The sequence below is a fragment of the Macrotis lagotis genome, chromosome X, assembly GCF_037893015.1.
Source record: "Macrotis lagotis isolate mMagLag1 chromosome X, bilby.v1.9.chrom.fasta, whole genome shotgun sequence".
In the NCBI taxonomy this organism is placed as follows: Eukaryota; Metazoa; Chordata; class Mammalia; order Peramelemorphia; family Peramelidae; genus Macrotis; species Macrotis lagotis.
Window position 1 is genome coordinate 45,897,965 of NC_133666.1, and position 221,686 is coordinate 46,119,650.

The following is a 221,686-nucleotide window of genomic DNA, read 5'->3' on the forward strand; positions in this document are numbered from 1 at the left end:
GTTTGAGAAAACCATTGCAGGGTGACCTGAAACATTCCTAGGCTGCTGCAGGGTCAGAGCACCCAGGGAAACAGGGGGCTGGGTGCTGGGGACCCCTGGACCCAGACCAAGCTCACCTCCTTAGCCTGACCATGTTCAACATCCCTCCTTGCACTCATGAAGGGACTTTTATATGTATGTGTGTGATCAGGCACACGTGTATCTACACAGATAGCTGCCTACGCCTGAAATCAAACAGGTTCAGAGACTGGGAGTTGGAAGGAACCTGTGGAATCCTCTAGACTAGGGGTTCTTAACCTGGCCTTCATCAACTTGGGTTTTTTAAAGGAGATATCTGACAACTAGATTTCAATATACTTTCTGATCTCATGTATTTAATTTTCCACATTTAAAAACATGATTTTTTAAAACAGGGGTCCAGAGGCTTCAGCAGATTGCCAGAAGGGCTAAAACAAAAGGGAGATACATAAAAGCTTAGGAATCCCTGATCTAATTTTAGAGAGATAGGGAGCCTCTTCCTCCCTGATGGAGAAAGGACCTCTTTCCATAGTACCAACACCTTGCTCCAAGGCTCCTAGGTTGAGATGACCATGTCCCAAGACCCTCTTTTACACACTTCCTGAGAAATGTGTATTAGAGGTCTGTGTAAACTGAAAGATGATGACACAGTCATCATTTAATGTTAACACTGTTTTTAAAAAAAGCAGTTTAAATTCCTAAGCAAAAATACCCATCTGACCATGAGATACCATTCTCACTCACAAATCTTTTATAGCTCCCTATTGCCTCTCTAATAAGGGAAGGAATACATGATAGACACTGTGCTGAGCCAGTTCTCTATGTGTGTGTATTTGTGTGACCCTGGACAAGTCACTTACCATTTTAGGCTTCTAGGCAACCGGAAGACTAAATTACAGAGAAAGGGCCTGACTTCTTAGGGAGAGGCAGTTTCCTGTCTCCTGGGAGTTTGGTATCCCGGTGCCATCCCAGGTCCACTCCCTAACCTTATCCTAATAATTATCTTGTCTAAAGACTGTGTGAAACACTTGTTAGTATCTTGGCAAGGAACCCAGGTCTGTTTGTAAGCAGGCAGCAAACCAGGCTGATATTTGTCTAGCAAACACAAGTGCAAATGATGAGAACTGAAGGGAGGATTCTGGGAACTCAACCCATGAACAACAGAGAAAGACCTGGTTTCCCAGTGGTTATATTCTTGGCTGAGTCTTGCAGCTGGAGGCCTAAAACTCTGACTTCCTGTACAACTTCAAAACTGTGATGCCTCAAGATGTCCCAAAGTAAGCTCATTATTTTGTCCCTCCGGTCTGCTCATATCTCTAATTTTCCTCTTTCTCTGGGGTCCCACTGCTCGCCCCTTCTCAGTGCTTGCTCTCCCCCCTCTTCCCCCGAACAGCCAATCCGTTCTGTCCTGGTCATTTCAGCCCCACCACATCTCTCATAGCCATTCCATCCTCTCTCTTTCCTCTATCACTGTTCTAGTTAAGGCCTTCATTTCTATTATAATTTCTCTCTAGGTCTTTAGAACTCCACTCTCCCTTCCCACACCTCCCAGTTCAGCTCTTACACCCCAAAGTCAAACAGCTCTTTCTTAAGGCATTCATAATAACTGATGAGTGAATAAAGTTGCACTTTTCCTTGCTTGGCAATAGGGACACATTGTTGATTTCTGAGCATGAGAGTGATGAGCAAACTCCTCCAAATTTAGTTTCTATCACCCCAGAATGTTTCTGCATCAGTTTGGCCCAACCAGCCTAAACAGTTCTTAACCCCCATATCTTCATCCTGTGCCTTGAATAGTCTCCTTCTCTCTCTCCCCCCATGAGACGTAGCTCATCCTTCAAAATCCAGTCAAATACTGCTGCTCAAGGAAAACCTCCTGTCTTCCATCCCTATCCCCCCCAAGTTTCTTGTGGCCTCTGAGACCACGTAGAGTATTTAGCTCTTCACTTCTCTGCACCTGTCCTGGGAGAGTGGGCATTATTGCTCCCTGTGGTGGCTTCAGCACCCCCATCCCCAATTTGATTCTAAGCTCTATGAGAGGAAGGACCTTATCTTGTGAAAACTCAGAGGCTCCAACCCCCAGCCTCCCCAGTTAAACATGGTAGGACTTTATTATACAGTTGTGTTTTCACTGAGAGATGGGTACCATATACAAGAAGAACATCTGGCCCTTTTGTTTTGTCCCTCAGATTACCATGTATCGTGTATGTATGTATATGCAAAGAAGCCACTCCTACCCCTTCTCTCCAATAAACAAAGAAGGAAATTAGACGTTTCACCTATGTAGATCAGGATTCCTACTCCAGCAGGTCCCCATTTTCAGAGCATATCTATGTGTGTGTGTGTGTGTGCATGCATGTCCATGTTTATGAGTGTTTTCCTTCATTAAAATCTTCCTCAGATGTCCCTCCCCTCTGAGCATGGTGACCAAGGGGACCAGGGATTAAGCTTAGGCAGGCAAGGGGTGTGCCCAAAGATTCATTGGCTTGGGTCAAGTCCTCCTCAGCTGTAGTTCTGTTGCCCAGGGAGCAGACTGAGAGCTTCATTGCCACGTCAGCTTAACCGACAAGGGGGAAAATAGTCCTGAATGTCATTGTGTACTCGGTACTGGAGGGGCAGGGAGCTCGGACCAGTCACGCTCATCATTGAAAAGAATGCAGCTGATGCAGATGCTGATGCTATTAGCAGCTGTCAGAGTCACTGGTGGTTTATTAAGCATTTTACCTATATTGAATCCTGATGGGGATGCTGGGTGGTAGATAGAGGCAGGATTATCCTGCTACCCAAGGATCTGCACTGGATACAATATTAGCTTTGGGGCCATAAAGATTGAAGAGCAAATTTTCCCAAAGATGCTTAATAGCTGTGTGACTCTGAGCAAGTTACTTAACCTCAGTCTGCCTTAGTTTCCTCAACTGTAAAATAAGCAGGGGTTTTATGAGGATCAAATAGAATAATAAATATAAAGCACATTATAAATTCTGGCTGTTATTACCCACATTTTACAGGTGAGTAGACTGGGGTAGATTGACTTGCCCAGAATCACATGAAGTATAAATGTAAGTGGGAAATAAGGGTTATAGGTCAGTTCTCAAATCTGATTCTTTCTACTTACAAAACAAAAACTTGTTGACTTGAACCATTGTTACCATAACTACGCAAACAATGGCCAACAATACCCTTTGAGAAGAGCAACAGTGGGAAATAGTGAGAAGGGGTATCAGGGATGCAGTCATAAGCCCTGAATTAATCTTCCTCTGTCACTGTCTGAGTAGTCTTTTTTGAGGAGCATTGGGGTTAAATGATTTGCCCAAGGTCACACCGCTAGTGACATCAAGTTTCTGAGGCTGGATTTGGACTCAGGTCTTCCTGATTCCAGGATTGGTGCTCTATGCACTGCATCACCTAGCTCACCTGAGTAGTCTTAGCCAAGCCTATCTTACTTAGACTGGAACAAGCTTCATCATCAGAAGTTCCCTAGCTGAAGAACGGGAAAATCACTGTATCCTAACAGCAACATGGGGGCAATGATCAACCTTGATGGACTCGCTCGTTCCATCAGTGCAACAACCAGGGACAATTTGGGATTGTCTTCAATGGAGAATACCATCTGTATCCAGATAAACAACTGTGGAGTTTGAACAAAGACCAAAGGACTATTACCTTAAATTTAGGGAAAAAAAAAAACAAACTAATGTCTTATTGTCTGATCTTGCTATCTCTTTTACTTTATGTTTCTTTCTTAAGGATCTGATTTCTCTCTCATCACACTCAATTTGGATCAATATATACCATGGAAACAATGTAAAGACTGGCAAATTGCCTTCTGTGGGGGGTGCGGGAGGGAAGTAAGATTAGGGGGGAAATTGTAAATTTTAAAATTGTAAAACTCGCAACAAATAAAATCTTAAAAAAAGGCTCCTAGCTGAGTTCAGGTGTGAGGCCACATGTGCTGGAGGGGATTCTTTTAGTTGACTTTCATTGATTCATTCAATGAGCATAGATTCCAAATGCCTACAGAATCAGCCTTTGGCATGTGATACCTAGCCCTTTGGTCTGCTAAGGTTGTTCAGAGCCTCCAACTATACATTGCTTTTCTCATCTCCAATTTCTCCTTATCCACTGATTTCTTCTCCTGTGTCTTCCCAGGGTCTCTTTGAATCCTTAAGTTTGGGCTTAACCCTTCCATCCCCTCAAGCGATTGTTTTCTATCTTCTATTTTCCTTTCACTGTCAAAACTTAGAGTTTTCAACTCTTGCTACCTTTATTTCCTCTCCAACTCACTTCTCAATCCCTAGCAATCTAGTTTCCAATTTCACCACTCAACCAAACCTGTCCTCTCCAGCCAAGGTCACTAGTGGCATTTTTTTCTGTCTTCCTCCTCTTGGCAAATCTGTAGTTTTTGACACTGTTGATCCCCAACCCCTTCTCCAGGAATACACTTCTCCCTTGGTTTCCATGACATTGTTCTGCTTGTCTGGTGCTTCTCAGTCTAAGTATCATCCATCTCAGTTCCTCTAAGCACTGGTATTCTGTGAAGTTCTGTCCTAGACCCTCTTCCTTCTCTTGTTCTCTCCCCATCCCTTCCATTCTCCTCCCCTCCCCTCCTTTCTTGTTCTCTTCTCTTCCTTCTCTAACCTTTTTTTCTTGGTGATCTTATCTGCTTCCTTGAATTCAATTGTCATCTCTGTTCAGGTGACTCTAAGATAGCTATCTGTCATCTGTCTGTCTATCCATCTATCTATTCATCCATCCATCCATTGGTATGTATAAATATATCTCCAGCCCTAATTCCTTCTGTTGAGGGCACCACCACCATTACTGTAGTCATCATGTTCATAACCTTGGTACCATCTTGGACTTGTTCCTCTCCCATACTCCAAATCTGTTCAATTGTCAAATCTCGTCCATTCTACCTCCACATTCATTATTTTCTCTCTTCTCCCACAATGCTGGAAACCTTAGTTAAGATCTTTATCAGGGACAGCTAGGTAGCACAGTGGATAGAGCACCGGGCCTGGAGTCAGGAGTACCTGAGTTCAAATCCGACCTCAGACACTTAATAATTACCTAGCTGTGTGGCCTTGGGCAAGCCACTTAACCCCATTGCCTTGCAAAAAAATAATAATAAATAATAATAAAGATCTTTATCAATGTTTTTTCTCAGATTATTATAATAGCCTCCTAATAAATCTTCCAGCCTGTCTATTCCAGGGTCCACATTGTGGCCATGGCCAAAATCATTTGCCTGTGTACAAGTAGAACTATGTCATTCCTCTGCACCAAAAATTTCAGTGTCTTCCAACTTCCTAACAGATAAAATAAAATAAAATAAAGCTTCTCAAGGGCAGGGACCACATAGTTTTTATCTTGGCATTCGCAGAATCTAAAACAGTGAGTTTTTTTTAAATTTTTAGGTTGTGGAATGAAATGGAAAGGAATTGTTGTTATCAGATGATTTGGGGCTTGAGAGGAACATCTGAAAATCCCAGACCTGGGACAACCTTCTCCCCAAGCAGTACCTCCTTTTAATTCTCTGCTACCTGGGAGTTGAGGCCAGGCAAAAGCTATAAAATATCAAGTGGTCAAATGAACCATAAAAGCTGTAGACCAGAGCTGCCACCCTCAGCATAGCAAAGGCAGCTGGAAGTGCTACCACATCCCCACTGGCTCATCTACAAACAAGCCTCAGGCAAACACATTGGAGGGGAGTCAGGGTCAGACTTGATTGACCATCAGTTAAACTGGGAAGTCAGTTGAGTTTCTCACCAGCCTCTTCTCATTGTGTAACTTGCCCAAACTGTTTGTGGAAGGATATAGGCAAGAACAGCAACACAGAACTCAGGTATGGGGCAAAGAAGTCAGTAGATGGTGGGAAAAAAATCTAATAGAACATGAGGGTGTTTGGAGAATGGACAAATCTTTCTTTGCACTTGATTTCTCATTCTCTACTAGTATTTTCTAGACTTGGTGGCCTCTACTCTGGTGGCTCTAGACCCCATTCTAACCAGGAGGCCTGGTCAGTGTAGCAGAAGCCTCAAGATCTGAAATCAAATGCATGGCTCAGGAGAAAACCATAGCCTTCCTTGGAGGGAAAGTCATTTCCTAGAAAGGGCTTTCCCTTGCCCTCCTGTGTTAGAATTCTGGAATTGTGGAGTTTAGGATGGGAGAGACAGCATGTCCAAACCTAAGGAGATATGGATAATAATAATAATAATAATAATAATGATGATGATGATAATGTTTGTCCTTTACTCTTGAAGAAGATCATGACACCAGGAAGGTGAGGCTATGACAAGCACATGAATTGGATTTGAGGGAGGGGGGGCTGTACTAAGTCACCAGGCTCACTTTCTCCTCCAGAGCCATCTGGATCCAATGGCCAGATAAGAATCATGATGATTGGAGATGGTCCTGGGTGTGAGGCAATCAGGGTTAAGTGACTTGCCTAAGGTCACACAACTAGTCAGTGTTTGAGGTCAAATTGGACCTCATATCCTCCTGACTTCAGGGACAATACGTACGGTGTCATCTCATTGACCTATGGAATATAAAAAAATGAGAATGAATATCCAGGTAGCTTGAGGATAGGGGGCCCTCTTAGCAGGGTAATAAAGAAAGGCCTCCTGGGAGCCAGAGGATCTGGGAAGACCCTTTCTGGCTTATATTTGTCTTGTGTATATATGAATAGTTGAGCTCCTAGAGAGCTGGTACCCAGCATAGGATATATAATAGGTGTTTAATAACTGCTCATTTCTTACTTATTTCATTTAACTCTGTCATTTGAGATGTATTGAAAAGAGTGCTGGATTAGGTCTCAGGAAAGACCTGAGTTTGACTCCTGTTTCCAACACGTATAAATGTGTCCATGGGCCCATCGTGCTACCATTTTGACCTTTCTCATCTGTAAAATGGGGGTGCAGGACTGTTGTGAGGGTCAAATGGTAGATTGTAAGACTTAGGTCAGGTACCCCCTTCTTCATGAAGCTCCCCCGGGTCTCTCTAGTTGTTACCGTTCGTTCTCTCCTTGAAGTTATCTTATCTTCCCCGTCATCATCCTCGGGTAGAAAGCAAGATCTTGGAGGACAGGGACTGGTTCACCTTAATATTTGTATCCCTAGTGATGAGCACAGTACCTAGTATACAGTGGGAGCTTAATGGGTGCCTGTTGAGTTGAACCTTAAGAGTTCTCTCTAGATGACATCTCTAAGTAGTAGCAGTCATATTCGAATAAGTAGGTTAGTAAACTTTCTATCTTCCAGGAGCTCTTCTAAGTGCTAGAAGTACAAGAAGAGGCAAAAACATGTCCACCCACAAGCAGCCCATTGGGGGATTTAATTGGGGAATAACTGTCTCCATCCAGGATAGATACAATGGGCATGGAAGGTATATGATCGATGGAGAAACAGACTCCCCAAAGGGGAAGGATTTATTTGTTCAAGGTCACCTGCTTAAGGCAGTGAGGGGACTGTAGGGTAGAACTTCCCCATGATCCTGGTCTGCTAGCCCATGGGCCTCTCACCTTCAACCCTGCCCAGGTCTGCTCTCCCATCTCCTGCCACACCCCAACCCTCCCAGCTAGGCCAATAGATGTCCAGTTGGTCCATTTCTGTCCATTTATAATCCTGAGCTGGAACAAAAGGGGAATGTGGAGGTGAGACTGACAAGGCAATTAATAGAGCGATGAGCGGCCCAATCATCCTCTTCATTAGAAAGAGCTCCAGACTGGTGATTCATCCTCCTGGAGAACAGGCCTCAGCAACTCTGCCTCCCATAGGAGGAATGGCTCAGGCCATTCACTGTCCAACTGCATAGGGTCAGACAAGACTAGGGCTCAGATCCAGGGTCAGGGGCTCTGCTGTTGTGGCAGCCCCCAACTCTTTCTCTTCCCCCCAAATGAGAAAAATAGTCTGGTTTGGAAGCTCACTTCATCCAATCAAGAGGAGGACCTGGGGGAGCATTCAAAATCACAGCATTCAAGAGAGTGATGCTGAAGATGGTGGCTCAAAAACATGCCTAAATCACTTGAAGGCTTACTGCCCACTTGCCAGATGACTCAGTTTAATTTGACAAACATTTATTAAACCCCTACCCTATGCCAGAAATACATATATAATAAGGACATTGATGGGAGGGGGTGTAATAGTAAGATAGAACTCATGTATGGGGCCTCTGGAAGCTGGCGGGATCAGGGAGACCTCTTGTAGGGGGTAATTCTTGAGCTGAGTTTGAAAGGAGCTGGAGATTACAAGAGAAGGATGTGAAGGATTACATGTCATACCTCTGGGAAAAGCTATGGAAAGGCCCAGTTTAGCTAGAACATAGATTTTGTGAAAATGAATGATGTGTAACACCTGGAAATGGAGTCTGGAGCCAGGCTGTAAAAGACTAAATGTTTAGATGACAGTTTGCCTTTTATCCTGAGGATAATAGAGAGCCATCAAAGATTTTTTGAGTAAGGAAGAGACCTGATCAGATTGATGTATAACTTTGGAAGCGGTGTGAAAGGTGAATGGAAGCAGACAGGCTGATCAGGAGGCTAATTTAATGAGTGGGAGAGATGAGGAGGGCTCTACTAGACTGGAGGCTGAGTGAGGGAGAAAACCAGGGAGGTAGGGACAGAATTATTATCACATTTCACAATCCTAGGATATGGTGATGGGGTGAGGTACTTCAGATGTGATCTGGAGGTGAAATAGAGCATTTTCCATGATTACCACAAACAGTCTTACTTTCCCATGTTGGCACAACTCATTGATATGGGTATTGGGGGGGTAGAATTGGCACAGATTTTAACCCAGGATCTGTTCATTTGGTGTTTTAATTTTAATAATTATCAATGTAATTGACTTTCTTTATAATTTTATGTATTTTATTTGATGGGTTTCAAACATGATCCTGAGAAGGAATCAGGAAACGTCAGACTCCCAAAGGGGTCCAGGACCTCAAAAAGGTCATGACCTCCAAAGATAGTATGTACATTCTAGAGTGACATCAAAGTCTATCTAACCTGCTCCTTTCAGGTGTCCTACCCTGGGATCTTTTGTACAAAGGAAATTACGTTAGTCTGGCTTTTCCACTAAATATTTACCCCACTGGGTGAAAAGCATTTTTTCTTTTTAAGACCATGGAAAATCTGCAGCTCTGCCATTCATGAACATCACCATGCCTTCCTATCAGTCATTGCCCTCCAAGAGTTCACTCTTAACCTGATCAAGTAATCAGCACGAATCCTCTCCAGAGCAGACTTTTCGGGTTCAGTTCATGAGGGAGCTTCCTGTTGTCCAGTCAGTATGTGTATTTTCTATGGCCTGATGGTCCTGCCATCCTGAACATGCATGCTCAAGAACTGGGGGAGTAGATGTTCCATCTTTCCTGATGCTTCATCAATATCATCACCATCTGGGTTCTGGCTCCCAAATCATTCTGCTTTGTAGCAATGGATGGAGTCCAGAGAGCACAGCATGCTGCTAAGGTGGGGATAAGTCAGGGGGCATGAACAGTGAAGATCTATTTGGCTTTGGGATTTGTTAATGGAACCAATTTGACTGAGAGCACTCTGGTGAGAATCCATCTCCAAGAGCTAGCTCATTAAGGAGGCCTGAGGAGAATGGAGGCCTTGATTGGAATAAACCCAGGAAGCTTTCCTCTCAGAGACACATCAGAGGAAGGGCAACAAAGCCTGAAATTCACAGCCAGGGCAGAGTTTGGGGGGGTATGAATGGAAATAAGATGGCATTGTGGATGCCTGGCCTTCACAGAACCTCAGAGATAAAAAGGGCTTTAGTAACCATGTGATCCAACTCAAATTCCAAAATGATACCTCCAAGCCAAGGCATCTTATTTGTCCTCGTCAAATCCTTTCCCCAAACTACTTTTTAGCAAAAAAAAAGAGACAAAACCCATACTCTTTCCTTGCTTAACAGAAGCTCCTTGCTTCTTGGCCTAGCATTCAGACTCTCCCCCTTCTTTAGGTCAGCCTCTTCAACATCCTGTGAATAGATGAAGTCTCTCATTATTATGTTCATCCCTGCTCTTGTTTTTGCTTCAGTAGATCCATCAGTGAACATGAAGCGTGTCCTATGTATCTGACATTGTGGTGGACCCTGGGGATGCAAAGACCCCCAAAACACAACCAAACAAAAAAAAAACCAAATATGAAACACTCCCTGCCCACGGGGAACTGGCATTCTGTAGGACATTCTATGAATGACTTCAACCTTTTAGAAAATCCAGGGTATCAACTATCTCTTGACAGGGCTGGGGGACTGTGACCTGTCTGAAGATGCCTTAGAAAGGATTCCTTCTCAGGGACAGACTGGGCTAGATGAGCTCAAATGTTTCAGGTGACATGGTGATTCTGTAATAAATCCATCTTACTGTCTGTATTTATATGACAGAACCAGCCTGAACATGGTCATTTTTGGCCATTTCTGTGGTCACCTGAGGTCACCCAAAGCTTCTCCTGATAGGTTGCTCTCCTAGATGGTATGCAAGGCTAATGCATTCTAACCTATTGAGGCCAAGAAACAAATAAGTTTTCAGTTCAGGGTTCACATTAAAAACCCTTCAGGCACTACTACCATTATATACTAGTAATGGCAATTTCAATATAGAGATACCACCAAATTGACTTCTTTTAGGCTTTTTTTGCAAGGCAATGGGGTCAAGTGGCTTGCCCAAGGCCACACAGCTAGCTAATTATTAAGTGTCTGAGGTCAAATTTGAACTCGGGTACTCCTGACTCCAGGGCTGGTGCTCTATCCACTGTGCCACCTAGCCTCCCCCAAGCAGACAAAATTGACTTTTGAATCATTTGACTGTGTGATCTGGGGTAAGTAAAACTCTCTGAGACTCAGTTTTCTCATTTGTGAAAGAGGAATACTAATTTTTCCTATAATAGTGCTCTGCAAATCCTTGGAATGCTCTAAGCATTGTCATTATTTGTATTATCATCATTATAAAATGAAGACATTTGAAGAGATAGTCTCTGAGGTGCCATCCATATTCTTGATGCTCTTTCCCTCCCAGTCTCCAAATGACTTTAGTACTTACCATAATTATCTTCGTATCAAGTTTTCTCTGTACATTTTCTTTCCAGTCAGGGGGAATGTAAGCTCTGTGAGGGCAAGGACTATTTTGTTCTCATCTTTGTCTCTGCAGGGCCTACACAAGGCCGGGCACATAGTAAGTGGTTTATTCTTATTGATTTGACTGATCGTTGAAATGACAATCTATGTTGCCCTGAACTCAGGGATGCCACATGGACACAAATTGCCCCCAGAACCTGCTCTAGCACCCCTATTTCTCATTCTTCTCCAATACTTAACTTTCACAAGGGTGGAGGCAGGAACTGGACTTATGATCTCACCGATACAGAGCACATCTTTGATGAATATGGATGGGTACATTCTTGGCGACTCAGTGGCTTAGAGAGTTGCGTAGAACATTGAGAGGTTAATGATTTGGCTAGGGTCACATGGCCAATGTGTTTTCATCACTTCCTAACAGAACAGGTCAGAGAGAAGAGGCAGGCATAGAAATACAGCATATTCTTGCTTTGCAATGCAACCACTTCTAATATCTCAGCTCCCAAACTCTGTTTAAATTAATTTGCATGCAGCTCTTAAACCTTCCTATTAAACATTTTCCTTAGCAATAGCGTTAGCTTAGATGTTGCATCAGACACAAGCTGCCTCCCTTGGACACTATTTTCAAAAACAGCCCCTGTGACTCCTCCTTTATAATGGTTTAAAGCAACATTTGAAAGCCAGAAGTTGAACAAATTATCCCTACTGAGCCAGTCTCCAATGGGGAGAGAGAGGGAGTGAATTGTGAGGGGGTGGATGGGCTACTTCCCTCCCTTATTTCAGGAGACTGAATAGACAGAGGGACCTTTGCCCTTTCAAAGGCATCGCTGCTTCTTCAGTGTTCTCACTCTTGAACAGAGAGGATCCAGGGGAGTCAGAGGGAACCTGGCATCATTTCACGACCTGATCTAAAAGCAGTATCAAAGAGAAGCAGGATAGCATGCTAGCTGTGGAGCTAGAGGCGCTTGGACTTGAATTCCAATTCTTCCACTTAACTAGGTGACCTTGAACAAGTCACTTAACCTCAGGCTGCTTCACTTTCCTCAACTGTAAAATGAGGATAATAATAGCACCTACCTCCTAAGCATTGTCATCTTTTTAGGAGATCAATTGGGGAGCTAATCTGTTGAGCTGTTGGCTTTAACATGAGGTAATATTTGGAAAGGGCACCACATAGTGCATGACACATAGTAAGTGCTTCCAATTCTAAATTTATGATACGTCAATGGATGATATCAGAAATGGCAAGGCCCTCAGTGACAATCTAGTCCAGTTCCCTTATAGATCAGAGAAGGTAAGAAAGTGATTTACTCCAGCTCACAGGGCAAGTGAGTAGAAGAACAAAGATCTACTCTCCCTCCATCTTGCTGGTGCCCAAGTTTTACCCAGTTTTGAAATTCTCTCAGGGCAAATTGGATTTGACTCTAACTAGGGGTTGCTAGGTAGCAGTGCAGTGGATAGAGTGCTGGGCCTGGAGTCTTCCTGAGTTCAAATGTATGTAGCCTTAACTACTTACTAGCTGTGTGACCCCCAGTCGTTCCAATGCATGAAGAATTGCATGGAAATCAACCACAAAATTGACTTTGGACACATTAAATATGTGATCTGGGACAATTGAAACTCTCTGAGCCTTGGTTTCCTCAGCTGTAAAATGAGCTGGAGCAGGAAATGGCAAATCATTCCAGTATCTCTGCCAAGAAAACCCCAAATGGGATCACAAAGAGTCAGACACCACTGAAACGACTGAACAGTAACGACAACAAAAGAACCAATTTAACTCTGCACCATTGCCTTGAATCAAATCTGGCACAAATATTGTGTCCACAGGTGTGGGCTCTGAGGCATACTTCTAATAATGGGGGTCACAAAGGGGAGCAGGATCCCTCCTGCTCTATTACTAACTCTTCAGGAAGGTAGAATCTCAGATTGATAGACCACAGATAAGAGGTTACTTTGATGCCATCTCGGAATCACAGTCATAGAACCTCAGAGGGAAACAGGAGTTTGGAAGCCCACCTAGTCCCATCATCAAAACAAAAACATCTTCTCCATGATATCCTCAAGTGTTCATCTAGCCTTTTAATCTAGACTTCAAGTGATGGGATCAAATCACTACCTCCTGAGGGAGCCCAAGATGGAGCATCTGGGATTGGAACATCTGAGTTTGAATGTGACTTCAGATACTTACCACCTGTGTATGATCCTGGGAATGTCATTTAACCTCTGTCTGCTTCAGTTTTCTCATCTGTAAGATGGGGATATTAATACCACCTACTACCTGGAGTTGTTGTGAGAATAAAATGAAATAAAATTTATTAAGTACTTTGCAATATAAATGGTAGTTATTTCTAGGAATAATAATCCATTTTTTTCTTTCCCATAGGGAAGTATTCTGAAGGTTTCTGAAGGGAATTTAAAAATAATGATAATAATAATTGTTCTATAGTACTTAAGGTTTTTGAAAGGCTCTACCACTATTATCTCATTTGATCTTTACAAGGAGGTAGGTGTCATTATCCCCATTTTACAATTGAAAGGGAACTGAGGCAGACAGAGGTTAAGTGCCTTGCTCAGGATCCCACGGCTCACAACTTTTGAGGCTGGATTTGAACCCAGATCTTCCTGACTTAGTTTCTTTTGAAGTCCCCACACCATTTTACCAGTGTATCACCAAGCCCCAGTTGAAGTTGCAGCTCCTCTGGGAAGTCTTTTCCAAATACTCCAACTCAGTGATAGCTCTCTCTTCTGAAAGTACGTGCTGGAGAGCAGAAGGAAATCAAGTATTTGCTAAGGTCTTCTAATCCCAGACAGTACATGCAGGCCCTGGAGAGTGTTCAAAATAAGATCTGAGTCTCTCAGGACCAGAGGTGACAAGAAAACCCTATCTTCAACCAGTGATTACCAGCTCAGAGTAATGCCAAGATTGAACAGACATGGGCAGTAGTAGACAATTATAGGGACTGCTTCCTGCCTCTACTGCTTAGAGACGAAGCGGTAGACAACAGCCTCCTGGACTCCTGATTGGTGGAATGTTGATGTCTTGGCCCACATGGTGCTGCATGCAGACAGCTGGAGCTCCATGGCCACCCCCACCCCCCACCGCATGTAATGGAGCTCTGAGAACAGGACAATTCTACCTGGCCCAAGGGCATGCCTGAAGGACCCACCTTAAGGGGGTTGCATTAAGGGCCTCTTGCGCTCACCTACTTACCTACTTGCCTTTGTGACCAAGGACATATGTCCACAGGATAGCTACTAGTCTGTTACTGATAACCAGAGTGGGATGAAGTACCCACTGGAGCCAAGGTAATAGAGGAGAGCAAGAAAGGTAGGACAACCTCTGCCACATTTGTGGCCCAGCTTGGTCGGCACTGTTGTCAAGTAGCAAATGGTTTTGGACAGCACTGTGGACCATTTCTCAAATTCTGGGGATAGGAAGACTTTGGAAAATGGTTAAAAATAGAAATGGTATTGCTGGGCCCTTCTTAGGGATAGACTGAATTGAGTGAAGTCTTTCATATAAGCAAGGAGAGGATTCTGGAAGATGGTTCATTTAGAGCATCATGGGACATCACATCTATGATGTTACTGGGGTGCCTGGGCCTGTGGCAAGTTTGCTCTCGTGCCACAGACAAGGCCCAGGTGGTAAAACAGAACAGAGGATCCCAGGCAAGAGGAGTCAAGGAGCCCAAGTAGGTGCCAACAGACCTGTCTCTGAAGGGGACTTAGCTACAATGAAGTCCCATGAACTTGTGGGCCTCCTGCAATCTAATTACAGTGCTTTCCTTGGTGGCCAAGCTACTCCCAAGTTCCAGGTCAGAATCCCTGAAGGTCCTGAGGACAGCTAACAATCTCCTGAATGGTCTAGAGAAACAAGGGAAGAGTCTCTGAAGCACCTTGGACAAGTCATATACCATATCTGGGCCTAGGCCATCTTCTTGAAAAAATTGCTAAGAGTTTGTTTAGATGAACTAGAAGAGGGTCTAACGTTCCTCATGGGGCTGCATTCACCTTGCAAGTCTCCTTGCTCTCACCCACTTGCCCTTGTGATTCTAAGTCCCTTCTTCTGTTTGGACCTCAGCCTCCTCACCTGTAAAGTAAAGAGCAGGAAGGAAATAGTCTCCTAGGACTCAGCCAGCTGGGCTATCTGATTGCCTGCTGAGCTGCTTCCCCTCTCTGGGCCTCAGCTATAAAATGACAAGTTCGGAAAATATGGTCCCTAAGTTCCCTTCCACATTTCATTCTGGGATTCAATAGAAAAGGCAAGAGAGGAAAAAAGAGGAATAAAGAAAACTAGACTACATCCATGAAAGATTATCACTGTGATCATGCTGTATACTTAGTACTAAACAAGAGAGATACCATGTAAGTAGGGCAGGGTGTCAGAGAAGGTAGGCTGACCTGGGAAAGCTTTCATGGTATATGTGTTGAGGGGAGGGGAACGGGAATAGTGGGAAAGAATGAAACATTTGTGACTCAGAGGACCCATCTCTTCCTTCCTGTGTTACCTTGGACTAGTCATTTTCCTTCTCTTGACCTCAGTTTCCTCTTCTGTAAATGTTAAGATCCTTTCCAACTCTTAAATTATGACATAAGACTTTAGGAAGGACGGGACTTTTGGAAAAAAAACAAAGTCAGAGATGGGTTGAATGGGAGGAAAAAAATCTTTCTATCAAATATATTTTCTGAAGGTTTGGTATCCAAGCTATATAAACTATTCTCTCTCTCTCTCTCTCCCTCTCCCTCTCCCTCTCCCTCCCTCCCTCCCCCTCACACACACACACACACACACACACACGCACACACGCATGCACAATTAATAGCCATTTTCCAGTAGATAAATGGTCAGAAGATTTGAACAACAGTTCTCAAAAGAACTACAAAAAATGCTCCAAATTGGGGCACCTAGGTGACACAGTGGATAGAGCACCAGCCCTGGAATCAGGAGGACCTGAGTTCAAATTTGACTTCAGATACTTAATAATTGCCTTAACCCCATTTCTTTACAAAAAGAAAAAATGCTCCAAATCATTAATAATAAGAGAAATGAAAATCAAGACAACCCAAAGGCTTCATCTTAAAACTTGGAAATTGACAAAGAAGACAAAAAATGGCAACCCTCAATGTTGAAGGAGTTGTTGAAGGATAGACACACTAATGCATTATTGGTAAAGCTGTGAAATAGTATGACCATTTTGGAAAACAATTTTAAATTATGTAAATAAAATGATTTCATTTGAATTTAATACAATCTATTAACATATAATGTAGTAATTTCATATATTATTAAAGTCTCTATGCAGCCCTTCACAAGTTTTTGTTGAACAATGCAGCCCCCCAAAACTAAAGGGTTGGACAGCCCTGATCTGTATCCTCTGAGTCAGGGACTTTGTTAATGGCTCAAGGAAGCCATTGATTAGGGGAAAAAGCCATATACTCCAAAGTATTTATAGCAGCACTTTTTTTGTGATAGCTAAAAATTAGAAACAAAATAGATGCCCATCAATTAGAAAATGAATAACAAGTTGCGGTACATGAATGCAGTGGAAAATCACTGTGCTGTATGAAATGATGTGTGTGATGAATACAGAGAAGCATGGAAAGAGCAATGTTAACTGATGCAAGGTAAAGTAAGCAGAGTCAAGAACATAATATAAACACTAACTGCAACAAAACAAATGGAAAGAACACCACCACAAAAAATCAGAGGAATGTAATAAGAATAAAACTAAATAAGACTTGAATAAAGAGAGCTCAGAGGGCATCCCCCAAGTCACCCCTTCTTGGAGGTCGGAGGCCCACAGGTATAACATATGGTACACGTATTCAGACTTTTCCAAAACATTGATCAGTTGTGCTGACTTTTTTTCCTCTCTAAAAGAATACTATTTGTTATGTGGGAAAGAAGAGGAGGGAGAACTTACTTGGGATAGTGATGGTGATGTAAATAACAGAAAATATCAATAAAAACTTATTACTTTATAAATCAAGAATGGGAGTAGCCAGGAAGAGGGGAGCCTTGCAGAGACCTTAGAATGCCAGGCTAGCCATGTGGTGCAGGGCAGAGCTGGGATCAGAACTGATTTCTAGGAAAGTTCAAGTAGCAGTGGCATGCCAGGCTCTTTGAGGAAGGTAAGGAGCTCATACTGGAAGAAACCAGGCTGATGTTTATAGAAGGAGTCAAGGTGTGACAGCTATCTTCCCTCATCCAGGCAATGCCCAGTTATTTCTTCAATTTTCCCTTGAGCAAGATTGTCCAGCCTGGTAGCTGAAAATAAAAACGTGTTAAAAGAAAGATCTGAAAGCTTCAGGGAAAGGCTTTTAAATCAGAGGCCATTGTCTCTGCAATGTCTGCTTTTGAGACATGGTGGACCAGACTCCAAGATGAATTAGGAGGAAAATATACTGAAAGCTTATTTCTTACTCCTATGGCCAAGTGCAAGGGAATGAGGAACAGTGTCCTTGGAGGGCCACGCATTAGGCATAATTGGCATCACTTAGCAGGGATGCTGGCCTTTGTGTGTCCCATGGGTGGTACAATCTATCTTCTTTCCATTTAGCCTGTTCTCTTTGGGGAAAAGCATTCTTGCAAATAATTTCATTATTTTTTTAATGGAAAAAACTATAAATCAATGAAAGCAGCTGCCGAATGTATTTCTCCCCTTCTGGGGTAAGCCAGGCTGAAAATAAAACAAAACAAAAAAGCAACTATGTCTAAAACTTAGCCTTGAAGGGAAAAACTAATTCAAACTTACCTGAAGGTACTTCCAGAGGTACCTTCAAGGTCAAAGGAGAATTTCCATGGCCTACTATCCACAGGACTTGAACCCTGGGTCTAGCTGCTTGAGGGATTGAAAGGGAGGATCTAATAGACCAACCCAACCTCAGGGCCTTCAGCAGAAGAATGGGATGTAGACCTTCTGCAAGTTTGGGGCCCAGGGCTACCATCATGGAAAGGAGACATTTTGAATGTTCACTTGTGATATACAGGAGATGACGTCCAGGAGATGACTCCCAGAGGTGGAATACTCCAGGAAGCATAGGGAAGGCCACAGGCCCTGAGATGGACCAGGGGATCAGAGATTTCAAACTGGAAGGAATCTTGCAGAGTGTCTGACCTAAACTTTTTGTTTTAATTTTTGTTTTGAGAGGAAGCAAATGCATAAGTAGCAATTGTTGACCCTGGGGTAAGTCACCCAAAGATCATGTATATTTTTAAGACAAATTCATTTAAAGGAAAAGAAAGGACCTAGTGATCCAAGGTCTTATGGGGAGGAGAGAACTGGAACATTCAGCACTTGGGTGGAGGAAGCCACTCAGTGGGAAGGAGGAGGAGAAGGGTAGCAAGGTAGGGTCAAACTGGCTTGTAGTCTTTGAGAGGGTGGAAGCATTTTCCCAGTTAACATATAATTCTTGCCAGTCAGTCTTGAGATTAGTTATTTCTATTCTGATGTCCACGTGGAGATAGTCTATTTCCGAGCCCCAGGATAAAATTCTAGTCACCCTATCCTAGTTCCAGGTCTTAGAGGAGAAAGCTGAGACTTGGAGAGGGGAAGCAGCTTGCTCTGGACATGATGCCAGTAAATATTGGAGGCAGGATTTGCCTCAATTTCATTTTTTTCTCTATGCTCTAGCTCCTCTGGATTTGGATCCAAGTATAAATCATAATGAAAATTCTTCTATGACAGATAGAAGGCACTCACCACTAGCAGAGATATCTCCATCCCCTTTTGTGATTGCAAATGACTTAGCTTCTGCTCACTTTTCCTCCTAGTCCTTAGGTTTTGTGACCTTAGTTCTAGCAGGCTCTGGACTAGTGATGTAGTCAGAGAACATCATCCCAGCAAGAAGGTAGACTACGTCTTTCTGTCTTGGGGTTGCCTCTCCATCATCTCATCTACCTTCATGACTCAGTTCAATCTTCTCTCCCTTTCCTTTGCCTTCCCCTTTCTCTCCATCTGGGACTAGCTAGGCCTGGACTTGAGAGGGGAGGGGGGGATGTGATAAGGTCAGAGTGTGAATTTTGAACCTTTTGCTACTTGGTGTTTCTCTCCTTTCATTCCTTGGAATGTTTTATATTGCTTTAGCTTTCCAGTCTCCATTCTGCACCCAGGGAAGGAGAGAGTTTATTCTTAACTTGTCTTGATGAGTTGGGAGAATAGAGGAGGGGTCTACCAAGGCTCAATGGCAATGATAGCTCTAAGTTGAGAATCCTCCTCATTGACTTGGATCCTTCCTTCATAACACGATTCATGTCTCTCCCACAATGCAACATTAACCATTTGAACAGGGGAGAATCACTGAAGGAGGGGAAGGAGGGTGGGCAATGCTGGTTAGTCACTTCCTCCCTCCTTCCCTCCTCTAAAGAAGAGACTGTGGGGCCTCTGGCCTCCAGGAAGAGGGAGGGAGATTTAAAAAAAGAGGGAGGGGGGATTGCCCTGTTTTGGTTAGCCTCAAGTCTGGGGATATTTAGCTTCTGATGAAGACAAGACTGGCTTCACTGTTCTCTATCCCACATGGTAACAGTAATTGTCTTCAGGTTCCTCCCCTATTCAAAGTTCCTTTCCAGAAGTTTCTTATTCTGGCAAAGGTCCTGAAACAAGGAAATGGACAGCTCCAAGTCTCCCTTGGTGCCTACCAGATTTCCATCTGTTGTTACAAACTTGATGAGGGCTCCCTAATGCCAGATTGCTATTCTGGGAGTAGGTATCCCCATGGATTACCTTGATTTCTACCAGAGGCCTGATTTTAGAAACTAATTGGAATGACAGTGTTAAGGGTCTCCCTGAAGATATTTGTTTTAGAAAGGAAAGGAGGAAACTCTTTCTCCCCTTAAGTCAAGGCAGTGGGAGCCATCTTAGACACCTTCACTGACCCTGACTCTGATTTCTAAAATGTTAAAGGCTTGGGAGAAGCAGAGCCGGAGAGGTAAGAGGAATGAGGGAATTATCAGTCAACCTGCTAGTCACCCATTTGGTGGCCCTTTTGTGTCTATTGTTACTAAGAATGAGCCTTAGAGAAAAGGAGAAAGTGTTAAGTTACAAGAGACAAGACAGGTAAGACCATAGTAAGCTTGGTGGCCAACATCATAGCCTGCTCTTGGCTCTCTTGGGCTATTATATGGTCACAGAGGTTCAACTCAATGATCTCAACATCCTCTTCCAAGCATGTACAAAATGATATGCCTAGGAGAGAAACAGACTCTGCCCCCATAGTAGGGTTGGCCCAAACCCTGAAAAGAAGCATACCCTTTAGAACAGAGAATCAGAAGTGATGCTAAATAAAGCCTGGGGGAATCAATGACCAAAAGTTGAATCTGAGAGTTTACTGGACTTGGGGTCAAGGTACAAGGGGTATAATGGTGGGACATTTAGTTTCAATACTGACTTGTCGGGGAAGTCACTTAACTTTCCTATGCCTCCTTTGTTCTGAGTCAGAGAATGTAGAATCAGGAAGATACTTAATGTAATAGCTAATCCAACCTCTTCATTTTAAGAATGACAAAAGGGAGATGTAAAGAGAGGAACCTGGATATCCTGAATTTTAATATGATTCTTCCTTGTACTCCCTCCAGGATGGGTTCTGTCTCCTTGTCTATAAAACAGAGATGGTCTCCCTTTCTTTCTACCCTCACCACTGAGGATCAGGGTAATAGTTGATAAAAGTCTTGAAGTGAAAAAATAAACACTGGAGCAGTTAGGTGGCACAGTGGATAGAGCAATAGTCCTGGAATCAGGAGGACTTGAGTTCAAATTTGACCTCAGACACTTAATAATTATTTAGCTGTATGACCTTGCACAAATCACTTAACCCCATTGCCTTGCAAAAATGAACCCCCCCCAAAAAAAACATGATATAACATGGCAACTCCTAGGAGATCTGGAATATAATAGACCTCTTCTCAGGCACGAGGGGCATTATAATGTGGCATAAAGGGTAAACAGGTTATTCAGTTGGAAGGAGAAATTATCAAAAGGGGACTGATTGATATGGAAAGGTTTCATCTATAGAACAGGGAAATCAGCTTTTTTCCTCTCTGGATAGAACAAGAGACTGTCTGGGCTGAGAGCAAGAGGGTCTTAGATTAGATGCAATAATATTTTTGGTATCCAAATCTCAGCTCTTGGAAATCATAATTACTCCAAGATTAGCATTCTGTTTTAGCCAGAGTCCTACTGGGCACTGTTAATTCTCTTCACCCAATTAGAAAATATTTCCTGTGTGGCATCTTGTGTTTTCATCCAATGAGTAGGCACATGACTCCTCTCAAATTACATTCATTGGAGTTGGAATGGAAACCGCTCACTCCTTTGTAGATAGTACTAACAAGCGTGGTCGTCTGCTTTTTGAAGTCATCTGAAGATGGTGGATGGGGAAGGAGTTTTACTAGATATAAGCCATTTACTTAGGCCAACAAGATATCTAAGATCCTCTCTAGCCCTAATATTTTTGCCTGTGATTTCAATTCATAGAAGAAGAGTCAGAAAAAAATGATAAAAAAATGGTTTCTTCTGGGGCCACTTAGTTCAGGAGAAAACTGGCCTGCAGGCTTCGGTTGGCCCTGAAGTCATCACCTATGCAACATCTGATGTTGGCAATGATGACTTTGGCTAATCCAAGAGAGATTCAATGTTATTTAAATGTGCTCTGCTTTTTCCCTTACAGCCCTTATCCTATACCACATATGGAATGACGTGGGAGTAGGTGTGATGATCCTGCCGGTATAATATGGTCCTGTGGTAGGTCCTCCCAGACTCCAAAGGTTGGATTCACGCAGGGATGAATTCATTAAAACTATCCTCTAAAATAGAGAGCCCATATCTCTGGCAGTAAAGTAAATTTCCTTCTTTCACTGATTGGTCATTAATGGGTCACAGCCCAAGCCTCACTTGCTCTTTGTTTGAGTTTTGTTGGTTCAGAGTGAGTGCAAATAGCAGTTGGTTCTATTCTGGCCAGAAACTCTGAGGGTCTTCCCTTCCCAGACTGATTCTTTTGTGAAGACAAACTAATCCATCTTTTGCCTCAATTCTTACCTAGACTTTAATACTGAATGGGTGTTGTCTCAGACAAACTGAGACCTGGGAAAAGTCTTATCTTGAAAAGACCAAAGTCTCCCACTTTATTGGGGCCATCACTAACCTATGTCTTGCCATTGGACTTTGATGACTCGAGAAGAGTGAAGTCAATGACACTGAAAAACTCTGCCTCACTTTGTCCAATTCACTTGCAAGTCAAGACATCACCTTCCTGGTATCACTTGGTCCTCTTTAAGAATGAAGGACAAACAAAAACAGTAGAAAGAGCCCTGGATTTGGAGTAAGGCTTTGGATCCTAGTTCTGCTATTTGGGGCTTTGGCCAAGTCACTTCATCCACTTGGGCCTGTTTCTTTATCTGTAAAAGGAGGCAGTTGGACTCATTTATTTCCTTCTTCATGTAAAACTAGAATTCTATGACCCAATTCAATTTCTTAGAAAAACGCCTTCCACTGATAGAAATTAGAACCCCTCTTAGTAGTCAGTTGACTCTCCATGAGTTGTTGAGGCCCAAACGGTTCATTCGCTAGTGATCAAGTCTCTTTACTTGACTGGGCTTTACTTAGCTTGCTGGCAAACACTCAGACCTGTTATACTATCCTCCCTGAAAGGGAGACTCTGGAGGAAGTCATTAGTGTAAGGGAATCCTGTTCAGAGTCCCGTGCAGTCCTGTAGGCATTAAAAAATTCATCTTGGCAGGTACTTAAAGTGCCATACTTGACCTGCCCTGCACCAATCTATCTAAGTGAGTGCTTCAGTAAAATGAGATGGGATTGGCTGTGCTCTGCAGCAGTCTTCCATCAACTGGTGCCATATTCAGCAATGGAATACATATCTTGAGTTCCCTTCCCCCACACCCCCATGTAGGAAGGAGATAGAACTGTAAGAGAAAATATTATGCCGGGGACAGATTCAATTGGGGTTTTATTGTGGCAAAGAATAATTTGATCATGGGTGCAGTCAGGGTGGGGAGCAAGGTCCTATCTTCCAGGAGCCATTTCAGCTTTTATCCTTATCTATAAAAATTGGAGATTCATGCCTTCAGGATTGATGGTACCTTGGAGATAGTTGTGCCATGATGTTTCAAGGCCAGCAGAGGACTTTGAGATAAGTTGTAGGGATTGATCTGAGATGAGGGGAAGCATGCCCCACCGAGGCATCAGCATGCTCTTTCAGAACTCCATTTACCCCCTCCCTCCTAGCTATGGTTCTAGGAGCAGGTATATTCCTTCAAAGGACTGCTCATGCTAAAGTAGCTCATTCAGCCTTGATGGTGAAGATAGTAATGACCCTTTGTGCAGAATTTCTTCTGGTTGCTTCCATGATAATCCCTTTTCCTTGCTCAGACTCTGAATTGTTCAAAATTTTAGCTCATTTGATCTTATTGTTGCCCTGCAGAGAATGAAACTTCGATTTATGATCACCAGGCAAATAAGGAAACTGAGTCAGGTATTTTGATCAATTAGTGACTGAGGCAGAACCAGAACCCAGTGAATAAAGTGATGGTCCTGCAGTCTGGAAGATCTGAGTTCAAATTTAGTCTCAGATCCTTCAAACTCAGTTCACCTCAGTTTCCTCTTCTGTAAAATGAGGCTAATAACAGCACCTACCTCTTAGGGTTGTTGTGAGAATCAAATGAGATGATATTAGCAGGGGTTTTATAAATGCTGGTTTCCTTCCTTCTGTCCTTCCTTTATTCCCCATATATACCATTTGTAGAAGTCTATCTTGACAATTAGAGTCATAGCATTTAGAGCAGGGTAGAAGTTTAAAGCTCATTTGTTCCAATCCACTCAGCTTCTAAATAAGGAAACTGCTGAGACCAAGATTAAGGAAGAGATTTACTCACAATCTCTTGGAAGTGACAGAGTCCACATTTGAACTTCCCTAAGGAAGACCTTTTCACTCTTCTCTCATCACTTCTTCCTATTGAGGGCACCATTCTCCTTCCAGTTGCCTAGACTGAACCCTGGCACCATCCTTGACGCTTCCCTTTCTTTAACCTTTCTTATCAAGTCTTATCATTTCTGGCCCTTTAACATCTCTTGCATCTACCTCTTTCTCTTTACTCTTATATCCTGCCAGTTTAAAACCTCTTTACCTGGATGATTGCAATCAATTTTTTCATTGATATCCCTTCTACCATTCTCTCTTTTCATTAAACTGTCCTCTTCCTGACCACCAGGTGGATAATGTTAAAGTAAGTTATGCTTTCACTCTGAAACCTTTAGTGGCTCCCTATTACCTCAAAAATAAAATACAAATTCCTCAGCCTTATATTGGAAGCCCCCTCCAATCTGGCTCCCACTTACCTCTCCAGTCTTATTTGTCATGATTATCCTACACACATTTTATGTTGCAGTCAAAGTGACCTTTTGGTTGCTCCCTGTGCCAAACCTTCCATCTCTTATCCCCCAGGCCTCTGCCCAAGTGGTTCCCTCCTCCTCTAACCCTCCTCTTGCCATCTCTTGAAATTATTACAGGAAGTCTTTATTGATTTTCCAGTTATCGGCACTCACTCCTTCCAGTTACTCGGTATATAGCTTGTATTTACTTGTCTTTATGTATCTCTATTTCCCCTTAAGAATAGAAGTTACTTGAAGGCAGAGACTGTTTTGTTTAACTTGGGTATCCCAGAATCAAACATGGTGCCTGATGCTACTTAAGTGTTGGCTACATTGTAGGAAATTGATATACCTCCTGCCTCTTGAAAATGTGTTGCTCCCAATGGGTGCTAAGTGAAACTATTCATCTGGATGGATCTCCTTATCTCTCAGATGCCTGCTGAGAGTGACTTGTGGCCAAATGGAATCTGAAGAGCCTCCAACCCTTGCTCCCAATGACATCCCTTTCTTCCCTCCCAGAGTGGACTCAATCTCAGCCTGGGCTGGTCCTGGGTCTTGGGTCATCCTGGTACCAGATGCAGAATTGTTCTCCAGATGGGGAAATCTGGGTCCATTCCACAGGCAGCATATTAGAAGTGATGGAGGGCAGAAATATACAACTCTTCTGACATATTCCATATGCAGAGAGAGATAGCTCCAGCCCTGGCTTCCACATATCCTTTGGCAGGAATCTGAATGATCAGGTTGGCAGCTCTCTGGTGGGGGGTCAGGAAGTGACTCAGTGGAATTTGGGAGAGGGCTGGGAAAGGACAAAAGATTTGCTTAACTGCTAAAATAAAATCCCTCCTATAGGGGAGAGTAAGCAGGAATCCACATGCCACAGGAAAAGGGAAAGCTCTGAGGCATTGCTGAGTAATATCCAGGCTAGCCAATGCTAGCCATAGGTAGAAGCCTGGCTCTGGCACATGGGCAGTCCCCTGCTGATATAGCTAGGGGAAAGAAAAGTGTGACCTGCCCTGTAACTAGAGGTAGAGGGCAGTTTGATTTATCTAAGGAGGAATTGGGGGGGGGGAGGGTGGAACTGGGAGTCCAGGTAGGAACTGAGATGGAATCAGAGAAGAGAGGAGGCCCCCTGAATTCATCTCCCTTCAATCCCTCCCCACTCTATAGCTCCTGGTTAATCTTAGGTGGCTCGTACTCACTGATTGGACACCCTGATGTGGTCGGTTTCACCCAGCACATTAGCTGGTGTGGGATGGGGGCCATGCCAGTAGCAGGGCTGTGACAAATGCCAACAGATGCCTATTAAGCATGTCAAAATACTGGGAGTAGGAAAACACTGTTGCTCCTGAGCATCTTCTAAAGTTCTCTCTTGTGTCTACAAATTTGGTTTTGAAAATATTTCACTCAGATTATTGGGGAAATCCCTTCCCACATTCTAACCTCCAGTCCGACAGTTCCCCTTGAAACATTTCCCACCTCCAGGGCTTTCCCTAGACTTGTCTTCCATGCCTGGAATGTACTTGCTTCTTGCTGCTGCTGCTTTTTTGAATCCTGTTCTCACTTCAAAACTCAACTTATGTGTGGCACCTCCTTGAAGATGCCTTCCCTGATTGCTTTAGTCATTAGGGCTCTCTCCCTCCACAAGTCAAATGAAATAATACGTGAAAATCACTTAGCCAGAGAAGATCTTAGAAAGTCTTCCCATCTCTGTCTCCTCCCCTCAAATGTTCCTGTCTTTACTTCTCCATTTATGTGCTAGCTAGGTGGTGCAATGGATCAAGCACCAGCCTTGGAGTCAGGAGGACCTGAGTTAAATCTGATCTCAGACAATTGACACTTGCTGTGAGACCTTGGGCAAGTCACTTAATCCTAACTGCCTCTCATCCAGGGCCATCTCCAGTTGTCCTGATCCATATCTGGACCCAGATGACTCTAGAGGAAAAGTGAGGCTGGTGGCTTAGCACAGCACCCCTTCACTCAAATCCAATTCACAGTCATGTCATGGTATATTACCTCCTTGATGCCACGGCCTACTTTGAGAATAAAGGACAGACCGACAACAACAATTGCTCCTACTGCTACATGATTTATGCCCCAATGGATCATCTTCATCTTGGGGTCAAGGTTCATAGCTTTTGCCTTGGCATTCCCCATGCCAGCTAAATGAGATAAATGGAGAGAGGGAGTTGTACGACTTGGAAGAATAGGGAAGATAGGATAGGGGTACAAGTAAGTGTGATCCAAGGTCAATGCCGTGGGGCAAGGGAGTCATTGAGGCAGAAACCTTGGGGAAGGAGAGATAGCTTTCTATTCCCAAGGGAGGGACTGAAGACCTGTGTGAGCTCCGGCCTTCCAGGATTAGGCTTTGAATACCCAAGACACTGATCCTTCTTGCTTTGGAAATTACATAGGGTTTTGGCACTTCTGTGAAGCCATATGAGACCCTGGCAGAGGAAGCTGGGGATAAAGGAGATGATAAGGTGCAGTAGCTTGACGGATTGACTGGCAGCTGCCCACTGGAAGTGGGGGAGGACCAGGAGCTCAGGGCAATGTAATCACCAGCTGCAGGCCCTTTCAGATAAAGGTAATCTTCTCCTTGCTGCCCTTGACTGGTCAACTCTGCCCAGGAGTGCAGAGGCCCTGACGTCAATCCCTTTTCCAGCTGAAGCACAGGGACAGTGGGGAGTATGTACTATAGGAAGAGCAACAGTTTGGGATAACAAGTAGGCTGGCCCCACAGAGGCAGCCTCCACTGTAGCCATCAGAGGGGAAGGCCTGCTCAGACCCACTCTCCGGGGGAGGGGAGAAGAGGCCTGTCATCCGGGAAGCCAAGCCTGGCCCACTGGTCCATTTGACCTTGCCTACTCTTTTGGGGGGCAGGAACCCTGGAAGGAACAGAACTGAATTCCCAGGGGCGTCTGTGAACACATACTACCTCAGCCCTCAGGTCTTTGGGAACTTGAATTTCATTTTTGGACATTTCCAAGTGAAAGAGAGAGAACAAGGCCCAGCTAGACTGCCCAAGGATGAGAGGAAAGTCTCCTCCATGAAGGAGAGACATAAACTGTCCAGTTGGGAAGGACACAATCATTTGTTTATAGAAGGTTGGCAGGTGGCAGAAATCTAGAGCGAGGGGAGCTCCTCCAGGTCACTCCTGTCTGTCTTGGGGTCCCATAGAGGGTCCCCATGCTGCAGACAGATATAGGAAGTGGATCGCTTTTGTAACTGTAGTAGTGGATAACTGATGGACAGCCTACATACGCTCTTTGTGTCCAGTAAACATCGAGATCTAAAGAACTGTCCCAGCGTGTCGGGTGGGTTCTTAGAGGAGCACATTAACAAGGGCTACTATGGCTGCAGTATCTGGGGATCCAAATCCATGAGACTGTAGGATTGAAGTTACCTTTGCTCCCAGAACTACCTTCCCATTAAATAGGAAAGGGAGTGAGAGGGCAGGGAAGATAGCCTTTGACTTTTGACTTCCTTTGCAAGCTTGGAAAAGAGGAAATCGTATGATGGAAGAAAATTCAGCTGGTCAAACCTGGTGTGGTCCTTTGATGATCACCCATCAAGTCCCCAGTAGGCTACAGCAACAGAGGAAAGGCCAATGCCAATCAGAACCAGACCTGAGCTTTAAAATTGGACCAGGCTGGGGGGGGGGGGGATAGAGAGAGACTAGAGGACAATGCTGGGAGGTGAGAGAGGTTAATGAGTGGGAGAGAGATAATAATAACAGCTGTTAAGTTATCCTCAGAGGAAGAGGGGAAATGAGGTTATAGAAGTGGGAAGGGCTGAGATGTGTACACAAAGGAAGATCATGTGGTGTGGTATGAAGGTTGGGAACACAGGTTTCTGTACTTTACCATCATGGATCTATCATTTCGTTTCATCAAGCCTTAGTCTCCTCATCTGTAAAATGGGGGAAATGATGCCCAGAAATGCTAAAGCATTCTTAGAATGTCTTGCCCTTAAATTACAGAAATCTAAGCTAGGTAATGATTGAATGCAAACAAGATCAAGCAAGGAGGCCCAGAGGATGCAAGGATGGCTGGTTTATTTCCAAGCCAAGAGATGATGATTCAGGTAGAGTCCAAGTCCAGAGAGCAGGGTCAGGGGTTAGGGTTTCCAGCCAACATGAGAGGACAGGTGAAGAGTGGGGTCTGGGAAGGGATCCTGGGGACTTTAGCTTGGAGTTGAGTGTGGGCAGCTAAATCCATATGGTAGTACCCCATAGACCCACCCAGGCTGAAGCCCCAGGACACTGGCTCAGTTCCGAAGACTTGTCAAATAGTGACTGTTGGGTAGCAAATGACTTCTCAAACTCAACCAAGCCTCCTCAATTCTGTGTTACTACTGGTGGCAAGCAGAGAGGTGGGGCTTGATAGAAGTCCTCATGGCCTACCACAGTCCAGTTGGCAATCTCAGGTGAAAGTGTTCCTTTCCAATGGTCATCATCCCCTTTGAGCACAGCCTCTTGGTTCTTGATGCCCAAGTTACCACCAAGGAGCTTTGCCACATAGCCAGGAGACACTGATCAGACAGTAGAGTGGGACTGGGGAGTGGACCTAGCACCTGGCCCCCTGCTCAGTCATCCCTAGCCTGTCTCCATTTGAATGGCCTAGGTCATGGCCCCCTGCTCAATCCTACTTGGTCCATATAGGCCATCCCTGGCCTAAGATCTGGCTCCTACTCAGTGCTACTTGGCCTGTGTAGACATTGAATGGCCTAGGTCCTGGGCCCCCGTTCAGTCCTGCTGGGCCCATATAAACCTTAACGAGTCTAGGATCTGGTTCCTGCTCAGTCCAGCTTGTCCTGCCTGGGCCTTGATTTGCCTAGGTCCAAGCCCCTTGCTCAGTCCTGCTTGGCTTTTCTAGTCTTTAACTTGCCTACCACCTGGGACCTACTCAGTTCTATTTGGCCTTTCTAGGCCTAGACTGGCCTCGGACCTGCTCCCTGCTCAGTCCTTCTTGGATTATCTAGGCCTTGACTTGCCCAGCTCCTGGTCCCTGCTCAGTCCTCTTTGGCCTCTCTAGGTCCCGACTCCCTTAGAACCTGGTCCCTGCTCAGTCCTGGTTCTCCTAAATAGGCCTTGATTAGCCCAGGATGTGGTCCCTGCTCAGTCCTGCATGGTGATACAGGCCTTGACTGACCTGAGACCTGGTTCTGGCTCAGGTCTGCTTTGGCTGGCTGGGTTTTGAGTGGCTTAGGACTGGTTTCCTGCAGTGTCAACTGTGCTTTGGGGATGCTGATAAGATGAATTTCTGTCCTCTTTCTACACAGTGCTGCCTTCTTCACTGCAAGGACCCTGCCCAATGCCATACCCTTTAGTGCCCTCTGTCCCACTGATTGTTCAGGACTGTGTCCTAATAGGGCTGGAAGGATGCTGTTGCCCCAGGCTGAGGGCAGGGTGTTGGGAGTAAAGGCCCAGGTCATGGTTTCACCTGGGCAGAACAAGGTACCTAGTTTCTGCACCCCCCATCATTTGTAGTCAACACTGTTCCTGGATATATGGCCTAAGAGAGGTGGCAGTGACAGTGATAGGCCTTTTGGGATCCGTGACTGTAGAATTTTGAGTGTATCTCCAGCGTCACCAATGACTTAGCACACCCTTAAGGTTTGTAATGGCTGCCCACTCCTCATATAAACTACCCTCCTGGACTCCGTAGCATTGCTAAATTGGTCTCTTAAATCCCCCCATTCATAATATTCATTCTCCCATCTCCATATCTTTGGCCAGACCATTTCCCCTTTCTGGGAATACTCTGCCTTCTTGTCTCTACCTCTTGGACCCTATGGCTTCCTTCAAAGCTCAGCTCCTGGGCTTCTTCCTCCATGAGACCTTCCCTGTTCCTCCTCATAGGAATTTGGGAGGGGGCATGAAAGCAAATTCTGTTAAATACTTCTTACAAATATTATCTCATTTGAGCCTCACAATCTCCTGCAATGTAGGCATTATTGTTATCTCCACATTACAGATAAGGAAACTGAGGCAAACAGAGGTGAAGTGATTGCCCAGGTTCACATATCTAATATGTATTTGGGCCTGGTTCCATGCTCAAGGCTCTAGCCATTGCTCCAGAGACTATTTTGTATTTTTGTATAGGTTTGGTTGTGTTGATCTGTAACGTATTATTGCCCATTCCCACCCCACCACCCCCAGGAGAAAGGAATCTCCTTAAGGGTAAGAACTGGTTGATTCTTTCATTTTTGAATCCCCAATCCTATTACTGTGCCTTTCCCAGAACCCTTAATAAACACTTGCTGAATTGAATTGAGTTGCAGCATGCATCATGGCCACTACCAATGAGCCAGAGAGCTGACCCCAGTGAGTCTCCTTTCCTAGGGACTGGACCTTCCTTCCTTCTCATTTTTCCCTCAGGTCCCTGATGAGTCCAACACCTCACCCCCTCTCCAAGCAGCTGCCTTGTCTGGGTACAGAGGCTAAGCCCCAAATCCTTTGAGGCTGAAGGTAAGCATTCTTTATATTCCCAAGTCCTCTTGCCCTCAGACCAAGCTGTACCCAACCAAGAGAACTTGGCATTGGCCAGCTTCCAGCTGCCATTTGTGACTTTTTGACTTGGCTGAGTCCTGGGGCCAATTAAAGGCAGTTTAGTCACAGAATAGGGCACAGAATTTACTTATTTACTGAGTCATTATCCGATGATGCCCATTAAGAGTTCTTGGATAGGTTTTTAATCCTTGTGAGGCCCCCATGGAGCCAAGGTGACAATGTGTAATTAATAGGCTAACCAGGCCACTAAGTGACTCATGACCTTATCCACAAGGAGAAAAGCACAATGCCCCCCTGCCGTAGTAGGCCTCCTTCTCCCAGGAAACCATTCAGGAGAATCTGAACTGAAAGCAACAAAGTCGGAAGGAGGGAGACACACTATTTGCCAACGTCTCTGTAATAGATGATGAAAAGCCAACAGGACCACATAGCTGATGAAAAAGTTAAATTGGAGCTGCGTGAATAGAGAGGCAGACTCAGAGTTGGGAGAGTCCTCAGGTCAAGTTCTGTTTCTGACAGGGTGATCCCGGGAAAGTCACTTACTTTTTCAGTATCCCCAAGGAATTCTCTAAGACTAAAAGTGGCAGGACAATTGGTGATCTACACAGGTCTTGACATCCTACTCATGTACCATAGTACATGTCTATCATCTGTGGTGAGGGAAGTGATGTCTTTATTGTCCTCTGCCCTGGTCAGATCATATCTGAAGTATTGCATTTGTTTCTAATTGCCACCATTTAAAAAGACATTGGCAAATTGGAATGTGTCCAAAGAAGGAGGGCTGGGATGATGAGGGGACTTGGGCCATGCTACGGCAGTACAAGAAGCTGGGTATTTGGGGCCTGGAGAAAGCAATACCCGAAGGAGAGGTGGAATAGGATTGCTATCTTCCAAGGTTTGAAGGAAGCCGGGTTAGGTTTGGTCTTCTTGGCTCAAAAGGGGAGAATTAGGAGAAGAAATGACTAGAAGTTGCCAAGAGAAAGATTCTGTCTCAAGATAAAGAAAAGGGTGGCCTGCGCTACCTTGTGAGGAAGAGCCATGTACACTAGAAGCTGACAGTCCATGAAGGTGCTGAAGAAGGTGCTTAAATTCTGTTTCTTTTCGTTTCAACCAATGAGCTCAATGAGTGTAAGAAACCAACAACCTCTCACCATAGTGGAGACAATGAAACAAGTTGATCATGATACCTGTTCTTGGTGGGCTTAAACCAATGGGAGAAGGTTCAGCTTCTTGTGAGAGGAAGCAAGAACAGCTTTGACTGAGACTACTGTGTTTCTAAGTAGGTGTATACCAGTGTGGTATTGGAGGGAAGTAAGAAGGGAAGGAAAGATTGGGTGTCCAAAAGAAACTAGAATACCCAAAATCCAGAGTTGGGACAATGCACTTTACTCTGCCTAGGCCATAGAAAAAGTTAAACGATAAAACCAGATAAGGCCTCATGATTTTCACCTTGAAAACAGACCCAAGGATCCTAGAAGGCTGAGATAGGGTTAGAGGCAAAAGCAAATAGTCAATTGTAGGGGATCCGAGGAAGTTGGATGAGGAAGCATCCGAGAGCAGGTGCCAGCTCTGGACAAAGAGTGGTCCCAAGGCCTTGGCCACCACTGAAAGCTAGAGAGAGTGAGGGAAGTGACTGGAATAGTAAGTGGCGGCTGCCTGGCTCTGAAGGGGACTCAAAGTTACTAGACCCAACATCTGACCTACTTAAAGCTGTCACAAACTGACGTTGAAACGTCCTCTGGATCCCAAGTGGATGCAGTGTTCTTACAAGCCCCTGCTTTATATCCAAGCAACTGGGAAAGGAAATGCAATAGTCTCAATAAAAGGGGTGACCCCTATGTGAGTCTGGCTTTATTATTGCTCAGCTAACTCTCTGGGCCAAAGGACCAGCTGGGCCTGGCACACGGAGCCTCTGGCCAAACCTCACTTTGGGCAACCCTGAAAGGCAGCTGCTCATTCATTGTCGTTGGGGAGCTGCCTGTTCTCACACAATTCCCACAGGGGTGGGGCTCTAGGAAGTAGGGCCATTCCAATGGACTATGGAGGCTATAGAGTTCATTAAGGGAATGTGAGGACTGGGGCCATCGTTAGGGGAGATTGTGTTAGAGAGGGAACAGAGGGTAAAGGAGTATAGATTTGGAGGCTTCCAGAGGCAGCCACGTTCAAAGAAGAGAGAAATAGCCACTGACAACCAAGGGGGGAGACAGAACAACTGCAAAAAGCAGATGGGAAAACTTAGCAGGTTGAACAATTTGGGGCCATTCAGCGCAGGGCCCAACAGCTCTCCACACCTTGCTGAGCTCTGATAGTAGCATTGTATTTCAGTCCAAAACAATAACTATTGCTCATAAGGAGGATCCTGAGTCATCAAGAAAAGGTCAAATGATGGTGCTCTATTTCAGAAGACCAGGAAATACATTATTCATTGTAGAAAGATCGTCCATCCAATCTGGCCAAACATCTTGAAGTTTAGGTGTTTAGTACAGGTCTAAGTAATGAACACCTGTCTGTAACCTGAGGACTCACCTCTCTGAATTGGGAGAACTTCATTCATAAGGTGGCCAAAGGGCGAAAACTGTTTTGACCACCACAATTGTGTCTTATAGAATTAGTTACATTGGAATCTTCATGTGTCTACTAAAGCATGTTGTTGGTCAGTCATTTTTCATTCATGTCTGACTCTTCATAGCTTTATGTGGGGTTTTCTTGGCAGAGATACTGACGTGGCTTGTCATTTCTTTCTCCAGAACATTTTACAGATGAGGAAATTGAGGCATTTAGGATTAGGTAACTTGCCCTGGGTCACATAGCTGCTAAGTTACTGAGACCAGATTCAAACCGAAGTCTTTCTGACTCCAGGCCTGGCACTCTACAGCACTGCCTAGCTGCCTCCAGTAAGTCATAGATTTTTTGATCTATATATCAGTTGAGGGATTAGTGATACTGAAAAAAAGTCTTGTACATAATTAGAATGCCAGCTCTGCTGTTTATTAGGTATGTTTTTAAGGCCTTGAAGCTAAATCTGGGCAGGTGACTATTTGCCAGGTATTCTGGTATGAACTCAACGACTTGAGTCCTGAGGTCCCATCCTCTTGTGAGATTCCATGATTCCATTCCTGTCTTTAGATTCCAATTTCCTCATCCATAAAATGAGGGCTTTGGACTACATGCTCTCCAAGGCCCCTTCCAGCTTCAAGACATATGATTCTATGACTGGAACTTGGCCTGAAGAAAAGGTGGGCCTGGGGAAAAAGGAAGGCTTTTTAGATAGGGGGCATGTCAGTTGCTAAGACATAGGCAGTAATGCATTTAGTGAGTCTTAGAGAACCTTGAGTAAACTTGTATGGGTGGAGCAAAGAATTTGTGTATCAGAGAAATTACAGAGAAATAGAGAAGTAGATTGGAGCCAGATTGTGAAGATCCTTGAATCTCATTCTAGAGAATCTGAAATTTATTCTTTATGCGATGGGGAACCATTGAGTGTTTTTGAGTCAGGGAGCAGCATGGACAAAGTAGTATTTGTGGAAGATGAATCTGGAAGCCTCTGCCTAATGGGGATTAAAGGAGAAAGCTATCGGATACAAAGATGCCAGATAGGAGGCCACTGCAAAAGTCCAATCCAAAGTTCATGAGGTCCTGGACCAGAGAAAGAGACATAGGAACATAGAAAGTACTAATGGGAAAGACATCTTGGAAGATATGGTGACTTGCAAAGGTGTGAGGAAGGAAGAAAAGAGAAGAATCAGGGTCATTAGCCTGGGTAAGAAGAGGCCACAGCCTTTTTCTTCTCCCTTTGCTGAGACTGCAGATCTCAGTCCCCTAGTGGATCAAAACTGTCTCCAATGTTTTGTTTGGCCCTGGGCTACCACAGCAAGGAGGGAGAGTTGTCCAGAGAGTTCTGATCTCCTATGTGTCTTTGTTCTTGATGTAGCCATCCCCTTTCCTAGTAATTGCAAAGTCGTGTCCTTTCTGTAGGTCTCTGAATATGAACCTGACTGTGAGGGGAAAAGTTTCAGAAATAGGGCACGCATCCATTTGAGTTGTCTATCAATGAGTTGATGCACCCGCCATCTTTGACACTATATGTCACTGGATCCAAGCTCAATTCCTTGTCTTTCAGACAGTGCACAACCTTTCTAATTTCACTGCCTTTTGGTTTTCTTCCCCAGAATATTTCAAAGCCTGAGATACATCTGTCTCCTACTAAGTGCCCTTCATTGAAAATTGTTCTAACAATTAGATGAGCCGTTGCTGGGCAGCTGGGGCTCAGGGATTGGACTGTCTTAAATTGAAGAGGGGCTTGGACTCCATCTTGTCCACATTGCTCTTTCAAATCCCACCCATGTCTGGCATTGAACTTGTTCTTATTGTTTTAAAATTGACAGATTGGCCAAGTGGTGCTGGGGTGATGGATGCTTGTCTAAGCGATGCCAGGTCGCCTATGTACAAGAGCACGTAACTTCATTAAGAGCTAGGCCATGTGACCAGAAGCACCCCTCTCCCATCAATCTCTGACTGATAATAGACCTCTCTTTGACTTCTGCTCCTTTCTGTAATGTTCAAAAGCTGTTAATTTGATTGTAGTTCATCAAGGCAGATTTCCCAACCAGGAAGACTGGAAGAAAGAGGTGGGCATTTGTGTGTAACAATTCCCTCTTTGCCCCCCCAGAAAAGGCACTATTTTGTTGTTATTTTTGCAGTTGGCATGAGATTCTGTTTCATGTCCAAGATCTGTGGCACTCTCTTTTCTGGCTTCTCCTTTTGACAAACCTTTGGGACCCATTCCTCAGAAAGCTGCCAATCCTCTAGTTCTGGAGTGTTTAAGAGAAGGGAATATGGTTGCCATTTTGAAGCTAGAGGAATGGGTTGGCAGGGTTACTGAGGTCCCTTATAGCCCTCTTCTGTGAAATGATAGTTTGCAATGGCCTTGCTCAACTTAGCAGGCCAAGTGACGTCCAGAGTCCTAGAAATTGGAAATTGGTGGTCCAAAAACTGCTCTATGAGAATGACTTCCGTAAAGGCCTAAAACACACACACACACACACACACACACACACACACACACACACCTACCTGTATTATGTACTGGAAAATATACTGAGAATCACAAAATCATATATTTAGGGCTAGAAGGAACATTCAATGGTCCAACTCCCTGATTTTATAGATGAAGACAATGAAGTCCATAGAGATGCATTGATTTGCCTGAAGTCACAGATAGTACGTGGCAGAATCAGGCTTTGAACCTGGTTCTTCTGGCTCCAAATCTTGTACTTTTTATTAGGCTATAGTTCTTATATGACCTTGGAAAAGTCACTTCCCTTCATGAGTCCCAGTTTTCTCTATACCTCTAGACCTATCACACCTATTATCCCAGACTGCAGAGTGAGTGGAGCTTTGAGAACTCAGATCTCCCTCCAGAAGCAAATATAATCCAAGGTACTTTGGAATTCATAGTCAGGGAGCTGACATTTTAGAGAAATGTCAATTACTCCTGATACATGGCCTCTCCTGGGACTGACTGCTTGATAACTACCAATGCAGCCTGGCTGGGCTTTTTCCAAAACAACCTACAGACATGCCCACCCTTCTCAGTTACAATGGCCTCACCTACCCTTCCGTTGGACAAAAAGTTTGTTCTGTCTTTTGGAACTGAGAAAAGAGTATCCCTAGCTAATGCCTATCTAGATTCTAGTTTCTTTCTCTCTTTTTATTTATTTTTTAGAAAATTGTACATTTTATTAAGGAACCTTGCAAGATACAAATTACAAGATAGAGGTACCTCACTCCTAGAAGTAGGGCACCCTTTCTCTCTTTTTAATTGCTGTCCTTTTAGATCACTGTCAGATCGAAATGCCAACCTCCTCTCCCCACACCCCACCCATTGAATTCTTGCATATATGAAAGTATAGTCAATCTAAACTTACCAATGTGTTAACTATATCTGTTAATGCAAGTCTCATTCCACACCTGTAGGCCACTGTTTCTCTGCTAAGAAAAGGGGAAACTATGTTTCCTTATCAATCCTCTTGAGCCAAGTGATCACACATTGCCTTGATCAGAGTTCTGAAGTCTTACAATGTTGTCTTCCTTTACATTACTGTGATAATAATGCATACAGTTTTCTAGGGGTTTTTTTTTTGCTTTATATTCTATTGGTTCACCCAAGTTTTCAAAAGTTTCTCTAAGTGTGTCATATTCACCTTTTCACATCATAATAACAGTCCATTATATTCACGGACCATAATTTGTTCAGTCATGCCTTAAATAGATGAACATTTACTTTATTTTTAGTTTTCTGCTACCATAGAATGCTGCTATAAATATTCTAGTATATAAAAGTCTGGCTACCTTTTGAATATGTCCATTCAAGTAGTTCTAAATCAATCTGATTGTACTCTAATTCATGTCTAATTCATAGTATATGAATATAGGCGTTTCTATCTGTTGCCTCTTGAGAGAATACACAGTTTTTCTAGAATAATTCCAAATTATTTTCCAGACCAATTAACAATTCCATCAGCAGTGCATTAGTATGCCTCTCTTTCCCAAATCCTCCCAACACTTGCTACCTTTATCTCTTGTTATTTTATTTTTTGACAATCTGATGGGCATCATGAGATGTTTTTTCTTTATTTTATTATTAATGATTTGGGTTTTTTATATGATTGCTGACAACTTTCATTTCTTTTTTTGGGAACTACCTGTTCATATCCTTTTACTACTTGTCTATTAGACAATAGTTCTTATTCTTGTAATTTTGTAATAATTACTCATAAATCTTGAATTATCAGATTTTTAACTTAGATGTTGTCTGAAAATATTTTTTTTCATCATTTGATATGCTTCTCACTGATGGGTAAGCTATTGAATGATTAGTCCCTGACTAAGACTGCCATTTCTTGAGAAGCTTCAAACTTGCTACTTTATTCACAATTCAACTCACTCTTTGGACTGCTCTAGCTCCCTCCATGCTGCCCAGCAGGTAAGGACCTGCTTTGTAGTTAGTAAGGACCTGCTTGTGGGTTCCCTTTCCCACCCATTTTCCAGCCTCCTTCCAGCTTGCTTTCTCTCATAGATTGTAAACTCCTTGAAAGCAGGGACTGTGTTTATTTTTGCATGTACTTTTATCCGCAGAGCTTAGCCCAATGCTTTACATATAGAATGTATTTAATAAATTCCTGCTACCTTGCTTTGTCTTGCTACATACATAAAACGATACTACCCTTTGACCTAGAGATTCTACTGATAGACATACATCCCAAAGAGATCTGTGAAAAAAGAAGACTCATATACTCCCAAATATTTATAGCAATACTTTTTTAAAAAAAATTGTTTTTTTAATCTGTTTTCTTTTGCAGCATGGTTAATATGGAAATATTTTGCATGGTTACACATGTATAACGTATATCAATGCCTTCTCACGGAAGAGAATTCAGAACATAAAATTTTTAAATAAATATTTTAGCAATACTTTTTGAAAGAGCAAAGAACTGAAAACAAAATGGTTACCCATCAACTGGGATTGTGTAAATAACTAGCGATATATGAATATAATAGAATATCACTGTTATAAGAAACTATGAATAGATTGGCTATAGAAAAGCATAGAAAGATATAGGAACTGATACAGAGTGAAATAAACAGAACCAGGAAAACATAACTATAATAATGTAAATGGAAAGAACAAAAATTGAAATGAATATTGTGCAATTATAGTAATCAAAGTTAGACTCAAAGAAGAAATATAAAAATTCATCTAACCCTCTTTTTGTAGAGTTGGGGGACTATGGATGTGAAGCATTATAAATAATATCAGACTTGGTGGATGTGTTTTGCTAAACTTTTTATTCCCTTTGTTGGGTGGTTTTTTTTTTTTGTTATAAGGAGTGGCTGGAGGGGGCGGAATGTATTGGCAAATTGAGGTGATGTAAGAACAAAATATTTCAAGAACAATGGTTAAAATTAACATTGTTTCTCCATTAAAATTTGATAGTTCATAAAAATGTGGAAGTGTCCTGCCCTGTACTAGAAGACTGTAAGCTGTATATAGGCCTGGTGACAACCTGTTTCATTTTTGTTTGGACTAGCCTAACCAAATGTAACGTTCTTCAGTAGCAGTTGGCCATTTGGGGGGTAAATTTTTTGACCATGGTCAACCATGAGACAAAAGACACAAAATATTAAAAGTGCTACAGAAAAGCTTCCAGTACCTTGGGTGAATCCTCTGTGGAGAATTGATGGGATAGTATGGTCATAAAAGGAGAATGGATCAGAATGTGTATATTAGTGAAGAGAGTACCCATACTAAATTCTAATCTCCCTTCTGAACTTCCAAAATCTAAACACTTCATCTGAATATTCTGGTGGCTCTACAGACTCAGTCTGTACAAAAAATAATTCATTATCTTCCTTCGCCCCCTTTCAAACTTCCCTATTTCAGTTGACAGCCTCACCATCTTTTTAGTTATCCAGGCCTGCAATCTCAACCATGATGACAACAATAGCGAGGCAGAATGAGGGGGCATCCTTGAGACTTTCCTTTCCTTCAAAATTCCCCTCCTCCCTCTTAGCCAATCCTTTAACAAGTTCTGTTGATTATATTTCCACAAAGGTTTTTGTAGACAACCCCTTCTGCCCACTCTCCTAGCCACTGCCCTCAATCACCATTTGCCATCAGGACATCTATGATGTTCTCCTGATAGGAGGACTTCTCCCCTCTCTGACCTATTCTTCACAAGGTCACCAAAATCACCTTCTATGAGATATAATTGATCCTTCAAAAGAAAACAGAGAGAGAGTGAATGATGGAGAGAATGAAATTTTCAAACTATTGGTTGGCTAGCGTGACAACTTTCTGGCAAAATTATAGAATGTGTTATAAAATAAAAGGTTAGTGTCCATCTGTAAGGGAAACTGTGATCACCAATGCTAGCATGGCTTCATCCAGAACAGACCATGACAGGTCAACTTCACATCTTTTTCTTTTTCAGGGTTACTCAACTGGCAGATTAGAGGAATGCTGCAGATAGAGTTTACCTAGATTTTAGTAAAGGATTTAACAAGGTCTTTCATATTATACTTGGGGTGGGACAAGATCAAAAGATGGGAGCGAGATAAGAATGCAGTCAGATTGCTGAGTGAGATGAGCAGAAGCAGAAGAACATTGTACACTCTAACAGCAACACGGGGGTGATGATCAACCTTGATGGACTTGCTTGTTCCATCAGTGCAACAACCAGGGACAATTTGGGGCTGTCTGTGATGGAGAATACCATCTGTATCCAAAGAAAGAGCCATGGAGTTTGAACAAAGACCAAAGACTATTACCTTTAATTTAGGGGGGAAAACCATTATCTTACTATGTAATTCTATCTCGTATACTTTATTTTTTTTCCTTAAGGATATGATTTCTCTCTCATCACTTTCAACTTAGATCAATGTATGCCATGGAAACATTGTGAAGCCTAACAAACTGCCTTCTGGGGGGGGGGTGGAGAGGGAAGGAAGATTGGGGGAAAATTGTAAAACTCTAAATGAACAAAAGAAAAAAGGATGCAATCAGATGAATTTGCAGTTGAATGACTACACCTACATGGGAATTGTTAAAGATTTAATATTAACTTAGAAGGAGGTCTCCAGTTGGCATTGAGCCAAGCTCTGTTCCATTGATCATTTTTCTCAGAGACTTGGAAAAAAGGCATGGATGGTATGCTCATCCCATTTGCTGATGGTATCAAGTGTCGAGGGAGGGATGGCTAACATATTAGATGTCAGAACAGATTGAATTAGCATGGGTATCACACTAGCTCCTTGACTATGTGACCCTCAGCATCACCTACTGACACTTGAGGATGGTCAGATTATAGGCACTTAACAAGAGGTGATCCTGATGAAAAGCTGTCCATGAAGCTGAGCTGAGCAACAGGTAGCATGGCACAGAAGGGCAGTTTGGGGAACTGAAAAGAGCCAGAAAACCTTCATTTGAATCATTTGCCTACTAGTTTCCAACTATGGGATGTTGGGTAAGTCCTTTATAGACTCTGGACTTCAGTTTCTTCCTGTGTAGGTTGACCTTTCAGATCTCTGCCCATTCCAGCTCCAGGAACCTAAGTTAGGGAAATGCAATATTGATTTGTTTGTTGTTTATTAGCATGCCCAAATTAATGCAGATGCTTGTGGAATGGCTGACTCTTTCAGAGGGTTTCTTCCTCTCCCCTGAGAATGAAGGAGCAAGGGAATAGATTGAGATGAGGGAGGAGAGCCCACAATGGGACTCAAGTCCTGGGGAGTAATCTGATACAGTCAAGAGCCTGGAGTGGGTCGGGGCAACTTGTGACTTCCTCTCTAATGACATCTTTTGTAATTTCTTCCCTGCACCAGCTCCCTTGAACCTTTTCAATCTGACTGTAAAGCTGTTTCATTCCGGACAAAGGATCTTATTAAAGATTTGTAACCATGGGGTTTGCCTGCCAAAGCAAATAACTTGGATTTGGCCTCCTCTGGGCTTGGAATTTGATTCATTCAGCCGCTGAGGCAGGCATTGACTTTGAGATTTATTGAATGACCATGAGGCTCTGGCTGATGGCCTCGGACTAGAGAGGCACAGGGCCTACAAGCTTCTTCCAGAAAGGAAGGCAAGGTCTGAGGAGCCCCATGAATAGATCACCCCTATCCCCTCTTCCCAGCCACCATAACAGTCAGTAGTACCCTTTTATCTCCCTTCCCAGGGCTGTAGTGACAATCAAAGGACAGAGTATCCTGGAAAAGGCTTTTAAAAACTGTCAAGAACTGTATTAGTGTAAGGGATGGCTGCTGTTGTTATTCAGGGCTCTGGGACAGGAACTCTAAAGGACCCAGGGGCCCTAAGCAGGAATAACTCACTGAGCCCTGAACTGAAAGGAATTGAAATCCACATGTATTTATTTTGCAATTGAACTCTCTTTTTTTGTTTTTTTCCCAAAAACAAACCAAAAAAGTCTCAGGAGCCAATTGAAGCTGGTCTGGAAGCTCCATATTTTCTAAAAACAATTGAACCAGGAGATGAGAATTTGTTCCAAATGGCCTCTGAACCAGACTGAGCCTCCTTGAGGAGTTATTTTTATCTCCTCTTCTCCCCCCACCCCACCTCATAGTCTATCCATCTCTAAGCCATTGATTCTTTTTCTGCAGTGAGTCCAGGCAAGCCTCTTCCTCATCATCTCATGCCTGGCTTGCTGCAGAGCCTTCTAGCTGGCCTCCCTGCTCCCAGTCTCTTTCCTAAGTATGAGGCAGAGGTAAAGCAGGACTGAGGAATCAAGGGGAGGAGAAGAATACCACCATGGACAGCATTCCTTCCTAGGTTCACTGAGCTGCAGACATGGATCACAATGGAGAATTGACTTCTTGTGAGGGCATTTTTCCTGGGGGCGGGTGGGGAGTTATGGTACCAGGAAGTATAACCATGGCTTGGAGAAACAAGAACCAGTCCTTATTTGGTGACCAGAGCCTGGTCCACAAAGAGCCTTGAGTCAGAGGACTGAGTTCTGAGAAAGAAGACAAGAGACCAGCTGTGTCCTGGGGCTCCTCACTCTTTTGTCTGCCTTGTTTTGTAGGTGGGTGGCCCCTGTTGTTTGTATCAGTAGAAGTTATCCCAGCCCTTCTCAGGACAGGGACTAAGCTGCCCCATCAGATCCAATCTGTCCTGGCCCCACAGATTCCCACCAGCTAAGTTTGCTTCTGGTTTCTATCCCTAGAGAACTGCTGTCTCTGGTTGCATGGCCCACTGGCGACAGCCCCTCCCACCTGCCCCATGAAGCATCAATAATCCAAAGTCCTCTAGCTTTGTTAAATCATCCCTTACTGATCAAGGAGGGAAGGGGATGGCACTGCTTTTGTCTTCAGATCTCAATTTGCTCCCATGAACTTTAAGGACCACTTATCCTCCAATCCTCATCTCCCAACTCAGTTTCTCAGCTCCACTGAAGAAGGTCCATTTGCCATCTGCCACTGGCTCCTGCCATCCCTATACAAATCCTGCTATTTGAAATGCATGTCTTCTTCCATCTACCAATCTTTCCTCCTTCCTTCTTTTTTCCTTCTTTCCTTCCTTCCTTCCTGAGTTCATGTTGAATTAAAAAAGGATCAAAGAACCTCAGTTTTAACCCTAGTTTTGTTACTTCCTACCCAAATGATCTTAATTAAAGGATTTCCCCTCCCAGCATTTCAAGTGTGTTATCTGCCAAATCAAGGCCTTGCACTAGATGACCTCTAAGATCTCTTCCAGGCCTAACTCTATGGCACTAATACAGGACCCTCTGGGGATATGAATCTGAATAGAGGATTCACGATGCAGTTAATGCCCCTCCCTTCATGAAGCTTACAATCAATGTCCTTTTCTCCCTCAAAACCCCACTCAAGACTCATCCCAACTAGACTAGCTGCTCTGGGTGGGAGAGTAGAGACCTTACTGCGAAGGGACCAAGAGCTGATGCCAGCAGGGACAGACCCTGTCTTTCCCTCTTTCTCTCTCCCCCAATATCCAGTGCAAGGCTTAGCACATCAAAGCAACCAAATAACTTCTTTTGCCTGACTAGACCCTGTCTTTCCCTCTTTCTCTCTCCCTCAATATCCAGTGCAAAGCTTGGCACATCAAAGCAACCAAATAACTTCTCTTGCCTGACTATAGTCAGTGATATATCACTGGAAGCATTTACTTCACTTCTCTTCTTGAAAAGTTCATCCAGATTCCCATTTGTTCAAAGGTACCAAGTGGCTCTCTTTACTAGAACTCTGTTTTGAACCAGAAGTCCTTGGCTGATAAGTGGTGACTTAGAGTCATAGGCTCCAAGTGTGGGAAGGAACCTCATTGGCTACCTAGAATTGAACAAGAATTCCTTCTTCAGTTCTCCCTGCTTTGAGACTTCCAGGATGGGCAATTCACTGCCTCCACACCAAGCTCTACTAGTAAGGAAGGTTTTCCTAGAATCCAGACTAAATTTGCCTAGATTTCCAACTTCTACCCATTGGTTCTGGTTCTGCCCTCTGAGGTGGAGCAGAACAAGGCAAAACTTACTGCCACTTTGACCTTTAAAATACTTGAAATAACTTTCATGCCCATGATCATGTCCATGAACCATTCTGGAATATTTTTCAGGAACTGAAGTCACATTTCCTGGCCCAGAATTTTCAGAGTTTGTTCCTTTACCTTCCCCCCTTTGAAAATTAGAACAATATTTACTCTTTTCCAGTCTCCCACATCCTAATCTCCAAACTCCCCTAACCTAGGGTGAGTCTCCCAGGGGATGACTAGGTACTCTGTAGGTCAGCATCCCCTAAAAACCATAGTTCACAAGCCCCATGCATCTGTCAGCCAGAGGATACAATTAGTTCAGAGCAGAGGTGTTTCATGGAATAGCATTTTTAAAAGTGCCAAAGCAATTGCTCCATGAAACAGGTAAACTACCAACAAAGACCCACAGCATTAGTGGGAAGTAAGGACATCCCTATGAAAAAGATGCATGTGTAATGTGTATGCATCAGGACACCCTTGATATGAGTGGTTTTTCCCCAGTCTGGTTGAGATAACTAAGAGAGCAAGGATAACAGAAATGATGAGGGGGGTGGTGGTTATAGCTTTAAGAGACTAGGGATGGATCTGAAGCTGTTATTTCACTAAGAACACATTTTTTTTATTTTAGAAAGGTTTTATTTATTTTCAGTTTTACAATTTTTGTCCCAATCTTGCTTCTCCCCCCCCCCCACAGAAGGCAGTTTGTTAGTCTTTACATCATTCCCATAGTATGCATTAATCTAAGTTGAATGTGTTAAGAGAGAAATTATATCCTTAAGGAAGAAACATACAGTATGAGATATAGTAAAATTACATAATAAGACAATTTTGGAGTTTTCTTTAGGTTTTTGCAAGGCATTGGGGTTAAGTGGCTTGCCCAAGGCCACACAGCTAGGTAATTATTAAGTATCTGAGGCCAGATTTGAACTCAGGTACTCCCAACTCCAGGGCCGGTGCTCTATCCACTGCACCACCTAGCTGCCCCCTGTGCCAACTAGCCCCCCCCAACAATTTTTTAAAATTAAATTAAAGGTACATAGAAAGTCTTTGGTCTTTGCTCAAACTCCACAATTCTTTCTCAGGTTACATATGGTATTCTCCATTGCAGATATCCCAAAATTGTGCCTGATTGTTGCCCTGTTGGTATGTGCAAGCCCATTAAGGTTGATCATCACTCTCACGTTGCTGTTAGGTTGTGCAATGTTCTTCTGGTTCTGCTCATTTCACTAAGCATCAGTTCATGAAAATGCTTCCAAGCTTCCCTGAATTCCCATCCCTCTTGGTTTCTAATAGAACAATAGTGTTCCATCACATACATATACCACAATTTGTTAAGCCATTCTCCAATTAATAGGCATTCCCTCAGTTTCCATTTCTTTGCCACCACAAAGACAGCTGCTATGAACATTTTTGTACAGGTGATGTTTTTACTCTTTTTCGTCATCTCTTCAGAGTACAGGCCCAGTAGTGGTATTGCTGGATCAAAGGGTATGCACATTTTTGTTGCCTTTTGGGCATAAATCCAAATTACTCTCCAGAAAGCTTGGATGAGTTCTCAGCTCCACCAACAATGCATTACTGTCCCAGATTTCCCACATCCCTTCCAACATTGATCATTGTCCTTTCTGGTTATATTGGCCAGTCTGAGAGGTGTGAGATTGTACCTCAGAGATGTTTTAATTTGCATTTCTTTAATAATTAGTAATTTAGAGAAAATTTTCATATGACTATGGATTGCTTTGATTTCCTCATCTGTAAATTGCTTTTGCATATCCTTTGACTATTTGTCTATTGGGGAATGGCTTGTCTTTTTTTTTTAAATTTTGACTCAGTTCTCTGTATATTTTAGAGATGAGTCCTTTGTCAGACACTAGTCGTAAATATTGTTTCCCAATTTACTACATTTCTTTTGATTGTGGTTACAGTGGTTTTGTCTGTGCAAAAGCTTTTTTACTTTAATGTAATCAAAATTATCTAGTTTGTTTTTAATGATGTTCTCCATCTCTTCCCTGGTCATAAATTGCTTCCTTTTCATATATCTGACAGGTAAACTCTTCCTTGATCTTCTAGTCTGCTTATAATATTGTTTTTATGTCTAGATCCTGTATCCATTTTGATCTTATCTTGGTATAAGCTGTGAGGTGTTGGTCTAATCTAAGTTTCTTCCATACAAACTTCCAATTTTCCCAGCAGTTTTTATCAAAGAGAGAGTTTTTATCCCAATAGCTGAGCTCTTTGGGTTTATCAAACAGCAGATTACTATAATCATTTCCTGCTATTGCACCTAGTCTATTCCACTAGTCCACCACTCTGTTTCTTAGCCAGTACCAGATAGTTTTGATGATTGATGCTTTATAATATAATTTTAGATCTGGTAAGGCTAAGCCACCTTCTTTTGCACTTTTTTCATTAAATCGCTGGAGATTCTCGACTTTTTATTTCTCCATATGAATTTACTTACAATTTTTTCTAACTCGTTAAGGTAATTTTTTGGAATTTTGATTGGTAGGGCACTAAACAGGTAGTTTAATTTTGGTAGAATTGTCATTTTTATTATATTAGCTCGGCCTATCCATGAGCAGTTGATATTTGCCCAGTTATTTAAGTATGATTTTATTTGTGTGAGAAGTGTTTTGTAATTGTTTCAAAACAGTTTCTGAGTCTGCCTTGTCAGCTAGATTCCCAGATATTTTATATTGTCTGAAGTTACTTTGAATGGGATTTCTCTTTCTAGCTCTTTCTGCTGCATCTTGCTAGTCATATATAGAAATGTTGAGGATTTATAAGAGTTTATTTTATATACTGCGATTTTGATAAAGTTGCTAATTATTTCTAGTAGTGTTTTAGGTGATTTTTTGGGATTCTCTAGGTATTCCATCATGTCATCTCCAAATAGGGAGAGTTTTCTCTCTTCCTTCCCTATTCTAATTCCTTCAATTTCTTTTTCTTCTTTAATTGCTGAGGCTAACATTTCTAATATGATATTGAATAGTAGTGGTGATATTGGGCATCCTTGTTTCAGCCCTGATCTTATTAAGAATGCCTCTAGAGGGGTGGCTAGGTGGCACAGTGGATAAAGCACGGGCCCTGGAGTCAGGAGTACCTGAGTTCAAATAAGGCCTTAGACACTTAATAATTACCTAGCTGTGTAGCCTTGGGCAAGCCACTTAACCCCCATCACCTTGCAAAGAAAAGGAATGCCTCTAGCCTATCCCCATTCCATATAATGCTTATTGATGGTTTCAGATAGATACTGTTTATTATTCTAAGGAACAATCCATTCATTCCTATGTTCCCTAGTGTTTTTTAGTAGGAATGGGTGCTATATTTTGTCAAAAGCTTTTTCAGCATCTGTTGATATAATCATATGATTTCTGATAGGTTTGTTATTGATATAATTAATTATACTGATAGTTTTCCTAATATTGAGCCAGCCCTGCATTCCTGGGATAAATCCTACTTGGTCATAATGTATTATCCTAGTGATAACTTGTAGTCATTTTGCTAAGATTTTATTTAAGATTTTTGCATCTATATTCACCAGGGAGATAGGTCTACAATTTTCTTTCTGTTTTAACTCTTCATGGTTTAGGTATCAGCACCATACCGGTGTCATAGAAAGAGTTAGTTGGATTTCCATCTTCACCTATTTTTCCAAATAATTTAGGTAGAATTGGAACCAGTTGTTTGTTAATGGGATAGCATCCAAATTCTTAGAGGAGAAGTTGAAAGAGCTACAGGAAGATGTAGACAGCAAAACTCTACTAGTGGGAGACCTCAACCTCCCAGTCTCAGATTTGGATAAATCTAACCATAAAATAAACAAGGAGGAAGTTAAAGAGGTAAATAGTTTGTTAGAAAACCTAGACATGATAGACCTATGGAGGAAACTGAATGGAGATAGAAAGGAATATACCTTTGTCTCTGCAGTACATGACACTTACACAAAAATTGACCACATACTAGGGCATAAAAACTTAATAATCAATTGCAGAAAGGCAGAAATAGTGAATATATCTTTCTCAGATCATAATGCAATAAAAATCATATGCAATATTGGTCCAAAGAGATATAGATCCAAAACTAACTGGAAACTGAATGACCTCATTTTAAAAAATGAGTGGATCAAACAACAAATTATGGAAAGAATTAATTATTTTATCCTAGATAATGACAATAATGAAACAACATACCCAAACCTATGGGATACACTCAAGGCAGCTGTCAGGGGATATATTATGTCTTGAAATGCTTATATGAATAAATTAGAGAAAGAGGAAATCAATGAACTACATGTGCAACTAAAAGAATTAGAGAAAGAACAAATTAAAGACCCCTAGTTAAATACCAAGTTAGAAATTCTAAAAATTAAAGGATAAATTTAATAAAATTGAAGGCAAGAAAACTATTGAACTAATAAATAAAACCAAGAGCTGGTTTTATGAAAAAACCAATAAAATTGATAACCTCTGGTCAATTTGATTAAACAAAAGAAAGAAGAAAATAAAATTGTTAGTATCATAAATGAAAAAGGTGAACTTGCCATCAATGAGGAGGAAATTAAAGTAATAATTCGGAATTATTTTGCTCAACTCTATGCCAATAAATTTGATAATCTAAATGAAATGGATGAATATTTACAAAAATATAAGTTACCCAGGTTAAATGAAGAGGAAATTAAATACCTAAACAATCCTATCTCAGAAAAAGAAATTCAACAAGCCATTATTGAACTCCCTAAAATAGAATCTCCAGGGCCTGATGGATTCACGAGTGAATTCTATCAAACTTTAGGACCTCATGAGTGAGGAAACCCTCTACCAATGCAGGTCTATACCTTTTCTATAATTTAGCATTGTCTGGGACAGTAAAGTGAATTATGTAGAGACTTGGAGCAAATATTGGGACACTGGGTGATTCCTCAAGGTTTATCATTTGCTCTTTCCATCTTCTGATCAGTCATACATTGGTACACATGGTCCAAGGGATTGGGAGGGAAACAGATGGGATAAAGATGTGTCCCAAAGAACAGAAATTTGAGTGAACAAACATTCTTCTACTTTTAGCCAGCCTCCTAGTGACAAGCACCTTTGAACTTAGCTGGATTGACTCACAAAAGTTAAACCCATAGTCTGTCTCCAGGCTTAGACCCGAAATTTGGGATGACGTGTCACAGCTTGGGTTCTGATGGTACAGTTTTTGAGATTCCAGGATCACCTTCAGGTCATGTGAAAATACTAGAGGAAGGGGACACCAATTCATCCTAGTAGAATGATTTATGCGAGTATATACGCCTTCCTAAATGTTGTTGGTACTGTTAGAGGAGATGGGAAGGCAAAGGGATCAGAAGGTGAATCTTTGAGCCTGACACGAGAGAGTTAAGTTGGCAACTACTACCAACTGATTGAGTCACTAAGTAGATTTCTGGGTAACAATAACATTGTTTTTTGACTTTCTTAACCAGTGATCTCAGTAGCTGGTTGTGGTCAGTTATTTTTGTGGTTATTATCCTTGGGGCCATTCCAAAAGCCCAGCAAATTTCTCCTTCCCCTGGAAGCCAGGAGAGAAGCTCTGAGCCAGTCTAAGATATAAGCTTCTCACAGTATCACCAACACCACCATCACTAGTCATAAACCACTTGATGAAAATAATGGGATGTTGGATGATTCCTCAAGTTTTGTCATTTGCTCTTTCCATCTTCTGATCAGTTACACATTGGTACCCATGGTCCAAGGGATTGGGAGGGGATCAGATGGGATAAAGGTGTGTCCTGAAGAACAGAAACTTGAGTGACCAAATGCAATGGGGAGATCAAGCAGATACTGAGAGAGACATAGAAAGATGCAGAGAGGAAAGAGGGAGAGGAGAGAGTGAGTGAGTGAGAGAGAGAGAGAGAGAGAGAGAGAGCACAAGAGAGAGTGAGAGAGAGAGACAGAGAGATAGAGAGACAGCAAAGGGGGAAGGGCAAGGTAACAAGGTGATGGTCTGCTCATCAAACCCATTAATCACTCAGCTTTCTTGTATGTCCTGAGCAAGTAGTAGTATACTGGGGATGGCAGCCTTCTTAATATACTATATCTGTTCCTAAAGTGCACTCAGTAGGAAAAGTTACTGAGGAAATGTTAACTGTGCAGGCATGGCTCACTCATTTGGGACTCCTGACTGTTATGCCAACATCATGGTGCTTTCCATTTATTCCTCAGCCTCTTCTACACTCCCAACCTCCCAGGATGGCTCACCTAAAAAGGAAGATGGCACTGGAGAGAGGCAATTATCTTTGTGCTTCCCTTGTATCATTGAGCAGGCCATCTAAGAGTCACTCCTGGGATGGTTCATCTCCTTTCATGACTTCTGAAGTTGAGTGTTATTGTTTTGGGGTTATAGTAAATGCTTTTCCCTTCCTGCAGTCATAGTTTAGGCCAAAAGATAGCTGCCATCTATAGAGTACTTTCGGGTATACAACAAGTTGTCTATGTTCCTTGTGGATTCCTCTGAGCAACACTTTGTGATAGCACAGGGATTTTCACTAAGGAGGAAATAGACTCAAAGTTGTTCAGTGATGTGCCCAAGTTCATACAGGGGTAGGAGAGCTCAGGCTTAAAGCAAGATAGGTCTTTTGGTTGATTCGCCAAAGTGCTTTTCCTTTCTCTCTAAAGCGAGCTCATTTAATCAGTTACTTTTCACCTTCATTTCCTGAGGTGGATGACTTTGGGATTAAAGAATTCAGGAAAGGCATCTTAATGTTTTTAGGAAGAGATAGGCTACATTTAGCTAACATCTGGTAGGTGAAGAAGACCCGGGACAACATTTATGACCTCACATATCAATATAATGATTCATAGAATAGTGTAATAATATTAATTTGAGATTTTTAACAAAAAATATAAATATAATCTCATAGGTATCATGGACTCATAGTGAGAAAGAAATTATGCTTAGAATAAAGCAATGGAAGAGTATGCTTTTTCAAAATCAATACATTTAATAGGAGGAAGAGAGTAGAAAAGAAAGTGCATATTACCAATACAGAAATCAACTAACATGGGAGCAAAATCACTACAGAGAACAGCACAAAAGGACAAAAAGATGATGTTATTTTGGGAGTATACTATAGACAACCTAACAAGATGGAGGATATAAGAGATGCTTTTCTAATACAGATCCCAAGATTGGCAGTGGTATGGGACTTCTATTTGCTATTTAAACATTTGTTGAAAAACCACTTTCCTCTAAGCTTGTCTTTTGAACTTCTCAAGAAAGCAAGTTGAGAATATCTCACAAAAATGAGAAGCAATAAAGGGAAATTCAGGACTGATTCTGAGCTCTAAGAAAGAAATGATTGGAGTGAAGTTAAAATGCTAGGAATCTTCCATTCGAATTACTAAACATTTATTAATCACTTACTATGTGCCTGATACAGGGGGGTACAAAGATAAAAATGAAACAGTCCCTTGCCCTCAGGGAGCTAACTTCACACTTTACTTGAATTGGTAATAGTGAAACTCATATGTGCTATAAGCATAAATTTGATATGAGGAAAGAAGAGAGAACTAGAAACACTTGAAGATATTTTCCATTGGGTGCAACAAGAAAGGCTACACTTAGAAAATGGTATGAATCCATGGGATTTACATGTTGCTTTAAGGTTTGCTAAGCACTTTCCATATAACATTTCGTGGAATCCTCACAAAAGCTTCATGAATTAGAGACTGTTATTATTAACCTCATATTACAGATAAGGAAACTGAGACCCAGAGGTCACACAGCTAGTGTCTGAGGGAAGATTTGAACTCAGGTCTTCCTGATGCTAAGTTCCCTACTCTATCCACTGCATTTCATCTGAATTGAGCCTCAAAAAAATTAACAATTCTGCAATATTGAGATAAGGAGACAGTGCATTCTAAGTGTACAAGATAGCCTTGTGGATACATAGATTTGGAAGATGGCAGAGCGTGTCTGAGGAAGAGCCAGTGGCCAACTTGGGCTGTATTTGTTTGTGGAGATGAGCCATACGATATTAGGGTATGCAGATGGCAGCAGCCAGATTTGAGAGGACCTTGAAAGACCTATTTTTAATCCAAGAGGCAATAGGAACCAAATTAAGATTTTGGAGCAAGAAAATGAGATAGTTATACCTGTGCCTCAGAATGAACTAGAGATGGAAGAGACTAGGGAAAAAAATTAGCTATTACAGTACCTTGCCTTACCAAGTGGTAATGATGGCCTAAAAGTACAGAAGGAAATGGTACAAGAGATCTGGAGGTTACAGACACCTACTAGCTATGTGACCCTAGCCAAGTCACTTAACTTCATTTTCTTCAACTGTAAAACAAGGATCACACTATGTAATTTATAAATTTATAAATGCTTATTCCTTCCTCCTTAGTAGTTATGTATTCTGGGCTAGTCACTTAACCTCTATCTGCCTCAGTTTCTTCATCTGTAAAATGAAGATCATAATAGCAGGGTTGTTGTGAGAACCAAAAGAGATAATATTTAGAAAATGCTTCAAAGAAAGCCTGGTGCATAGTAGTTGCTATATAAATGAAAGCTATTATCACCATCATCAACACTAGCAGGACAGGGCAATTAATTAGATACTTCAACTTTGGGGGAAAAGTGAGCAGGTGAATTTGGATTTGGAGGAAATTTGATTTTTGATCGCCGTATTTCAATACAATGGGCTTCCTTTGTAATCCTAGATTTTATTTTGAGTTGGGCAGCTAGATGGCACAGTGGATGGAGCACTAGCTTTGGAGTCAGGAGGATAGGAGTTCAAATTGAGCCTCAAACACTTGACCCTCACTGCGTGACCTTGGGCAAATCACTTTACCCTGATTGCCTTGTATCCAGGGTCATCTCTAGTCTTCCTGATTCTGCTATCTGGCCACTGGACCCAGATGACTCTAGAGGAGAAAGTGAGGCTGTTGACTTAGCACAGTGCCCCCCTCCGAAATCCAATTCATGTGCTTTTCATAACATCACCTCCTTGATATCATGGTCATCTTGTAGAATGAAGGACAAACATAATAATATTTTGGTTTGAGCATTTAAAAAATAGAATTCTGAGAAAAGCCCCACAGGCTTCCCCCCCCCAGTGCCTAAGAGAGTCGCTAAGAAAGGGAACTCTGTGCACAAACTTTGCCCTATGCATGGGCAAACCAAATTGCAAGAAAATCAGAGGGAAAAAAATCCTCAAATTAGAACCCTAACATCTCCCCTCTCCCTTATTTTGGAAGGTACCTTAGAGACCATCTTGTCTTACTCCGAATAAGTAGTCATCTCCTCTTTAAACCTCCTAGAATGAGTAACTCACTACCTACCTAACTTGGGGATGGTTATAATTATTAGAACTCTTTCCTTCATCTGGAGCCCAAATCCATGTCTCTTGACATTTATACCCGTAGCTCCATTTCTGATCCCCAGAGCCAAGCAAAATAAAACTGATATCTTTTTCATGTGACAGTCTTTCAGAGGTTTGAGGAAATAGTTACCTGCTATATAGATATATCCCTCCTGCTAGCTTGGTCACTGGCCTGTCTTGTGCTACCTACTACAGAAAGCAAAGAGAGGATGGGGGTCAAGAATCAATTAACAGGCTCAGGCTGAGGGGGATACCTGATTCTGGGGGACTGGAAGTGGTCAATGGGGACCCCATTTTGGGGATACTCTCAACTTGGTGGGTATATTGTATGCTTTCACTTCCATGGTCATAGGTTTTTCCCTCAATCTGACTCAGAAGGGGAATTAAGATGCAAATTCGTCTCTCTAACTCAATGACAATCCACTTAAGACATCATTCCATCTCTGGGACCAAAGAAAGAGAACCATATCTCCTGCCTCCCCTCATGTCCCAAGATAATCATAGAAGATGCCAGAGTCTTTTGTATCATCAACATCTTAGCTGAGCTCATGAAAAAAGGAAGAGAGGAGAGAAGAGAAAGGAAGAGAATGAAGAGAGGGAAGGAGGAGATGCAGGCTAGGTAGTCAGATATACTTTCTTGGGCACATCTTTCTCATTGAAGATGGTACTATTGGGTTGGGGGGCCAAACTTGATCCCCAGACTTCTGTTTCTCCCTAGTCTTCCCCTAAGTCTTAGGAGATCACAAGCTTTTTTGGTCTCCCAAGTAGAGAGGAGGGTCTCAGATTCAGGCAGGAAGGGTGAGAGTGGTGATGCTTAGAATCTGGCTTTTATATAACATAAGTTGGGGCATCTAAGTGACACAGTAGATAGAGCACTATCCCTGGAGTTAGGAAGACCTGAGTTCAAATCTGACCTCAGACACTTAATAATGACCTAGTTGTATGACCTCGGGCAAGTCACTTAACCCCATTGTCTTGCCAAAAAAACAAAAACACAAACAAAAATGTAAAAACCAAAGCAATAGGTCATTTTATGTTTTATCTACATGATCTCATGTGATTCTCACACCATCATTATAAAATAACCAAGATTATTACTCCCATTTTCTGGATGAGAAAACTTGAGTCTCAGATATGAGGGAAAGGTATAGGAACTGGAACTAGAACCCAGGTCTTCTGGCTCTAAAAACTAGTGCTCTTTAACCTCTTTCCCTAGCTGCCTTCCATTTCTTTCACCTGTACAATGAAAGGCAGATGGTCCCAAGTTAAAGGGATGAGGAGGTGCCATGAATGTCAGTGTCCTTGGACAACCCGAGCCTCGGTATACCAGAGCATAGGAGGAGCTAACCAGAGAGAGATCAGAACATAAGCTCTTTGCAGGAAAGGTATGTTTTGGTTTTGGCTCTGTATCCCCAATGCTTGGTGCACAGTAGGTGCTTAATGAATGCTTGTTAAATGAAGAAATTAATAAGGAGATGTCAAGTTGTATTTGGGCAGTCTCATGGTCCCTAATGTGGGACCTATGGAGATGAAGGGGAGGAGGAGAGACACAGCATCGCTCAGCTACAGAATTCCATTCAGTCCTTAAAGCAGCCACAACCCAAGGTGTTCTTCAAGGCACAGGTCTGACCATGTCCTCCATCTCTACCCCTGCCCCACTCAATAAACTCCAGGGCTTGTTGTCTACAGGATCAAATAGGAAACTTTTATTTGACTTTAAAAGCCCTCTACAACTTGGTACTTTTCTCCCTTTCTGACACCCAAGACCTTCTTACCCTGGAATAGTTTTCTACTCGATGGTCACCTCCGGTCATTGGTGAGTTCCTTGCAGAAGCTCTATTTTGGGGAAGGACCCAGGCCAGGCATACTTTATACCTCTCCTGGTTCTGCTTCTGACCCTCTGACTTTGCCACCATACCTCAGTAAGACACCCCCTACACACACACACACACACACACACACACACACACACACACACACACACACACACACACACACACACACACACACACACACACACACACACAATTTGGAAAATGTCCACTTTGGGCTCATCAACCTGTAAAGAAATTGATTGATCCTTCCACCTTCCAAGGAACCAGGAAATTTTGAATTTGCATGCTATCTCTGGTCTTTCTTAGCACTACAGCCCACCCTGATTCCCCAAAGAATCTTCACCTGGAAAACCAGTTATCGGGGACAACAAGGGCATGCCTGTTCATCCTTGGCTACCCTCCCCTGCTCAAACTTCCACCACATCCCCCTCCCCTGAGGTCAGCACTAATTGTTCTCAGCAAGGGCTCTGGTGATTATAGGGTTGGACAACTCACCACCTGGCTGCATTCTCTTAGCTAGCTCTGGGGGCAGGGCAGCTAGGTGATGCAGTGGCTAGAATCCTGGCCTTGGAGTCAGGAGGATGGGAGTTCGAATGTGACCTCAGACACGTGATGCTTACTAGCTGTGTGACCTTGGGCAAGTCACTTAACCTTGGCTGCCTTGCATCCAGGACCATCTCCAGTTATCCTGTTGCATATCTGGTTACTGGACCCAGATGGCTCTGGAGGAGAAAGTGAAGCTGGTGACATCACAGCCCCCTGTCACTCCAATCCAATTCATGTGCTTGTCATGGCATCATCTCCCTGTTGTTGTGGTCTTCTTCAAGAATGAATGCAGGACAAGCATTAACTCTGGGGACTCTTCTTAGCTTCCCTGTGAAAGTCACTGGAGTTAACCCCCCCCCACACCCATAGCTTCCACTAAGGGGTCTTAATTCTTAAATTACCTTTGAAATCTCAAGCCTTATCCTGGATGGAATGGGGTGTGGTGGAGGTCCCTCAGACTTCACTCTTTCACTGTTGGGCAGCTCTGTCCATTAGTGTGCCTTTCCTTAAATGAGCCTTAATCTATCTCTATGTCCCCTCCACTCATTGGCCCTAGTGATAGAATCAGAAGCAAAATACAACACATCCAGCTTTTCAAAAAACTTTTATTTAGTATCTAATATATGCAAAGAATTGTACTGCAGACTAAGGAGTGAGGATACACACAGGAATAAGACTCACATCTTACTATCAAGGAACTTTGTCTAGTAGAAGAGATGATAATAATTATAGAAATAAGACCGATAGCAAAGTGGTTTACATATTATTTCATTTGATAAAGAGATAAAACACAAACACACAAGTAAGAATAACACAAAGATACAAAATCACTATGAGAGTTTTAAAGATGGTGAAGGAGGTGTGTGTGTGTGTGTGTGTGTGTGTGTGTGTGTGTGTGTGTGTGTAGAAAGGGGTCAGGCCTCTTGGAGAGACAGAAGGGATTTCAACAGGCATAGACAAGTGTAGCTAATTGGGCATTCCAGGGGCATAGAACAATGCAAGATATTCTCAGGTTCTATAAATGTCCCTTGGGCATGCTCCATTCCATCCAAACTTAAGTCAATTCCCTTGGTTGTGCATTTCCCTGGTCACCCTGATTGCCATGCTTCCATCTACCTATCCCCCACTGTGCTCATCATGCTCAAGTGGAAGACAAGATGTGGGTCATTACAAGTGGCCGACCTCAACGCAAGGAACAGTTAGAATTGCCTTTTTCTATTTGCTGGTTGAGCTGACTAGTTTTTGTTTTCCAGAAAATTCATTGTTGCTCAGTGGAACAAGATAAAGAATTTGAAAAAAAAGGTCATTTAGAGGCTAAGCACAAAGGTGGGTAGAGGAAAATTCCCAAACATCCAAACTGCAGTGAAAAGAATGATGACTTTGGAATCAGGAAGACCTGATTTGAATCCCTCATGTAATCCTGGTGTAGTCATATGTTAGCCTTTCTGAGTCTCAGTTTCCTCATCTGTAAAAGTGAGGCAATGATGCCTATAGTACCTTGCTTCTAGGTTTGTTGTAAGAATCCAAATTTTAAAGTTCCATTTAAATACCAGCTGTTGTTATTATTAATCACCATGGTAGTATTCCTTAACCTCTTTGGATGTCAGGCTCAAAATCACAACACCTCACAATATCACAGTTGGAAAGGACTTCATCTAGATGAATAAGAATCCCCCTTTAACATCATCAATATGCTCATCCATCCTTTGTCTAAAGACCACCAGGACTAAAAAAAGCTTGCTTCCTTCTGTGGAGCTCAACATACTTTGCTAACCGGTTGATCTTTTGGTTCATACGTTGGATCTAAATCTTCCTCCTGCCCACTCTCATCTATTATCCTCAGGGTCAAACCAAACAGGTATGATTCCTCCTCCACATGAATAGCCCTGCATAGGATTGCAAATAACTTGAGTACCCCCTGAATCTTGTCTTCTCCAGGCTAATCACAGCTAGTTCCCTGAATACATCCCTGTTTTTTTACATTTTATTTTATTTTATTTTATTTATGTCAATCTGGAGGGGAAGACCCTCCAAGTTTCTGGCCAAAATAGAAACCATTTTTGTTTTCCTAGCCTAATCACTGAACCGGTATTGCCTCAGTCAAACTAAGACTTCTTAAAGACCTTAGCTTAAAAAGGCAACTGGACCAAGAAGGCTCAGAAGGAGAAAATGAGACTGGTGACTCTGCACAGCCCTCCCTCATTTACTCAAATTCACTTGCACGTGATAGCATCACTTCCCTGATGTCATGGTTGCCTTCAAGAATGAAGGACAAACAACAATATGGCATGAGCACTCAAGGTCTTGAACCATCTTGTCAAAGTCACTCTCCAGCTTGGCCGTGTGTATCCAATGCTATACCTAGTACTCAAGATGTGGTCTGACTCCAATGCTTCTGAGGCAATGGAGAAAGTTCCTGGGATGTCAAAGGTGGGCCCAGGGTATAGCAGTAGATAGAACACTGACCCTGGAGTCAGGTGGACCTGAGTTCAAATCCCTCTTCAGACACTTATTACATAGCTGTGTGACCTTGGGCAAGTCTCTTAACTTCATTGCCTTGCAAAAATCCACCCCCTCAAAAAAGTAAAAGGTGGACCTGTGGTATAAGGTGAACAGCAATGCAAATGGAGGTGAATGTAAAACTGTTTATTGAAGGAAGGAATAGCCACTGGGTCAGAACAGACTCCAGCAGTAGGTAGTTGGGAAAGCATACCTTTTATAGGGTGAGTGATATGGGAAAGCAGAGTGTTGTGCTTTCCATGGGGGTTTAAGAATTATTTGGGGTCTCCATGGAGGTTGTGGATTGTTTGGGGTGTCCACAGTGAATGAGAATCATTTGGGATTTCAATGGAAGCTAAGGTTTCTCAGGAAAAGATACTCAACCAGGCTCTACTGGGCAAGAGTGAAACCCAGTCCTGAATCCCACAGAATGTTCTTTATTACTCCCTCCTCCACTGTGTAATCTAGTCCATACTGCTCTTCTCTCTGACCATTTCACTTTCCCACACAGCCTTTAACTTAGTCTAAGACCTCATCACCTCTAATCATGATTAGTGAATCCCCTATTTCCAACATCTCTCTTCAGGATTCTATTTCCTACCTTCCTGCCTTTGCACTGGCCATACCCCTGCATGGGAAGCACGCTTTCCTTAATTCTCCATTATCTTCCTTTGAGAAGCATCTCAGTCATCATAATCTACATGAAACCCTTCCTGATTCCTCAGTTCTTAGTGCCGCCTCCTCCCAAATACTGTATTCAAAGACAGTATATATGGGAATTCATATATCTATATAGACATATATTTTATTCATATATTTGATATATGAGAACTTGGTATTCATGCCATATATATTTTATATGTTCCTGAAGCAGAGGATTTGAGGCAGAGAAAAATGTTCTACGTTAAATAATTAACCTATTTTTCCTGTGGTGGCCTTACATTAACACTGACCTCCATCCCATTGTTCAAAGCTATCAGAATCCTTAAAGCCCATCCATATGCCTATACTCCCAATAGCTTCCTTAAAGAAAATTCTTGAAGACACTAAACTGACACCTCAGAACATGTGCAATCTCTATGTTATCCACTCCTTCATCTCTCCCTCCCATCACCCTGACTCCTCCCCAACTTCCCCAAATAAAGACACCCAGGCCAGGCTCTAAAAAAATTTCTCTTTTCTTTCTGAACTGTGCTACTTTCTTCCAGAACTCTATCATTTTCCCTAAGAAAACTAGCTTGTATTACTACTGGTTTTCTTTACTTGTTCAATCACATGATTACATAAATAAACATTTTCATCCCTAAGTATCTCGGGCTCAAGTTTGCTGGAATCCCTGAAGCCTTTCAGCTAGCAACATACTAGCTGCCAGTAATGGGCTGGTGAGTGTTTCACAACCAACTTGGGGCTAGGAAGGTGGAGAGAGGAGGGGATATAGGTAAAACTTTTAGGTTTAATCTCTTATTAAACTTCTTGAGCAAATCAAGGTCTGACTTATATAGAATTTGCTGATTTCTGAGTTTAAAATGCTTGCCTTGAAAATTTTACAATTGCCTCTCCTAGGGGCAGTCAGTCAATTCCTGCTGTGTCTAAGACACCGCCACTCCTAAGTGTGCCACCCACTGGAACTTCACCTCATTGCAAGTGGGGACAGTTTCATTCTTTGTGCTTCACCAGTGGTCCCTGCCACTGATGCAGAGAATTATGAATGTGGCAGAAACAAATTCTGTAATTTCTCAATCATGTTAAAATCTTGTTCATTGTGGAAGACTGTTTGCTCCTGAGATGTAAATGACCCTGTTGTTTGTATCCTGTCTTCTGCTTTCCCCTTCACCTAACCTTGGCCATAGATGCTGGCGTGACATGTTGAACTTGGGGGTCATGTACCTTGGGGTAGGAAGAATCAGTATGAGGCTTGTCATTGGAAGATACCTGACCCAAAGTACAAAACCACTCCTTAAGTGCCACCCCTTGTCCAACCTACTCCAGAAGGATATTTAACAGGAAGCAACAACTTCTTGTTTCTTCTTTCTTTTTCTTCCTTCTTCTTCTCCTCCTCCTCCTCCTCCTCTAACTTCCATCCAGAAGGATGGGTTTTTCTTACACTCTTTCTTAGGCCATGTGGAGAACCATGGGCCTCCCCCATGCCATGTGGCCAGACTAAGCTAAGTCTCATGACTACCTGTGTGTTCGTTCTCTCTCTCTCTCTCTCTCTCTCTCTCTCTCTCTCACACACACACACACACACACACACACACACACACACACTCACTCTCACTCAAACTCAAACTTGACCTGGCCAGTTCTTTCTCTCTCTCTCTCTGAACAGTCAGCTCTATTTGACTGTCTTTATCCCTACCTCTCTTATCTCCCTCTCTCTATCTTAGTCTCTGTCTACCAAGCAGCTGTGCCTAGACTTTTACTATTTACCCTGTCCTAAAGTGCTGGTTGACCTTCCTGGAGGAAAAGTTTTTTTAACCTGTTTACTTTGCTATATTTCATAATAAAATCCTGGGCAGTTTTAAATTTCGAGAGAGCACTCAAATTCATTCACCTTTCAGTAACCTTCATTTCTCAGTTACTCCAAATCCCAACAGCAACACAACTACTGTGAATAATCAGTTATACACATTGAGAAGAGCATTTAAGGTTTCAGTCACAAGGAGAAGCCCCTTTCAACTCTCCATTAGTTCAGAATGTTTTGCAAAAGATGGGGAAAAGGTGCTCAGCTATCCCACTTTCATGCTCAGTCATTCCACTTTCATGCTCAGCCATCCCACTTTCCCATAATCCTTTAACTTTATTCAGGACCTCATCACCTCATGTCAAGGCTACTGAAATTCCTGTTTCCCAACATCTTCTGTCTTCCACAAATGCTCCACAGAACTGCCAAGATCACTTCATAAATCTCAGGGTTGACCCTGTAGCACCCTTCCTCAAAAATCTTCTGTGGCTCTCCTCTTGCCTCTAAGATGTAATGCAAAAAGCTCAGCCTGGCATGGAAACCCTATATAGACCTTCCAGATTAGTTTCAGGCTACTCTTCTTCACCCCTTCTATGTTCTAGGTAAAATGTCCTGCTTGCTTTCTTCTGCCTTCAGAATTTTATTTCTTAGTTCCATGACTTTGCTCATGTTGGCATGCATGCCTGGAATGCACACCTCTGCCTCTTAGAATGCCTAAAGTTCCTCAGGCCTCCTTAGATTTGCATTATTCAGCCTCATTGGACACCAATCCAATGGATTAGTTTCTAGGAGAACATGTTCCTTATCCTCTCAGTGTACTTTCCCTCCTAAAATTAGATAAGGAGACTTTCTTAGAGACAAATAAGGCTACAGGATCTGAGATTTGAATTCACTAGCATCATGCTACCTGTTGAAATCAGTTTTAAGCCCAAACTCCCATCCCTCCATCCCTCATTCTTCTTGGACTTGACATCTAACTAGTAGGGTTTAGGAGATACCAACCCTGCTCACCTAGGGGGCTCTTGATCTCATTAATCTCATGATATGAGCCACTGAGACAATTAGCTACCTAGTATGTTTCTGATGTCCATACATTCATACTCAAACACATATGAAACTCGAGGTATGATTCATGAGGTCACAGCTCTAGCACATATCCCACTGTGTCTCCCACATACATGTGAGCACCGTCAGAAAAAAGCCTGATCCAGCTCCATGGGGGAGGTGGGACGAAGTCCTCATCACTAAGTTAAAGAGGTCCTGCTCTATTTAAGATGATAGTAAATTCTTTTCTCCCTAGCTCTCATCTTTTTCATTATCATTCACTTTTGTGTTTCCATTTGAGAACACTGAATGAGGTCCTTGAATAAGGCCACACTATTGATCAGCTCTACTTTGGGCTAAGCTGGAAGAGTCAGTGAAGCTTCTGGTCAAAGTCAGGTGAGCCTTCTCTGGTCATTGATGCTGCTGGCAATAGACTAAGACTTGGAGTGGGGGAGGGAGGGTTATCTATCACCCCTGCTGTTCAACAGGCAAAATTTTCAAATGATGGGAGACAGGTTGATCCAATTGCCCACCATATCCCCAGAGTCACATGGCTTTATCCAACTCCTCTTTTCAGATCATTGACTATAAAGAGGTGGTCAGTGGTGCCAGAAATCTGGTCTCCTGACTTCCATCTCAATGTTCTTTGCATAATAACAGACATTGATGCAGAATTTCTAAAAAATATTCCTCCAAGGTGATGAAAAGCTTTTTTCCGTGTCCAATGCTAGCATTAACATGGGGAGCATGTGTAATTTTTAGCATTAACACGAGGACTTCCTCTTAAATAAACTGCCAACTGCCTGCTTGTGATAAACCCTCTTTGACTAGGAGAGAAACATGGAGGAGTAGAAAGTGCTCCAGGTTCTGGCTTGGGTTCCTTCACCCGCCTTGTGTGGTTTAGTGCAAGGCTCTTCACCCTGGGCCTCAGTTTTCTCATTTGTAAAAATCAGAGCATTGGCAACTAGGCTTATGAAGTAGAAAGGGCCCAGCATTTGAAATTAGATGATGTGGATTCATCTCCCAGCTCTTCCACTGTGGGCTTTGGGCAACTCATTTGCCCTCTGTGGGAGCCTCATTTACTCCATTTGTAAACCGGGCTAATTGGATCAGAGGGGCCTCCAAAGTTCTTTCTCCTCCTGTAGTCTAGAATCTAGATAATCCCTAAGGACCCTTCTGTACTACATCTAGGAATGACCCCATCAGGATTGTTCAAACCTGGTGTTAACACTAAGGCTGTGCATTAAGAAGGGTTATTAAATATTTAAATTGTCATTCTACCTAGATACATAATTTATTTCTTCAGTGGCCAATTGTGTTTTGAAGTGGGAAGACCAGGAGGCCCCAGAGGCTGAATGCATAAGAAGATAGGCTCCAGCTGAGGGCCGCCAGTAATGATGGCTCCCAGCTGTGGGCCAGAGCAAATGAGGGAAGGGGGAGGGAGAAGAGAACACTGAAGGAGTTGATCCACATGCTCAAGGGGAAGCTAGCCTGGAATAGAGAGGAAGAGGACCACACATTTCCTGCTGTTCTTTGAGTCAGAGAAAACGGTAGGAACTCTTGTCATTGCTGCTTGGTGCCCCCGACTTGAGACATGTGTGTATTGTGGGGAGGGAGGATTTCATCAGTCACTCAGAGTCCCACTTTATCCAGGAAGAGCCTCTTGGAGGACCAGGGAGAGGGTACCTGCTTCCTCAGTTGGAAAGAGCAGCCAGAAACTAGAGCATTCCTGGGGAAATTGAGTAAAGGACAATGACACAGAGCTTCAAAGGGTCACTTCCTCCTCTCTGGGCTTCTGTTTCCTTCTTTGTGAAATGAAGGTGCTAGAAGAGGCAAAGGATTGCCCACTTTATCCTTCCCAATGAGGACAGATTGGGAAAGAGATAGGAGACCAGGGTCCACCAAGGGAAAAGCTCTGTTGACTTCTCTACCCTTTTTTCCTTAGGCATAGATTTAAAATAAGGGTTCTTGACGTGGGGTCTGGAGAATAGAGGCCTCTTGTTAGATTCAGGTAGTCTAAGAATTTGGGACAGGAAAAAATTACAACTTTATTTTTACCAATATCCAGGTGAAATTTAGCATTTCCTTCAGGGATTTAAAAAAAAAAAAACCTGATTCTGGAAAGGGGGTTCCCTAGGCTTCATTAGATTGCCCAAGGGGCTCAGGTTACCAGATGGCGAAGAAGCCCTGACTGCGATCTGGAAGGGCCATTAGAGACTACCTAATTCCCTATTTTAAACAGAGGAACTTTAATCCCTTAAAGGGGCAGTGACTTACCTAAGGTCACATTATCAATAACGGAATTGGTATTCAAACCTTAGACCCTAAAATCAATGCTACAGGCATTCTTCTTCACTTCTTCACTTCCTTCTTCCCTCCTTTCGACTGGTTCTGACTCAAGTCCATTCCATAAACACTTACCGGGCCTCACTTTGGCCAGTTCCTTATTTGATTAAAGTAATTGAGCAAAGGACTGAATTCCCAAAGGATTTCCACTCTGAACATGTGTCATTGAGCTCTGGAGAAGATACCTAAGCAATATCTAGGAATTGCAGGTAGCAGTTTTCCATAGCCCAGTCTCAGATCTGTCCTTGGATGGCTTGGAAAATCCCTCTGTGAGCTGGCAATCCAAGGAGGGATGGGCCTAAGTGGTCCAGTTTTACCCAGTGTGGAACAGTGCTCAGTCTGGTGGCCACCTCTTTTGCCCCAAAGGTCCCACCTGACTATTAGAAGGAACTGGAAGGAGCCACTGGGGGAATACAAAGGAAGGGAAGGGAAGTCAGCAAAGGAGGCAGCATAGCGAAGGAGTGGGAATTCCACAGGACTGGTCTCACATCCCAGCTCTGCTGTCTGTGTGGCCTTGGCTAAGCCAATTTCTTTTTCTATTTCTTTATCTTGCCAGCAGTGCCAATATCTCCCACTACATCCAGCGCCTTCTCCTCTTGTCTTGATATATATTTGACAAGTGGACTGAGATGGCTCAAGAGGGAAAAAGTGAAGCTGGTGACTTTGCACAGCACCCCTCACTTAAATCCAACTGACCCACATGTGAAGGCATTACTTCCTTGATGTCACAGTCTCTTTCAAGAATGAAGGACAAACATCAATCAAGCAGGGACTTAGTCTGGTTGTTCTGAGGCTCTTCTCAATACTAAATCCTAGGCTCCATGGGTTGGATGGGAAGCATGCTTTTCCACCTCAAAATTCTCTAGTTATGACAATCAGTAGGTCCTTTTATTTTTTGCTCAAAGGAAGGACCACTGACAGAAGAGGATGGTCTAAGGTCAACTGGGGGAGGCTGGGGGGCGGGGAGAGCTCATTTTTCAAACAGATCCCCATGGGGAGACTTCCCTGGAAGGATTGCCTTTTTTATCATGAACAGAGAGTTAATACTCACCAAAGCCTATTGATGGGAACAGTGAGTGTCAGGCATCAAGGGGAAATTTCTCCAGCCCTGGACTTTAGGAGCCATGTCTTTTTTTTTTTTTTTATCTTGATTGACATTTTATTTTATTTTTCAGTTACATGCTATGAAAATTTTTCAACATTCATCCACTTGCATACTTATGTTACCCAATTTTCTACCACCCTCTCTTCCCTTCAGCATCTAACATTCTAGTGAATGTTGTCCATGTGCATTTGTGTTTAACATGTTTACATATAAGTCATTTTGTGTATGAGGAATTAGGATTAAGGGAAAAGAAAGAAAAGCATGAAATAGGAAGGAAAACCATAGGAGTAATTTTAAAAAGAGAACATAGTGTTCATTCAGATTCTGTGAGGTTTTTTCCCTAGTCTAGATGTGGATGGCGTTGTCTGTAACAGTTCTCCCAGATTGTCCTAACTCTCTGAACTGATGAGAACTCCTTCAATCGTAGTTGAGCAATTCAATGAGTACAATGTTCTCTTGGTTCTCCTGCCTTCACTCAGCATTAGTTTGTGGAATTCTTTCCATGCTTCTCTAGAGTCATGGCTTCTTATAGAACAGTAGTACTCCATAACATTCATATACCATAATTTGTTCAGTCATTCCTCAAACTGATGGGCATCCCCTCAATTTCCAATTCTTTGCCACTACAAAAAGAACTGCTATAAATATTTTGAAACATGTGTTCCTTTTCCCATATTTTAATGATTTCTTCTGGATATAGGCCTTGTATTGGCATTGCTGGGTCAAAGGGTATGATCAGTTTTATTTTTCTCTAGAATTGTTGGATTAGTTCACAACTATACCAGAAGTGCATTAATGACCCAATCCTCCCACAATCTCTCCAACATTTATAGGTTTTCCTTTTTGTCTTCTTAGCCAAACTAATAGGCATGAGGTGGTGGTACCTCATAGTTGTTTTAATTTGTATTTCTCTAATCAATAATGAGTTGAAGTATTTTATTGAATGTTTAATATAGCTTTAATTTCTTCATTTGAAAAGTGCATATTCATATCCTTTAACAATTTATCAATTGGGGAATGACTTGTGGCCTTATAAATTTAACTCAATTCTCTATATATTTTAGAAATAAGATATTTATCAGAACATCTGGCAGTGAAAATTGTTTCCCAGCTTTCCTTCTAATCTTGGCAGCATTGCTTTTATTACTGCAAAAATGTTTTAATATAGTCATTTATTTTGTTTTTATATTGTAATCAATTTCTTGTTTAATCATAAATTTCTATAGATCCAATAGATAGAGTATGTTAATTGTTCTATCTAAATCTCTTTTTTTTTTTTTTTGTTTATTTGTTTCAAGGCAGTTGGGTTAAGTGACTTGCCTAGGTCACACAGCTATGTAATTATTAAGTGTCTGAGGCCAAATTTGTACTTGGGTCTTCCTGAATCCAGGGTTGGTGTTCTATCCACCGAGCCACCTAGCTGCCTCCTCTATCTAAATATTGTATTCATTTTCATCTTATTTTGGCATAGGGTGTGAGATGTGGGTCTATGCCTAGTTTTTACCATGCTATTTCAAACTTTCCCTGCAGTTTGATTTTTGGTGTTTTGTTTTGTTTTGTTTTTACAAGGAAATGTAGTTAAATGATTTGCCCAAGCTAAGTAAGTATTAAGTGTCTGAATTCCAGTTTGAACTTAAGTCCTCCTGTCTCCAGGACTAAGTATTCTATCCACTGTGCCACCTTTTTCAGCAATTTTTGACAAATGAAATCCTTATCCCAGAGGCTACTGTCTTTGGCGTTTGTCAAACAATAGATTACTACAGTCATTTATTATTGTTTGTTTTGTATCTATCCTAATCCACTGGTCCATGACTCTATTTCTTAACCAGTACCAGGCAGTTTTGATGACTGCTACTTTATGGTATAGTTTTAATCTGGTACAGCTAGGTTACCTTCCTTTACATTTTTTTGTCAGTCCCCTTGATATTTTTGACTATTTGTTGCGCCAGATGAATTTGTGACTATTTTTCCAGCTCTGTAAAATAGTTATTTGGTAGTTTGATTGGTATGGCACTGATGAAGTAATTTAATTTGGGTAGAATTGTCATTTTTATTAACTTGACCTAACCATGAGCAATGGACATTTCCCCAAATGTTTAGATATGGCTTTGTTTATATGAAAAGTGTTTTGTAATTGTGTTCATACAGTTTCTGGGTTTGTCTTGGAAGGTAGATTCCCAAGTATTTTATATTGTCTTCAGTTGCTTTAAAAGGAATTTCTCTTTCTATCTCTTATCGTTGGGCTTTGTTGGTCATATATAGAAAGCTGGGGATTTATATTTGTTTATTTTATACCCTACTATTTTGCTGAAGCTGTGGTTTCAAGTAGTTTTTTAGATGATTTTTTTAGAGTTCTCTAAGTATATGGTCATATCACCTATAGAATGAAAGCTTTGCTCCTTCATTTCCAGTTCTAATTCCTTCAATTTTTCTTCTCTTATTGCTAAAGCTAACATTTTAACACTATATTGAGTAGTTAATGATGTTAATGGGTATTCTTGCTTCACCCCTGATTTTATTGGAAATGCTTCTAGTTTATTCCCATTACATATAATATTTGTTGATGGTTTTAGGTAGATACTGCTTATTATTTTAAGGAAAATTCCATTTATTCTTATACTCTAGTGTTTTTAAATGTGAATGGATGTTGTATTTTATCAAAGTCTTTTTCAGCATCTGTTGAGATAAATCATGACTTCTGTTGGTTTTGTTATTGATATGTTCAATTATATTGAGTGTTTTCCTAATATTGAACCATCCCTGCCTACCTGGTATAAATCTTACCTGATCGTGGTGCATTACACTAGTAATAACTTGTAGTCTCTACTAATATTTTATTTAAGATTTTTGCACAATGCTCATTAGGGAGATTGGTCTATAATTTTCTTTGTCTCTTTTGTCTCTTCTTGGTTTAGGTATTAGCACGATATTGGTGACATAAAAGGAATTTGGCAGAACTTCTATTTTTTAAAAGTAGTTTATGTAGAATTGGAATTGTTTCTTAAAAGGTTGGTAGAATTCACTTGAAAATCCATGTGGACCTGGAGACTTTAATTAGAGAGTTTATTAATAGTTTCTTCAATTTCTTTTTCTGAAATGGGGTTTTTAAACTATTTTACTTCTTCTTCTGTTAATATGAGTAGTTTATATTTTTGTAAATTTTCATCCATTTCACTCAGGTTGTCAAATTTATTGGTACACAGTTGGACAAAATAGCTCCAAATTATCTCTTTAATTTCCTCTTCATTGGTGGTGAGTTCACCTTTTTCATTTTTTATACTGGTAGTTTGGTATTCTTTCTTTAATCAGATTGACCAAAGATTTATTTATTACATCAATAGTTTTCTGACTGTCAAGTTTATTAATCTCTCCTTTGATTTTCAGAATTTCTAATTTGGTATTTATTGGGGATCTTGAATTTGTTCTTTTTCCTAGCTTTTTAAGTTGTATATCCAATTCATTGATCTCCTCTTTCTGTTTTATTCTTATAAGTTTTTAGAGATATAATAAAATTTTCCCTAAGAACTGCATCTCATAAATTTTGGTATGATGTCTCATTGTCATAATTTTCTTGGATGAATTGCTTAGTTGTTTCTATACTTTGTTGTTTGGCCCACTCATTCTTTAAAATTAAGTTGTTTAGTTTCCAGTTAATTTTTGGTTTCTCTTTCCATGGCCCTTTATCACAAGTAACTTTTATTCCATCGTGATCTGAAAAGCATGCATTTATTATTTCTGCCTTTCTGCATTTGATTGTATGGCTTTTAAGCTCTAGTACATGGTCAGTTTTGGTATAAGTATCATATACTGCAAAGAAAAAGATATATTCTTTTCTATCCCCATTCAGTTTTCTCCAGAGTTCTATCATTTCTAAGTTTTCTAAGATTTTATTCACCTTCTTAAATTCCTTATTTATTTTGTGGTTACATTTATCTAATTCTTAGAGAGGTTGAGGTCCCCCATTATTAAAGTTTTGTTGTCTGTCTCCTTGTAAATCGTTCAACTTCTCTAAGACTTTGGATGCTATACCACTTGGTGCATAAATGTTTAATAATGATAAAACTTCATTGCCTATGGTACCTTTTAAGTAGATGTAGTGTCCTTCCTTATCCCCTTTAATGAGATCCATTTTTGCTTTTGGTTTGTCTATCAGTATTGTTACCCCTGTTTCAACTGAAGCATAATATATTTTGCTTCAGTCTTTTTAACTGTACCCTGTGTTTCATGTAAATAACATATTGTAGGATTCTAGTTTTTTAATACATTTTATGAGAGTTCATTCCATCCACATTTGCAGTTAAGATGGCTAATTCTGTTTTTTTCTTCCATGCTATTTTTTCACCATTTGAACTTTCTTCTTTCCTTTCCCCTTATTCCTCCTCATCAATATTTTGCTTCCTTTCCCCCTTTAATTTTTCTTTCAAATTTTAACTTTGACTTTACTTTCACTTTTACCTTCAGCTTCCATTTCATCAATCCCTTTTCCCCCCTTTCTTTCCCTTTCCCTCACTACTTCTCTGCATGATATGTTTGTTTTTTAAACCCAAATGGAATATTCCCTCTCTGGGCTAAATCTATTGAGTAGATTTACTCAGTGTGCACACCATCTCTTCTATTGCTCTATTATATTAGGTCTTTGTGCCTCTTCACCTGGTGTCATTTGGCCACTAATGCCTAGCCTTCTTCTAGTGTAGTCCTTCTTTATATGTTTTTATTGTTTTAACCTTGTCTTGTATTTTTATCTGCCCTGATAGAAGTACTATTCTCAAAGATTGATAAATAGCATTACCTCATAATCATTAAGTACTTTACCCTCTTTTGTCTCTTAGAAGTCTGCTTCTCAAGATTCATAAATCACATCAAATTATAATCACCTTATATCTTAACTCCCTGTTCAAGTACCTTCCATGGACACACAATCCTCATGAGTCAAAGCATCATGCAAAGTCAAATCAATTCATGAACCATTTATAACACCCCCATCCCAATCCCTCCACATATAACCAAAGTGTCAAGCAAAGCAAAATCTCTTCATGTTTTCATGTCCAGGCCCTCTAAATACACTCTCTCCCTCTCTACCCCTCTCTACCCATAGCTCTACAATCCTCCTCAACTAATGTATCAGGTACACTGTCTCCCCACTGCAACCATGATACTAAAACCCTCATGAACCAAAGTATGGATTATCATTTCCTGATCTCTTCTAAGTATACTCCAATCCTCTGCCCCTATTGTACTACAACCCTCTTTAACAATGGTAGCTAGTAAAGAAGGTCACTTCTGATTTAATTATGTATAGAGCCTCTAAATATTCTAGGTATTGGACACCCTGAAGGTCTCTCTTAACGACTTAAGAGTTGATTGTAAGGCATGTGAGACATTGGCACAGGACTGCCCAACACAGGGTGCCCTCATCAGAGAAAAGTGCTGAGCTCTATGAGCAAAGGAAATGTGAGATCATAAGTTTAAAGTTAACAGCCCAGATGTTCACCTGGATTATTTGGGCCAACCTGTGGTTGAGTATTCTGAGCTCATATTGCTCTGGTCAGCCACAGTTGGATACACTATAATTTGTCTCAAACATAGTGATGTCATTTTGATCTTCTTTTATAATGAAGGACAAGAACCAACCATACCCATATCCTCGAAGTACCTCAACTATATTCAAGCCTTTAACATCCTAAGAGAAATGCAATTCATAAGAGTTATAAGTGTTATCTTTCCTTAAAGGGATGTATGCAATTGTCAGTCCTTGATTAGTATTTGTTTTTTTTCTCCTTTCCCTTTACTTTTTTTTAGGCTTTTGCAAGGCAATGGGGTTAAATGGCTTACCCAAGGCCACATAACTAGGCAATTAACTGTCTGAGGTTGGATTTGAACTCAGGTCTTCCTGACTCCAGGGCCAGTGCTCTATAAACTGCACCACCTAGCCTCCCCCCATATACCTTTTCATGAATTTCTTAAGTCTTTGTATTTGAAGATAGAATCTTCTGTTCACTTCAGGCCCCTTTATAAGAAAATTATAGAATTTCTCTATTTCATTGAAAATTCATCTTTTTGGTACAGCTAGGTGGCACAATGGATAGAGCACTGGCCCTGGAGTCAGGAGTACCTGAGTTCAAATCCAGCCTCACACACTTAATAATTACCTAGCTGTGTGGCCTTGGGCAAGTCATTAACCCCATTGCCTTGTGAAAAAAAAAAAAAGAAAAGAAAATTCATCTTTTCCCTGGACAGAATATGTTGAATTTTGCAGGGTTGTAAATTCTTGGTTGTACTCCAAGGTCATTTACCCTCCAAAATATCATATTCCAGGCCCTCTGATCCCTAATGTTGAAGTCTTGTGTAATTCTGACTGTGCTTCCTTTGTATTTAAATTGCTTCTTTTTGACTGCAGGATCTTCTCCTTTATTTGAGAATTCTGGAATTTGATTACGATAGTACTTGGAGTTTTTATCCTGAGGTCTCTTTCTTGAAGTGTTTTGTACATTCTTTCAAGGATTATTTTGTCTTCTTGATCTAGTTTTATAGGTCAGCTTTCCATGTTAATTTCCTGAAAGATATTTTCCAGACTTCTTTTTTTATCTAAATTTTCTAGTATACCAATAATTCACAAATTATCTCTCCTGGATATATTTTCCAGATCGTTTGCTTTTCCTAAAAGGTACTTTATGTTTTCTCCAGTTTCTTTCAGCCATTTGTTGTTGTTTGATAGAATCTTGGTGTCTCATTGATTCACTAGTTCCTTTTTGTCAAATGCTAATTTTTAGGATTTTATTTCTTTCAGTTAGTTTTTGTGTTTCTTTTCCAGTTGCTTCGTTTTACTTTTTGCTGATTTGCATTTCCTTTCCACTTGGTCAGTTTGACTTTTACATGAGTTGCATTCTTTTTTCCAGTTGTTCAATTTTATTTTCTCATGAGTTACATTCTTTTCCCAGTGGATTATTTTTACTTTTAAAGGAAATGTTTTTTTTGTCAATTTTTCATAATTTCATAATTTTCATAATTTTCCTGCATTTGTTTTTTTCATTTTCTCTTCTTTCTCTCTTCTTTGACTTTTTAAAGCTCCTCTATGAAGTTTTGGATTTGAGTTCAATTCATAAACTCCTTTGAGACTTTCTGTGTAGGTGATTTGTCACTGCTTTTTTTCTTCTGAGATGGCATTTTTAACATCTGTCTGAATAGTAGCTTTCTATAGTTAGCACCCTTTTGTTTTTTTACTTATTTTGATTGTTGAGGGTATAGATAGTATAGTTCTGAACTTTCTGGGCTAGACCTGCTGTCTAACTGCTGAGACCTGAACTACATTGTGGCTAGAAGTCTCCTGCTGGCTTCCCTGCCCTCCTGCCTAACTGAGCTTTACTTCCCTTTATCCCCCAAAGAGACAGACCTTGAAGAACCTCCAAGATGTCTACAGTTGTACACTCTTTCTAATCTTTTTTGGTGAAATATGTGGATTTAATGTCTGTATAGAGGCTTCATTTTACATTGTTATAGGGAAAAGGTCCAGGAGCATGCTCTTTTCACACTATCTTCTTGGCTTTGTTCGTTCATAGGCTGATATTTACCAACTGGACCTGTGGTGTTCTTTCTAGTCTTCCTCTGAGGATCAGGTACCATTGTATCCTCAATCCCTCTTGTAGAAAGGTCATTGAGTTAGATCTCTAAGACTTTACCTTGAAATGATGGTTCCCCCAAAGAACTCAGAGGGTTCCCGATAGAGTGCTGGAACTCTCATCCATGTAGTCATTCATTTTTTTCAACAAACATTTGCTGACTATTTTCACTGTGTAAGACACAGAGCGGTATGGTATATAGAAGTCAGGAAACCAGTAAGACCCAGTGCATACTGGCTGTGAGATCTAGGCAAGTCATTTAACCTGCCAGTGCTCTAAGCATCTAAGACTATGAGTTTCAGTGAATACATGGACCTGCCTTCATAGAAGGACTTTCCTAACTTGGAATGTGCATACACTAATGAAATCTGAGTTACACTCCCTATCCTCCTTTTTCTGTGTCACCTTGTAAAATGGAGGGGATGGGTGAAGAAAGAGGAAATTCTTATAGTACCTAGCCTTATCTTCAAAGAACCAACAAATTTAGGAAGTGATATTTGGATTTAACATTCAATCAACAAACATTTATGAAGCACATGGTACTGTGCTGGGAGCTGAGAATACAGTGACAAAAAATGGAACAGTATCTGCCCTCAAAAAACTTAGATTCTACTGGGCAATAAAACTCTATGACTAGTGTATATAAACCTTTGTGCGCCAGGTGGAAATTGCTTTGATCACATGGAGGAGAGAAGACATCTAGCTTGGATAATCAGGAAAGACTCCAAGGGAGTCCCATTGTTCTTTGTCCTGGCTAGAGCATATTTGGAAAAGTAGATTCAGTCCTGGACCCCACAGTTGAAGAAGGACTCTGGTACATAAAAAGAATACCACCCACTTCAGAAAAACCTGGAAAGACTTGCATGAACTGATGCTGAGTGAACGGAGAAGAACCAGGAGAATGTTGTACCCACTAAGAGCAATGTTGTGTAATGATCAACTATGGTGGAGTTAGCTCTTCTTAGCTGTTCAGTGATCAAGACAAATCTAAAAGACTTGTGATGGAAACTGCCATCCAAATATGAGAAAAAACTGTGGAAGTCTGAATACAGAGCAAAGCATACTATTGACACTTTTCAAAACTTGTTTTATGTTTTTTTTCTTATGGTTTCTTCCTTTTAGTTCTGATTTTTCTTTCACAATATGACTAATATGGAAATATGCTAAGCAAGATTATACAAGTATAACCTATAAAATATTACTCACTGTCATGGGGAGGGATGGGAGGAAGTTAGAAAAATGGGGAACTCAAAAGTTTACAAAAAGATGAATGTTGAAACCTATCCTTGCATGTAATTGGAAAAAATAAAATAGTGTTAAAAAGATAGCAAGTAATCCTATTTTGGAGAACTGGTAAGTAAAAAATAGCAATATCTATATTTATAGTTTATAGAGAAGCTTGACAAGCACTTTCTTCTTGTCATTTCCATGGCAATGATTAATTTGGGTTATAACCACAATGATCCTGTGAGGTAGTGAGTCTTAGTTATTTCCATTTTGTAGCTGAGCAAAATTAAATGAGTTAACCACAGTTCCACAAGTTCAAAATATGATGACCAGTCTTTGAGTCCAGGTCTTTGGATTCCAAGTTTTATACTCTTGCCATTCTATTATGATGACTTGTACTGAAGAAATTAAAGATGTTGGGAGTGGGGAGGAATGGCATTAAATTGTTCAGAATGGATGGAATCTATTGAAAGATGGATTCAGTTAGAGACTGTATGAGCCTTTGTTAGTAGTGTTTCAGGTGGGATTCTGGGTCAAGTGCAAATGGCACCAGTTGGTTTTCGAGGCAGTCTCCATACTTCTGTGGCTTTAGTGTGTAGATATAAGTATCAAGTATGCCATATTCATATCTTAACTGAAGCAGCCTCACTTTGCTGGAGGCTCTTGGAGCCAAGAAGTGGGACACTGAGATTTGATTTTTTTCTGCATTGCCAACAGAATTTTAGTTTTTCTTGGGAAGAAAGAGCAAAAAAATGACCCTGGGTAGGAGGAAAATTGGGTCCCTTTTTGCTAACTGTTTAAGCTCCCACTCTAGGCTGCCTTGTGAATGCCATTGGTTGCTTTGTGACAATTTAAACTAGAAAAACTGTATTCATTCAGCACAAAGAAAGTGTTTGGGGAATGGGAAGTCCTGTAAAAATTGCTTTTCATGCTGGGGACAAATGCTACTGTCCAAACCCACTGAAAATGCAAATAACTCTGAAATTGAGAAAGCATAGCAACCTTGGGCAGGCCTAGCAAGGCGGTAATAGCCAGAGCCACAATGAGGTCAGATTGTCAAGAACTCTTCTCAGTTGTTACCATGGAAGACGATGCTTCCTTCCCAGGTTGGCTCAGAGGTGACCATTGGCTCACCTACCCCACCTCTTGGTAGGGGGGGGATAGGATCCCTGAAAAAGTAAAAGAAGTGTGCTCATGGGCTGGACAAAGAAAGAGGAAAATTTGGGCAGGTCATCTCAACTCAATTGTACATGCCGCATGAAGCCAAGTCCTAAGCATTCACTGTCTCCTTCTCTTACCATACTCTGATGAAAATACTCCTAGTTATGCCTCTGGAACCTGAGCTATACCACCAAGCAGTTTGAAGAATTGTGGGTAAGGGATGAGAGCTGTCTCTTAAAAATATCTACAATTAAGGGGCAGCTAGGTGACGCAGTGGATAGAGTACTTGCTTTGGAGTCAGGAGGGACCTGAGTTCAAAATTGATCTCAGACACTTAATAATTACCTAGCTGTATGACCTTGGGCAAGTTACTTAAGCCCATTGTCTTAAAATTTTTTTAAAAAATCTACAAGTAGAGGGTCTTAACTTTCTATTTCATCTTGGACCTTTTTGTTCGGCTGTCTAGTGAAGCCTATTTTCCAAATGATGCTTTTAAATCAATGCCGGAAATGTTAAACTCTAGTTAAAAGTTAGTGGAAATAAGGATGTCATTTTTCCCCCATGAACCCCTTGAAATCATCCATAGACTCTTGTGAGCCTTTAGAGTTTAGGTTACAAACCTTTATCTTAGCTACACTGGTCCTCGAAACAGGCATGGTCTTGTCACCTCAGACACTTCCTCCTCTGACTTAGATCAAAATGCCATTTCTAGAATGTTAATAGAGTGACTTCAAGAGCTAGTGTAGCTGAAAAAGTTACCATTCTGATGACAAGTGGTGAGCCCTTTGTCAGGTCCTCAGATGACAGGCCTTATTGGGCCTTTACCCAGAACCTTTCTAACTTGATTGAGTACTCCAGAGTTGCTACACTACTGAGCACCCAGGAGCCATCAGTGTAAAGAGTAAGCTCTCTAGAAATGAATTGTTATTGTTCCTATTTCTTTATATAGCAATGTTCAGCCTTCACTTTTCACACTAGTCACTTTGCTCTGGAAGTATTCTGGTTTGTCACTGGAACACCCAGTTGTGAGATGGGTCTGTCACTACCATGATCAGTGTCCTGGGGTCATATTTTTGGTCCCAGCTATCTCACCTGTTTATCAATAGCATGAATAAAGGCATGGAGAGCATGCTTCTTAGATGTGTGGTTGATAAAAAAAAATTAGGAGGAATAACTAAAACACTGTCTGACAGGAGCCCCAAACTTAACAAGCCTAAATAATGGATCAAATAAAATAAGATGGCATCAATGTAAATCTTGCTCTTGGGTTCTAGAAATCAATGCATCAAATAAAAGGGTGTGGGGGGGAGTATGACTAGGTAGCCATTACTCTGCAAAAGATGTGGTAGTTTTAGTGAGTCACAAGCTCAGTGTGAGTCAGCAACATGCTATGGTGACCAAAAAAGCTGATGTGATCATAGCGGTACACTGAGTGGCAAAGCCTTGGCATAGCCAAGGAAGAAGGTATGAGACACATAAGGTACTCTATCTTGGTCAAATTTGGACAACTGTGCTTAGTTTTGATGGTCACATTTTAGTATGGACATTGAGAAGCTGGACAGAACCACAGAGAATGGCAAGCAGGATGATGACTTGACTTCATCCAAGGATGGATTTGAATAAAATGGAAATGTTTGGCTTGGAGAAGGGATGACATGGGGGTGGAGGGCAGGGTATGCTAATTCTCATCAAATATTTGAAAGGTTGTCATGTGGAAAAGGGATTAGTCTTGTTCAGCTTGGTCTCCAGAGAACAGAACCAGGAGCCCTAACTGTAGGTTTGCAAAGAAGCAGATTTTGGCTTGATGTCAGTTAAAAAAAAAAAAAAACAGACTGGCCATTAGTGAGAGCTTTCTCCAAGTTGGATGTACTTTCTGGGAAAGTGCTGGGTTCCCCCTCACTCCAGGACTTGACGAGAATGCCACTTCCTACACAAGTTCAAGTGAATGTCTTGAACTCAATGGTTTTGGAAATCCTTTGGGACTCTAGATCTCCGATGCTCTGCTCACTGTGCATTTACTCTACTGCCACCAGGATTGAGTCTGTGCACCTCTTCTCTTTCATGTTCATGTGTATCTTGTAACCTCTCAGAACACAAACTTTTCTAGGGCAAAGATTGTTCTGTCTGTCTTTGTTTTCCCACCCCTAGGGCCTAGTGCAGATACCAGGGCTTAGAAGGGATTTAATCAATGCTTGTGTGTCCTTTGCTATAGAAAAACTGGAGAGCTCCTTGTCAGGCCTGTTTGTCAGGAGGGGCTTCTTCTTTGGGTGCATATTGGATTAGAAAACTTCAGAGTTGGAGGTCTCCATCCTTGGTAGAAACCCAATGTCCATGCCTGCAGTCTCAAGTGCTATTGGGTGACAGATGGTGCTCAAGTGCCCCACCCCCCTCAAGACCCAGTACTGCCCCTACTGGGTGGATCTGTCTGTGAGATGTTTCGACCTGTTGGACTGTACCCAATAGTGAAACTCAGAGGCCAGTGGGAAGAAAGAAATGGACTCGTAAATAACCTAGCATAGCATGGTATCTATGATCCTGAGCTCCCAAAGGGCAGTGCCAGGACTGGTCAAGCAGAAATATTGGTATTGTTTTTCATATTGGACTTGGCAATTTCATTCACATAGAGTTTCCAGTGAGTGATTCCCTTAACAAAACATATTAAGAGTTGCAACTTAAGAGTATTATACGGTTCCTTGGTACACTGAGTTTAGGTGACTTGCCCAAGGCCAGAGAACCAGTATGTATCAGAGGTGAGACTGGGACCCAGGATGATCCTATAGGAAGACCAGCTCTGGATCCCCTATTCCAAGCTGCCTCTCATTTGAGCTTGGCAATCGGAGCTTTAGAAAAATTAATTTACATAAATCCAATGTTCAGTGCACAATGTATTTGAAAACAGTAGCATATTGGCTAGGGGGGAGGTGAGGGGGATGTTTTGTGAGTTTCAAAGCAGAGAATCTGGAAGGATAAACATGCTCCTCCCTTATTTATCCCTTCTGCTGTAACCCTACTGGCACAAAACCTATGAGAGTCATAATGAAATCAGGCGACATGTTGGTGCTATGGCACTTGCTTGCCTGCCTCTTATGTTTTTAGTTCTCTTTCTTAGATTTGGGGTTGTTTTTAATAAAGGTGTTGCAGAGGAGTGCAGTGACTTCTAGAATAGCGAGCTGGAGGGGACCTGAGAGATGACTAGTCCAAACTCCTTAATTTTTCAGAGGAGAAAACTGAGGTTCAGACAAAGAAAACAGGTCAGAACAGATTCCTAGCTTGCTGGTCATAATGGGGATTATCTTTCTCTTGATTTCCCACTCTCCTGATTTGAGGAAGGGGTACTCTTTTTCCTTCTTTCCTTCCTTTTACAATCATCAGGGATTTCTGGGTTATCAGAAGTCCCCTGTCCTGTGACTGGGACTTTCTGGCAAAGCATTCCTAATGACAGTGCCCCACTCCCCCATAAACTCCGATGAGGCTTTAGGGAGGAAAGAGAAAGCCACGTTTGTGGGGTAAGGGGAAGGATTTGCTGCAGAGAACAGTTAGGCATGGATATTCTAGGGATGGAAAGATATCCAGGCTCAGAAGGAGCAGAGGCCACTCCCTACCCCTAACCCTTAAGAAAGGTTTCCATCAAAGCCCCTGATGTTAAAGGCTTTTTCTTCTTCCTCCTTGCTTGGGTCATGAAGAAATGACCACAGTCACCAAACCAAAGCCAAATTAATCAGGTGCTTTGGTGAAAGTCCAGCAGCTCCATGGCCAACTCAGGGATATGCTGCCCTTCCTAATATCCCCATCTTTTCAGAGTTACCACATTGGCTAGTTAAGATCATGTAGAAAGGACCCTGCCCAACCTTGGAGTTGTTAGGGGCCAAGGGAATATCATAGGAGCTATGGTCAGGGCTTTTGGAAAGAAAAGGAAGGACAGGTTTTGTAAAAGACAGTTATCTGTGTGTAGGTGGGGCCTTGGAGGGGAGAGGGAGAAAATGGCAGAGAAATAGATAATCATAGGGCTGGACTGTATTTTGTATTTCTGACTTGTGGCCCTGCATCCCAAAGTGTTGATCCATCTTTGCAGCCCTTATAAATATGGTTTTCTGGGAGATTCTTTGCCATATCAGGAAGAGTGGCATACATGAGGGTTGGAAAACTGGCAGCCCTCATCAGTCCTGCCCACCCAACTAGACCTCAGAAAAGTCATTATTTTTTGAAAGGAAAAACAGCTTTGGAGTGATGGGTGCTGGAAAGCAAGGCAATGGCAATGAGCCGATGTGATAAAGGCTGCATAATCCTGCCTCCTTTATCTTCTGGGTGGTGAGAATCCTTTATCTTAGTGAGGGAATCCTCCTCAGCCAATTCAATCTGGGCTCTCCTGAAAGTTTTATTTGAGATCACTGTAATCTGTCTCCATTTACTCTAGGTACCTTTCCTCCCTCTCACTTTAACTGTGCTGAGAAAGCTAAGGGTAAGGGGTGGGATGGGAGGAGTGTGGGCCCATGCAGCACACACTCAATTAATCTTCTCAATTAAAAATCGGTCGGACAAATTTTCCAGCCAAGACTAGAAATACAATTCAGAAATAACTGTATTGAACAGGCATTAAACATTGCACCAAAAGCATTGGGAAACACAATTCTACAGAGCGGAAAAGGTCACAGTTTCCATAAGAAATTCCTTTAAGAAGATCATTAACAGCCACTCAATAAACTAACCCTAACCCCACCCCCCACCCCCCATTCAATAAAGTGTACATTTCTCTAGCCATTAATTACTTCACAGACACAGTTTTAAGAATAATGGGATTGTCATGCATTACCACTGTGGATGACCCCGGGTCTCTCTCATAGGGAAGGGTAGACAGAGCAGACAGCAAGGAAGATGAGAAGGCCATTAGCAAAGTGTTGGAGGAGAATATGTCTCCTAGCCATGGCCAAATGGAATATTTCTTGTTATGCCTCAGTGGAGGCCAGTGTGGGCATACTGAGCTGAAATGGCCAAGGCCACTATCTTGAACGCCCTCTGTTCATCTGAGACATGTCCTGCTTTAGTACTGTTGGATAAGGAATGGAAAAGGGTGGAAATCATTTTTGTAGACGTTGTCATGCATCTGGTATTTCTTTGTTTTGGAAAGAGATGACTTGATGAACTGTTTTTTCTTTTAGAATCTTGTTACTTGGCCTGCTAAGGACATGAAGAGTCACAGTGAAACTGGGTAATCACATGCTACCCCATGATACTTTTGTGCAGAATGGGGGGGGGGGGTTACTCCAAGTCATTTTGCCATGGTTTAGTGTTCAGTTCATCAATCTGGTGATCAATGTTGATAGGAGATCCATTCATGTGTTAAGTCAGCAGGGAGATGACCCAAAGCCATTGGATAGATTGGCAAAAGAAACACTGAATTTTTCATACTAACACTGGGTCGATACTTTCACCTGGTGATTGGGCAAGGGCTCTATCTTTCCATTGTAAGGAGACAAAGAAACCTAGAGTAGTTTTAGTTTGGAGTTTAGTTTATACCGACAGGCTTGGTCCAATAAGGTCAATATTAATAAGATGGGCTTACCTAGAATAGATGATGTGCTAACAACAGCTAAGCAGGAGTTAGTCCTTCAAGAATGCTGGATAGATTTATGCTTATTCCTTTCCAAGTAGAGAATCCCCACTCCTTTCATGCTGCTGCTGGGGGGGACAAGATTAATTTCTACCTTATAGACAAATCAGGTCAGATCTGGCTTTGCCTGGTTGAAGGGAGGGGCAGCAGGATGTTGCCCCTGAGGCCAGTGACCCAACCCAGTAGGGTATTGAATATGAAAAGAAAGTGGAAGGGTGCCTAAAGTGATGGGTGAGGGAGCAGAGATGACTCTAGGAGCCTGCCTCCCTGGTCAGAAGGGCAACCTTCTAACTTCTTCATTGGAGGTTGCCTTTTAAGGTTAGGATGTTGCCGCACAGTGGCTCTTAGTTTGGAAGCCAAGATCCAAACCTGGCAGGGGTGGGGGAAGGGCAGAGCATGCTGGCTTTAGGAATAAGGAAGGGACCTCAAAGCAAGAATAACTGCTGCGGGTCACATGCAGATCACTTTTTCATCTAGGCAGGGGCCAGGTATGTTTTTTCAGTGACCCCCAAATCATCAGAGCAAGTGACATCTTTAGCATCAAGGTCCTTTGAGGCTCACCTAACTCGACAATTTGCTCTGAGAGTAATTCCTAGACCTGAACCCTGGGGTCACTCAGCACTAGATTACTATGTGTCCCTGAGAATAACTGGGTCTTTGATAACAGGCCTCAGCATGACCACTATTTTTGGATTTGCCCCCAGTGCTACACCCAGAAAACTTTGGAAATGGCTGTTTCCAGAGTACATTTCTCACAGCAGAACTGTGTTTGTTAAATTACATGTACAATTTGGGGGGGGGGGGCTGAACTGACAAAAAAGGGGAAGAATGTCCTGAATTAGCCTGGTCATGTTAGAGTTTACCCATGAAGAAAGTATGGCAGATGGGAAGAGACACAGTTAGCTTAGGTAATTGAATCTAGGAAGTGTCCATGGCCAGGGTGAGAAACTGACTCCTGAGTTCAATGAAATGGCCACATGACATTGTCTGAAAGAAGACACAGAGTAGTATAAATTGGCTAATCCTGAGAAACCCCCAAACAGACTTTCTCCTACTGGGAGTTCTAAAAGGACAATTCTAGATGAGAGAATTTAACTAGACATGAGTGGAAGAAGCCTTGGATCTGGGTTTGGAAGCAGGCTAGGAACAACTCTGGCAGGGAATGAGGAGGCACTCAGAGATGTCAGTCATTCTATATTTCACCACAATGATGAAGGAAGGTGCCTAGATTGAGCAGGAGAATGCCTCAGACTTTGAAGAAAAAAATAAGGAAATACTAAGGGGGAAAATGGTTTAAAAAAAAAAAGATCAAAGATATCATCTAATTTATCTGGAGCAAATCAGTTGACCTGGAACCTCAGTTTCTCTACCTCTAAAGTGGAAAGAATGACATTAGCCCACACCTTATTTCATTGTTCACTCTGAGGGAGTGAGGTGAAATGAGGCATAGGTAATTGTCCAGGGCTCTTCAGAAACATGATGCTCAAAAATCTCAGATATTAACGTCCATAAGAGCAATAGTAATAATCCAAGTGAAAGCTGGAATGATAGAGGAGGTGATTGAAATGGTTCCAAACAACTCCCACTAGAAAAATTTGTTCAAATTTCATATCCACGTCCGAAAGCTTCATATTCTTCTTTATTACTCACTTGTCCTCCCCCTTCCTCCTGTCTCATTTCACAAATGAATACATGACTGAAAACCCTTCCAGACCCAGGTAAGTTGTTGGGGTCTGCATCTAGGCTAATAAAACATACAAATACACATCCTTGACTACATCTAGTTCCATGCTAATCCTATATACATTGGGGGGGTGGGGCTGGCTAAAGCCTTGGGCTGTCTCCAACAGAGATGGCCAACTAACCAATTCACTGTATCAATTCCTATTTATACCTTCCACCTCAACTCTAACATTGGGTCTTCTGAACTGCTCTCATTAAGATGTTTATAGTAAATAACAATTCCTTTGAACTTGGAAAGATTTCCTATGAATCAAGATCTGCCTTGCACTACCAAGTAGCTATCAGTTGCAACTAACTACAAAAAGAAACTCGGATGAATTTTCTGTGAGTTCTACACTATTGAGAACATTATCCTCTGAAGGTGTGCGTGTCCCATACACACACACACACACACTGAACACACATATGTTACAGCTAAGGATAATGTTCCCTGCTGGGAAGACTGCAAAGTCAGAAAATGTAGAACTCACAGCTTTGTTTACCATTCTATTGGGAAGGATAATCACTTGTTAGTTCAAGTAAGACCTTATGCCTTGATTATGGTTAGAATAAGTAAGACCTTAACCTTGAGTGAACAATGTCTTTCAAGATTCCCAAGTACCAAAGAGGATATTGGCTGGACCTGGTTTCTTATTCTGAAAACTGAATATTTTTAGCTAATTAAAAGGCTTTCAAGGCTCCTGGTGGCCTCAACCACTCAGAGCTTTTTTTATTCTGTTTGTATTGGGTTATGAATCCTTTATCCCCTAGCTCAGATTCTGACAAAGAGTCTTAATAAATGCTTGTTAAATTAGTCTATTCAAATAATCAGCCATATTAACAGAATTCTATGCCATGAATGTGCTTTTGATTAGATAAGAACCTTAACCACTGTTTCTTTAGGAGGGTATGTGCCTTACCCTTTCCTTTTTTCACTCTTCCCTTTCCTCCTAGAATTTCCCAGCTACTATTTAATGAATCCTGTCTCCTGCCAGACCAACTTCTCTTCTTATCCACAAGCAATGGCATTTCTTAAGGTAGACCAGCAACTTTTCCTGATCTAAAAGTGAAAGATTCTCTTACCCTGAAAGCTCCACGGAGCCAGTGGTAGAATTGATGATAAAAGGACTCAGGAAGGGAGAGAGTAGCATTGTGCTTCTCAGGATGGCTCTGCTTAAGTTTGAGTTTCTTTTGTCTTGGGGAGGGTATCTTTTCCATAGTGACTTTCTTGGTTTTGTTTTCTTCCTTTAGTCTCCCTCTCCTCATTTTATTGAGATTTGAGAGAGAATAGGAAGGCTTTTCTTTCTTCCCACCTAGAATCCCTCCTTCCCCTTGCATATACCTGTCCCTGGCACTTTCCTACTCTGAATCCTCCATTCTCTTGGAATCCAGGTGGATCTTGTCTCCTGCGGCTGTGGACACATCAGTATGCACAGGATGCAGGCCAATGGCATTTAACCAAATGAGGCTCTGACCCTCTATGATAAATGTGGAGGGAATAAAAAGGTCATATCCTAGCCAGTCATGCAGGGCAGGTGACTGCTCATTTGGAGAAAGACCTTGAGAATGGGGAAAAGGTGCCTTAGGCTGTTAGGTTTCACTGGAAAAAAGTGGGGTGCCAGGGGGCAAAGAGGAAAGTAAAAACCTGTCTCCAGTTTGGTCACAAAGAAGGAGGCAAAGAAGGATGGCTAAAATGGAAACCCTGAGTCAATCTGAAATCAGTGTGGAACGGATTGGAATCTAGGTAGACTTTCAAGCAGTCCATTTATATTCTCTTACATCTTTCACCAAACACTGCAGTATTTTAGGGTTCCCTTCTGTCCTTATCATTCTTTTACTCCTATTGGTATTCCTGGCCTCTCTGAACTTGGGGAAAAAGGGAAAGTCATTTTTTTATCTGGCTGATCTCAGGATTCTAGGGTTAAAGGGCAAGGAATAAAAAGCCAGAATCAGTCCCCTAGTCTAAAGAACTTGCTGACCAAATATTTAGCAGCAATGAAGCAAAACAAGGGGGCTGGGGGGGTTTCTCTTGGGGGCTGCCTTGATGACAGTACTGGAGTCAGGAGGTTCAGTGTGTTGAAGACCAGAGACCCTCAGCACAGGGACTAGAAGAGTCATGGAGGAGGTTGTGACTTTGGTAGCTTGGGACAGCAACATTTCTTGGAATCATCAAGTTCATGCACCTGATGGATCCATCTCGACAGGAATCATTCCCAGTTGTCAGTAGGTCGGTCACTCAGTTTCTGGCTTCTTGTCTTCATAGAGAGTCTGAGTAGATGCTGCTGGCTAGAACCTTTGGCAAGTTGGGACAGCAAGTAGGCCTTCATCTAGTCCTACTGCATCTAGCTGGTTGCCCACTTCTCAGAGTTACAACCCTCTGCCCCTTCAGTTGCTGGCTTCTTGCCTTGGCAGGCAGTTTGATTTGGCAGAGGTAGGCTAGAGAAAATGGGAAAAGGTGGAGGCTTTGTTAACTTGAGACAAAAATCTGGGGAGCTCTATCATCTAGCTGGTTTCTATCTCCACAAGAAAAGCACTCTATGTTGTTTACATAAGCTGCCTTGACTTCTGGCTTCTTGTCTTCACTGAGAGTCTGACCGATGGGAGGTGGGTCATGGACATCTTGGAGAAGAGCACTGAGGCTTTAGCAAACTGAGGCAGAAGACGCTGGCAGAGCCTACCAGTCTGACTGCCAACTCCACTGCATCCTAAGCTTCTGGCTTCTTGTCAGAATTTTAGTTTTGAATTTTTTTGTCTTGGGGGGGTTGGCTTTTCCATGGTGGCCTTCTTGGTTTTGTTTCTTCAAGAGAAAAATATTTGTTTCTCTTTCTGAAGAATTTGGGGAAGAAAAAATACATGCAGGCACCACCAAAGCCAGATAAATCAATGCCTCCAGGCAGATGCAGGGAAATTAGAGAAAGGATCCTACCAGTCAGAAGTCTTCCTAGGAGTGCCAGCTATGCTTCTGGAGGACATGCAAAAGGGTGGAGAACAGCCAGGAAAGACCAGGTCATATTTGGGGTAGCCAGGGTGGGATGGTGTTGCCAGGAAAACAAGTGGGCATGGCTAGGACCCCAGGAGTTGGTGGTCCTGTTCTTCAGACAATCTTTCCCCATTTTCACAGTCCAGGAGGCTCTGGTCTACAGTGATCTCTGTGGAATGAAGGGAGTCTTGATAGGAAGGAACATGAAATGGGATAATATGGGAATCCAGCTGTTGCTCATCCCTATTGTGTAATCTCAGTTAAATATACCCTTGAGGCTGATGAGTCTGACTGAGGCCACCAAATGTTTCCTCATTACCTTGGAATGCTAAAAGAAGCCAAAATATTACATCATGAATAGGTGATGACTAGGTATGGGGGGGCAGGGTTACAAGGGATTGTACACTGTAGGAAGTTAGCATAGAATTATGGATATGCACACACTGGCTTTCTTTTGGGGACTGGCAAGGCTAAGGGGCGTGGGCAAAATGGGGAAGCTGGTGAACCAAAAATCTGGTAGCAGCAAACGGTACTAATGGAGGGCAGACTCCCGATGTTAGAGGCATGTTTCTTTGTTGACATTTTTTGAAGTTGACAGCCCAAAGTGAGCCAAACGAAAGAGTCACAACTTGACTGATGGTTCTAAAGCAAAGCCTTTATGTTCAGAAGGAAATGAGAGTAGACCCGTAGGCATTGTCTCCTGGGATGCTTGTTGGCAACGAAGTGTATGGAGCTGTGGCTTTACTGTTTCCGGATCATGCCCTTGATGGCTGACTCCCGGTTAACATACGTGGCCCAGTAGACCAGATTAAAGATGGCAAAGAGCACGGGGAAGATGATGCGGGAGATCTTATCCACCTTGCTGACGCTGTTGTAGGTCTTCTTGGTTTCAGGGGGACTCTCTACCACATGGGGTGTCTTGGGTGGGGAGACAGCTGCCCCTGATGCGGTAGCACTGGCTGCAGCACTCTTTGAGATGGTGGAGAGGCCAGGATCCTTGGCAATGTTGAGGGCATAGGTGGTCCCCACGATGTTGTAGGTGTTGTTTGCTTTCTTAGCCAAGGTCATCGGCTCTTTTTTCTATGAGGATGGGTGGGAAAACAGGGGAAAGGGAACAAAACAAAGACTAGTTACTTCCATTATACAAACCAATATGAAGGACTGGGGAGAGAAGGGGGGAAAGGACACTGGAGTGATGGAGCCGTGATAGTGAGGGGTCAGTGTTACAGTTAGGGATGAAGATTCATAATGGGGAATAATGTACTGATACTAAATGCAATATCATCCAGGAGTCAGGGCCCTTTGGAACTGTCTGGAATTATAGAAATGAGGGCAAACTTTATTTTGTAAAAGTTATCTACCTTACATGAAGCTAGAAATCCCTCTTCTTAAGGAGGAAGAAACAAACCCAGATGGGAGAAATTTGCCCAAGATCTCACGGGTACCAAGTGGCAGAGACAGTATTTGAGCCAAGTCCCTCTAGATTTTGGCTTCCATGGTTGGTGTTTTTTTTTTTCAGATTTCTGTGTTTAAAGATTAATAAACATGGTGTAGTAAAAAGAACACTGAACTTGGAGTCAGAAGGACTTGAATTCAAGTTCTCACTTGGACATTTGCAAGTTATGTGAAAAGGAACAAATTATTTCAAGTCTCAGTTTCCTCTTATTCCAAGTCTCAGTTTCCTCAGTTATAAATTGAGGATGTTACTACTGGGACTATATATTTAATGCACATTTACCACATATTACTCATTTCTATGATTGTGTATATCCCCTACCACAGGCTCAGATGTGTGTGAGTTCTGTAGGTCAGGTGGAAGGAGAACCCCAGTTCTCCTGGTCAGCTACGTAGTAGGAAGCAGGGAAAAGTGACTGGGATAGCTGACTTGGAAACAGGAGCAAAATGACAGGATTAGAGCTCAGGGCTATCTGGGAGGAAGACCCAGGCACTTGCCCTCAACTCAGGGTCAGGGACAAGAAGGGAGGGTCAGCAGTGAAGTGAGGAGGAAGCTACTGGATCCATGGATTCATTGTTTTCCATGTCATGGAACTGTCCGGTGTGATGGTCCTGGAAAACAGAGAGGATGAAATCATGCTGCAAAACAATACATGGACACAAATTGAGTGACCTTCTTAGGTCAATGACAGGCTGGAGGAGCAGAACACAGGACCAAGAATGGCCTACTTTTCCCCAGGCCTTTAGCCTGGGTGCCCATGAAGTTTAATTCTCCAGAACTATCATTGATGCTGCCCATGAATTCATTTTAGACTGAGTCCTCATGTGAAGAGAGACCCGCAGGAGTACAATAACTGAGAAAGGAAGTTCAAGTTATCTCCAGCGACCCAGAATTCATAGGCATGTCATTCGCAGGTTTAGGGTTTGGGACTTCACATCATTGACTCATGTGATGCTTAACTAGATGCAAATTTCTTCTCAAATCAAACAGTGAAAGGCTTGTGGAACAGGTCTCAAATTCTCTGATGACTCTGGCAAAGGCAAAATGAAGAAGACACATTTCTCACATGGCACCAGATCCAGCTGATTGTATTTAGTGAGGGTAGGCAATAAAGTCTGCTCAAAGTTCCCCTTTTGTTCTTTGTTCTCCCAAGACTTAAAGAAACCCACATTTGTCAAAGGATCAGGTGCCAGAGAGAGGCAAACTTTGAGATTGTCCAAGTGGTCCTTATACATCAGTAGGTACTCAATAGATATTGATTGCATGAACAAATGAATGAATGAATGAGTCAAATGCAAGCAATTTTTTTCAAAGTTTAGAGGTGTGAATTGAAAATATTTTTCATGGAAGATTTTGAATTTTAGTTAACACTAATGTATACTTGTAATGACAGTTACTGATCCAGCCCTAATTCAGTAAGATTTCTCTGTATAATGAAAAACAGGGCCAGGCTTAGTTTTTTTAAAGCTCAGTGCTGAGTTTGGTACTAAAATAAAATACAACTTAACAGTATCTCAGAAGTCAAAGGGTCTCTAAAGACCATTTAATTCAACTTGTATCTGAAACAAACATCCCTTCTATGTTACCCATGACAAGTGGACATCTAGCAGTTGTTTGAAGAAGCTCCTGGAAGGGGGAACCCACTACCTCTAGAGGAAGCCTGTCCCACTTTGGGACAGTGCAAATTATTAAAAAATTTCTTCCAACATCCAGTCACAATCTTCCTCTCTGAAAGTTCCATCCATTCCTGGGCACCCATTGTCCCCGTGGGGCCAAGCAAAAGGGTGCTATTCCCCTTCCATTTGAAAGAATCCTTGAAATACTCAAAATCAGTTGTCATTTCTCCCAATATCTTTCTCCTTCTGCCAAGTCTCTCTTTTTCCAGGTTAAATATTTAATGTTAGACCTGATAGATATTGTGGGCCAAGGGAGCCAGACCTCAGTGGCTATAATTCATAATACTTTTACACAGCCTTACTGAAGTTTTTAGTTTGTCTCATTTCTTCCTTAGCTCACTCTAGTGGCATATCATATTAGAAAGGAGAAAAGACTGGAGTTTGAATCTCATCTCTGACACCTGTCATCTTGGACAAGACCCTCTGAGCTTCAGCTTCCTTATTTGTAAATTGGGGGTAATAGTAACTTATAGTACCAACCTTGCAGGATTGTTTTGAATATGAAATGAGATGATGTATGTAAAACCATTTATAAACCTCAAAATGCTATCTAACATGCTAGCCATTACTACATACTTCACCTCTGTCTATAGCTTGTGTTCCTGTTGGTAATTTCTTATGATCCAGAGAAAACCTGTATAATTTCATCCTTTTATAGCCACAGACACTAACTGAAAGACAAATATCTGGAATCAATGGAATCACTGAGCTGCATTTTCTTAGGCCTCTATCCTTGACTCCAGTTATTGGGTCACAGATGGAAAAGTTTACATCTAGTTTTTTCAGAGGATACTTGGAGCAGCTCCTGAACCTAGTTCTCTACCAGTTTCCAAAATTCATTCTCATGAATGTATGATGACTGTTGCTTCTTTGAGGGAGTTAGGGGAGTGTGAGAGCTACAGCAACCAGTTTTTTCACCAACTAAATCACATCTGATTCCTGTTGCCTCAGGTACTGTCCTCAAGGTATACCACATCATTTGGAGGATTAGAGTGAATTAATTTCATGATTCCAACACCATGAAACAGACTCTTAGCCCTTGTGTATATTAAGATATGGCTATGTACCAAATTGAAGTTGATGGGACTTTGGCAAAAACTTGGCTCTGAAGGGAGAAGTGAAATCATTCCTAAGCTCGGTAACTCTACTTTCCCCAAGATAGATGGCTTTTGGAACATTGTGGTCTAAAGAGTACTGAGCTGGAAGTCTGAGAAATTTCAGCTCTATAGCCTTTGTTTCTTCATGTGTAAAATTGGATTGAGGGTGGCCAGGATGATCTCTAAGGTTCCTTCCGCCTCGAATGCTCTATGACTCTGTTGGAATGTCCCCAAGTTCCAGTGATGAGACATTTTCAAGTGTATCGTGATCAGGTTTAACTAGAAAAGGCAATTCTATGACCCTAGAGCCATCCCAGGACCAGCATGCACCTCATTCTCTGTCTCCCCTCCTTGCCCCTTATGCCCTTGGATCATCTATTGATTACTAAGATCCTTTGAGAAGGCAGATGCGAAGGTAGAAGGGTGAGGAGGATTGATAGGCATGGCCAGGGCCAAATTGGTTGCCAGTATCCTGGCCTTACTACACTGAGTGACAGACGAAGAGGGAGGCAGAAGGAAAACAGAAGCAACATGCCAAACCCCCCCCCAAAAGTCATTTTTTTTTCTTCCCTACAGGAATTTGATTTCTGAGAGTGTAAATGACATCAGTTGGGATGTTTTGGAGTTTGAAAGCCCAGCAGGAAATGAAGTGTTAGTCTTACAAATAAGCAGCCATGAGCTTTTAGAGAATCACCACCAAAGGTTCTGCAAATGCCTGTGCTTGGGGTTTATACTTTCTGAGAAGAAAAGAGACAATGGATACCTGAACTCTTTGGGAGAGCACTGGGTCTGCCAGGGAGTAGCATAATGTGTCATTAGAGCAGCAGAGTCCTTTCCTTCCCCACATATACACACTAGAACAATTTGGAGACAAATTAGCCCAACTCCTTAAAGGGCCCTGCCTCCTTGGGGCCACTGCCAAAACTCATGTCTTCCATCTGAGTAGGGGACTCATCATGATTTTCTGAATCTCAAAGCTGGGAGATATGGAATCCACCAACAGAGCCCAATCCTAGATAAGAATCTTCATAACATCCAACAAGTGACCTCCAGTCTTTGGATAGCCCCAGTTGTTAGGAAGTTGGATTTGTAGATAATCAACCTGTCCACCCCCAACCCAGAATTCTTCTCTACTCCAAACTGCTCTCCACAAATCTAGAGCTGGAAGGGACATCCGAAGTCATCTTATCTACCCCCTTCATTTTTTAGATGAAGAAGCTGAGTCCCAGGGAGATGAAGTGACTGGTAGATGATTCCACAGGTAATAAGGAGCTAAGGCAGAATTTATACTATCTCTTACAGCTGTACCACATTAACTCTCTTGGATGACATGATTTCCTTGTTCTTAAACATGGTTTATGCTGTCCAAATATTCTCACTCTCAAGACCTCACTTTATTTTTCAGGGAGGTATTTGTCCAATTTTCTTAAAAGAAGTAAATGAGGTATAGAGGCCTCTGGGAGGAGTCTGAGACAATAATCTCGAAGATTTCTACAACCTTTGAAGTTTGCAAAACAATATCCATATTATCATCTCATTCACACTTCACAACTATGACCTGTAAACTAAGGAATGCAGCTATGATTATCTCCATTTTAAGGATGAAGAAAATGAGACAGCATGGGAAAATGATTTGTGCAGTGTCTCCTAAGTCGGAAACATCATAGGAAAGATTTGATTCCCTGTCTCTGCTGGCTACAAGATCCAAATGGCTGGTTTGCTACCCCCACTGCTTCTCTAAGACCAGCTCTCCTCCCCTTGCTTGAGGCTACTCAGTTTAGAATGTAAACATATAGAAGGTAGGCAGTCATTTTGTATAGCACAAAGCTGAGCACTGTCAACTGAAGATGCTGAAAATGTCTCTCCAAAGATGGATTTCTAAGGGATTGATTTTTGAGTTAGTGGCAGAGGAAATTACAATTATGTTTTGAAGAGTGATGATCAGAAGTATTGGATACTTCAAAGCCAAGGAGCTGTTCAACAGCCATGGGAAATAGCAGGGCGGACTACTTGGACTCAGCCTGCCCTGGCTGGCCTCCCTCCTGCATACTGCAAACGATTCTTAGGCCCACGGGAGAAACTACAGAAAAAAATCAAGCTCTGCCTCCCAATTGGGGCAATGATGCTCCCCTGAGAAGTGAGCCCCAAAGAACCAATGTGGAGCAGAGTATAGAAACTGGTTATATGACAATTTTAAGAAAATCAGCGAGAGCCAAGAACACTGCATGGACTGCAGATGGACTGCTCCACCTCATCTGGTCTCCCACCCCCTATTTTTTGTAAGAGACAATCCAGAAAGTCTGGAAGCATTAGTACTCAGAGGTACCTGAGATACCTTTTAATCCAATACCCTAATTTTAAATATGGGAAAACTGAGGGGATAGCAGATTTGCCCAAGATTACTCAGGAAGTTAGGTGGCAGGATAGGGGATAGAATCCAGACTCCTGCTGACTAGGCCAGTGTTCTTTATACTAAAGTTTCCTGGCCTTAATCTTGATCTGATTCAGTAAAGCTTCTTTGAACACCTCCCGTATTCAAGGATCAAGTCAGGAGGGGACCCCAGTCACCTAATACACAGCTATGTAGAGAGAGCTTCCACTGTCCTAGACCCTAAAACGCTATGGCTTCTAAAGCCATTGAAATGGTGATCCAGTAAAGCAGCTTGGTAACTCAGTGTTCTATGAAGCAATAGACTTGGTGTCAGGAGGAATTGAGTTCAAATCTTTCCTGGGATCTAGTTGTGTGACCCTGGGCAAATCATTAAACTTTTGACTGCCTCAGTTTCCTCATCCATAAAATGGATAATCATATAACCTTTCCTCTTGGATCACTGTCTTGCAGTGACAGAAGGCTTGCATAATAATAGCTCAGGGAAGCTATGAGCTAAGCCAGGCAGAGTTAAGCAAAATGGACAGGTTATAGGTGACACAAAGCGTCAGACACAACTGATTGACTGGCCAACAACGACATAATCTATCTCACAGGGTTATTGTGAGGATACAATGAGATCAAATGCTTTGAAACCTTGAAGGTGCTGTATAAATGCTAGCTATAATTATTATCCTGCCTTGACACCCAAGCTAAAACAAGAGCCTTCTAATCTCCAAAGGAGTCTGATCCTTGCTCTGGGGAAAATGACTTTGGATGGACACGGGCATATTATTTTTTTTAACATTAAGAAGAATACTTTGAAAATACAACCCAGAGCTATTCCCTGTCCATCAACAATCTGTTCCCCAGTTCTCCTCCTGACAGTTGTGTTGAGTAAAGCTAATTAAAGGCTGAGACAGAATCTGTAGTGAACTTTCATGCCAGACAGCACCAAAACAACATGGCCTATGACTCAAAATGCCAGACAAACATAGGAGAGAGTCCCAGTCCCAATCCCCTAAAGCTATCCAGCTGGTTTGGAGGGATCAGGGACTCAACCTAGAGGCTTCTGGTAGAAGACATTCCCAGGAACTCTCAGACAGGGTTCAGGAAAGGGTCTCCTATAGTTGAGAAGAAAAGACACAACATTTTAGGGCTCTGCAAGAAATTCTGGTTATGTAGAGGTAGTGGACCAACTTCTCGGAAAATTGGGTCTTCAAAACAAAGATTGACACTATTCTCAGCTCACATTCAAAACTTCAGGATGCTCCTTTCCCAGGATAGACACTGCTCTGCTTTTGAAGCAGGATGAGAAGTGTGGGGAGAAAGCGTGACAAAAGCCAAACTATATAAACTGAGTGGGATCATGGCCAAGGGTGCAGGTCACCTCATTATTACTCTATAAAGCAGCTGGCTCCAATAGCACAGGATGTCTCAAGTCTCCTTGAATGCTAGGCATGGCCAACATGACCTGAAACTTATTGTTAATATGACAAGCAAGACAGCTGCTCAATTCTAAAGCACCTCTGTGATTGGCTAAACAATCACTTGTTCTTTCCTGGTCCCTTCCAAATCCCTTGGAGATTCTTGTCAGAACAAGGTGCCTTCCACTGACATTTAGTAGGTACCAGGGGTTCCAAAACTGCAGCCATCCTTGGGCTTAATTTCATCCAGGCCCTAGCACTAAGTACAGTGTGGAGAACAGAATTAAAATAAAAACTTGTTGATTGATTGACTGACCATAGTTACAAGAGAAGGATATTATTTTGTGAAAACATTTTTCCCTCTGTTAGATGGGATATATGACTGTCCCCCCAATTTCTAAAGAAGGAAGTTAGTGGGGGTGTTTTTCATTGAAGAGAAAAAAAATGACAGAAAACCTCTTTGGCAAACAAGGAATCTGCCTCTCTCCCTTTGGTCTCTTGCTTCCCACCTTTCCTGTCCACGATTGGCCGTTATGTAGAACCAAAATATGTTTCTTATTAGGTGATAGTGTATTTTTTGAGTAGCATTTTATGCTCCCTTTTCTAAATTAAAAAAATAGTTGGGGGTCCCTAGGTGGCACTGCAGTGGATAGAACACTGACTCCTGGATCAGTCAGAAAGAGCTGAGTTCAGATCTGGTCTCAGACACTTGACACTTATTAGCTCAGTGTCCTGATTGCCTCACCAAAACAAGTAGATGGGGATGATGCTTTATAGTTCTTTTAAAAATTAACAAAAGTAATTTACTTTTCATTTATATGGCTTGAGATTGTTTTTGTACCCTGGGACTCAGCAGCCCTTGACAGAAAAAGATCCCCTACATATCCTATAGTAATACAGAGAAAATGCAACTCCAACTCTTAGATCTAGCCATCTGCCCTCTCTAGGATTTATTTTCAAATCCACTGCCCTGGATTTTCAAATTGGATGGTCTTGGGTAAATTTCATGGACAAACTGGGCACCAGTGTCCTTGTTCGGTTCAACGAACCTACTAGGTGGGGCTAGGAGAAGATGTTGAACTAAATGACCTCTAAGGTGATGGTCAGCTCTAACATTCAAACTACTGAACTAAGGTTCTTGCTTCAATGGTCTCACCTTTTGGCAGTTACCCTTAGGGCTAGAGCCAATATCAACAGAAAGCACCTTGCTTTGGCAAAAATCTTACTCCCCTTCTCCTTTGCCTTCCCATATCTGACCCACAAAACACATTCGGATGAGCTTCCTTCCTTATCACTCCCACCGCCATCCCCCAAGCCCAGCCTCCAGAATGAATGTCAAGGACAAAGCTTGATTTCAGAATTGATTCACTAATAAAAAGACGGGACTGGTCGTGCTAGAGTAAGCGCTTTCTGTAAGAGTACGGGGTTGGAATAGAGATTGGCTGAGGGGTGGGGTGATGGAGGAGCTGTCTGGCAGTTATTTGTCCAGAAAATATGAGAGGGGGAAACCAATGCTTATGAAGGAGGGCACCAAACCTTCCCCAAGCTGATCGTAGTTACCCACTCAGTAAATTTTCCTCAGAGCCTAAAAAGAATGACTCTTATGATCAATGACATCATAGGTAGCCAAGCCATGTGTTCAACCTGGCCACCTATCCAGTCACTTAAGAGAATACAAAGGTTCCCCCTTCATGGTTTCAAATGGATACAAAATTATTCAGAGCCTGTTGATCTCTGTGGATTATTAGGAGAAGTAATAGGAAAAGGAATTATAGTCAATAGACTATAAAACTTTGCTTTTAATCCTCATCCTGGGCACTTTCTACCTGTGTAGACCTTGAACAAGTCATGTTTCTTCTCTGTGCCTCAGTTGATTATCTGTCAAAAACAATAGGCTTGGATTTGATATTTAAGATCGTTTTTCTGCTTTAAAACTATGTTCTTAAGATCAAGTTAGACCAAGAGAGAGAGCAGGGTAGACACCAAGATCTTATAATGGGTGGTAGCTAAATATTGAAACAAATGACCTCTTAGCTTGTGAAAGTTGTAGCCCGAGAGAGTTTTAAGGATAGATAAGTTGTCTCATTTGAGCCACTTTAGGCATAATCCTGCCATGAGCCTCTAAAGGTTCCTTCCCTCCCTTAAGAGCTGTTCATTCCTCCATTGATGGCTTATTAGAGAGAAGGCTACAGAATTGCAAGGCATCCTTCCCTTCCCCTCCTGTAGCACCAATTGGTCACAGAGAAACCTCCATTTAGCACCCAAGAGATACTAATCATAGGCACCCCAGAAGTATGGCAGGAGGGTGTGAAGCTACTCTGGTTCCTTATCTCTCCTACTATGAGAGCTAGTCGGATCTAGTGGAAAGGAGAGAGGGTGCAAGAATGGGGGAGAGGCTATGGGCAAAGAGGAGGGCCCAGTAAGTTAGGCAGATGAATTTAATGGTGTCTAGTACAGTTTGAAGGGATTTTGGAGGTTATAGGGTCTAGCCTCCTCCTCATCCCATGCCCATGGCAATGTCCCTTTGAGATAACGATTTAACTCCTGAAATTATCTCCAGCAATGTTGAGCTCATTACCTCAAAAGAGAACCCCATTCAGCTTTGAAAAGAATATGTTAAATTCTTTCTATTGACTTGAAATCTGCCTCCCATTTGATTCTAATTCTGGCTCTGTATTTACACTTAACACACATATTTTCTTTTTTCATATGACAAATCTGCTGGTATTCAAAGACAGCTATCATGCCCTCCCCTCCTCTGTTCTCCCCTTTCCCCAAGTCTTCTTTTTCAGCCTGACCTTCTTTAGTTCCTTCAGTAGTTCGTCATATGGTATGGTTTCCGGACCATTCAGCTTCCTGGCAACCCAGCCCTGAACACACTTATTAATGCCTCTCTTAACATGTGGTACCCAGAAGTGAGCACAATTCTTCAGATAATATTTGACAAGTGCAGAGTACTGGAGGGCTATTATCTTCCTTGTTCTGGACACCATGTTTCTATTAATGCAGCCTGAGATTGCATTAGCTTTTGGGGCTGCTGCATCACACTATTGATTCACGTTGAGCTTGTAGTCCACTAAAAATCCCAGCTTTCTTTTTTGAGTGAACTGTTGCTAAGCCACATCTCCTCCATCCTACATTTGTGAAATATATTTTTGGACTCAAATATAAGATTTTATCTTCATTAAAGTGATTTTTTTTAAATTTCAGCCTATCATTATAGTCTGTTGATAAATGTTGGAATCTTGATTGGTTATTCTTTCCAGCTTTATCATGCCATCTCTAATTTTGGTTTACATACCCTCCATGTCTTTTTCCAAGTCATTAAACTGTTGAACCAGATAGGACCAAGGACAGAACCATACGATGCATCAGTAGAGACTCCTTTCCAGGGTGGCAGCAATCTATTGGTCACCACTTATAGTTGTCATTCAGACAGCTATGATTCCACCTAACTCCACTATAATTTAGTCCCCATTTCTCCATCTAGTCACAGGGATATGAGAGATTCAATCAAATGCCTCATGGAAATCAATATAAACCATGTTTATAGCATTGCTATGAAATTCTGTTAAATAGAGAGAGGATAGTTAATATGACTTGATCTTCTAGGACCTATTTTGGCTCCCAGCATCTCTGCTTTCCTAAAGGCCCACAAACCATTTGATTAATAATCTATCATTAGAACTTTTCAGGGACTAGTGTTCAAGTTTACTTAAGTGAATTCTTAAATTCATGCTTTTCCCTTTTTTGGTACATTGGGAAATTTGCCTGCTTCTAGTTTTCTGACCTCTGAACCATTCTCCATGATTTCCCAAAGATGACTGACAGTGGTCATAAGGTGACGAGACCTTCAAATTATTTGAGTTCCCTGAGATGTAATTCATCTAGGTTTGAGCTCATTTAGTAACCATCTGCTTCCTCACTATCTCCTTGCCTGTCTTGGGGCTCAATTCCCACTTAACCAAAGGCATTCTACCCTTTCTGAACTGAAAGTCATTCTGCTAGAGAGATAACATGGAAGCAAAATCAGACTCGAATCATTCTATCTTCTTTCTGTCATCTATTCATCCTCTGTGTATTTCCCCAACATGATTGGTATATGCTGGGAGTTCCTACCATCCCCTCCTCCCTTCTCGCTGCCAAGAAGCACACCAGTCAAGACCTGGATTGATGACCCCAGTGAATAGAACACAGCCTTATCCAATGCCAGCAGGCTGCATGCTGCCCACTCCTGGTCCCAATGCAGCTCACTCGTGGGTTGCTTCTTAGCCCCTCCCTCTACCCTCTTCCCATAGTCACTCACCTTCTGCTCCTGAGACTCTATCACCTTCTTGCCATCCCACGCCCAGCTCCGTTTGGTGAAGTAGTTGACAGTGGCAAATTCAATCAGCGCAGAAAACACAAAGGCATAACAGACGGCTATGAACCAGTCCATGGCCGTCGCGTACGCCACCTTAGGTAAAGAGTTTCTGGCGCTGATGCTCAGGGTGGTCATGGTGAGGACAGTGGTGACTCCTGGAGGAAGAGAAGGGAAGACTCCACTACCGTCTGATAGATGGGCTCACCAATTTTGCCTTGGGAAAGAGGGACCCTTTCAAAGGAAGTCATCTAAGCTTCAAAGCCAGAAGGGATCTCAAAAATCATATTGTCTAAACTTCTGCCCAAGTCAAGATGCCCTCCCCAAATGATCATCCAGCCACTGATCAAACATTTCTAGTGCCAAGAAGTTCGTCATTTCATGAGCAAACATGGACATGTTATTGGGCAGTTTTCATTGTTACAGAGTTCTTCCTTTCATTGAGCAGGTCTGAATCCTTGGTATTTCTACTTGAACCACAGTACTCTCTCTCTGAAGCCCCAAAGAAAAGTCATAGGAAAAGGAATCTGAGCCAGAAGGGAATCTTCGAGGTCTAAGTTAACCTCTTCATTTTACAAAGGAGACTGAGGGCCACAGTGGGGGTGGACTATGGTTTGCAGTCAAGACTAGAATCTGATTCTCTCAAATCTCATGCCTTTTCCATTATGATACACTTCCATTCTACTACTTGCTCCATGGGTTGGGTAACTGTCACATTTGTTTCTCACCCCATGATCAATATTTTCTAAGAGGGCTCAGCACCCCAAGTTCCTTGAACTGTTCCTCATATGGTAGTGTGTACTGTTCCCCATGGCAGCTTGTCAGACCTCAGCATCCTCTTGTATATGTGGTATGACCAAAGCAGAATATCATAGGACTGTTGCCTCCCACATGCTGAATTCTCCTTCCAGTTTCCCATAACCCAAGCCTATAGTACCTTGCTTGGCAGTCATACAACACCAATGGCTCATGTTAACCTTGCAGATTTTTTCATATGAATTGGTGTCCTATGATGTATTCCCCCCACACACACACACTCCTGTATTTATGCAGCTGATTTTATTTTAAACCCAAATAGATGACATTACCTTTATCTCTATTAAATTCCATCTTGTTAGTTTGGGCCTAGCTTGCTAGCAAGTTGAATCTCTGTGGATGGCAAGTTCCATATGAGTCAACATTGGCAGCCAGTAAAACTGTGCTAACAAAGGCATGAGTCCAGAACCAAGGAACCAATAGGTCCCTATTATCCTCTGCTCTTAGCAGACATCTCTCACCCACTGAGATGGTACCACTCAAGAAACAATTGATGGAACTAGGGAGCTTTACTCCAGAGAAGAAAAGATTCAAGTGAAACACAATAGCCATCTGCAGATATGGAAAAGGAATTAGATTTGTTTCACTTAGATTCAAGGGTCAGAACAAGGAGTAATGAATGACTTTGGATAACAAGTCACTCCATCTTGCTGAGCCTCAGTTTACTTGAGGTTGGACTCGAGAATCCTTCTGGTTCTCTATCTGTGATCTTAACATGCAAGTAGATATGTCGACAATATATGGACACACTCTTTAAGAACTGGAGCTAGCCAAAAGTGGAAGAGGTTTCCCACCAAGGGGAAGTCTTTAAGCAGAGGCTGATTGGCCACTTAATAGGGTGACTTTTATTCACATGCAGGTTGGACTAGACCAAATCCTTTCCAATTCTGAGATTCTGGGTATGTGGATAAAGATAGTAATATACATGTGCATCTATAGATCTTAGAGGCCACTGTGATGCAGTGGGAAAAAAAACACTAGTGAGTGAATTAGGAGGCTTGGGTTCAAATGTTGACTGTTATTTGCTAGAAGTGTAAATTTCTGGTCTGGTGGTATGAAGGAGGAGATAGTAGAGGCAGACATCTTCAGTCTGATGTTATTTCCAAAGCTCTTTATTAGCCTTAGTTTCCTCATCTATAAAATGAGTATGAATTCCAAGAGGGATAATCAGGATTTAGTGATGAATGGAAGAAGTTGCTTTGGAAAATGCTACCACTTCCATGTTGTTCTCCACATAGAGAAATGTGAGGTGGGAGGGTCAGAGTTCAGTAACTACGATACTACTGAGACTTGTAATGTAGGACAAATGTTTAGGGATGGGGAGAAGAAGTAATGATTGGAGTACCAGGAGATGGGGTTCTTAGGGGACAAGGGGGGTAAGGAACAAGAACTAGAAGTACAAGAATCTCTCAAGCCCCCTTCTCCTCAGCCAGAACCTGTCTCCTGGGGGGGCACTGAAGCACCAGCCAGAGCTGGGGGTTGGGGAGTGATTGTATAGAATAGGTTCTTCTATTTCCATCAAGGGTTAACAATCCCATGTGCAGCTCCAAATTGAACAGGACGTCATCAAGGGAGCTGATTAGCAGAGACAAATTTTGAGCCATGACAGGAATCAGCCCAATAAATTAATAATATTGCTAGCGACTAATTAACACACTAACTGAATTTGTAGCTTGGCAAGCTAAGATAATAGACCCAATTGTTCAGCAACCCTCTGCCCACCACAAGCAGGCAGGGTGTTCTATTTGGGAGGGTACATACTTTCTGGACCTATCAGGAAAAAGTCCTGAGTAACCTTCTCTGCTAGGGGGCAGGGGGGTTTGGGGAATGCCACCATCTTGAGTCAGTCCTCCAGGTTAGCAATCACCTGGAAAAATAGCAAATGTTCCTTATAAAACACAAGGGTAGGGGCAGGAAAGCACATAGGAGTCCCTCCTCCTGGGAGAGGTATTCTCCACCTTAACCCAAGAGATGACATCAGAGCAGCAAAACTCCCTGTCTCTAGAGATACATAGCCATCCACTCTTCTACAAAGGATGAGATAGTTCTGCGTTGGAGAACACCTTAGCCACAAGGTTATATCCAGATTGTCCAGTACAACCCTCTCATTTTTACAGACAGGGAAATCAAGTTACCAAGAGCAGATAATATTTCTAAAATCAATAGGTGTTAGTGGGAGAGCCAGAACTTCAAGCTAGATTTGCTGACACTGAACCTGGGACGTTTTTATCACTTTGCTTCTCATTGTCAAGGCTGGGTCAGGTTTTTTATGTCTGGTCACCCTGATTCAAGAATACACTCCCAGATGGTCCAAAGATACTGCTCCTTTGCATCCCTAGCAGGCCCAAACATAGGACTCCAAACAAACTAAGAGCTTCCTCCACCTCTTCCCCCATCACTTATATGTCTACCCCTACTATTCCTCCTTCATCCCATCTAACCTGAAGAGGTGGTGCTTCTCTTTGACAAGGCATAGCTCTCTATATGCAAACAATCCCATTCTATTCCTTCTTTCCCAGGAGATTGGTGCCTATATCATTCCTATTATTTCACTTACCTTTAATGTCTCCCTGTCTGCTGGCTGCTTCACTGCTGTCTACAGACTCACTGCATGTTACCTTATTCTCAAAAAAAACCCATTACTTCCATCCTCACTAGCTATCATCTTTCTCCCTTTACAGATACCTAACAATCTATATCTCTACTATCTTCCCTGCTTTCCTTCAGGTCCCAGTCAGAATTCTATATTCTATGAGAAGCCTTTACCAGTCCTCCTTGGTGCTGGTGCCTCTCCTCTGAGATTAACTCTAATCCATCTGGCCTTTATCTTATTTTTAAGTGGTTGTTTGCCTACTGTCTCTTCCCCCACCCAATTATTCACGGACTCCTTGGAAACAGGGACTGTATTTTACCTTTCTTGGTATCCCAGTCCTTACCAGTGTCTGCCACATAGTAGGAGCTTAATATATATGCTCATTTTCTGGAATTGAACCAAGAAACACTTACTGATGGGCGATAGGATTGAACAGTTGCTTCCTTGGAAGCATATGGAGACCAGACAAATGCAAACATTGAATTAGGAATCAAGAGACCTCTGGTTTATGCCATAGTTCTTCCAGGAACTAGGCATGTGACCTAGAGCAAGTCATTTCTTTTCTTTGGGCATCAATTCCCACATCTGTAAAAAGAGGCAATTGAACTAGATGACATCCCTCCCAAGTCTAAAATCTCTGCTGCTAGGACCTTTTTGCTCAATTGGTTGGACTGCCCAGCACTCCTTCTTGGAAGGAGCACCTTCTTTCTAGCACCCCAATGTTCCCTCTCTGAGATGGGTCATTAGACAGAATTGGAGGAAATGGAATCCAGAACAACGGATTCCAACCAAGTACCTGGGGAGCCTGAGGCTGCATGCAGAAAGGGCTAAGTTGCAGCCTCAAAGCTGAGGACCCTCCCCCCACCAACTGTCTGTTTTCTGACCTTTACTTTTACCCTTTGCTTTGCCTTAGGGTCATTTTTGGAAGCACAGTGCACTCCACAGGGAATACCTTCATGCTTGTTCAACACTCACCAAAGACTGTTCGGGCAGGGACAGACTCCCGGTTAAGCCAGAAAGAAACCTGGGACAGGATGACCGTCATGATGCAGGGTAGGTAAGTCTGTATCACAAAGTAACCGATCTTGCGTTTAAGGTGGAAGTAGGTTGTCATGACGACATATTCTCCTGGAGATAACAGATTAGGGCAAAAAACAGCAACACTGTAGACAATTCCACGGAGGCCAGACCTAGCTAGCTCAGCACACAAGCCTCATGACCAAGCGTGAAATATTCAATCTTCCCCTCATACACATATACATATTGTTAACGATCATTGGATTTCTTTGTGCTCCAATAAACAGAGACTATTTGCCAAGTAGTCATTTGAATTGATGGAGATGGCTATCAAACTCCTGGGGGATGGGGCTGAGGTGATGAGAGACAATATCTGAGAAAGAATGTAATACTTGGCCATTGATAAGAATTAGAGGATAAGGGAGAGAGGGCAGAGTTCTGCAAGGCTCCAAGATTGAGCACTAGACTGACTGGAATGAAAATGGTGCCATCATCAGAAATGGAGCAGTTTTGAAAAGGGAGGATTTTGGGAGGAAATAAAATAAGGTGTCAAGATACTTGGTGTCTATTTTCTGGATGACTTTGAAAAAGTCTCTCTACAACTCTTGTATATCCTTATCTGTAAAATGAGTATAATTATACTTGTCCTAACTACCTTGTGTTGGCATTGTGAGAAAGAAATGAAGTAACTAAAGCAAAAGCTCTTTGCAAAATAAAATTCACTCTATAAAATTAAGGGGACAGGGAAGGAGACAATGATTAAATCACTGAGTACTAAGACAGTATGACCCAGTGAACACCTGACTCTCATTTAGATGAGCCTGCCATAGTTATACCCTGTAACAAATGATCTAGAAAAGTGATCAGCTTCTGCTGTGAGTCATTTTTGTATGGATAGTTTTTAGGGCTATTCATTTGGTTGCATAAGCATGTCCCTATGTAAGTACAAACAGAAATCATCTTATTTCCCTCCATTCTTCTAAATTTCCCCACTTCTATTGAGGGAACCAACATTCTTTCAGTCATCCAGGTTTGAAACATCAGAGTCATCCTTAACTCTTCCTTTTCTTTTACCCTCCCCTCCATCAAATCAATTTAACCTCCCCAACATCTCCATAATCTATACCCAGCTTTCAACCCTTAAACCTATTGTCCTAGTTCAGAACATTAGCCTTCCTAGCCCAGGTTCTCTCTCCTCTTCTTTAATCCCCTATAATCCACTCAGAGCTGCCAATGTAATCTCCCTAAAATGCTGATCATATTAGTCCTCACTCAGAAATCTTCAGTGGCTCTCTATTGTATAAAATCCAAATTCTTCAACCTGGCAGTGAGTCTATTTCCTACCTACCTATCTTTCTAGATTTGTTTTATATTACTTCCCTTCAAATTTTCTGTTCTAGTCAAGCTGATCTAGCTATTCACCATACATAATTTTCCATCTTTCACCTTCATGTCTTTGCACAGGTGAATTTCCATGTCTGGAATGCACTCCAGCCTCTTTGAATCACTAACTTCAATCAAAGACGTCTTCTGTGGGACACGTCTTCCACAAGTCTTCTGTGTGACAGATATCCATCCATCCATCCATGTAGACTTTTCTGATTGCCACCTCTTTCCCTACTCCCCTCCCCAATTATTAACATTATCTTCTCTCTCTTGAAATGACTTATTCAATGTGCAATCATTGGAATTACTTTTTTGTGAACACATTGTCCATCTCCACAAATACACCCCAGTAGCAGGCAAGTTCCTTGGAGACAGAGTTGTCTTTACATCCTCACTGCATGTCACAGTGGCACATGGGAAAGGCTTCACGAATGCTAATTGAATTGAATTCCCTTCACTATCACTTCACTCAGTGCATATAACAAAATAAAGGGTTTTTTATTTCTTTTTTGGCTAGTTCTTCTCTAGAGAAACAGATCTGGATCAAACATTCTGACACTGAATTCTTGGACTCCCCCGTGAGCCCTCGGGGGCTAGTTAAGGAGAAGATACAGGTTGTTAAAGGCAGGGTCTATTAACATCAAGCACACTGGAGGGAAAACACTCCACCACATTGAAGGGAGAGCTCTCTGGTGTCTGTCCAGGGGTAAAATATTCATGAAATGTAAGGAGGAAGAGAGGAAGAGGAATGAATAGAACTGTGGTGGAAGGGAGGGAAGGTAGAGAAACAAAGGACCCATAGGCAATTAGGAAAAAATGAAGCATTGCAGTTGAAGAAAAATAATCAATATTCATTAAATCAGAAAATATTTGCTAGAGACACGTTTTTGATAACTGGCATAATTAGCTTAAGTAAATTCAGCAAGAATACCAGCAATGACCTCAGACAAGCAAATCCTTTAACCTCTCAAGTGTCCTAAGGTCAGAATGACATCTGCTGCTGTGGGAGCTCATGAATGAAGAAAGGCTTCGGTAAACAATACACCCAACTCCAAGCCAAAAAAGAATGGAGGCTAATGAATGGGCTACCTATTCTTCATATTGGATTCTCAAATGCTATACATTTCCATTCTGTCTCTGAGGGAGAGCATGTGAGCACCTGTGGCTCACCATAATTCCCTACTTAGACTGGACCAGAGAATGAAGGCACTTTAGCCAGAGGAAATGGGCATTGCTGGATAGGTTAGCATGTAAAGTGTCTAGTAATGCATTTAGGTGAACCCCTCTATGGATACCAAAGCTAGTCAGTCAGATGAAATATCCCAGTCATGCTCCCTACTCAAGTTTGTCTTCTGGCACAGCATGCCAAAACTGATGGATAAGTATCCTCAGCCTTGGCAAAGTTATGCAAATAGCTTCTTCATCTTTCAAAACCAGCACCCAGTTTCCTTCCTCCCACTGCAGTGCACTGTGGTCTCTGTTGCCATCTAGGATGGAACCACCAAACCCTGATACCTGTACTAGATCTGATGATCTCAGTTCCAACAACATGGCCCAGCAGATCATACTGGTTCAGGCGAGAGCCATCCTGTGCCACTTCCACAGATTTGTTTTTTCCAAGAGTCCAGGAATAGATCACTTCAGCCTTTGTGTAGGCATCTAAAGGAGAGAGAAGAGTAAGGAAAAGATGAAGCAAGTGAAGGAAAGAAAAAGAGTCACCCTTTAACCCTAAGAGATGGGGAGGCTAAGGCATAATTACTATTTCATCTCTCCTACCCAAGGAAGCTTTGGACAATTCTTCTGTCTCCAACTGTCAATGTTCACATCTGGCCAGCCACCAGATGTTTAAACATTTCACTCTCATGGGTTCCAGAGAAAGGATGTATGGGCCCCTTCTCCCAGAAAACCCCAAATTTCTGATAAAAAATGATTCACTTTTCAGTGTCTCTAAAGTCCATCACTTACAAATTTCCTCCTCTGTTCCAAAGCCTCTGCTGTACGTGTCAAGGAGAGCATAGCAACAGTAACTGAAGAGAGCAAAGGTGTGACCCTTCTGATCACTACTTCCGTTTCTAGATATTCATTTACCATCTCTTAATTTTTTTTTTACAATAGATGTCAAGTTCATAGGCTTATAGTTTGCAAATTTAACTAACCCCTTTTTGGATTATAGGGATATTTGCCCTTTGCCAGTGCTATAGTGTTATGCCTCTACCAGCTTCTAGGATGTCTTTAAGATAACTTAGAGTGACTCAACAATCAACCCTGTCAGTCCTTTCAATATTCAAGATTCACTAGAGAATGGTGACTCAAACTTGTCACGGGCAAAACTAGATCTCTTACTGTTTTCTTGGTTATATTAGGTATCAACTCCTCATTGATCATTTTGTTCAATTCACTCCTGTGTGGGATAAAAATCCACTTTAAAAATATATTGACTCCTCTGAGCAAAAAATAAAGTTTATTTTGGCTTTTCTTAAGAAAAGGGAACACTCCAAGTCTCACAAACACCAGACCTGGAGTCAGGAGACCTGAATTCAAATGTAGCCTCAGATAGTTATAACTTGTGTGAGCCTGGACAAGTTGCTTAAACTCTGACTCAGTTTGCTTATCAATAAAAAGGGGATAACAATAGTGCCTATCTCCTAAGATTGTTGTGGAGATCAAATGAAATGATTGTAAAATGCTTAGCACAATGCCTGGCTCAATGCTATATAAACATTAGTTTTTATTATTATTATTAGCAAAGGTTTTCAGAATGTCACTGCTAAGGAAGTGAAGATCAAGGAGCTGCCCCGAATTGACAGTCAAGCAAGATTATATGACCTAATGTAATCCCCTCCTCCTCCCCAGTGTCCCTCTCTGTCCATTCATTGGTTAGTCTTCAGAGTTACATTCTACTTGGGAAAATCTAGCCCAGTAACCAAGAAAAGAATGAAAGGTTTTCATAAATTATGACCTCACCATCCAGATGGTGAGAATAACCTTCAGGATTATAATTATCTTATTGAAGTAATGTAACTCATCTTGGAACACAAGGTCTAGGGACAGTCTACTTATCAAACAAGAGGCTTATGAGCTTCTTTGGAATGCAAGGTTTATCTCATGGGGGAAAAGTCTACTATCCTTCTAGTAGTCAGTAAAAGTAGTCATCAAAAATTAGCAGAGTGAGCCACCTGTTTGGAATACAAGGGGCTTTCTTCTAGAAATAGTTTAAGAATACTTGTTCTTTCTTTAATATTTCTTAACCCTGAGTGGACTTCACTAGGGATATTAACCCTGAAATGATTTTATTGGGAATATTCAATTCAGTCCCAATTTTTAAAAAATGGGAACATAGTGAAGAGTGAAAACTTTAGGCAGAACTCATTCTTGGATCTCTGGCAAAATTCAAGACCATGTTATTGAAGGAATTGTCAGTAAATCTTTAGAAAAGGAAGCAGGGATCATAAAGTGGTTGCACAGCATGACTTGATTAAGTCCTTGATTAAGGATATCTGTCCTTTGAGATGTGAACTTGGAATAAAGTATCCCCTGGCATTCAAGGAGAGAGGAACATTATAGAATGAAGGGCATTTAATCAACTCTAGTGAAAGAAGAAAACTTGAAAAACAGTGTCTGCAGCTCCTTTCATGGCACTTTCTCATAGTGCTTTTCATAAAGAATGCTATACGTTTGTTAGACCCAAAACAACCAGTGTGAGAACACAACCAAAGATGTCTCACCTCAATTTCTTCCACTTTTTAAAGGTCTCACGTTGTTGGAATCAAGTTGATCAACTCTAATCTAGGGATTTAAATTTCCATCTCTCTGTTCTTAAAAATGTGTAATTTGTGCCAACAACTCTTCTGCACTCTCCTTTGATCCCTTTAGCTTCTTGGAAACAACGTTTTCCTCCTTATGACCTTGGAATGTCCTAGTTGCTAAGCACACAGGCAAGGAATATCCTCAGGATACATTTAGTAATATTGCATTGTTTCTGGATGAGCAAAGTGGCTCAGCAGATAAAAGACCAGACCTGGAGTCAGGAGACCTGAATTCAAATGTAGCCTCAGATAGTTATAACTTGTTCGACCCTGGACAAGTTGCTTAAACTCTGACTCCGTTTGCTTATCAACAAAAAGGGGATAACAATGGTGCCTATCTCCTAAGATTGTTGTGGGGATCAAATGAAATGATTGTAAAATGCTTAGCACAGTGGCTGGCTCAATGCTATATAAACATTAGTTTTTATTATTATTATTTCAATTAGCAAAGGTTTTCAGAATGTCACTGCTAAGCTCCAGGGGGCTCCACAAAAACATCCAGGGACATCTAGGAATGGAATGTAACTAATAAGACTGGTAAGAATGTATTAAGTGAGTTCTTTGCAAATCTAATCAAAAGGGCTAAAATGGATATGTGATAGAGAAAGCTGCCTGTGTTTACCCACCAACTAGACTCCTTAGAGAATAGCTATGATGATGGAATAGGAATGGAGTTTCCCAGAAATCCACAGGAGATAAAATGCTTGAAAAGAGTCAGTAGTATATCCCACGGCTCAGTGTCTATGCACAAAAATCCTACATTCAGGCAACAAGCAAGGAGGAATTTGTTGCTGGAGTGAAAACGATGGGGAATATTGGGATAAGGTGACCATCCCATCTCATATTTGGTGATAGAGGAGAGGAAACCCATGTCTAATATTCACCCGGGGTTTGGGGAGACAAGATTTCAAAAGATTTAGAAGAAAAATAGATTTTGGGGGTTTGAAGTTCTAAAAATCAGGAGGGATGGGAAATGGTTGGGAATGAAATTGTAAAGACAGAAAGGTGAACAATTTTGGTGACAAACTAAAACAATAGTAATTTGTTTCTTGCTTTTTGTTTTTTTATAGATATTTTATTTTATTTTTCCAAATACATGTTATGGAAGTTTTTCAACATTCATCCACTTGCATATTTATAAGCTAGACAATTTTCTTCCATACTCCCCTCTGCAGCAAACAGTCTAGTTAATGTTGTACATGTACATTTGTGTTTAACATGTTTATATGTTAATCATTTGGTTTATGGGGAATTAGAACTAATTGAAAAGAAAGAAAACTATGGGGGCAGCTAGGTAGCAAATGGATAGAGCACCTGCCCTGGAGTCAGGAGGACCTGAGTTCAAATCTGTCCTCAGATACTTAATAATTGTCTAGCTGTGTGCCCTTGGGCAAGTCACTTGATTCCCATTGCCTGAAATAAATTTTAAAAATCATTAATAAAAAAAGAAAACCATGGGGGAGGAAGGAAAAACATAAGAGAAAATTTTGAAAAGTGAACATAGTGCTCATTCATCTTTTGTGGGTTTTTTGGTTTTGTTTTTTTATCTGAATTTGGATAGTGATATCCATTATAGGTTTCCCAGGGTTGTCCTAGCCCTATGAACTGCTGAGAGGAGCTGTATCCATCAGAATTGATCAACTCACAGGGTTGCTATTAATGTTTACTATGTTCCCTTAGTTCTACTCTCCTTCACTCAGCATCAGTTCATATAATTCTTTCCAGGATTCTCTAGAGTCTGACCATTCCTGGTTTCTTATAGAACAATAGCACTCCATAACATTCATATATTATAACTTGTTCAGTCATTCCTCAATTGATGGACATCCCCTCAATTTTCAATTCTTTGAAGAGATGCTATAACTATTTTGGAACATATAGAACTTTTTCCATTTTTTTTATAATTTCTTCAGAATATAGGCCCAGTATTGGTATTTCTGGGTCAAAGGGTATGATCAGCTTTATTGCTCCTTGGGAATAGTTCAATATTGCTCTCCAGAATGGTTGGAGTAGTTCACAACTCCATTAATGTCCCAGGTATCCCACAATCTATCTAATATTGATTATTTTCCTTATTAGCCAATCTGATAGATGTGAGGCAGTACCTCATAACTGTTTTAATTTGCATTTCTCCAATCAATAATTATTTGAAGAATTCTTTCATATGATTACATAAAGCTTTAATTTCTTCATTTGAAAACTGCCTGTTCATATCCTTTGACCATTTATCAATTGGCAAATGACTTGTAACCTTATAAATTTGATGCAGTTCCCTATATGTTTTAGAAATGAGACATTTATCAAAACCCTTAGTTGTGAAAATTGTTTCCCAGCTTTCTATTTTCCTTCTAATATGTTAATTGATCTGGCTATCGCCCTTTATATCTAAATCCTGTTCCCATTTTGACCATTTGATATAAGGATTTGAGATATGGATCTATGCCTAGTTTTTCCATATTATTTTCCAGTTTTCCCAGCAGTTTTTGTCAAATAGTGAGTTCTTATTCCAGAAACAAATATCTTTGGATTTCTCAAACAATAGATTACTATATAGTCATTTACTGTTGTTTCTTTTGTACCTCTCCTAATCCACGAGTCCATGACTCTAGTTCTTAACCAGTACCAGGCAGTTTTGATGACTGCTACTTTATAATAAAGTTTTAGATCTAATACATTTGCATTTTTTCATCCTCTTGATATTCTGGACTATTTGTTATTCCAGATGAATTTTGTTACTATTTTTTCTAGCTCTGTAAAATAATTATTTGGTAATTTGATTGGTATGGCAAGTGATTACGTAATTTAATTTGGGGAGAATTGTCATTTTTAGTTTATTAGCTTAGCCTATCTCTCTGAGCAATTGACATTCCCCCCCCCTGTTTAGGTCTGCCTCTGTTTTTGTGAAAAGTATTTTGCAATTGTTTTCAAACAGTTTCTGAGTTTGTCTTGAGAGATCTTTTCCCAAGTATTTTATGTTGTCTGCAGTTACTTTAAAAGGAATGTCTTAGGAGCGACTAGGTGGTGCAGTGGATAGAGCACCCGCCCTGGAGTCAGAATCCAGCCTGAGTTCAAATCTGGCCTCAGACACCTAATAATTACCTAGCTTTGTGGCCTTGAGTAAGCCACTTAACCCCGTTTGTCTTGCAAAAAAAAAAAACCCTTAAAAAAAGGAATTTATTTTCTATCACTTGACCTTGGGTTTTGTTGTTCATATATAGAAATACTGATGATTTATGTGGATTTATTTTATATTCTGCCATTTTTCTGAATATTTTAATTATTTCTAGTAGTATTTTCGGGTTCTCTAGGTATATCATCATCTCATCTGCAAAGAGTGAAAGCTTCTTTCCTCATTAGCAATTCTAATTCCTTCAGTTTCTTTTTCTTCTCTTATTGCTAAAGCTTGTATTTCCAATCCTGTCTTGGATAGTAATGATAATAATGGCATTCTTGTTTCACCCCTGATCTTATTGGAAATGCTCCTAGTTAATCCCCCCTTACATGTAATATTTGTTGATAATTTTAGATAGACACTGTTTATTATTTTTAAGGAAAATCCATTTATTCTTATACTCTGGTGTTTTTTAATAAGAATGGATATTGTATTTTGTCACAGACATTTTCAGCATCTATTGAGATAATATATGATTTCTGTTGGTTTTGTTATTGATATGTTCAATTACATTCATTGTTTTTCTAATATTGAACCATCCCTGCCTACCTGGTATAAACCTACTTGATAATGATGTATTAACCTAGTAATAACTTGTAATTTCTTTGCTAAAATTTTATTTAAGATTTTTGTATCAATGCTCATTGGGGGATATTAGTCTATAATTTTCTTTATTTCTTTGGATTCTTCCTAGTTTCAATATCAGCACCATACTGGTGGAACAAAAGGAATTTGGTAGAACTCCTTCTCCTATTTTTAAAAATAATTTGTGTAGCATTGGAATTAATTGTTCCTTAAACGTTTGGTAGAATTCACTTGAAAATTCATCTGGACCTGGAGACTTTTTCTTAGGAAGTTTATTGATAGTTTCTTCAATTTTGTTTTCTCAAATGGGGTTATTTAAGTATTTTATTTCCTCTTCTGTTAATCTGAGTAGTTTATATTTTTGTAAAGATCCATTTCATTCAGATTGTCAAGTTTATTGCCATAAAGTTGGGCAAATAGCTCTGAATTATCTCTTTGATTTCCTCCTCATTGGTGGTGAATTCACTCTTTTCATTTTTGATACTGGTAATTTGGTATTCTTTCTTTTTTATTCAGTTTAAATAAAGGTTTATCTATTTTATTGGTTTTTTTTTTCCATAAAGCCAAGCAACCTTAGTTTTATTTATTAGAGCAATGGTTTTCTTGCTTTTAGTTTTATTAATCTCTCCTTTGAATTCAGAATTTCTAATTTGTTATTTAAGTGGAGATTTTTAATTTGTTCTTTTTCTAGCTTTCTTAGTTGCATATCCAATTCATTGATCTCTTCTTTCTCTATTCATAAAAGCATTTAGAGATATAAAAGTTCCCCTAAAAACTGCTTTGGTTGCATCCCATAAATTGTGGTATGATGTCTCATTGTTATCATTTTTTTGGATGAAATGGTTGATTTCTATGATTATTTCTATGATTTGTTGTTTGATCCACTCATTCTTTAAAATTTAAGTTATTTAGTTTCCAATTAATTTTTGGTTTACCTTTACATGGCCCTTTATTACATGTAATTTTTATTGCATCATATCTGAAATATTTCTGCCTTTTTGGTATAGGTGTTATGTATTGAAGAGAAAAAGGTATATTTTCTAACCCCATTCAGTTTTCTCCTGAGGTCTATCATATCAAAGATTTTATTCACCTTCTTAACTTCCTTCTTATTTATTTTATGGTTAGATTTATCTAATTTTGAGAGAGGGAGTTTGAGCTCCCCATTATTAAAGTTTAGCTGTCTGTGTCTCATTGTAATTCATTCAGCTTCTCCTCTAAGAATTTGGATGCCATATCACTTGGTGTGTATATATTTAATAATTATATAACTTAATTACCTATGGTGTCTCTTAAGTAGAAGTTTCCTTTCTTAGTCCTTTTAATAAGATCATTTTTTGATTTTGCTTTGTCTTAGAGCAGTATCACTATCCTTGCATTTTTTCATAATAAAATTTTGATTCAGTCCTTTTACTTTTACCCTGTGTATATATCTCTGCTTCAAAATAAACAACATATTTTAGGATTCTAGTCATCCTGATTTATTTCTGGTCAGTGGACCAAGATGACTTTGGAAGAGAAACTGAGGCTGGTGAATTAGTACAGCACCCCCTCATTCAAATACTATTGTGTGCCTGTCATGGCATTACCTCCCTGATGTCATGGTCTTCTAGAATGAAGGGCAAACATCATCAGAACCCCAACCATAATTGAAGTGTGGATTAAAGCAGGATCACTTTGTTTCTCTTTATGTCCAACCCTTCAAGTACAGTCCCACCCTCTGCCCCGTTGGACTACAACCCTTCTTAACTAAAGTATCTAATAAAATAAAGTCACTTCTAAATTAATTATGTATGGAGCCTCTAAGTATGAAACTGGAACATTCTGAAGGTCTTTCTTAAGAACCTTAACATTGTTTGTAAGGCATGAGAGAAAATGACACAGGACCACCCAGCAGAGGTATCTTCATCAGAGAAAGTATTGAGCTCTATGAGCAAAGTGGAATGAAAGTAGCTCAAAGGAAATGTGAGATGCATAAGTTTAAAGTAAACATCCCAAGTGTTCACCTGGATTATTTGTGCTTGACCTGTGGTAGAGCATTCTAAGCTCATACTGGTGTAATCATTCACAGTTGAACATACTATAATTTGTCTCAAACATAGTAATGTCATTTTGATTTTCTTCAATAATGAAGGACAAGAAACAACCATAACTCAACTCTTCTAAGTACAATCCCTTCAACTGTGGTCAATCCTTTAACTATCCTAAGAGAAATACAATTCTTAAGAGTTACAAATGTTATCTTCCCTTTTAGAGATGTATACAATCTAATGTTCTTGACTAGCATTTGTTTTTCCCCCTTTCCATGCATCTGTTGAGTTGAAGGTCAAATTGTCTGTTCAATTCTGGTCCTTTTATCAAAAAATTTGGAAGTCCTCTATTTCATTGAAAATCCGTCTTTTTCCCCTGACAGAATATGCTGAATTTTGTAGGGAAGTAAATTCTTGGTTGTACTCCAAGGTCCTTTACCCTCCAAAATATCATATTCCAGACCCTCTGGTGCTTTAATGTGGAAGTCTTTGTATAATTCTGATTGTACTTCTTTTATATTTAAATTGCTTCTTTTGGGCTGTTTACAGTATTTTCTCCTTTATTTGAGAATTCTAGAATTTGACCATGAAAATCCTTGGAGTTTTTATCCCGAGGTTTCTTTCTGGAAGGGTTCTGTATATTCTCTCAAGCACTATTTTGTCTTCTTGACCTAGTATATTAGGAAGTTTTCCATGATAATTCCTGAAAGATATTTTCCAGGCTCTTTTTTTGATCTAGGTTTTCTGGTGGGCCAATAATTCATAAATTATCTCTCCTGGATATATTTTCCAGATAGTTTGTTTTTCCTAAAAGGTACTTTATGTTTTCTCCAATTTTTTTCAGCCACTTGGGGGTGTTTGATGGAATCTTGGTGTCTCATAGATTCATTAGTTTCTATTTGTGCGATTCTGATTTTTATTTTCCTCAGATTGTTTTTGTTTTTCCTTTTCTAGTTGCCTAATTTTACTTTTCATTGAGTTGTTTTCCTTTCCCATTTGGTTAATTTTCCTTTTTACTAAGTTGTATTCCCTTTCTAATTGGTGAATTTCGCTTTTCCAATTGGTTGATTTTTTTTTTTTGATGAGTTAATTGTTTTTCCATTTGGTTATTTTTACTTTTAAAGGAATTAATTTCTTTGGTAAGTTTTTCATAATTTTCCTGCATGACTCATTTCTTTTCCCCATTTTTCTTCTTCTTCTCCTCCTCTTTGATTTTTAAAATCTTTTTTTTTTCATTTTTGCAAGGCAGTAGGGTTAAATGACTTGCCCAAAGTTACACAGCTAGGGAATTTTTCAGTGTCTGAGGCTAGATTTGAATTCAGGCCCTCCTGACTTCAGGGCCCATGCTCTACCCACTGTGCCACCTAGCTGCCCCAGTTTTTAAAATCTTTTTAAAGCTCTTCTATGAGATTTTGGATTTGAGTCCAATTCATAAACTCCTTTGAGTCTTTCTATGGAGGTAATTTGTCACTACTTTCTTCTTCTGAGGTGACATTTGTATCATCTCTATCTGAATAGTAGTTTTCTATGGTTAGTGCTCTTTTTGTTCTTTTATTCATTTTGATTGTTAAGCTCTGTTCCTGGGGTATAGGGACCCTCCCTGCTGACCTGCTATCTAACTGCTGGTACCTGGGTCACACCGATGCTAGAAGCCTCCTTTTGACTTTCTTGCTCTCCTGCCTAGCTGGACTTTACTTCCCCTTTCTGTCCAAAGAGATGACTATAAGAGCATGGGGAAACACTGTAAAAACAGAGTCAGGAGTGTTCAAGATCAGGATGAATTGAGGTTCAAAAGTAAAGCTAAGAAACAAAAAAAAGGATTTAACAAATGATTTTGGGGAAAGGGGGGAATCAGAGAAGGTACTTGGACAATTGTTTTCTATAGATGGACAACAGTAACTGACATCAGAGATAGCAGGAGAGGTGCCCTAGGCAATTTTAACAAGTAGCTCTCTGAAAAAATGCATACTTTATATACTTTTGATCTTTTCTGCATTATTGAACACATCAAGAAAATAATAAACAGTACTCCTATTTGTTGGATTTGCCTTCTTCCTAGGCATAAACACGTACAATGAAATATTAATAATTGGCTCTAATAATGCAGTTCAAGCTGACTCCAACATACTTCTGGTTGTAAGACAGAGATATTCAACTCATATTTTCCTTCTGTTTTCTCTAGCAAGAATAAGGACCACTGCATTAGTAATAAAAGAAAAGCTAATAGAGAGTTGGTGCCCAACATAAGTAAGCAAAGAGTAAGAGAGTACCTAGTTGCCCCGTGATGAATTAAATTTAACTGAACTAGAAAAATAAACTACATTTGCAGCTATGAAAACAAAAGGTAGCCATCATTGGTGAACCACTGGCAGTGATGCTAAAAGATGGCAGAAAATGAAAGAGGTACATCAGGACTGGAGAAGAGCAATTATTATGCCACATTTTTTTAGATTTTTGTTTTGCAAGGCAAATGGGGTTAAGCAGCTTGCCCAAGGCCATACAGCTAAGTGTCTGAGGCTGGATGTGAACTCAGGTACTCCTGACTCCAGGGCTGGTGCTCTATCTTTATCTAGAAAACCATTTAAGATAATACAAACTACAATATGATCAAGAATCCAAGTTAAATTCATTGACTTACAGTTGATAGACTCCATTATCTTCCTTTAAAAATGACATAATAAGGGGGCAGCTAAGTGGTGCAGTGGATAGAGCACCAGCCCTGGAGTCAGGAGTACCTGAGTTCACATCCGGCCTCAGACTAGTTCCTTCTTTGACCTGATCACTACGCTAGCAGATAGGAGGAATACTACAGATATAGTTCAGCTACATTTGAACTGAGCATTCAATAAGGTATCTTACACTCTTTTCTGGGTCCTATCAAACTGTGGGCTAAATAATATGTAGAGTCTGAGCATGGAAATTCAACCAATTAGGATCTAAGGTGCTGAGCTCATTCAGAGAAGCATGGCCTTCAGAAATCAGGAATTGACCATCCATTTTACCCTGACCTGATTCAATGGCATATAAAGAATTGTGTTCATTTCTGGACCATATCTTAAAATGGACACTGATAAACGGAAGGGTGTCTAGAGAAGAACAACCAGGATAGTGGAGAGCTTCAAGTTTATACCATATATATCACTAGACCTCTTCAAACAAAGGACAGATGATTACTTGCCAGGCACAGGGTAGCTTTTAATTTCTGAGGTCTCTTCCAATTCTAAAACCATGTGATCTAGGAAAATGGATTTGAGGATACTTGGACCTTGGAGCAAAGCCTAGGTCCAGGAACCCCCTTTTTATCCCAGATTGACAATGTATGGTTTTCTCCTCCCTACCTCATGCTCCCAACCCTGTAAACAAAGCTTACTGCATTTAGTGCAGTCCAGTACATTGGTACATGGGGACAGCATGATAATCCCTCTAGGCTTTGGTTACCCTATATGAAAAATGGGAATGTGTGACTAGATGACCCCTAAGGTTTCCGACTCACTCATTTTATGGTTACACCTCCTGGAAAATACCCTGGAGAAAGGTGTGGCAAAGGTGTTGGTGGTACTATATGTCATTCCTATGTTAAATCAAGGCTGTAAAAATTTTGAGTCTAGATTTGTAATTCATGCTGTTAAGATTTCTCCAGAGACCATCCAGTATTCTCAATCTCCTTTTCTGGTCACTGAGTTGTGCTTTGATAACTGACCACAATTTCACATGAAGAAGTGCTCACTAATGACTTCCCTTCCTTCTTGAAGGAGAGCAATAAGGCTTAGTGAGGTTCAGCTCAAGGCCCAGGAGGTGAACCCGAAAGTCTGTGCAGAACCTCTCCCTGCTCTACTTTTCCTGGTTTGAGCTTATCCACATCCTTTCAGAACTAACTCTCCAGGAGATGGACAAAAAGGCAAATCATCATTTACTGAACCTTTCCCTCCAGGCTGTGGGAGCCCTGTCAATGCCTTTCAAAAGAGATTGTAGAAAACCATCTGACATGGTCAATGGGGCACCTTTATATAGGAGTCTGTATTACCAGTCCTCCCTGATTTTACTTGGATTCCATGATGCACTTGCCTCTGTAACTTGCCAAACTCATTCTTCTTTTTTTTTTTTTTAGGTTTTTTTTCCCAAGGCTCTGGGGTTAAGTGACTGTTCCAAGGCCACACAGCTAAGTAATTATTAAGTAACTGGGGCCAGATTTGAACCAGGTACTCCTGACTCTAGGGCCGGTGCTATATCCACTGTGCCACCTAGCCACCCCCATCATTCTTCTTTTCAATGAACCTAGGAGAGCTTATTAAAACCCCAAGTCTCCCAATTAGAGTTCTATATCATACATAATTCCTGTTTACACCCTTCAGTATTACAAGTTAACTTGCCTATTTAGTGCTAGCCATGGATATTCCATGTCCTGCCTCTGGAACTTTGCACGGACTGTCCCATATGTCAGGAATGCCATCCCTCCTTGGCTCTACCTCTGAGCCTCTCTAGCTCCTTTTAAGGTTCATCTCAAAAACCTGCCTTTCCTATTTACTTGCTATTCTCCACCCCACCCCCCATCAATTATTTAATGTATACTTTGTGCTAATGCTTCTGTGCATGTGCTGCCCAACCACCCTCAGTATAACATATGCTCCTTGAGGACAAGAACGTTTGGGGATTTTTTCCTCTAGCATAGTGCCAGGGAAATTGAAAGTACTTGTCACTGATAAATGGTTGTAAATTAAATTGCTGGTGCTTGCTTCACAATACCATCTTGTAACTCATTTTAAATGAACCTGCCCCAGGATGGTGGTGACCTGAGATAGCTCCCAGTACCTAATCAGTGTGTTTTTATGGTTCTACATGACTGGGTAAAAAGAGCAGGGGTCTTGAACTCATGACCTAATTTTCCTCTGGACTCCATCCCTTCCATCCCCATGCCCTAGTCAGGTTCTTCACAGGGTCTGTGAAGCTTTCTTGACTTGCCTCCTCTCTAAAATGGGGACAAAAATGTTACTTGTCCTACCACCCTCACAGAGTTGTAGAGTAGAAGGGTCAAATGAGATTGGATCTGTGAGGCAATATGGTCACTGAATTGTTCACGTTAAGAGTGTTCTAGAGCTCCAGGGGGATCTCAAAAGCTTTCTGGTCTAGTCCTCTCATTTGATATTTGAAGAAACTCAGTCAGAGAGACTGAGTTAATTTATTTGGTCTTCTGAAGAGGAAATAATAGAACTGAGATTTAAACCCAGGTCCTCTAACTCCAGATCCAGGCCTCTTTCCCCACCATCAACACAAAGAAGAACAATCATTGGTGTTCCTTTTATGGTTGTTGCTCTGAGGAGTGGGTCCCAATGACCTCTGCAGTAAAACTTATATAGTCCAATGGAACCTCTCCTGAAGGACTCTCTGATATTCTCAAGACCATGATGTTTGCAAGGAACGAAGACAACCTTTTCTCCAGTGTTCCATGGATTTGCTTTGCTCATACCCAACTGGGGCCCTGTCTTTTTCTTAGCAGCATGGGTTCACTGAGTTAAAAATCTGGGTTTTTTGGATTTTACCCCAAAAGAACAACTAGGGAGGAGTTTGGCAAAAGTTTTCATTTTGCCTTATATGAAGTAAGGTCACATGGTAGCCAGGAAAATGGGTTTGATGTGGACTCTAAAACCTTTGGTCCAAGTCCTAAGTCTGTTTCCTACTTACTGTGTAATCTTGGTTAAATCATTCACCTTCACTTTTCTCATCTAAAAATAGGAAAATGCTTTCTGCACAGTCTGCCTCTAAGTTATGCCTCCCCGGTTGGTATATATGGACACCATGTGGACAACAGGACCCTGGTTCGGCTGCTCTGACATTAGCTCACTGTTTGACTTTGGGCAAACCACCTCAGGTCCTCAGATTTTTTTCCCCCAACTCCCCCAAAATGTGGGAGTTGAATTTGATCAGAGGTTGTTAACCTGGGTTCCATGGACTGAGAAGTTAATAAATAAATTTTGAGAGGTGTCAACTTGTATGGGGAAAAAATCCATCTTAATTTTCACTAACCTCTCACTGAAATTTACGGGGCTTGGGGTAGGATGGAATGGGATTTAGATTCACCAGGCACTGCCCAAGAGGCCCAGGATACAATAAAAGTGAAACAGTTCCATTCTGAATGATCTCAGTAGTCCCTTATAGTTCGAAATTCTCTGATTCTCAATTGGTACCAGCCACTGCACCACTCTGCCTGCCAGTATATTGGGGCTTCAACTCATGCGTACTAAGAAGTTGGGGGAAGGGACAGTTAAAGGAGTCAATATTACTCAGGGGTCTGGAGGGAGCATAGGACAAATCAGGAAAGGGATATGTACAATCTGAGACATTCATTTTCCAGTGTTTGGATTTTCCCCAAGATATCATTGCTATTCATGAGAAGAGTATGAGGGCCTCATGCCTGAGGAGAAATGGGGGAAGTGGTTCCATCTCTTTCTTTATCAAATCAGTGAATTGGATTACTGGGGTTTATATCTGAGAAGGACTTTAGAAGTTATCTAGTTTATCCCCTTCCAATAAGAACTCCAAGATCCACTCCAACTCCAAAGCCCCTGGATGCTTCCATGTAGAACCATGCCAGAAGCTTAATCTAATAATCACTGGAGAAAGCATTCAAGAAAGGGAAGCACTTAGCATCTGCTCTGAATGATTGATTAGAACTTGATTTGGCCCTTTGGGCCCCAGCCATTGATTGGGTCTAGGTTCTGATTTTCAGGCCTGATCCCTTTCCAAGAAAATCACCACTCCTTTACTATGGGCTCATTCCCCTATCAGCACTTGAATTTCACTCCCTGGTCTTGTCCCATTTCCATTGGAATCAATAGAAATGGTGAGATTCTGGCTTTCTGCAAAGATTTTGTATCCTAGGAGACCAGGGAAGGATTGAGCTTGAAGCTGATTCTTTAGCTCCTGACCAGTCAGTACCCCACCAAACCCCCTTTCCCTGCTACTCAGATCACTGTTACAGTTACCTATGAACACATGTTAAACAATGGACACGAGTGCTTGGACTAAACCCTGGGGTCCCAGCCTTTGACTTGTTGGCATCCAAAGAGAAGGCCACAGGGTAAAAGAACAATGAGAGCAGACTTACAGCTTCCAAACTTCAGTGGGCAGGCATGTACATCCATGGGGAAGTCTTCCAAGTGCATGGGACATTCAGCATGAATGGTCAACCTAGAAGATACAACACAAGGCCATGGCCTACTTAAGTTTTGGTTCTCAGGATTTAGGTCATCTGTAAAGGAGAACTTTTACAAGGTAGGTTATTAGATACTCCAACTAGCTCCACAGCTCCATCTCTGGAGAGCTCTTAATAGGAGATTCTCCCTGATGATGATGTACCTTATACAAGGGCAGTAGACTGGATGTCTTCTCCAAGGACCTTTTCAGTCTTCTGCTTTTATGATGCAAACTTGACCCTCACCCAGCCATCTTGGAAAGATAGGAAGGAATCAGGCACAGGAGCCACAGCCATACAAATGAAAAGATCACTAAAAAGTAAGGCTCTGAATGGGACATTTCTTCTCTAAGTCGAGAGGTGTGTGGGACAGAATATTGTCTGCGTTGCCAGACACAGTTACTGGTTTGGGTGGTTTTGCTTGGTTTTCTTTGTTAGAAGGGTGGATTCAATACCGAGGAGAGGGAGGAAGTTGGAAATAAGTAACAAGACGAAAGGTACCAACAAAATTTATGTTACAGAAAACAACAACATAGAGCTCTTCTTGGGTTTTCTCCCTCAGTAACTGTGGAGCAAGCTGAGAGCAAACTTCCTGGATGGCCTAGTACAGCAGGCCAATGACTCACCACCTTCCTGCTCAGTTTAATTCTTTCCAAAATGGGGCTAATAACACAGATCCTTCTCAGCAGGCTGTCTTGCAAGTTAACTAATTAATGATTGGGGTAGGGAGAAGGAGAGGAATTTGAAGGGATGAATCTCTTTACTCTGATAATGAAAGATCACTTAAGATGCTTCTGATGGGGATGTGCTACTGCCCACAGTAACTGGCTGCTCCATGGGTGGGAAGAAGGGGGAGAAGGGGGAGGTAGGATAAGAGAGACAGTTCTTGGAGAATATAGATGAATTTTTTTCTCTGTGTGTGTGTGTGTGCACGTGTGTGTGCTGGGAGATGAAGGGGGTTGGCAAGAAAATGTAATGCTGCATAGTAACTGGGAATGGAGAGAATCTCAAGCTCCAAAAAACTATATTAGAAGAGCTCTGAATTTGGAGCCATATGTCAGGAGATGGGCTATTTTGTACAACTTTGGGCAACTGACTTCCAATCTCTGGACAATAGGGTTCTTCTTCTGTCAAGTGGGGTCCTATGATTACTAGTATCCTTTCAGTGATTCTGTTGCCATCAATTGGCATCCACACTGGGTTCTCAGATTCATGGGGTCACCTATATCTAGAGAAGAAAAGAATCTTTAAGGCTCCAGATGAGGACACTGAAGTCTAAGAAGTTGTGACTTGAAAAATGCAGGTAGGAAGAGACAGGCAGATTCCCTGACTCCCTTCCATCATATCACTCTGTTGTCCTGAAGTAAGAATATACCTAAGGTTGTAATTATGACTGTGCTTGCCCCCAATCTCAGATGAAACCCAAGGCTCTGCCACTTCCTATCTGTGAAACACTGTATTCACTCTCTGGGCCTCAGTTTCCTTATCTATAAAATGAGTGAGTTGGACTAAATGCCCTCTAAGGTCTCTCTAAATATTTGACCCTCTGATTCTACAATTCATGATTTCATCACAAGGATTCAAAACCCATTGGTACTTCAACAAGATGGTTCTCATAAGCTGCTATGCTCTTCCCTCTGGCCAGCTGCCTGGTGCTGAGCCTCTTTATACATAACTATGTTGGTCCTCAGATGACAGATACACAGTCCACCATAAGGCTTGTATTCTAAGCCTTCCCAACTTGGTAGTGCCTAGCAGTTTTTTCCTTCCCAGTTAGACTTTTAGAACCAAGAACTGCCATGGTGACTGCCAGGAAGACTCCTATAAAGCATCATTCACAGGAAGCAATATATAATGGAAGACAATATAATACCAAGAGCTAAATATTCTCTCATTTCACAGACGAGGAAACTGAAGATGAATGACTCACCTATTATTACACAAATGGTGATGTTAGGCCTTGGACTCAGGTTTTCTGAGTCTACATCAAACAACCTCCCAATTGTGAATGACAAAGGCCATTCAAGAAAGGGGGCAGCTGGAAGAAAAGCAAAATGCTCATGGCTACTCAAAAATCAGTCATGGGATCAAAAAGGATCATGGAAAATAAAGCAGCTTAGAGATGGTGGGACTTTGAGGGTCAAACACAGAAGTTTAGGCTAGATGTGCTAAGTAGTAGGTGACTATCCATGGTCTATTTGTCTGTGGTCTTTCCCTCTCCAACAAGCTTCTTCCTTGTTCAAGTCCCAGAACTTTTCCCAGTATAGAGAAGTAAGGAAGGTATTTATTACCTTGGACCAGATCTTCAGATCTTTTCCCCAGTAAACTCCTAGCTTCAGGAGCTTCCTTTGTTTAAAAAGAACTCCCCAAACACCCACCTGGAGTGATGGTTAACCAACTCCTGAAGCATTTAAGTTCTTCAGGAGATATGCTGCTAGACATCAGGGTTTAATCAGAGAAATGTAAATTTTCCTAAAAGACCTATGGAGTTTTGATCATAAATGTAGCATAGAGACTTTAAAAATGTATAATGAAAAACAGAGTGGTGACTAGTGATTTTTGTGCCTGACGCAAGGGATTCTAAATACACCAAGGCTTGGAAAGCAGTCTGGCAGGAGTGAAGCTTAGGATAGATAGCACCTTGTATTATATAATACTTGATATGAAAGATAAAAGGTCATACAACAAGAAAAAAGAATGAGATCCGATACCTTTCAGATTGCAGTAGAGGTTATCAAAAAAAGAGATGAGATCATTTCCATCATGTAACACTGAGAAGCTTTTGAACTAATAAAATCAATGCAACTACTACTACAATGTACTAATAAAACTAATGATGCCACACACTAAGAAACTGATTACTAATAACAACTAATGATGCAAAGTACTGATCACATCAGTAAGAGGGAAGCTATCAAAGTGAGGGAAAACGTGGGTTAGTCATTAAGCCTTTATTAAGCACTGTGCTAATTGCTGGGGGGTTTGTTGTTACTTTTCACTTATGTTCAGTTCTTCATGACCCTATTTGGGGTTTTCTTGACAAAGATACTGACCTGCTTTACCATTTCCTTCTCAAACTCATTTTATAGATGAGGAAACTCGGGCAAACAGAGTTGAATGGCATGCCCTGGGTCACATAGCTAGTAAATGTCTGAGGCCAGATTTGATTTTGGGTCTCCAGGCCACTGTGTGACCTAGCTACCCCTAATTGCTGGAGATACGAAGAAATGGTCTGATTGAAAGATATATAGGGAATTAACACAAAATATCTAACAGATAAGTGATCCAAAGATATGAAAAACATCTCTTTAAAAGAAGAATTTTAAATGATTATCATAAGCATGACTGCTCCAAATCTCTAATTATAAGAGAAATTCAAATCCAGGATGTCAAAGGTAGTCCTATATACACCAAGATATTCACTCTAGTTCTCTTTATGGCACCAAAGAGCTGTAAACCAAGTATATTTTCATTAACTAGGGAATGGAAGGAAGGAAACAAGTTTTTTTCTACCATTCTACTATTTCTCATTTGATCTTCACCACAGTCCTGAGAGGTAATTGCTAGTATTCCAATTTTACAGATGAGGAAACTGAAGCAATCAGAACTTTCCAGATTCACACAGCTAGTGAGTATCTTGGGTTAAATCTGAACTCGGGTCCTGCTGACTCCAGACCCAGAGTGTTCTACAATTTCCCATCTACAATGGCTAAACAAATTATGGTACATGAATGTCATGGAATATTACTTTGCTGGAAGAAATGGTGAGCATGATGAATGAAAAGAAGTGAAGTGAGCAGAACCAGGAAAGGAATCTATACGTTAACTATAGAGTAATATTCATGATTTATGGTACAGTTATATATACAATGCGTAGCACTGCACATGGGAAAACTGAAAATGAGAAAACTCTCCAAACTGAGTGCTGTCACCCAACTCAGTCCCAAAGAAGTAATATGAGTCCCCTTCCTGCAGAAGTGGGAGAAACTTTGGGAATGGTACAGGGGACCTGTACATGTCAGGCTTTTCTCTTTAATTTTTCAGAACATTTGCTTCTTTTTTCCTTTTTTCATCCTTCATTATAATGGATGCCTTTCTGGGAAGAGGAGGAATGAAGTGGGAAATATAAGCAATCTAAAAACAAGTTATAACAATAAAATTTATTTAAAGAAATGAATTGTAAACTGTCAACAACCTTATGAAATATGGCTCCAAAACACTCATAATAAGGGAAATGCAAATCAAAACAACTCCGAGACTTCACCTCATACCTAGCAAATTGGCAAAGATGACAAGAGATGTAATTAGTCCATGTTGGAGGGGTTGAGGAATGACAAGCTCACTAATATACTATTAGTGGAGCTGTGATGTGCTCCAACCATTCTGGAAAGCAATTTGAAAATATGCTCAAAAATGTCCATATTTTTTGACCTAGACATCCTACTGCCAGACATTGACCTCCAGGAGGGCAAAGACAGAAAGAAAGGTCCCACTTATGCCCAAATATTCATAGCAGTGTTTATTGCAGTAGCAAAGAACTGGAAACAAGATTGACAGTGGAGGAGAAAGCTGTCATTTGGTTGCTACTTATTTGAATTAATTATTCTTGCTAACCAGGCACTAAGTTCAGTTGTTTCTGTATATTATCAGAGACCCCCACAAATTTCACCACTATGGGATAAACCCCAATTGTCCCACTTTAGTTATGGCTCTGATGAAAGAAAAGCCTAGTATCAGATCTGCTACATTCCTCGTGAAAGGACCAAGGGCATTCACTTCATAAACATACCTGGTTATAGACTTCAAGTCTACAATTTCCCATTGATTCAGGCCCTTGACTGTTTTAGCCAGCTATTTCTATGACTTGAGTCAATCATTTCACTATTGATCTGGGTGGGGGGTGGGGGGGGGTCCTTCTGCAAACCTGCTTGTTGAATGTCAGCCAGTTGGTCCATAAACAACTACCTGAGTATCTACTATGTGTAAGGTATGAGCCCAGGTATCAGAGAACACCAAGAAATGGTGAACCAGGTCCCTCCCCTCAAAGAACTCAATGTCTAGTTGTAGAGAAAAGTCTCACTTAAAAAGATAATGAAACATTTTTGTTGCTTAATTGTTTTCAAATCTTAGTAACCTCAATTTGGAGTTTTCTTAGCAGTGGTACTGGAATAGTTTGCTATTTCCTTTTCCAGCTCATTGGACAGATGAAACTGAGGCAAACAGGGTAAAGTGACTTGTCCAGGGTCACCCAGGTAGTAAGTGTCTGAGATCAGATTTGAACTCAAGACGATGAGTCTTCTTGACTTCAGGCCTAGCAATCTATCCACTGCAGCGCCACCTAGCTCCCCCTAATTAAATTTAAGACATCAACTGTTACTGAAAGTATCAGCCAATAGTTACTATGAGATTATTAGAATCATTGTAACTGAGGATTTTGAGCTGGATAGGAGCTCAGGGCTCAGCTAATCTAACTGGCTCATTTAACAGAGATGATTCAGGAAAGCTTTATAGCCGAAGTGAGATGTGACCCATGCCTTGAAGAATGGACTGGATTGGCATAAGCAGAGAGGAAGAGAAATGACATTGCAGACAGAAAGAACAGACTGACTAAAGGCAGAGAGGAGAAAATATGGCAAGTGCAAAGAGACTGGGCTGGCTCCAGTATAGGGGGCATATTTGAGAGCAGCCAAGTCTAAAGTAGGAGATGCAGATTGGAGTTATGTTAGAATCCTTGAATGATAAGCTTAGGAATTTGGACTTTATTTAGTAGGTCATGGGCAGCCACTGATGGTTCCTAAGGGGTGGAGGGTCTGGTGGGAATGTTTCTTTAGAAAGCATTTGCTCCCAGATGTGATTTAGGGCAATTTGGCCCCAAAGAGACTAGCTCTGAGGGCATTTGGGTTGGTGTGTGTGCTCTCCTGGTCTAATGCCCTTATGTATGTATGTTGTTTTGGTTTTTCTTGATTCCATCCCTCCAGCTCAAAAAGGCAGAGCCCAGGAAGAAAGGCTCTCCTTGTACCTCCTCCCCTTCTCTTGGCTCTAACCAGAATCAAGCATCTGTTTGGAGCTTGCCTGGCCTCCCAGAGCTGTTTAAGATACTGTAATAGGAAGGAAAAGAGGGGAGCAACATATGGGGGCTTGAGTTCCCACAGGAGTCTGCTGGACTATGGTTTGCCATAGGAGAGTGAGGGGCGGGGGAGGAATGGAAAATTACCCAGGTTTCCCTCCCTCCCTTGTGAACTAGCAAGGGATTTGTTTTGGAGACAACTCTTCTCTCTGAGCTTTTATACTATCCATTTTCTTTAGGTTCCTCTCATGATCCCTGAATGAAAAGATCACTTCCCATCTGAGATCCAGACAGCACACACCCTTTTGATGCTAAAGTAAATTTCTCACTTCTCTCTGACACTGATAGAGCTCCCACCTGGTTGGAATTTTAAATGTTACACCTTACGGAATTGTGACAGGCCTCTTGGGGGGACATGGAGCCAGATTGTAAGAAAAATCACTGAGTCACTTTTATTATTATGAAAAACCACAAAATCATACCTTTTCATCAACTACAGCCTAATTGATCATTCTTAAGGCATGGTGGTCTATTAGTGTGGAGTATATGGTTGGGGTGCATATAAAACATCTACATTGGTCTCAAGAATATATTAAAAGCAAAAGAGAATCACCTCCATCACACTGGATAAATCCCACTTTGGGAGGATTTGTGGGAATCCATAGACAAAAATGATTGAAGGAATGAATGAAAATACATTGATTTAGTGTTTACAAAGAATCACAATGAAGGAACAAGATGAGAAGGGCTTGTGATCTGTAACCAGGTTAGGGCAATGAAATTTTTTTTCTTAGATCACTGAAATTCAGAGGGCAGGGTACAGAATTTATAAGTCCTGTAGGAGCAGAGCAACAACTGAGTACATAGTTTGCAAGAATACGTAATTAAAATGGAAAACTCCTAAAGTTAAAGCTGCCTGTGCCTTGCCCTGTTGTACTACCATATAACCCTCAACCCCTCCCTGGCTCATCAGGATTTCTTTTTTAAGGTAATTCCTAGTGATGTTTTTTTTAACATTTTCCCCAGTGCGCAAATAACTAGTTATGGCCCTAGTGATGCATACTGATGAGCCTATGGACTCATAGGAATATTGCAACATGGCAGACAGCCCTTCCTACAGGTTGTTATGGGCTGAATGAAATAGGTGAAGAAAAGGGCAATGCTTACCATCTGAAAAACTACAGTCACTTCTTACAGTCAAAATCATTCCTCTCTAACTTCCCTTCCTGACCCAACTTTCCTTGACCTAGATAGCAGGCCTCAAAATTGAAATGGTACCAACACAGCAGAAAGAAACATAACTCTGGCTATGCTAAGCAATTCCCAGTCAGTCCTATGGATCCTAAATATTTTTTCATGTCATCCTTTCTAAGCTCTAATGAGATGACAGCCTGGCCATCAATCCTGGTATCACTTCCACCCACCCACCCCTTGCCACTCTTAACCCACACAACCTCCCTCCCTGCCATTCATTTCCATGCATGGCCCAAGGACTCCTTGGGACCAGGAGTCTTGCCTAATGAAACATCAAGATGTCAGGCCAAGAGGAATATGTCTCACTTCCCAAGCAATTACTGAGGCAACTCAAGTGAAAAGTGGCGTGTTGTTGTAATAAATAATCAACCTGCTGTACAATTTTACATGCAGAGCAGGAATCGGACTGTAGGGAGCTCCACTTGCAGGTTTCCTGGCAACCTAGGCCAAGTCTAATGCTGCCATGGTGGACCTCGTACTTTGGGTACTTTTGAAGAAAGTTCTATGGAGATGGTACAGACACTGAGGACCAGACAGACAAAGAGAGGGAGACCAGTGGCCTGAGTGGCAGAGGGGTCAAGAAGCTAGCCAGAAAATGTTAAAGCATGGGGGCAATGCTGGGGCCAGCAACTCAAATATAGAAAATTCAGGAATGCTAATGGAGTGACAAAAGCATTGCACTTGGAAACAGGACACTTTGGTTGGTATCCTGGCTCTTTCTATTTACTCTTCTGTACAACTTTGGACAAGTCATTTCTCCCATCATTTGTAAAATGAAAGCATTGTACTAAGTTGATTTGTAAGGTCCCTTCTAGTTCCATATCTCATGATCATGAAATACTTGGAACTAAATATCTAGTATGTTAAGGGAATTATAAACTGTGGTTCCAACTCTCTAGGATTTTATAGTCTAGATGGAGATAAAATACACCCATCACACCATTAACATAAGATCATGTTTGTTAAAGTGTCAAATGTTTGACCTTGAGTCTTACTTTTCTCACCTCTGTAATGGATTCAACAATACTCACGCTGCTCATTTCATAGGACTATTAGGAGGAAAGAACTTGGTCAACCCAAAAGTTCCAAAAGTGTCAACTATTGGTTTTATTTTCATTCTTCTGCCTACTTTTATACAAATAGTCTCTGCTAGCTCTGAGAAGGGAGGAAATCAATGCAGTTTGAAGAAACCAAGGAGTTGTGGGATTTGGATGTTGGCTAAGGCTTGGCTAGATTAAGAAGGGGGAGAATTCTATGAACAAAGGTAAGGAGATTGAAAGGATGGGTAACTTATGAGGGGAGCATAAAATGTCTTCCATATCAAAGGGAACGATCTTCCAGAGATACCTATGAAGTCCAACATCTGTCCAGTTCTACCTCACCAACTCTGCTGTTTACACTAACCTCAATCTCTATGGTCAGCTTCAGTACCACATTACCAACTGACTGTAGTATGTATCCAGCTGGATGGCATCTCAAACCCAACATGAAGAAAGCAAAAATCATTTTCTTTCCCTTCAAACCCACCCTTCTCCTGAAATTCCCTATTTCTTTTGAAGGTACATCATCCTTCCAGTCATCCAGGCTAACAGTCTTGGTGTCATCCTCAGTTCCCCACTTTTGGTCCTTCATGTACCCCACCATGTAGCTAAATCTTATCATTTCTACTTCTCTACCACTTCTCATATGTCTCTTTCTCTTGACTTGCACAGCCACCACCCCTAGGTCAGGTTCTCTTTAGCTCACACCTGGTCCATTGTAATAGTCTCCTCATCATTCTCCCACTCCAATCCATTCTCCCTACAATTGCCAAAATGATGTTTGTAAAGCACAGGTATGATCATTTCATTTTTCTCCAGTGGCTTCCTATTAATTCTAAGATCAAATATAGATGCCTTTGTTTGACATTTTAAACTCCTCATAACCTGGCCCCAGCCTACCTTTCTAGTCATATTATAATTTATAGCTGCACTATACAGTCCAACTTAATACTTCTTCTCCCTTTTCATGTCTTTGCATTGTCTGTACTGGAATGAACTCTCTCCTCACCGCTGCATGTTGGAATCTCTAGTTTCCTTCAAGGGCCACTTTCACATTGAGGTCTTTCCTACCATCCCTCCCCCAACCATTAGTGACCTCTACAACCTTGCAAGCTTTCTTTGGATCTTCCCTGTGCATATTATGGTCACTTGTATATTTGCAAGTCATCTGTTCCTTTTGAATGCTCCTTGAAGGAAACAACTATTTCTGTCTTTGAATCCCCAAGATATAAGAAAATGCCTGGCTTATAGTAGATGCTTAATTAATGGTTATTAAACCAGACCAGAAACACTTGTAATATGGCCCCCATATCTATAGTATCTTTTGGTTTGCAAAGGATTTTTCTACGATGTAAGATAGTATACATCTTCTAAACCCTATTTTATAGAAGAGAAAACTGAGGTTTAGTGAATGGGAGGAACTTATTCAAGGTCATACCATTACTAAGTGGTAGGAAAGTGATTTTCAATTTTCACGCCTCCCAACTATATCTGCCTACCTGGGGCAGCCCATATAGGCCATCTATCTACCCTTAGATTATTCTGAATGCTCTTGGGCAGCAAGGTAAGTGACAATGTAATTTCCCCTTGCTTACTACTCCTAAGAAGCTGAATTTTCCAAATATTCATATACATTGAGGGAGAGAACCCAATTTTCTTTATTAAACCTTTCTGGAATCCCTTCAGTGAGTAATATTTGATACAAGAAGCCAATGTGTCAGCAAAACTTGCTTCTCCTGAACCTGTAAACTGCCAAGGCCCTGCTTAAATACCTTCAAGATGCAAAGCTCATTGTGTACCCTAAAGGATGAGGAGATGAAGGGGTGAAGACTTTATTAACTGTAGGGAGTGGGTCCACAAGTTTATCTAGAAGTGACTTAGACTTGCACATTCACCATAAAGCTGCTCTGAGTGGAAATTGCTCATTTAGTTGCTTTTGGAAGGTTGTCACAAATCCATATGTTCAACTGCAATTTTTTCAAAAGACTGTGCATTTCTGCCCAGATTGGAAGTGTTGGCCAATTGGGCCAGCTGGAGGGTGGATGCTAGCAGCACAGCCAGGCTGAGAAGGAAGCATTCCCCACCCACCTTCATCCCCAATATTCAGAGACCTTGATTTGACTCCTGATATTCCCCTAAGCTGAGGCAGGGTCACCAGTATTTGCTCCTTCACCCATGAAATACAGAAAGATGAATTATGACTTTGCATGTCTATGTATTCATTGAGTGATGTATGAAAAGGGTTGTATAGTCAGGGTCTTAAGGTGGAAGTATGGTGCAATGGAAAGAACCCTGACATGGGAACCAGAAAACCTGGGTTCTCACCTTGGCTCTACAACAAACCAAGGACATGACCTTGAAAAAGCTACTTCATCCATCTCTGGGCTTCAGTTTTCCCAGTATGTAAAACCAAAGGGTCACATTCTCTAAGGTTCCATTCAGCTTTAGATTTGTATAATTTCAAGCACACCCTGCCCTGTTCTGCCTGGGATTTGTGTGCCCATGTAGATAGACGAAGGCACTCTCTGTGAAAAATGCTAACAATCTGGAAGTGCCAGGGTGAAGCCATCTATTCTATACCTGCAACTATAAGAAGATGCTCAGTAGTGTCTATCACTGGTCTACTAAGAATACATCATCCTCAAGGAGCATTCTCATTCTCTAGTGATTGGAAGACAAGGAAACTTCCTTCTAATGTGCTGCAACTAAGGTTTATAGCGACTCATAAACAGTCCGTTGGCGCTTTTATACTCGGCTGATCGTTGTTTTCCATTTAGGATCATTTATCTCAGAAATAACTCAGTACCGCGGACAGCAACTGAATTGTCATTATGTATCTATAAATGCAGATGGCTTCCTTGGAAAGAGTGCCGGCTGCTTCCCAAGAGAATGTGGGATTAAAACAAAGGTGTTAATAATGTTAGAAACCACATGGGAAACTGTGCACAGAATATACTAGCTCCTCTTAAAGCCCAGGCTCCAATCCAAACTTAAATTGATATCTTCCAATAAATAGGTTATAAGAATGTGAAGCACGATCCCCATGTCTTGGCTTCTCAAAGCGCCCCCTTAAGGGGACTAGAAGACTAACAAGCAGCTCTCAGCAGTCTAGCTCTTCTCTTCTCCCAAGGTAACCAAGTCTTCAGGCAGCTTTCTCTATGGTCTTTTCCCACTTCAGATATTCCTTCTTCCCCCTCATTACTTTCAGTGCCTGCAGAGCCAGATCATCCAACAGACATCAAGTTGTGATTCAAGGCAAAGAGATCCCAATTTTAGTGGGAAAGAAGAAATTGAATTTGGGTTCCTCTTCTCCTAGCCAGGTTTGTCATTTTATAGCCCTGGGGCAGGAGAGGTGTATTAGAGTGCTAGTGACCTCCCTTACCCTGGCTCTACCATTGAGACTATCTTCACTCATGTGAATGGCTAAATAATGGCTAAACACTGAGCACCTGTGGCCCAGGGGTTAGGAAGATAATGCCCTTTCTGACATAACCAACATCCTATTTCTTTGCTCACTGTGAGATTGTCAGACCCTCATTACCTCTTATATGGGGTTCAGCTTATTTTTCTCTAAAATGAGAATCAGAGATTTTTCTTTTTTTTAGGTTTTTTGCAAGGCAAATGGGGTTAAGTGGCTTGCCCAAGGCCACACAGCTAGGTAATTATTAAGTGTCTGAGACCGGATTTGAACCCAGGTACTCCTGACTCCAGGGCTGGTGCTTTATCCACTGTGCCATCTAGCTGCCTCAAGAATCAGAGATTTTTAACATGGAGTCTTGTGCACTTGTTTTTTTAATATTCTAATAATTATAACTAAAATAATTGTTTTCTTTTGTAAAGTATAAAATAAAGGATTGTAGGAGAATCCTAATTGGTTGCTCTCCCTATTCTAATCCATCTACATATATCTGCCCCAAATGGTAAAGTCTGATCCATATGTGGTACATTGTTCCTCCTCCCATACTTAATGCAGGGATTCTTAACATCAGGTCTATGAACTTGCTTTCTCATTAATACTCTCAAAACTATTTGAATATAATTCATTTCCTTTGTAATCCTATGGCTGTTCTTTCATGCATTTACAAGCATTATTCTGGGAAGGACTCCATAGGTTTCAGCACATAGGTAAAGTAGTTCATGACTCAAAGGTCAAGAACTATTCCATGGTGTGGCTAAACTGGTGGTCTTATTGTTCCTCACAAGTGCCATTCCATCCTCCACCCCCATATCTTTGCAAAAGTTGTATCCTATGCCAGGAATGCCATTCCTCTTCATCTTCAGCTTTCAGAATCTCTGGTTTGCTTCACAGCCCTTTCTCCATGAGTACTTTCTTGATGTTTTTCCTCCATTTGCCTTTGTACACATTTTCCATATTCCTAGATATATACCTACATTCTAGTCGTTCCTCTCAAAAGAACATGAACCCCTGGAGGACAGGGGCAGATTCCTTTCACTTTGCTTTGTGTTCTCTATACCTTACACCGAGTATGGTGCACACTTAAAATGCTTCTTGGCTGATTGGTTGGATAAAAATATCACACTACCAGTAAAAATGTTGAACAGGCAAATGAAACCATAGGTCCATGTACCATTTTACAGTGTATTATATTAAAGGCAAATCATACTTGTTAGGGGGCATGGATGGGTATTGCTGCTTCATTGGAGAGAATATCCAGGTTGTTGAGCTCACAGAACCACTGGGGTATTAGCAACACAGGAAGTTTTTTTTAAAAGATGATTTATGATACTAGAGTTTGAAGGCCTCTCTCTTAGCTCATAGTATTTTATGATCAAAGTCCCAGTGCCTAAGGGTCCATCTTTCATTTCAAGAACTTGTGACTTCATCAACCTAGGCATTGCCAGCACCATCCCCTATGACAGCTCCTCCTTGATGTAGAAGTCCCTGTTTAAGAATAAGGGGGGATTTTGATACTCTCTGAGGAATCTAGCAGTTTGTATTATCTCCAGGATGAAGATACCATAAAGCTGAACTCTAGAAACAGCAAGGTTGAGAACATTGAAATCACAAGGGCAAAATCCTTCTTATCCCTGCATCTCTACTGAGTTACTGCAATGGTGTAACTTGGTGGGGAAAAAACACTAGATTTGGAGTCAAAACCTGGCCCAGTCACTGCATATCCTTGGGTAAGCACCTTCTTCTTTCTGAGTCCCAGGGTTAGAGCTTCTTAACTTGGGGGTCTGTAAACATTCTTTTTTTAACAGTATGATAACAATATTTCAATACAATTGATGTCCTTTTTAACCTTGGGAATTTTAGTTGATGCATTGAAAAAAATCTGATTCTAGGGGTGTGGGGGAATGTGTGTGTGTGTGTGTGTGTGTGTGTGTGTATGCATGCATCAATTTTCCCAGACTGCCAAGGGGATGCATGTCATAAAAATATTCCAAGAAACCTTGGCCTCGATGGTCTCTGAGCTCCTTGCCAGAACTATAAGTCTGGGGAAACTTGGTTGGGAGGAGCAGAACAAGTTATCAGGTTCTTTGTATTTCCTGATATGCCCAAGATTGTCAGAACCAAACCAGAATGATATAATCTGTGAGAGCTTCTACTTGCTCCTGGCCTTAAGCTACAGAGATTTCTCTACATGGGTCACCTTTGGCTTCTCTTGTTCTTCCCTTTTGAAATGCCTTGTAATCTCCCTTCCTTCAAGGCCCAGCTGAAGTCCCACTTCCTCTATGAAGCCCCCTCTGCCTTGTGCAGTCATTCCATATAATTCATCAAGTGTCTTCTATGTGCTAGGTCCCCTGGGAAAGACCAAAAGCACACCAATGTCCGCTTTCAAGAAGTTTATATTCTACCAGACACACATGATGTATGTGCAGATAAGAAAATTCAAAGCATATACAAAGAGAGTAGTATCCAAAGTGTATTTTAACGGAATTTAGAGATTCTAAGAGGCAAAGAAAAGAATTATACATTCTAGACAAGGAGAGAGAGACTTTGAGCAAATGTCTGGAAGAGGAAGAGGAATAGTATCAGATAAAAACTGAAAAGGTAAATGGGAATCAGATTGGGAAGACTTTATAGGCCAGAGAGGATTTATGCATTTTGTTCTTAAGGGCACTAGGAAGTCGCTGAAACTTCTCAAAGAAAGGAGTGGCATGATCAGACTTGACCTGGGGGAAAAAGACACATTAACTCCCCAACTCCTTTATCACTTCCTATCTCTGCCACAAAAGATCATGCTTGAAAATACTTCGTTTTGTTTGATTGCTCCATGTGGATTGGAATTTTTTCTCCAGCTAGATTAAAATCTCCTAGTGGGCAAGAGCCATAGCCAAGTCATCTTTGTATGTCCAACAGCACCATGAACAAGGTCTTAGATGGACGGATTCAATCCTTGTCTTTGGGAGAGGGACAGTTGGCATTTCTGCTAGTAGAGTATCAAAGCAGAGCTAAAAGTCAGAAATGTTGAGAGCCATTGGCCCCCAGTGTGAAATCCCAAGCTTCGCTCTGGATAGAGCTCCCAATGCCACCTCTTCCATGAGACCTTTTCTGATTTCCATTCCACTCCCTGTCAAAGAATTGACATTTGTCCATGTTTGTTTACTTATATTCATGTCAAATCAAACTACTCCCCTCTTCCCCAGCCAATGGAATGGAAGGTCCTTGACAGCAGGGCCTAGCAGAGCACACCAGGTGATACCCAGTGGTGGTTGGTTGAGCTGGATCAAATCACAAGGGCCAAAAGAACCCCTCCTCTCTCTGGAAATAGCTCTTTTCTGCTGGCCAGCCAAGCTGTTTTGGTAAATGATGGGTCAAGTTTTAGAATCTCTGTGGTCAACTGTGTGAAGGGCGCTTTGTCCCAATAGCCGCCTTGTGCTTTATGGGGAATAAAGAACAGTAAATCACTAACAGCTATTATCAGCAGAGGGTGAGTCACTTGAAATATGAGCCTGAAGAGCCAAACCAAGTGACAGTTCATCCCCAGAAACCGCATTCTCTCCCAGAAGAGACCCTCAGCTAGGGGGGAGGGACCACGTTTAAGCAACTGGGCTGTCGAGAAGGAGGAGATGCCCCTGATGGTCCCCTGACAACCTGCATGAAGATATCTTCCAAGGAGAGGAACATTCATTTATTTGGGGGCTACAAGAACCTTAGGAGTCCAACCTCTTCCTTTTAGACATGCAGATCACCAAAGGGAAGGGAGCTTGCCAAAGGTCATATTGAGGCACCAACTCCCCTCTCATGCCTAGAATGCCTGCCCCACTCACTTCTGCCTCCAAGAATCTCTTTTTACTGAGTATATGGAAAACTGTCTCCACCATGAACCCCATATAAGTTCCTCAAAGGCAAGGACAGTTTCATTTTTGCCCTTGTACCTTGAACATAGTAGATGCTTAATAAGAATCTTTGGGATTGTCCCTCAACTGCACTTGGTATCTTAGGAACAGGACAAGATTGAGAAGAGTCTTACCCCCTTAATTTACAGATAAGGGAACTGATCTGACCAAGGTCACAGAACTAGGAAATGGTAATGTCAGATTTGAACTCAGGTTCCCCAACTAAAGCTCCAGTGCTGTTTTCCGGTGGATCATATTGACTTCCAGTGTCCTGCCTGTCTGTGGCTGAGCATGCACAGACTGGGATTGTTAAGCAACTTTCAGGGCCACAGGACTTGCCTTATTCACGTCTCTCTCCGTAGGCTGGTGGCACAATGCTTAGACCACTGGACGTGAGTCAGGAAGAGCTTAGTTCAAATCTAGCCTCTGCTGCTTCCCAGCTGTGTGATCTTCAACCAGTAATTTAACTTTGCTTTACTTCAGTATCCTCATCTGTAAAATGGGGATCATAATAATCCCCTTCCCTGCAGGCTTGCTGTGAGGATCAAATGAGATAAATGTGGAAAATGCTTAGCCCAGATTGGGGCCCAGCACAATAGTAAGTAGTTAATAAATGCTTTTTTGCTTTCCTAGTGCCTAACACAAGGCCCTGAGCCTATTGAGAGGGCTGGCAGTGAAAGCAATGCTGGGAACCAGCCAGCTTGGAAAGCTCCATTTTGGCTGGCTCAGGAAAATCCCTGGTGCTCCCCACCCAGCCTGGGGCTCCTGCTCTGCCAGCCCAGTCACTGCCTGGGGCCACCTGGGTGACCTTTGTCACCTGGTCTGAGAATGTTCCTTCAAAAGGGCAGCTGGAGCCAGTCACCTGGGATGCCCAAGTCTGGCCCTACTCTGCAAAGTTATCAAGGCCAAGGCTACTGCTGAGGAGGGGTGACCAGTGAGCTCTGGAGGACCCCATCCAATAGCAGAAACAAGAACCTCTAAGGGAGCTCCCCATCCCAAAGCAAGGAGTGATGAAGCCTGTGAAAAATGAACAAGAGCTCAGGTAAAATCCTATTGTAGCAAATCCCATTAAACTAAGAGCTCCATAATAGGGAAGCCATCAGGGCTTTGTAGAGCTGATTACAAGTCACCTCATACAAGTGCTTTCTCTAGGCCCTCACCATCTAAATTTCCTCCTCTATAATGACAGAGCTCAATTGCATGCTGTTTACACAGGGAGCAGCCTAGCACCTTACGGGACTCTTGCCTTATCCTCAAGTCCAATGGATCCTTCAGCTTTGCTTGCCCCTCCTCATAGGATACAAATGTGTAAAACATCCACCCAGATAGACCCAGCCTCTCAGAAAGGAGGCAGGAATGGGGTTATTAGATTCCAAGCAACTTTATTCTCCCTAATGTGCTCTCAGATAGGCTCAGTATCCATTGGAGTTCATTTCCAGTCCTGAAGCTTCCTTGACCTTCACCAAGCTCTGACCCAGTACCTAACATGGAGTCAGTTTTGCCTATGGGCTTCCTAGTCCCTTGTTCCTTTGGACAAAATCCCTCTACAACAAAACAATGCATTTGTCCAGCAAGTCACCAAGAATGATCAATGGCTTTTCCCCAGTCATGTTAAACTCTCAGGCCCAAAGTGCACAAATGGGCTTTTCCAATGGCTTCCTTGGTGAAGTAATATGTGTGAGCCAGTGCCACCCCCCTCCCCAGCTTCCTTGCTGAAGGACTGTCAATCCTTCTCCCTAGGAAGCTTGGATTAGGCTTGTGAGGGGCAGAATAATGATAGTGATGCTGTCTCCAATATTGCAGAGTGTCTTTTCCTGAAGGGTTCAAAGCCCTCTGCCGACATTTTCCAATTTGGGCTCCCAACTATGTTGAAAGGCAGGCAGCAGCAGCGGGCATTATCATTATCCCCATTTCACAGAATCAGGCCCAGGAGGAAATATGGACAGGTTAAGTGACTTGTAAAAGGTCACAAAGTGACTCAGTTGCAGGGACAGAAATAGAATGAGGCTCTTGCTCTCTCTCCCTTTGATTTCCCCTTCTCCCTCCTTTCACCCTCTGCCTTCCCCATGAAGTATCTGCTGTCCAAGGAGCCAGGTTTCTTTCAGGATGACAAAAGTGAGGGCCCCAGAAAAGTTAGGGCTTTCTAAACATGAAACTCCATCCTTACGATCACTGGAAGTGGCACAAAAACCCATAGAAAGCAGCCTTCTTTTCCCCCACTATGATCTACAATGGGAGCCAAAGCTAGAAAGGAGCTTATTCACACACCTTTTCCAATCAAACAGGTCTGACAGTTGTTCCTCATAGGAAAGGGCCAATCTCCAGCCTCTACACTTTTGCATATAATGTGTTTCTTCCCCAGCTGACCTCCCAAAATCCCCGAGTCCTCCATGATTTCTCCCCTTCCTCCAGTTGTTACTACTGTTCTCTCCCTTGTAATATCCTTTCTATTTCCTTCTTTGGTTGTCTATTATCTCCCACCAGGGAAATGTAAGCTTCTTGAGGGAAAGGACTATTTGTATTGTTTTGGATTTGTATTCCCCTCATTTGACACGAATTCTGTCGCGTATTAGATGCTTGAAAATTTTGTTGACTTGAATTCAATTATCAGACTTATCAGTTATTGTTCTGATTCTCTATGAGGGTTCTTTGTATCACATTAAGTCTTCTTATGTCAATGCCCACAATCCCTTCTCTCTCCATGCCTCTGAAGGCTTGGAGAAAAAGGGAAAGTGCTTTCCATTATCCTCTGCCCCACATCCACTCACCTCATAGTGTAGAGAAGGGTCCCATTATCCACCAGTCTTAGCAGTTTATTGGGTGTGGTCATATTATGGGCCACAGATTTCTTGCCATTGTGGAAGAAGGTATCTGGGGTCCAGATCTTACTGGCCAGGAGATTGTTGAGTGGGAGGATTTTCATGGGCCCATCAAATTTGAGACGCTCATCATGCCAGGTCTGTCGGAAGAAGACATCGATGGTATATTCCTAGGAAGGAGAGAAAGGCAAAGAAAGAAGACCAGGTGCTGAGTTGCCATTAGTATTTCTTTCTAATTCACAAATTCCAATTGATCCAGTTCTTTCTGCTTATCTCAGGTTAGCACTAATCTATCAATTTAGTCCCAAGAGTTCATTATTGCTTTTCAAACATGAACAGCTCAGATCTAGCCTGGATAACTCACTTGTAGACACCCTTTCTGAAAGCTGGGTGGTGCAGTGGAGAAAGCCAAGACCTGTGTTCAAATCCAGTCTCAGACACTTGCTAGCTGCATGATTCTGGGTAAGTCACTTAACCTGTTTACCTCAGTTTCTTCATTTGTAAAATGAGAGTAATAATAGTATCTACCTTCCAGGATCAGTGAGGGGGATGTGATAACACATGTGAAACACTTTGCAAACCTGATATATGCCTTATAAATAATACTACCTTATGTTGGAATTTTTATTATGATATACCCAACAACTTTTAGCTCAGGTTAACTTTGGGTAGACTATCTCCAACACCTGATTTGTTCCCTCTCATCCCCTCAGCTTCCTTCAAAACCCAGATCAAGTGCTACCTCCTCCAGGAAACCTCTCCCAAGATTACCTTACAGATAGTTTCTATTCACTTACCTGTGTACCTGCCAAGGCCCAGTCCCCCAACCCCCCCCCCCACTCCAGTGATCCTAAGCTTCTGAGGGAATGGACTATTTGGTTTTTATCTCTCCCTGTTCTGAGCTTGGCTTCTGAGCCCATTCAAGTCCTAAATAGATGTTAATTGCTGTTCTGGTGATGGATAAGGGCTCATCTGCATAGGAGAATGCTGGAGGGCTTGACCAATGAAAACAATGTCCAAATTTCATTCCTCAAACACTGATCTAATGCCAACTTGTTCGGGATGCTGGGGTTTGGGGGACAGAGATTAAAATTCAATTCATAGCTTTCCTCCTAGACATTGTGTCAGGTGAGCCAGATACAAAGACTGGTTTTGACCAGGCCCTGCTGTCCAGAAGGTTCCATTCTACTGGAAGGCACAAAAGGTACAGAAGTAAGCAAGTACCAAGTTCCTGATCACACCCAAGATAGCAAGGAGAAAATGGCACAGGGCTTTGGAGGAAGATGGGAATTCCAAAACTCAGATGTGAGAAATGGAGGCTCTTCATATGCTGATTGTCCAATCAAAGAAAAAAGGTAAGTACACAAGAATGAGAATCAGGCCTTATTGCTTCATCTTATAGATGTCAAAAGGGAAAGAGACTACCTCAAGGTCTCATAATTAAGACACTGCAGGGGAGGCTTCATGGAGGAGGCATAGGCTGAGTATCACAATGAGTGATGTGGAAAGCAAAAATTCTCTTCATATATACCCAAAAGCTGACTTAGTCTGTACCATGGACCATAATGAAATACGGGTTTCCCTACATTGATGAGTGTTCAGGAACCAGAACAAACAATCTTGAATATAAAATGTTTTGTTGGATTTGATTTAGGGAAGTTTAATACATCCATGCCATCTCTAGGAATGGGGCTATCATAGTACCCTGAGGACACCTTCCACCTTCAGCCTGACTTGGAGCTCTAAGAGTTATGCAGACCAGCCCTGCCCCTCCTCCCCTACGTGGCCAGAGAAGTCAGGATGCCTTCTGAACAGTTAGAACCCCCAAAGCCACCCCCCCCCCAAGGGAATGGAGAGCAAATGCTGATACACAGCATCTTGGGTCCCATCTCAGTGGGTTCCAAGTCATGTCACCACATATTAGAGACCTCTGCAACCCCCCTCCTGGGGTAAGGAAGTGCAGACATTTTGCTCTGCCAGCTTCATTATAGTGCTATCTCAGTTGACTTGCACCGTCTGGTGCTCCAGCCCCAAGAACCTGCTTATGGACTGCTTTTGACCCTGCCTCTCCCCATCCCAGCATCTCAAGCTCCCTTATTTTGACATCTTATTTCTTATTTTCCTTGATGATTCAAATATCTCTAGGTACAAACATAGATTTGAAAGCACACATATACACATCTCCTTTGCTCCTAAAATCAGCTCTTGGAGGGCAGCAAGGCATGGATTATTACTTCCATTTGACAGATGAGGAAATAATAATGATGATGACACTAATCGTTTATGATTTGCCAAACATTGACATGCATTTGATCCTCACAACAACTCTGTGCAGTGGGTTCGATTATTATAGCCCTTTGCAAAGAAATGGAGGCTCTAAGAGGTCAGATGACTTGCCTAGAGTCATATTGATTCCATCTCCAGTCTTCCTCCCTTCTTTCTATGAATCTAAGCTGCCAACAGAAAACCTCAAAACACCTCTTCTGGCATGGCTTGTGGATCTCTGCCCATGCCATATTGTGAGGTATGGCTAACGCCCACCCCCCAAAGAGATATGCCTCCCTCTCGATCAAGGTGCCAGAGACTAGAGCAAAAGAAGAAGGGAAGGAAAGTGGTAGCAAAGAGGTCCCAGGAGGAGGCAAACCCTCCCCTTTCCTTCCTCTCCCAAGAGCAGGGGAAGGCTTGAAATTGACAAACCAGCTTTCCTCCAATGGTCATGAGGCAGCCTGCTCATCAGTGTCAAGCCCATAGATACCAGGAAATGCACCCGGCCTGGCCCCTGGCTGTGGTGCTAACTTGTTTTTAATTAGCATCATTTTTTTTCCTTGCCAGTTCTTAGGTACTTTGCATAACATTTTATAAGCCATTGTCAGATGAAAATGGATGTCATCTGACTGTTCTCTAGAATGACTCTGGTAATGTTTCTAATACCTCCTAATTTCCCAGGCCTCCATTTTATTTTCCTTGTTAAACAAGATGGTTAGGCTTCTCATTGGATTGTGAACTTAGAGCATCATTTTGGTGTCCTATGTAACCCGGGAGACTCTCTGTGGATCACTATCAGGAGGTGTTTTCTACCTAACAGATGCTTAAGTGGTACAAGTCTCCTCAGGGACAGGATCCTGAAGTTTACAATATCTAGAGCAATGTTCTGCAGCTCTTTCCTGCTTCCTCTCCCGACAGTCTTTTCTTTGGATTTTCTGTGTTAGCTCTTGGTCATTTCAGTCAAGTATTTGGGTCCCTGATGGGAGTGGAAATTGGAATGAAAAGGAAAAGGAAAATCTTTGGGAATGAGAAACAGGCACTCAGGTCTTCCAGGTAAGTCATTTCCAATAACCACTAGTCCTATCTAGGAGCAAAAGCAAGGGATGTTTCACTGACCATCTTTCCACCTTCTCCCAGGATATTGATAAGTCAGTGTCTAAGACTGTGTAGGGCCTTTGACTGAAAGAAGATCCAATGACACAACTAGAGAAGAGGAGATGGAAGGTAATGTGAGGTCTGAATTCAACTATTTGAAGAGCTTTCACATGGAAGAGAGATTGTAGGTTCTGCTTAGCCCCAGATGGCTAAACTAGAAGGAAGGGGGAGCTGTAGAGAGTAAGGAAGCTGAGTGTAAGGAAAATTTTCCTAACACTTAGAACTACCCTAAAGTGAAAAAGGAGGGAGAAGGAGGTGTCCTTCACTGTGGACCTTCAAGTCAAAGCTGAATGGCTAAGTGTTGGGAATGATGGAAGAGGACATTTTTAGTTGGTCATTTAATGATTGGTTGGAGTGGGTTCTTCTTCCCTGGAGGCTTTTCCAGCCGATGTTGGATGATTATTCTCTTTGAAAATAGGAGAAGAGATTTCTCTTGATATATGGATTCCAAAAGGTCACCTCTCAGGTTCCTCCTTGATTCTTTTTCAGTCAGACAACTGCGTGCCTTAAGGCCCCAAATGGTTCTCCTCCTTAATTGCCAAACACTTGTGGCTACTTTCTTTAGGGACTTCAAGTCCAAATATCCTGGATGGATAACAGTGGGGCAGCTTCCCACTCAGACTCAACTTCAGGGCTTTCTCCAGAGAGGTAGGGAAGAGGAGAGTTGGGTGGCTTCTATCTTTGGAAGCCAAACCTCTCTCCGAGATCCAGGAGAGCCCTCTTCCAGGTAGAACAATTATCACAGCAAAAGCAATACACTTTAGTTTGAGAGACATTCTTCTCTGGAACATCAATGAGCTTGAAATGTTCCCACACAGTCACCAAATAGCAAATTAGGAAGGAAGCAAAAAACCCCCCCAAAACAAAAAAAAAAAAACAACCCAAGCCTACAAGTATATTCTCTACTTTCCTTCCAGTTAGTTTCCCCAGTTCCTTAGAGATATTGTAAGACTGTGGAGGAACTAAAATAACTCTGGAGAGTTCTTTGTCCAAAGTATAGCCTCCAATTTGTAAAAGTGAGTATGTAGCCTTAGCTCAATCATGAGTAGCAAAGACAGAGAGACAACAGGAGCAATAAACTCTCATCAGGGAGATCGTTAGGCAATCAGAACCAACTATCTGGATGCCCCAACATGTTCGTGGATGACATGCTAAGGGCAGATTTAGTTTCTTCCTTATGATGAACCATGCCACCAATTCACAGCAACAAGTCTAGAAGTCAAAAGAAATTCCTTGACCTTTTCTGAGTTATATAGTCAAGGGAAGCTACTCTCTTTTTGGAGCCTAGAAAATTGCGTGGGAGGTTTCCTCCAGGTTGTTGGGGTTGGCACATTTGGCCAAACCTCAAGAACCTTCAAATAGTGAAATAGACTACAGGTGATAGGCCTGCCAGCAGGAAATAAGTACTCTTCCTTCCAGAAAGTATATGCCTACCCACCGATAAGTTAAGAGGCCGCTTTGAAGGAAAGGACAGTGTCTGGTATTCTGGCCAGATCTTCCAAACTGTTTACAAAGAGCACTTACCAAACAGGTGCTGCATCACAGGTACAGTGTTAAGTGCTGGCGATACAAAGACAGAAAATAAATCAGCCCCTACTCTTATGCTGGGGGAGCGAGGAGAGTGTCATGTGAACAGGTAAGCATAATATAAGGTATAATGTAATGGGAGCAAAGGGGACATCAAGGCAGGTTTTGTAGAGAAGATCACATGTGAGCTGTGACCTGCAGAGAGGATTCTGAGAAGAGAATGGGAAGAGGGAAATGGTGTGTTGAAATTGAGAAATAGAGAGTGAATGAGGAGAATAATGGGAACCCAACCCCCTGCCATTCATTAAGGAGTTTTTGACTTGGAAGTCCCTAAAGAAAATAACTACAAGTCTTTGGCAATTAAGGAGGAGAGCTGGTGCGACCAGTTTGGACCTTAAGCACCAAAGATCATATAAACAAAGGCAAAGAATCTGGAAGGAACCTGAGAGGTGATCTAGTGCTGAAAAGGTAGGGTAGAATCGGACATCAAAGGGACTAAGTAAGAGGTAAAGGTTTCTGAACATGAACTAATATAGTGTCTTTGGAATATTGCTTTGGTGATGTGATGAGGACTGGAACTCTTGAATGTGTGGGGGGAGGGTATACCTTGGAGAGATACTGTGGGGTTAGAATTGACATCTTGGGAACTAATTGTATATGTGGAGTACAAGAGAGGGAAGGATCAAAGAGGATCCCCAGGTTATGAGCTAGGGAGCCTGGGAGAATGGTGGTGCCCTTGCTATGAGCAGGGGAATTAAGAAGAGACAAGTCAACTGACTGCTTGGTTTGAGTGATTCCTTAGTCATTTATAAATCAGGAGACTCTGGGCATTGAAAGGATAGGAAGAAAGAATGTGGTATTCAGACACATTTATTGAGTGACTTCCTCTGAATGCCCTATATGATGCCAAGAAACTATAGAGAAGTTTAGGGTCCTCAAAGAGCATGAAATCTTAGTTTGGAAGAAAAGATTCACAAAAAAAAAAATGCCACAGCAGTGATTGGAGAGTAATCCAAAGCAGTGAGTAAAGAGGCATATGATGGAACTACAAGATTATGGAAGTCTTTGGAGAAGAAAACAAATCTCCAGGGCACTAAAGCAGTGCTGGGTGGCTTGGGTGGTATCTGATAGCTAAGACCTGGCAAAGTGGAGAAGCAGGGCATGAGCAAATGTGAAACATTATGAGGGGGGGAAATCAAACTGACATTTTAAGGATACCTTTCCAATTGAGTTTATGTTTACATACAATCTTCAAAATGAAAGAGTTTGAAGAATGTTTTTGTTTTTTTAATTAAAGATTTTATTTATTTTGATTTTTACAATTTTTCCTCTAATCTTACTTCCCTCCCTCTACCCCGCACAGAAGGCAATTTGCCAGTCTTTACATTGTTTCCATGGTATACACTGATCCAAATTGAATGTGATGAGAGAGAAATCATGTCCTTAAGGAAGAAACCTAAAGTATAATAGATAGCAAGATCAGACAATAAGATATCAGGTTTGTTTTCTAAATTTAAGGTAATAGGCCTTGGTCTTTGTTCAAATGCCACAGTGCTTTCTCTGGATACAGATGGTTTTCTCCATCGTAGACAGCCCCAAATTGTCCCTGATTGTCGCACTGATGGAATGAGCGAATCCATCAAGGTTGATCATTGCCCCAATGTTGCTATTAAGGGGTACAGTGTTTTTCTGGTTCTGCCCATCTCACTCAGCATCAGTTCATGCAAATCCCTCCAGGCTTCCCCAGTTTCTAATAGAACAATAGTGTTTCATGACATACATATACCACAGTTTGCTAAGCCATTCCCCAATTGAAGGACATTTACTTGATTTCCAATTCTTTGCCACCACAAACAGGGCTGCTATGAATATTTTTGTACAAGTGATGTGTTTACTCTTTTTCATCACCTCTTCAAGGTACAGACCCAATAGTGGTATTGCTGGGTCAAAGGGGATGCACATTTTTGTTGCCCTTTGGGCCTAGTTCCACATTGCCCTCCAGAAAGGTTGGATGAGTTCATAGCTCCAACAATCATCATTATCCTTTCTGATCATATTGGCTAGTCTGAGAGGTGTGAGGTGGTACCTCAAAAAAGCTTTAATTTGCATTTCTCTAATAAGTAATGATTTAGAGCAATTTTTCATATGGCTATGGATTGCTTTGATCTCCTCATTTGTAAATTGCCTTTGCATATCCTTTGACCATTTGTGAATTGGGGAATGGCTTTTTGTTTTAAAAATATGACTCAGTTCTCTGTATATTTTAGAAATGAGTCCTTTGTCAGAAATATTAGTTGTAAAGATTGTTTCCCAGTTTACTACATTTCTTTTGATCTTGGTTCCAGTGGTTTTAATGTAATTGAAATCATCTAGTTTGTTTTTAGTGATGTTCTCCAACTCTTCCTTAGTCATAAACTGCTCCCCTTTCCATAGATCTGAAAGGTCAACTACTCCTTGAGCTTCTAATTTGCTTATAGTATTTTTTTTATGTCTATGTCCTGTAACCATTTGGATCTTGTCTTGGTAAAGGGTGTGAGGTGTTGGTCTAATCTAAGTTTCTTCTATACTAACTTCCAATTATCCCCAGCAGATTTTATCAAAGAGAGAGTTTTTATCCCAATAGCTGGACTCTTTGGATTTATCAAACAGAAGATTACTCTAATCACTTCCTGTTATTGCACCTAATCTATTCCACTGGTCCACCACTCTATTTCTTAGCCTGATGCTTTATAATATAATTTTAGATCAGGTGGGGCTAAGCCACCTTCTTTTGCATTTTTTTTCATTAAACTCCTGGAAATTCTTGACTTTTTATTTCTCCATATGACTTTACTTACAGCTTTTTCTAACTCATTAAACTCATTAAAGAAATTTTTTGGAATTTGGATTGGTAGGGCACTAAACAGGTAGTTTAGTTTTAGTAGAATTGTCATTTTTGTTATATTATTATTATTATTATTATTATATTTTTGTCATATTAGCTCTGATGTTTGCCCAGTTATTTAAATCTGATTTCATTTGTGTGAGAAGAGTTTTGTAATTGTTTTCAAAAAGTTTCTGAATCTGCCTTGGCAAATAGACTCCCAGGTATTTTATATTGTCTGAGGTTACTTTGAATGGGATTTCTTGTTCTAGCTCTTCCTGATGTATCTTGCTAGTCATATATAGAAAAGTTGAGGATTTATGGGGGTTTGTTTTATATCCTGCAACTTTGCTAAAATTGCTAATTGTTTCCAGTAGTTTTTTGGATGATTTCTTGGGATTCTCTAGGTATACCATCATGTCATCTGCAAAGAGTAAGTTTTGTTTGAAGGATGTTTTCAATGAATACATCCTAAACAAAATCCCACAGTCTCCTATTCTCACCCCATACTTATACATGTAGTACAGATTATTGAATTGAGTTGAAATCTCAACTTTCCCTTCTAGGTTTTAGTTTCTCATCTGTGAAGTAAGAGTGTTGGGACTAATGGACTTTCAAGCCCTCTATCTGTAATACTTTGACCAATTAATGCTGATAGCCTAAAAATATCCAAAGGCCAGCTTTCTATGGGAATAGGCCTGGAAAATGGTTTAATATTTACTTTTGTTTCTTCTTCTTCTTCCTACCAAATATTAGGATTTCTGTAAACTAGGAGTAAATGCTATTCAAAGTAAACCCATATTCAAATGAAAGCCTAGTTTATGTTTTCTCCTAGAGAAAAATGGGTATTGAGTATACCCATAGGTTCACCAATACCCCACAATGTATTATTAATCTTCAACTAAGTAGGATCATAGAAATTAGGAAATGGTACTCACCATGTCTGTGTCGGAGACAGGGCCAAAGCTGGTCACGTAGATGTCCGTCTTGACTTCAGTGACAGTGTCTGGGGCAGAGAGGAGAGAGAAAGCATGGTACCACCATTTAAGAACTGTTTGCCTTGGCCTAGAGAGGCTTTTAGCGCTTGATAGTTGTGTTTTTTTCTTAGCAGGCCACCAAAGTGCTGAGCAAGCCACTCTGATTCCCACGACTACGTTCTGAATGCTGGCCAGCAGTCATAGCCTGTCTTTGGGAAGGGACACCAGACACGTGAGTCAACCCAAAGAAATCCCTGTCTTGCCAAGCCTTGTCTCTCAAAGGACAGTGTGCCTACTGTACAACCAGATCCATCTCTCTAGAGAGTGATTTTGGGAAAATCTAGGAGGGTGGAGAACGGCCATATTTGCTAGAAAACTTGGGAAGTCTTAAAAATATGCCTCAAAAGGAAGAGAATTCCCCTACCACTCCCCTATCTGAAAGAAAGTTTTCAACTAGAGGGATACACAAACAGTCCTTGATCTCAAACTCCCAAGTCCCTTTCAGTGTGATCGTAGGGCCTAGCCCAGAACCATTAGATGAATCTCTGAGGGAATGAGAGAGCCTTCCCTTGTCACAACCCTCTCCAGGAGGTACTATTGTGGACCCAGAATTTCCCTAATAATTTAGGAGTTTCCCAAGGAGATAGGTATGTCAGAAGAATACATAAGTTTTCAAAGGGTTTGAAGAAATCGTGGAGTGGTGGAGGTGAAGTTGTACGATGACAAAACATCTTCCACGAAAGGCAATATGATTCCCAAGCTATTTGCCAGCCCCAATCTTGGGACCATACATCAAGGAACATGGTTATCTGCTATCTAGTCTCCTGGTATTATAATAGATATGTGCAGCCCAAGGGAAAGGGACCCACTGATGGGAGAGACAGAGTCAGAAGTAATGGCAACAGAATTCATGTGTATTGCTTATTCTGTTTTGTTCTTAAAAAGAAAGAGAACCTAGAGAAGCATGTTGCAAACATAGAAAATAGTTTCAAGGATGAAAAATTAGTTAAGATAGGACATTTAGGCTGTGGAAGATAAGGCTGGAGAGACACCACAATAATGATCTTGGAGTCTACACTGTAATCTTGATAAGGATCTTCCAAATCTCCTTGAAATCTAAAGAAGGCACAAAGGAATAGACTGCTTTGCTTGATAGTGAGCTCCCCATCACTGTAGGTGAACCCAAGATGATCAAGAATGCTGTGGAAGGGATCCAAGGTAGAACCTGGACATGGACTCTGTGGTCCCTTCCAACTTGGACAGCCTACATCAATGGAAGTTGTACTCAGGGACTGTGGCTAGACATCCAGTTTTACTTTTTGACTCTTAGGATGATAAAACGCTGGTCCCCAACCAAAGGAGATTGTGCAATGATTAAAAATGAAATAGATTACTATCTGTCTAAGTTAGATGATCTCTTCAGATCCCACCAGATCTATTATTCATGGAATTTCTCCTTGTAGATATATGGCTATGCAGATTCTATTATCTCACATGATATTAATAAGCATTTATTTAGTGCCTTCCCCCTGCCAGCCAAGTTCAACCTTCAGTTTTGTTTACAGCAAACTCTCTGAGTCACCACTTCCTCCTGTACTTTTGGGCAGTCCCCAAGGGTCCTATGGCCTACATCAACCCCAGTGTCGGTTGAGTCCAGGACCAAAGGTGCTAGGAGCAGCTTGCCAGCTGATTGCCAGCCTGCTTTGGAAGGAGTCCTTCCTGGAGAGGATGCAGTTCTTCAGAGGAGCCAGTCAGCCTTCTGCTGAGCAGACTCTTTTACTCACCAGGTATTTTGGGGGTGAGCAAACAGTGAGCAGCCTGTCCCTTAGCTCATCTGTCATTCAATTCAATTCTATTCCCTTCAACAAACAGCAGTAAGTGGTTACTAAGTTCTAGGTGCTGTCCTAGGTTCTGAAGAAATAACATGAAAGAAATGGGAATAGTCCTTGAATGCAAGGAACTGATATTCTACAGAAATCTCCACTCTTGTCTAGGAAGAATGGGCTCCCCGGATCCCTTCCTTAAGAGATAGGGAATGGTTAGTTAGGGAGGGCAAGACTTTTCACTAGAAGCCAACCGCAATTTTTTTTTTCTTATTCTTCTCCACTATCCTCAAGTACTGGCATCTTAGAAAATCTGAGAATGTCATAGCTGGAAAAGACCTCAGAGATCATCTAGTACAATCCCTCATTTTTATAGATGGACAAAAGCAAGGCTGAAGAGATTAAGTGACTTTTCCAAAGTAAAGCAGCAAAGTAATGGATGATCTAAGTCTGTAAATGAGGTCTCCGGACCCCCAACCAGGGAGTTTGCCCCTTTATTGCCCAAAGCCTTGCAGCTGCCTGATGGGAGCTTGGAAAAATAATTACTCCCATTCCTCTTAGCCCATTAATATTTGCAACATACTCTCTTCCATAGTTAAGTTGTGAGAGAGACAGAGCAATCACGATTGTCTCCATTTTAAAACAGGAGAAAACAGACTCAAAGAAGTTGGGAGGTTTGCCCTAGATTGCTCCACTTGTGAAGTAGGGTTTGAACCCATATTTCTTGCTTTTAAGTCCAACCCAATTTTGTGATACAACAGGCTGCCTCCCTAGAAGCCAATCCATGGAACAACTTGGCTGAGTGTTGAAAGCACAGATAAAATTCAACCATGTATGTTTTGGGCACTTTCCAATGGTTAGACATATCATTTTATCAGTTGAACTGACATTAAAGGAAAAGGCATTAGCATCTGCCTTGCCACTGCACATGAAGGACCATAAGAATTTTCCATCTGCCTTGCAGCTGAAAACTTCTTTTTGCGTTGTTTCTCCTACCAGGATATAAGTTACTTGAGAGCAGGAACTGCCTTGCTTTTCTATTTGAGAGTTTAGAAGAGTGTTCTGCACAAAATAAATGCTTAATGAATGCTCTACTAATTCATTCATGGTTGGGTAGGAGAGGGCTCTATGTTGGCTATCCCTGTCCCTTGAAGGCTAATTTTTAATGGGGTGCTTATTCTCAAGAGTCTGAAGGATAGTGGAGAAGCAGTCCAGGGTTACATATAAGGGGCAGGGATAAGAGCTGGGGCACTGACCTAGAACAAACCTGTACATGGCCAAACTGGAGATGATCCACATTTCTCTTCAGACTACGGGGCGCGTTGCACAAGCTTTTAGCCCATCTGTGGGCTAATGACACTTCAAAGAAGGTGTACATCCTTTAGTTATGTGGTTTTGGGGTCCTGTACTCTTCCCGCAGCCAGTTGGTGGTGGGGATCTATTCAGGGCCTCTTCCTCAATGTAACCTCCCATGCAGCTAGCTGCATGTGTTTCAAATCATCCTGGCCTAATTCACTCAGATCTTTCCCTCATTACTCCCTTCTGAATGTTATACACATCTGTCTACATGGACTGAGTAGATTGTATTCTATTTGGGAGCTAGTACAGTATAGTAGAAGCACAATCTTCAATGTTTAAGTTCAGTAGCTCTCCCTGCATTGACCTGAGGACTTAATGGCTGACTTTACAGAATCACAACAGGCCCCCTAGACTGGCTCTGGGACCCTAGGCAAGTCAGATCCCCTCAGTGCATCCAGGAAGCTCTCTCAGTGGAGCCAGAGGAGCTAAGCTGCTATTGCACCTGTGGGACTATGGGTAATCTGTCTTGCCCTCAGTTTATTTTGTTGTAAGATGTAGGGGTTGAATTAGACTACTTTTTCCCTTTCAGCTTTAAATCTGTGATGCTTGGGGGAAGAGACAGTCATTTTGTTTTCATTTTTGTATGCCCACTGCCTGGCAACAGGCCCTTCTTAAATACTTGTTGGCTCAGGTTATCTACAATAAACCCCCCCAGTGGGTGCTTACTTCAGGACTTGAAAAACTGTATATGGTCAGAACGGAATGCATTATCTTTGCCCCCAAGCCCTCTTCTCTTCCAAAGTTCACTATTTCTATATAAAGTACAGGATCTGTAGTGTCTCCCGGGTTTATATCTCACTATTATCTTTGATTCTCCTCTTTCTCTCTCCCCCATAGCTCATCAGCTGTCAGATTTGACCATATCTACCTTGCCCACATCTGACCTATTCTCTCTGCTCACCCAGTTACCACTTTAGTTCAGGCCCTTCATTGCCTTAATGGTTGTCACTGCCTCCTACCCACTCTCCAAACCTCAAGACTCTCACCGTCGAAGTTGGTCTTCTACACAACTGCAAGTATGATTTTTCTTAAATACAGATTCAGTCAGGTCACACTCTTACTCAGTCAACTGCAGGGGCTTCCTAGAGGCTCAGATCAAACATAAGCTCCTGTTTGACTTCTGAAAGACCCTCTCAACCTGTCTCCAATGTGTCTCTCAGACCCTGGGACACATGATTCTTCCAAACTATGATTTAGCTAAGCTAGTCTTCTTTCTGTGCTTCACGTACAACACTCCATTTCCAGGCCTTTACATTGACCTCTCTGCCTGGAAGACCTCATATTTCTTCCATCTGCTTCACCAGCCTCTGTAATCTGTCCTCCTTCCCTAATTACCATTTATTTGTCTGCTTTGCATATATTTTGATATATTATCTTTCTATTTATATGTCCTTACAGTCTTTCCCTTTGTTTAGATTAGTTCTTACCAGTTGTGCTTGAGCATTCTTAGTTCTCTATCTCTAGGGTATATAGTAGGCATTTAATAAATGCTTGTCGACAGATTAAGATTGCAACAAGGAATGAGCTCCCAGGAGCCTGAGGGAGGGAAACCTTGAATTTGCCCAATATCAGACAATCACAGGAGCAGAAATTTTTAGGGAAAAGGCACAGTGGATTTCATCTACCCAGTAAATTAGCTAGCATTTGACCTGCCATTACATAGATCTGTTGCTCCATTTGTTTCTCATTTGTGAATATGCTGCCCTCTCTGCTGAAGCCCCTCTGTTCCTCATCTCTCACAGGCATTGGGCTCTGCCTTCTTGCCTGCCTGCCCACCCACGCTCTCTCCCTCTCTCCCTCTCTCCCTCTCTCCCTCTCTCCCTCTCTCCCTCTCTCCCTCTCTCCCTCTCTCCCTCTCTCCCTCTCTCCCTCTCTCCCTCTCTCCCTCTCTCCCTCTCTCCCTCTCTCCCTCTCTCCCTCTCTCCCTCTCTCCCTCTCTCCCTTCCTCTCCCTCTCTCCCTTCCTCTCCCTCTCTCCCTTCCCCTCTCTCTCTCTCTCTCTCTCTCTCTCTCTCTCTCTCTCTCTCTCTCTCTCTCTCTCTCCTCTCTCCCCCTCCCTCCCTCCCTCCCTCCCTCCCTCCCTCGTGCTGGATGGCACTTTGTTTTCCCCAAGCTGGAGAAAGAGAGGAAAGGCGGGTGAGTTGGGAGGAGAGAATGAAGGGGAGAAACACCAGGCTGGGGAACTCAGAGATCTTCATTCCCCACCAAGCAGGGCTTTTCCTTGGAAGAGGTCAGGGATCAGTCACTCCTTTGAGACTCAAGTATTTGAATCAGATCCTTCCCCAGGAAGGAGAAAAATGTGTGCCCATCAACTTCTCAGTCCCTGCATTCCCCCTACCATTTCACTTCTCCCAAACCTCCAGAACCTCACCCCCCAATGCCCAGAGATGCCACACATAGATCAAAATGATGATAACTCAAGGTTAGAAACTCCTTTGATCACCATAACCCTTATAGTAAGAATATAGTATTCTTTTTTTTTGATAAATGGAGAAACTGAGGCCTAAAGCAGCAAAATGGTTTCCTCAGGTTCACAGAGCTAATAAGTATTGGAGTCAGGATTTGAATCCAGAAATTCAAATCTGTTGTTTTTTTTAACTCAGTGTACCATACTATTGTCCATACATGGTCCTATAAACACTATTGTTAGAAAACAGTGTGAGCCTTGGTTTCAGAGGCTGAGATTCTTAATTCAAATCCCAGCTCTGTAACTAATGATCTGTGGAGTTTTACAAGATCACTTGGCTTCTCTGAGCCTCAATTTCCTCATCTGCCAAATGAGGGGTGGAAAGGAAGTTTCCTTCCAGCTCTCAAATGTTGGATCCTGTGGGAATTTATTGTACATGACAATGCATATTTGTAATGAGTTTTGTTCTTGCCTTCTCAATGGGTAGAGAAGGAGAGAGGGAAATAATTTGGAACTTAAAGTGAAATGAATTTAAAAAAGCAAAATGTATGATGCTGTTAACATGAAAGTCTTTCCCCAACATGTATGTGCTGCTTTTCTTCACAAAAGTTTTAAAGGGTGGGGGAAGAACCTGCAATGATCCTTTAAGACCCAACGTGGATTTGCCATCTATATATCCCCTGGAAATGATAAGAGCTATTTACTGCTCAGGATCAGCAAGCAGTCTTCTCAGACAAGACAAAAATCAAGGTGACATGCTGCTTGGGATGTTTGTTCCTATGTGATAGTTCAGCACAACTAAGTGCCTTATGGGCCTGCCTATTTTCCCTGGTCAGCTAGATGGCATAGTAGATAGAGTGCCAGACCTGGAGTCAGGAACACTCATTTTCCTAAGTTCAAATCTGACCTCGGACACTTACTAGCTCTATGACCCGGGATCAGTCACTTCACCCTATTTGCCAGTTTCCTCCTCTGCAAAATGAACTAGAAAAGGAAATGGCAAACCACTCCAGTATCTTTTACAACAAAAATTAGGAATCAATTCAAATGAGTCAACACCACTACCACCTACTTCCCTATAATGAAAGACAACATTCTGTGAAAACAAGATTGGCATTATACAAAACCAAGTAGTTTGCTGCATAAGTGACTGGCATGCAGGGGCCTGAATGCAAAGCTCAGACCATACTGACCTGCAGCACAACACATACCCAAAGAGAAATTCTATCTAGAAGGTATCCAACCAAAAGTCATCTGGCCTCTGCTTGGAAGTTTCCTCCCAAGCTAGCCCATCTGGCTCTGGGGCAATTTGTATGGTTAGGTCTAAATGTGCTTCTCTGTCTCTTCTCACCCTATTGTATTTCTCTATTTGGGGCTATTCCTTATCCCACATGGGAGAATACCTGAAGAAAGTTACCATATCTTCTCTACCATACTGACTAAACATCTTCAATTCCTGTTTCTCACTTGACATGGTTTTCATGCTGATCTGGACCCCAGATTCCTTATGACTGGGTCCTTGATGCCTCCTGCCATGTACCTTATGGCCATTGACCATATGGGTCTTTCTCCCATTTCTTGCCTATCCCTGTTTGGCTTTGTACCTTTCATCTTAACAGTATCTGTTCTTAGACTTTTTGACTCAGAAGCTTAACTCTCAAATATGGCTTAACTTTCTGGTTATCCCTAGAAAACTCAACTCTTGGTTGTGCTACTGGTAGTCTCCTAAACCATCATTTCCTGGACTCCCAGCCTGGTTCTGAAAGCTCCTTTAAGGGAAGACAGAGAATTCCCCTATCAAAATGAAAACTTTCCATTCTGAATGCCATATGAAGCCATCAGCAAGCATTCTCACTTTAAGTCAAAGTAATTTCTCCCTTTGTAGGAGAGAGAGGGATGAGGAAGTTCTAAAAGAATGGGACCAAGGAAAGAGAACATTTGCTTTACTGCCTATGTGATCTTGGGTAAGTCATTTCACTTCTCTGGTCTCAGTTTCCTCGACTGTTAAAAAGATTTTAGGAACCCAACTCCCCTTATTTAACTACAAGATCTTTGAATCTTGTGATGTCTCTAAAGCAGTTGGGAGGGGGCAGCAGGATTGAGCACCAAACTTGATGACTTCACAGTTCTGCTTGGAGCTGGCCCTGGGCAGAGGCCAGATTCCCAAGCTACAGAGATTGGAAACAAGACCCCAGAGGGATGAACTGTGAAGTTTCCATCCATTTTACAGTCACAAAAACCTTCACTTTAAAGCTTCCCATTCTAACAGCAAGAAAAAAGAAGAAAAAAAGAAAGAAGATTAATGCATTCTGGCAAGACTTTCTTTTTTAATGACTAAAACCTAAGGATACGTGTCTGCCTTGATTAGGATCCCAAAGCTGCCTGTGGCAGCTAAGGGTTCCCAGATAGCTATTGCTTGATCTCTGGCTTCGTTAAAGGAGGTTCAACTGAAATAGACAATAATAAATACCAAGAATGTGCGTTTTGAAGAGTCAAGCATGTTTCTTTTGTAGTGCTTAAGGGAGGTTGGCACCCAGCCAAACCCCATGGGCCTTGGGAAAGGAACAGAAGAGGGGGGAAATTAGAAATGAAAAAGGTTTCATTTGATTAGAAACTGGTTTCTCTTTTTTCTAAGCTAAAAGTCAGATTTCTTAACGCGGTCCTTGGTAGGAAGTATTTTGTTTGTTTGTTTTGACAATCACCATAAATAATCACACACAGAGAAGTCATGTAGCATGGGATGGCATGGTAGGAGCTGGGAGTTTTGTCTTAAGGGTGAGTCCCTGCTGACAGAGACTTCACCTTCTGATGGGGACTGAGAATGAATCAGATGCTTTTATGATTGTTCATGGAAGGAAGCCCCCCCGGCCCTTCCAGAATTCCTATCTTGCCACTGTGTTACACTGGAAAAAAGGGGATTTACAGTTGGGACCTGGTTGCAAATCTTGGGTTAGCCACTTCTGACTGTGCAACCTTAGGCAAGTTCCTTAATCATTCTGAACTTTACCTTCCACAGCCTATATAATAAAGATATTAGACTTGATGGCCTTAAATATTTCAGCTCTGAAATGATGATCCTGTAGGATCAAAGATTTAAATCTGCAAAAGGGACCTCAAAACCCATTTTATAGATATGGGTGATGAGATCCAAAGAAATTTACCATATACAGCATTCATTTCATTATACCATCCTCTAGAAAATTCTGTAGCAAAAGGAAGAGAGGAAGGTGGAAAGGAGAGAAGACTTTCTGGGAAAGGAAAGGACTGGCATGAAGCAAGTATGTGTGTACATACCCACTATATACCTCACTTAGGCTAGGGTACAACCTTAAACAACCCTTTCCTCCTTTCCATCAACCCCAATACTACTGAAGAGCAACCAAGCTGTTTCCACATCCCTAATTCACTTTGGAGTAAACAAACACAGCTTGGAGCTCTGGGCTTGAAGAATTAGTTCCATTTACTATGAATTCCCAGTTCACTTTGTTTGACTTCAAACTGTCCACACTGCAGCTCAAGAAAGCCCTCTCACCTTGGCCAGAAAAGACCAGCCCTTTCCCACCACCCTTGGTATAGTATCCAGCATCCAGCCTTCCCTGTTCAGCATTTTGGCTGCAAGAGTTGATGAAGTAGGGAATTGATTTGCCATCTGTTACCTTGAGACTAAGACCTATGCCATGCTTAAAATTTGCCTGCAAGAGAGCATAAGGGGAAACTTTCACCATCTGAGGCTGGGATCCTTTCATTTAGGGGCTCTCAAATCACCTCCTGACCCAATGTGACAAGAGGTGAAGGCCTCCCCATCTAGACCCTCACATCCCCAAAAAGCTCATTTACTGTTGCTTTGCTCAAACTCCATAGCAGTCAGTGGCCAGGTGCAGCTATCCAATTATTCTGAAGTTTGGGAAGAGCCGTATGTTGACAGGCTGCAGTGAGATGCAGGAAACGCCAATTAAAAAACTCCATAGGACTCTGCAGTGGACTGGGTTCTCCTCTGGCCTAGGGGAGGCAAACTAAGGGAGGACAGTGAGGACAACTGACCACTGAAAAGCCTTTAGGGCCTAGTTGTGGTCTGAGAGGCAGCTGGTCAGGAACAGCAGTGGTTTCAGTCCCCAACTTAAAAAACTGTTGAGCCACACCAGTCTTGGGGTTCAGAAGGAAGAATATGATTTTTAGACAAGCCTAGTGTTGGTCAAGCAGGGTCTAATCTAAGTGACCCCCCCCCTTGGTTTCTGAAGTCATAGACTTGGGGCTCAAAAGCCCCTTTGCCAATACCCTTACTCTATAACTTTGGCTTGAACTATCTTGCCAGTCACTGAAACTAAAAAGAAAGCAGGCACCACAACAACAGGGATGCCTTTTTCCCATAGGGTGGAAGCCTAGAATTAACTGGGGGCCTGAAAGCAAAGTCCAATTCTGTTCAGCTTTCTTCTCAGTTTCTGGTCACTTGCCTTCTGGGTCCAAGGATTTTACTGAGGGGAAAGGAAAAAGCCTGAGAGAAAAGCCAAAACTGTATGACCAAAACCTATTTTTAGTTCCATTATAACACTATTGCAAGGTAAATTTATGAATTTGTGGGAGGGGAACTGACCTCATGTATCTCCATTATACTGAGAAGGAGTCACTGCACCTCACTTTGTTGATGTTATTTAGCTTGGAGCAGGATTGAATCTAAAGAAAATGGAGGGGTTTTGAATAGGGAAATGAGTTGCTGTCCAGGGTACTTGCTCCCTCTGCCATTCACCCCATCAAAAAAAGGAAAATGTAAACAAACAACACCCTTCATGAAGCCTAGATCACGCATGTAAAGTGTCTTGAACTAGGAACCGGGGAAGCCAAAACAAAACCACCATTCCTGCTTTCAAGGAGCTTACTTCAAAGGTAGACGTGGCCCCACAAGAAATAAAAGCTTCTAGCAGCACTCAAATGTAGTCACAATACTTCAATTTCTTCATTTTTCAAATGTAGACTCTAAGGCTTAGAAAAATGGCATGCCTTGCCCAAAATCACATAGCTCCATGGTGGCAGAACAGAAGATAGAACTCTGAGCTTTCCAAGAGCAGCACTGACAAGAGTAGGCCCAAGAGACATCCTTTGTTCTCCAGAGGGGCCCAGTCCTCACCACCTGTGGCACCAATGTACCACTCCTCACTCACCAAGACTCCATTTTATGAGACAATTATTACCATCCCATAATCAAGTGTACCTTAATCAAGTCACCCAGGCACACATTCTACCCTCTACTTAATTAGCCAATAATGTGTATGTCTTAGGGGGCTAGTCCTCAGAGGCTGGGGATGTTTTTTAAATACCACATTAAGACTGGGTTCTCATCTGGTAAGCACCTCACTCAGAGCCACTAATGTGTGCAGAAGGAAAGAAGGCAGAGCTTGAGAGAACCAGCAACCCACTCCCCTCCTCCCAAAGGCAAAGTCTCTCAGAGAGTCTGTAGGTGGGCTGCCTGCCTGCTGACATCCTGCACACCCCCTACCTTGGCTCCCAAAGCAAAGGCCCATATGCCTAGTCTGGGCCGTGCATTTGCATAATGAGCTCGAGGCCCTAACTCCAAGTACATAAAACAAAATAAATTAATTAGCCCAATCGACTGCAATTACATTTCAATCCAATATTCTAAGCAGGACACATGTGAAATACATAACAACTTTTTAAACTAATCAATGTAATTTCAATTGTAGGCAAGCCAGACTGAACCCCCACCAGGGAGCCAAATCACACAGAGATGAAGAAAAGGAGAGGAAATTATAGGGAGGATAGAACTGACCACAAAACAACAGTGGGCAGATACCTCACTTTATCCCCTTTACCAGTATGTCACAATGATATAGGATCTTACCACTGAAAGAGACACAAGAGAACATGTTGTTAGGACTCCTCAAAACACAGATGGAGAAGCTTAGGCTAGAGGTAGGGAAAGTACTTGGCCTAAGTCACCCAGGTAGAATCATAGATTTAAAGCTGGAAGGTACATCAGAGGAAATAGCAACCTCATTCCACTGAAGAGCTAACAGGCTATTTCCCCATCCCTAATTCAAACTACAAAATGAGCTTATGTTCTATAGGATATACGGCATGCAGAGGTAATCATGTGAATGAACATTTGAGAAGGGAAGAAATCTTGTTCTTAGATGGATCACAAAAGGCTTGCCATAGGAGGTGGCATATGAGTTGTCATTGAAGGTGGCAGGAGAGCATTCCAGGAATGAAAGCAGGCTACTTTGGTTGACTCATAGTGTATGTGAATGGAGAATCATGCTCCCTATTCACAGATAAAGCCAGACTGTGATGGACTTTCAATACCAAATTGAGGCACTCCTATTTCATCCAAGAGACAATAGAGAACCACTGAAGTTTCATGAGAAGAGGAGTGACATGGTCAAACTTGTGCTTTAGGAAGATTCCTTTGCCAATTGTGTGGAGATGGATTGGAGAGAGAAGAAAATGGAAGCCAAGAGCCTAAGTAAGAGGTAGCTGTTATTTACCCGGTGAGAGGTGATGAGAGCTTGAACTGGGGTTTTGGTTAAGGGGTGGCAACGAGGGGTGTTGTGAATCAGTCCTATGTTACTGGCACTGTGCTGACTGCTAGGGATACAAAGAAAGACAAAAGTAGGCCCTTCCCCTTACAGGTTACATTCTAAAGGGAGACAATTCATAAAGAAATAGGAATACATTAGACAGCTATAGAGTAGAAAGAGTATAATCTCAGAGAGGAAGGTCCTAGCAGTTGGGAGGGGAGAAGGCAGAGAGGACCTGGGAAGACCCTCTAAAGTTGAAATAAAAGAATACTAGGTAAACTGAGGCAGTGATATAGGAGAGTATTCTAGATTGGGTGGGGGGGTGTGAAGATATAAGGTAAAGGTGATACATTGAACAGAACTCTGGGCCTGGAAACAGGAAGCCCCAAGATCAATTGGGCTTCAAACCAGATGACCCTAACCTTGAACTTGGGCAAGTCATTTAACTGAGGTCTGCTTCAGTTTCTTCAACTGAACAAATGGGGATAAGAAGACTACCTGCCTCTAAGGGATGTTATGAGAACCTAACTGGAAAATATTTGTATTAGCACAGTCTCTGGCAAATAAAATAGGCACTATATAAATGTTAGCTGGTTGCAGTAATAGTACGAGTAGTAGCAGCAGCAGCAAGAGTAGTGGTAGAAGAAAGAAAAGTAGTAGTGGGCCCATATTTCTCCATGTATGAGACACGTAGCCTTTCTCAAAAAATGTGGGGTCTAAAAACTGGGAGTGTTTTATACAGTGGTTGTAGATTTTTTTCCCTTACATTTCCCGCTTCTTTGGGCTTGTTGCCTTTTTGCTCATTATCCCACATTTGTTATTGGTATATTAAATGATGTTTTGTCATGTTCTGCCCAGAAATGGCTCAGAAAAGATTTTCGTCTGATGCTGAATTCAAGTCCAAAGTGATCCAGTTTGCAAAAGTGAATGGAAATAGTGCTGCTGAATGTCAGTTTGGGCCTCCTCCAACTGAGAAAACAATCCAAGACTGGCTACGGGAAGAAGAAACCTGACTGAAAATACCCTGGCAGAAGAAAGCCATGAAAGCCAAGGCAGCCAAATGACCTGATTTAGAGAGAGGATTGAAGAGCAAAGGGCCATTGGAATGCCTGTGTCCAAAAAGATGGTTCAGCGGGAGGCCAGAAGAATTGCTGATGAAAAAGAAGTGACTGATTTCCAAAGAGGACACCATGGGTGCTTCAGATTCAAAATCTTGAAGGGACTAAGTATGCATCCATGCATCAGACTTGCCCAGGGAGTGCTTGCGGTCAACCACAGACCAGAGCAAAGGCAGGAGAGCAGGTAGAGCCTTTCCTAAGGCAATGATTCATCATCAAACACAGATGAAGACAAGCTCATGGATAGGAGTTTTGACAGTGATGAGGAGTTGTAGGAATTTATGATGAACAAAACTTGAGTTCACTAACTTTATGGAATACATATTTTTTTTCAAATTCCAGGCCCCAAAATGAAGGTGTGTCTTATACGTGGGAGCATCTTATGCATGGGGAAATACTGTAGTAGTAGTAGCGGTAGTAGTAGATTTGATAAGACTTATTACCAAGTGATGAGATATGGAAAGTGAGGGACAGTGAGGATTCCAGAATGTCTCAAGGTTACAAATTCTAGATGAGGAGGACTACAGTGTAATAACAAAGTTTTTAAATGAGTGGTAATTTAGGGGGAAAGATAATGGGACCTGTTTTTGATATGTTGAGTTTGAGATATTAAAAGGGCAATTGGCGATAATAGGAGTGGAGCTCAGGAGAGATGTTAGGACTGAATTTTATATATTTGGGTGTCATCTGTATAAAGATGACAGTTGGACCCATATCACAAAGACAGAAGGTAAAAAAAGGAGAAGACAGGACAGAGCTTTGAGACACACTGATGGTTAGTGGGTGGAATAAAGATGATAACCCAACAAAGGAGACTGAGAAGGAGCTGTCAGACAGGTAGGAAGAGAACCAGGAGAAAGTGGTGGCAGGAAATACGGAAAGGAGAGTATCTAAGGGGGGGGGTCAGCATTGCCAAATGCTACAGGGAGGTCAGAAAAGACAAAGCCTCATTAAGCGAGGAGCCAAAAAGACTTGCTGATGAAAGCCCAAGGTGCCCAGAAAAGACTGGCATCTGAATAGGGAGTTCTGGAAGAAATAGAAGCTTAGCCACTGTCAGAGGCATTGTCTGGTAGTCTGGATTTCAGGTACCATGACAGACGGCTGCAGCATCAGCAGTGAGAATACCACACGGACCATGGAGCTGCCCCTCTAGCCCACCTGCTAATATGACAGGAAGGGGCTATGGGTAGAAAGAATGAACTGATTGGGACCCATTGTCCTGATGCTTGAAGGACATCTTGGGGGACACAGGGAGCAGGAGGTGTGACCTGCCCAATGGCCAACTCTGCTTGGGGGCGGGGGGGGGGGGGCAAGGTTTGTTGCTCTGCTTTCTTTTGCTTCAGTACTAACTGCTTGCCTGCTGGGGGAAGTGTTATTACAGAAATCCATCAATGCAGTTTGTTTTCAAACCGTCAGTTTTCATTAATAGGTGCCCTCTGCCTTATTAAAAACAAAGCAGAGAGATTGGAGGCCTCTGAGGGTCCCCTGACTCTACCTCTTTAGGTTTTGGATTGGATCAGGACAGGGATGGGGATAGCAGAGGGGGCCTCTGGTCTGGGGGCTTTTCACAAGAGCAAGAAGTATACCCCCTTTCTCTAGCCCTCCACCATCTAGTACAGCTGGTGCTTTGGCCAGAGCTCCCCAGGGCCCAGCAGCAGCTGCTGTGGTCATGGCCCAGGCAGACTGCCAACCTATGCTTTCACCAGCCTAAGCAGACAGACAGCCACCCCCTCACCAGCCACTCATTCCTGAAATTTCTCACTTCTCCCCAGAGCAAAGGAAGGGGGGGCAGTTTGTGCCAAAGGACTAAGGGCTATTTTTACTGAAACACAGAAACAGCCAGTTTGAATAGGGCCTCTCTCTGCCTCTCTGGATCCTATGGGGGTGTCAAGGTCACCATGCAGAAGGGACACATGCAGTTAAAAGGCAAAAGTAAGCGTTCAACCTTCTCCTCTCTACTGTGACACACTAGCATTTCTAGGCCAGTAGGTTCCCATTCTGAGTTCAGTGTTGTGAACTGAGTTAATAAGAGATAAGAGCCTTAGGGTTCAAAGGCCTAGTACTAAGCCTAGAATCTGGAACTCAAGGGCCAGAAGGCCTGGCACTGAGCAAGGGGGTCCTTGGGAGAGGGTCCATTTGGTTAACAGGAGACTGGAAGCCAATGGAAAGATCCCAGGGCCTGGAGACAGGTACTAGTCCAACCAAAGGAAAACCCCAGTGATGGAACTACTGACATTATCATGCATGATGTCCATTTTATATAAGGGAAGCTTAAATTTCAATGAAGTCATCTATATATAAATAGCTAATAAGTATCTAAGAAGGATTCAAACCCAAGTTCTATCCATTAAGCAATCCCACCTTCAAAAGTCTAAAGGTCCCCTAGCAGCCCTTCTAAGCTGCCCTCCCAGGAGCCACTGGCACCCTAGCATTTGACACAAGGTGAGAGACCACATGCCAAGGGTAGCCAGAGGAGCAGAGCTTGAGTAGGGAATCTCAAAGGTCTGGCTGCAGTCTGGATGGCCCACAAAGTCAGCTTGTCTCAGTCTTGAGTCTGAACCAGAGGGGCTCCAGGAGGAGCCAAGGTCCCCATGTGGCCCAGTCTCCAAGCTGGCACATGAGCTTCAGGGGTGACATCCGGGAGCCTTGGCTCACCTTCATTTTCTCCATTCTTTCCTTTGGGGATTTAATTTCCTTCCAATTTTAGCCTTTGGAACAAAAGGTGAATAGAAATATCTTTTCCTTTTTGCAACCTTTGAGGCATTCTCAGGAGGATTGCACTTCAAACTGTGTTAAAGACTTGACAGAGTATGCATTGCTACTCTTTCAGGCACAGTAATTGGGGAGGCCCTGCCCTGGTCCCTACTGGGGAAAACAGAGCATCAAGAGATTTAGAGCTAGGTGAGACCTTAGAGGTAACAGATTAGGAAACTGAGGCACAGAACAATTAGATGTATTTGCCCAGGATCACAGAACTGAGAAGTCTCAGATTTGAACTCAGCTCTTGTTCACTTCAACTCCAGCGCTCTATCTTCTGGACCACCTAGTGGCCTCTAAAAGGGCAACAACTATGGTTCCACTGAGGTTTGGATGAAGAACTTTGGGTATTGAAAGCAAGTTTGAAAACTATAAAGCAGATATGAAGAGCAGTACAACATGGAATCTTTTGATGGGAGTCCCTGAAAGAAGAATGGAAGGACCCTGCCTCAGGCCTTGGCTTACTCTCTCTCTTTTTGTCACCTCCAGGCCCCTCCCCAGGTCATCCCTTTAAGGCTTAGTGCCACCTCCTTTGGCCCCCTCCAGCTGTGAGTACTTCTGCTTGGGCCATCCTTGCATTGACTTCTCTGTACATGTGGTTCCCCCCCTTCAAATGGAAGCTGCCTGAGGGCAAATGCTATTTTGCCAATACAGAACCTAACCCAGCTTCCTGCACACAGGAGGTACTTAAGAAAGCCTGGTTCCATGAATGTGAGTAAGATAAGAAGCTCCCATTTCTCTCGCACTGACTAGTTCCAAATGCAGCCCTCTTTTCAATGTACCATGCTGCCTGCCCCCAGGGATCTGGTTTCCAATCCTACCTCTGTCATTTACTCATGATGTGATCCTGGATAATTCACTTATACAGTTGCCTCATCAACAAAACAAAGATAATAATAGCTAAAGTTTCTCCCTTAGAAGATAGTCACGGGATTAAAATGATGGAATAACTAATAGCTGATCAGAAGGCATGCCTTTGACACAGATTGCTATATGACCCTAGGCAAATCACTTAACTTATGCTTTTGGCTACTCTCTGAGCCTCTGAATTTCAGAGATGATGCTGACCTGAATTAGTAGAAGGAACTCTCTCTCTCTCTCTCTCTTTTAAATAGTTTTCTATTTTTTCCAGTTACATGTAAAGACAATTTTTAACATTCATCTAAAAAACTTGAGTTGCAAATTTTCTCCCTCCATTTTATCTCCCCTTTCCTTAAGAAGGTAAACAATTTAATCTAGGTTATATATGTGCATATATATATATATATATATATATATATATATATCCATATTAGTTATGCTGTGAAAGAAGAAACAGACCAAAAGGAAAAAACTCATGAAAAACATAAGTGAAAATAGTATGCTAGAAGGCACTTTTTCCAATGAGAGTTCCCTATAGTGAAGAAATCACTGTCTAGGCCCTATTCCTACTAGATAGATTCAAATCCCCTTATGAGTTAGTAGAAGGTTAGTGACAATTTGGGGGTACATTTTGGGTGGGGGGTATCTCACCTGCCCTCTCCCATTTCCTCCCAAAGCTTAGTCATTCAGTAGCACCAACAAGACTTGACTGCCTTATTGGATACAAGCTAAGCCCAGAGAGTTCAGGGTACCATTTGAACATAAGAGTGACCCTTGCAGACTGTACCAGCCTCACTGAAAGCCAGAGATGCCATCTGCTTCTAATCCTCAAACCAAGACTAGCTGAAACTGCCCTAATCATCCACAGCAGGGTTATGAAAAAGAGCCCAGGACTGGAAGCAGCCTGGGGGCTCAGTCACAGTGGAGGAGAGGGAGGGAGAGAAAAGGGAAATGCTCTTTCCCATAGAGAGCTAAGAAAGAAATGAGGGAAAAACTGCCACAATTTGTCCTGACAATGTGAAAGCAATACAAATAGCACTCATTTATGGCAGCTACTTCTCTTTTATGGCCAGTCCCTATGTAGCCCATAACCTTTCAAATATAACACTAAATGTTTATCCTGGAGAAGACTGAGGGGGGGAAAATAGTCACTTCTCCTAATATTTGAAGGGCTGCCATGTGAGGAAGAGGGTTAGATCATCTGGTTCAATCTCCTCATTTAATAAAGAAGGAAAGGACTCAACCTAGGTCACAAGTCTGAGCAGAGCCAAGACTAGAATCCACGTCTCTTGACTCCCAAATGGCTCCCAATAAGCTCCCTTCTCCAAAAGGTTACACAATGAGCAGACAAGACAACATATCTAGACAGCTATGTAGGAAATAGTATGGAACATAGCAAGGGCCTAGGAGGAAGGCAGAGCCCTCATGGGTTCCTGCATCTCATGCTCCTCCATCATGCTGTTTTATCTGTCTCTTCTTAGAATAAATACATCTTTGCAGAATCACATTCCAGCCACAAGGATCATGCCACCAAATCTCAATGATGCCTATGAGGTCAGTGTGTCTCCTTGCCTTGGGATCCTTAGTTCCTATTTTGGAGTGGTTTTACTCATACTTTAAATCCAGTTATCGAAGGTCACCCATTTTATTACTAGTTCTCACCTTATATACTATCTTCCACAAACTTAGTCCCTCCTATCATTCTGGTAGTCTGCTGCTCTCAATAGCTCTCTCTCTTCTTTTCCCTTTTAAGTTCCAAACCCTTTTGATCCAGATAAACTCTTTAGGCTGGCATTTAATGCCTTTTACCATCTGGCTCCAACTCATATTTTCAATCTCATCTCCCACTGTTCCCCTTTACCAAGGGATCCAGTCAAATACCTCCTCTTCCTTGAATTCATCCCTTGCTTTGCTTCCTCCACAGTCCCCTGCCCTCCCTTAAATGCCTTTTCTCTATCTGCTGAAACCAGAACCATCTCTCAAAGCCTCCTCCATTTTGGAAATGTTCTCTCCTTCCTGCAGCTCCTCATTGAACTTTTCTCGCCCCTCGCCTGTGCACTTGGCATGATTTCCCCAAGATTACAGCTATTTGTGAAAAGTCTTCCTGGTAGATTGTAACCTCCTTGAAAGTAGAGATTGGACCCCATTGATTGTTGTCTTCCCCGTGGCCCCCAGCAAGAAGCCTTGTGTAGGAGATGGACTTAATGGATGTTATTTTTAACTAAATGGAACCATTCATCCCTGGGTCTATCAAATGGAAGGCACATTATGGGGATGCCATGGAGGCAGAAATAGGCCTAAGGCTTTTCTCTCTCAGCAGGTCTTAGAGGGGAAGGTGCCGAGGCTCAGTACTCACTTGGCACCTCGAAGCTCTGCTTAATGTTCAAGAAGAGGAGCCCCTGGAGTCGGTCTCTTTAAGGTCTCTCTCCTCTCTGCTCATTCCGGAACTTAGAGTCCCATGCTAGCTTCTCACTTTGGTTTTTGCAAAAAGCCCAAAATCCAATTGATTCCTCCCACAACACAGGTCCCAGCACTTTTCTGCTTTAGCAGATCATTTTGTCAACTACTCTGCTCAAGACAAAAAATCCATCATCTGATGGTTGGGCCATTATCTGGGCGCTGCCGAGCTTTTCCACACTTAGCCAGATGATGCTTAAATGGAAAGCGTGTAAGTCATCACTAACCCACACTCAATAATATTCCAGCAACATGATAGAGGGAAAATAACTTTAGATTTGGCATCATGTGACCTACGTTTCAATCCCCAGTTCTGCCATGTTCTACCTGTGGGATCCTGGGCAAGTTGCCATTTCCTCATCCATAAAATGAGGACATTTGGAGAGGTGACCTTGAGTATCTCTCTTCTAGCTCCATCCCAACTCACTTCATCTCTCTGGTCTCAATTTCCTTATCTGTAAAATGAGTCCATTGGACTAGGTGATTGTCACAGTACATTCTAGTTCCCTAGCATGATGAGGCATCAGAGGAGGCAGATATCCAGGTCAACTTTCAAAAATTCTTTCCCATGATCAGGCACAGATGCTTCAAGCCCTAACTTCCAATCAATTATGGTGTCTATGTTGTGATGTAAGGGACAAGCTGGGGAGGACAGATCCCCAAGTACAAAATAAGAGAGAGCTGGACATAACAAAACAATGTGAGCTGCTAGGGGCCAGACCCAAGCAGACTGCACAAAAGTAGTTGGCTACTGGTCCCCCACCTGGGCAGGTATTTTTTAGCTACGCCACTGACCAGTCCCCTGGGATGTTTGCTCATATGGCTTTGTGGCATCCAGTCTGAGAATTCAAGAAAGCTTATCAGCAGCAGCAAGTATCTATTGTGTCCTCAAACAAAAGGCATTTTCAGCCCCATGCAAGTAAGGTTTCCCAGTTGTCCCGAGGCTGGTCCATGACAATAGACATTAAACACAGGATCATCAGCATGGAGGTGCTAAGCAAAAGCCCACTCCAAAACCTTAAAGGTTTTGTTCCAGCATCTAGTCTTATTGTCTTTGTGCTCCCACCTGTGGGAAGCTGCCTAATGACAAGGGGGAGAGGGGAGTCATTAACCAATCAGCTGCTCCCTGCCACACAATGCTCATGTTAGGCAAACTCTAGTACATAGGGTTGGCCATGATAAAACTGGAATCTGATCCACCAGCTAGGGAGCTGCAGCCAAGCAGAGGGATACAGTCTGAACTTCTGAGAACTTCAAGGGAAACCATCAGGTATGATAGGTATGATATTCAGTGTGATCCACGATTTCAGGTCTCCCTAGGATAGACCTGGTCTAAAGAGTCTGTGCCTGCTAGACATTGACATGGCAAGAGCCCTGGACATGGAGTCAAGAGATAGGCTTGGACTCCAACCTCTAACTCCTGCTGCCATGTGACCCTTGGACACATCATTTCACTATTCCAAGGTTCACTGGCTTCATCTATCAACCAATTAATAGGCATTTATTACTCACCTATTGTGCGTCAGATACCCTGTTCACCAGACACAATGCCTGTCATCCTTGCCCTGAAGGAGCTTTCATTCTACTGAATTGAAGGACTTGGGGTACCCTTTGAGTATCTGTCTCTAAAGACTGTCATCAGGAAAACCCTTGGTTGAAATGTATAAGCACTCTCCCCCATGCCCAGATCAGCCCCCTTAAGGAGCTTATGGATGGGTTCTCAAATATCATAATAGCTGATGTTCTAAAAACACTTCAGCAACTATAAAGCAATTTACAAGATGCTCATGTTCTCCTTACAAGGACCCTGGGAAGTACGTATCTTAGGAATTATTAGCTCTGTTGGACAAATGAGGAAGCTGAGGCTTGTAGGCCTCATGGCTCATAGCCAATGTGACTAATTAGCCTCAGGGGCAGAGAGTCAGAATCCACATCCAGCACTCTGTGTCCTAAGGGGTGTCACCTCTGCTGTATCCACCCATAGGCTGTCTTGCCTCATCTCCTATCTTTGGCAAACCTCTGGAGATAACCCCTGGAGCACAGCTCCCATATTAGTGTTAGGATATGGTGAAGACTCAGTAGCTATGCTCATCATTGTCACCATCCCCTGATCCCCACTGCTCCAGTGCCCCTCAGTAGTAATAAATAGACAATATGGAAAGAATTCTAAGCTGGGAGAGGAAAACCAAGAAAACCTGGCCTCTAGTCCGGGCAGTCCCTTGGACTTGTCTGTGCCCCTTTCTGAAGTTTGATGGAAGGAGAAAGCTAGATCAAGGTGATTGGTAAGGCAGTTTCTCTGGATGACCTCCAAGCATGGGAAGCTCTCCCTTCTCATCTCCACTGCCTGGCTTCCTTCAAGCCCCTACTAAACCCCCCATCTTCTACAAGAAGAATGCTCATGCCTTCCCTCTGATGAGCTTTCCCAATTTACTCTAAAGAGCAGAATTGTCCAACCGTACTTTTAAAAGGTTTTATGGAAACAATAGACAATATATTTTGATTTGCCATTTTTTGTGAGAACTCTGAACTTCTAGAATAACTTGTTTGGACAGACTTGTTGCACACTGTCTCCCCATTAGACCGGGAGTTTCTTGAGAGCAACAACCACCTTTTCCCTTTCTTGAGAGGCCGGCCCTTAGCATGGAATCTGGTCCAGAGTTGGAATTGAACCAGTGTTTGCTGATCAAGTGACTGATTCTAAGTAACTCATGCCAACAGTGAAACTGGATAGTTCTTTGTTTCTGAAGAGAGGATGCTTCTCCTGGAGGAGCAATCAGTCAGCAGTAGGAGGTAAAAAACTGGCCCTGTCCTCAAGAAGCCCCTAGTCTATGGCAAATGCTTTGCAAATCTTAAAGAGCTATATAATGCTAGTTATCATTATTATTACTATTAATGAAGGGGGAAATATGAAAATAGTTGAACACAAGATCTATTACCCAGTGGATAGGTATTGAAAGCCCTGTAAAATGATCATTAACAAAGGGGTCTCATCTAGTTGGAGCAAATGACTTGGGCTCATGTTCCATTCTTGCTTCTAGTGCCAGAAACTTTTCCCATGGCATGCTTTTATTCAGTGATGTGTTAAGGTAGGAGGCAGTGGGGCATTGTGGGAGAGAGCATTCATTTTGGAAGTACGAGATCAGAATTCAAATCCTGCCTCCCAATATACTAGTTGTGTGATCCTAGGCAAATCCCTTCACCCCTGTGGAATTCAGTTTTCCCATCTTACAATGAAGGTGTTGGACTAGATGATCTCAAATATCATTTTCTGGCTTTAAAGAAATGATCACATATTTTCTGCACTATGTTGCTTATGAGCTTCATCCTTTCCTTCTGCATCCCCTCCCTGACAATTCCAACTCAACTTTGAAAATCTAAATGAAACAGCATTTCCTCTAGGAAACCTTCCCTGATCTCCTAAGGAAACGGTCATCTTTCCACCCTGGACCTGGACCTCTCTGATATATTTGTTATATCTGTTGAGGCAGATGGGCATAGCCTCCTATTGCACTTATTCCAAGAAGTCAAATGAGCGGTCTGCAACAAATGGATTCGAAGTTCCTTTCCAGTTCTAATGTCACAATTTGAGCCATTCCCTTCCAAATAAAATTTCAGGATTCTCGTCAAGGGACAGGATACTGTTCCCAAATACCAGGAGATGTCCCAGAGCTGGCAATCTCTAAGGGAGTAACAACTAAGGGACCTGGATATGGCTGAGATGAGATCTCAGAAGGTTAAGAGGTCCTTCACCAGCTCTGACCTTGGCCATCTGATCAAATGCGCCAAAGAGTTCATTCAGCAAGAGCATTCATTGGCCAACACTCAACACTGTGCTGTACACCCAATGCTAGCTTAATAACTGTTGGCAGAACTGATATGAATGAGGAAAAAAGTCACAGAAAAACAGAGGCATCCTGGTTTCGGAATTAAAGAGGTCAATAAGTGGTGATATAGTGGATAGAATGACCAGACTGGATTCAGGAAGAATTGAGTTCAAATCCAGCCTAAGAGACTTAGTAGCTATGTGATCCTGGTCAAGTCACTGAACTTCTGTCTGCCTCAGTTTCCTTATTTATAAAATTGGAGTGGTACCAGTACCTAAATCCTCAGGTTTTGGGGGGAATCAAATAAAATAATATTTGTAAAGGTTCTTCACAAGGCTTAAAGTACTATAGAAACGTTGGTGAGGATGAAGATGAGGATGGTGAGGAAGGACTCACTTTAGAAAAGAGTATTATGATCCATCTAACGCAGAGGCCAAGAAACTCCTGACTAGCACAACTTTGTCACTGCTTCAGGGCTGCCCAGGCCTGCGGAGGGGCTTCTGGGGTGGAAACATCCCAACCTTTGTAATTAATATACTTATCATGAGTTCATGGGGGTTCAAACATTCCCAGGGACTGAGGAGATCCATTCCAGATATCAGTCTTTTAAATGAGAGTCTCCTTGTCTCTATTTTTGTCTTTTTGTTCCCAGAATTTAGCCCATTGTGTGACCACTTAACCACATTTGTTGAACTGAATGGTAAAATGGCAGGCCTGTCCCCAAACAGAGGCATGATCTCCCCATTAGCTAGATGCTGCTGCCAACCACCACACTCAACTTGCCTACATGCATGAAGTATTGGGGGCAGGGAGACAAGCAGAAATGAGCACTATAGAGTTCTTGCCCCAAGAACTGAGGTGAGGGATGACACTTGTTCCATGTGATGAGCATCATTCCTGTGCCTCTCCCTCCCAGTCCTCTAGAGGGATTCTCCAGGGGATGAGCCACCCCCTCACTGAGGTGTTTGTGCTCACAGATGTCTTAGAGCAATTTCAGAGAAGTAAGTTCCTAGAATGCCTCCTCTTTTTGCCTTAGGCCTTTCCAGGGACATCTCGGACTCTCAAAATCTATTTTCACTTGGGACCACAGGCAATACAGGACCTGAGAATCCAAAAGAAAAAGGTAGTTATATGATGCATGAAGCCAACTACCCACTCTGACACAAATTTCTCTGACAGGTGAAGAGAGGATAAAGACATCAGAAGGAGGCCTCAGCAGGCTGCATCCCTTCTCAGGAAAGGAGGTCCACCTCCTGAATCTGGAATACTTATAAGGAGAAGTATGCTGAAAATACCAGAAAGATGATAAAGGGAGCTGAATGAGAAGTTACCACTAGGGAGGGTTGTTAGCTGGTGGAACTCATGGAACCAGGACTCAGCTATCCAGGCAACCTTACCTATCTAGAACATGGCCAAGAAACAAGATGGGAGTAAAAGGGACTCTGGATCAGTCAAAAATCAATGTCACTAAAGCCATGTAGGAAAGGCTGAATCCCTTTACTTCGAGGAGAGCCCTTCAGATGCCCACTGAAAACCCATTTAACTCTCCTTTCACACACAATTCTAATAAATTTGGGTTACCAAGTTTTTTAACTTATATTCAGTAAGAAACGGTGGATTAAAAGGAGGAAGATTGCCTGCTAGAGGCAGCTAAACTGGTAATGAACAGAAAGTGACAGCTGAGAGTGGGTGAGGAGAAAGAAAAAGCCCTTTAAGAAGCATACACAAGAATTTACACAGCCAAGGAAGAAGCCCTTATACAACTCCTAAAGACCCTGAGATCATCCTTGGATTTTACAGTCAGGAGCAATAATTTACATTCATAATAAGAACCTTGAGCAGTCATTCTTTGTCCTTCATTTAACATGATAGGAAAGTATGTTAAGTGGCTTTTAAAAATGATTACTAATATATTAAACAAATACACATGCATATGTACAAATTTTACCAATTTTCCACTGCCAGGGGGAGGGGGCAAGAAAGTGAAGATGGTAGGAAAATGTGCAACTTATAAATTTGCAAATGGATGAGTGTTGAAAAGCTACCAAAACATGTAATTGGAAAAATAAAATAAAATACTTTTGTTTTCAAAAAGTTAAAATAAAAAGTAAAAGAGAATGCTAGTCAAATGAAGCATTTTGAAATGTAAGGGTAATCAATCAGATATCCAGAAACCCCAATTATCCAGAAAGATCATGGCAGTTTTACTAGTTCAAATTATAATGTGTAATTTACGATGATGCAAGGGAGAAACCACTAGATTAGAACTCCATAGACCTAGGCTATGTTCACCCTCCCCTCTGTCATTGAATATAATTCTAGACATGCTATGTAAAGTGTAAGGTAAAAGACCAAAATCAAAGGCATAAATCTTGAGAAAGGAGGAAATGGAATTACCCTGATTTGTATATTTTTCCTAACTATATTTATTATAATTAAGAAATTTCAGAGAATCAGCAAAGAAACAAAATGAAATGATTAACAGCTTCACAGATGTATTAGGATGATAAAAAATCTATGCATGTACACGATCAACCAGGAGAAAATAATAATAATCATATTCAAAATAACTTCAGACTACGAAATAAATAAAATATCTGTAAATTAACCTACCAAGACACATGTGAGATTTCTATAAATGTGACTACAAAGCATTCTTCACAAAAATTTAAAAAGACAAATAATCAGAGGGGTATTTGCTGTTCATGGAGAGATCATGCTAATAAATATAATTCCCCTTAAATTAATTCATAGATTTAGTGCTAATATCAAAACATGGAAGGCATACATTTTTAAAAACTAGACAAAAATCATAGCAAAATTCCTGAAGGAGAAAAACAGATCTAGAATCTCAAAGGAAATGACGAGGCACAGTACGAATGAAGGGGATATAGTATGTATACCAGCCCTCAAATCATACATTAAAGAGTTGTCATTGAAATTATTTGGCACTATTTTAAAAAATCAGAAAAGTACATCAATTATATGGACTTGATAAGCAAGAAATAAAAGCAATTAAACACAGTCATTCAGTGTTTGGTATATATATATATCCAAGAACATGAATCAGAGGACTCTGCGTTTGACAAGAGCCATTGAGAAATTTGGAAAGAGGTTTAACGGAAATAAGGTTGAGACCAATACCTTACACCATATACCACAATAAGACCTAAATGTATACCAGTCTGAATATGAAAGGTCATACATATTTTAAAAAGAGAAGAGAATAAAATCAAGTCCCTTTCACAACTATGGCTAGGGGGATAATTCCTAATCAAGCAAGGAATAGAGAATATCATAAGAGAGAAAACAGGCAATTTTGAATAAGTAAAATTTTAAAGCTTTTGCACAAATAAAATGAATCATGGAAGAATTCAAAGAGAAACAGTACAGTAGGGGAAAATATTCACAACAAATATCACTGATAAAAGTCTGCTATTCAAATGTTCGGGGAATTGGCACAAATATATAGTACCAAGAGGCATTCCTAACAAATAAGTAGTCTAAGGATATGGGGGATAGTATTCAAAAGAAGAAATAGGAAATATAAATAAACACCTGAAAAGTTAAAGAAATACAAATTAAAACAACCCTGTAGCTTAACCTCCTATCATGTAAATTGGCAAAGGAAGATAGGCATATGGATGTGGTGCTCATGGAGCTAAAAAATGGTCCAACCATTCTGTATATCAGTTTGGAATTACTCCAGAAAAACTAACTAAATTTTAGTCCAGAGATCCAACTACTAGACATGCACCTTTAGAAAAATCAAAGACAGAAATGAAAGTCTAATGTTTATGAAAATGAGCATGGTACGTTTCATGACCCTGAAATAAAGTGGGGTTTCATGAATGGGAGAATGGCTAAAAGTGACCATGTTATATGAAAGTAATGGAATACCATTGGGCAGTAAACAAATGACTAATATGAAGAATGTGGAGAAAGGTCAAAACATTTCTATGAACTGATGCAAAATGAAATAAGTAAAACCAAGAGAACAAATGAAGATTGCTAATAATCAAACTCTTAAGGAACTACAAAACCAGTCATTTTCCTTCTCTGAGCCTCAGTGTCACCATCTGTCAAATGGGAATAATAACACTTACCCTCCCTACATCATGAGTTTGCCAACGCTATAACCTAATAGAAGGGTGAGTTATCTCATTCTAGTCCAGGGAACCCACTTTTATTTATCTTCATTGAACAAAGAAATGAAAAGAACCAAGCATAAGGTAATTTAAGACAGTTAGATACTAGAACACAATCTGCTTTGGAGTTCTCAAAACAGAAAACATTCTCCTAGCCTACATTAGGAAGATGGTCTAGTTGGAAGGCAAGGGCCTAGAGTGGAGGTTTCTTTGTCTCCTCAGGAGATCTCCTATTATCCAGCTTCAGAAAAGGGGAGTGTTTACATAAAACTTTGGCAAGGTTCTCTGGTAGCCCCTAGAGAGACAGGGGAAGGGAGAAGGATTCACCGGTACCTCTCGAGAACTTAGGGGGCTGCTAGAGTTCATCACTTTTCTAGTCTTCCATCTTCCTTTCTGCTCCCTCCTAGGAGAGAGAAGGTGCCTTCAGACTCTCCTGCACCTTTTCTCTTATACTTGGCTTCTGCACTTCCCTTTCTCTTGACTTCTGTAGTCTTCCCAGAGCAAATGCTTTCTTTTAAAATATGTACCGTAAGTACTGGACAGAGCTCCCTGTTCCTTTCTTTTGGAAACCACTCTTCTTCTCTGTTGTGAGCATAAAACACTTTAGGAAGCCATTGCCCAAGCTGGTCTAAAATCCCCAGCTCCACCCCCTTCCTCTCACCATGCTCCTGTTTGTTCTTGTTCTGGAATTATTCTGCTCAGCCTGCCCTTTGGGGGCCTTTTGTCAGAAATTAAGTCCAATTTCTAGATGTGACCCTGATAATTACAGATAACTACAGCCCTGGGCTTGGGTCAAGGCCAAAAATGCCCAGTTTTCTCCCACTTTCTGTATAAATCTCTCCTTGGGATCTCACATGACAAGGGGGAGGAAATGCCCTCAGAGAGAAGGACATGGGTCTAGACAACAGCAGTTCAGGCTAAGCCCACCCACTCTGATGCCCTGGTGCTGTGCATCCTTAGGGAAGTTGCAGCCCCACTCTGGACTTCCCTTTTTGCCTCTGCAAAATGAGAGGGTTGAACTGAATCTCTAAGATCTCTTCCAGTGCTGACATGTGCATAGTTTCTGATCCTCTAGCCTGATGCTAAGGGATTTGGGGAATCATCAGGAAAATCATCTCCCAAGGGCTCACAAGACTCTCAAAAGGAAGATCATTTTTTTTTATCTGGGGATGGACTCCCAGCATCCTCTGATTATGGCTGCCATGCAAAATGAGGAGGTGTCATCTCTGGGAGTTCCCAGAGAGAAAGAGGTGGTAGAGACAGACAGACAGGCAGCCAGACAGACAAAGAGAACCAACCAGGCAGAAGCCCAAAGGAGGTCAGGCAAAAGACAGACAAGAAATAAAGACAGGAGGTGGGACAAAAATAACAAGAGACCAGCAGAGACAGTGAGAGACCAAGGTTGGGAGGCGAGACTGCAAGTGGCTGTGTGAGAAGTGGGAGGGGAAGGAGGGAGGCAGAGAGGGAGGAGAGATTCTCCCAGACTGGAGCTGGAAAAAGCAAGGCCTGACAATTAGGAGCAGCGATGAGCCAGCCAATTTGATAATGAGATTACAAAGTGCCAAAGGGGGGGTGGGGAGGAGAGGGGGAGGAAGGGGAGGGGGAGGGGAGGAGGAGAGGAGGAGGAGAGGGAGGAGGAGAGAAGGAGGAAAGGAGAAAAGAATCATTCCTTCACCCACTCCTGAAATACCCAAGAATGTGAAAGTGACAGAGAGCCAGAGAAATGAGTAGGAGAGGAAGGTGTCTGAAGAATTGGGCCCTTGCCACCATTTGGAATAGATTAAAATGGAGGAAAGAGTAGAACAGGAAAAAAATCAAGGTCCATTTTGAAAATGAAAAGAGAAGACAGGGAGGGGGAAGGGAAGGAAGAGAGAGAAGGGAGGGAGAAGGAAGAGAAAGGGAAAGATCGAGGAGGAAGAAGGGAAGGGAAGGGGAGAGGAGAGAGGAAGAGAGAGGAAGGAGAAAGAACAAGGAGGCAATGAGAGTGGTTCTGGCCTTTGGTGAAACTCCCTAAAGTCAGTTCTGCTTCTATGGAAATGTGGCCTAAGAGTGTCATTACTCTCCTCATTGCCCTGGCTCCCTTCAGAATTACGCCAATATGGCCGGCCACTTTGGGCAGCTCTCTTCTGGGAACAGAGAGAAACTGAAGTTCCCCAGATGACATTAAGGATGCTATAGATCTTCCGTGGCTGCAGGAATACTGGCCATGGCTGTAGTACAGAGGGAGGCAGGTATGAGAAATCCCAAAGGCAGAAGGCACCCAACAGGCTCTCCAAGTGTCTCTACACCCCAAGAACTAAATGTAACAATACCAATGGATCATCTCACCTCTATCGTACTTTACCATGGGAAAAACACTTTTACTCACAACAGCCTTATGAAGTAGGTCACGCAAGTAGGATTATTATGGTTTTAAAGGTGAGGAAACCGAGGTTGGGCGAAGGGGAGGGACTTGCCCAAGGTCACAAGATTAGAAGAGGCAGAGAATCCAGGTCGAATTCTACCAAATTCATGGCCCTCTTCATTGGCTCCAATTTTTAGGATCTAATATGAGCATGGGGCAGAATCCTATATTTAGAATTGAAAGCTATCTGGAAGTTGCCTAGTCCAGTCCTTTCGTTATACAGGTCAGGGTCAGAGACATGAAGCAACTTGACCAAAGTCCAATAGACAGGGAGTGGCAGAGCCAGATGAGGGTGTTGCAGTGGGAAGACGATAGGATTTGGAAGCACCCAACCTGGGTTCGAGTCCTCACTCTGCCCTTTACCACCTCTCTAGGACTGTTTTCTCCTCTAAAAATGTGACAGGAATGGACTGTATAACCTCTAAGTTTCCTTCCAGCTTTAAACCTATGAGCCTAAATCCATGAACTTTCCAGTCCCTAGAACTGAGTTTTCCAACAGGGCAATGCCCCTTTGTCCCTTCCCATCTGTTTGACCTGTCTTTTAGATCTAGATTTTCTCTGATACATATTCAGAAAAAAGCCACAGTCCTGCCTTCCTGAGACCAGACTATTTATTTCCCATATTCATCCACAGCACAATATTTTTGGTTGACAATGACCAAAAATAAAGAAACAAAAATATGTACTTGTTTTGCTTGGGTTTTGTCGTGACCGTTTGGAATTATTCTTTACTTTAACACCTGTCTATCCTCCAGGTGCTTGCTTTTTAATGATTCAGACTATTTTGAGGAGGAGGGAGTGATGGTATTTCATCCTTGCCTATAGGAAGGAGAGGAAAGCAAAGAGGAAGAGAAGAGTGAGTCTTAAATCTTTTATGAGTGAAACAGAGAAATGGAGGAGAAGGGAAGGAAGAAAGGAAGGGGAGAGAAAGAGACAGAAACGAGGAGTGACAGAACAAACAGGAGGAAGAAAAGATGAGAGGACAGAGGGAAGGAAATACAGTGTGCGAGAGAGAGGAGGGAAGAGGGAGAGGGAGAGAGAGAGAGTGTGGGGGGGGGGGGAGAACGAACACAGTTCTCAGTGATTTGGGAGCTCACCAGTCCTCCACAGGGTCTCACATAGAATCATTACAGACTGATATTTCATGTCTGTCTGTAGAGTGATTTAGGGTATAGTTCATCTACTGCAGCTGATTTAAAACCGGCTAACTTGACTGAACAACCCTAATCCATTCAATCTCAGGTCCAAGTTTCCCAGCTCTATGTCCTCTGTTGAGATTAATATTAAGCTTCTAATTCTATTTGACCTTATTTTGTGAAAAAGTGTGACCAATTGGGAATTTAGGCCATCTCCCTGCCTGCCTCCTTGTCTTCGCATTCATTGGTTGTGATTATCCTCCTTTCTAATTAGTAACATCCTAAAGCTCTACCAGCCATCCATGAAGCTTCAGAACTTCTCTCCCTTGGGAGCAGAACAAGAGGACCCATTTTACAGCTCTCTATCAATAATATCCCATAAGTTTCAGAGCCACCATGTTTCCAACATGCCCCAAATTCCTTCCTTCTCACCGTGTCGATATCATCTCTTTTGAAGATATAAGACATGCCTAAAACCAAAGGTCTTTCAATACATTGCCCTAAGTCAGGAACAACTACTACTGGGTGTCTGGATTCAGGCTTCTCTCATCTCCCCCAAGCAGGATTCATCTGCTGTGTCTTAAGTATGCACTGCCAGAAGCATAATACTGTTGCATCTCCATATTCAGTCTGTCTCTCATTTCCTGGAAAGAATAAGCCCCTTCTACAGCTGCCATTTTTTAAACACATAGAAACACATCTTCAGCAATCAAGGTACTTCAGAAATGGAATCAGGCTCAGATCTCAGCCTTCCTTGGGAAAGTCACTTCCCTTCCTCTGTGGGCCTTTGTTTCTATATCTGCAAAATGAAGAGATTCTAGCTCTGAGTTTATGATCCTAGCTTTTCCTTTTCTCCATATTCCTTAAAGTAGCCTTCTTAATCCTAATGTATAAATTTGACTGGAATTATTTGGTGGGTTTTTTCTTTTGTAATAATCATCATCATCAACCTAGTCATCAACCTAGAAAATATATTTGGGTCCTTAATTTATATGATCAGTATTCATGCAAAATAGTTCAAAGGAGTCTCCAGAGATCAGTTGATCCAACCCCATTTCTGTGTCTAGGCAGGCTTCATCATTGCCAGTTTCCTTATTCAAAAAATGAGGGAATTGGGCTAAGTAACGTCTAAGAGCTTTTGCAATGTCAATGGTCTAAGATTCTACTCAAAACAGAATTGATATATGCAAATTTATAGTCACTGTTATAACAATCTACCAGGATAAAGGATCTTAGATCCTGCTCCTTAAGGACCCTGTGTAATTTTGCATCTTCACATTCCTGACACCATGCATAGTGCCTTGTATATATTAATTGTTTAATAAATTGTTTGATAGAGTTCATTTGTTAATTCAAGCATTTCTTAAGCTCCTACTATGGGCAACATGATGTATACGGTACTGGGAGGGGGAAAGGGCAGTAAACAATCAATCAATCCACATTCCTGTAGGAATAATAGGAATATGTCTCCTGGCATTTCTTTTTCATTTGGAGGAACCCAATGGATGAAAAATTTGTCTAAAGTCACTCAGAAAATGTCTCTGTTTCCAATCTACAATGATGCAAGATAATATTTGATAAGCCAGCCAATGATAGAAATCCTTACTTTGATGCTTGTATACAAATGTCAAAAGTATGGATAATAATCAAAGAGAGATGCTAACAAAGGGAGGCAAATTTGACCTCAGTATCACTGAGACTTAAGAAGATGTGATTCGTGACTGGAAATGATTCCAGAGAGTTCCCAGAATTTGGAAGAAACAAAATGTCTAGAACCTCAAGGAAAATAATGAGGGAAAAAACACCCAAAGGGGATGGACATGGCATTAACACACCTCCAACTATATACAAATAAATAGTCATAAAAACTATATGGTACTAGTTTTATAAAACAGAAAAGTATATCAGCATAACAAACTAGATGACTAGGAAGCAAAAACAATTGGTTGATAAATCAAGAATATAAATTAGCAGAGGAAATGCCTCATATTTGACAAGACCTATTAAGAAAACTGAAAAATTGTGTGGACCAACTACTTATACCATATACCACAATAAGCTCAAAATGGAGACATAACCTGAATGTAGAAGGAAGATGAGAAAGAAGGAGAAGGAAGAGGAAGATATGAAAAGGCTGGGGAGGAGCAAGAAGAGAAGGGAGAATCAGAAGGGGAAAAGGAGGAGGAGGAGAAGAAGAAAACCATATATAAGGATTATCCATTTTTTTCCAATGATGGCTAAGAGAATCCCTGACTAAACAAGATAGAGTGGTGACCATAAAAGATTATGTAAACAATATTAATCACATGAAATTCAAAAGCTTTTGTAATAGTAAAATAAATGCAGATAAATTAAGAGAAACTGCAGAGAAAGGAAAATATTTACATCAACTGTCATTGATAGAAGTCTGTTAAACAAAATATTCAAGGAATTAAGCACATCATTCTTCCCAACAGAATATGAACAAATATGTCCAATTTTCAAAACCTGTAAACAATAAATGGCCAGCTGAAAACGTGCTCAAAAGAACCAATAATGGTAAGAGAAATACAAGTGAATACAACTCTGAAGTTTGACTTCACCCCATGCAAATTGACAAAGATGGTCAGTTGGGGTTGAGGTAAACCATGCTACCTCCCCATACCAATAATCACAGACTCCAAAGTATCCATCAATTAGTTTCTTATCCAATCCTATTATAGGCAAACTGTCTATATCCTTCTTTCCTTTTGTCCTGTCTTTCCACAGTTCATATATGCTTGTCTTTTGATTCCATCAGGAATTTGGGAACCAACACCCTGATGAAAAATCTCCCTTCATCTCACTCTTTCCATCTTCTGGTGCTCATGGAACCCTAGTTTTCCCTAGAAGACTTTGCATCTCTGGCTAATGTAGATTATTCTTTATCGCAAGCCTCTTGACTATTTGGCCAAAATGGGGAATGGACATCCACCGCGCTCCTCACTGATTTTTTAGACCCTCCCTCTGATGCCAACCCTCTGCAATTTCTTCTCTTACGTTCCCTCTATCTGTGACTATCATCCCCATTCAGATTCTTATTACCACAGTATATCCTACCCAAAGTTTCTTTCCTCCCATTTTCTAGGAGTCCAGTAACTGGTTCACAATTTGTCTCCATCACTACCATGCCCTCATGCTTGTGGATGCCAACAAATATATTGAAAATCTTGGCCATTCAGATCATTAATCTCAACACCTCAACTATACATTTACTCTGCCTCACCCATCCAAGATCTCCCCAACACCAGTAACTGGGTCACTTTCACAATCTTGAACTTGGAAATTCATCATCTCCTTTCATTACATTTCTCCCACTGCCTCACTCATGTATCTAGTCTTCTTCCTCACAATGACCTCCAGTACTTTTTATCCTTCTCCATTTCATCAAACTATTACCCGGCCCAATTTCACTTTCCTTTCTTCAGTCTTGATTTCCCCTCTCTATTTCCTTGCCTCCTTGTCTTTCTGTTGTTCCCATTTTGCCAGTTTAACATTTTGGGGTGCCTCCACGATCCTCAGTGTTGCTGAATATTATTGGAAGAAATTGTGTGTCTATTCCAACTGGACTCTCTTCTTATTCTTGTTTAATCTCCACTGGGTCCTCACTGTTATGTCATGCCTTTACTCTTCCCTAATTGCCTATTACATCTCTGGCAGCAGCTATTTTAAACATTTTCCTCTCTCAAAACCCCTTTTTCTCTTCCAGACCCCTTCTTTTAGCTCCTTTTATTTTACTGAAAAAATCAGGGTCACTCATCATGGGTTCTGTCATCTCCTTTACTACCTGTCAAAAGTACTATGGGGAGAAGTCCCTCCTTGGCATGGGAAGCCTCAAGGTTCCTTCTCCACCTGAGATTCTAGAATCTATCAACTAGCTTATACATTTCATAGCATGAGACCCAATCAATATTTGGGAGCTCCAAATTAACCTACCAATGCCCTTCCATTCAGTAACACTCCAAATATAAATCTGTGCTACCATAAAGGTTGTACACTAGCCTCTAGGTCTCCATTTTTCCTTCAGTGTTTTTAGTATGAGACATTCTACAAATTTGGCTATAGATTTAGGAATCTAGGCTGGTCCTTCCCGGGCAGTAGAAAATTGAGGAGTGTGTATGTAGTGCAACAGACATCATTTCAAGCTGAAGAAAAATAGCTTGATCCTACTTGGGTGTTATTTAAGGGTCCTAAAATGGATGATGGGGAAATGGGTGACACCATCACAAAGATCAGGGTTCTTAGAAGCAAAACTCACGACTGACCTTGTAGGTGGGAAAGCTCAGTATTTTTTATTTCACAAGCCTGCAAAGTTCACAGATTAAACCTTTTCCTAGAGACTAAGTTACTGGAGGACAGGCAAAAAACAAAGCTCTAGGAGAGAATGCTTGAGGGAAAGAGAGGAAAACAGTCATAAGAAGTGGCTGGGCTTAAACTCAAGTGAGTGAGTGCTGTGTGGAGGGGAAGTGGGCCAACCTTTTATAGTCTTGCCCACTTCCTATGCAGAAAAGAGACAGGGAAAACCCATCCCTACTATGTGACTAGGGTCAAGTACCCACTTTGGAAGACAAAGAGGCAGGAAGATAGAAGATAGATAAAGGGGTCCTTGCTTTTTAATGATTCAGACTATTTTGAGGAGGAGAGGGTGATGGTATCTCCTTCCTGGCTATAGAAAACTGAGGCTGCTCTTAGCTTGGTGAATTTCCACTTAACAATGAAGTTATACTGAGCAGCAAAAGGAATTTGCATCTGATTGGGGTTTATGGGAGCCCTCAGAAAATTTGGATAGGCACAATGAACATTTTCTTAATATTAAAAACTAAACGGATGTTTTTCCTTTAACAAAACCATTCAAGTTTTGCAAGGATTTTAGTGAGCTCCCCAGATAACTAAAGTTGTACAATGGTTAGAACACCAGTTTTGGAGCCAGGAGGACCTGAGTTCAAATCTAGCCTCAGACACTTGATACTTATGAGCTGTATGACCCTGGGCAAGCCACTTCACCTTGATTGCCTCGCTTCCAAGGCCATCTCCAGGCATCCTGATCCACTTTTGGCCACTGGACCCAGTTGGCTCTGGAGGAGAAAGTGAGGTGGGTGACTTAGCACAACACCCCCTCCAATCCAATGCATGTGCTTGTCATGGCATCACCTCCCTGATGTCATTGTCTTCTTCAAGAATGCAGGACAAACATCATCATCAAAGCTTGCTTGTTGCCCTAACTCGCTGGGCATTTGGGTAGGACCCAAGAGGATCTTATGCCTGGGGAGGTGGAGCAATTAGTAGGCCACATATTTGGCATTACTGTCTAGCATCAAACTCCCAAGAACCAGAGCGCAAAGCCATTCTACCTGCAGCCACTCCCTGGTTGTGGCTGCAACATAAAGTCTATGAATAGTAAGTAATATAACTTCAATAATACCGTTACCTATTTGAAATTAAATGTTCACCAGACATACATGGTCAACGACGGGGATTGGGAGGGAGGAAACTATTCAACCAAATGATTCTTGAACCAAATACCAATTCCTTCTCCATTTCATCCCTTGTAGCTGGAAACCAAGAAAGCCCATCTGTATGCTCGTCTTGCCAAAGCAATGTCTCCTGTAGTTAAGAGTCTTCTCTCTTGCGTAAAAAAATCCCATCGGCATTTTCAATTTGCACAATAATTCCATGCAGTGTTCCTTGCCAAAGTCGATCTAATACTATAAACGCTGGCCCATCACGTGCACTCTGTATGTTATTTGTCTCCTGATGCATGGGAGGAAAGTAAGCCCACAGCCAGAAATTATAAACTCTCCTCTCTCATTTTCACTGGGAGAGAAAAGTAAACTTTCCCCATAAAGAGGGGGTGTCTTCCTCTTCCCATCTGGGAGATGCCACCCTCTTCTCTCCTCATTTTCTTTCCTCTCTGTGCCAGTGAAAAGACTCAAAGACGTCACTCAGTTGTTTCCCTGATTATCTTTTCAATGTATGCTGAGTCCTCCATTGCCCAGCATCAATTCCCCAAGCCCCATCTTGATTCCAAGGAAAGACTGACAACATCCTAGGGCACAGATGGGTAAAACAAAGATGCTCCCACTCCTCCCTGGGCTCTAAAGCTCCAGCTGTCAGAGCTGTGTGGCACCCCAGGCCCCATACCAGATGTCTTCTGACAGTGCTCCTTCCTCTGCACTGTCTTCTTTTCTCTACAAAGCCTCCCAGAAGAAGCTGATTGGCATGTTCTAAACCTGCCTGAAAATTCTCCCTTGGACCCATTGGTACTTTGTTCATTTCGAGCCTCCAAGAGGCTATTCCTTCCACTGAGTGAAGTTACACAGAGAATTACATGCATCTCCTTTGTCTCTTGCATCTGTGTTCATTCCTAGGGCCTACTAATCTCAAAGGGACTGATTAAAAGTAGGACTGACCCATATAATGTGATCGTAAGGGACCCAGGCCAAGTCTCATTTCATGACTGATTTTGTCAATATCAGGTAAGGGGTTCGCTTGAGCAAATAATGTATAGTGCCTTTTATTGTTAAATTTTTTCAGCTATTTGCAGCCTAGTTTGAATAAAGACCCTGGCATAAACAACAAATGCTTGTTGGCTGACTAGCTGATGGATGGCAGAAAAGAGAGGGATGGGAAACATTAGGATGCTACAGTCTTGAAGTTAGGCCCATCTGAAAATATGAGTCCTGAAAGTAGAGGGGAGGTAAGAACACAACATTTTTGATTTCACAATTATGGCAAGGTTGGTCCAATTTGGAGACTGGCTAAATACTTTGGCCTGATCTCTAATTCCCTAATTCCAAATAAAGAAATCTTAGCATATACATGAGCCTAGAAAGGTCATCCACTCATGGGATATATTAAGATATGATCAGGGCTAGGGAGATTATAGCCCCTCTGTACTCTGCCCTGCTCAAACCTCATCCAGGGTACCGAATTCAGTTTTGAATGCTTCATTATAGGGAAGACATTGCTAAGTTGGAAAGTTTCCCAAGGAAGAAAGTAAAACGGTGAAGGACCTGAAGTCTACCACCATATTAGAATCTCATTGAGGCAGACAAAAATATTTACCCTGGAAAAAGAATTTAGGGGGACATGATACCTGTCTTCAAGTCTTGTGTCAGAAGGATTCAAATTCTTCTCTTTGACCCCAGAGAACAAAACCAGGAGCAATGGGTATAAATTTCCTAAGGGCAGATTTAGGTTGGATGCCAGCAAAAGTGTCCTAACAATGAGAGGTGGAATGGGGAGTGTGCTTCCTTCCTTAGAAAGTAGTAAGTGCTCCATTACTGGACTGGTATTGGAGATTTTGTAGAGAGAGTTGGACTCGATGGCCCCCCAGGTCCTTTCCAGTTCCCTGCCTCAGGCTAGCTCAGTAAGCATCTGATTTCATTCACCTATCTCCTTGGTCCAGTGTTTTTTGTTATTTTTTTGTCCCCAAGAAAAAAGAAAAATCAACTGAAGTCAATAATTTCCAAAGCAATGACTCTCCCTGGGTTGTCCTTTCCCCTCCTTTCTCAATAGCAGAGCACCTTTGGTAGTGATTTAAGCCATTCTACTGTCTTTCAAGCATATAAAGCCTGGGCTTCTCTAAATGACCAAATGGATGACTGGGGGAGGGGAAGGTTACCCAGAAAGAGATCAAGGAATGAATTTCTATGTCATGAAGGCCCTGTGGTTCAGTATAAAACCCACAGTTTTTCACAGGCTCAAAGTGCTTGAGCCATTTCAACGTGGGTTTGATTTAATATTCTCTTGATTTGTCTATTTGTATTTGTTAAGAGGGCAATTAGACTGATTATAGAAGTTGCTTTATTAAAAACAAGTGGTCTGGATTCCTACTGCACATGTGTCCTTTCCCATGCCAACTCTCCCTTTCTGTTAATGCTTCCTGATACTCAACCAAGGGATTGGCACCCACAGGAGGTCTTTAACCAATTGGGTCCAAAGAGGGAGAGCAAGTAACACCATAACGTGTACTAAGAGATGGAGGGTGGGCCGGCATTCTCCTTCTATGATGCAGGAGAAAGAGTGCTCAATTCTCAACTTCTCCATTTGCCACCTCCACCTAGCTCCTATCTCAGCACCTATATGGTTTAGTAGGTAGAGCACCAACCCAGAAGTCAGGAGGATCTGAGTTCAAATCTAGCCTCAGACACTTAGTAGCAGTGTGACCTTAGGTAAGTCACTTAAACCCTGATTGCCTCACATACAGAGATATCACCAGTCATTCTGATTCATATTTGGCCATAAGACCTAGATGACTGGAGGAGAAAGTGAGGCTGGTAACTAAGCACAGCACCACCTCACTCAAATCTAATTCACACGCTTGTCATGGCATCACCTCTATGACATCATGGTCTTCTTTGACATCTCAGCTGTAAAAACTTAATGACCCCCAAAGTCCCTTCCAGAAATCCATGAACCTAGGACTCTTCTAAAGAAGACCAGTTTCTTTTTGAGACAGACACCCATGGAGAGTTTAAAGTTTAGAAGGACACAATGCCATCCAAGGGCCATGATTTGGGGACAGTATCTTTGGACCCCCATGGTTCTCCTGACTAGCTCTTAGGTGATGGTGGCCCTGGGGATCGCTGAAGTTTCCATACACCTCCCATGTACCTCAATCCAAGATGTCCCCTAAGAGTTGATAAGAGAAAAGGAAAGGTAGCCACTCATCTCCCTGCTCCTTCCTTCTGCTAAGGGCGCTAAAGCCTTATGCTTCTAGAGTATTGTTTAAATTTTCTTTACATTTGAATTGGAAGATTAATTAAGTATTCAGTCCTTTGGTTCTTTGGAGGATTGGGACATCATTGCACATGTAGAATATCATGGAAGGTATTTGAGTTATTTCTGTACATGGACTTGCTCCACAAAAATCCTCCTCTGAGGCCTCATCTTGCTGTGGCAGCACAGGCCCCAGGTTCTGGAAGTGAAGGCTCAAGGAACACAAGCTCTCACGGTCCCTTTCTAAACTGGGAAAATACACATCTGAGGCCCAGATGAGCAAGGTCAGAGGCTCAGCACTAATCCTTTGCTCAACCACAGGAGGAAATCTTTTTGGACAGGATTCCTGAAGAGCTGTACTAAGCATGGCGGTATGGCAATCTACATCAGTAGAAGATATCCAATCAACAAGGCAGGCACTTTGAGACTATCTCTTTTTCCCATCTCTGGCTCTTAGTACAGTGACCTGCAATAATAATAATAGTTCTTATTGCTGAAATTTCTATTCCTTAAGCTTTGCAATGCACTCTACATCTAATCTTTCATTTGATTCTCACAGGTAGGTGAAGTAGTTACTACAAATATTATTATTCCCATTTTACAGCTGAGAAAATTGAGGCTCAGAGAAAGGCAGTAACTTGGGATTGGCCTTACTGCTAGTAATTCTCAGAGGTCTAATTCTTGATACTAAGTCTAGTACTAATAAATGCTTGTTAAATTAAACCTACCATTGAATTTCATACTCAAAATAACCTTCAAAGTCAGGTATGTCCGGTAGTATTATCTACCATTAACTGAGGAAAGATGGTGAAAATCAGGCCCTGAGTCAGTGGTTGGCCAGAAACTAGAATCTAGGTATTCTGACTCCTTAGAGCCCAGGGCTTTCCTCAAACACCCCATCGAGAGCCCATATGTAAAAATTCAACAAGAAGAAACAAATGGGCAAGATTTTCCCATACACATTCGCTGATGAGAAAGTTGGTTCCAGAACCATTCCCGTTTGATCAAATAGTGTGGGTGCTTTGTGACACTTAGTCTGTTGTCCTGCCCTTTCACTCATTGCAGCTCGGGCCAGGGGCTGCCACTTGCTGGGCAGCTGGCAGGATAATTCATCTTTTGGGCTGTGCATTGATTTCTACCAAGGTAGGACTCAATTCACTTTAGGAAATCTCCTCCAGATGCGATCAATCTGTCACCAAGGCTTAATAGAAAAACCAGTGGAGTGGGCCCCCAAATGAACCTGCTTGCTGGGCCTGTACAGCATCTTCAAGCTGAGAAGCTTTGGGAAACTGTTTCTAAGTAAATCAACCCCTCAGGACAGAAGAGAAGTTGGTTCACATGGAGAAATTAATCTCCTTTCTCCTACCTCCCTTGGCCTTAATGACTCCACTTGTTTTTCAAGAGTTTGGGAAGATATTTTTCAACTGAATGTGCTGTTCCAGAAGAATCACTAAACTACAACTTAGGAGAACATCCTAGAGGATGCCGAAACACTTCAGTAAGACTTTGGGGGAGAGATGCCTCAGCCCCCTGTGCTCTCTCTGTCTTCAGCCAGCCAGAGGATCAGAACAAATTCTCAGGCTCAGGAGCTTTTACTATATCTTACTTGAATTTTTGGCCTTGGGTCTCATAATAGAAATGCTTTTGTCATAGAACTAATAATTGTCACTTCTGTAACACTATAAAATCTGCAAAGCCTTTTATACAAATCATATTCTCTTTTGAGCCTCTTGATAACACTGACAGGGGTACTATAGGTATCATTACTTACTCCTATTTTAGAGATGATAAAACTGAGGTTCAGAGAGGAAATCATTTGTTCAGGGTCACACAGTAAACAAGTGTTAGGGGTGAGATGTGAACATGGGTCTGCCTAAACATGGATCTAAGCCCCATGCTGTTTCAAACACCCCCACTCTACCCTTCTTCTAGAGGGCAAAAGGAGTTCATATTGCTGTGTTTATTTATCCTTCTGGGGATATGTAAATGAGAGTTGGTGTGCCCACTTTTAGAGAGGAGTTAAAAAGACCAGGATTCTAAAATGGGATGGTATTATGGGATTTTCATTCCCCAAACTCCCCATACACTTGACCTTTCCATTCCTATCAGCCATTGCAAAGGATTTTTCTGCTTTTTGACAACTGATCAGCAAGTATTCCATGATCCCTGGAGAGAACTCAACTGCCTGACCTGTTAAGGGTACCACTGAGTCACCTATAGGTCCTCACCTTAGGTGAATAGTTCCCATTCCAAACAATTCCTTGAAGCCTACTCAGCTTGGGAGAGGTCACTTCACCCTGCTCATTAGGGCAGGACACTGAGAAATTATACCCCATGATGAGGGGTGTGACTGAGCTTGGGTGTCATCAAAGGAGGGAACAGCTTCCCAGATATTCATGGCCAGAACCTTGGAATAGGCAAGCTACAAGTTTCTCCACACCCTCAAAATCTGCACTGGGGTAGAAGGAACAGCTGGAAAGAGAACAACTTGAGAGACAGATTGCCCATAAACCATCCCATTCCTTTGAGGTTTTTCTTCTGCAAGGGTGTGGCAGATGTCTTCCTGCCTCAAGGGTCCACTTCTTGTCCTCCTCTGGCTTGGGAACCAAATGGCACTGTGGCTTCCCAAGAGGAAATCACACTCCCATCAGCTGTCAGTTTCTTCTTCTCATCCAGGTGGAGCAAGAGGATGTCATCTAGTTCAACCTTATGGCTAACATCCATCTTCTTTGTGTTATGCCTACTGCCCCATGCAAAGGAGCTTCTTCCAGATTTCCAAGCTGCCATTCCAGCTACCTGCCTCCCTTTCTCAGGGATGAATCCCCAGAGCAGAGACTAGGGAGGAGGGAGTAATAGTGGAAGGTGAAATAATATTCCCAGCATCACAACCAAGAGGACACAAAATGCTCACTTTCATGAAATCATGAAGAGTCAAGAGAACAGAAGTCTAAATTAGGCTCCATCACAAACTTGGTGTATGTCCTTGATCAATACCTTTCCTTTCTCTGTGCTTCAGTTTCCCTCTCTATAAAATGTGGATATTAAACTAGGAGTTTTCAAAGGGTCATTGGTCCAGTGTTCCATGGTTCTATGACCTCTGTATTGTCAGCTCCAAAGAACCTGTAATTGCTATCATCTAAAAAAACAAGAAAGATCAGACTATTCTATTTGGCCTCACTGGACAAAACTCAACTCACTCATTGGACCCAATAAAGAAAATCTTCCTAAAAATCAGGGTTGTCCAAGAGTGCAATGGGCTACCTTAAAAAGTAGTGAGATTCCCCATCAATGAAAACCTTTGAATACAATCAGGATGACCATTTGTCAGAGATCTTTAGGCAATTCATGGCCAGGTGTGGGTTGAACTAGATGAAATCTGAGGTTCAAAGAGAAAGAACTGAGTGAGAATAGGTCAGGAGCAATAACAGTCAGAGTCCTCCTTAAAGACATGGAAGTGGCACATTTACTAAGCTCAGTCTAGGATTTGATGTCAGGTAAAGCAGTTTTGTCAATAAGAAAGCACTTTGCACCCCCCCACACACACACACACACAGCCAAAGTCAACACCCATACATAGATCTTCTGCCTCCACCACCGTGAAGATCCATGGAGCAATGATTTTTTTGATAGCCAGGAGCTGTCCAGCATGGAAGCTCCGGCAGAATGAGAGAAGGGCAGAGCCAGAGGCAGCCTGCCTCTCCTGCAGCCCAGAAGGCCACTGACCTCAAGCCTCGACTCCTCCTACTTCTGATTGGTCCTACCCTCTGACTGGTCCTACTCAGCCACACCTTAAAACAGAACAGCATGTTAATGGAGTGGTCGAGACCAGATGGGAAAAACAGAAGGGCTGTGACAATAAATAAAACTGTGCCATCTCTGGGGGAAGAGTCACCACATCAACATTCTGCTGCTTGCTAAATATTTCTCCAAGGCTCCCAAGAGACAGAAACAAGCAATAGTGAAGCTCAGCAATCAATCAATCACTCAACAAGCATTTATTAGGCAACTGCCTATAGCTTCTGCAAAGATTCTTGGGGGAATTGGACTTGGAAGACTGTTACTCCCAGAGTTGCTTCTCTTGGGTACCTGCCTCAAGTGCCTGGTTTATGAACTCAAATTTCTCTTTAGCTGTTACCAAGAAATGTAGACTAGCATGAGTTGACAGTTTTCCTTTTTTATGTGACTAAAACTTTACTGAAACAATTACTTAAGCATAAATATTGAGTGAATCAATTCATAGGATTGCAGAGCTGGAAGAAATCTCGACCTTTCGGTCTGTTTTTGGAATGAGGAAACTAAAACCCTGAGCCAAGTGACTTGCCAAAGATCAGACAAGCAGTGGTATTACCTGCCCTATGACCCCAGGTCCTCTGATTTTAAATTCAGAATTCTTCCAAAAGTCTAATTGCTATCAATGTGGGTGTTCCTCCACTGATATAGTTTGCAAGTCACTCTTACCTTTTCATTCTCTGAAGTTCTTGTCTCTGTACTCCCTAGATCCTTCACAGATGATCTTCCCAACATGTGAAAGTATTCCTCTAAGTCTCTTTAAATTTTGTGAGCACTAAGATAACATTCAGTCTATCTACCTATTATTCTCCAGGTTTCACTTCATGGTCAGTTCAATCGCTTCTCCATTTATATGGATCCTCTCCTATATTATTTACAGCATTTCTTGTACATAGGTCATAGTGCTATAGCCTACTTTCATCCAGGCTGAATCTCCCCATTGCCCTTTAGATCATCTGCATCTTCAGTTGCTTAGAGACTGTGATGCTTCAATATTTACAACTATAAAGCATCACCAGGAAGACATGTCTATTAAAAAGATGGCTTTGTATGGTGAGAAGCAGCTCAAGATCATTAAAAGCACTGCATGGTTTCCCAAATACAATTAATCCTCCTTTTTCCTTTCTGTTCAGCTGTGGATCCAATCCATTATCCACCAAAGAATCTGACCTAGATATGCATTCTAATTCAATGGACATGCCATCCAATGGCACATCTCAGTTTGGACAATGGTCATTTCTTTATTTTGTTTTTCCTATTTGGATTGTTGAGTTGATCTGTAAGTTCAGATGTCCCTGAGGAGGCCCTGTAATGCACTGAGACTCAGTTCAACCAGTATGGTATCATCCTCAAATGGGAGCATCTAGAGTACTTCACTCTCTACAGGGGATTTATTTCACCTGGATTCCGTGGAGGAGACACTCCAATCAATGGCACCTGTCTTTGAAAAGTATACATCTCCCTGTTGTATGACTTGTTTACGGTTCAGAATCATTGAGCAGAGTTATCTCTGTGGTTGCATTTACCACAGAATCTTGACTGATCTTAGCATATGCACGAGAGACCCCTTATTGAAAAAGAGTCATTAGGCTGAGTTTTGTCCTAGCAAATCAAATTCCTTTTTTGTAATCAGCAAATAACAAAAATAGCAGGATCTTGTTTTCCCGGCACCTCTCAATCAATTGTGTGGCTAGAACGATGTACTCTACTGGAGAGAATTGTTGATGACTCTCTACAATCCATGTAGGAAAAATTCAATGATTAATAATGCTTATTGTACAGATGACGACATGCAATCGGATGGCCAGTCCATTGAGTTCATTTATGTCATTACATAAATCTAGGACAGATGCTGAAGATAGATAGCACGTCAGGACCACAACTGAATAGGAAGAAGAGCAAAATCGCTTCAGTGCTGTTAATGAGTCAAATGCTTTTTTGGCAATCAAGAAATAATACTCAGCAGAATCTTAAATTTTCTCTACCTTTCAGTCCATTTTGTGACTGTGTAGATACGATCTATTATAAAAAGTTATTTACAAAATCCTGCCTTGTCTGTTTCCTTCTCATAGTTTCATCAAGGGTACTCTGAATACAGACATAGATCAGTCTAACAGATTCTATACATATAAAAAATTAGGCATATTGGTAAGCAATTATTGATGTCCCCTCAATTGACGTTTTGGTTAGTAATATACTCTGTATTATACAACCTATAATCTTTGGTTGGTAATATAGACTACAGTTTGTTTTTCCTGTTCTCTCAGTGTCTTCCTCTCCCTGAGGAGATTATTGTAAAATAATCCCTCAAAGTTTTCAATGTTGTGTCACCTCCAGGATGTGTACTCGGTCTGGTTCACCACTCTTCCCAGTTCAAGTGCCATGGTCCCAGTTTGAGAAGGACATTGATAAGCTGAAGGGTGTTCAGAGAAGACCAAGCAGGAGGATGAAGGTCCTTAAATTCATAGCACAAGAGGTTGACATGAAGGACTGAGGCATGTTTAATGTAGAGAAAGGGAAATTCAGAAAATGGCGTGATAGTTTCTTCAGATATTTGAAGGGTCGTCACTTGAAGGAAGGATTGGTGTTGTTCTATTTGGTTCCAGAGGGTAGAACCAGGAACATTGGAAGCTGATGAGTTTTCACTTTTAGCTGGGAATCAAGAAAAACTTCCTGATGATTCGAATGGTGAAAATACAAATCGGGTTGCTTTCGTAGGTGAAGCATATACCTTCCTTGGAGGTATTCAAGAAGAAACTGAAGGACTACTTCTTGTGGACTTTGATGGTAAATTATTGGCCATGGCAATCCAACGGTAGCTAGTTGACTAGTTATAGTAAGTCCCCATCTGATCAGAATTTTTCAGAGCTTCTTCACCAAGTCCCATTCCCTACTTTTCTCTACCTCTCCTTTAATTTAGTTCAGCATACGTTTTTATTCACCTACTATGTGCATCACATAGTAAAAAGAACAAAACAAAAAGCCTCTGCCTTCAGAGTTTACATTCTATAGTATTTACCGACATGCAAGTAAGCAAATGCAAAGATTTTACAACAATATAGTGTCATTTCAAGAGGGATTGAGCTCAGGGCAGCTAGATGGCACAGTGGATAGAGCACTGGCCCTGGAATCAGGAGGATCTGAGTTCAAATTTGGCCTCAGACACTTACTAATTGTCTAGCTGTGTGACCCTGGGCAAGTCACTTACTCTCATTGCCATAAATAAAAATAAAAACTATTTTTAAAAAGAGGGATTGAGCTGGCTAATAGCTGGGAGTACTAGGAAATAGGAGGCAGCATCTGAGCTGTGATTTGAAGAAAGGCAGGAATTGTAAAAGACAGAGGTAACGAGAGAGCAGAATCCGTACAAGGGGAGGCCAGGTGTACAAAGGCAAGGAGGTGGAAAATGAAACACTGAGTACGAAGAACAGCCAGAAGCCAGCTTGACCGGAATGGGAAGGAATATAGGAAAATAAAATAAAACAAGACTGGAAATGTAGATAGGAATCAGAATGTAGAGGGCTTTAAAAGACAAACTGAGGATTTTGTATTTTATTCTAGGGGCAATAGGGAGCCACTGAAGATTTCTGAGTAAGAGGGTGACATGAGAAGATCTGTGTTTGAAAGTTATCACTTTGGCAGCCATGTAGAAGATAAATTGGAGAAGGAAGAAATTGGTTCATTTCATTCTATACTAACCTTTCTCTTGTGAAGCTACCAGATCATTTTTTTCTGCCTTATAGGAGCCCAAAGTTCCTCTCTGATCCTAACACAAAGACCCTACTCCAGCTGAGTACCCAAGGTTACTTCCTGACTTCCCTTCCCAACCAGGTTGGGAATGATTCCAGATTGTTCAGAGGAATGAGCCATCTGCTGAGATGACCCCAGTTTGCAATGGTCAGAAGCTGGATTGACATATGTGTTCTGGTCAAGACCCCAGCACCCTAAACACAAGTGACAAGAAGATGCCAATTGTCAATTTCCCCAACTTACAGAATACACGAGGTCAGCTTCATTTAATTGCCCCCAGATCTCCAAAGAAGGTAAATAGAGGACCTGCTAATATTCAGCAATATTAAGAGGGGATGTGGTACACCATCAGAGATTGGGCATATTGATGAAGTGGAAAGAACACTGCACTTGGAATCAGGAAGCTTGGTTTGAATACTGTGCCTGTAATTTACTTAGCTATGGGACCATGGGAGCAAGTCATTCCCCTTTCTTGAGCCTCAGTTTCCCCAACTATCAGCTAAGGCTAATACTCCTTGGACTTCTGCCTCATGGGCTTACATCAAGGAAAATGTTTTGTGAGTCTTAAAGCACTCAGAAAATAGGAGCTATTTTTAACTGACCTGTCCAGGGAGCAGGAATGAGCAAACCAGAGTGACTTCCAGACCATAGTATGGGGCAAGAAAGCCAGGTGACCTGCCCCTCAAAGTTCCTAGCCTATTCCCTATACTCCCACTCTGGCCATTTACTCTGTTCTTGTTAGAATCCTTCTTTCCCACCAAATTATGCCAACTCACTTAGGGTTCTGGGCCATTTCTTTTGTGGGTCTAACCTATTCCAGTTCTCTTGTTGGTCATGAATCTGACTGGAACCTCCCAAGCAACTTCAATTCTGAACTGTCTCATCCACAGAGTACTGTAGTGGGAAGACACTGGGTTGGAAATAAGATGGCCTGGCCCAGATTCTAGTGCCACTTACTAGAAGCTTCTCTCCTCTAAGCCTGTTTCCTCATTTGTCAAATGGAATAATAGTCCCTACCATGATCCCCCCTCTCCCCTACAAAGAAGACAACCTAAAATAGTTGGACTGGAAAGTTCACTACTCTGATGGCTTGCCCCCTCTCCTCCACTCCCCACCTGAATAATGCTTAGGAAATGATCCTCTCAGGGCGCCTAGGTGGTACAGTGGATAGAGCACTGGCCCTGGAGTCAGGAGTACCTGAGTTCAAATCCAGCCTCACAGACAATAATGACCTAGCTGTGTGGCCTTGGGCAAGCCACTTAACCCCATTGCCTTGCAAAAAACTAAAAAAAAAAAAAGGAAATGACCCCCCGCCCCATCTGTCTCATTGATGCTGTGTTCTAAAACAGAAGATTCCTTATTTTATACGCAAAAAGAAAGCACTTAGGGCCCAATCCCAGTCTGACATCTCTGCTGATTCCCGCCTAGGCCGCCAACTTGCCCAGACACCCGTGAGAATCAGAAGCCATGACAAGGATGATATGCTCAGTGAGCCAGAGCTTCTTAGTGAAGGCAGTTATCCCAGGCTACTGGGTTACATGATACTACTGAGAAAGATGAATTAACTCTTTCAGGCCTTTTGAGTAGCAAACCAGTCTGACAATTAAGTGCAATTGGCCAACCATTCCCTAAGCACCAGAATCTGTGCTCCAAAAAAAAGGTCCGGTGTCAGCCCTTAGATATTACCCAGTGCAATCCAATGGGAAGGGTCTAATGTCAGGATACCATACAACAGAGAGGGACAACTCACTTCCTATCAGCAGGGAGAGCTGAAATCAGAGAAAGGAGGCCGAGGTGGTCCTTAAGCTTCATCCTTAATGAAGAGCATCATCTTGCCTCACACAGAGCATAAACTTAAAGCTGGAAGGGACCTCATAATTTATCTTGTCTAATTCCCTCATTTTCCAGAAAAGAAACCCAAGGTCCCAAGAGATGAAATGGTTTATCCAAGGTTACACAGGCAGAGTCAAGATTTGAACCCAGACCTTCTGACTACAGAGGCAATGTTCTTTCCCTTAGGGATCCCTTGAACAAGATACAATGTCATCTTAGTACCCCAACTTTCCCAAGGTGCCCCCTCCCTTCTTTGAACCCAGACCATAGAGAATCTGTGTGATCTGATTCTGGTGGGTAAAGACCTTCATTGGGTTCCCCAGACAAGGGCATTATTGTGTTCCAGGCTACCAAGATGGGTTGAAGAAGGGTTTTCAATCTTACAAAGAAAAGAACTCAAGGGAGTCATTGAATCAAGGGTCTCAAAGAGATCCCCAGAGGCCCACTGCCTCTCTTATTAATTGCTTCCAGAGACTTGCACTTGCTATGGAGTTCTAACACAACCCACATGTCCCCTAGCTCTCCTTTCAGCTGTATTTGTCCTGTATTGATCCACTCATCGGAGAAACGCAAGGAAGCAAAGCTATTAGTGGGATTGTGGTTAATTCTGGATGAAAGTGATAAACCCAATGGATGGATGGGGTAGACTACTGCATTAACCCTTTCCTGTGCCCCAAAGGCAAGAACAGAACAGATCTCCTATGCCAAGTTCTCTCAGATCTGGATTTGGGGAATCATAGGGGCAACTTTTCAGTAAGAAGTATAATGGGAGAGGCAGCTAGGTGGAGCAGTGGATAGAGTACTGGCCCTGGAGTCAGGAGAACCCCAGTTCAAATCCAACCTCAGGCATTTATTAATTGTCTAGCTGTGTGATCTTGGGCAAGTCACTTAACCCCATTGCCTTAAATAAATAAAAACATTAAAATGTAAAAAAAAAGTAGTATGGAAAGATTGCCATATTAGGAGATAGAGGACCTGAGTTCAAATCCTCTTAATAATATTTCTTGTCAGTTCTCTCTCCTTTCTCAAATAACATTGACTTATTCATCTGCATACAAATTCCAGAAGTAACCCCCAGTAAAATATAAGCTCATTGAGGACAGGCCCTACACAATTTTCAAGGTCCCTTCTAATTCTAATCCCTTGACAATGCTGCTATAATGACTCATCAACAAAACTAGGATGACTCTTCGTGTGTGTGTGTGTGTGTGTGTGTGTGTGTGTGTGTGTGTATGTGCATAAGGAACCAAGGGGATAGAGATATCTATATAGAGATATCTCTAGCTATCCCCTTGGCACCACAGGAGCTAGCATACGATAGGTATTAAATTGATGTCAATTAAATTGCCTCTATGCCTTTTCCCATAAGTTCCAATTTGTACAGAAACTCACTTATCCAAAGGTCTAGAACCAATCAGCCCCAAGGGGTGAGTGAGCACACCTAGGTCACTTTCCACTCTAGAATATAAGCCTAGACAAATATTCTCCTCAGGCCAGTCAGGAGACATGCACCATTACTTCCTTACAGCCCACCTCCAGCAATGGGCAAATTAGAGGCAATGCCCCTGTACGCTCTCATAGCGGTACCCCAAATCTCAATCCTGCAGCATGTTTCTGGATTAGAAATAGAGGAGGAGCAGCAGTGAATTACTCATGTTTTGAGTTTCAAACTGAACAGTACTCAGGGCTTCTGAGGTAAAGGCAATTCTCCCTGCTGTTGCTGCCACTCCTGCTGCCTCTGCCAGGGAAAGTCAGGCTAAGCTCCCTTGGGAAGAACACGTTCTTTGTTAGCAAGAATATCCCACGAGCTGAACCCTGTTGCTCCCTTCCAACAGGGAAATACCCTACGTGAAACCCAAGAGGGCCGCAAGCCCTGACCCACTGCCCAAGGGACACTCCTGATAAAGGTTGCCAAGTCCAAGCAGAGAGACAGGGTCAGGGGCTGCTGCTACTGAGGTTTGCCCTTCCAAATGGCAAATGGTGGCAACTTTCTACATTAAAGCTGCCTATGAATAGGGCTTCATGGAGAGAACAGTGAGAGAGAGGCACAAGACTTTCTCCCATAACCCCCACATTGACCAAAAGCCTAATCTCCAAGATTCAGAGGCTGAGACCATGCTAACTGACCATGGGCCATGCTACTATAATGGCACAGCTCAAACCATTTGGCAGCTGACAATAACCAACATAGTACATGATTGCCACACAGACACTAACCTCCAAGCCCAGGTCTTAGCCGGTTGTCATAGCCATCCAACAGACGGTCCAGGATTCTGGTGAAGATGGTGATGTTGTCAGTACTGTCATCTGGAATATCTGGACCATGCTTTGGAGACAGCCTAGAGCAGTGGAAGGAAAAAACCAAACACAAATAGGAGTCATTACCCAATTCCTCCACTCAGGCACATTGTCTTCATCTTCTTTTAAATTCTTAAGCTCATTCCTCACTGTCCCCAGGAATATTTTTCCATCTGCCTCTGATATGACCCTGCGACTGTAGTATGGAGCAGAAACCTCTCCTGCCATTCAGCCCAAGGCTAACATAGAGGATGTCCCATGGACTTAGTATTGACTGCAATTTTCTAGATTCCATAGGTTTCCAACCAGACAATGGTGCCAGAGCCCAAGTTGGTTTACTGTTGCAGCCTCTGGCATCAAGCACCAAAATGTTTGATAGAGGAATTAACTTATTAAGGACTCAATTTTCAAGTTCAATCTGGGCTAATTTGCAGGGTTTCCCCAAATGGATACCGCTTAGAAACCCTTTGTGATGCCTACAGGAACATTCAGAACAAGGAGATGATGGCAAGGTCCTAGGAGGCTATATAAGGTTGACAGGCTCCAGAGTCTATTCAAAACAGAGAAAAGATGCAAGGCTATAAACTGTTTTGCAAGGGAAGAACAAAAACGTAGGAAATGGTAAGGGGGAGCAATGGATATAGCAACTTTATACAGACTGACATTTAGGCCTGAGAAATGAGCTTCCCAGAAAATCTGTAGGAGGCTGAAAAACCAAGGCCAAAGGAAGGATGAGAGAGTATATTCAGTGATCCTGGCTTCCTACAAGTCCCAGGGGAGGTGGCTGCAAGAGGAGTCATAGTCCAGAAGGTTAACCATTTCTGACTGTGAGGCCTCAGCCTCCCCAACAGAATGGCAATGGGAGAGAGCCCAGGTGAATGTTGAGAAGTAGTGGAAAATGAGAGGGGCTGAATTATTAGTGGAAACTGAGGCTTGCGTAAATTTGGATCAGCCTCTTACTATCATTGCTTCATATCTTCAGAGCTAGAAGAGAACGCTCACAGACCACCCAGCCTAAGCCCTCCATTTTATAGTTGAGGAAACCAAGGCCCAAATTCCCATAAACAGTCAGCAAGAAGAACCCAGGTTTGATCTCACACCAAATCTAGTGCTCTTTCTGCTCCAATCAAATCCATATTCCTCCAGTATTATCATCAAATACAGGACTGGGAGGTCCCTTCAAGACAGAGAGTAAAAGGGATTATGTCAGGTTCCCCAGAGTCCTCTACTATGGAATTTCTTCTGTCATGGAAGACATCTGGCCTAGTTCAGGCAAGAATGACAGCATCTCAATTTTGTACTTCTTGTCCATAGCAAATTATAACATCGAAAACAAAGCAAGGGAAAGAGGAAGAGAGAGTTCAAAGTCAGCATGGTCATGATGTCTAGCAACAGTGTTCTTCAATATGGGGGAATTTTTGGATCCCCTTGCCCTCTAGAGAGGTCAAGAGAAAGCTCTGAGACCACTCCAAGCAATGTTCCCCTCCCAGAACTCAGCAAGCCCCCTAATTGATAGGAGAGAATGGTTAGTTCTAGAGGGGAGACACAATGGGAGTCCACAGAATAAAACCATCATGGGAAGCTAGAAGCTGCGGGCAGGGGAAGATGATGAAGCATTGTTTTTGCAGTAAGTGGGAGAGAGGGAAGGGGAGAGGGAGAGCCTGAAGAATGGTAGCTTAGCAAAATGGATTGTGAGAATTGATGCAAGAGCCTCATCTGGTGGGGGTTAGGGCCCAGAGCTGAAAGATCAATGTGTTCCAGTTAAGGAAAGAAAGAAATGACCCAAAAGCGAGCACCTGATTAAGATGAGTGAGCAAAATGACCACTAGAAGAACAAATGCCTTTCAATGACTTTGTAAATGGTGCCCCATCCATTTCAAGAAGGCCAGACTGGGACTCCCTGGATTCCCTGATATTCCTGCCTTCTCAATGTGGGACCAAGTAAAAACTACATAAAGGAAGAAAACAATCTGCCACCATTCCATAAGCCTTTGCTGCTACATTTTTTTCCCATTTTTATCCTATATTCCATTTCTCTATCAGGGGTTAGGGCCATAACTTCTCTTCACTATTTTTTTAGGTTTTTAATTTTTTTTTTGCAAGGCAATAGGGTTGATCTGCCCAAGGTCACACAGCTAGGTAATTATTAAGCATCTGAGGTCAGATTTGAACTCAGGTCCTCCTGACGCCAGGACTGGTGCTCTATTCACTGTTCCACCTAGCTGCCCCACCTCTCTTCACTCTTGATAATTTGTATTTCACTTAGTTAAAGTTCATTTCAAGGGAAAGGAGAGAAAGAAAGGAGAAGGAAGGGGAAGGGGAGAGAATATGCCAAAAGTTAGCAAGTTCAAATCCTCTTCTTCAGGTGCTTTTCTTCTCCAAACAAGGGCTGCTAGTTCTCCCGTGTCATTTGAATCATCCTCATTTTATCCATCATCCAATCATGACTATTTAACCTGAGAATGTCCTTACTACCCTGTCCATCTCCCAGATGTGGCAGAAGAGACAGTCTTCATTCCCTCCCCACCCTTCAGAAACCATCTTTTCCAATTTCTCATTTTATAGTGGGGAGCAGGTGAAGGGAAGGAAGACCTTCTGACTCATAGTCCAGTCCCATGTCATGATGCTCCCCTTACAGGAGCATAGATATTCATCAACATTTGCAACCACACAGGTGGGAGCTGAATATGAAGGTATAACATATTATAAAGATGGAGCTAAATGGGAAAGAAAGGAATGTACTGGGAGAAAGGGAAAGGAGAGTTGGAATGGAGTGAGTTTATTTCCCGTAAAAGAGGTAAGCAAAAGCTTTTGTGAAGAAGTGGAAAGGGGTAGGAGAGGGGAAATGAGTGAGCCTTCACTCTCATCAGAAGTGACTCAGAGAAGAAATACTCAATTGGGTAGAGAAATCTAACTTACCCTAGAGGAAAATACCTAGAGAGGAAAAGGGATGGGAGAAAGGGGACCGGGGGAGGTGTAGGTAACAAAAGAGAGGGAAGACCATGGAGAGGATAGTCAGACACAAGGCACTTTTGAGGAAGGGCAGGGTGAAAGGAGAGAGAGAGAATGGAATAAATGGAGGTGGGGAGGAATAGGATAGAGGGAAACACAGCTAGCAATACCTACTATGGGAAAAAATATTGAAGCAATTTCTCCGATGGATTTATGATAAAGAATGCTATCCATCCCAAAGAAGAGCTGATGGTATCTGAATATAGACTAGAACACACTTTTTTTCCTCTCGTTTTATTTTTTCTTGAGGTTTTTCTTTCTTTGTGGGGGGGGTGTCAGATTATGTTTACTTTTACAACAAGATATTGTAGTAATATGAAAAAAATTAAAAATTTGCAGTCATTCTGTTAGGTCTATAACACAGTGCTACAACTGGTGTTTCTCCATAACAGATTTAATGCAAGTCCCTTTTAAGATAGGAGTTAATTAATGTTGTGATATAGCCCCAATCCCCTTTTCAATAGATCTCTCTGTGATTTTTACACTTGGCTGCTAATGAATTTCCTGCCTGAGTTGAACTACATTATTGAATGGTTGGGAGCTTGTTGGATCTCTTCAGACTTCTCACTCAGGCCAGAACTCCTTTTCTGGCAATGACTAAACTTCAGGCCACTCCAATTGAGACTGGCCCTAGCATTGTCGCTGTGATGCTTCTCCAAAGGCAAAGTGTACAACAGCCACACATGGATGCACAAAATGTCAGAATTGAGGGGTCAAGTCCCTCAGTGGAGACAGAGGAGAAAACAAGACTCAGAAAGGGGAAGTAAGTGGAAAGATGTAAGAGATGGCAAGAGCACTGAATTTGGAGGCAAGGGCATAGGTTTAAATTTTGGCTCCATTTCTTGTGTGCTTGACTTTGGATAAATTGCTTTCCCTCTCTGAGACGTAATTTCTCTCTTTGTTAAAAAGAAAGGGTTGAGAGCATGGAACATATTACCTATCAGATTGATGGATAGCAGAATTTATGATTAATAAGACAGACAGTTGTGGAATACTTTTTGATTATTTAATTATATTAAATTAAAAGGGATTTGTACACATAAAACCAGTATAGTCAAGCTTAGACAAAAAGCAGAAAATTGAGGTGGGGGGGATTTTATAGACAGTCTCTCAGATAAAGGTCTTATATTTCAAATATGAGAAAAAAGTTTGTAAGAATATGAATCATTCTCCAATTGATAAATGGTCAAAGGTTAAGAATAGACCGCTTTGGAAGAAGAAATCAAATCATAATCATATGAAAAAATGCCCCAAATCACAATTGATTAAAGAAATACAAATTAAAACAACTCTGAGGTACCACCTCATACCTATCAGAGTGGCCAAAATGATAGAAGGGGGGAAGACAAATGTTAGAAGGGATGAGGAAAAATTGGGACATTGTTGGTGGAATTGTCAGCTGATCCAGCCATTTTGAAGAGTAATTTGGAATTATGCCAAAAAAAAGTTTAAAATTGTGTATCGCCTTTGATCCAGCAATATCATTATTGGGTCTGACTTCCAAAATGATCAGGGGAAAAGAAAAAGAACTCAAATATTCTAGAATGTTTATAATAGCTCTCTTTGGGGTGGCAAAAAAATTGGAAATTGAGGGGTATCTATCAATTGGGGAATGGTGAATAAATCATGGTATGTGATTGTGATGAAACACTACTATGTTGTAAGAAATGATGAGCTCATTGGTTTTAGGGAAAAAATGGAAAGACTTGCATGAAATGAGCAGAACCAAGAGACCATTGTATACAATAACAGCAATATTGTTTGAAGGGTAACTGTGAATGACTTAGCCATTCTGAGTAATATGATCATTCAAATTAACTGTGAAGGTGGAATATGCTATCTACCTCTAAGTGAAGAACTGAAATATAAAAGTATGTGCTGTATACTACACACACACACACACACACACACACACACACACACATCTGTGTCAAATGTTGGCCTTCTCTAATGAGGAGAAAGGAGACAACTCAGTATTCAAAATGTAACAAAAATATTTTTAATTTTTTTATTTATTTAAGGCAATAGGGGTTAAGTGACTTGCCCAAGGTCACAAGCTACATAATTATCACATGTCTGAGGTCAAATTTGAACCCAGGTCCTCCTGACTCCAGGATCAGTGCTCTATCTACTGTGCCACCTAGCTTTCCCCCAAAAATAGTTTATAAAAAGAGTTACGTTTGATGCTCTCAGAGTTTTCTAGAACTTTTAGTTCTGGAGTCTACAAAGTGACTCACTCAAGATGACACAGCGAATTAGGAGAGAGCCAGAATTTTTTGACCTCAAGACCAGCACTACATCCTACTATTTTGTTAATAAGAGATGTTATAGAATCTTCCCTAAAGATGTTTAGGGAAAGGCTAACTGCCTTCAGGCTAGACTGTACCCACAGCATCTCTGAGAGAGCTGCCTTTTTCTTAACTATCCCTTACTCAGTAAGAATATATCTAGCAAAGAATGACTATTTGAGGAGTGTTGCCTCAACAAGTATTCGGCCTATTCCCTCCAACAAAGTCCTACATGGCTATTTAGCAGCTGGATATTGCATCCTCCCAGGGAGAGAGTTAGCCAGATTGGGGGAGCAAAACATTGATGGCTGATCAACCAGAACATGTTAGTCCATTCTACTCTCTGTAACTCATTTTCTTGCTGAATTTCAGTAAAGACTGGTGTATAATGGAACTTCAATTTCCAAACACATCATCTGTCCAAAGTGTGCATGTTTGGAATATTCAGAGCACATTTTCTCCAATGAACAATGTTCAGAGTCGTATGTGGATTCCTAGGTTAGCCCACAAAGGTCTATTTAACCCAGAATATAGCAGAAAAATTTCCCTATTAAGACTATTGGTCAGTTACTTTATGGATGGATTGTGGGTGTTCACACCCAACTGGGAGCACAAAATGAAAGTGGAAGAGAAAACAAAGCAGCTTCTGCTCTCCAATCAGAGGTCACTGACCAGTTTGCAGCACTTTGACTCATCACCCAGCCCAAAGACTCTGCTTGCCTCCCAAAATGCATAGCAGTACTCTTTTGTTTCTGAGATAAATTTGACCTTTGGCCTTAAGTTCTTGTCTTCCTCTGCCTCCTGCATCTACTCTCAACCTCACCCTTATTCTTGATTAGCTACACTCCAGATCCTGGCTCTCTCATCCTGCCCTGTCCCCTGCCATATATGATAAAAAGCAATATGGTGCCACTGTGAACACCCTTGATCAGAGTATGGTACAAGCTAGTCATCCATGTTAGTGGGTCTAGAAGGTAGTTTATAAATATTATAAATGAGGTTAACTTCCTCATTTTATAGAATGGGGAAACTGAGGCCAATAGAGAGTAAAAGACTTGTTCAAGGTCACACAGAGAGCAAGTAGCAGTTTCAGAATTAATCCCACTTCTTCTGATCCCAAAGCAACCACACTGTGTAAACTAGTAACATTTGTAGTTAGTAATACATATGTTGGGACCTGCCTGCTACATGACAATTTAAAAATTAGTATACAAGCCTAGATAGAGTATTCACCTTGTTTATTTGGGCTCACAGTTGTATGTACATGAAATACGGTGTGGTCTGTCCACTGCCCTTGGTGCCACATCTGGAGCCTCGCATTCAGCTCCGAGTACCACAATTTAGAGGGATGCTTGGGGAGCTGGAGAGGATACAGCTGAGTGTGACTAGGGAGGTGAAAGGGTAGAGTTAGACTGGATAAGAGAAAATTTGAGATGGGGAAGGGCTAAGGGGAGATAATTCACTGTCCTTGGACAGAGGACATGGGCAGAGAAGCAACACGATTGGAAAGGCAATCTAAAAATCTAAGCAGTGAGGAAAGGAGAGAAGAGGTATGAAGCTGTGAGAAGTATCCTACTCAAGGATGACAACAACAGTTGGAGGCAGCTTCTGTTTGCAAACGATGTTTCATAGGAATTCAAGGCAACTGAGTAAGATAGCAGCATATCACAAGAAAATATATGAAGTCTTCTAGAAATAAAATTTTGCTCATAATATCCAAATAAGTGGACCCCCAGTGGGGCAAACTGACAAGGATAGTAGCCACGAGAGATACCAACAAGACTGACATGGAGCTGAGGAGTTTGCTTCCAGGAGATATGGAGCCCAAAAAGAATTTGAAGTGAATAACAGCAAATGTGCTATTTGTTTTTCCTCCAGTGTAAAGTGGTGGTTATGTCTGTGCAGAAATACAAATCAATCTTCCTTGGAGAGGAGATAGTGAAGGGCTAAAGGCATGTCTCACTATTCCCTAGGGAAACAGTGAGAGTAAAATGTTGGCATCTGGAAGGAATTCCTTAGAGAGAAAATGAAGAGGGGTAAAGAGTCAGAAAAGGCAAAGAGGCTGTGTCAAGAGCCTGGAGGGAGGAACAATGAAGCATAGGGAAAGAATGGTAAAAGGAGAACCACAACATTTTGGGGAACAGGAATATAATAGGCTGAAGGCTTTCCTGGAGAGTTAAGAGTTGGAACCTAGTTTTTTGGGGCTCCCAGAAATTATGATGGGGATATACAAGTGCCACTGGGAGAGAAGTCACTCAGTAAGAGTCAGAGACAGAAGAGTAAGGAGTAAGGGCTGGTGAGTGTTGAGAAATACTGAGGCAACCTAAAATGTTGTTCATTTGTGTCCAGCTCCTTGTGATTCCATTTGGGGTTCTCTAGGCAAAGATACTGGGTTTGCCATTTTCTTCTTTCTTAGATGAGGAACCGAGGCAAGCAGGGTGAAGCGATTTGCCCAGGGTCACCCAGCTAGTATCTCAGGACAAATTTGAACTCAGGAAGATGAGTCATCCTGACTTCAGGCCCGGTGTTTTATCACTGCAGCACCTAGTTTCCCACAAACCTGACATGACTATGGTTTAGAATATAGGAATGATGATATCTTGGTCAGAGATCAAGTAAACATGTCAAGGGTCAGTAAAAATACATTTTGTCTGAAGTCTTGCAAAGCTGATTTAGTGGGATTTAAAATGAAAATGGCAGTTGAGGTAGAAAAAACTACCTCCATATATCTGCCAAGCCAGGTACCACAGGGAGAAAGAATCAAGTATAACATTATTTTTACCAGTGAGGGTAGTTACTAGTACAGAATTTTCTCTCCCAATACAAATCAGTGCTTTTTCTGTAATTTCTGTCTTAGAGGTATAACATTAGGAAAAGAAAAGTAGCAGAGAGGGCCAATAATTCACCAGACATAATAAAGGAGCCTATAATAAAACCCAGAATCTCATCTAGCAATGTGGTATAATAAATAGGATGCTGAATTTAGAATAGGGAAGACCGAAGTTCAGAGTCCACCTCTGAGTGGGCTAAACATGGGCAAAACAGTAATCTCCCCAAGCCTCAGTTTCTTCATCTAAAACCTGGGAATTTATACCCAGATTTCTGATCTCACAGGATTGTTGTAAGGCTCAAATCAGGTAATTTGCCAAATTTAAAGTGCCATGTAAATATCAGCTATTATTGTTCAAAGGTTCAATCATGGTCCCATTTTTGTGACCTCAATTTGGGGTTTTCTTTGTCAACAAAGATACTTGAGTGGTTTGCCATTCCATTCTCCAATCCACTATTAATTATAATAGCTAGAAACAAATGTGAGAACTATAGGTCATTACAAAGGTAACCAGGGAGCTTTAAAAAGAAGGAAAATATGATCTTATAAGTAAGAAGATTCTGCTGAACAGGACTCATGAAAGCGATATCTATGGAAAACTCTTCAAATGAAACAATAAAAAGACAATGAAACAGCATTTCATTCTATAATAATAGCTAGCATTAATATATCACTTTAAGACTTGCAATGCACCTTACAAATAACATCTTCTTTGATCCTCATACCAACTCTGGGAGATAGGTGCTATTATCTTCCATTTACAGATTAGAAAACTAAAGCAGATAATTTAAATGACTTGCCAGGGTTCCGTAGGTAGGAACTATCTCAGGTCACATTTGAACTTGGGTCTTAGCTATCTTTCAAAAGTCAAACTCAAAAGGAAGTTTAAGAACTGTAGTAGAGAAGCAAAGTAAAGAGCATTTGGGTGTATCCATGGATTGACAAAACAGAAAGTATGTGGTGCTGGAAATATACCACAGACCACCCATCCAGAAGGATGAGATAAAAAGGTAGTTCAGGAAACAGATCATAAACCTAGAATGGAGACAAGATATATATCCAAGATATATAGGACTTCAGCTATCCAGATATCTGCTAAAGTCCTCACTGTTTCAGAAATAGAGCAACTAATAAATTTTTCACTTGCCTTAAGGAAAATTTTTCTCCTTAAGGTAGAAGGAGTAACAAGAGAAAATGCTACTCTGTACCTGGTTCTGAACAAGAAGAAACTGGGTTGTTGTTGGGATGAGAATGATGAAATTCTCATTAAGAAGAGCCCATTCCATTTTAGCCTTTTCTCATCTTTATTCTCCTTCCCTATCATAAATTCTGACATGGGGGGCAGCTAGGTGAGGATCATGAGGACAGGAGTTCAAATCTGGCCTCAGACACTTAATACTTACAAGCTGTGTGACCTTGGGCAAATCATTTCACCCTGATTGCCTCGCATCCAGGACCATATCCAGTCATCTTGATTCATATCTGACATGACCCAGAGGGAGAAAGTGAGGCTAATGACTTAGCACAGCCCCCCACTCGCTCATATCTAATTCATTTGGTTGTCATGGCATCACGTCCCTGATATCATGATTTTCTTTGAGAATGAAGGAAAAAACATCATCATCATCTTCTGACATGACACCTAGATTTTTAGAGAGCAGACTGCAAGGGTTCAAAGAAAGTATGGCTATTATTTAAAATTCTATAAGAATAATACAGTGCCAGATACATGGGAGGATCTCAAGAAATCCTGTAGACACAAGAATAAATAATTCTAGGAGGAAGAAAAGAATATATATTCTCTAAAGAGAGGCATAAGGTTAACGGCCAATTTAGATTTTTAAAAGGTACATAAGGGGCATGGAAGCAAGATCAGGTAGCTGTGATTAAACAGAAAAGAACCAGGTAGTACTGGAAGAATAGTATCAGGAATATTGGAGCTCAAAATGAACTGAAAAGGGTCATAAATGCAAAGGACAACAAAAAGACCTTTTTTCATATTAAGGGCAAGAAAAATAAAGTGATGAATCAAAGATAAGGACTCAGGGTGGATGGGTAATGTAATGTATGAGGGCAAGAAGGAAGAGCTACTCAATTCATATTTTGCTTTGATTTCCTCTGCCAATGAAAATGATTTTCAGGACTAAGAAGGATGAGAATAAGGTAGTTACTGTATAGATGATGCTGAGACTAAGTGAGGAAATGGTAAGAACAATGAATTGCCTTTATTGAGTTGAAGTCACTGAGACTGGATTTACTATGTCCCAAGGTGATGGATACTATTGCAGTCATTGCTTATGACTTTTGAAAAACCACATAAAACAGGTGAGCAGCTTCAGGACTACCAACTGGCAAAAGTCCCAGTTTTCAAAACAAAGAGCAGAGAAGAAACTACAAACTATAAGCCAGTGTACTTGACTTCAGTACCTGACAAAAATGTAGGATGTGATTCTAATGTGAGCATTAGAAAATGAAGTTATAATGAAGCCAGAATGATTTCACTGAGAACAGGTCATACCAGTCTAACCTCCTCTTTCTAGTAGCAGGGTCACTAAACTAAGTGTTCAAGGAAGTGTGATGGTGGTTGTAAATTACTTTCCTGAAATATAGATATGCTAAAACCTTCTGTATGAGATAGTACAGTGGAAAGAAAGCTAGATTTGAAGCAGAAATCTAGGTTCTTCCATATACTGCTACATGATCATGGAGAGGTAACTGACCCTCTCTCCTCTTTATTTTCCTCATCTGTAAGTAAACGTGTTAGACATGATAATCTTAAAGGCTTTTTCCATTTCTAAATCTTATGCTATGATAAGAGCGTAAGCTATGGGACAGAAGACAGTACAACCAGGTGGGTTTAAAACTGGTTGGATAGTCATAATAAAATAATATCATCTAGAAAAGAGGGTTCTAATCCAGGGATTAGTAATTAACCCTATGATTGTCAACATTTTTGCCAGAGGCTGGGATGAAGGCACAAATGGTATACATATCAAATATGCTAATGACTTGAAGCTGGACCAGGTAGATAAAAATATTGAATTCAAAAATATCTTAACAAGTTAGAAAAAATGGGCCAAATATAATAGATCATTGTTGAATAGCTAAATGCAAAGTCTTATACTTAGGATCAAAAAGTCCATTGCACAGGTACATGACAGAGAAAGCAAGGCTAGATAGCAAACAGTGTGGAAAACTCCAGACTGAGTGGACAGTGTGATAAAACAATGAGAAAAAACCCAATGCAGACTTTAGCTACCTGAAATAAATGCTGGTATCATGAAGGAGGGAGATGGCACTGCCCTTCTCAAACAACATTTTGAATTATGTGTTCAGTTTTAGGGTCTTCCTTGCAGACTGCTTTTGCCTTCTTGGGGCTGCCTTTTACTTGAGGGTCTAATTTTATTTTATCTTATTTTTATTTTATTTTATTTTAATGTAATTTATTAAAGTGAGATTTTCTCTGAACTCTCAGGATCCATGTTGTCCATTATATCAGATAAGGGAATCACTTCCCAGGCAAAAAGACATTGACAAAGGAGGGTGGATCCAGAGGAGAATGACCAGGATGGTGAGGAGGCCTATGACCATGCCATAGGAAGATGAATGAGAGAACCTGGAGAAGAGAAGACTTAGAGAAGACTTCATAAATGTTATTTAAGTATTTAAAAGGTTGTCATGTGAAGAGAGATTGAATTTAGTATGTTTGATACCATAGGCAAGACAAAGAAGATGGAAGTTGTAGGAAGACAGGTCTTAGGCTAGTTGGAAGTAAAAACTTACTATTAAAAAAAACTATTAAAAATAGAAAGACTCTATTGAGAGAGTTCTCTTTCAGTAGAAGTAAGCAAGGCAAAGCTGTAAGCCTGCTTCTCGTGGATATTGGAGCTAGGCCCTGGTCTGAAATGGGGTAAAGCCCCCAATCCTTCCAACCCTGAGCTTATAGAGTCCATGAATATACATATCCCAGAGTCAAAATGGGTTCAAACTAACAATATGAACTATAATAGAGGTTAATGTAAAAGTCATGCATTCTGAGTTGAAAAATCCATTGCGTAAATCTAAGAAAGGAAAACAAATGGTTTGCCACCAGTTCAGGTGGGGAGAAACACCAAGGAGTTTTAGGAGACTATGAGCTCAATAGGAGTCAACAGTGGATCAGAGTTATACCAAAAAGATCCAATGACAACTAAAGTCTAGTGTCCAGAACAAAGGAAATGATAATCCCTCCATCCAGTGCTCAGGGTAAGATGAACCATGTCTAGATTTGGACTATTTACTTCTGGACATCACATTTAAAGGACACTGAAAAAGCTAAAAATATCCAAAAGACTGAGGACCTTGAAAATCAGGTTGTGGTTGAAAGAACTAGAGATGCTTAATCTATAAAGCAGGGACTCTTTGCTTGGGGTCTAGGGATTTGTTTCTTTTTTTTTAATATTTTGAAAACTATATTTCAACATAATTGGTCTCCTTTTGTAATCCTATGGATTTTGCTTTGTGTTTAAAAACATGATTCTGAGAAGGGAGCCATAGGTTTCACCAGATGTGACACACTCATACAAACATAGGTTAAGAATTCCACTTATATAGAACAGATGAGAGGGAGAGGGAGAGAGAGAGACATGATAACCACCTTCAAATACTAAGAGTTATCACATGGAAGCAATGGGTGCCATACCTATTCTGTGTGGTATCAGAATGAGGGTTATCACAGGGAAGTAGGTTTCAGCAGTTTGAGAAGGAGCCTTCTAGCAATCAAGACTTATTCAATAATGAAACAGACAGCTCTCCAAAGTACCACGCTCCCTATCAAGGGACGCATTCAGACAATGATTGGATGACTTTTTTCCAGGGATAGAACATATTCCTGAAATGGGGGCAATCTTAGACCAGACAAAACTAAAAGGTCCTTTCTAGTTCTGAGAATATATAACTATAGTCCCAGATAGAATCAACTGACTTTGATTCAATTCAACCAGAATTTGCATTTCCAGTTTCTGCCAGGCTAGATGTTAGCTAAGTATTGAGGTGGTTAAACTCTCTAAAAGACACAGATTATAAACTCCCTGAGGGCAGGCATTATGTTTTATTCATCAGGATATCTTTCTTAGGTTTTCAACAGGGGAGGGATTCCATAAATATAGACTGACTGATTGATTAAATGCAGCTGAGCTAGCCAGAGGCTACAATTTACTAAAGAACCACCAGATGTTGGGGTGGGGGGGGGGAGAACAGAGAAAATGGTTTTTCTACCACATGAAGAAATTTCCAAAGAATAGTCAAGAAAAAATAAATAAATCTCAGAAATTGTATTCAAGAATAAAACAATTTGCTTGTAACCTACTCAAGGCTTCCTTTGACCTCTTTTTTTCCTCTATAATTAAAAAAGTTAAGTCATCTAGCATCCCAGACATTGCAAGGTCAACCTTCCAGTTGGTTCAATCTCCACTTAGAACACACAGGTTGAACCTGAAAATGAACCTGAAGAGGCCTTGGGCACACAGTCCCTCTCTCTGAAGATCATATACTTTATCTCTGATGGCTCCTCTCCAACCTTTACTGACTCATTTTTAAAATAGGTAGCGCTAAGTATGTTTGGATTTGTTTTCTTTTAGCCTGGACAGATTAGCAGCAGAAAGAAGCATGAGCAGAGAGGCTACCAGGACCACTGAAAAGTAGCAGATGCCAGTCTGGCATCGGAGGAAGAGACAGAAACCTTAAAAGCAAGTACAGACCAGCAGTATGGTGTGGTGGTGAGAGAGCCAGGCTGCCAGTCAAGAAAATCTGGATTCAAGTCCTGTTTCTGACACATAGGGCTTCAGCACTCTGGGCAAGTTAATTAACTTTTCTGTGCTCTGGGAAACGCTGAGACTATAAAGTTGCAGCATTTGCTCATCTACATGGGGAGAAGAGTTTTCTCAGCAGGACCCTAGCTCTTTTGATTTGGGTTTAGTAATGGTTTTCTGAATGTGCCAGGCAATGTCCTATATGCTAGCGTCACAAAGATAAAAGCAATTGTCCCTGATCTCAAAAGCCTTGTTCTACTGAGGAAGGATGTACCCAAGTTCATCGTTTAAAAAATAAAAGTTAAATTGTGTTCTGTTTGCAAATTTTAACAAGAGTCTCATTCAAGAGGCCTAAAAGACTTTCTCTTAGAAGATACATCAATTATCCGGAAATTTTACCAATGTAGAACAACAGCATACCCAATGCTAAAGGATAAATGATGAGTTGTTATAGCTAAACTTCTGTCCTAGCTCCTCTTTTTTTTGGTGGGGGGGAAGGAAGAAGAGAGGAGAAGACATTCAGGGGCAATTAGATGGTGATGCGGTGACTTGAGTGCTGGATCTGGAGTCAGGAAGACCTGAGTTAAAATCTGGCCTCAGAAACGTATTAGTGGTGTGACCTTGGGCAAGCCACGTAACCCTGACTGCTTTCTCCTCCTTCCTCCCCCCCCCACAAAAAAAGAAAAGAGAGTTCAGTTACAATCACCCATCATTTATCCAGTAACATTGGACAATTTGATGTTCTACATCAGTAAAATTTACAGATAATTACTATACCTTCTAAGAGAAACCCTTTTAGGCATTTCGAAAGAAATTTTTTCTAAAATTGAAAAACGCAACACATTGAACGCAATTTAACCTTTATTTTTTTAAATGATGACTTGGATATAGCCTCACTCAATAGAACGTAAGCTTTCTGAGATCGGGGACAGCTTCTTGTGCGCTATCCACTGTACCACTTAGCTGCCCCCTCTCTTTCCTTTCCTCTGGTGTTCCCATCACCTCCCTGGGATTCTTTTACCTTTCTATGACAATAACTGTCACCAAATCTACTTCTCTACTCTCAAACCTCTCCCCAAATTTCCAGTTCCATATTTTCAGCTGCCTTTTGAGCATTTCAACATCTATCCCACAAGAAAATTTGGTATATCAAAATCTAATTTTCTCTTCCCCATTTCCTTCCCTCATTTCCCATCCCCAAAACCTCCCTCTCTCCTAATGTCTCTATTTCTGTTGCTAACACCATCAATTTCTCAGTCACTCAGTTTTAAAACCTTTGACTCATCTTTGACTTTTTCCTTCTTCTCCCACATCCAATCAGTTGCCTAGACCTTTTGATTCTACTCTGACAACACTTCTCAAATCTGTCTCTTCCTTTCCACTCCCACTGAAATCAGCCCAAATTAGTCCCTAATCCTTTTTTGTTTGAACCTCTGTAATAGCCTCCTGATTGTATCTCTGGTCTCTAGCCCCTTTGGAATCCAATTCATCCTTCTTAGTTTTGCCTAATAATCTCCCAACCATAGTGCTCAGGCAAAACCATCAGTCAATTCTCATTGCTTAGTAAATAAAGGACACTAGTCTCTTCTGTGTCATTATAAATTCTGTAACCTGTGGCAAGTTTGCTATTCCTATCTCTGTGTAGTAGAGAGTTCCTTCACCTGTAAAAATGAGAGGATTGAACTAAATGGCTCTTTTAGCTCAAAATTTATAACCCTTCAATCGACTCTTGTGATCTAGTTATACCAGTCTCCTATCTATTCTCCATTCCTGTCTTGCCCTCTAGTTTCTGTATCTGTGCTTGTCTTTCCCCACTGTAAAAATGAGCTTTCCATCCCATGCCCTTGCCAACTCAGACTATTCAAATCTCTCCCTCTTTAAAGGTCTAACTCCAGTGCCTCCTTTTCCATAAAGCCTTCCCTCTCCTCCATTCTCGCCTCCCCAAATGCCTTGAGAATTTTCACACCTATTATTTCACATCATTGCCCAGACCCTATCATCTGTATACTCATTCGTTCTTCCCATTAGATTTTGAGCTCCTTAAATACAGGGACCATGTCACATCAATATTTTTACCCCTATCACTTAGCACAAAGCTTTTTACAAAGTATATTCTTAATAAATATAGGCTGAATGATAATAGGGAAATGATGTTTGTCCTCCATTATCAAAGAAGACCATGACATCAGGGAGGTGATGCCATGACAAACACATGAATTGGACTTGTGTGTGTGGGGGGGGAGTACTGTACTAACTTGCTAGCCTCACTTTCTCATCTGAGACCATCTGGGTCCAGTGGCCAGATATGAATCAGGATGACTGGAGATGGTCCTGGATTCAAGGCAATCAGGTTTAAATGATTGCCCAAGGTCACACAGCTAGGAAGTATCAAATGTCTGAGGTCAAATTTGAACTCCTGTCCTCCTGACTCCAAAGCCAGTGCTCTATCCACTGTGCCATCTAGCTGTCCTAATGTGGAAATAGGTTTTGCATGACTGTACATGTAAAACTTATATAGAATTGTCTCGGGTGGGGAGAAAGGGAGAGGATTTGAAACTCAATTTTTTTTTTTAAAAAAATGATTGTTAAAAATTGGGGAAAAATAAATACTGATTGAATTTTGCTTCCTAACAATGAGAACTTTGCCAGAGTGGGATGAACTGCCTCCAAGAGGTAATGGGTTCTCCACTCATTAAAGATCTTCAAACAAAGGCTGTTGGCAGGGTTACAGAGGGCATCCTGGGTACGATATGGATTTGACTGGATGGCCTCTGAGGTCCCTTCCAATTCTGAGGCTCTGTTCATTGAACTGAGTTGAGTTTTTCAAATTTGATAAGAAGCAAATTAAAGAGTGGGAAGGGTGTTGCTTCTCAGCCAAGATTCAACCAAAGCATGGCCATATTTAGAACTCTGGAACACCAAGATTATTTTACAAGCACAGCTAGAAAATTAAATGAATAACTTAAACAGTATTAAAAGGGGCCTGTCCCTCAATACTAATGGAGAGGAAGTCTTGTTTTCACACAGAGCATCCCAAAAATGTGTAACAGTAGCCAAATACTGGAATCCTGTCTATTCTTCAAGGCACATTCAAGTAAACAAATATTCATTAGGTGCCTGAGTTCCATTATAGACATAGAGACAAAAAAAGTAAACAGCTTATTTATGTTCAAGGAACTTACATTCTACTGGGCTAAGAGAATACCCCAAGTAAGTATATTGTATAAACCAATTAAAAACATAGGGATTTCCATGGTAGAGGGGAGATCAGAAAAGACCTCAAAGAAAAGTTGACTCCTATACTGAGCCAGAGAAGCCAAGAGCTGAAGGTAAAGAGGGAAACATTCCAAGCATGAAAGAGAACTCTAGTGCTTTCTCTATCCATTAAACCTCCTTCATGCTTCTGCCATCTCACGCTCAACTGAATGTGACCCCTCTTCTTAGCCTGAGCCCCCCCAGCACTTGGCTACACTCCTTTCATGACACATAATACCATTCTCATCAGTTATGTATGTGCTCATTACCTTCCCAATAGCCTGTGAGCTCCCCAAGGACAAGAACTGTTTTTTTTTCTTTTCAATTAAGCACTTATTTGTTCTCTCTCCAACTCCTCTCCCCCTAAAAATTTTTGTTTTCATTCCTCCCAGTGTATCTCCCATTGTAAAGGGCCTTTCTCATGGTTAGCATTCAATGAATATTGGAATGAATGAATAAATGAAATGGGCCTGAAGTAATATATACATATATAGATATAGATACAGACAGATAGATAGCTAGATAGATAGATATAAATATCTTTTAAAAACCTAGAGTAATTTTAAGGAAGCATGGGAACCTTGGGATAACAAATGGACCCTCTAAACATCTGGTATCACACAAAAATAGTCCAAGATAGCATCAGGGAGATATTTTTATATCATACTGGAATATTCCAAATTGGGAAGGAAACGAGCCAAGAGCATATAATAGCAGGAATGTTCCCAAGGGTTAGAATTTTAGTTTTTATCTTGGGTTTTGTTTTTTAGTAATCAACCATTAGCTCCCATGGACAAATTGCCACAAGATTCTATGATTTAACATTTTGAAGGGAAAAAAATTCTACAGTTTCTCAATCGTCTTGTCCAAACCTTCTGGTAATCCCATAGAAAAACAATTTGATATTGTCCTAGAAATGTTAGCTTTGGCAATAAGAGAAGTAAAAATTGAAGGAATTAGAAAATGCAATGAGGAAACAAAACTTAGAGCATACTTAGAGAATATACTATAGGGAATTCTATATTTCTATAATTCTATAATTCTCTATACTTAGAGAATCAACTAAAAAGCTACTTGAAATAACAGCTTCAGCAAAAATTGCAGGATATAAAATAAACCCACATCATTTATCATTATTTCTACATACAGCAAAACCCAGCAGCAAGAGATAGAAAGAGAAATTTCATTTAAAATAGCTAGACAATATAAAATATTTGGAAGTCTGTCAAGACAAACCCAGAAACTATATGAACATGATTAGAAATCACTTTTCACACAAATAAAATTAGATCTAAACAACTGGAAAAAATGTCACTTGTTCATGGATGGGCTAAACTAATCAAATGACAATTCTAGCTAAATTAATCTACTTGTACAATGCCATACCAAAGTCAATGCCAAACCAATCCAAAATTATTTTAAAGCATTCGAAAAAAATAATAACACATTTAATTTGGAAGAACAAAATGTCAAGGCTATCAAGGGAATTAATGCAAAAAAAATGCAAAGGAAGGTAGCCTAGCTGTACCAGATCTAATACTATATTATAAAGGCAGTCATCAAAACTGGCTAAGAAATAGAGTGGTGGGTCAGTGGAATAAATTAGGCATTAAAAACAGTAATAAATGACTATATTCATCTGCTGTTTGATAAAACCCAAGGACTCTGGCTTCTGGGATAAGACTATAACTTCTATTTGACAAAAACTGCTGGGAAGACTAGAAAAATAGTATGGCAAAAACTAGGCAGAGACCAACATCTCATGCCCTATACCAAGATAAGTTTGAAATGGGTACATAACTTAAACATAAAGGCTAATACCATGAGGCAATTTGGAGGGCAAGGAATGGTTTACCTGTCATATCTCTGGAGAGGGGAAGAATTTATGACCAAAGAAGAGATAGAGGACATTATGAAAAGCAAAATGAACAATTTTGATAACATTAAATTAAAATGTTCTTATACAAATAAACCCAATGAAACAAGATTAAAAGGAATGTAGAAAGCTGGGGAACTATTTTTATAGCTATTTACATTCCTCAATTGATAAATGTTCAAAGGATATTAATAGGCATTTTTCAATATGAAGAAATTAAATCTAGCTATAGTCATATGAAAAAATACTCTCAGTCATTAGTGATCAGAGTAATGCAAATGTATCACCTCATACTTATCAGACTGGCTAACATGACAGAAAATGATAAATATTGGAGAAGATGTGGGAAAACTAGGACATTAATGTGTTGTTGGTGGAATTGTGAACTGACTCAACCATTCTAGAGAGCACTTTGGACCTATGCCCAAAGAACAATAACACTGTGCACAATACCACTTCTAGATCTGTATTCCAAAGAGAATGCACATGTACAAAAATAAATTTAGCAGCTCTTTTTGTGTGGTGGCAAAGAATTGGAAATTGAGGAGATGTCCATCAATTGGGGAATGGCTGAACGAGCTGTGGTATATGATTGTGATGGAATACCACTGTTCTATAAGAAATGATGAGCAGGTAGATTTCAGAAAAAAACCTGGAAAGACTTACATGAACTGATGCTGAGTGAAGTGAGCAGGACCAAGAACATTGTACACAATAACAACATTATGTGATGACCAACTGTGATAGACTTAACTCTTTTTACCATTCTGACCACTTGTGATGGAAAATGTCATCCATATCCAGAGAAAGAACTATGCAGCCTGAATGCAAATCAAAGCATACCATTTTCACTTTGGGGTTTTGGGTTTTTTTCTTTTTCATGCCTTTTCCCTTTTGTTCTGATTCTTCTTTCACAACATGACTAATATGGAAATATTAACATGATTGTACATGCATGGCCCATACCAGATTACTCTATTGGGGAGGGGAAAGGAGAAAGAGAAAAATCTTACAAAAATGAATGTTGAAAACTATCTTTACATGTAAGAGAAAAAATAAAATACTATTAAGACCAAAAGAAGAAAGAAAAACACTTTGGTCCATAGGATTATATTGCGTCTTTCTGTGTATTCCATGTTCTATTGGCTGTGACAAGATAGCACATTGGAATAAATTCTAAGGACCCAGGGATCTTCATCTACGTTGACTTTGGGCAACCATTTGCAGAAGTTTCAGGTGTCAAAATATCCCCCTCCACCAATGGCTAAATGTTGGCAGGATGCCCTAATAGATTATGGGGTACAATCCTTACCCGCCAATGTCCTGCTTCACAAATTCTCCTGGTTCTTTCCGTTCTTGCCCAGTTCCAGTTGGGAGAGTGACCATCATGAGGAGGAGCCCAAGGCTGGTAACCCATACAAGAGGAATTCCTGGGAACTTCATCTTCTTAGGGAAAACCACAGAAAGGCCTGTATGAGAAAAGCTTAAGGATTTGGAAAAGAGGGGTTTGGAAGAGAAGGGGAAAAGGTAGACAAGAGAGAAACAAGAAATCAATATTCAATTCCATTTAAATCTTTCTGTTTCTATGGCAGCCCAGTTACCAAATTATCAGCTCCCTAGTCTCCTCTTTTCCCCAATTTGTCATCTAAAAAATGACTCCTGCCAAAAGTAATTAGATCTTGTAATCCTAATATCTCCCTCTGTATATCCAACAGGGTATCATCAAAGTATGAGATGCTTCCTTTGCCCACCTAAGGAGTGGGCTAATGGAGTAGCCCTGGATTGAGAGCAGGGAGACTGAGGCACTAGCTCATATCCATTGCCTTGAGCAAGCTATTTTACCTCACTGGGTTTCTATTTTTTTACCTGCAAAATAAGGAAGCAGATGGTCTGACATTTTAGGAAATTCATAGGTTGAGTCCACAAAACATTCAAACATTCAAGTGAAAAAGTCAGCAACCTCCGTGTTCTTCCTGTGCTAGGATAAACAGCTAGATATTTCCAAATCATGAAATGCCAGCTTAAAGGAGACCTGGGTCACTTGAGGGATGATCTTTTCCCCTTCAGTTTCATTCTTTGCTTTTCTATGGCTCTTGTCAGGTAGAATTTTAGAAGAGCTAACTGATATCATTCCCTGTTCTGGAAATGCCCTTATGCCTATCTCTGCCTGCTGAAATCCTACCCATCCAGCAAGATACGGTTCTAAAAATGCCTCCTCCAGGAAGTCATCCCTTCTCGCTGTAGGACAGAGCAGATCTCTTCCTTAGGCTCTAGATTAGAGCTGACAGACTAATTTCTTCTTTTGCTAAGAAATTCACCCCATATGGCCCAGGTACTAAGTGGAGAATCCAGGATCAAGCTGATCTCTGACTCCAAACCCAACATTCTCCACTGTGTCACAGTGGTGCCCCCCTCTAAATTCTCAAGACATTTCATTTGTCCCCCTCTTATGGATTCAGCACATTCCATTTTCTGGTACCATACCCATATAGTAACATATCGTACTAATATTGGTCCAAATATAGGCTACTCCTGAGTATAAGTTTTCCATGAGTGGATGAGATTTCTTTTTATATACATACATGTCTATATGCATACACATATGTGAACATATAGAGATAGATAGGCATACACCAAAATTACTGCCTTATTCTAAAGACACTGTGCTTGGTTTTTTGTTTTTTAATTTTTTAATTTTTAGTTTTTATGTTTATATTTGTTTTATTATATTTTAAATTTTTATGTTTATATTCATTTTATTATATTTTTATATTATATTTCTTTAATTTTAATTTTATGTTTATTTTTTATACTTAATCCTTTGAGGTTTGAAAAGCATTTTATGTATATTCTCTATTCTGATCCTCACAACAACCTGTGGGGATTTTACAAATGAGGACACTGAAACTGAGGAGGCTAAGGGACTTCCCCAGTCCAAGTGGCCCAAGCTAGCCTTGAATTGAAGCCCAGGGCTCCATCCACTGCCACCCAGTAATATCATTTACCTGTAAATTGCTTTGCAAAGGTCAGTTATCATCATTCTACTTCCCTCCACTCTCACCAGCCCTCCTCTGCTACCTCAGCTAGTTAGTAAACTCCCTGAAGGCCTAGATTATACCTGATTTGACATGGCTAAACTCAGGTGCTGGTTGTACCCTTTGGCTTGGGTCTTTGGGTTTTCTGATAAAGGTATTCTAGTGCTGCCTTTGTCCCTCGAATCTCATCAGTGACCTCCCCCCTTGTAAATACTTTTGTATGAGTTTTGTTCACATCTGCAATGGCAGGCCTCCAGGATTTGGGGGCTGTTTGGGAAGGAAGAAGAGCCCTGGGATGTGTCTAGAATCCTAGGAGCCTTTTAGCTGCAATAGCCAGGGTCCATGGGGAAAGTGGGAGGAATGTTGGAGGTGCTGGCTGACCAAGAGAAGGGCTGCAGACAGACCCACAATTAGACCAGAATGGGCTATTGAGAGGTGAAGAGGAAGTTCAGGTTGGTCTGGCCAAGGAAGGCAGAGTGCAAGTGAGGAGATCAGGACAGGTACAGAGTCTCTGAAGACAGCTTGGAGAGACAATGAAATTAGCCCA

General features: G+C 41.6%; 1 protein-coding gene across 1 annotated transcript; it reads right to left on the minus strand.

Moving 5' to 3' along the window:
* Window positions 1–86,310: 86,310 nt before the first annotated feature.
* GABRA3 (gamma-aminobutyric acid type A receptor subunit alpha3) lies at window positions 86,311–219,547 on the minus strand. Its single transcript, XM_074200427.1, has 9 exons — window positions 219,417–219,547; window positions 198,974–199,095; window positions 147,781–147,848; window positions 138,982–139,202; window positions 120,461–120,543; window positions 105,281–105,424; window positions 102,338–102,490; window positions 97,900–98,111; window positions 86,311–86,649 (listed from the first exon to the last, which is right to left on the minus strand). The coding sequence occupies exons 1-9, from the start codon at window positions 219,545–219,547 to the stop codon at window positions 86,311–86,313; spliced, it is 1,473 nt and encodes a 490-aa protein (XP_074056528.1).
* Window positions 219,548–221,686: the final 2,139 nt, after the last annotated feature.

What these genes read in the sequence shown, in the direction of transcription:
- GABRA3 (XM_074200427.1), bottom strand. Translation starts at nt 219,547, where the DNA reads ATGAAGTTCCCAGGAATTCCTCTTGTATGGGTTACCAGCCTTGGGCTC. An exon ending in GTGAAGCAGGACATTGGCGG is followed by an intron (nt 199,096 to 219,416) that starts GTAAGGATTGTA and finishes CCACTGCTCTAG; the next exon opens with GCTGTCTCCAAAGCATGGTC. An exon ending in CTGTCTCCGACACAGACATG is followed by an intron (nt 139,203 to 147,780) that starts GTGAGTACCATT and finishes TCTCCTTCCTAG; the next exon opens with GAATATACCATCGATGTCTT.